Raw genomic sequence first — 288358 nt, 5'->3', positions numbered from 1 at the left:
GAAACCGGATGTGAGCGAACACAAGACCTCACTGAACGACAAACCTGTGTGCCAGAGGTGAGCCGTGTGTGTGACACATTACAGCAGTGCCAGGTATCTGGCGGCACATGGCATATCTGCAGCTATTTGTAAAGCTTTGTCCCCGCTGGCGCTGAGAGTTGAAAAAATGTGTTTACCGGTGAGCGTGTGTGAGCGGGGACGTGTGTGTGTGTGTGTGTGTGTGTGTCAACTCGCCAAGCGCCGCCCGCTCAGCACTAGCGGGGACGCAGCCTAACGCAGTAGCAGGGAAGACTAACCTTGTTACAACTACATGGGTGAGTGAGGGAGACCCTATTTCCCTGGGGTAGGACCAGGCAATAAGTTGCAGGGACAGTTAAAGAGAAATTAAGTCCTTCCATTGGCAGATGGGAGCCACGTGACGCAGCAGCACACGTAACACGACCAGCTCCCATCCTCCGATAACGTGACTGCATTTCCAATGCTCTATATAGAAGCGGATAAAACACACTCACTTATAAGGGAAAGAAGGACTGTGCTGTCCGTTATATTCTAAATCATTGCAAGTAATGTTTGAAGATCAATCTGTGTATGTGTGTGTGTTCTATCTCCTTTCCTCACTCGCCTCTCTCTGCCTCTCCAGACTGAGTCGCCACGAAGTCCAGAAATGGTCAGAATCTTTGGAGAACCTGGTCTACAATGAGTGTAAGTGAGAGATCTACAATGAAACTGACACAGATCCCCAGAACTTGATACACTGGGAGAGGAGAGAGCGAGTATAGGGAGGGCTAGAGAGATCTTGATATTTCCTGAGCAGTCTTTCGGATGTGGTCTTCCTTCCATGGGGATGGTACCCAAATGTCTGTCCATGTGACTAGAGGCCATCCTACAGCCTGTCAGAGGATGTAAGTGGGGGGACTTGGACAGTGATGTATCGACTAGGTCAGCTCCCCAGCTGACGTGACCTGTGTTTGGCTTTGATACAAGATGCTCGTGACCTTCCCCCTCCCCCAGGGATGGATAAGCAGAGTAGCAGCTCTTGGCTCTGCGCCAGGCTGCAGTTCCCATGCTCTGAGGGTCTGTGCGCTGGAGGGCGGCTGTTTGTTTATTCTGTCAGCTGCTGAGATTGCAGTCATATGGTGGGAGATGTGCGGCCTTGCACTTGGACCCCTTTCTCCTGCCAATCTCGCTCCAGTGGGACCTCTTCTGTTTTTATTTTGAAAAATGAGGCTGAGATTAAAAAAACAACAAGTTTAATGCAATAAAACCCTGGATTTGAGCGTACGCCCTACATGTTCTGACGCCTGCTGTACAATGTGACACGCAGGCATCGGTGTAGGGTATTTTGGCCGTGGCTGTTTTTGCTGCGACCAAATCTGTCGGCGTTTAGCCGCCAGGACATTTTTCCACCGGCCTTTTCACTGCCAAGGTAAATCCCTAAAAACCCCTATTATTAACCCAGAATGGTAACGTTACCCCTTACCCTAAAACCCTTCAAATAAACTTGCCTTGGAGAAGTGGCCCTCTGCGCCCGAACACCGCTGGAGACTTGGAGGTGGCCGTGACAATCTCCCATTCCGACACCTATAGATCTCCCGACTGCTTAGGCCTTCATATGAGCAGTTGGCGCCGCGCGCTAATTCACATCCTCCTTGCCCTAACCCTAATGTGATTTCCTGTTGCCTGCAGGCGGACTGACGGCTTTCAGGTCCTTCCTACAGTCCGAGTACAGCGAGGAGAACATCGAGTTCTGGTTGGCCTGTGAGAATTACAAGGGTAAATCCCCGGCGACGCTGCCAGCCAAGGCTCAGCAAATCTACGAGGATTTCATCTCGGTGGAGGCCACGAGAGAAGTAAGAGGCCTGATTTCACTTATTGCCCAGACACGTCCTCAAAAAGCCGGACTTAGAAACTTATCTTGAGTCAAAATCTTTGAAGCCGGCTCACGTCTATTCCTTACAGAGCGTCTTTGAGTTTGGCGCTTGGAATCTGTCCTGATTGGCTTCAAGGTTTCTTATGGGTTTCAGAGTCCCATTCAGAAACCACTACAACCAATCAGCGCGTGGGCATTCTCCTGCCAGCCTATCACTGATTTTTGCCAGTATACTAAAGCCGGGTGGGCACTGATTTGGATTCTGCTAATGGGCATGCGCCAACCTGGCACCTCTGCCTCTTGGCATATCGAACCCACCCGCTGTCCAGGCTCTGCAGAGTGTGGGGCAGGGCAAATGGTTGCTGGATAGCCCTTGTGTTAGCCCAGGATGGAGGTAATCGGGTATAACTACTGTACAGTACTCCTCCTGTTCTAACGCCTTGGCATCCCTGAGGCTTTCAACTCTGGGTCTCGAGTAGTTCCAGTGGCGCGAGGCTTGGTAGCCATCTGGTCTCCTGGAACCACGGACTTGGAATCCCACAGCCACACCTATAATGTTACAAGCATTTCACATTTATTAAACAGAACCTTTAATAAAATCCTCTTGCATATGTGTATAACTGGTATAAGTCTTCTGGTCTGGTGTCAGGGATAGAATAAAAATATGTGATTCCTATTCATATCAGCCTTATTTCTGGCACACTGCACAACCCTGACTTTACTGTACCCACACAATAAAAACCTGCGCAGCTTTTAAACATACTGGAGCACCCCCTGAACCCTTATACCAGGTTCAGGGTGAATGGGGCATGGTCTGGGCATCCCACCTTATGTTATGGACTCCGGGACCATTCTGGGGATACTGTGATTTCTTTCCCCCCCGCATGCCCTTTTTACTTTTCCAGTTAGCTGAAGCAGGGAACCCTGGAGGTGAGTTGCAAGAACGTTTCCAGGATAGGATTTTGCCGGAGCACTGTGCTTCAATGTGCCCAAAATCTTACCTGATTCCTGGGTACATCTTTGGGGTATCCCTTAACTTGTGAACCCCGATACATATCAACAACCTGATTTTGAAGTTTCTCTGCAAAACCCACCCTTAAACTTACAGCCTCGCAAGCTCTGCTGCCCAGCACCCCTGGAAAGGCAAAATACGGAATTGGCGCATAATTTCTAGTCTCTGTGATACCTATACGACAGTTGGGTCCAAGAGCTGACACTCTAGGACCATTACACATGGATCAAGGGTAACCAAGTGGGATGAACATTTATTAGTGAGCCTGGTTACCCCCTCACCGTCACAGGTGTCACCCATGGAAAGCTCACTCCTCCTTCACTGTGAAGGGGATCCTGTGACACCTCGGCTCCTATAAGTGATTTATCCTAATAATAAGGTCCTGCTGCTCTCCTTCCTTTTTATTTTTTTTTAGGTGAACCTGGACTCGGCAACCCGAGAGGAGACAAGCAGGAACCTGCTCCAGCCAACGCACTCCTGCTTTGACCAGGCCCAGCGCAAAATCTTCATCCTGATGGAGAAGGATTCGTACCGACGCTTCCTCAAGTCCCGATTCTACCTGGACCTGGCGGGTCAGGCCGACAGTGGGAGGAGCGCCAAGAAGGTCAGGGGTCTCTGCACAAACAGTAACCCCCTCATCCCGCAGTGCGCCTGATACCCAGGACACGGACTATGCATTGTGATGACGAAGAACTAGATGTCTTTATGTTCTTTATTTATACTGTACGACGGCTCAGACCTGTGCCCGTGTCCTGAGCCGGTCTTATTTATTACACGTGTATGTGTTGCATGAATTAGTGTTTGAGGGCAAGATGGAAGCGTCACTCGACTCCGTGTTGCATCTTACTACAGACTGGTGAATCACTGGAGAGTTAGCTAAACGTCTCCCCGCATGTTGTTGTTGTCAGACGATCCTTACAGTGAAGGAGTTATGTGACCTCTGTTATACCACTGTACCCTGATACAGTGCTTCCCTGGTCTGTGCAGAGAACCCTGGCACTGCCCAGGTTGCAAAGCATCAAGTGACCCCGTACGTACCCCGATACAATACTGTGAAGATGCTTCCATGTGCTAAGAGGTCAGCTGGCGTCAACCGAATGGGAGTAAAATCTCCTCCCGTGCATGTTGGATAAGGTTCTGTGTCTCAGTACCTACAATTAAGGAGAGGCCAACACCAGTCTTCAAGGGCCATCAACAGGGCAGGTATTACGGATATTCCTGCTTAAGCGTGGGTGGCTCCAAATGACTGAGCTGCCAGTGCTGAAGCAGGGATATCCCTAATAGCTGCCGCGTTGGTGGCCCTTGAAGACTGGAGCTGGCCGCCTCTTCTGTATTTGTAAATACCAGCGCCCTTTCCATTCAGATGTTGACGAGACGGCTCCAGAAATCCGTTATTTTACTTGAATTTGGGAGATTTCTGTTGTACGCTCTTGGTTGTGTAATGGAGGGAGGCCTCTGTGATCAAATGCTTATTGAATGAAACCGGGGGAGAACTGCAAGAATAAAAGTATATTTAAGATTCTGTTATTTTCTGTGTCCAAATGGGAGAGGCGACTACGAAAACTCTTTGTGATCTGTGAAGCCTTTTGGGCGAAAGGGATCTGCTGAATTAAAGTGAATGGGAGCCCAATCTTCTCCAGCGCCCCGGAAGGTTTGTCACCATGTTAGAACCAAAGAGGGGAGGTGTTTTTCACAGGCTCTTGGCCGTTTTTGAACTTCATGTTGGTTCCCTCCCCCAATTTTAGCCAACACAATAGCAGGCTGGATGTCTTGACTTACCCCGCCGCGGATATAGTCCCCTCGAGTTCCAGTAAACAGAGTGACGCATTCATGTGTCACAGCACAAGGAGAAATAACTTCACCCTTCCACGGCCTGAGGATTCTTCAATCACGTGAGACATTTATAATAATTGTTTTTTCTTATATAGGGCTGCTAGGTTTACGTAATGCTTTCCAGAGACATTTTTTTCAGGCACGGTCACTGCCCCATAGAGCTTACAATCTGTTTTTTGGGGCCTGAGGTACAGGGAGATAAAGTGACCTGGCGAAGGTCAATGAGCCGGGAACTGAACCAGGCTCCCCTGCTTCACACTCAGTGTCTTTACTCACTGAGCTGCTCCTTCTCCACATTTGTACAACTCCCACAAAGCCCACAGGATACCTGGTGTTAGAACCGCCACCTCTGCCACAAGCTTGATATCATTGTAAATAAACCTTACTTTTGGGAGGTCACTCCCATACCTGCTGAATTAGCCTTGTATGTACCGCCTTCCCCTATAACCATAGGTCCACTAATAGAGCCAAACCAGAAATGTCCCCTCCCACACCAATCTGGGGGAGATCTTAGACCAAATTGACAGTAGGAATTGCCAAGTGCCACAACTGTGAGATATCCCAGCTCATCAACCTGCCATAGACCACCTTTGCCAAGGCCTTACTCCCAACATGCAATAACTACTCTTGACACCCCCACTAACCCTTTAGACCACCAAAGCCCCTCCATAAGACCTGCACCCAATTTTTGATATTTCCAAGTGTGTCACGTATGATCATTCCTCTGCCCAATGGTTATACGAATCCCCACAGATCCACGCCGTAGACCTAAGTCCCAGAAGCCCACTTTTGAGGGAAAGATGGCCTCACATGACTTGTATACCGCCTTGACAGTAAAGATACTGTATGTGTATGTATATATATCATAAATTCTTCCACTCTAAAACCTAACCACGCTGCCCCAATTCTGAAAGTGGGAGCCAATTTTTGCTTACATCCCTTTCAAGCACTGATCCAGAACTCCTATGAGTTGGAACCTGGATAACACCGAGCCGTGCTGATGCACCAAGAATGGATCTTAGACCTTATTGTCGTAAACTCGTCGGTTTAAATAATTGGACAGCGTGAACTCACATTCAACTCCTCCAACAACACCCACTTACCCGTACCTTGTTCTGTCTTAGACCTGATCAAAAAAAAATCTGGCCTGGCGCAACCGGCATATCTTTCATCCTCAAACCACCTGCCGTTTGAGGCTGGCACCAGCTCACTTACCCGCATGGCCCCAAAGACTGCCAAATGAAATCCCAAAAATATACCACCCTTATCCTTACCACCAAGTTTTCCAATATACCCGGCATAACTGGGTCATGACCATCTCGTCTCCCTCTTCCAACCAGCCACCTTCTTGTGAAGATAACCTGCTCACGAACCAGGAGCCACTGATTAACTTTTCACCAAGGCCATCGCACTGCTAACGCCAAATGCCACAGCACCGACGGGCAAAGATTCCCCCCCAGTAGGTGAAAATGTAAGGTTACCCAAAAAGACCAGTACCTCCCCATGCTACAAGACATTTCTTAGCACACCAACGACCCCCAAAGTGTCTGGATCCACACCGCTGCCGCCTTTAATTCCAGCCACTCCAGACGCCTCTGCAGCCCCCAGGATATGCTCAGCCATCCTGGGCCCTTTGACTTTGCTTGTTCCCGCAGCTCCCTGAATCAGTGACACACCACCCATTATGCAAACATGACCCAGTTTTGATGCCTTCTCCATTTGCAAAAGTATTTTAGCTTCCTCAATCTCAGATATTTGGTGGTTTATAGATAGGATGAGAAGAACAGAAAGCGCACACTTCCTGGTGCAATAACGTTTTTTACTATGTAATTGAGACAAACAAATAATGATAATACACTCCCAAACATCCAATAAAATAAGCAGTAAGCAGTAGTCCGCAGATCCGTGCTAGAGGTGTGCAGAGTTGTCTACCCGTGGGGATGCTCCGCCTGTTGCTACAGCGCGCCAGCTGCTTGCTTACGCCCTTCCGGTGACAGGAGTTTTCTTTTGGACTGTTTCTGTGGGTGTCCTGTGATGTTGAATCACCCCACACCAGCACGGACCTGCGGACTACTGCTTACTGCTTATTTTATTGGATGTTTGTGAGTGTATTATCATTATTTGTTTGTCTCAATTACATAGTAAAAAAAGTTATTGCACCAGGAAGTGTGCGCTTTCTGTTCTTCTCATCCTTTCTAGTTTCCATTGAAGTGCTGGGTTAGCACTTCCAACTGAGAAAGCGGCACCTTCTTGGAACTTTTTCTTTTGGGCTGTTTCTGATAAACATAATACAGGATTGGACTCTAAGGTTGTATTTAAACCTCTTCGGGGCTAACTCAGGGACATTTTACATTTGTATTTGCTTGGGGATGAGCACCTGTAGCTGTATTGTATGTATTGTGATTAATTAACACATTTATCTGCTTCTTTTGAGATCAACCAGCTAATACACATGTTTTGTCTATTTGGTGGTTTATAGCATATCCGTACAAAGCATTTTCTTTATACTTTTACCTACGCTGCTAATTTATATCCACATGGTCTCTACATTTTCATCATTCCCTTCATAGACATCATCCCTTATAATAGGTTTTAGATCCGGTTTAACATATAAACATACTCCAACCTCCTCTTCTATTTGTTCGATCCTTCAGAAAAAGAGAATAACCCTCTAAATTAACTGTCCAGTCATGAGTTTCATCCCACCATGTTTCAGTAATGCCTATGATATCATACTGCTCCCATGCAGCTATTAATCCAAGCTCCCTCATTTTATCTGTCAGGCTTCTTGCATTAGCAAGCTTGCATTTCAGTTTTTATCAGCCTGTACTATTATCTTATCTGCTCCTTCCTTTCTGCTCCCACTTGGTTTAGTCTTTAGAAGTTTTCTAGTATTATCTGTATTTACTATGGGTGTCTCACTGCCTGTCAAACTCACACTTGCCCCCATTCTACCTCCATACCACCTTGTATCCTCCTCTATTCCATTTAGTTTATCTGTTTCATTTCCCTCCCCCTCCATCCTAGTTTAAAATTTCCTCCAACCTTTTTAGCATTCTCCCTCCTAGCACAGAAGATCCCTTTTCATTGAGGTGCAATCCGTCCCTAGAATATAGATGGCACCTCTCAGAAAAGGAGTCCCAGTGCTCTAAAAAACTTAAACCCTCCTTCCTACACCACTTTCTTCGCCATGCATTAACCTCCCTGATCTCTGACTGTCTCTCTGCGGTAGCGCATGGCACTGGTATTATTTCAGAAAATACTACCTTGGAGGTCCTTGCATAAGCTTTTGGCCTAGATCCCTGTTATCATATTTTAGGACCCTCCATCTTCCATCTAATTTTGTCATTGGTGTCAACATGTACCAAGTGAGAGATATAGTATACTGTAGATAGAGATGGTATAGAGAGAGATTAGGGTGAGATGTAAGGAGGGACAGAGGAGGGTAAAGTGAGATATTAGGGTGAGATGTAAGGAGCGGCAGAGGAGGATATAGTGAGAGATTAGGGTGAGATGTAAGGAGGGCAGAGGTGAGTATAGCCTTAAAAAAGCGAGGAGGAGAATTTTGTAAGTAATACAGGATTCGAAAGGAAACTAGGAGAGGGATTTTAGCAGGGGAGGTGCTGAAACAGATTTATGAAAGAGTAAAGTGATTCTAGCAGCAGCGTTTAGGATAGATTACAGGGGAGACCTGATCTTGGTAACATGATGGTCATTAATTAGTTATTTTGGTGAGGGCTGTTTCGGTGGAGTGAGCAGTGCGGAAGCCAGATTGTAGAGGGTCTAGGAGAGAAAACGCGTGAAGAAAATGGAGCAAGTGAGAGAATACAAGGCACTCAGGGAATTTGGAGGAAAAGGCAGAAGGGAAACAGATTGTGAGAGAGACAGGTAGGGCTACGGGTGTTATTTTTAAGAATAGGTATGTCATAATAAGGCCAGGTCTCATGTTCAGTACAGCAATCAAGAGGGTAACGTTTTTTTGCTAAGAGGCTTTTATAGTCTGTTTCCTAGCAAATGCAGATGTGTGACATACACTTTGTGTTCATGGGTTGCCAGGTGTCCGGTATTGAACCGAACTGTCCTGTATTTGGACTATCTGTTCAGTAAAAAATGAGAGGGAATACTTGGCGTGTACGTGTATACCGGTATTACCTCTCTGGGTGTGTATGTGTATACCGGTATTACCTCCCTGGGCGTGTATGTGTATACCGGTATTACCTCTCTGGACGTGTATGTGTATACCAGTATTACCTCTCTGGACGTGTATGTGTATACCGGTATTACCTCTCTGGGCGTGTATGTGTATACCGGTATTACCTCTCTGGGTGTGTATATGTATACCGGTATTACCTCTCTGGGCGTGTATGTGTATATCTGTATTACCTCTCTGGGCGTGTATGTGTATACCGGTATTACCTCTCTGGGTACGTGTATACCGGTATTACCTCTCTGGGTGTGTGTATAGCGGTATTACCTCTCTGGGCGTGTATGTGTATACCGGTATTACCTCTCTGGGCCTGTATGAGTATACCGGTATTACCTCTCTGGGCGTGTATGTGTATACTGGTATTACCTCTCTGGGCGTGTATGTGTATACCTGTATTACCTCTCTGGGCGTGTATGTGTATACCGGTATTACCTCTTTGGGTATGTGTATACCGGTATTACCTCTCTGGGCGTGTACGTGTATACCGGTATTACCTCTCTGGGCGTGTATGTGTATACCGGTATTACCTGTCTGGGCGTGTATGTTTATACCAGTATTACCTCTCTGGACGTGTATGTGTATACAGGTATTACCTCTCTGGGCGTGTATGTGTATACCGGTATTACCTCTCTGGGCGTGTATGTGTATATCTGTATTACCTCTCTGGGCGTGTATGTGTATACCGGTATTACCTCTCTGGGTACGTGTATACTGGTATTACCTCTCTGGGTGTGTGTATAGCGGTATTACCTCTCTGGGCGTGTACGTGTATACCGGTATTACCTGTCTGGGCGTGTATGTTTATACCAGTATTACCTCTCTGGACGTGTATGTGTATACAGGTATTACCTCTCTGGGTGTGTATGTGTATACCGGTATTACCTCTCTGGGCGTGTATGTGTATATCTGTATTACCTCTCTGGGCGTGTATGTGTATACCGGTATTACCTCTCTGGGTACGTGTATACTGGTATTACCTCTCTGGGTGTGTGTATAGCGGTATTACCTCTCTGGGCGTGTACGTGTATACCGGTATTACCTGTCTGGGCGTGTATGTTTATACCTGTATTACCTCTCTGGGCATGTATGTGTATACCGGTATTACCTCTCTGGGTATGTGTATAGCGGTTTTACCTCTCTGGGCGTGTACGTGTATACCGGTATTACCTCTCTGGGCGTGTATGTGTATACCGGTATTACCTTTCTGGGCCTGTATGAGTATACCGGTATTACCTCTCTGGGCGTGTATGTGTATACCGGTATTACCTCTCTGGGCCTGTATGAGTATACCGGTATTACCTCTCTGGGCGTGTATGTGTATACCGGTATTACCTCTCTGGGCGTGTATGTGTATACCGGTATTACCTCTCTGGGTGTGTATGTGTATACCGGTATTACCTCTCTGGGCGTGTATGTGTATACCTGTATTACCTCTCTGGGCGTGTATGTGTATACCGGTATTACCTCTTTGGGTACGTGTATACCGGTATTACCTCTCTGGGCGTGTACGTGTATACCGGTATTACCTCTCTGGGCGTGTATGTGTATACCGGTATTACCTCTCTGGGTGTGTGTATAGCGGTATTACCTCTCTGGGCGTGTACGTGTATACCGGTATTACCTCTCTGGGCGTGTATGTGTATACCGGTATTACCTGTCTGGGCGTGTATGTTTATACCAGTATTACCTCTCTGGGCGTGTATGTGTATACAGGTATTACCTCTCTGGGTATGTGTATAGCGGTTTTACCTCTCTGGGCGTGTACGTGTATACCGGTATTACCTCTCTGGGCGTGTATGTGTATACCGGTATTACCTCTCTGGGCGTGTACGTGTCTACAGGTATTACCTCTCTGGGCGTGTACGTGTATACCGGTATTACCTCTCTGGGTGTGTATATGTATACCGGTATTACCTCTCTGGGTGTGTATGTGTATACCGGTATTACCTCTCTGGGCGTGTACGTGTATACCGGTATTACCTCTCTGGGTATGTGTATACCGGTATTACCTCTCGGGGCGTGTATGTGTACTGTATACCGGTATTACCTCTCTGGGCGTGTATGTGTATACCGGTATTACCTCTCTGGGCGTGTACGTGTATACCGGTATTACCTCTCTGGGTGTGTATGTGTATACCGGTATTACCTCTCTGGGCGTGTATTTGTATACCGGTATTACCTCTCTGGGCGTGTATGTGTATACCGGTATTACCTCTCTGGGTGTGTGTATACCGGTATTACCTCTCTGGGTATGTGTATACCGGTATTACCTCTCGGGGCGTGTATGTGTACTGTATACCGGTATTACCTCTCTGGGCGTGTATGTGTATAGCGGTATTACCTCTCTGGGCGTGTACGTGTATACCGGTATTACCTCTCTGGGCGTGTATGTGTATACCGGTATTACCTGTCTGGGCGTGTATGTTTATACCAGTATTACCTCTCTGGGCGTGTATGTGTATACAGGTATTACCTCTCTGGGTATGTGTATAGCGGTTTTACCTCTCTGGGCGTGTACGTGTATACCGGTATTACCTTTCTGGGCGTGTATGTGTATACCGGTATTACCTCTCTGGGCGTGTACGTGTATACAGGTATTACCTCTCTGGGCGTGTACGTGTATACCGGTATTACCTCTCTGGGTGTGTATATGTATACCGGTATTACCTCTCTGGATGTGTATGTGTATACCGGTATTACCTCTCTGGGCGTTTATGTGTTTACCGGTATTACCTCTCTGGGTATGTGTATACCGGTATTACCTCTCGGGCGTGTATGTGTATACCGGTATTACCTCTCTGGGCGTGTATGTGTATACCGGTATTACCTCTCTGGGTATGTGTATACCGGTATTACCTCTCGGGCGTGTATGTGTATACCGGTATTACCTCTCTGGGCGTGTATGTGTATACCGGTATTACCTCTCTGGGCGTGTACGTGTATACCGGTATTACCTCTCTGTGTGTGTATGTTGTGACAGAAACCAGGGGATGGTAATAAATTCCGTATATAGGGCTCCCAGGATACTAGACAGTTTCTATCCTGTTTGGCCTGGGAGTGCAGCCTTATAATACATACACTCCATCCCACAGTTTGGCAAGCGCTGGAACTGAGGGATGAGAGATCCAGACCAGAGTTTGTCTGCTGCCTGATTTCTGTCACCTGTCATGCTAATTAGGAATCAGGTATGAAAGACTGATTTCCTGTTTGCTCTGGTCTCCCCACAAGAGCCAGGAGGCTGGAAGGCTGCTGAACTACAGAGGGAAGAAGCCTCTTCCCCAAACAGGTTCAATCTTTCTGTTCATTTGTGTAAGACTGCAAAAGTACCGTGTTTGATGTTGGAAGTGGAAAAGCCACTTCCAACCCTGAGTCAGGGATATCTAAGTTAAGTTATCGCTCAGGTGAGCAGCTTTTGTTTTGATCTGTTTTCTGTTGTATGCACTGTGGCAGTCTCAGTGCCTGGGACTGAATAAACCAGGCATAGCCTGTTTAAAGGAACAGTACGTGACGCCTCATCATTTAACCTACCCTAAAAGACCGTGTTCTAAACAGTCCCGGACAAACGATGGAGCCCCGGAGTAAGCCGTTTGTCACATATGGTGGAGAATGCGGGCAGAGCACTAGGGGGTCTGCGGGTTGAAGAACTTTGAAAGAAAAAAAAAAAAAAAAAAGTTTTTTTCATCCTCTGCAAACAAGATGGAAGACGTGGTGGGTGCGCTGGTACGCAATGTCGCTGCCCAGAAAGACGCGAATGAAACCCAGCAACAGCTGTTAATAGCCCAGCAAGAAACTAATGCAAACCAGCAGCAGACGAATGCAGCCCAGCAACAGCTGCTAATAGCCCAGCAAGAGATTAATGCAAACCAGCAACAGGCGAATGCAAACCAGCAACAGGCGAATGCAAACCAGCAACAGACGAATGAAGCCCTGCAAAACGCGAATGCAAACCAGCAAGAGACAAACCGCTTGCTGAGAGAGGAGCAACAGCGGTTCGCTCAGGGCTTACAGCAGGAACTCGAGATCCTGAGGGGGACTATCAGTAACCTTCCACTGGCAGCGGCAGCCCCAGTTCCGAAAATGACCAGGGCAAGCCACTACCTTCAGAAGATGGGACCCTCGGATGATGTGGAAGCCTATCTTCTCAGGTTTGAACGCACGGCACAGAGAGAGGGATGGCCAGAAGCTGAGTGGGCTGGTCTAATCGCACCCTTCCTAAGCGGCGAACCCCAGAAGGCTTACTTTGATCTAGAGCCAGCCGAAGCTAACGTCTATGCAAAATTGAAGTTCGAGATCCTCGCCCGCCTCGGCGTAACCACGGCTGTTCGCGCCCAAAGGTTTCACGCATGGTCCTTCACGATGGATAAAGCCACCCGAAGCCAGATGTATGACCTCATCCACCTCGCCCGGAAGTGGCTACAACCCGAGATCAACTCAGCCAGCCACATCGTGGAACGGTTGGTCATGGACCAGTTCTTGAGGAAACTTCCCTCTGCCTTACGCCGTTGGGTCAGTCGGAGTGACCCCCACAATGCGGATGAGCTTGTGGCCCTCGTAGAAAGGTACAATGCAGCAGAAGAGCACCCGCAACCCACAGTCGTGGAGCAACCCCACTACCCGAGGTTCCAGGACTCTTCCAGAGACGGTAAAAGGGTACCGGGGTTAAGGGGCGCTGAAGAGCGGCGACCACCTTCACGCAGCACCAGCAACAGTTGTTCGCACACTAAGGGCAATAGCCAACATGGGGAGCCGGGAAAAGGCTCTAAGTGGGACACAGACTATGTACCTAAATGTGTAAATTGTCATGAGAGGGGCCACACAGCAAAAATCTGCCCACTAAATGATGAGCCCATGCAATGCAACAGCGTGGAACCTTATTCGCTGTTGTCCCAATGTATGGGCCCTAGCCCAGAAGACCCCTTGAATAACCATCTGTGGGCATTTGTAAAGGTTAATGGTAAGAGGGTTCGGGCACTTCTTGACTCTGGGAGCATGGTCACACTAGTGTCCGAATACCTCTTGCCCATTAAGAAGAAACAGGGAAACAGTTCACAAAGAGTGGCAATTTGTTGTATACATGGGGATAATCATGAATATTCCACTGTTGATTTTTTTTTTAAACAGAGTTTGGTTCTTTAGATTTCAAAGTGGGTATTGTACCCAAACTGGCACATGATGTGTTAATAGGGACCGACTTTCCCCATTTTCTAAAAATGTGGTCCCCCGCTCAGAATAGCGCCCAGAGTTCAATAGCGGACCATAACGAAGTATTAGAAGAAACAAATCCTTTCCCTTTTTCAGAAATGGAGGTTGACGAGGGCCCAAATAAGAAGGGGGAAAAGGAGGAGTGCTGTAAAATTCCCTTCCCCATCACTACTTTGGTAGGGAATACCCCAAATCAAGATGTTGAGCAGACACTTACCACCCCAGAACCGGATAAGACCCTTGCTGACCTAGAGGTCAGTCCTGGGAGTTTTAAGAAGGCCCAGTGGGAGGACCCCACATTAGCGGTAGCAAGGGGAAATATACGGGACCAGAATAGTACTCCTGGCCAACCAGATAGGTCACTTGCTTACCCCTACTTCGAGGTAGAGAACGACCTAGTATATCGGGTTGATAAAAGGAAATCAGTTACAACTAAACAATTGTTGGTACCACGGACATTCCGTAACGTAGTATTACACCTCGCACATAGTCATCCATTGGGGGGACACCTAGGGGTGGAAAAGACAAAAGAAAAGGTTCTCCGAAGCTTCTATTGGCCTGGGGTTCTGGCAGAAATTACGAATTATTGTTCCTCATGCCCAGAATGTCAGATCACCGCCCCGTTCAAGGCGTACCGCAGCCCATTGGTACCCCTTCCCATAATAGAGGTACCATTTGACCGGATTGCTATGGATCTAGTAGGACCCCTAATAAAGTCTGCTAGGGGACATCAGCATATATTGGTAATATTAGATTATGCCACCCGATATCCGGAGGCAGTTCCCCTACGTAGCACCTCAGCTAAAAACATAGCAAAAGAGTTAGTAGTTCTGTTTTCCCGGGTCGGGATTCCTAAAGAGATTCTATCTGACCAGGGAACACCATTTATGTCCCAAGTAACAAAAGAGCTATGTAAACTCCTAAAAATCAAGCATCTCAGAACCTCAGTCTATCATCCACAAACAGATGGTTTAGTGGAAAGGTTCAATAAAACCTTAAAGAGCATGTTACGGCGGGCGGTTGATAAAGATGGGAAAAACTGGGATTGTTTGTTACCGTACCTGTTATTTGCCATTAGGGAAGTTCCACAATCATCCACAGGCTTCTCCCCGTTTGAACTATTGTATGGCCGACACCCAAGGGGCTTACTGGATATAGCCAAAGAGACTTGGGAACACGAGGTTACCCCTTACAGAAGTGTAATAGAGCATGTTGCCCAGATGCAGGACCGCATTGCTGCAGTCTTACCCATAGTGAGGGAACACATGGAGAAAGCTCAAGAAGCACAGAGGAATACGTATAATAAGGGTGCTAGGGTCAGAATTTTTTTTCCAGGTGATAGGGTACTAGTTCTGGTTCCCACCGTGGAGAGTAAATTCCTTGCTAAATGGCATCGGCCATATGAGGTCTTGGAAAGAGTGGGAGAAGTAAATTATAAGGTAAGATAGCCAGGTAGGAGGAAACCTGAGCAAATTTACCATATAAACCTACTCAAGCCCTGGAAAGATAGAGAAGTCTTGTTAACCCTAGTACCCCCAGGTCCGTCAGAGAATCAAGAAACTGACCCAGAGGTTAGCATAGCTGAAACCCTGTCTGTTCATCAGAAACGAGAGGTTCAGAATTTAGTGAGAAGAAACAAAGAAATCTTCTCTATACGGCCAGGTAGAACTAGCGTAATTGAACATGACCTAGTCTCTGAACCGGGGGTCCGAGTTAACCTTAAACCGTACCGAATCCCAGAGGCCAAAAGAAAGGCTATAAGTTTAGAGGTTAAAAAAATGCTAAAACTAGGTGTAATTGAGGAATCCCAAAGTGGGTGGAACAGCCCTATAGTCTTAGTCCCAAAGCCAGATGGTACAACAAGGTTTTGTAATGACTACCGGAAACTAAACGCGGTGTCAAAATTTGATACTTATCCTATGCCCAGGGTAGATGAACTTGTAGAGAGACTGGGCAAAGCCCGATATCTCACAACCCTAGACCTAACAAAAGGGTACTGGCAGGTTCCCCTCACAGAAAGGGCAAAAGAAAAGACAGCCTTCTCAACCCCAGACGGCCTCTTTCAGTATAAGGTGTTGCCTTTTGGCTTACATGGAGCTCCCGCCACATTCCAAAGAATGATGGATAAAATTTTAAAACCACATGCTCGGTATGCTGCCGCCTACCTGGATGATGTGGTAATCCATAGTGAAGATTGGCAATCCCACCTTCCAAAGGTCCAAGCCGTGCTTGACGCAGTCCGGTCTGCTGGACTAACTGCTAACCCCGCTAAATGCACTATTGGTCTGGAGGAGGCCAAGTATCTGGGATATTCTATTGGCAGAGGTTTACTCAAACCCCAAACACTCAAAGTGGAGGCGATACAAAATTGGCCAAGGCCAGTTACAAAAAAACAAGTAAGGACCTTTTTGGGGTTAATTGGGTACTATAGAAGGTTTATTCCCAATTTTGCAACTAAGGCAACCCCACTAACTGACCTCACAAAAGCAAGAGGACCGCTAATGGTAAAGTGGTCCCCCGAAACCGAACAGGCCTTTAGAAGCCTGAAAGAAGCTCTCTGTGCCCAACCAGTGTTGGTCACACCTGACTTCTCCAAAGAGTTCGTAGTCCAAACCGACGCATCTGAGGTAGGGCTGGGGGCGGTACTCTCCCAGGAGTCTCAAGGTGAGGAGCACCCCATCCTTTATTTAAGTAGGAAACTAAATCCCCAGGAGAAAAATTACTCCATAGTAGAGAAAGAGTGTCTCGCAATAAAGTGGGCTGTAGAGACGCTCAAATACTACCTGTTGGGGAGAAAATTCCGGTTGGTCACAGATCATGCACCCCTTACCTGGATGTGTCAAAACAGGGAAAAGAATGCTAGAGTGACCAGGTGGTTCCTAAGCCTACAACCCTTTAAATTTTCTGTGGAACACAGGTCAGGGCACAAACATGGCAATGCTGACGGGTTGTCAAGGATGCACTCCCTAATATCCATGGTCGCTCATCCCTCGAGGTCTGAGCTGGGGGGGAGGATATGTGACAGAAACCAGGGGATGGTAATAAATTCCGTATATAGGGCTCCCAGGATACTAGACAGTTTCTATCCTGTTTGGCCTGGGAGTGCAGCCTTATAATACATACACTCCATCCCACAGTTTGGCAAGCGCTGGAACTGAGGGATGAGAGATCCAGACCAGAGTTTGTCTGCTGCCTGATTTCTGTCACCTGTCATGCTAATTAGGAATCGGGTATGAAAGACTGATTTCCTGTTTGCTCTGGTCTCCCCACAAGAGCCAGGAGGCTGGAAGGCTGCTGAACTACAGAGGGGAGAAGCCTCTTCCCCAAACAGGTTCAATCTTTCTGTTCATTTGTGTAAGACTGCAAAAGTACCGTGTTTGATGTTGGAAGTGGAAAAGCCACTTCCAACCCTGAGTCAGGGATATCTAAGTTAAGTTATCGCTCAGGTGAGCAGCTTTTGTTTTGATCTGTTTTCTGTTGTATGCACTGTGGCAGTCTCAGTGCCTGGGACTGAATAAACCAGGCATAGCCTGTTTAAAGGAACAGTACGTGACGCCTCATCATTTAACCTACCCTAAAAGACCGTGTTCTAAACAGTCCCGGACAAACGACGGAGCCCCGGAGTAAGCCGTTTGTCACAATGTGTATACCAGTATTACCTCTCTGGGCGTGTATGTGTATACCGGTATTACCTCTCTGGGTATGTGTATACCGGTATTACCTCTCTGGGCATGTATGTGTATACCGGTATTACCTCTCTGGGCGTGTATGTGTATACTGGTATTACCTCTCTGGGCGTGTATGTGTATAGCGGTATTACCTCTCTGGGTGTTTACGTGTATACCGGTGTTACCTCTGTGGGCGTATATGTGTATACCGGTATTACCTCTCTGGGTTTGTGTGTATACCGGTAACTATGCATTTATTCTACATGTTAAGTATCGTGTCATTATGTGTCTTCTACAGTATACTGTACAGTACTATACAGTGCCTAAAATCTATGGGCAAAAAGAATTTTATTTCTAGGTGCCCTAGAACAGAAGTTCCCACGCCAATTGCCCGTGAACTTGACCGCGGCCCTAAGTAGTTCGCACGCCAATTGCGCGAATATAATGTAAAATAACCCGTTCTGTGGGTCTGAGCGGGTTGAAATTTACCTGTTCCTCATGCGGGAGGACCCTTGCCATAGTGGCAAAATATCAGCCTTGCACGACCCCCGTAACCGGAGGTACCAAAAAACAGTTTAAAAGCACATTACCAAAGTGGCTTTTTTTCTGCCATGCAAGTCAATGGCGGAAACCTGAACTTTAACATCACCCTGACTCCGTTCTGTTGCCACGAGAGGGTCGCAATTTGCCATGCAATCCTGCCGCAACTAGGACTACATGGTGACCGAATTTGAGCCCTCTAGGTCGAACAGAAACGGAGTTGTGGGTTCCAGGTTTCTGCTCATTCTGACTTAGCCGGTTCAAAGCTTTCTCCACCATTACGCTCAATGGTAGGACCCTCCTCGCCGGCGTGACCCTTTCTCGCCGCCATTACTGCTCGGACCCTGTTGGGGTCAAGTGAGGGGGTTCCTAACATCTAGGGGCAACATGAATTTTATTTCTAGGTGCCCTAGAACAGAAGTTCCCACGCCAATTGACCTAGTTCCTACGCCAATTGCGTGACCAGGCAGTAAAAAAACAGTGCAGCAAGCTTCTACAGTACATTTGTTACACTGGCAAAGGAGCAAATAAATGGAAACAATGTGAGGCAATTCAACATGTTCTTTTATTGGTGGAGTCAGTACAGAAACATTTATTTACAATGTTGAAACATTTAAAGTGCACAGCAATTGTAACCATCAACACACAATAATACATTGTACAATGTTGAAACATTTAAAGTAACATCTCCTTTATTAAAGAAACCCAGTACTGTATACAGTACAGTACAGTGGGATGGTGTGCAACACTGTCAGTCAGACCTGCACCAGTTCAGTCCTAGAGGGCAGCAAACAGGGCACGTTTTCAGGGCAACATTGAAAACCGTGCTTGTTTGCGGCCCTCAGGGACTGGAGTTGTGCATGTCCTGTGAAAAAAAACACACAACAACATCTCCTTTGTTTAAGTACAGCAGGTACTGTAGGGCAAAACATGTACAGTACAATACAGTTCAGCACTACAGTATGGTCTCACTGAAAGTCCTCCACATTGTCCGTCCATGGCCGATTCCTTGCATGGCGCAAAACGCCATTGTCACGGTAGCTTGTGACAGGTTGTAATTTACACCAAAACTATATATAAATATATATATACCTGGGTTTGAACTGGGACGAGACTTAGATCTGATAAATATAATGTATTCCTTGATAAAGGTGAACACAACAGATATGTACAAATAACAGGCAAAATATAGACACTTACGTAAAATGGAAATGATGAAGCAGACTGAGCTGGACTGGCAGTTCATACAGCACTCTTCATAGTTATCAAGACACCCAAAAGCATGAAAAGACCTCTGGCAGGAAGACAGTGCATAGCGTTTCTCTCAGCAAACAAGATGGTATAGAACAGACTAAACACTTGAAGAACTTGCAAAACATGAACAACATGGATAAAAGTGTGGCTCTGACTTATATATCATTTTAACCCTTGCATCCCAGCTTACGGCGCCGTGCCGTCTAGTAAAATCCCCTTTGAAGCTTTTGAAGCTGACTTTGGGCTTCCAGGGTCCAGTGTGAAAAGTTTCACTTACTCTGGTTAATTCCTTTTGTCCGTTGGGCCAAGCATAATCAATTAGCCACTTAGCCTTTGATGACCAGGCTTGTAAATTCTGGCATTCCTGCTCATTATCATAGCAGGGGGTTGCAGTTTCTCAGAACTCAACCAAAATTTCATATTTACTGCAAATCACCTCATAACTTGAGTTCAGTAATACATACAGTCAGGTGAGATATATTAATACAGTCCGTCCCACCGGACGCTCGCAGAGAGACCAAACATTACAGTGTAATATGAAAATTAATAGAGATATTAATATCTGGCAGCCACTAAGGGCCAGATATTAAGTGTTTGTAACGGTTGGTGGCGGTGAAATCCCACGAATACAAATATGTAGGTCTTATCCTTTTCAGCCAGGGACATCTCATAATATTCTTATATTTAATAAGGTTACTCCTTTTGATTCCCTTCTTGGGTAGCTCCACCCCTACCCCCATCAATAAAACCTTTTGAAGTAGGCTTGTAGCTTCTCGCATAACCAACTAGGTAATTACCTGTTGATCCTTCCTGGGTCTTGCATAGCAATTAGGTAATCACTCTCTGTTGATATACACTTCCAGTGAGGAAGCTTGCATATCAAAACGTGAATAGACCCATTTGGTCCTGGTACGCATTACAAAGGCAGGCAGAGGTTATTAGCATTTGGCCTGTCTTTGTAAGACTGCAGAAAGGCATTTTATCAAAAATATATGTCCCCCTTATGACAAAGTAATATTTTTAATACGTGGGTACTTGGGGGGTTCCCCTTATGACCCAGTGGGTGTGTTATGCAGACACTGATCCCGCAACAATACATTTTACACAGGGGAATAAGCATTTTCATGTTATAACAAGGGTTAAATCACATTTCTGGACCTCAGCCCAGTTAACCCCTTGTCTCCCTGGCGAGGTTAGAGGGGGGCCCTTGGGGGGTAACCCCGTTAATACCAGGCCAAACCCTCACTATAGTCACAGCCATTAATGTAGTCTCGAACTCCTTTCATTACAGGATCTGTAACTGGATAAAAGCGCCGCATTTCTTCCACAATGTTTTTCCTTAAATTGGCAGGAAGGGCCTTTTTAACGCGATTTTCTTCGTAGTTCACTTTGAACACCCACTCGCAGTACAACGTGTAGGGAACATGGTGCTTAAAAATGATCAAGGCAGAGGCGTGGCCAGGACGCCGACAGAGATGGACGTGTAACAGAGGAGCTCCCCAGACCCTCTCATAAATAAACGAATAGAGGCGCTTTCCCCCCAAAATTCTCCCTCTAAAAGCACATCTCCAGATCCACAGACCTGGCCGGCATGGCGAGTAAGCAAAAAAGCAAAGGAATGGAAGCAGGCACACGGTCTTTCTAAAGGTGCAGTTTATTGTGCCACCAAAGGTCCAACGTTTCGGCAAATAGATTGCCTTTATCAAGGAGAGGCCCTCTCCTTGATAAAGGCAATCTATTTGCCGAAACGTTGGACCTTTGGTGGCACAATAAACTGCACCTTTAGAAAGACCGTGTGCCTGCTTCCATTCCTTTGCTTAAGTACCTCTGGGATGTCTGGACCTCCCTGGATACAGCGCACCGGCAGATAAGTACCCCCCTCCAGCACCTACCAGCGGTGTGCATGTGCTTCTACATATGGGAGTAAGCAAAAAACCCAGACAGCACAGGCTGTAACTAAACTATTCTCCCCTTGGAGTTCAGAGGCGACCACGAAAAGCCAAGATGGTGCGGGACCATCAAGCGCACGCGGCCCCAAACAAATGCCCCAACGCAGGACCTGCAGGAAGCACCAGCACAGGCGGCCGAAGCACTCACCCGAGAGGGCATGAAGGAGCTCATGGCAGAAATGCTAAACGAACTGCACACCTCGTTAAAGGCTGATCTCAGAGCGGCAGTTACAGAGTTAAAACAGGAGATAACGGGCCTCAAGGAGCGCACGGCGGCCCTAGAAGTCAAAATGACGGACACCACACAGGCCCAAGAACTAGCCGCAAACGAGATACACCGGCTCGGGGCTGAGGTAGAACATCTCTGCGAATGCCTGGAAGATCAGCACCCGGGCCCCCCCCCCGCGTCTCCTTGTTGTCGCCCCCCCCCCCCGGCTTATCGGCTTTTTGGTCCACAGCCCCCCCGTGTGGGGTTCCTGACCCAGAGAGTCGGAGCTCCCCAATATCATGGTCTCCCGGGCACAGGACGAATTGCCCCAGCAAGCGTAAGTAACCCAAATCCCCGGGTTAAATTGACAGAGCCAGGCGGGCCGGCGGCGGCGGGCCCGGTCGGGCTAAAATGGAACCGCACCCAGCGGCCCCCTCTCACTATCTAGACAACAGCGGCCATTTTGGGCCCAACAGCTAGAGGAACCCCTAGACCAACCCCACAGTCCAGAGATGGGGCCAATAATCCAACCCCCACTGGCCGATTCGGTTGAAGCCCTGGTAGATCAGAGAACCAGGCCCCCCCCCCTCCCCCCTTAGGCGGTCCCCCTCAGCCGGTGCCGCGCAGCCGGGGGGGGGGCTGGCAGGGAGGAGACAATAACCGAAACGGGACAACTGTTTATAAAGCTGCTACCGCCACCCACACACTTAGCCATGAGGAACGGTGACCTTAGCTTTATGAATGTCCACGGAATAATATGTATTCTGTAAAAATGTTGATAAGCAGGGGCTAATATATGCAAGACAAGACAAGCTCTAGTGGCTTATCACTAAGAGAACCACAGCACAAACTGTCAATTCACACATGCAAAAGAACGTAGACCCAAGGTTGCGACAATCAGGAACAAATGCCACACGCAGTGATAATGAACACAATATGATCAGACACATAAATAGAAAGCAAGTAACACTAACACAATATAATTAGATTCCCCCCCTCTCCCCCCCTCATCCCCCCGCACCTCCCCGGTCCAACCTCCCCCTAACCCCCCCCCTTTCCCCGGCCCCCCAAGGGCCTGCCCCCTCCCCCTCTCCCCCCCAAGGACCTGCCCCCCCCTTCCCCCTTCCCCTCTCGCCCCCACAAAGGCCCCCCTCCCCCCACCCTAGCACACCATCTAACGCCCCCTCCGTCCCCCCAACACCTCACCCCCAAGCAGCACCCAGTCACCCCTGAAATGACCAAGGAAGGTCTGAACAAGAGAACTTCCCCCCACCACACGGCCAGCTGCAGCCACAACCCTCCCCCAGGGAACAGAAGGTACACAGCCTATAGAATGAGTTTAAAAAAAAAAGTAATATTACACTCTGTTTACATAATGCTGCGAGGTACAAGGGGATATTAAACCCTGCTGACACTGAAAAAAAAAAAAAAAAAAAAAAGCCCAGGGCAATTAAGCCTGCTTAAATCTGTTCAAGAATTCTATGCGGCACAAGTCGATGTTATGTAATGTTATGTTATGTTATGTTATGTTATGTCCTGCCAACAATGTGAGGCTATTTAAGGAAATGCTTCTCCTGGTCAAAAATGTGATGATGCAACCGCCCATGTGGCAATTACTTAATAAAGCTGACGCCATAGATACCCTTCCCCCCCTCTCCTTCTCCCCCCTACTCCCTCGCCCCCCCTCCCTCCCTCCACCTCCCTGCCCTCCACCCCCCCCTTTTTTTTCCCCTCACTTCCCCTCCCCCATTCTCCCCCCTCTCCACCCCCCTTCCTTTCCCTTCCCCTCCCTCCACACCCTCGCCCCCCACTCCCCCCCTCCCTACACTACCTCCCCCCCTCCCTCCACTCCCCCCCCCACTCCCTCCCCCACCCCCTCTCCCCTTCCGCACATCCCTCACCCCCTTAACCCCCTCCCCCCTACACCCTTAGCGCTCTACCCCCCCCACCTTTTCCCCCTCCCCCCCCATCCATCCCCCCACCTCCCCGGTCCCACCATCCTCAACCCCACCCCCCAGCCCCCCCCCTCTCCCCCACAAAGCCCCCCCCCCCCACCATAAGGTCTATCTCGATCACAACCCTCTCCCAGGGAACAAAAAATACACAGCTACATAAAGTGTGTAAAAACGCAATGTTTAAATTTGTTACAAGGTTTAGGAGGACATTAAGCCCTGATGAAACTGTTAAGAAACCCAGGGGAATGTCAAATCCTGCTTAAGTTTGTTCAAGAAGGTTATGATGTACAGGGGGATGTTAAGTCTTGTCAACAATGTCGGGGAGTTTAAGGAAAGGCTTTTCCTTGTTAAAAATGTGGAGACACTCAAGTAAAGCAACCGCCCAGGCGGCAGACACCAAATAAGGCTGATTCCAGGGACACCCATCTCCCCTCTCCTTCTCCCCTCCCCTTCCCTCTCCCCCCCCAACCCCCCTCCCTCCTCCCCCCTTACCCCCCCTCCCTCCACCCCCCCTACCTCCACCCCCCCCACACCCTCCCCTCCACCACTCCCTCCCCCCACCCCCTCGCCCTACACCCCCCCTTCCCTATACATCCCCCCCTCCGCTCACCCCCCCCCCTCCATCCACCCCATCCCTCTCCCCCCTCTCCCATCTACTCCCCCCCTCCCCCTCCCTTCCCCCCTCCCCCATCTACTCCCCCTCCCCCTCCTCCCCCTCCCTTCCCCCCCTCCCCCCTACCTTCTTCCTCCCCCTCCTTCACCCCCCCTCCCCCCCCGCCTCCACTTCCCTACCTCTCTACCCCCACCCCCCTCAACAAACGGGTCCCCTCTCACCACCAGGCCACTGCGTACAAGGCAAGGTTGTTTATATGAGAACTCTATATTTCCACACAAATGTAATAGCCCCGCTGATATTGTACTATGTAAGGTGAACTAAGACAGAACCGAAATTAACCCCCCCCCCCCCCCACTCCTCCCTCCCCCCCTATCCTCCCCCTATCCCCCCCCTAGTCACCAACAAATATAGTAAATGACGGTGTTCAAACTTTGAACGGGGGTGTTGAATGGGGAAAGAGCCACGCAAAAGCAACTCAGGGTCTGGTCCCCCTCAGTTGCAGCCTGATCGTCGGAGCCAGACACACCCCAGAAGGGCACCCAAGCCCAAATGCCGGTCGTCCAAAGACCAGGCGACACCACTTTAGGACCAAAACAGGCCCTACTCCTATCTTTTCTCCATCTGCTGGTCCTGTCCCAGCAGATCTTTACCCCCCCTCCCCCTTCCCCCTGCCCCCCTCCCCAATGGCAAGCTCAGTACATTCCCCCAGGAAGGAGGTTCAGCCCAATGGGCGGCCTAAGTCACAAAGGGACTTTAGAACATAAAAACAAGGTCTCCCCTAGTGGGAAAAGAGGGACCCCAAGACCCCGAACTACTACAAATCTATAATGACCACCATGGCCCCAATTAAAGTCCGTTCATTAAACGTCAAAGGATTACAAAATAACCGAAAAAGAAGGCTAGCCCTTCTGGACATGAAAAAATCAGGGGGAGACATTATATTCTTGCAGGAGACCCACTTCACATCACAGGACCCCCCAAATTTATTCAAAAAATTGTTCCCAATGTGCTTTTTTGCATCATTCAGTAGTAAGAAAAGGGGTGTGGCTATCCTTATCAGACAAGGCACCCCATTCAATCATGTCAAAACAACGGTGGACCCAGAGGGTAGATTTCTAGTGGTATATGGCTCCCTAGCGGGCTCGGCAATTGCTCTAATCAATGTGTACGCCCCAAACGAGAACCAAACAGAATTCTTACAAACTGTTCTCGAGGGCGTTGACCCGGGATATCTGTCATCGATGATAGTGGGAGGAGACCTAAACATGGTCTTAAACCCCACCGAGGACAGATCAACCACAGTGGGTCCATCCCGCACAACCCACTCCCAGATCAAGGGGAAAAGGCTCAGGGAAATCTTAAGCGAGTTCTCACTGGTAGACGTATGGAGATCCCAACATCAGGGTCAGAGAGACTACACCTTTTTCTCAGCACCTCACCAGACCTACTCCCGTATCGACCACTTCCTGACCACTAAAAATGTGATGGCGGCAGCCATTGAATCAGACATTGGCTCAATCACTTGGTCCGACCACGCCCCAATCACTCTCACACTGTCAATCCCTTTCGAAAAAACAACAAACTACTCCTGGAGACTAAATGACTCGCTACTTAATCACCCAGAGATAGAAAGGGAAGTTATATCCTCACTTAAGGACTACTTCTCTTTCAACACAGGAACGGTCTCCTCTCCAGCAATCCTATGGGAAGCCCATAAGGCAACCATTACAGGGAAATTTATTTCCATCGCATCCCACAGGAAAAAAGCCCGCCAAGCGCTAATCAAAGAGCTCACGGATAGTATCAAAACAATAGAACAAGCCCATAAGGCTAACCCCTCAAAAAAATATACAAAACATTGCTAACAGCCAGAACCAAACTTAGACAAACTCACCTGGACCAATCAACAATATTACGATAAGGGTAAAAAGGTCGATAGACTACTAGCCAGTAAACTAAGAGGGGTACAAAAAAGATCCCAAATTACAGCGATTAAGAGCAGGTCTGGTGAGATACAATATAATGACAACAAAATCGCAGGAGAATTCACAAAATACTATAAGGAACTCTATAACTTAAGATCCAAAAATGGCCGACCTACACCAATAGCGACAGAACTAATAACCCAATACCTAGACAAATGCCAACTCCCCACCTCAACGGAGGAGGAAAACACAGTCCTCAACGCTGAGATCTCAAAAGAGGAACTGGAAGAGGCGGTCAAATCACTAAAGAATACTAAGTCAACTGGCCCTGATGGCTTCACCAACGTCTATTATAAGAGATTCTTGCCTACCCTATCCACGCATCTCCTAAACACATTTAACTACTTTATGGAAGGGAACCAAATCCCCCCATCAATGTCTCTCGCCAATCTGGCTATTATACATAAGGAAGGCAGGGACCCGATGCAATGTGGAAGCTATCGTCCAATCTCCCTTCTCAACAGTGATCTCAAATTATATAGTAAAATACTTGCAAACAGACTAAGGCCTCGGTCCCGCTGCGCTCGTTGGCGCGGGCGGCTATGTCGCGAGTTCCCCACCAGCAGGGGAATCCTCGCGAGCCGGTCCCGGTCCCCCCTGGCGGCACAGCTGACTACACGCTGTGGCGTGTCAGCCGCTAGGAGACACAAGAGAATGGTGTTTCCTAGCGTTGACGCGTCACGTGGTGTGGCTGTGAGCCAATGGGGAGGGGAGGCTTCGGGAGGAGGAGAGGCTTCGGGGAGCGGGGAGGAGTGTGGAGTGAAAGCAGGTGAGTGCATGTCGGTGTGTGTGTCTGAGTGCGTGAGTGCCTGCCTGTCTGTCTGTGTGTATGAGTGCGTGAGTGCCTGCCTGCCTGCCTGTGTGTGTGTATGTGTGTATGTATGAGTGCCTGCCTGCGTGTGTGTGTGTGTGTGTGTATGTGTGTATGTATGAGTGCCTGCGTGTGTGTGTTTAAACTTTACCTTCAGCAGCTCCAGCTCCAGCCCGAGTCCGTGGAGGGAGGGAGGGAGGGAGGGGGGGGGGGAGAGTAGCGGGTCCCTCCTGCAGCCCGTGGAGGGTGGGGGAGAGTAGCAGGTCCCTCCTGCAGCCCGTGGAGGGAGGGGGAGAGTAGCGGGTCCCTCCTGCAGCCCGTGGAGGGAGGGGGAGAGTAGCGGGTCCCTCCTGCAGCCCGTGGAGGGAGGGGGGGGGGGGAGAGTAGCGGGTCCCTCCACTCAAGCCACGCCCCCCTTCCCTGTCAAACCTCCCACTCCCGCCCACCTCCCGCTCCAGCTCCCGCTCCCTACAGACCGCATATCGCGGTCTGTGTATCTCAGCGCACCGCCTGTCTGCAGAGCGGGTGCGCTGACTCTGGGAGCGGGCCTTAGCCTAAACCCCATCTTACCGAGATTAATCAATAACGACCAAGTAGGATTTGTCGCAGGCAGGCAAGCCTCGGACAATACTCGGAAGATAATCAATATTATTGATCATGTCCACCTCACAGGCACCAAAGCTTTACTTTTAAGCTTAAACGCAGAGAAGGCATTCGATAGAATAAACTGGCAATTCCTGGACCATACTATGCGCAAATTTGGCTTCAGAGACGCATACCTAGAGGGGGTCCGTAGATTATATCAAAACCCATCAGCAACGGTAAAACTTTCAGGGGGCAATAACCAGAGATTCGAGATTACAAATGGAACTCGTCAGGGATGCCCCCTATCTCCTCTCCTCTTTGCACTAACCATAGAACCACTGGCATCAGCAACACGACTCAATATACTGTAGACATCCAAGGAATAGAAATTGGACACAGGCAGCATAAAATATCCCTATTCGCGGATGATATTATTTTGACCCTTTCCAAACCTCAAATCTCCCTTCCCAATCTTCAAAAGGAACTCCGGGATTTTGGAAAAATCTCAGGATATAAAATAAATAACGATAAATCAGAAGCCCTGAATCTAAGCCTGCCAGAGCCAGAGGTGAAACTCCTCAAACTAAACTTTAATTACCGTTGGAGCTCCTCCTGTATCAAATACTTGGGAGTTAAGATATCGAGGACCTACCAAACCTTGTACAAGCATAATTATCCGACCCTGTTCCAAAAAATTAAACAACATTTAGATAAATGGGGAGGATACCAGATATCATGGATCGGGAGAATGATCTCAGTCAAAATGAACGTACTCCCTAGATTTCTATACTATTTCCAGACCCTCCCGGTCCACATCCCTGGCTCAGAGTTGAAAAATATACAAAAACTAATCCTCCAATTCATCTGGCAGGGTAAAAAACCCAGAGTCGCAAGAACAGTTCTCTTGGCCTCAAGGAGGAGAGGAGGACTTGGTGTTCCAGACATCACAAGATACTACCTGGCCGCCCAACTACGACAGGCAGTAGTCTGGAACGCTAACCCAAATCAATACTGTTGGCTAGATATAGAAACACAATATGCCGGGACGCCTTCGCTGCCAGCCTGCCTTTGGTCCCTGAGCAGGGAAGACATGCAGAATAGCAAATTCAAATTAGGATCGATGAGACACACATGGGAGACCTGGATGAAAAGCACATTCAAATATAAGCTCACAACACCTCAATCCCAACTAACACCAATTCATAAAAATCCAAAATTCCCTCCTGGCTGTGAGCCCAGACAATTTGATCAATTCAAAGCAAAAAATATTGGAGCGGTTGCCGACCTCTTGAGCTTCGGGGAGTTCCTGAGCTATCAAAATTTGCAAAACAAATATGAAATAGTAGGGCTGAACGCTTTAAAATACCTACAAATTCGGCACTTTATTCAAACACTATCCCCAACGTTGGAATTTCCCCCTCTCACAGGTTTCGAGCGGCTCTGCAGAGAAACAGCTCACCAGAAAGGTCTGATAACGCAAATTTGTGCAGAACTAGAGAGGGCCACAGAAGCCCCCACACATGACTATATGCTACATTGGGCAGCAGAATTGGGCATAGTTATAGACCGAGAGGACTGGGAAAGTATTTGGGGAAATGCCTCAGGGACCTCTATATGTACCACAATCAAAGAAAACATATACAAAATATTGTTTCGCTGGTATCTTACCCCAGTTAGAATAAATCAAATCTACCCTCTGGCCTCCGACCTATGCTGGAGAGGCTGCGGTCAAAAGGGGGACATGGCCCACATTTGGTGGACATGCCCGGAAATTCAGAGGTATTGGGAAACCGTACAAAATTTGATAAAAGAGGTCACGGACCTAACGATACCTATTGACCCGCTGACCTACCTGTTGGCCAGGCCCCTAGAGACACTGGACCGACCAACAGGTAAATTAATCTCCTTCATCCTCACAGCGGCCAGATGTGCGGTGGCAGCCGCCTGGAAGAGAGTGTCCCCCCCCCCAAGCGAACAGTAATAAAAAGAGTGCAGGAGGTGATGGAGATGGAGAGACTCTCAGCTTTCCTAAGGCGGTCCTGTTCCTCCTTTAACGACATATGGGAGTCATGGCAAACCCACATGACTCTTATGAGCCGAAATGCCACATGACACTACCCGAGCTGCATATGCAGAGGAAAAGGGGTACAATCTCCCTTACCTGCCACCCCTCCTCCCCCCATCCCCCCCACTCTCTCTCCCTCCCTCTCCCCCCTCTCTGTTTCCACACTCACGCCTCCCCGGCAGACACAGATGTGTCAGGGGGACGTTGAGTCTTTCTACCCCCTCTCCAGTTAAAAAGTTGAAAAAAACCTGAATTAGTCCGACGTATTGTAATTATCTGTAATAATGTGAAATGTTGTAATTGCCTAATAAAAAAATTTGAAACAAAAAAAAAATGATCAAGGCATACTTGTGGGGTACACCAGCACTCATCACCCTATACTTCTCCCTGAGCGCCGGTGGCAGATCGCACAGGGTGATGTCGGGCACTGTTTCGATGCGAGCGGGTGTAGGTCTTTTGGGAGCGGGTGTGCTTGTGGCGACGGGCGTAGGTAGGTTGTCTGGGAGGAAGCTTTCCTCCGGTCGTGGTCGCCGTTTTGTCTCCTGGCGTGGTCTTGACGGGGTTGTCATGTCCTCCTCAACGGTATACATGTACACTACATCTTGTGGTGGAGGGGGGGCGCTTGGTGATGGAAGGGGGTCGAAGGTCCTATTCATCACATCCATGTCACCCCCCTGCTCCGGCGTCGGGGAAACAGGGGCATTAGCACCGAGCAAATAATGTATGCCCGCAATGTCAGCCTCTATCTTCTCCATCCGTTGATCCATCCGTTGCTCCATTTGTAGCATCCGTTGCTCCACATTTTGCATAGTTTCCAGAAGCAGATCTATCTTTGCCAGCACAATAGAATTCCCGGGGAGATCCACACTTATCACATTCAGCATCCGGTCCAACGAGCTGCTTCTTGTGCATGGCGTCTGGACATCTGCGGGGGATGGGTGCAACGGAGGATGAGATGGGGATTCCATGGACAGAAGCGACATCGAGGAAGAGTGCAGGAGGTGACCTGTGGATACCTGGTAGAGGAGAAGCGGCAGCATCGTCGAAGAGGGATGGAGAAGGTGACCTTTGGATTTCCGGGCGAGAAGCAGAGTCATTTAAGAGCAAAGGAGAAAGTGACCCGTGGATTTCAGAGGCGGCAGTGTCGTCAGATGGAACCGGAGAAGATGGCGGTGGAGAAGACGGGCTGAAGTTTTCCGGGACAGCTACAGCAGAGTCGTTGAAGCATATGTGAGGAAGTGGTCTGCGGGTCCGATGGGTTGGCTGCCATTCGTTTTGCGTAGAGAGCGTATTACCGTATATCTTCTTCACATAATGAGGCTGACGTCTAAGAAAACCCTTAGCCTTTGGGGCCAGCAGAAGGTTTTCTTTATTGGCCTTAGCCTGTCGCTTTGCCCTTGGCGTGGAAACGGCAACCGCCTTTCGCTTTTTCAGCATGACAGGCACGGCAGAGGTGAGTGGGTTCTTGCGTCCATAGAACCGGGGATGCTCCATGGAAGCAGGTGGCACAATGCAGTACAGTATCTGGACAAGCTGGACAAGGGCAAGTTCAGATAAAGATCAGCGAGTGGTGGGCTATGCAAAGTGTGTGACCTTTTATGCATGGCAACCAGGTACAGGTGTTAAAAGTGGGCGTGTGAGTCATTACCGTATAAATACACCATCCATTTTGTGTATTGACTGCACATAGAATACACATCGACTAAACATCGAATATATTATCTTGTGTTTGTATTTCTTTCTACTCGCAGCAATGCCTGTTAAAAAGATTTCAAAGGATCTCAGCATGCGAATTAAGGACATGTACACGAGCGGACACCGAATTGCTGCTATCCAATGCTGGTTAGCTACTTCTGGCCTCGTTGTGCCATCAAACACCGTGAGATATCATGCACACGGAAAAAACAGAGACCGGAAAAAGGCACCAAGGGTAACTAACGCGTAAGTATATTTATAAAACTTAACAAAAAAAAAATAGAAAACTGTACTGTACATCTACAGTACAGTACAGTTCTGTATCTACTGTAATACTGTTGTTATATCTGTTGATTTATATTACAACATACTGTACAGTAGTTTGTCTATTTATATTTATAGTACAGCAGTATACATTTTTTGTATATTTCAATTAATCTTACAACGGTATATACTGTATAGGATGTACTGTATATTTATATTTATATTACAACAGTATATTTATTTTGTATATTTATATTTAATGTATATTACAACATTACATTTATACAGTATACATTTTATACTGCTGCATATTAATAAAACAATCTAATTTCTTTACATTCTAGGGAGACAACTGTTCTGGTGGACAAAATAAGTGAGGAGAATGATGAGAGGAGTGCATTAAGGGTTAAAAATACTCTGCAGGAAAAGCACATTCTGACTGTATCCGAGACCAGAATAAAGAAGATGAGACGAAGCATTGGATGGAAATATGGTCGTGTGAGGTTAGTACTGGACAGTACAGGAGGTAAAACTGTTGTTTAGCAAACTGTACTGCACTGTGCCGCTAAAAAATTTTATTCCTTGTCATTACAGAGCGTACCCCATGATACGGGACGCAAAGAAAATCAAAAGAGTGCTCCAGGCCCAGGCATGGATCGACAGCGGGGAGACTTTCCAGGATTGCATCTTCACTGATGAGTCTACTGTGCCGCTGGAGAGATTTGCAAGATTTGCGTTCCACAAAAAAGGCCGCATATCTTTGAAGCCGCGGCCAAAACACCCTGTGAAGCTGCATGTGTGGGGTGCCATCTCTAGGCGTGGACCGGGATGCATTGTCATCTTTGAAGGTAAAATGTATCAAATATAATGTCGCCTAATGCACTGTACTTGACTAGTGTTGCCTTACCGTATGCACTGTACTGTACTATTGTGCAGTTTTTTGAGCACTTTTCTTTTCTTGCTATAGGAATCATGAATAAAGCTTTCTTCCAAGACAACATTGTGCCCGAGATAGTGCAATACATCACACGCGACTTCCCCAATGGTCACAGCTTCTACCAGGACAACGATCCCAAGCACACCGCGTCAACGGCGCATATCCTTGAGCGCTGCATCAACTGGGTGAAGACGCCAGCGGAGTAAGTGCAGTAGACCGTGTCCCATTTTTGTTCCCCACTGTTTTTAGCTCTTAAACCAATTGTCCTTTCTTTCCAATGACAGGTCGCCAGACTTCAATCCGATCGAAATGGTCTGGCATCAGCTGAAGGACCATATCCGGAAAGTGGCGAAACCCTCCAAAAAGGACGAGTTGGTGAAAGCCATACTGAGTTTTTGGAACGATGTACTCACCGTGGAACGCTGCAATAAATATATAGACCATATTGCCACTGTGTTGCCCATTGTCATCGCGCGTAATGGGCAAGCATCAGGAAAGTAGTACTGTGCTGTAGTTTTGTAAGTACAGTTTGATACAGGTAAGTAAGGCACAGAATTTTTATTTCCAGATAGTAAGAGTATACACTACAGTAGTTAGTTTATTCTTTACAGAGAGAGCAGCACCAGCCATCAGGTTCAAGTACAGTACATAGAATTTAACCGTAGTCAGAGTATACAGTAGTTACAGTATACAGTAGACTAGTTTGACAGTACTACACTAACTGCGTACTAACTGCTCCATTTTTTTCTTTCCAGAGAGAAAGCTGCACCAACCACCTACAGTAGTTCTGCCATAATACAGTACAGTACGCACATACAGTACAGTACAGTACAGTAACTGCACTAATTTTTTGTTTTCTTGTCGTTTCAGTAAAAAGGGTGGCCTGGGGGGGGGTGTTGCGTCCAGTCTAATCTGCTTGTACTGTACAGTCAAATGTACAGTATATAAACAGCAGTAATGATGTACACAAAACCTCTCCTCTCTCAATGAACTACTGTACTGCAGACAGAATGAGGAAAAGATAAAGACGGAAAAAATATTACTACAGTATACAGTATATAGTATACAGTATATATTATAAAGTACATTACAGTACTGTATATAGTATTAAATAATATTCTTATAAATGTGCATTACTCATGTTTCCCCATGTTTTCCAAATGTTTTCCAAATGGTTATCCAATTTCAATCTGCCAAAAGAACTTAATAAAGACTGCATTACTGTATATATTATTCCTGATTATTATTTTTATATTTGTATTTTTTGGTTCCTGATAAAATAAAATAAATATTTATTCACTTTCCTGCGAATCATAATCATTGACAACCACCCCTACAGTGCAATATCAGTGTACTCTCAATTCTCACAGTGCTGTGGACATCAGATTTACATTTCCAATTTGAGAGGGAATTTTCAAAGCATTACCATTCAAACAACAGGCCTCTAAGGGTTGGGGGAGGGGGATTGTGTTATTAGACGCAGGCGTGCTGGGTGTTTGTAGCTCGGCTATGGGCGGATTAAGAACACAATGGCAATATGCAGAAGATCAACGACCCAGTGGAGAGAGGGGGATGGTAGGCTATGGTGAATCAGCCGATTGACGCTTGGCTAGGGAGGGATTAAAAACTCTGAAGGTGTGTGGCTGAAATAGTTAACAGCACTGTAATTTCAAAAGGCAGTTCATCATAATAATTTGATTAATAAACCCCCAAAGACAACCCCCAAATACAGTACATAAAAAGCAAGTCACTTTAACTCCCTTTGCCCCATGCACCAAAAATATTTTGTGGCAGAAGAATTTAATAAAGGCTGCAGAATGTATTATTGTGTGTTGATGGTTACAATTGCTGTGCACTTTAAATGTTTCAACATTGTAAATAAATGTTTTTGTACTGACTCCACCAATAAAAGAACATGTTGAATTGCCTCACATTGTTTCCATTTGCTCCTTTGACAGTGTAACAAATGTAGAGGCTTGCTGCACTGTTTTTTTACTGCCTGGTCGCGCAATTGGCGTAGGAACTACAGCAATTGGCGTGGGAACTAGATCAATTGGCGTGGGAACTTCTGTTCTAGGGCACCTAGAAATAAAATTCATGTTGCCCCTAGATGTTAGGAACCCCCTCACTTGACCCCAACAGGGTCCGAGCAGTAATGGCGGCGAGAAAGGGTCACGCCGGCGAGGAGGGTCCTACCATTGAGCGTAATGGCGGAGAAAGCTTTGAACCGGCTAAGTCAGAATGAGCAGAAACCAGGAACCCACAACTCCGTTTCTGTTAGACCTAGAGGGCTCAAATTCGGTCACCATGTAGTCCTAGTTGCGGCAGGATTGCATGGCAAATTGCGACCCTCTCGTGGCAACAGAACGGAGTCAGGGTGATGTTAAAGTTCAGGTTTCTGCCATTGACTTGCATGGCAGAAAAAAAGCCACTTTGGTAATGTGCTTTTAAACTGTTTTTTGGTACTTCCGGTTCCGGGGGTCGTGCAAGGCTGATATTTTGCCACTATGGCAAGGGTCCTCCCGCATGAGGAACAGGTAAATTTCAACCCGCTCAGACCCACAGAACGGGTTATTTTACATTATATTCGCACAATTGGCGTGGGAACTACTTACTGTAGGGCCGCGGTCAAGTTCACGGGCAATTGGCGTGGGAACTTCTGTTCTAGGGCACCTAGAAATAAAATTCTTTTTGCCCATAGATGTTAGGCACTGTATAGTACTGTACAGTATACTGTAGAAGACACATAATGACACGATACTGAACATGTAGAATAAATGCATAGTTTTATTTATTTGGGTTTATTACACAGTACAGGCATACCCCGCATTAACATACGCAATAGGACCGGAGCATGTATGTAAAGCGAAAATGTACTTAAAGTGAAGCACTACCTTTTTCCCACTAATCAATGCATGTACTGTACTGCAATCGTCATATACGTGCATAACTGATGTAAATAACGCATTTGTAACAGGCTCTATAGTCTCCACGCTTGCGCACAGCTTCGGTACAGGTAGGGAGCCGGTATTGCTGTTCAGGACATGATGACAGGCGCATGCGTGAGCTACTGTTTGCATATTGGGTGCTATGTACTTACTCGCGAGTGTACTTAAAGTGAGTGTCCTTAAACCGGGGTATGCCTGTATACTGTACGGCCGGAAAACATCAGCATAGAGTACAATATTATCCATCGAAATCCCCCCATTAGCCGGTGTCTTTTCTGAGGAAAAGCAAAAAAGAAAATTTTTAATGTACAGTAATGGTCAGCCCCCTAAAGAAGTACCCAGCCAGCCCCACCAAAATAATACGGCAACAAGACAGTACTCACCATAGAATTAAAATTCATTTTGCCCCCAGATGTTAGGAACCCCCCTCACTTCCCCCCAACAGGGTCCGAGCATGTACAGTACAGTACTGTACTTTAAAATAAATTAAATATGCAATTTTACTATTACTGCGCGCGCACGCACAGACTGTGTACTGTAGGTTGAACCGCGAAGGTATTAGACTTCAAAGACAACAGCTCGCAAACGCCCCCATGTGTTTTTACACGGCATTGCAGTATTGCAGCCAGCGGGAATAAAATGTTTAAATCACAGCCGGGAAAATAACGCAATACACCCCGGGAGAAAACGACACAAAGCCGCACAACACCGGGATATTCCGAAATTCGCGGAGCTAGCCAAGTGAGAATAAAGTTGGTCGGTACTGTATACTGGTATTACCTCTCTGGGCGTGTATGTGTATAGCAGTATTACCTCTCTGGGCGTGTATGTGTATACCTGTATTACCTCTCTGGGCGTGTATGTGTATACCGGTATTACCTCTCTGGGCGTGTACGTGTATACCGGTATTACCTCTCTGGGCGTGTATGTGTATAGCAGTAATACCTCTCTGGGCGTGTATGTGTATACCGGTATTACCTCTCTGGGCGTGTATGTGTATACCGGTATTACCTCTCTGGGTGTGTGTATACCAGTATTACCTCTCTGGGTGTGTATGTGTATACCGGTATTACCTCTCTGGGTGTGTGTATAGCGGTATTACCTCTCTGGGCGTGTATGTGTATACCGGTATTACCTCTCTGGGTGTGTACGTGTATACCGGTATTACCTCTCTGGGCGTGTACGTGTATACCGGTATTACCTCTCTGGCGTGTATGTGTATAGCAGTATTACCTCTCTGGGCGTGTATGTGTATACCGGTATTACCTCCCTGGGCGTGTATCTGTATACCGGTATTACCTCTCTGGGTGTGTACGTGTATACCGGTATTACCTCTCTGGGTGTGTACGTGTATACCGTTATTACCTCTCTGGGTGTGTACGTGTATACCGGTATTACCTCTCTGGGCGTGTATGTGTATATCGGTATTACCTCTCTGGGTGTGTGTATACCGATATTACCTCTCTGGGCATGTACGTGTATATCGGTATTACCTCTTTGGGCATGTATGTGTATACCGGTATTACCTCTCTGAGTACGTGTATACCGGTATTACCTCTCTAGGCGTGTATGTATATACCGGTATTACCTCTCTGGGTGTGTGTATAGCGGTATTACCTCTCTGGGCGTGTACGTGTATACAGGTATTACCTCTCTGGGCGTGTACGTGTATACAGGTATTACCTCTCTGGGCGTGTACGTGTATACAGGTATTACCTCTCTGGGCGTGTACGTGTATACCGGTATTACCTCTCTGGGCATGTACGTGTATACCGGTATTACCTCTCTGGGCGTGTATGTGTATACCAGTATTACCTCTCTGGGTGTGTATGTGTATACCGGTATTACCTCTCTGGGTGTGTGTATAGCGGTATTACCTCTCTGGGCGTGTACGTGTATACCGGTATTACCTCTCTGGGCGTGTATGTGTGAGAGAGAGGCAGGTTAGTTTTAGACAGGAGATTCATGCTTTGGGTGTCCCATTCAGAAGCAGGGTCCCCCGCAGAGTTACTGTTTTGGGGTCGCGGCCATCGGACCACACTGAAGCCGCAAGTGCTCGCGTACCTGTAAGAATACAAACGTCTACGTGTGTGTATGTATATGTGCGTATGTGGGCGTATGTGCGTGTGTATGTGTATACATGTATGTGCGTGCGTGTCTGTTGTGTACAGCGGTAGCTGCCAGTTTTAGACCTAATCTACTGGAGCGCAGGGAGACACAGGGAGGCACAGAGAGAGGCAGGGAGACACAGAGAGAGGCAGGGAGACACAGAGAGAGGCAGGGAGGCACAGAGAGAGGCAGGGAGGCACAGAGAGAGGCAGGAAGACACAGAGAGAGGCAGGAAGACACAGAGAGAGGCAGAGAGACACAGGGAGGCACAGAGAGAGGCAGGGAGACACAGAGAGAGGCAGGGAGACAGAGAGAGGCAGGGAGACACAGAGAGAGGCAGGGAGACACAGAGAGAGGCAGGGAGACACAGAGAGAGGCAGGGAGGCACAGAGAGAGGCAGGGAGGCACAGAGAGAGGCAGGGAGACACAGAGAGAGGCAGGGAGGAACAGAGAGAGACAGTGAGTCACAGAGAGAGGCAAGGAGACACAGAGAGAGGCAGGGAGGCACAGAGAGAGGCAGTGAGACACAGAGAGAGGCAGGGAGGCACAGAGAGAGGCAGGGAGGCACAGAGAGAGGCAGGAAGACACAGAGAGAGGCAGGAAGACACAGAGAGAGGCAGAGAGACACAGGGAGGCACAGAGAGAGGCAGGGAGACACAGAGAGAGGCAGGGAGACAGAGAGAGGCAGGGAGACACAGAGAGAGGCAGGGAGACACAGAGAGAGGCAGGGAGGCACAGAGAGATGCAGGGAGACACAGAGAGAGAGGCAGGGAGACACAGAGAGAGAGGCAGGGAGACACAGAGAGAGGCACAGAGACAGGCGGGGAGGCACAGAGAGAGGCAGGGAGACACAGAGAGAGGTAGGGAGACACAGGGAGGCACAGAGACAGGCAGGGAGGCACAGAGAGAGGCAGTGAGACACAGAGAGAGGCAGGGAGACACAGGGAGGCACAGAGACAGGCAGGGAGGCACAGAGAGAGGCAGGGAGACACAGAGAGAGGCAGGGAGACACAGGGAGGCACAGAGAGAGGCAGGGAGGCACAGAGAGAGGCAGGGAGGCACAGAGAGAGGCAGGGAGGCACAGAGAGAGGCAGGGAGACACAGAGAGAGGCAGGGAGACACAGGGAGGCACAGAGACAGGCAAGGAGGCACAGAGAGAGGCAGGGAGGCACAGAGAGAGACAGGGAGGCACAGAGAGAGACAGGGAGGCACAGAGAGAGGCAGTGAGACACAGAGAGAGGCAGGGAGACACAGAGGCAGGGAGACGCAGAGAGAGGCAGGGAGACGCAGAGAGAGGCAGGGAGACGCAGAGAGAGGCAGGGAGACGCAGAGGCAGGGAGACGCAGAGAGAGACAGGGAGACGCAGAGAGAGGCAGGGAGACGTAGAGAGAGGCAGGGAGACGTAGAGAGAGGCAGGGAGATGCAGAGAGAGGCAGGGAGATGCAGAGAGAGGCAGGGAGATGCAGAGAGAGGCAGGGAGACGCAGAGAGAGGCAGGGAGACGCAGAGAGAGGCAGGGAGACGCAGAGAGAGGCAGGGAGGCACAGAGAGAGGCAGTGAGACACAGAGAGAGGCAGGGAGACACAGAGAGAGGCAGGGAGACACAGAGGCAGGGAGACGCAGGGAGAGGCAGGGAGACGCAGAGAGGCAGGGAGACGCAGAGAGAGGCAGGGAGACGCAGAGAGAGGCAGGGAGACGCAGAGAGAGGCAGGGAGATGCAGAGAGAGGCAGGGAGACGCAGGGAGGCACAGAGAGAGGCAGGGAGGCACAGAGAGAGGCAGGGAGACACAGAGGCATGGAGACGCAGAGAGAGGCAGGGAGACACAGAGAGAGGCAGGGAGACGCAGAGAGAGGCAGGGAGACGCAGAGAGAGGCAGGGAGACGCAGAGAGAGGCAGGGAGACGCAGAGAGAGGCAGGGAGACGCAGAGAGAGGCAGGGAGACACAGAGAGGCAGGGAGACAGAGAGAGGCAGGGAGACAGAGAGAGGCAGGGAGACACAGAGAGGCAACGAGGCACAGAGGCAGGGAGACACAGAGAGGCAGGGAGACGCAGGGAGACACGCACAGAGGCGCGGAGAGGCAGGGAGGCACGGAGAGGCAGGGAGACGCAGGGAGAGGCAGGGAGACGCAGGGAGAGGCAGGGAGACCCACGGAGAGGCAGGGAAACCCAGGGAGAGGCAGTGAGACACAGAGAGGCAGGGAGACACTGTGGCGGGGAAGAGGTTAACTGGGCTTGTAATAAAGTTCAGGCCCACTTGGTTAACCCTGACCCGTGTGTTAGGGTCTTAGAGTGTCAGCTCTGGGACACAGATGTCAAAAATGTATTACTGCAACTGTATACTGATTTTGCGACATTAAAGAATGATGTGATTTTATTTCCTCTCCGGGGATGCTGGGATCGGGAGATTTCTAGGCTGTAAGTTTCAGGGTGGGTTTGGCGGAGAAAGTCTTTGCAGAATGTGTCTATGTAGCGGGGTTCCGGGTTATGGGATACCCCAAAAGTTGTATACGGAGATTGAGTGATATCCTCTGATACTGCTAAGTGCATTACTTCGCCAACCTTGTACCCTGAAAACGCTCTTACGACTCACTGCCAGAGTCCCTGCTGCAGCATCTTCCAAATAAGGTAAATGGGTATGAAGGGGTTAAAAGATATCTGCAGGTATACACATAGTCCTTAGTATAGCATGGGGCTCCCCAGTATAGCAGAGGTACCCACATACTGTACATGCCCAGGTATCCTGATCCTATAGTAGGGGTTCAGGAAGGTGCTCACGCTAAGGTTATGAAGCTGAGCAGATTTGCAGTGTTTAAAAGTATGTTTCTAATGTGTGCCAGGAATGAGGCTAGTGAGTTGTACGGCTTTCTAAGTTATAGACTCTGGAAGGCACAGATGGTTACTAGGCTCGGCTCCGTTGTGTCTGTCGAGGGGCCATACTTGAAAGGGCTCAGAGATGCCTATGTGTGAGGCCATATGGGCCCTGGGATTATTATAGAGCACCCATATCCTGGCATGAAACAAGGCAACCGAACACCCTTTGCTAAACAGCCAGCCGCTGTGGAGCCTTGCACCGTGGGGGGGGGGGGGGCGAAGGGGCAGAGGGGGCTATTTCACCTGCCCGGGGAAAAGGCTCAGGGGTGGGAAACCCTGTATGAATGTTTTAGATTGGTCGTTATGCGGTTGCTAAGGTGTTTTGATTGGGCTGCAGGTTTTCTGGGACCTGGACACCAGAGGTTTGAAAAGCTCTGACACAGGTCAGATTCTTCAGTTCTAAGAGTTCTAAGAGTTCCATCTAAGAGTTTCATCAGTTCCATCTTGTGTGATTCACCTGAGATTCAGTACCATCGGAGAAGTGGCCTGGAATATTTTGCTGTGTGTTTGCAATTAGGAAAGATTAGTTTTGTTATCCCAGTTTTCCAAAGTAAGTGTGTCTTTTTACTGTATTTTTGTGTAACATAGTTGTGTGCGTTCATTAGGTGAATAAACGCAATTTATTTTTATCTCTCTGCTTGCTCAATCAATGATCCCGGTAATTAAAAGTTGTAATAAGCTGGTCCTCCCATGACAGACACAGGGAGGCACAGAGAGGCAGGGAGACACAGAGAGGCGACACACAGAGAGGCAGGGAGACACAGAGAGGCAGTGAGATACAGGAGACACAGGAGACGCAGGGAGAGGCAGGGAGAGGCAGGGAGACACAGAGAGGCAGGGAGATACAGAGAGGCAGTGAGACACAGGAGATGCAGAGAGGCAGGGAGACGCAGAGAGGCAGGGAGAGGCAGGGAGACACAGAGAGGCAGGGAGGCACAGAGAGGCAAGTAGGCACTCCACTTGAAAGTAAACAAAGTTTGGTGCTTATCCCATAGCACAATAATAGACCATACGATACCGGTTGAAGCACGACATCAAGGGACAGCACGCTGGTAAATTGATCACAAGTTCTTTGTATTGAAAAAGAGGCACAAAACCGACGTTTCGGTCCCCCAGTGGGACCTGCACCACCTTGAGAAAGGTCCCACTGGGGGACCGAAACGTCGTTTTTTGTGTCTCTTTTTCAATACAAAGAACTTGTGATCAACTTACCTGTTTGCTGTCCCTTGATGTAACCGGTATATACAGTAATATTTACAGTTGCTTTATATATATATATATATATATATATATATATATATATATATATATATATATATATATATATATATGCAAATACAACTGTATGCTCATCTGCATGTCTTAGGCAGGTCTGCAACCCCGCCTTTCCCCATTATCACCCAGCATACAGCACTTCCACTGCAGCAAGGGATTCTGGGAAATGACATGCAAATGAGCACACAGTGTCACTTTTTGCCTCAAAAACCATTTTTAACATGGTTCCCTATAGGCTTAAGCTTGCTGCATGGTCACAGCTTTGAGCACCCAGGGTTAAGGTGCATACCCAGAAAACCACCCACAGACAGCTGTTTCGACCTTGATGGGTCTCATCAGTGTGGGGTTGATTTTAACTGGATATGCATAAGAGGCTATGGGATAGGCTATACCATAATACTGAGTTAAGTTATGGTGAGTAAAAAAAGTGACAAAAACCCTCCACAGGAAAGCAAATATGCAAATACAACTGTATGCTCATCTGCATGTCTTAGGCAGGTCTGCAACCCCGCCTTTCCCCATTATCACCCAGCATACAGCACTTCCACTGCAGCAAGGGATTCTGGGAAATGACATGCAAATGAGCACACAGTGTCACTTTTTGCCTCAAAAACCATTTTTAACATGGTTCCCTATAGGCTTAAGCTTGCTGCATGGTCACAGCTTTGAGCACCCAGGGTTAAGGTGCATACCCAGAAAACCACCCACAGACAGCTGTTTCGACCTTGATGGGTCTCATCAGTGTGGGGTTGATTTTAACTGGATATGCATAAGAGGCTATGGGATAGGCTATACCATAATACTGAGTTAAGTTATGGTGAGTAAAAAAAGTGACAAAAACTATATATATATATACACTGTATGTGTGTGTAACTAGGGTTGCCAGGTGGCTTCTCCAAAAATACTGGACTCAATGGTGAAAGGTGCGTCAGGTCACTATGTCCAGGGAGGAAACTACTGGACACATACATGTCCAATATTACAGTACCTCTCATTTTTTACTGGACAGCGTATCCAAATATAGGACAGTCCAGTTCAATACCGGACACCTGGCAACCCTATGTGTAACGGAGTCCCCCCTCCTTGCCTGTGTGAGGGGGAGCTGCTCCGCATTGCCCCGCAGATTCGAGGCTCCGCCGGATCAGATCGGGGGAAAGTTGTGGTGGCCATATTGGTGTAACGGGTATTCCCCCCCCCAATCGCAGATACAGTGTGGGGATACAGGGAACATACAATGTTACCATAGGTGTGGTGCATTATCTGTTGGCTCACAGGAGGGCTGAGCTTCCGCCACCGGGAACCTGGGGTAATTACAATACTGTGGATGACCACTTACTCGGTACAGCGCCTCCACCTGCGATGGCTCCCACCAGAGGGGGAGTGGTTCCTCGCAGGACACTACACAATAACCACATACAACGGAATTGATAATGACTAATACCTTTACTAACATTCATAGAAAACAGATAACATCAACACATAACAACAGGTGTCCCTCGCTAAGGGCAACCTGACTACGGCGTCTCGCTGGACGCTAACCTATGCGTCACGGCGGATGCTAACCTTATGCGTCACGGCAGACGCTAACCTTCCAAAGAGTGATCCCACCCCGTGTCCAGTAACCCCAACCCAATGTCTCGCACTCCCAAGTCATATACCAATGTGTGTGACTGCACAGCCACTATGTCTGGTGATAGGCCTTGTTGGTGCACGTGAGTTTGTGGGTTACCTGCCCTGGCTCCAGCCATAGGTGCTGCTATACCACTGGGGTTGAGTCGCCGGGATATCCTCCTACGCGTGGGGTGAATTCCGGCGTGGATAATATCACCGCAGCTCCGCACCGTCTGTACTTTGGCTAGGGTCTGTCTGCTGCCAGCAGGCCGCAGTCACTGCTAAGTGGATCATCAGGAAGCGCATACCATGTGGGAACACATAAAAAATGCTTATGGTGCAATATTGTGCAAACAATGTTGAAAGAAATTCTCTAGCCCAAAAATGTGTACACAGAATACTCACAAATGTGAGGTAGGATACAGACACATAAAGGTATCTTTACGAACTGGTGTCAGTCTGTCAAGTGTGTTGTTGCCAGAGGAGTGTGGTTCTCAGCTGACCTTAGGGTAGGAAAACACTGGACATAGCGTAGACTGTATGACAATTTAATAAATGAAGTAGTTATATTCCAATCTACTCACATGGTGCAAGATAAAAAACAGCATTTTAGATCTCAATGATCTCTGCAAATTTCGCTCTGTGCTGCCACCGGATGGAATCTCTCTCTCGGATCTTTCTCCTTCTCTGCTGTGCGTGTCACGGGTGCATGTCAGCGACCGGAAGTGACGTCATCAGCATCCGAGGCTTCCGGTGGGTAGAGACAGCGTCACTCTACGCGTTTCACCTATTCTAGGCGTCCTCAGGAGTGACATTGTGAGCAGTGTAGCTAGTATATATACACCCTCTAATTGGCATTAAATTAATTAACTGAGAAAAGCTGGTAGACACTTTACAATGGCTCAGATAACTTCTCTGATGTATAGCTTGAGTGATTGAACACGCGATCATGCAGGGCAGTCAGTGGGACTTTAATACTGAATGCCTGTCCGTTTATATATTGGGCAAATGTGTTCTGCAGATCGCGATCGCTCAAAAACCCTTGCCATATCTGACTTGTGCATAAACATTATTAAATACCAGGATATGTAAACTGGCCAAGTCGTACAGTATATCTAAGCATGAACAATTATGTAACACATGAGCATGATGTCTAAAATACATCATATCCAATTTGGTCAGATATATCTTAGTGATAATCTTAAAAGTACTTAGTGCATAATAATCTTGGCATTAAAAATAGAGGTATTATATTGCCACATGTGTTGGGCAATACATGGGAAAAATTATACAATTTGGTTAACCTCTGTATCTAACATATGCAGAGTTCAAAAAACCTATAATAAAACAACTTAAACTAATCCTAATTTCTGGTGATCATATGATCTATCTTTAATGCAATTGATCAAAATAAAATAAAATATAAAATATCCTGGGGGGGGAATAGAAACAAATGGTTAATGCAGGAAATATACGATTGAACTTATAAAATTATTAAAAAATCTTATAAAAACTTATAAAAAAAGTTTGATGTCAAATTCTAAATTAAGGGCCGAGGGGGACATGGTATTTAATTCGAACATCCAGAAGGATTCTCTCTTTAAGAGAGCTGAATGTCTATTGCCACCCCTCCAATGTGGCATCACTTGTTCTATGGCCTTAAAAGTTAACCCTATTGGGTCTGAGTTATGCTTTAACAGGAAATGATTGGAAACACTATGAGTGGTAAGTTTCCTCCTAATGTTTCCAATATGTTCCAGTATACGTGTCTTCAATGGGCGAATGGTTTTCCCCACATATTGAAGACCGCAACTGCACTCAATGAGATATATTACAAAGTTTGATCTACAATTGAGATGCTGTTTTATATTGTACATTTTCTTAGTAGCATAAGACGTAAAATTATTGGTCACTTTGGACCTAAAATTGCAGGCTGTACACATTTTACAGCCATAAAAACCATATGTCGGATTCAGCCAGCCAGAGTTATTAGCAATATTTTTTTCTTTGAGTGCACTAGGGGCCACAATGTTTTTGATATTTGGTGCTTTCCTATAAACCATTTTCACCTTATCCGGTAGGTGTTTCCCAATGATTGGATCATTTTTTAGGATAGACCAATGTGAGTTAATGATGTTATTAATTTTAAATGCATCCTTGTTATATTGTGTGATGAATGGCACATTAATATTCATACAATGTTTATCTTTCGGTTTAGGTGCTAACATAGATTCTCTAGATGTATTGGCCGTTCTTTCTAGAGCATTGTGGATGACATCCTCTCTGTATCTCCTTTCCCTGAACTTCCTCGACAAGACCACTGATTGTTCCTGAAATACATCATTATCAGAGCAGTTGCGCTTCAGACGTCTATACTGTCCATATGGAATGTTGGTGATCCATCTATTAAGATGGCAGCTTGACCGTAGAATATAATTATTTGCGTCAACATCCTTAAAATAATTTTTTGTTTTGATGATGTTGTTATCTAAGTATATGGTGAGGTCGAGGAAGTTCACCGTGGAGGTACTAGAAATGGAGGTGAATTTAAGATTAAATTCGTTATTGTCTAGATTTTTTAGAAATATATCTAAATCTTCCTGTGGACCCTTCCACACAAAGAGAATGTCATCAATATACCTGCGCCATGTGACCAAACTTGCGCTCTGACCTGCCCATGACCATATGTATTGATCTTCCCACATGGCCATGAGGAGGTTCGCGTAACTGGGCGCAAATTTGGTCCCCATGGCGGTTCCACATAATTGGAGGAAAAATTCATCGCAAAACCAGAAGAAATTCCTACTGAGGACAAATTCTATGCATTTAATTAGAAATTCTATTTGGTTAATGGGCATAATTCCCTCCTTTTCCAAAAACAGCTTGGCGGCTCTGCATCCATCTTCATGTCTTATGGATGTGTACAGAGCCGTCACGTCTGTAGTGACCAGTATAAAGTTTTTTTCCCATTGGATATCCCTTAGCATTAAGATCACATCGGTGGTGTCTTTTAAGTAAGATTTTTGTTTTTTCACAATCTCTTGAAGATAGTGATCTATGTATTCCGATAAGTTTGCTGTAAGGGATCCTATACCGGAGATTATTGGTCTCCCTGGGGGTTGCGTCAAATTCTTGTGGATCTTTGGTAGGAAATAGAAGACGGGGAAAATCGGATCCTGTACATTAAGAAATAGGAATTCATATTCCTCCAATATTCCCCGTCCTCTACCATCCTCCAGAAGGGACTGCAATTCCTCCTTAAATTCAGCTGTTGGATTGCTATCTAGTTTCCGATATGTAGTATTGTCCCCTAGGATCCTATTGGCCTCCCTAATATAATAATTGTGATCCATGATGAGCACACCCCCTCCTTTGTCTGCCGGCTTTATTATAATAGATTTGTCCAGTTTTAGTTCTTCTAACGCTATTTTTTCATCTTTTGTCAGATTCGTATGCTGGTCACTTCTCCTGTATGGGAGAGCCTCCAGATCTTTGGTCACTAGTTGGAAGAAGACATCCAAGTGATTCCCCTTTGCAAATGTGGGAAAAAACTTGGATCTAGATCTACAATTTGAATGAATGTATTCAGAGTCTCTAGAATCTGAAGTGTTAGGACTGTCTGCTTTATTATTTTGTGTTGTAGTCCAATTTCTGGTTTCTGCATCTTTGCTCAAGAAAAATCTCTTTAAAGTGAGAGATCTAAGAAATTTGTGTGCATCTACATAAAGACCAAATTTATTTGGTCCAATGGTGGGAGCAAATGTTAGTCCCTTGCTAATAACTTTATTTTGGCTTGTTGTAAGAACTTTACTACTAATATTAAAAATGTTACTTTTTATTAAAATTTCCTTATTTTTCCGTGTTCCACCCCCTCGTCTCCCTCTGACATGCGTCTTTTGTTTCTTTGTTTTACGCTTGTACTGGGAGTCGCCAGGGGGTGAAATGGGTTCCTGGTCTCCCATGAACTCATACACCCCCTGGTTGCTAAAAAAGGTTGCTGTTCCTTTTGGTGACCTGCTTTTAAATTTTCTTTATCAGAGATCTTAATAATGTCATTCACTTCCAAATGTTTTGTTTTTTCTTTCGCTTTCCCCCCTTTTTTGCGGGATTTCTGCCTTTTTTGTTAGAACTTGGGGCAGAAATCCAGCATGATTTTTTGGATAATTATCCGTAAATCTTCCTCTGTATGAGGTATCCATTTTAGAGGTGGGTGAGGAATTTGTTTGGGAGGGGTCAGGATTAGGGGATGATTTGTGCCCTTTCTTTCCCTTATTCCAGGTTCTCTCTATGCCTTGTGCATAGTCATCCTGATCCCTCCTAAATTTTCTTAGTTTGATTTCTATTACCTCTTTTTTAAATGTGTCTACATTTTTCTGAATTTTAGCATCTCGTTCAGTATAATCTTTAATGTTTTCAGGGGAACCTAGTTCCAACCTTAGATCTTCTATCTCTTTGTCCAGTGTTAATAGATGTTTCTCTTGTTGAGACATAATTAATTTTATCAAAGCAAAGGAGCATGCATCTTGGGCACTGTTCCAATTTGCAATGAAATCCTCATCACTGAGATCCATTGAAGGATTTTTTTGAACCCTTAGTCCTCTGGGTATTATTTTATATTCAACATATTTTTTTAAAAAGAGAAGGTCAAGCCACTTTTTTGTATCACGTAACAATGTACGTTCTAGTTTGATACATGTGGTATTGATCTTGTCTTGATCCTCTCTAAATGACAAATTAGCATCTTTAAAATATGTGTCAAGATTTAAATTTCTATTTGTCCTATTTTGGAAAACATTAGGGCTAGCCATAGTATACAAATAATACTAAGTGATATACAAATGCAATGGTGCAGCCTTGGAAAAATAAAGAGTGAATGGTGTATGTGGGGTGTTTAACCAAAAATGGCGCTCATATACATTTACAACAGACAGTGATATAATCAATAAAATAGTGATAAAGTGATACTTAAACAAACACAATGGTTGATTGCAGCTGTGACCTGGTGTAGGATTTCTTTCTCAATCCTCGTTTGAAGAAGTGGCAAGTGGATCATCAGGAAGCGCATACCATGTGGGAACACATAAAAAATGCTTATGGTGCAATATTGTGCAAACAATGTTGAAAGAAATTGTCTAGCCCAAAAATGTGTACACAGAATACTCACAAATGTGAGGTAGGATACAGACACATAAAGGTATCTTTACGAACTGGTGTCAGTCTGTCAAGTGTGTTGTTGCCAGAGGAGTGTGGTTCTCAGCTGACCTTAGGGTAGGAAAACACTGGACATAGCGTAGACTGTATGACAATTTAATAAATGAAGTAGTTATATTCCAATCTACTCACATGGTGCAAGATAAAAAACAGCATTTTAGATCTCAATGATCTCTGCAAATTTCGCTCTGTGCTGCCACCGGATGGAATCTCTCTCTCGGATCTTTCTCCTTCTCTGCTGTGCGTGTCACGGGTGCGTGTCAGCGACCGGAAGTGACGTCATCAGCATCCGAGGCTTCCGGTGGGTAGAGACAGCGTCACTCTACGCGTTTCACCTATTCTAGGCGTCCTCAGGAGTGACGTTGTGAGCAGTGTAGCTAGTATATATACACCCTCTAATTGGCATTAAATTAATTAACTGAGAAAAGCTGGTAGACACTTTACAATGGCTCAGATAACTTCTCTGATGTATAGCTTGAGTGATTGAACACGCGATCATGCAGGGCAGTCAGTGGGACTTTAATACTGAATGCCTGTCCGTTTATATATTGGGCAAATGTGTTCTGCAGATCGCGATCGCTCAAAAACCCTTGCCATATCTGACTTGTGCATAAACATTATTAAATACCAGGATATGTAAACTGGCCAAGTCGTATATCTAAGCATGAACAATTATGTAACACATGAGCATGATGTCTAAAATACATCATATCCAATTTGGTCAGATATATCTTAGTGATAATCTTTAAAGTACTTAGTGCATAATAATCTTGGCATTAAAAATAGAGGTATTATATTGCCACATGTGTTGGGCAATACATGGGAAAAATTATACAATTTGGTTAACCTCTGTATCTAACATATGCAGAGTTCAAAAAACCTATAATAAAACAACTTAAACTAATCCTAATTTCTGGTGATCATATGATCTATCTTTAATGCAATTGATCAAAATAAAATAAAATATAAAATATCCTGGGGGGGGGATAGAAACAAATGGTTAATGCAGGAAATATACGATTGAACTTATAAAATTATTAAAAAATCTTATAAAAACTTATAAAAAAGGTTTGATGTCAAATTCTAAATTAAGGGCCGAGGGGGACATGGTATTTAATTCGAACATCCAGAAGGATTCTCTCTTTAAGAGAGCTGAATGTCTATTGCCACCCCTCCAATATGGCATCACTTGTTCTATGGCCTTAAAAGTTAACCCTATTGGGTCTGAGTTATGCTTTAACAGGAAATGATTGGAAACACTATGGGCCTCATGCAGTAAGCGTTGATAAGGGAATTATCACCATTTTATAGCCAAAATTGGGTTTGAGATTCAGTAAGCGCCGATAAGTGCTTGATTTCGCCAGGTTTCGGAGCCGATTATTTTGTTATGGCCAGTCGGCTGCCGATAAGCCTGTTTTCGCCACTGATCGCCACTTTTTTAAATCGGCTGGATTCAACAAAAAAAAACAGCTTATCGGGGCTGATCGGCACTACGAAATTGAGATGTTATGGCCGATTTCTCCCGCCAACTAAAGTTGGCAGTTTGGACGGGAGAACGATCGCTAAGGCTGCCGGAACAGCACTTATAAAAAAAAAATCTTCTGTACATCAATGGAGTCAATGGAGCGGGGACGTATAACAGTATAGTACTGTTTACGTTTCATTGCTCACAATACAAACGTCATTTGCATTACAGTGTGGGGGCATTCCCTGCATTGTGTCACGGCTGACGTGTATTATTTGCATAACATTATACTTTTACATGTTTGCAGCATTTGCGGGTCACATTACTCATCATGTGATGATGTGGCAAGGGAAAATACTATACTCAACTCTTAAAGGAGAACCTCACATCATAGCACACATTTTACTGCATTGATCGACAATTGTTTACATGATGTTACACATGTCACACATGTCACACATACACCGTATATTCATGTTCCTTTACATTACACAATGCTTGTAATGTGTCACGCATCTTTAAACGTTCATGTACATCTAAATTCTCATGTTTACATCTACGTTTGGTCCTCCCTATTTTCATGACGTCACTTATTGGACGCGCAATCACATTGCATATTTACATTATAACCGTAGCATTACAAGCACTTCAACCTAACTTATACACACATGTACAGTAATTCAGCATTGGGACACCTTGTTAACTCATTCTATACCAACTATCCTCCTTACAGAAATGCATGCATATGCACACGACTATTCATTGTTGGCAACATGTCACAATAACATGCCTAATTACACATGTTACACAAAACTTTTCCCACATCAATCTCAGCCTTTTTGTCTCATTACATGACTGACTCTTGCGTTCACAAGTTTTACATGCATTGCACATGCAACTATTTATTTGCAAGCAATGTTTCTACAAAGCATCACGTCACATCATTGGCAAATATCATCATTCCCTGCAGAATACACACAACAACTGCACACAGCTTGCCACACAAGTACTTTATTATGTTCATGTAAAACCTTGCATTTTACTATGTCACCTGACATCATTATACCTATTTAAAGGACGCCCATTACCTGCTCATTCACAGCTACTCATTTCAAAATGTTGAGATTGTTTAGGAGACGGAGGAACATTCTTTTCTATGACATGCTTGATGATGAAGACAATCATATAGGGCAAGGGAGGGACACACCGAGGGACAGTGACAGGGACAGTGACGCGGATACGACAGGGACAGGGAGAGGGACAGGCCGAGGGACAGGAAGAGGGACAGGAGATCAGAGGAGAAGACAGAGGAGACAAGTTGTGCCTCGTCCGCGTCTGTACAGGGAGAGAACCCTGTTAGATGGGATGAGTGAGGAGGAGATTGTAAGTCGCTATCGTTTGAGTTCAGCAGCAATCTTAGCTCTTTATCAGGAGATAAGGGGAGATTTAGATTTTTTCACAGCCAGAGGTCGTGCAGTCCCTGGGCTTGTTAAAATGCTGTGCTCATTACATTATCTTGCTTCCGCGTCTTACCAGACAACTGTGGGCATAGTGGGCGGGGTCTCGCAATCTACATTCTCGCGGGCCTTGACCCAGTTTCTCTATGCACTCAATAGACGCGCTAGGAATTATATTCATTTTCCTACAGAGGCGACAGAGTGGCTGGAAGTCAGGACTGGCTTTTATAATATAGCAGGGATACCATGTGTGCTGGGTGCAATCGATTGCACACATGTTGCTTTGATTGCACCTAGTCAGAGTGAGCATGTGTACCGCAATCGGAAGCACTACCATTCACTCAATGTACAGGTGGTATGTGATGCCACGATGAGGATAATGCATGTGGTACCCAAATTCCCTGGTTCCAGTCACGATTCCTCTATCCTGAGGAACTCTTCAGTCTTCCATGCGTTCGAAGAGGGACCTTTTGAATATGGTTGGCTGCTGGGTGAGTACACATTTACATGTTATAACACAAAACACATTTTTATTTAGGAATGTTGGCATTGTAGAATTTGATCACTAATGTAAGCTTATGTGTGCTCCATTCATTATAGGTGACTCAGGATACGGAATTAGGCCGTGGCTCTTGACTCCGGTGCTAAACCCTCAAACTGAAGCAGAGGAGAGGTACAATGCAGCCCATATATCTACAAGATCTGTTATAGAGAGGACATTTGGCCTACTCAAGACCAGATTTAGGTGTCTGGACAGAACTGGTGGGGCTCTTCTATACAAGCCTCAAAAAGTCTCTGATATTATCCTTGCCTGTTGCATTTTGCACAATGTTGCACTCAGGCACAATGTACAATCAGACCTAGCTGAGCCTTTGGTAGACGAGCATCCCACCCATGTAGCTGCTGAAAATGAACAAACAGCCAGTGGTGGCCAGACACGACAGAATCTCATCAATTCATTTTTTTCTTGTAAGTAAAAACAGATATGTTCCAAGTTCTACTTTTATACTTACATTATGTTATCTTAACAATAATTTTTTTTTATATAACCTTCTGTTAGGACACAGATGAATATGGGTTGCACACCTTTCTTTTCTCTGCTGTGTGCACAAAGGGATGTGGCACCGGTATGTTATTGTTGCACAGGTTATATAATCCCTCTTCAATTGTACTTTAGTTGTGTGTATGTGAATACAACTGGGGTAACAAAGCACTAATATTTTAGCATTGTGTTGTTCCTTATGCTAACACAATACACATATTATGCCCATACTCATTCATGCTTCTAGTATGCTTACATACAATGTTATTGGTGCAGTGTAACATGTACATCCATATGATGTGTACACCAGGCTCATTTACATTTTGAATGTCATTAAATATACATGGTGTTGCACATTTAACACCAAATACACACTTTGATGTGTTGTTTACGGTACTGAAGATGGCATGTCAATGTTTGCAATTTATATATTGTTCCTTTGCATTATAGGTATATTTGCAGTATGACTGATCATGGTATGTATATTTGCTGACATCTCTCATAAGATGTGCCTACCTCAATCTTCCTATAATTATTTGAACTAAAAACCCAACATATTGGTTTAAACACAAATGTTACATATATGTACTTTCTGTATCATGTATATGCATTTAGCTACTCTTGAGGTATCATGTGCATTGTATTACAAAATGATTACTCACATTTCATCACATTTTATGTATGTTTCCTTATAATTTCCATTAATGTAATATAGAGGTGTTTGGAGAAAAGGGGATAACTGTACTTATTTGTTTACTTACGGGAGCACATTCATCACTAGCATAGACACACTTTTTAAGACAACTGTTTGTGTCTCTATCAATTGGTGTAGGATCCATGTATAACACCGACAAATGATAACACCAGCTTTATTATGGTAGCTTATATCATCATATTGACTATACTATGTATTTTTAAACGATTAATAAACACCGTAAACTATAGTTAGTTAGGTTAATGAAATATACACAGAAACGTACTTCATAACATGATGGTGATGTCATATTCAGAACATCATGCATTGGAGGGGACCATAACATCTGGCCAGTAACATTATTTGCTACAGTCCCAAACCATTTTATCTACATACCCATGTAACAAGAGATTTTAAATATAAATGGCTACTTGGTTGTAAGTGTCCTTTACATTGGGAGAAGGAGTGGCTCAGTGAGTAAAGACACACACTGGCACTGATAGTTTGAAGCAGGGGAGTCTGGTTCAATTCCCGGTGTGGGCTCCTTGTGACCTTGGCCAAGTCACTTTATCTCCCTGTGCCTCATGCGGCAAAAAAACATTTGTACGTTCCACGGGCCAGGGACCTCAGCCTGAAACATGTGTCTGTAAATCGCTGCGTACAACTAGCAGCCCTATACATGAACATGCTCATATTATTATTATTATTATTGTTACATAGTTTCGACAGTCATACGTTCCATTACACAATAGAATACACAAATGTGTTAGCAGAGTGGGAATGGTTGTTATATAAAAAACACACCATGTCATAAAATGTTAGTAGTCATTAAAGAACACTCAAGAAAAATTCAAGAGGCACTATTTTGCAACATCATTATGTTAATTAAGTGCTTATGCAATATAGGCATAAGGGTATCACTTTTTTAATTGTTTGTTAATAAGCGCTGCAAGCAATATAAAATTAGTTCCATATGTAGTATAGTAGTCGGTGGCTCCTCCTCACAATCATCTCATATAAAGGTAGACTCTTCTGAAATCATACATTGATCCGATTGTATCTTCCCCGACATCTCTGAAATACAGCAAACACATGATGGTCAAATATGGCACCTTACTATATATGTATCCGTGACAACGCGTTACACAGCTCTATATGATTGTGTACATACACACGTCACTCATTTATATGTTACAACTACAAGTGTACATCAGTATGTAATTTTTATTATCATTTGTAGCAGCCATAACTATGTATATGAAGTGAACGTTGCCTGTATACTGAAAAATGTGCGCGCACATCTTAGTGTGCGCACGCACTTCACGCTTGGCTCCACTAACTGTTAGCGCATGCGCAAAACAAAGCGAACGTTGTGCGTTCAATACATGTAGAAAATACCAGTAAACATCACATCTTTATTTCAAATACAATGAAGATGAAACTAAAATCATTCTAAACGAGTACATCTGTATTCTTTTAAACCAGACGTGTTTGGACAGAAAGGACGGCCGATAACACAATGCGCAAATGCAATACGTGTGACGTCATGTTAAGCCAGCGTGAAACGCACGCTAACACTCCTCCCACTCAATTAACATTCGGCTAACGCCCAGGGTACGCCTACAAACACTGAGCCGCACGCATCACACACTGCAGTTACCGTTACTATAACAAAACATGACAGCCAATAGGCTTTGAGGCGCGCACGTCGCTTGGGGGCGGGACTTACATCCGTAATCCTTTTTAAGGACGCCTTGGCCCATGACAAGGGTCCCACGTCATACGTGGTGGACCCGGTTTTCAATGTTGTAGATGTTGCATGATAACAAAACAGGTATGTGTTAGAGTTATGGAAAAATGTTGCTAATATGTTTAAAGGGATAGGAAAGTACGTATATGTATACCGTCAGCAATGTGTACTACTCTTTCAGGTTCTACTATATTGTATTAGGAAACAATTTGTTTGTGATCGCTACATGTTATGCAGTCTGCAATGTTACGCTGTATCCACGCATTGAAAGTGAAAATGGTGGTTACAAAAAAAAAAAAAATTTAAACGCAGAGTCAACGCATAACGATTGTTATATTTACCATTCTTCTAGAATTAACTCTTCGCCTGGCTGCAACTGGTCGCTCCAGAAATGCAAGGCATTTTCATCCACGCTTGACCCAACCGCTGAATCCAGTATGACACATATCTCCTCCAGGATGCGCTCGTAGGAATCGCCACTGCTTTCTTCAAATAATTGGTCGGGAGGTAGGTTCATTTCTTCGGGTTCCCATTCCAATGCATTTTCAGCTGAAAGGCTTGGTACATAATCATAGTACTTTTGTTCTTGTACAATGTGGGTTTCAGGAATGGAGGCTGCAGATATTGCAGCACGTATCGATTCAAACGGATCAGTAGTAGCGGATACATTGCTATTGCCATTAGGAATAAATATGCCTTTCACGACAATATAAGTGCCGTCTTTCAGGAGAAATTGTTTTTCCGGGGCAATCTTCCAGAAACCATAGGTGTGTTGTAGCTTATCCTGGTCACGTTCAAAAAAGTCATTACTTGATAAAGTGAATCTTATTGAGGAATTAAAATTCCGTGCATGCTTACGGTCTTGGTAATAAGGATATTTTGCTCGAATGAAATCATCGATTTGGCGTGTGCTTGCTTTCTGTCCGCGACTGTTCAAGATGGCTTCACAGATCATGTACTTATACCCTAAAAGGGGATTAATATTGTTAACGAATTCATCAGCCATGTCTGAGTAGCACAAAAGCTGTGTGCAGGTCTGTGTTATTTGCTCATCAAAATGAATGTGCTGAATGGCTAACAAACTCCTGTTTTTCCTTGTCAAGGTCAACAAAACTAACTACTTTGACTCCTTATTTCAAACGCCAATTGGATTTGTTTGTCTAATTGGGTTAACAGTTGTGGTTTGTGATATGGGACTGTGGGAGAAACATTTCTCCTTCTTTTATCTCGTTTGTGAAAAACATCCCTAGAATTTGAATGCGTTCACATAGTGTTTTTTTGAACACTAACAAAGACCACTGTGTGAAAATATTTCTTAGCCAGGCATATCAGTACAAACACACATCTGCAAAAAGAAATGTTTTTTCCCCGCTTACATTTCTGTGTGTATGTGAAAGTCTGGTTAACTCCCTGTCTGCATGAGTTTAAATACGTGTGTATATATATATATCTAAATATATCTCTCTTATAAAAATATATATATTTATATATTATATTTTATTTTTTTTAATATTGCAGGAGTACACACAACATTGATGGCAGTAAGTATACCTTGTATGAAACCTATTTAAATGGTGAGAAACATGATTGAATGAAGTAATAAACATTTGTTTAAGCACAATACTGTTAGAGTCTCATACTTAGGATATTTCTCAAACATTTTATTAAAATAGTGTGCTTTCACAAGGAAGCATGAAGTGTATTAGTTTGTAAAATACATGTATACCAGTTTATATAGTACTATATATATATATATATATATATATATATATATATAGATATAGATATACACACACACACACACACACACACACACACACACACACACTCAGTGTGTGTATATATATTTTTATACATTCTGAGATGTTATTGAAACAAGAACACACAAATGATTAAAGGACAAAATTAGAATGCCCAAGCAAGGCAAAGGTAAGTAATAATTTACACATAATCCTGCTGTACACGTACAAGAAAGATGTTTGCAGTTACTTAGGTGTTTTTATAAATGCATGTGACTAATATGCATATGCAATTCTTACATCAATTAACACACCCAAATGCAATGTTTTGCTGCAAAGTCAATGGCAGCTTCTCTAAACTTTGCAACTGGTTCCAGGTGGACCATTACTGAACAGACGATTAATACATAAATATTTATAACACTATTCATTAATTGAGTGTTAACATTTCCAAAACTTCACGTGTACAAGAACATACTTGAAAGTTTGGAAACAACACAGTCTTCAGCATACATACAATAGTAATTAGATAATGTGAAGTCAACAAAACAAGGCCAAAGACATATTTTCTGAATTATAACATTTATTTTTTTTGTTCCTTTTGCGAGCGAGTAACAGGCCTGCTTGTTGTCTCTTGAATTTTCCTTTTTCTTTTGCCACCAACTTTAGGCACAGCAGAGCCACTTTGAGTGGCCTCTGGCACTTCACGGGCAGGGCTTGTGGGCAGTGACTCACCTACAGGGCTTTTGGGCAGTGACTGTTCACCTACGGGGCTTGTGGCCAGTGACTCACCTACAGGGCTTGTGGCCAGTGATTCACCTACAGGGCTTTTGGGCAGTGATTCACCTACAGGGCTTTTGGGCAGTGATTCACCTACAGGGCTTTTGGGTAGTGACTGTGAGCAAGTTGGTAGACACTGCACAAGTGATGGTTGGTCTGTTTCATGTGTGTCTTTTGTTGTTTTTGACCAAAAACTGGTCAGTAGTAACTGCTTGTATTTTGTTTTTGTGGGCTCCTTTGTAGGTGTCAGCTGCTGATTTTGTACAGATGGCAGTGGTAGTATGTCGTCAGGAACCTGCACAGCAATCTCTGCTACTTGACCGGTAACATTTGGGCCTGGAGAATGAATATCAGATGAATGTGGTGAAAACTGACCTGCATGAACAGATCCTGGCTGGGAGGTGTTGAATTGTGGTACATTAGTCATTCTCCAGTAATTAGCTTGTGTTTGCTGAACAACTAATGCTTCGAATGAGGTGTTGATTTTTTGCAACTGTTTCGGCACTTCAATGAAGACTCTGTGGAGATGTGCCAATTGTGAAACTGTTTCTTCCTGCAGTGCAATCATCCTTTCCAGCACTGTCATGAAGTCAGAATGGCGACGATTTTCTGCTTCCACAATTTTTCCCTCAGAAGCTACAATTGCATCGTATGTCGTATTTGCTGGACAATTTGCCGGTAAAACAGTTTCAATTGGAACGTCTTCATGGTCACTTGCTTCTATTTGTGTGTGTATGGCGGTGGCGTCATCATCATCATCATCATAATCCTCTTCATCATGTTCTACAAATAAATGTACAAATTATTAAATGTCATGTTAATCTCTGCTGTGTTACTATGTAATTGTACTGTGTCATAAGTAACAACTAACATGTTTCCATACGTTTTATAACCTCACATTAAAAACTACCTTGACTTAAGAATAATGTTTGGACTCAGTATGAAATATGAGTGAATGAAAACTTGCTGTAAACTCAAAACTCCTACATGATAGTTAACATCACTAACACAATACAAGTTGCCTTACACTTCATTTTCACTGACACTAAGTAATCCTATTTAAAGAAGATGTGCAAAACAAATAATGAACATGACAACATAACATATAGAAGAGCACATATTATATGGCCACCAACTGATACACTCACCTTCTAGGTGTGTTGAGCTGGCTGACCCAGGTGAAGACACTTGTTCAGTCTCAGGTGACACATGTCCTTCAGGGGCAACTATATATAACAATAACATAAGTTTTACATTTACATGTGTAAATATTGAACAAACAGTTATTGTATGTTCTGTATTTATGAGTATCTAACAGCATCATTTCCTTAACCCAAAATGTGTGTGTGTGAAAGTGAACATAAATAGTTGTAATAACAATGTACATGCCTGTGTACTTAGAAGTTTTGAGTTCCCTAACATACAACATACTATGGTTCTGCAGTAATGCGTGAGGAAAAATACATTAAATTAGTACATAAAAATCATATGTTGTGTAGTGATATCAGTATCATAATGTACATAACTATCATGAGATGACCATTCACAATGGTTATCATGAAGGTGGTCATATTGCAAAAAGTGTTGTTTTTGGTAGAGGATATGTGTGGTACATTAATATAAGATGTGGCACACATGAATGTGGCTGTGACTAAACAAGACAAGACATGCAGTGTGTGATAATGTGTCGTTGATAGTAGTTCAACTATAGATATGAGTGAACTAATGTGTGACGTACGGTTTGATAAGTAATGAGTTGTTGGGGCATTTAGTAGCTAAAGTGAAGCTTTCAAATGAGTGTGATTAACTTCAGTTGTGCTAGTGAGGTTGTAAGAACGGTTTTCCCTTCCCCAAAAAGCCTAATGAGCCACACCTTTCAATTACTTGAAACAGGTGAAAATGGTGTGAACTAAGTTGCCCCTAAAATGAGGCTGTAATTAGTGTGTGTGCTGAACCCCACCCCCTCTGTTGAAGTGTATGCTGTGATGAGATATTAATTGCAGCTGCTTTAACACAATGGTAGATGAGCTAAATAGTCGTGTGCAGTTTTGAAGTTATGAAAACAATGACATAAAATATGATACGTGTGCCTCATTATGCTGTCTGTATAGGACTTAAAGCAAAAATGGACCTTTTCATAAACAACTATAGATGTGTTAGTGCAAGTGATGTTTGTAGGCCGTTGCATGCAATATATTTGATGCATGCTTAAAATAGGCAGTAATGTCATGTTTGTCGGAGTAAAATAAATAAATACACAATAATATTCTACATATTTCTGTTCTGTACCTGTAGCTAGTAATAATTTCTGATTAACATGTGTTACACGTGTACTACCCTGTTGTTCCCCATCTTCGCCCACCATCAATTGCTTCCACTGCAGCAATGCATTTTGGGAATTCACATGTAAATGAGCACGCAATGGCACGTGCTATATTAGTTACTGCTTTTAGTAGGACTACAACATATATGTCTATTTAGATATATATATATATACAGAATCAGACATATACATATATAGATGCAGGTATGCTTATATTGTGAAGACAGTATAAAAAGCAGTGTAACTATGCAAAATAACTGTAAGCAACGACACGCCTACTGCACCGACACACTTTATTCGAGCAAATACCCGGTATGTACCTGGCAGATACCTGGAATGCGCCGCTCCTCACCTCTGACAAGCCCCGTTGCATTTGCCTTCCCAGCCTGGGTTCATGCCTGGCTGATGGGCGGCTGATCTGTTAAATGATAATGATTAGGATTTAATAGGCTGCAATGCTTCGCGTGTCTACCAGATGGCATAAATTCATGAATTGTAATGCAGTATATATATATGTACTGTGCAGTATTGCAGCCAACGGGAATAAAATGCTTCAATCCCTGCCGGAAAATAACTCAATGCACTCGGGCAGAAAACAGTCACAAACCTCAATACACCCGGGTATACCCGAATTCGTGGGACTAGCCGAGCTCGAATAAAGTGTGTCGCCACTGTAGTACAGTAATATTTCTCACCTGGTGGAAATTGTGAGGGGTAAATTCCTATATCACGGTCACCAGGTAAGCCTTCCACGACGACGGGAAGTAATTTTGCCCGAAGCAGCTCCTCCAATGGACTTAATATGAGACGTTGTGGTGTGGGCCCACCTCCAGTGCCAGTAGCATGCACGCGTTGGTGTTGTATTTTCTTATTCAATTTGGACCTAATATCATCAAATCTCTTGTGACAATTCCGCTTGTCCCTCACATGATTCCCACACGCATTGACACCAATGACTATTGTGTCCCACATTTCTTTTCTGCTTGCTGAACTTGTCCGCCCTTGAAAAACATATCAAATATATGAGGTAAATGAATAATAATATAAGCACCAGTTTCCTACACTGCTAGCTGTTCCAAGAGATAGCAAACATGCTGTTTTATGTGTAATATGTGAAGCACATGAGCATTCACTACTAAACCTATACATGTAAGCAAGGTTGCATTCATATTGTATGCAGTTATGGCAAATTGACCGCCTGTGTTTAGTTGTCCTTGTAAGGCATGCTAAAAAGCTGTGTTTCCAGACTAATTAACATAGAAAGATATTGTGAAGCCATATTTGCATATGAACAAAACTCAGATGACCTAGGATCACATGTATTTGAATAATAAATGTAAATGTACACTTACCTAGTAAATGTCCATATATACTGTCATAGTGCTCCAGAATGCCAGTGACAAGAGCTGTATTTTCCTGGTCATTGAAGCGAGGATTACGTGGCTTCTCCACACGTTTCTTCCGAGCAGGTTTAGGGTCAGAGCTTGGCTGGTGCTGACTGGACTCTCCTTCTTCCAATGGAAGAGCCTCCAAAAGCTGCCCACCAGCAAGCACGCCACCACCATCCACCCCATCAGCAACTGCGCCACCAGCAGCACTCCCAGCACCAGCACTCCCACTCCTAGCACCAGCACTCACACTCCTAGCACCAGCACTCCCACTCCTAGCACCAGCACTCACACTCCTAGCACCAGCACTCACACTCCTAGCACCAGCACTCCCAGCACCAGCACTCCCACTCCCAGCAACAGCACTCCCACTCCCAGCACCAGCACTCCCACTCCCAGCAACAGCACTCCCACTCCCAGCAACAGCACTCCCACTCCCAGCAACAGCACTCCCACTCCCAGCAACAGCACTCCCACTCCCAGCAACACCACTCGCAGCACCAGCACTCCCACTCCCTGCAACACCACTCTCACTCTCAGCAACATCACTCCCCTGAACAGTACGTTCACTCCGACGCGTACTCCCACGAGTAGCACTCCCACTCCCACCAGCATCACTCTTCCCACGCTTTGCGGGCATACTTCCAGCACTCACAAAAAACAGACAATAAATGTACAGCCAATCACACGAAACACTTCCACATATAAAACAAGACAAAGATGTAAACAAAACAACAATGGACAAAGCTCACCCAATACACAACAAGTCTCTCAGTCAATATGCAAATCTTCAAACAGCCAGCTCTGTGCGTCTCTCTCTCTCTCACTCCCAACAACACAGAGAATGATTAGCAGTACACGTTGCCTTTAAATATGGCGCGCAATCCAAAACATGCTTGTTTCGCCTGATTCAGCAAGATTTGTGATTGGGCAACCTATCAGCACCGCGCCACGCACGCCGATACACCTGTGTGTGATCGGCTAATCATCGTGAGAGTGGGCGGATTTGTTTTCGGGTTGATTTTGAATGTATTCGGCACTTACTGCATACGGAGAGGAAAAAACGCCAATAACATGACTAATCGGTAAGATTGCCGATTTCACATAATCGACGCTTACTGCATGAGGCCCTATGAGTGGTAAGTTTCCTCCTAATGTTTCCAATATGTTCCAGTATACGTGTCTTCAATGGGCGAATGGTTTTCCCCACATATTGAAGACCGCAACTGCACTCAATGAGATATATTACAAAGTTTGATCTACAATTGAGATGCTGTTTTATATTGTACATTTTCTTAGTAGCATAAGACGTAAAATTATTGGTCACTTTGGACCTAAAATTGCAGGCTGTACACATTTTACAGCCATAAAAACCATATGTCGGATTCAGCCAGCCAGAGTTATTAGCAATATTTTTTTCTTTGAGTGCACTAGAGGCCACAATGTTTTTGATATTTGGTGCTTTCCTATAAACCATTTTCACCTTATCCGGTAGGTGTTTCCCAATGATTGGATCATTTTTTAGGATAGACCAATGTGAGTTAATGATGTTATTAATTTTAAATGCATCCTTGTTATATTGTGTGATGAATGGCACATTAATATTCATACAATGTTTATCTTTCGGTTTAGGTGCTAACATAGATTCTCTAGATGTATTGGCCGTTCTTTCTAGAGCATTGTGGATGACATCCTCTCTGTATCTCCTTTCCCTGAACTTCCTCGACAAGACCACTGATTGTTCCTGAAATACATCATTATCAGAGCAGTTGCGCTTCAGACGTCTATACTGTCCATATGGAATGTTGGTGATCCATCTATTAAGATGGCAGCTTGACCGTAGAACATAATTATTTGCGTCAACATCCTTAAAATAATTTTTTGTTTTGATGATGTTGTTATCTAAGTATATGGTGAGGTCGAGGAAGTTCACCGTGGAGGTACTAGAAATGGAGGTGAATTTAAGATTAAATTCGTTATTGTCTAGATTTTTTAGAAATATATCTAAATCTTCCTGTGGACCCTTCCACACAAAGAGAATGTCATCAATATACCTGCGCCATGTGACCAAACTTGCGCTCTGACCTGCCCATGACCATATGTATTGATCTTCCCACATGGCCATGAGGAGGTTCGCGTAACTGGGCGCAAATTTGGTCCCCATGGCGGTTCCACATAATTGGAGGAAAAATTCATCGCAAAACCAGAAGAAATTCCTACTGAGGACAAATTCTATGCATTTAATTAGAAATTCTATTTGGTTAATGGGCATAATTCCCTCCTTTTCCAAAAACAGCTTGGCGGCTCTGCATCCATCTTCATGTCTTATGGATGTGTACAGAGCCGTCACGTCTGTAGTGACAAGTATAAAGTTTTTTTCCCATTGGATATCCCTTAGCATTAAGATCACATCGGTGGTGTCTTTTAAGTAAGATTTTTGTTTTTTCACAATCTCTTGAAGATAGTGATCTATGTATTCCGATAAGTTTGCTGTAAGGGATCCTATACCGGAGATTATTGGTCTACCTGGGGGTTGCGTCAAATTCTTGTGGATCTTTGGTAGGAAATAGAAGATGGGGAAAATCGGATCCTGTACATTAAGAAATAGGAATTCATATTCCTCCAATATTCCCCGTCCTCTACCATCCTCCAGAAGGGACTGCAATTCCTCCTTAAATTCAGCTGTTGGATTGCTATCTAGTTTCCGATATGTAGTATTGTCCCCTAGGATCCTATTGGCCTCCCTAATATAATAATTGTGATCCATGATGAGCACACCCCCTCCTTTGTCTGCCGGCTTTATTATAATAGATTTGTCCAGTTTAATTCTTCTAACGCTATTTTTTCATCTTTTGTCAGATTCGTATGCTGGTCACTTCTCCTGTATGGGAGAGCCTCCAGATCTTTGGTCACTAGTTGGAAGAAGACATCCAAGTGATTCCCCTTTGCAAATGTGGGAAAAAACTTGGATCTAGATCTACAATTTGAATGAATGTATTCAGAGTCTCTAGAATCTGAAGTGTTAGGACTGTCTGCTTTATTATTTTGTGTTGTAGTCCAATTTCTGGTTTCTGCATCTTTGCTCAAGAAAAATCTCTTTAAAGTGAGAGATCTAAGAAATTTGTGTGCATCTACATAAAGACCAAATTTATTTGGTCCAATGGTGGGAGCAAATGTTAGTCCCTTGCTAATAACTTTATTTTGGCTTGTTGTAAGAACTTTACTACTAATATTAAAAATGTTACTTTTTATTAAAATTTCCTTATTTTTCCGTGTTCCACCCCCTCGTCTCCCTCTGACATGCGTCTTTTGTTTCTTTGTTTTACGCTTGTACTGGGAGTCGCCAGGGGGTGAAATGGGTTCCTGGTCTCCCATGAACTCATACACCCCCTGGTTGCTAAAAAAGGTTGCTGTTCCTTTTGGTGACCTGCTTTTAAATTTTCTTTATCAGAGATCTTAATAATGTCATTCACTTCCAAATGTTTTGTTTTTTCTTTCGCTTTCCCCCCTGTTTTGCGGGATTTCTGCCTTTTTTGTTAGAACTTGGGGCAGAAATCCAGCATGATTTTTTGGATAATTATCCGTAAATCTTCCTCTGTATGAGGTATCCATTTTAGAGGTGGGTGAGGAATTTGTTTGGGAGGGGTCAGGATTAGGGGATGATTTGTGCCCTTTCTTTCCCTTATTCCAGGTTCTCTCTATGCCTTGTGCATAGTCATCCTGATCCCTCCTAAATTTTCTTAGTTTGATTTCTATTACCTCTTTTTTAAATGTGTCTACATTTTTCTGAATTTTAGCATCTCGTTCAGTATAATCTTTAATGTTTTCAGGGGAACCTAGTTCCAACCTTAGATCTTCTATCTCTTTGTCCAGTGTTAATAGATGTTTCTCTTGTTGAGACATAATTAATTTTATCAAAGCAAAGGAGCATGCATCTTGGGCACTGTTCCAATTTGCAATGAAATCCTCATCACTGAGATCCATTGAAGGATTTTTTTGAACCCTTAGTCCTCTGGGTATTATTTTATATTCAACATATTTTTTTAAAAAGAGAAGGTCAAGCCACTTTTTTGTATCACGTAACAATGTACGTTCTAGTTTGATACATGTGGTATTGATCTTGTCTTGATCCTCTCTAAATGACAAATTAGCATCTTTAAAATATGTGTCAAGATTTAAATTTCTATTTGTCCTATTTTGGAAAACATTAGGGCTAGCCATAGTATACAAATAATACTAAGTGATATACAAATGCAATGGTGCAGCCTTGGAAAAATAAAGAGTGAATGGTGTATGTGGGGTGTTTAACCAAAAATGGCGCTCATATACATTTACAACAGACAGTGATATAATCAATAAAATAGTGATAAAGTGATACTTAAACAAACACAATGGTTGATTGCAGCTGTGACCTGGTGTAGGATTTCTTTCTCAATCCTCGTTTGAAGAAGTGGCAAGTGGATCATCAGGAAGCGCATACCATGTGGGAACACATAAAAAATGCTTATGGTGCAATATTGTGCAAACAATGTTGAAAGAAATTGTCTAGCCCAAAAATGTGTACACAGAATACTCACAAATGTGAGGTAGGATACAGACACATAAAGGTATCTTTACGAACTGGTGTCAGTCTGTCAAGTGTGTTGTTGCCAGAGGAGTGTGGTTCTCAGCTGACCTTAGGGTAGGAAAACACTGGACATAGCGTAGACTGTATGACAATTTAATAAATGAAGTAGTTATATTCCAATCTACTCACATGGTGCAAGATAAAAAACAGCATTTTAGATCTCAATGATCTCTGCAAATTTCGCTCTGTGCTGCCACCGGATGGAATCTCTCTCTCGGATCTTTCTCCTTCTCTGCTGTGCGTGTCACGGGTGCGTGTCAGCGACCGGAAGTGACGTCATCAGCATCCGAGGCTTCCGGTGGGTAGAGACAGCGTCACTCTACGCGTTTCACCTATTCTAGGCGTCCTCAGGAGTGACGTTGTGAGCAGTGTAGCTAGTATATATACACCCTCTAATTGGCATTAAATTAATTAACTGAGAAAAGCTGGTAGACACTTTACAATGGCTCAGATAACTTCTCTGATGTATAGCTTGAGTGATTGAACACGCGATCATGCAGGGCAGTCAGTGGGACTTTAATACTGAATGCCTGTCCGTTTATATATTGGGCAAATGTGTTCTGCAGATCGCGATCGCTCAAAAACCCTTGCCATATCTGACTTGTGCATAAACATTATTAAATACCAGGATATGTAAACTGGCCAAGTCGTATATCTAAGCATGAACAATTATGTAACACATGAGCATGATGTCTAAAATACATCATATCCAATTTGGTCAGATATATCTTAGTGATAATCTTTAAAGTACTTAGTGCATAATAATCTTGGCATTAAAAATAGAGGTATTATATTGCCACATGTGTTGGGCAATACATGGGAAAAATTATACAATTTGGTTAACCTCTGTATCTAACATATGCAGAGTTCAAAAAACCTATAATAAAACAACTTAAACTAATCCTAATTTCTGGTGATCATATGATCTATCTTTAATGCAATTGATCAAAATAAAATAAAATATAAAATATCCTGGGGGGGGGATAGAAACAAATGGTTAATGCAGGAAATATACGATTGAACTTATAAAATTATTAAAAAATCTTATAAAAACTTATAAAAAAGGTTTGATGTCAAATTCTAAATTAAGGGCCGAGGGGGACATGGTATTTAATTCGAACATCCAGAAGGATTCTCTCTTTAAGAGAGCTGAATGTCTATTGCCACCCCTCCAATGTGGCATCACTTGTTCTATGGCCTTAAAAGTTAACCCTATTGGGTCTGAGTTATGCTTTAACAGGAAATGATTGGAAACACTATGAGTGGTAAGTTTCCTCCTAATGTTTCCAATATGTTCCAGTATACGTGTCTTCAATGGGCGAATGGTTTTCCCCACATATTGAAGACCGCAACTGCACTCAATGAGATATATTACAAAGTTTGATCTACAATTGAGATGCTGTTTTATATTGTACATTTTCTTAGTAGCATAAGACGTAAAATTATTGGTCACTTTGGACCTAAAATTGCAGGCTGTACACATTTTACAGCCATAAAAACCATATGTCGGATTCAGCCAGCCAGAGTTATTAGCAATATTTTTTTCTTTGAGTGCACTAGGGGCCACAATGTTTTTGATATTTGGTGCTTTCCTATAAACCATTTTCACCTTATCCGGTAGGTGTTTCCCAATGATTGGATCATTTTTTAGGATAGACCAATGTGAGTTAATGATGTTATTAATTTTAAATGCATCCTTGTTATATTGTGTGATGAATGGCACATTAATATTCATACAATGTTTATCTTTCGGTTTAGGTGCTAACATAGATTCTCTAGATGTATTGGCCGTTCTTTCTAGAGCATTGTGGATGACATCCTCTCTGTATCTCCTTTCCCTGAACTTCCTCGACAAGACCACTGATTGTTCCTGAAATACATCATTATCAGAGCAGTTGCGCTTCAGACGTCTATACTGTCCATATGGAATGTTGGTGATCCATCTATTAAGATGGCAGCTTGACCGTAGAACATAATTATTTGCGTCAACATCCTTAAAATAATTTTTTGTTTTGATGATGTTGTTATCTAAGTATATGGTGAGGTCGAGGAAGTTCACCGTGGAGGTACTAGAAATGGAGGTGAATTTAAGATTAAATTCGTTATTGTCTAGATTTTTTAGAAATATATCTAAATCTTCCTGTGGACCCTTCCACACAAAGAGAATGTCATCAATATACCTGCGCCATGTGACCAAACTTGCGCTCTGACCTGCCCATGACCATATGTATTGATCTTCCCACATGGCCATGAGGAGGTTCGCGTAACTGGGCGCAAATTTGGTCCCCATGGCGGTTCCACATAATTGGAGGAAAAATTCATCGCAAAACCAGAAGAAATTCCTACTGAGGACAAATTCTATGCATTTAATTAGAAATTCTATTTGGTTAATGGGCATAATTCCCTCCTTTTCCAAAAACAGCTTGGCGGCTCTGCATCCATCTTCATGTCTTATGGATGTGTACAGAGCCGTCACGTCTGTAGTGACAAGTATAAAGTTTTTTTCCCATTGGATATCCCTTAGCATTAAGATCACATCGGTGGTGTCTTTTAAGTAAGATTTTTGTTTTTTCACAATCTCTTGAAGATAGTGATCTATGTATTCCGATAAGTTTGCTGTAAGGGATCCTATACCGGAGATTATTGGTCTACCTGGGGGTTGCGTCAAATTCTTGTGGATCTTTGGTAGGAAATAGAAGACGGGGAAAATCGGATCCTGTACATTAAGAAATAGGAATTCATATTCCTCCAATATTCCCCGTCCTCTACCATCCTCCAGAAGGGACTGCAATTCCTCCTTAAATTCAGCTGTTGGATTGCTATCTAGTTTCCGATATGTAGTATTGTCCCCTAGGATCCTATTGGCCTCCCTAATATAATAATTGTGATCCATGATGAGCACACCCCCTCCTTTGTCTGCCAGCTTTATTATAATAGATTTGTCCAGTTTTAGTTCTTCTAACGCTATTTTTTCATCTTTTGTCAGATTCGTATGCTGGTCACTTCTCCTGTATGGGAGAGCCTCCAGATCTTTGGTCACTAGTTGGAAGAAGACATCCAAGTGATTCCCCTTTGCAAATGTGGGAAAAAACTTGGATCTAGATCTACAATTTGAATGAATGTATTCAGAGTCTCTAGAATCTGAATTGTTAGGACTATCTGCTTTATTATTTTGTGTTGTAGTCCAATTTCTGGTTTCTGCATCTTTGCTCAAGAAAAATCTCTTTAAAGTGAGAGATCTAAGAAATTTGTGTGCATCTACATAAAGACCAAATTTATTTGGTCCAATGGTGGGAGCAAATGTTAGTCCCTTGCTAATAACTTTATTTTGGCTTGTTGTAAGAACTTTACTACTAATATTAAAAATGTTACTTTTTATTAAAATTTCCTTATTTTTCCGTGTTCCACCCCCTCGTCTCCCTCTGACATGCGTCTTTTGTTTCTTTGTTTTACGCTTGTACTGGGAGTCGCCAGGGGGTGAAATGGGTTCCTGGTCTCCCATGAACTCATACACCCCCTGGTTGCTAAAAAAGGTTGCTGTTCCTTTTGGTGACCTGCTTTTAAATTTTCTTTATCAGAGATCTTAATAATGTCATTCACTTCCAAATGTTTTGTTTTTTCTTTCGCTTTCCCCCCTGTTTTGCGGGATTTCTGCTTTTTTTGTTAGAACTTGGGGCAGAAATCCAGCATGATTTTTTGGATAATTATCCGTAAATCTTCCTCTGTATGAGGTATCCATTTTAGTGGTGGGTGAGGAATTTGTTTGGGAGGGGTCAGGATTAGGGGATGATTTGTGCCCTTTCTTTCCCTTATTCCAGGTTCTCTCTATGCCTTGTGCATAGTCATCCTGATCCCTCCTAAATTTTCTTAGTTTGATTTCTATTACCTCTTTTTTAAATGTGTCTACATTTTTCTGAATTTTAGCATCTCGTTCAGTATAATCTTTAATGTTTTCAGGGGAACCTAGTTCCAACCTTAGATCTTCTATCTCTTTGTCCAGTGTTAATAGATGTTTCTCTTGTTGAGACATAATTAATTTTATCAAAGCAAAGGAGCATGCATCTTGGGCACTGTTCCAATTTGCAATGAAATCCTCATCACTGAGATCCATTGAAGGATTTTTTTGAACCCTTAGTCCTCTGGGTATTATTTTATATTCAACATATTTTTTTAAAAAGAGAAGGTCAAGCCACTTTTTTGTATCACGTAACAATGTACGTTCTAGTTTGATACATGTGGTATTGATCTTGTCTTGATCCTCTCTAAATGACAAATTAGCATCTTTAAAATATGTGTCAAGATTTAAATTTCTATTTGTCCTATTTTGGAAAACATTAGGGCTAGCCATAGTATACAAATAATACTAAGTGATATACAAATGCAATGGTGCAGCCTTGGAAAAATAAAGAGTGAATGGTGTATGTGGGGTGTTTAACCAAAAATGGCGCTCATATACATTTACAACAGACAGTGATATAATCAATAAAATAGTGATAAAGTGATACTTAAACAAACCCAATGGTTGATTGCAGCTGTGACCTGGTGTAGGATTTCTTTCTCAATCCTCGTTTGAAGAAGTGGCAAGTGGATCATCAGGAAGCGCATACCATGTGGGAACACATAAAAAATGCTTATGGTGCAATATTGTGCAAACAATGTTGAAAGAAATTGTCTAGCCCAAAAATGTGTACACAGAATACTCACAAATGTGAGGTAGGATACAGACACATAAAGGTATCTTTACGAACTGGTGTCAGTCTGTCAAGTGTGTTGTTGCCAGAGGAGTGTGGTTCTCAGCTGACCTTAGGGTAGGAAAACACTGGACATAGCGTAGACTGTATGACAATTTAATAAATGAAGTAGTTATATTCCAATCTACTCACATGGTGCAAGATAAAAAACAGCATTTTAGATCTCAATGATCTCTGCAAATTTCGCTCTGTGCTGCCACCGGATGGAATCTCTCTCTCGGATCTTTCTCCTTCTCTGCTGTGCGTGTCACGGGTGCGTGTCAGCGACCGGAAGTGACGTCATCAGCATCCGAGGCTTCCGGTGGGTAGAGACAGCGTCACTCTACGCGTTTCACCTATTCTAGGCGTCCTCAGGAGTGACGTTGTGAGCAGTGTAGCTAGTATATATACACCCTCTAATTGGCATTAAATTAATTAACTGAGAAAAGCTGGTAGACACTTTACAATGGCTCAGATAACTTCTCTGATGTATAGCTTGAGTGATTGAACACGCGATCATGCAGGGCAGTCAGTGGGACTTTAATACTGAATGCCTGTCCGTTTATATATTGGGCAAATGTGTTCTGCAGATCGCGATCGCTCAAAAACCCTTGCCATATCTGACTTGTGCATAAACATTATTAAATACCAGGATATGTAAACTGGCCAAGTCGTATATCTAAGCATGAACAATTATGTAACACATGAGCATGATGTCTAAAATACATCATATCCAATTTGGTCAGATATATCTTAGTGATAATCTTTAAAGTACTTAGTGCATAATAATCTTGGCATTAAAAATAGAGGTATTATATTGCCACATGTGTTGGGCAATACATGGGAAAAATTATACAATTTGGTTAACCTCTGTATCTAACATATGCAGAGTTCAAAAAACCTATAATAAAACAACTTAAACTAATCCTAATTTCTGGTGATCATATGATCTATCTTTAATGCAATTGATCAAAATAAAATAAAATATAAAATATCCTGGGGGGGGGGATAGAAACAAATGGTTAATGCAGGAAATATACGATTGAACTTATAAAATTATTAAAAAATCTTATAAAAACTTATAAAAAAGGTTTGATGTCAAATTCTAAATTAAGGGCCGAGGGGGACATGGTATTTAATTCGAACATCCAGAAGGATTCTCTCTTTAAGAGAGCTGAATGTCTATTGCCACCCCTCCAATGTGGCATCACTTGTTCTATGGCCTTAAAAGTTAACCCTATTGGGTCTGAGTTATGCTTTAACAGGAAATGATTGGAAACACTATGAGTGGTAAGTTTCCTCCTAATGTTTCCAATATGTTCCAGTATACGTGTCTTCAATGGGCGAATGGTTTTCCCCACATATTGAAGACCGCAACTGCACTCAATGAGATATATTACAAAGTTTGATCTACAATTGAGATGCTGTTTTATATTGTACATTTTCTTAGTAGCATAAGACGTAAAATTATTGGTCACTTTGGACCTAAAATTGCAGGCTGTACACATTTTACAGCCATAAAAACCATATGTCGGATTCAGCCAGCCAGAGTTATTAGCAATATTTTTTTCTTTGAGTGCACTAGGGGCCACAATGTTTTTGATATTTGGTGCTTTCCTATAAACCATTTTCACCTTATCCGGTAGGTGTTTCCCAATGATTGGATCATTTTTTAGGATAGACCAATGTGAGTTAATGATGTTATTAATTTTAAATGCATCCTTGTTATATTGTGTGATGAATGGCACATTAATATTCATACAATGTTTATCTTTCGGTTTAGGTGCTAACATAGATTCTCTAGATGTATTGGCCGTTCTTTCTAGAGCATTGTGGATGACATCCTCTCTGTATCTCCTTTCCCTGAACTTCCTCGACAAGACCACTGATTGTTCCTGAAATACATCATTATCAGAGCAGTTGCGCTTCAGACGTCTATACTGTCCATATGGAATGTTGGTGATCCATCTATTAAGATGGCAGCTTGACCGTAGAATATAATTATTTGCGTCAACATCCTTAAAATAATTTTTTGTTTTGATGATGTTGTTATCTAAGTATATGGTGAGGTCGAGGAAGTTCACCGTGGAGGTACTAGAAATGGAGGTGAATTTAAGATTAAATTCGTTATTGTCTAGATTTTTTAGAAATATATCTAAATCTTCCTGTGGACCCTTCCACACAAAGAGAATGTCATCAATATACCTGCGCCATGTGACCAAACTTGCGCTCTGACCTGCCCATGACCATATGTATTGATCTTCCCACATGGCCATGAGGAGGTTCGCGTAACTGGGCGCAAATTTGGTCCCCATGGCGGTTCCACATAATTGGAGGAAAAATTCATCGCAAAACCAGAAGAAATTCCTACTGAGGACAAATTCTATGCATTTAATTAGAAATTCTATTTGGTTAATGGGCATAATTCCCTCCTTTTCCAAAAACAGCTTGGCGGCTCTGCATCCATGTCTTATGGATGTGTACAGAGCCGTCACGTCTGTAGTGACCAGTATAAAGTTTTTTTTCCCATTGGATATCCCTTAGCATTAAGATCACATCGGTGGTGTCTTTTAAGTAAGATTTTTGTTTTTTCACAATCTCTTGAAGATAGTGATCTATGTATTCCGATAAATTTGCTGTAAGGGATCCTATACCGGAGATTATTGGTCTCCCTGGGGGTTGCGTCAAATTCTTGTGGATCTTTGGTAGGAAATAGAAGACGGGGAAAATCGGATCCTGTACATTAAGAAATAGGAATTCATATTCCTCCAATATTCCCCGTCCTCTACCATCCTCCAGAAGGGACTGCAATTCCTCCTTAAATTCAGCTGTTGGATTGCTATCAAGTTTCCGATATGTAGTATTGTCCCCTAGGATCCTATTGGCCTCCCTAATATAATAATTGTGATCCATGATGAGCACACCCCCTCCTTTGTCTGCCGGCTTTATTATAATAGATTTGTCCAGTTTTAGTTCTTCTAACGCTATTTTTTCATCTTTTGTCAGATTCGTATGCTGGTCACTTCTCCTGTATGGGAGAGCCTCCAGATCTTTGGTCACTAGTTGGAAGAAGACATCCAAGTGATTCCCCTTTGCAAATGTGGGAAAAAACTTGGATCTAGATCTACAATTTGAATGAATGTATTCAGAGTCTCTAGAATCTGAAGTGTTAGGACTGTCTGCTTTATTATTTTGTGTTGTAGTCCAATTTCTGGTTTCTGCATCTTTGCTCAAGAAAAATCTCTTTAAAGTGAGAGATCTAAGAAATTTGTGTGCATCTACATAAAGACCAAATTTATTTGGTCCAATGGTGGGAGCAAATGTTAGTCCCTTGCTAATAACTTTATTTTGGCTTGTTGTAAGAACTTTACTACTAATATTAAAAATGTTACTTTTTATTAAAATTTCCTTATTTTTCCGTGTTCCACCCCCTCGTCTCCCTCTGACATGCGTCTTTTGTTTCTTTGTTTTACGCTTGTACTGGGAGTCGCCAGGGGGTGAAATGGGTTCCTGGTCTCCCATGAACTCATACACCCCCTGGTTGCTAAAAAAGGTTGCTGTTCCTTTTGGTGACCTGCTTTTAAATTTTCTTTATCAGAGATCTTAATAATGTCATTCACTTCCAAATGTTTTGTTTTTTCTTTCGCTTTCCCCCCTGTTTTGCGGGATTTCTGCCTTTTTTGTTAGAACTTGGGGCAGAAATCCAGCATGATTTTTTGGATAATTATCCGTAAATCTTCCTCTGTATGAGGTATCCATTTTAGAGGTGGGTGAGGAATTTGTTTGGGAGGGGTCAGGATTAGGGGATGATTTGTGCCCTTTCTTTCCCTTATTCCAGGTTCTCTCTATGCCTTGTGCATAGTCATCCTGATCCCTCCTAAATTTTCTTAGTTTGATTTCTATTACCTCTTTTTTAAATGTGTCTACATTTTTCTGAATTTTAGCATCTCGTTCAGTATAATCTTTAATGTTTTCAGGGGAACCTAGTTCCAACCTTAGATCTTCTATCTCTTTGTCCAGTGTTAATAGATGTTTCTCTTGTTGAGACATAATTAATTTTATCAAAGCAAAGGAGCATGCATCTTGGGCACTGTTCCAATTTGCAATGAAATCCTCATCACTGAGATCCATTGAAGGATTTTTTTGAACCCTTAGTCCTCTGGGTATTATTTTATATTCAACATATTTTTTTAAAAAGAGAAGGTCAAGCCACTTTTTTGTATCACGTAACAATGTACGTTCTAGTTTGATACATGTGGTATTGATCTTGTCTTGATCCTCTCTAAATGACAAATTAGCATCTTTAAAATATGTGTCAAGATTTAAATTTCTATTTGTCCTATTTTGGAAAACATTAGGGCTAGCCATAGTATACAAATAATACTAAGTGATATACAAATGCAATGGTGCAGCCTTGGAAAAATAAAGAGTGAATGGTGTATGTGGGGTGTTTAACCAAAAATGGCGCTCATATACATTTACAACAGACAGTGATATAATCAATAAAATAGTGATAAAGTGATACTTAAACAAACACAATGGTTGATTGCAGCTGTGACCTGGTGTAGGATTTCTTTCTCAATCCTCGTTTGAAGAAGTGGCAAGTGGATCATCAGGAAGCGCATACCATGTGGGAACACATAAAAAATGCTTATGGTGCAATATTGTGCAAACAATGTTGAAAGAAATTGTCTAGCCCAAAAATGTGTACACAGAATACTCACAAATGTGAGGTAGGATACAGACACATAAAGGTATCTTTACGAACTGGTGTCAGTCTGTCAAGTGTGTTGTTGCCAGAGGAGTGTGGTTCTCAGCTGACCTTAGGGTAGGAAAACACTGGACATAGCGTAGACTGTATGACAATTTAATAAATGAAGTAGTTATATTCCAATCTACTCACATGGTGCAAGATAAAAAACAGCATTTTAGATCTCAATGATCTCTGCAAATTTCGCTCTGTGCTGCCACCGGATGGAATCTCTCTCTCGGATCTTTCTCCTTCTCTGCTGTGCGTGTCACGGGTGCGTGTCAGCGACCGGAAGTGACGTCATCAGCATCCGAGGCTTCCGGTGGGTAGAGACAGCGTCACTCTACGCGTTTCACCTATTCTAGGCGTCCTCAGGAGTGACGTTGTGAGCAGTGTAGCTAGTATATATACACCCTCTAATTGGCATTAAATTAATTAACTGAGAAAAGCTGGTAGACACTTTACAATGGCTCAGATAACTTCTCTGATGTATAGCTTGAGTGATTGAACACGCGATCATGCAGGGCAGTCAGTGGGACTTTAATACTGAATGCCTGTCCGTTTATATATTGGGCAAATGTGTTCTGCAGATCGCGATCGCTCAAAAACCCTTGCCATATCTGACTTGTGCATAAACATTATTAAATACCAGGATATGTAAACTGGCCAAGTCGTATATCTAAGCATGAACAATTATGTAACACATGAGCATGATGTCTAAAATACATCATATCCAATTTGGTCAGATATATCTTAGTGATAATCTTTAAAGTACTTAGTGCATAATAATCTTGGCATTAAAAATAGAGGTATTATATTGCCAAATGTGTTGGGCAATACATGGGAAAAATTATACAATTTGGTTAACCTCTGTATCTAACATATGCAGAGTTCAAAAAACCTATAATAAAACAACTTAAACTAATCCTAATTTCTGGTGATCATATGATCTATCTTTAATGCAATTGATCAAAATAAAATAAAATATAAAATATCCTGGGGGGGGGATAGAAACAAATGGTTAATGCAGGAAATATACGATTGAACTTATAAAATTATTAAAAAATCTTATAAAAACTTATAAAAAAGGTTTGATGTCAAATTCTAAATTAAGGGCCGAGGGGGACATGGTATTTAATTCGAACATCCAGAAGGATTCTCTCTTTAAGAGAGCTGAATGTCTATTGCCACCCCTCCAATGTGGCATCACTTGTTCTATGGCCTTAAAAGTTAACCCTATTGGGTCTGAGTTATGCTTTAACAGGAAATGATTGGAAACACTATGAGTGGTAAGTTTCCTCCTAATGTTTCCAATATGTTCCAGTATACGTGTCTTCAATGGGCGAATGGTTTTCCCCACATATTGAAGACCGCAACTGCACTCAATGAGATATATTACAAAGTTTGATCTACAATTGAGATGCTGTTTTATATTGTACATTTTCTTAGTAGCATAAGACGTAAAATTATTGGTCACTTTGGACCTAAAATTGCAGGCTGTACACATTTTACAGCCATAAAAACCATATGTCGGATTCAGCCAGCCAGAGTTATTAGCAATATTTTTTTCTTTGAGTGCACTAGGGGCCACAATGTTTTTGATATTTGGTGCTTTCCTATAAACCATTTTCACCTTATCCGGTAGGTGTTTCCCAATGATTGGATCATTTTTTAGGATAGACCAATGTGAGTTAATGATATTATTAATTTTAAATGCATCCTTGTTATATTGTGTGATGAATGGCACATTAATATTCATACAATGTTTATCTTTCGGTTTAGGTGCTAACATAGATTCTCTAGATGTATTGGCCGTTCTTTCTAGAGCATTGTGGATGACATCCTCTCTGTATCTCCTTTCCCTGAACTTCCTCGACAAGACCACTGATTGTTCCTGAAATACATCATTATCAGAGCAGTTGCGCTTCAGACGTCTATACTGTCCATATGGAATGTTGGTGATCCATCTATTAAGATGGCAGCTTGACCGTAGAATATAATTATTTGCGTCAACATCCTTAAAATAATTTTTTGTTTTGATGATGTTGTTATCTAAGTATATGGTGAGGTCGAGGAAGTTCACCGTGGAGGTACTAGAAATGGAGGTGAATTTAAGATTAAATTCGTTATTGTCTAGATTTTTTAGAAATATATCTAAATCTTCCTGTGGACCCTTCCACACAAAGAGAATGTCATCAATATACCTGCGCCATGTGACCAAACTTGCGCTCTGACCTGCCCATGACCATATGTATTGATCTTCCCACATGGCCATGAGGAGGTTCGCGTAACTGGGCGCAAATTTGGTCCCCATGGCGGTTCCACATAATTGGAGGAAAAATTCATCGCAAAACCAGAAGAAATTCCTACTGAGGACAAATTCTATGCATTTAATTAGAAATTCTATTTGGTTAATGGGCATAATTCCCTCCTTTTCCAAAAACAGCTTGGCGGCTCTGCATCCATCTTCATGTCTTATGGATGTGTACAGAGCCGTCACGTCTGTAGTGACAAGTATAAAGTTTTTTTCCCATTGGATATCCCTTAGCATTAAGATCACATCGGTGGTGTCTTTTAAGTAAGATTTTTGTTTTTTCACAATCTCTTGAAGATAGTGATCTATGTATTCCGATAAGTTTGCTGTAAGGGATCCTATACCGGAGATTATTGGTCTACCTGGGGGTTGCGTCAAATTCTTGTGGATCTTTGGTAGGAAATAGAAGACGGGGAAAATCGGATCCTGTACATTAAGAAATAGGAATTCATATTCCTCCAATATTCCCCGTCCTCTACCATCCTCCAGAAGGGACTGCAATTCCTCCTTAAATTCAGCTGTTGGATTGCTATCTAGTTTCCGATATGTAGTATTGTCCCCTAGGATCCTATTGGCCTCCCTAATATAATAATTGTGATCCATGATGAGCACACCCCCTCCTTTGTCTGCCAGCTTTATTATAATAGATTTGTCCAGTTTTAGTTCTTCTAACGCTATTTTTTCATCTTTTGTCAGATTCGTATGCTGGTCACTTCTCCTGTATGGGAGAGCCTCCAGATCTTTGGTCACTAGTTGGAAGAAGACATCCAAGTGATTCCCCTTTGCAAATGTGGGAAAAAACTTGGATCTAGATCTACAATTTGAATGAATGTATTCAGAGTCTCTAGAATCTGAAGTGTTAGGACTGTCTGCTTTATTATTTTGTGTTGTAGTCCAATTTCTGGTTTCTGCATCTTTGCTCAAGAAAAATCTCTTTAAAGTGAGAGATCTAAGAAATTTGTGTGCATCTACATAAAGACCAAATTTATTTGGTCCAATGGTGGGAGCAAATGTTAGTCCCTTGCTAATAACTTTATTTTGGCTTGTTGTAAGAACTTTACTACTAATATTAAAAATGTTACTTTTTATTAAAATTTCCTTATTTTTCCGTGTTCCACCCCCTCGTCTCCCTCTGACATGCGTCTTTTGTTTCTTTGTTTTACGCTTGTACTGGGAGTCGCCAGGGGGTGAAATGGGTTCCTGGTCTCCCATGAACTCATACACCCCCTGGTTGCTAAAAAAGGTTGCTGTTCCTTTTGGTGACCTGCTTTTAAATTTTCTTTATCAGAGATCTTAATAATGTCATTCACTTCCAAATGTTTTGTTTTTTCTTTCGCTTTCCCCCCTGTTTTGCGGGATTTCTGCTTTTTTTGTTAGAACTTGGGGCAGAAATCCAGCATGATTTTTTGGATAATTATCCGTAAATCTTCCTCTGTATGAGGTATCCATTTTAGAGGTGGGTGAGGAATTTGTTTGGGAGGGGTCAGGATTAGGGGATGATTTGTGCCCTTTCTTTCCCTTATTCCAGGTTCTCTCTATGCCTTGTGCATAGTCATCCTGATCCCTCCTAAATTTTCTTAGTTTGATTTCTATTACCTCTTTTTTAAATGTGTCTACATTTTTCTGAATTTTAGCATCTCGTTCAGTATAATCTTTAATGTTTTCAGGGGAACCTAGTTCCAACCTTAGATCTTCTATCTCTTTGTCCAGTGTTAATAGATGTTTCTCTTGTTGAGACATAATTAATTTTATCAAAGCAAAGGAGCATGCATCTTGGGCACTGTTCCAATTTGCAATGAAATCCTCATCACTGAGATCCATTGAAGGATTTTTTTGAACCCTTAGTCCTCTGGGTATTATTTTATATTCAACATATTTTTTTAAAAAGAGAAGGTCAAGCCACTTTTTTGTATCACGTAACAATGTACGTTCTAGTTTGATACATGTGGTATTGATCTTGTCTTGATCCTCTCTAAATGACAAATTAGCATCTTTAAAATATGTGTCAAGATTTAAATTTCTATTTGTCCTATTTTGGAAAACATTAGGGCTAGCCATAGTATACAAATAATACTAAGTGATATACAAATGCAATGGTGCAGCCTTGGAAAAATAAAGAGTGAATGGTGTATGTGGGGTGTTTAACCAAAAATGGCGCTCATATACATTTACAACAGACAGTGATATAATCAATAAAATAGTGATAAAGTGATACTTAAACAAACACAATGGTTGATTGCAGCTGTGACCTGGTGTAGGATTTCTTTCTCAATCCTCGTTTGAAGAAGTGGCAAGTGGATCATCAGGAAGCGCATACCATGTGGGAACACATAAAAAATGCTTATGGTGCAATATTGTGCAAACAATGTTGAAAGAAATTGTCTAGCCCAAAAATGTGTACACAGAATACTCACAAATGTGAGGTAGGATACAGACACATAAAGGTATCTTTACGAACTGGTGTCAGTCTGTCAAGTGTGTTGTTGCCAGAGGAGTGTGGTTCTCAGCTGACCTTAGGGTAGGAAAACACTGGACATAGCGTAGACTGTATGACAATTTAATAAATGAAGTAGTTATATTCCAATCTACTCACATGGTGCAAGATAAAAAACAGCATTTTAGATCTCAATGATCTCTGCAAATTTCGCTCTGTGCTGCCACCGGATGGAATCTCTCTCTCGGATCTTTCTCCTTCTCTGCTGTGCGTGTCACGGGTGCGTGTCAGCGACCGGAAGTGACGTCATCAGCATCCGAGGCTTCCGGTGGGTAGAGACAGCGTCACTCTACGCGTTTCACCTATTCTAGGCGTCCTCAGGAGTGACGTTGTGAGCAGTGTAGCTAGTATATATACACCCTCTAATTGGCATTAAATTAATTAACTGAGAAAAGCTGGTAGACACTTTACAATGGCTCAGATAACTTCTCTGATGTATAGCTTGAGTGATTGAACACGCGATCATGCAGGGCAGTCAGTGGGACTTTAATACTGAATGCCTGTCCGTTTATATATTGGGCAAATGTGTTCTGCAGATCGCGATCGCTCAAAAACCCTTGCCATATCTGACTTGTGCATAAACATTATTAAATACCAGGATATGTAAACTGGCCAAGTCGTATATCTAAGCATGAACAATTATGTAACACATGAGCATGATGTCTAAAATACATCATATCCAATTTGGTCAGATATATCTTAGTGATAATCTTTAAAGTACTTAGTGCATAATAATCTTGGCATTAAAAATAGAGGTATTATATTGCCACATGTGTTGGGCAATACATGGGAAAAATTATACAATTTGGTTAACCTCTGTATCTAACATATGCAGAGTTCAAAAAACCTATAATAAAACAACTTAAACTAATCCTAATTTCTGGTGATCATATGATCTATCTTTAATGCAATTGATCAAAATAAAATAAAATATAAAATATCCTGGGGGGGGGATAGAAACAAATGGTTAATGCAGGAAATATACGATTGAACTTATAAAATTATTAAAAAATCTTATAAAAACTTATAAAAAAGGTTTGATGTCAAATTCTAAATTAAGGGCCGAGGGGGACATGGTATTTAATTCGAACATCCAGAAGGATTCTCTCTTTAAGAGAGCTGAATGTCTATTGCCACCCCTCCAATGTGGCATCACTTGTTCTATGGCCTTAAAAGTTAACCCTATTGGGTCTGAGTTATGCTTTAACAGGAAATGATTGGAAACACTATGAGTGGTAAGTTTCCTCCTAATGTTTCCAATATGTTCCAGTATACGTGTCTTCAATGGGCGAATGGTTTTCCCCACATATTGAAGACCGCAACTGCACTCAATGAGATATATTACAAAGTTTGATCTACAATTGAGATGCTGTTTTATATTGTACATTTTCTTAGTAGCATAAGACGTAAAATTATTGGTCACTTTGGACCTAAAATTGCAGGCTGTACACATTTTACAGCCATAAAAACCATATGTCGGATTCAGCCAGCCAGAGTTATTAGCAATATTTTTTTCTTTGAGTGCACTAGGGGCCACAATGTTTTTGATATTTGGTGCTTTCCTATAAACCATTTTCACCTTATCCGGTAGGTGTTTCCCAATGATTGGATCATTTTTTAGGATAGACCAATGTGAGTTAATGATGTTATTAATTTTAAATGCATCCTTGTTATATTGTGTGATGAATGGCACATTAATATTCATACAATGTTTATCTTTCGGTTTAGGTGCTAACATAGATTCTCTAGATGTATTGGCCGTTCTTTCTAGAGCATTGTGGATGACATCCTCTCTGTATCTCCTTTCCCTGAACTTCCTCGACAAGACCACTGATTGTTCCTGAAATACATCATTATCAGAGCAGTTGCGCTTCAGACGTCTATACTGTCCATATGGAATGTTGGTGATCCATCTATTAAGATGGCAGCTTGACCGTAGAATATAATTATTTGCGTCAACATCCTTAAAATAATTTTTTGTTTTGATGATGTTGTTATCTAAGTATATGGTGAGGTCGAGGAAGTTCACCGTGGAGGTACTAGAAATGGAGGTGAATTTAAGATTAAATTCGTTATTGTCTAGATTTTTTAGAAATATATCTAAATCTTCCTGTGGACCCTTCCACACAAAGAGAATGTCATCAATATACCTGCGCCATGTGACCAAACTTGCGCTCTGACCTGCCCATGACCATATGTATTGATCTTCCCACATGGCCATGAGGAGGTTCGCGTAACTGGGCGCAAATTTGGTCCCCATGGCGGTTCCACATAATTGGAGGAAAAATTCATCGCAAAACCAGAAGAAATTCCTACTGAGGACAAATTCTATGCATTTAATTAGAAATTCTATTTGGTTAATGGGCATAATTCCCTCCTTTTCCAAAAACAGCTTGGCGGCTCTGCATCCATGTCTTATGGATGTGTACAGAGCCGTCACGTCTGTAGTGACCAGTATAAAGTTTTTTTTCCCATTGGATATCCCTTAGCATTAAGATCACATCGGTGGTGTCTTTTAAGTAAGATTTTTGTTTTTTCACAATCTCTTGAAGATAGTGATCTATGTATTCCGATAAGTTTGCTGTAAGGGATCCTATACCGGAGATTATTGGTCTCCCTGGGGGTTGCGTCAAATTCTTGTGGATCTTTGGTAGGAAATAGAAGACGGGGAAAATCGGATCCTGTACATTAAGAAATAGGAATTCATATTCCTCCAATATTCCCCGTCCTCTACCATCCTCCAGAAGGGACTGCAATTCCTCCTTAAATTCAGCTGTTGGATTGCTATCTAGTTTCCGATATGTAGTATTGTCCCCTAGGATCCTATTGGCCTCCCTAATATAATAATTGTGATCCATGATGACCACACCCCCTCCTTTGTCTGCCGGCTTTATTATAATAGATTTGTCCAGTTTTAGTTCTTCTAACGCTATTTTTTCATCTTTTGTCAGATTCGTATGCTGGTCACTTCTCCTGTATGGGAGAGCCTCCAGATCTTTGGTCACTAGTTGGAAGAAGACATCCAAGTGATTCCCCTTTGCAAATGTGGGAAAAAACTTGGATCTAGATCTACAATTTGAATGAATGTATTCAGAGTCTCTAGAATCTGAAGTGTTAGGACTGTCTGCTTTATTATTTTGTGTTGTAGTCCAATTTCTGGTTTCTGCATCTTTGCTCAAGAAAAATCTCTTTAAAGTGAGAGATCTAAGAAATTTGTGTGCATCTACATAAAGACCAAATTTATTTGGTCCAATGGTGGGAGCAAATGTTAGTCCCTTGCTAATAACTTTATTTTGGCTTGTTGTAAGAACTTTACTACTAATATTAAAAATGTTACTTTTTATTGAAATTTCCTTATTTTTCCGTGTTCCACCCCCTCGTCTCCCTCTGACATGCGTCTTTTGTTTCTTTGTTTTACCTCTAAAATGGATACCTCATACAGAGGAAGATTTACGGATAATTATCCAAAAAATCATGCTGGATTTCTGCCCCAAGTTCTAACAAAAAAGGCAGAAATCCCGCAAAAAGGGGGGAAAGCGAAAGAAAAAACAAAACATTTGGAAGTGAATGACATTATTAAGATCTCTGATAAAGAAAATTTAAAAGCAGGTCACCAAAAGGAACAGCAACCTTTTTTAGCAACCAGGGGGTGTATGAGTTCATGGGAGACCAGGAACCCATTTCACCCCCTGGCGACTCCCAGTACAAGCGTAAAACAAAGAAACAAAAGACGCATGTCAGAGGGATTTTTCTTGAGCAAAGATGCAGAAACCAGAAATTGGACTACAACACAAAATAATAAAGCAGACAGTCCTAACACTTCAGATTCTAGAGACTCTGAATACATTCATTCAAATTGTAGATCTAGATCCAAGTTTTTTCCCACATTTGCAAAGGGGAATCACTTGGATGTCTTCTTCCAACTAGTGACCAAAGATCTGGAGGCTCTCCCATACAGGAGAAGTGACCAGCATACGAATCTGACAAAAGATGAAAAAATAGCGTTAGAAGAACTAAAACTGGACAAATCTATTATAATAAAGCCGGCAGACAAAGGAGGGGGTGTGCTCATCATGGATCACAATTATTATATTAGGGAGGCCAATAGGATCCTAGGGGACATATCGGAAACTAGATAGCAATCCAACAGCTGAATTTAAGGAGGAATTGCAGTCCCTTCTGGAGGATGGTAGAGGACGGGGAATATTGGAGGAATATGAATTCCTATTTCTTAATGTACAGGATCCGATATTCCCCGTCTTCTATTTCCTACCAAAGATCCACAAGAATTTGACGCAACCCCCAGGGAGACCAATAATCTCCGGTATAGGATCCCTTACAGCAAACTTATCGGAATACATAGATCACTATCTTCAAGAGATTGTGAAAAAACAAAAATCTTACTTAAAAGACACCACCGATGTGATCTTAATGCTAAGGGATATCCAATTGGAAAAAAACTTTATACTGGTCACTACAGACGTGACGGCTCTGTACACATCCATAAGACATGAAGATGGATGCAGAGCCGCCAAGCTGTTTTTGGAAAAGGAGGGAATTATGCCCATTAACCAAATAGAATTTCTAATTAAATGCATAGAATTTGTCCTCAGTAGGAATTTCTTCTGGTTTTGCGATGAATGTTTCCTCCAATTATGTGGAACCGCCATGGGGACCAAATTTGCGCCCAGTTACGCGAACCTCCTCATGGCCATGTGGGAAGATCAATACATATGGTCATGGGCAGGTCAGAGCGCAAGTTTGGTCACATGGCGCAGGTATATAGATGACATTCTCTTTGTGTGGAAGGGTCCACAGGAAGATTTAGATATATTTCTAAAAAATCTAGACAATAACGAATTTAATCTTAAATTCACCTCCATTTCTAGTACCTCCACGGTGAACTTCCTCGACCTCACCATATACTTAGATAACAACATCATCAAAACAAAAAATTATTTTAAGGATGTTGACGCAAATAATTATATTCTACGGTCAAGCTGCCATCTTAATAGATGGATCACCAACATTCCATATGGACAGTATAGACGTCTGAAGCGCAACTGCTCTGATAATGATGTATTTCAGGAACAATCAGTGGTCTTGTCGAGGAAGTTCAGGGAAAGGAGATACAGAGAAGATGTCATCCACAATGCTCTAGAAAGAACGGCCAATACATCTAGAGAATCTATGTTAGCACCTAAACCGAAAGATAAACATTGTATGAATATTAATGTGCCATTCATCACACAATATAACAAGGATGCATTTAAAATTAATAACATCATTAACTCACATTGGTCTATCCTAAAAAATGATCCAATCATTGGGAAACACCTACCAGATAAGGTGAAAATGGTTTATAGGAAAGCACCAAATATCAAAAACATTGTGGCCCCTAGTGCACTCAAAGAAAAAAATATTGCTAATAACTCTGGCTGGCTGAATCCGACATATGGTTTTTATGGCTGTAAAATGTGTACAGCCTGCAATTTTAGGTCCAAAGTGACCAATAATTTTACGTCTTATGCTACTAAGAAAATGTACAATATAAAACAGCATCTCAATTGTAGATCAAACTTTGTAATATATCTCATTGAGTGCAGTTGCGGTCTTCAATATGTGGGGAAAACCATTCGCCCATTGAAGACACGTATACTGGAACATATTGGAAACATTAGGAGGAAACTTACCACTCATAGTGTTTCCAATCATTTCCTGTTAAAGCATAACTCAGACCCAATAGGGTTAACTTTTAAGGCCATAGAACAAGTGATGCCACATTGGAGGGGTGGCAATAGACGTTCAGCTCTCTTAAAGAGAGAATCCTTCTGGATGTTCGAATTAAATACCATGTCCCCCTCGGGCCTTAATTTAGAATTTGACATCAAACCTTTTTTATAAGTTTTTATAAGATTTTTTAATAATTTTATAAGTTCAATCGTATATTTCCTGCATTAACCATTTGTTTCTATTCCCCCCCCCAGGATATTTTATATTTTATTTTATTTTGATCAATTGCATTAAAGATAGATCATATGATCACCAGAAATTAGGATTAGTTTAAGTTGTTTTATTATAGGTTTTTTGAACTCTGCATATGTTAGATACAGAGGTTAACCAAATTGTATAATTTTTCCCATGTATTGCCCAACACATGTGGCAATATAATACCTCTATTTTTAATGCCAAGATTATTATGCACTAAGTACTTTAAAGATTATCACTAAGATATATCTGACCAAATTGGATATGATGTATTTTAGACATCATGCTCATGTGTTACATAATTGTTCATGCTTAGATATACGACTTGGCCAGTTTACATATCCTGGTATTTAATAATGTTTATGCACAAGTCAGATATGGCAAGGGTTTTTGAGAGATCGCGATCTGCAGAACACATTTGCCCAATATATAAATGGACAGGCATTCAGTATTAAAGTCCCACTGACTGCCCTGCATGATCGCGTGTTCAATCACTCAAGCTATACATCAGAGAAGTTATCTGAGCCATTGTAAAGTGTCTACCAGCTTTTCTCAGTTAATTAATTTAATGCCAATTAGCGGGTGTATATATACTAGCTACACTGCTCACAACGTCACTCCTGAGGACGACTAGAATAGGTGAAACGCGTAGAGTGACGCTGTCTCTACCCACCGGAAGCCTCGGATGCTGATGACGTCACTTCCGGTCGCTGACACGCACCCGTGACACGCACAGCAGAGAAGGAGAAAGATCCGAGAGAGAGATTCCATCCGGTGGCAGCACAGAGCGAAATTTGCAGAGATCATTGAGATCTAAAATGCTGTTTTTTATCTTGCATCATGTGAGTAGATTGGAATATAACTACTTCATTTATTAAATTGTCATACAGTCTACGCTATGTCCAGTGTTTTCCTACCCTAAGGTCAGCTGAGAACCACACTCCTCTGGCAACAACACACTTGACAGACTGACACCAGTTCGTAAAGATACCTTTATGTGTCTGTATCCTACCTCACATTTGTGAGTATTCTGTGTACACATTTTTGGGCTAGACAATTTCTTTCAACATTGTTTGCACAATATTGCACCATAAGCATTTTTTATGTGTTCCCACATGGTATGCGCTTCCTGATGATCCACTTGCCACTTCTTCAAACGAGGATTGAGAAAGAAATCCTACACCAGGTCACAGCTGCAATCAACCATTGTGTTTGTTTAAGTATCACTTTATCACTATTTTATTGATTATATCACTGTCTGTTGTAAATGTATATGAGCGCCATTTTTGGTTAAACACCCCACATACACCACGCAGTCACTGCTAGCATGGTCTCCGTGGAGATAGTCCAGCTCCCTCTTAGCAACAATCAATATGCTTTACTCACTAACTAATAAATAGATAATGGGGCAGAGTCCCTAACCTAGGGCCTGTACCTACAATACTCAGCTAGGATGACTCAGGGCTATCTGGGGCCTAGGGGATTGCTGGCCTAGTGCAGAGAGTCACTGACCCCTGCACCCTACCTCCTTCCCCTAGCTGCTCCAGTCACCAACTGCTGTGTGCAAAAACCCCGCGAAATGTATCCATTCCCTGCAAGCAGTGAGCTCCTGCAGCCCTATTGGCTCCCTGGCGTCACATGGGGTTCCCTAAGGCTCATGGGATCTGTAGTCCCTGGCCAATACCTTCCCTGGTAGGCTAGGGCTTCGCGGGCTTACCTCTGCGCATGCGTGAGCTGACTGGCGTTCTCCCGCACCTGCTCTAACTGCGCATGCGCGAGCTGTCTTTCAATGGCGGCGCCCTGCTCCGCGGACCGCCGAGACCCCAGCAACGCGATCGCGGCCTCGGCAACCGGCCCGATCGCGTCCCCGGCAACCGGCCCGCTCGCATCCCCGGCAACCGGCCCGACCGCGTCCCTGGCAACCGGCCGCAACTACAAACAACGCGCGGCTCGCGTACCAGAAGGAGGGGGTGAGTGCGCAAGGGGGGACCTGGCTACATCCTCCCCCTGGTAAAATCCCCAACGTCCTCGCTTGGGACACCATGAAATACAACTATATACAAAAGTTATATAATGAAAATGGCGTAACAAAACTTATATAATGAAAATTTCCACAACCAACCGTGATTCCACTATTATCAGCTCTAAATCAGATTGTACTTTTCAGTGAACATCACAATAACTGACTGTACTTTGCTGCGAGCCCACTGCTGAGCCTCATAATGGGGTGCCCCAACTTGATCATAGGTTACCCGATTTGGAGGGTACCTGACTCTTTGGCTCCGTCGGAGCTGTTCTTCTGCAACTCCCTCGGGGGAGTAATAAACACAGTCCTGAGGCTCAGCCTCTTCCCTTGAGGGGAGAAATGTCTCTGCACAGTCTCTGTTAGGCACAAAGCTCGGGCTCTGTGGATCCAAAGGCTGGCCTGTTGGTGCCACCTTAGTAGGCGTTGGCCTACGGGTCCCTTTACCCGTAGCTCCTCCGGGAGATGCCCCTTCTGTGGAGCAGTCCCTTTGAGAGGGTCCTTCCATAGGATCTTCAGAAGTTTCAGAGTGGGTCTCGTTATTGACAGTCTCTTGACCCAGCTCTGATACGTCGGGCTCACCGTTGAGCGGTGTGGTCAGTATCTCTGTCTCTTCATCTTCCACTTGTGGAATGGGGAGAAGATGATTATGGTGCCATACCTTTACCCGGCCGTCAGTGTCTTTGATGCGATAGACCGGGAGGCCAGGCATCTGGGATTCTATTTCATACACTCCGTCTCTCCATCGGTCGGCCAATTTGTGTTTTCCCGGGACTCCGAGATTGCGAAGCAACACAGCATCCCCAGGCCGAAGTTCTCGATATCTGACCTTATGGTCGTATCGCCTCTTATTGTCAGCATTTAGCTTAGTGGTGGATTTCTCTGCCTGCTGGTACGCCTGCTGCAAGCTGTCTTTGAGTCGTTGCACATATTTGAAATGGGTAGCATTATGTATCCCATCCGTTGAGACTCTAAGACGCACATCCACTGGCAATCTCGCCTCTCGCCCAAACATGAGGAAGTATGGGGAGAATCCAGTTGACTCGTGTCTGGTGCAATTGTACGCATGCACCAAGGCCTCCACGTGTCGACTCCACTCCGATTTCTGAGCACTCTGTAGTGTTCCGAACATGTCTAGCAAGGTCCGATTAAAACGTTCGGGTAGGGCATCCCCTTCGGGGTGATACGGGGTCGTTCGGGATTTGGCAATGTTCAGCATTTTGAGCAGTTCCCTGATCAATGTACTCTCGAAATCCCGTCCTTGGTCAGAGTGAAGGCGGTTGGGAAGGACGTAATGTACAAAGTACTTTTCCCATAATATCTTCGCCACGGTGATGGCTTTCTGGTCTTTAGTAGGGAAGGCTTGAGCATACCGAGTGTAATGGTCTGTGATGACCAGCACGTTGCATATTCCCCGGTTATCAGGCTCAATACACAGAAAGTCCATACACACGAGGTCCATAGGACCAGAACTTTTTAGATGGCCCTTGGGGGCGGCTCGGGTAGGCAGGGTCTTGCGCTGTATACACCTAGTACAGCGGCGACAGTGATGTTCAAGGGCCTCTCGCATCTTGGGCCAGAAAAAGCGATCTCTGACTAACCCAAAAGTCTTGTCTATACCAAGATGTCCATGATCATCATGTAGGGACTTCAACACCAGGTATTGTAAGTTTTTAGGGAGGACTAGTTGTTGCCTATCCGGGTGGTTGTGGTATTGCACCACCCGATAGAGCAAGCAATTGTCTATTTCGAATTTGTCCCATTCCCGCATGAGCAAGGCCACCAAGTCATTGGGCGCGCGTTTCAGAAGGGCTGGGTTCTTCTTTTCAACGGCGTGCCATATGATACTAACGACCGGATCTCGTATTTGGTAGTCTACCAGATCTTTCCACCGGAACACCTTGTCGTGCGTGAGGTGCATCCCTTTTGGGTCACAGTAGGCGGCTGGGACAGCCTGCGACTGGCATCCCAAGGAATCGGCCACTCGTAATTCTGAGAAGGCCACTTGGTCATTAACTATGGCGGCAGTTTTACACATAGCCCGCACTCTGGGTCCTGGAAGTTCTTCCCATTTCTCATCATCTGGGGTAGCAAGTAGTCCTGGCCTTCGGGAGAGGGCGTCCGCCCCGATATTCAATGGTCCCGGCTTATACTTCAAGGAGAAGCTGTAGTTGCTGAGGGCGGCCTGCCATCGGTGGCCTGCTGCATCTAATTTGGCCGACGTATTGATGTATGTGAGGGGATTTTTATCCATCCTTACCTCGAAGGTGACACCGTACAGGTAATCGTGGAGCTTCTCGGTGATTGCCCACTTGAGAGCCAGAAACTCCAACTTGTGGACGGGGTACCTCTGTTGACTGGGGGTCAGACTGCGACTGATATAGGCGACGGGCCTAAGGCCCTCGGGGTGCTTCTGGTGCAGGACGGCGCCCAGTCCATTGAGACTGGCATCCACGTGCAGAACATAGGGCTGTTCAGGATCAGCATACGCAAGCACCGGCGCTTCGGTCAGACATTTCTTAATTTCAAGAAGGCCTGTTCACACTCAGACGTCCATTTATCACCAAACGGTTGGCGAGCAGATACAGCCTTCCTACCGGTTCCCCCTTGTTGGATATCTTCAACAGATTGTTCAGAGGTTTCGCCCTACTAGAGTACCCTTCCACAAAACGACGGTAGTACCCACAGAATCCCAGGAAGGATCGCAGTTCCGTGACATTCTCGGGACGAGGCCAATTCACAACTGCGTCTACCTTGGCGGGGTCGGTGGCTATCCCTTGGGCGGACACAATGTGTCCCACGTAGGTCACCGAGGTATGGCAAAACCGGCACTTGTCAAGGGACAATTTCAACCCTTCTTTCCCCAGACGGTCTATCACTTTCAGCAACCGTTCTTCGTGCTCCTCTAGAGTTCTTCCGAAGACAATGATGTCATCCAGGTATACCAGACACTCCCGCGGGTTCATGTCTCCGATAGTCTTCTCCATCAGCCGTTGGAAGGTAGCAGGCGCCCCACATATACCTTGGGGCATACGTGTAAATTGGTAGAATCCCAAGGGGCAGACGAAAGCTGTTTTCTCCTGGTCTTCCGCATTCATAGGCACCTGATAGTACCCCGATCGGAGATCGAGCACGCTAAACCAGTGACTTCCATTCAGCGCATTCAGGATCTCTTCAATGCGCGGGAGGTTGTACTGATCCGGGATCGTGCGATTGTTCAGAGTTCGATAGTCGACACACAGTCGTACGGACCCGTTCTTTTCCGCACCACCACTATGGGCGACGCGTACGGTCCTCGAGATTCCGTCACAATCCCAGCGGTTTCCATATCTTGTATGGCGTTCCTCACATCGTCCACATCCCGAGGGGCGATGCGACGAGAACGTTCCCGGAACGGAGTGGCATCACTCATTCGAATGGTATGTTGGGCACTGCGGCTGCACCCCACATCCATCTCACTCGTGGCGAACACATGTCGTCGTTGAAGCAGCTGGGTTGTCAACCGTTCTTTCCACTCGGTGGACAGCGTCGACTCGCCGAAGTTGAAGTCCAGATCGACTACCCGCTCATGCGCGGCCGCCGCCTTCACCTGAGGCGTGGCTCCCACCGGGCTGACCGGATATATGCATCCCAACTTCTGATCGACATCAAATTCCATCGGAAAGGGGGAGAGATTCTGCACATACACGTGGGTTCGAAGAGGGATCTTAGCCGTCCATTCCCTCACTTCGGGTAGTACTCTATACCCTCTATGAACCTCCTCTTCTTCAGGCGCACTCGCCAGCGAGAACAGTTGGTCGTTCTCGTCTCGGTCGGGATAACAACACCAGACGGCCATCTTTTGCACTCCCCCTGGTAATATGGTCATCAGTCCGCGTTGACGATTGTAGAGGTCCCCATGACGCTCCAAGGCATATACCCGGTGGCACTCTTCTCGTAAGATGGGGTCTAGGAGCGAATCGGCCAACAGCAATTCATTGGTCTCTTTCAAGTAGGCTCGGATTATAGCTTGTACTATGTCCGCATTGGTTCCCAAGATGATTGGGTACTTGCAATGGTCTTGGGGCTCCGGGCATACCATGGCCGCTACCTGCATGGGGTGCTTCTTGCCGGTGTTCAGTTGGAGTATTTCCAGCTGGACCCTTACAATCCCATCGATGGGGTAGTCTTCATTACTTAACCCCCTAACCTTCATATGTTCGGCCGGCCTCAGGGGGCAGTGTTGAAGGTGCAGGTCATAGAACTTGCAGTATATTATGGTTACTTGTGACCCTGTGTCCAGTAGGGCCGATGCGTATATCCCTTCCAGTACAACGGGCACGATGGCCGCAGGGCCCACTTGACTGTAAGCTTCACAGGGTGAGGCGTCATCACTGGGGCCAGAGTCAGAAGGGGCATCCGTGGTTCCAGAATGAGGGAGTTCGGGGTCAGCTTCGGCCACAGGTACACTGCAGACCATTGATCGGGCTGATTTCCCTCTATCGGAAGGGTGTTCCTCTGGATGACCTTCTCTTTCTGGACAGTTACGGAGGACGTGACCCTTCTTACCGCAGTTATAGCACACAACCGGGCGGCTTTCCGGACGACTCGTGGACGGGGAAGGTGGTCGGTCGGGGGGTCTTGGTTTGTACCCCTTGGACGAGGCAGCCGACTCTTCCTTCTTTTCCGTAGAGCCCTTTCCCTTGGAGGCAGAGGGGCTCTTAGGTTTAGCGGTAGCGTGTAGCATAACATGAGCCTCCTGTATTTTAACTTGCCGCAGCAACTCGGTGAACTTATAGGGGCCCCCGTCTATTATCTTGCTGCGGAGCATGTTGGCTATGGGGTGAGTGGGGCTTGATCCCCGCAGATACTGCTTATGGAGCGCTTCATCCATCCCAGAGGCGGGAATCAGCTTACGATTGAGGAGGATTCCCAAGACCAGCTACAGGCGGTGAATAAAAGCCGACAAGTCCTCTCCCTCCTTCTGATAAAGATGGAAGTATCTCGTCCAGATCGCTCCTTCGTCTTCTGCTAGCCCGTACGCTTCCAACAGGAACGCCACCATTTCCAACGCTGTCAACTCTGGGTGTTGGTCCCTGTGGATGGTCACAATGGTAGAGGCGGGAGGCCTAAGACACTCCATGATACGCTGCCGCTTTACTGTGTCAGTGCACGACCATTCCTCTACGACTTTTACCGAATTCTCCCTCCAAAGGTCTATCCCCTCCTCCCCCTGGGGTATTGGAAGTACTCCCGAGAAGGCCTTACGTTTCCGGCAGCCTTGAGACTGGGAGGCCAGGGTGAAGGCTTCTACGAATTGATGTAGCGTCACCCCCATTATGAAACCTTCGTTCTTTACACTCTCTCTGATATGCCTGGGGTGTACCTCGTGGGGTACGGGGTCGGGTGGAGAGGGCGGACTGTCAGCCCAACTATTGGCTTCCGTGAGGGCGCTTGGGGTAAAGGACACTTTGGGTTGGGGACGGTCAACCCGGTTTGGGGTACTTGACACGGGTGCAAGTGGTGTCCAAGTACTGGTGGACGGTTCGTCTGGATCTTGAGGAGGTGCTCTCAGTGAGAACATTTCCCTTATTACTGGTAAGTCCGAGTATATAAGGGGGTATCCTTCTGGCGGGCACTCGGGGGCTACTAGAGTGTTCGGGGCCGCTTCTGGGCATATGTCCCGCCCCACGGTGAATAGTAGGGCACTCCAATGACAAGTAGAGTCGAACACCCTGCCACGGTACCATATTCTATCTGGCCCTAAGAGCTTTCTCAGTGAGTCTCGGATGGCAGTGTCCGCCACTAACACCGGGACGTTCCCTACGGCAACAACGTGTTTAGGTGGTTCACGGACGGTGGTAGCCCACGCGTGGACCTCTTGACGTGAGGGAATTACCATGTTGCTGATCTTTGGTGATACTGTTGTGAATAGGGCACCCCAGGTCTGATCTCAGCAGCGCCTCCAAATGTAACGGGTATTCCCCCCACCAATCGCAGATACAGTGTGGGGATACAGGGAACATACAATGTTACCATAGGTGTGGTGCATTACCTGTTGGCTCACAGGAGGGCTCAGCTTCCGCCACCGGGAACCTGGGGTAATTACAATACTGTGGATGACCACTTACTCGGTACAGCGCCTCCACCTGCGATGGCTCCCACCAGAGGGGGAGTGGTTCCTCGCAGGACACTACACAATAACCACGTACAACGGAATTGATAAAGACTAATACCTTTACTAACATTCATAGAAAACAGATAACATCAACACATAACAACAGGTGTCCCTCGCTAAGGGCAACCTGACTACGGCGTCTCGCTGGACGCTAACCTATGCGTCACAGCGGACGCAAACCTTATGCGTCACGGTGGACGCTAACCTTATGCGTCACGGCGGACGCTAACCTTATGCGTCACGGTGGACGCTAACCTTCCAAAGAGTGATCCCACCCCGTGTCCAGTAACCCCAACCCAATGTCTCGCACTCCCAAGTCATATACCAATGTGTGTGTGACTGCGCAGCCACTATGTCTGGTGATAGGCCTTGTTGGTGCACGTGAGTTTGTGGGTTACCTGCCCTGGCTCCAGCCACGGGTGCTGCTATACCACTGGGGTTGAGTCGCCGGGATATCCTCCTACGCGTGGGGTGAATTCCGGCGTGGATAATATCACCACAGCTCCGCACCGTCTGTACTTTGGCTAGGGTCTGTCTGCTGCCAGCAGGCCGCAGTCACTGCTAGCGTGATCTCCGTGGAGATAGTCCAGCTCCCTCTTAGCAACAATCAATATGCTTTACTCACTAACTAATAAATAGATAATGGGGCAGAGTCCCTAACCTAGGGCCTGTCCCTACAATACTCAGCTAGGATGACTCAGGGCTATCTGGGGCCTAGGGGATTGCTGGCCTAGTGCAGAGAGTCACTGACCCCTGCACCCTACCTCCTTCCCTTAGCTGCTCCAGTCACCAACTGCTGTGTGCAAAAAAAACGCAAAATGTATCCATTCCCTGCCAGCAGGGAGCTCCTGCAGCCCTATTGGCTCCCTGGCGTCACATGGGGTTCCCTAAGGCTCATGGGATCTGTAGTCCCTGGCCAATACCTTATAGAAAATAGCTGAAGCGCTCAAATGCAGGTATATCTCAAAATGATAATAAGCCAGACCACTGTACCAGGGTACTAACAATTGATATAGTACCTATTGTGTCGGGTACTATCCTCCTGAAGACAGGTGGTGTGTGGTGCAACCCACTCACCATCAGTCTCATTGGCAGGTTCCCCTGAAAAATATACAAGTACTCACATCCTGGTAGGGCAGGCAGGCAGGCTGTGCAGCTACTCAATGCAATACAGGGAAAAGGGAGACCAAAAAGCGCACCAGCACAAACGGAGCAGGAAGAACCCAGGACAAAAAAATGATTAAAAGGGCACTTTAATGTGACAAAAGACCCATCCAATGCATTTCGAACGTCGCAGCGTTCTTTTTCAAGGATAAAACACAATGTGATAACATCCATTATATACCCTCTTACCTGTGGGCCGTTTCGCGCCAAAAATCAGAACCTGATGACGTCATAACAGAGCGACTCAGTGCCGATCTAAGGGCAAAAGGAAGTACCAAAGGCAGTGTGGCCATCTTGGATGTGGGCAAACATAGGAACACAATAACAAAGCTTTATTGACCATTCCAGCAGAACAAAATACATTGCTGCTAACTGGACAAGCATATTTAAACGAAATAAAGCTATATTAAACTAAACTAATGCTTAATAAATGGTACTATTATATCAAGAAAAAACATGAACAAGGTGGATTAAAAAACTAGCTGTGTTGCAACTAAGTTATATACAAAAAAAGTTAAAATTAAAAACCTCTAGACATGATTAAAAAAATGTGCAAGAAAAGTAAATTTAAAGACATATTACACATATATACTGCATAACACAGATTGTGTACCTAAATCATAGGAACCAGGGAAATACAACCATTATAAAATATAAAGTATTATCCACAAGATACATCAAAGAACAATTTAAGCTTACATATTGGCATAATATTTGCATGATAAGGCTTAGGTTCAAAGGTTATAATGATAAAAATATAATGTCCAATATAATGACAATTGTCTTATTTAATCTGTATTACCAACTAATTACACCATAATACGTCTATCACAAAAATGTTTACAAAAAATGTGTTAGTTGCCAGTCAATGTTCAAGCCCATAGGGAAGCGCGTTTGGAGAGTGAAGATCCAATACGCCTCCCTACGGTCCAGAAGGTTGATATGATCACCTCCTCTAGATTTAGAAATAACTGATTCAATCCCCAAAAAGGAAAAATTATTAATTCCTCCCTGACCACATTCAGTGAAATGTTTTGAGACTGGATGATTAGTGTCTCTCAATTTTATGAGCCTTAAATGCTCTAACATCCTGACCTTAAGGGCTCTAGTCGTCCTCCCCACATACCTCTTGCCACAACCACATGTTATTAGATAAATCACAAATTGACTTTTACAATTTATAAAACTGTTAATCTTAAATTCCTTATTTGGTAATATATTCACACCATGTGGCGGTGGTAAGGCAAACTGGAAAAAACTTTTGGCAGGCTTCATGTGTTTACATGCACTACAAGAGCCACATTTGAAGGAACCCCTAGTGATAAAAGGTTTTTTGAGACCAGAAGATTTGAGTTCACTTGGTGAAACATGAGATCCAATTGTTCTCGCTCTACGATATACAAAAGTAGGACCAGAATCCACATATTTTTTAAGGACAGGGTCCATGGATAAGACATTCCAATGTTTTGAAATTATAGAGTTTACTTTTCCACTTTGTTTACTAAATTGTGAAATAAAAAGAGGACATTTGTTTTTTAATTCTGTCAGTCCATGTGAGTCCTGTTTAATACCAATTGTCTTAACATTGTTAACAAGGCGAGAATCTCCAATTGGATGTGTGGGCAACAATGATGCTCTCTCTGTATGTAATGCATTTTCAAATGCAATTGCTAAATGTGATTTGGGGTATCCCCTTTCCAAAAATCTCCTTGTAAGTTCCTCAGACTGAGAAAGGAAACCACTCATAGTGGAACAATTCCTTATAAATTTCCCGTATAAATGAGGGCAATTTCCTAACAAATGGCTGAAGAAAACCATTAACATATCTTGACAGACCATCTCCCAAAGATCCAATACTAGAGACAATGGGACGACCTGGAGGGTCGACCAATGTCTTGTGGATCTTTGGGAGATGGTGGAAGATAGGAATAATGGGATGAGATGGAATAATGAATTTAACCTCGTCCTTCGACAGAACTTCCATAATAACACCTGAGTCAACCAGTTCTACAAGGAACTCCAAGAATTGCGGTGTGGGGTCGGCGGATAGTACACGATAGGATATCCACAAGACATTGGTCGACCCTCCAGGTCGTCCCATTGTCTCTAGTATTGGATCTTTGGGAGATGGTCTGTCAAGATATGTTAATGGTTTTCTTCAGCCATTTGTTAGGAAATTGCCCTCATTTATACGGGACTCTGGTGATCTTCTTGATCAGATCAAAAATGTTAAATGGGGTAATGATTACCTGTGGGTAACACTTGATGTTACCTCTCTGTATTCTGTTATACAACATGACCATGGTTTGGCAGCGGTCCGCCAATTTATTGAGATACCAGAAATATCAATTTTTCAATCGGCTTTTATTTTGGACGCTATACACTTTTTACTCACGCACAACTTTTTCACATTTAATGGTAAGTTTTATTTGCAACTTATTGGCACTGCTATGGGTACAAGTTTTGCTCCTTCTTTTGCGAACTTATTTATGGGATGGTGGGAAGCACTTTTTATTTATTCGAGCACTAATTTATTTCGTCACAATATTGTTTTTTATAAAAGATTTGTGGACGACCTAATTATTATTTGGAGGGGGGATGTCACTACACTTCACACTTTTGTATCTTATCTTAATAATAATCTTTATAATCTAAGATTTACATTAAATTTTCATTTCCATCACATTGAATTTCTGGATCTACAATTATTTGTAGACATAGAAAAAAAAATCCAAACGGATGTTTATAGGAAGCAAAATGCCAGGAACACCTTTCTTAGGGCGGACAGCTGCCACCCATCCCATGTCATAAAGGCCATACCAAGGGGACAGTTCCTCAGACTGAGAAGGAATTGTTCCACTATGAGTGGTTTCCTTTCTCAGTCTGAGGAACTTACAAGGAGATTTTTGGAAAGGGGATACCCCAAATCACATTTAGCAATTGCATTTGAAAATGCATTACATACAGAGAGAGCATCATTGTTGCCCACACATCCAATTGGAGATTCTCGCCTTGCTAACAATGTTAAGACAATTGGTATTAAACAGGACTCACATGGACTGACAGAATTAAAAAACAAATGTCCTCTTTTTATTTCACAATTTAGTAAACAAAGTGGAAAAGTAAACTCTATAATTTCAAAACATTGGAATGTCTTATCCATGGACCCTGTCCTTAAAAAATATGTGGATTCTGGTCCTACTTTTGTATATCGTAGAGCGAGAACAATTGGATCTCATGTTTCACCAAGTGAACTCAAATCTTCTGGTCTCAAAAAACCTTTTATCACTAGGGGTTCCTTCAAATGTGGCTCTTGTAGTGCATGTAAACACATGAAGCCTGCCAAAAGTTTTTTCCAGTTTGCCTTACCACCGCCACATGGTGTGAATATATTACCAAATAAGGAATTTAAGATTAACAGTTTTATAAATTGTAAAAGTCAATTTGTGATTTATCTAATAACATGTGGTTGTGGCAAGAGGTATGTGGGGAGGACGACTAGAGCCCTTAAGGTCAGGATGTTAGAGCATTTAAGGCTCATAAAATTGAGAGACACTAATCATCCAGTCTCAAAACATTTCACTGAATGTGGTCAGGGAGGAATTAATAATTTTTCCTTTTTGGGGATTGAATCAGTTATTTCTAAATCTAGAGGAGGTGATCATATCAACCTTCTGGACCGTAGGGAGGCGTATTGGATCTTCACTCTCCAAACGCGCTTCCCTATGGGCTTGAACATTGACTGGCAACTAACACATTTTTTGTAAACATTTTTGTGATAGACGTATTATGGTGTAATTAGTTGGTAATACAGATTAAATAAGACAATTGTCATTATATTGGACATTATATTCTTATCATTATAACCTTTGAACCTAAGCCTTATCATGCAAATATTATGCCAATATGTAAGCTTAAATTGTTCTTTGATGTATTTTGTGGATAATACTTTATATTTTATAATGGTTGTATTTCCCTGGTTCCTATGATTTAGGTACACAATCTGTGTTATGCAGTATATATGTGTAATATGTCTTTAAATTTACTTTTCTTGCACATTTTTTTAATCATGTCTAGAGGTTTTTAATTTTAACTTTTTTTTGTATATAATTTAGTTGCAACACAGCTAGTTTTTTAATCCACCTTGTTCATGTTTTTTCTTGATATAATAGTACCATTTATTAAGCATTAGTTTAGTTTAATATAGCTTTATTTCGTTTAAATATGCTTGTCCAGTTAGCAGCAATGTATTTTGTTCTGCTGGAATGGTCAATAAAGCTTTGTTATTGTGTTCCTATGTTTGCCCACATCCAAGATGGCCACACTGCCTTTGGTACAGCAGCGGCAGCTTTTATTCGAGTAAAAGCCGCCGGCTGCATGCGTCTGGGAAGCGGGTAGCCGCGGCGCGTGGCGGCGCACTGTGACGTCACAGTAACATGCGCGCCCGGCTTCCCCGTCTTCCCCGGCTTCCGCAGGCTTCCCCGACACCCCTGGAGATCAAATGAAGGTAAGCGGGGGTGCGGGGAAGCAGAGCGGCATAGCAGGAGCCTTGTACGGGGTCGGGAAGGGATTTAAATTGCGCGCGAAGTGGAGGGGGGGTGCGTGGGGGAAACGCGGCGGCGCGCGGTTGTTACTGGCGGCAGCTGGGGTAGATCCCGGCTTGCCGGCGGCATTCAGTGCAATAAAAGATGTCGCTACTGTACTTCCTTTTGCCCTTAGATCGGCACTGAGTCGCTCTGTTATGACGTCATCAGGTTCTGATTTTTGGCGCGAAACGGCCCACAGGTAAGAGGGTATATAATGGATGTTATCACATTGTGTTTTATACTTGAAAAAGAACTCTGCGACGTTCGAAATGCATTGGATGGGTCTTTTGTCACATTAAAGTGCCCTTTTAATCATTTTTTTGTCCTGGGTTCTTCCTGCTCCGTTTGTGCTGGTGCGCTTTTTGGTCTCCCTTTTCCCTGGCCAATACCTTCCCTGGTAGGCTAGGGCTTCGCGGGCTTACCTCTGCGCATGCACGAGCTGACTGGCGTTCTCCCGCACCTGCTCTAACTGCACATGCGCGAGCTGTCTTTCAATGGCGGCACCCTGCTCCGCGGACCGCCGAGACCCCAGCAACGCGATCGCGGCCTCGGCAACCGGCCCGATCGCGTCCCCGGCAACCGGCCCGCTCGCGTCCCCGGCAACCGGCCCGACCGCGTCCCTGGCAACCGGCCGCAACTACAAACAACGCGCGGCTCGCGTACCAGAAGGAGGGGGTGAGTGCGCAAGGGGGGACCTGGCTACATCGGGATTGGGCCGCATGTAAATCAATGGAACTCTGTGTTGCGGCGGCCATAATGGGATTGGCGATGCCAGAAAGGGAGGGGCTTAGGAGAAGGATTTCCTCTGGGGACTGGGGAAGGCATGCTCAGTCATAACAGAAAAACAGACAGTGAATCACTGCGCTTCTCCCTTTGGGATAGCAATAAATGGGGAATATATATATATATATATATTGTGACAGAAACCAGGGGATGGTAATAAATTCCGTATATAGGGCTCCCAGGATACTAGACAGTTTCTATCCTGTTTGGCCTGGGAGTGCAGCCTTATAATACATACACTCCATCCCACAGTTTGGCAAGCGCTGGAACTGAGGGATGAGAGATCCAGACCAGAGTTTGTCTGCTGCCTGATTTCTGTCACCTGTCATGCTAATTAGGAATCAGGTATGAAAGACTGATTTCCTGTTTGCTCTGGTCTCCCCACAAGAGCCAGGAGGCTGGAAGGCTGCTGAACTACAGAGGGGAGAAGCCTCTTCCCCAAACAGGTTCAATCTTTCTGTTCATTTGTGTAAGACTGCAAAAGTACCGTGTTTTGATGTTGGAAGTGGAAAAGCCACTTCCAACCCTGAGTCAGGGATATCTAAGTTAAGTTATCGCTCAGGTGAGCAGCTTTTGTTTTGATCTGTTTTCTGTTGTATGCACTGTGGCAGTCTCAGTGCCTGGGACTGAATAAACCAGGCATAGCCTGTTTAAAGGAACAGTACGTGACGCCTCATCATTTAACCTACCCTAAAAGACCGTGTTCTAAACAGTCCCGGACAAACGATGGAGCCCCGGAGTAAGCCGTTTGTCACATATGGTGGAGAATGCGGGCAGAGCACTAGGGGGTCTGCGGGTTGAAGAACTTTGAAAGAAAAAAAAAAAAAAAAAAGTTTTTTTCATCCTCTGCAAACAAGATGGAAGACGTGGTGGGTGCGCTGGTACGCAATGTCGCTGCCCAGAAAGACGCGAATGAAACCCAGCAACAGCTGTTAATAGCCCAGCAAGAAACTAATGCAAACCAGCAGCAGACGAATGCAGCCCATCAACAGCTGCTAATAGCCCAGCAAGAGATTAATGCCAACCAGCAACAGGCGAATGCCAACCAGCAACAGGCGAATGCAAACCAGCAACAGACGAATGAAGCCCTGCAAAACGCGAATGCAAACCAGCAAGAGACAAACCGCTTGCTGAGAGAGGAGCAACAGCGGTTCGCTCAGGGCTTACAGCAGGAACTCGAGATCCTGAGGGGGACTATCAGTAACCTTCCACTGGCAGCGGCAGCCCCAGTTCCGAAAATGACCAGGGCAAGCCACTACCTTCAGAAGATGGGACCCTCGGATGATGTGGAAGCCTATCTTCTCACGTTTGAACGCACGGCACAGAGAGAGGGATGGCCAGAAGCTGAGTGGGCTGGTCTAATCGCACCCTTCCTAAGCGGCGAACCCCAGAAGGCTTACTTTGATCTAGAGCCAGCCGAAGCTAACGTCTATGCAAAATTGAAGTTCGAGATCCTCGCCCGCCTCGGCGTAACCACGGCTGTTCGCGCCCAAAGGTTTCACGCATGGTCCTTCACGATGGATAAAGCCACCCGAAGCCAGATGTATGACCTCATCCACCTCGCCCGGAAGTGGCTACAACCCGAGATCAACTCAGCCAGCCACATCGTGGAACGGTTGGTCATGGACCAGTTCTTGAGGAAACTTCCCTCTGCCTTACGCCGTTGGGTCAGTCGGAGTGACCCCCACAATGCGGATGAGCTTGTGGCCCTCGTAGAAAGGTACAATGCAGCAGAAGAGCACCCGCAACCCACAGTCGTGGAGCAACCCCACTACCCGAGGTTCCAGGACTCTTCCAGAGACGGTAAAAGGGTACCGGGGTTAAGGGGCGCTGAAGAGCGGCGACCACCTTCACGCAGCACCAGCAACAGTGGTTCGCACACTAAGGGCAATAGCCAACATGGGGAGCCGGGAAAAGGCTCTAAGTGGGACACAGACTATGTACCTAAATGTGTAAATTGTCATGAGAGGGGCCACACAGCAAAAATCTGCCCACTAAATTATGAGCCCATGCAATGCAACAGCGTGGAACCTTATTCGCTGTTGTCCCAATGTATGGGCCCTAGCCCAGAGGACCCCTTGAATAACCATCTGTGGGCATTTGTAAAGGTTAATGGTAAGAGGGTTCGGGCACTTCTTGACTCTGGGAGCATGGTCACACTAGTGTCCGAATACCTCTTGCCCATTAAGAAGAAACAGGGAAACAGTTCACAAAGAGTGGAAATTTGTTGTATACATGGGGATAATCATGAATATTCCACTGTTGATGTTTTTTTTGAAACAGAGTTTGGTTCTTTAGATTTCAAGGTGGGTATTGTACCCAAACTGGCACATGATGTGTTAATAGGGACCGACTTTCCCCATTTTCTAAAAATGTGGTCCCCCGCTCAGAATAGCGCCCAGAGTTCAATAGCGGACCATAACGAAGTATTAGAAGAAACAAATCCTTTCCCTTTTTCAGAAATGGAGGTTGACGAGGGCCCAAATAAGAAGGGGGAAAAGGAGGAGTGCTGTAAAATTCCCTTCCCCATCACTACTTTGGTAGGGAATACCCCAAATCAAGATGTTGAGCAGACACTTACCACCCCAGAACTGGATAAGACCCTCGCTGACCTAGAGGTCAGTCCTGGGAGTTTTAAGAAGGCCCAGTGGGAGGACCCCACATTAGCGGTAGCAAGGGGAAATATACGGGACCAGAATAGTACTCCTGGCCAACCAGATAGGTCACTTGCTTACCCCTACTTCGAGGTAGAGAACGACCTAGTATATCGGGTTGATAAAAGGAAATCAGTTACAACTAAACAATTGTTGGTACCACAGACATTCCGTAACGTAGTATTACACCTCGCACATAGTCATCCATTGGGGGGACACCTAGGGGTGGAAAAGACAAAAGAAAAGGTTCTCCGAAGCTTCTATTGGCCTGGGGTTCTGGTAGAAATTACGAATTATTGTTCCTCATGCCCAGAATGTCAGATCACCGCCCCGTTCAAGGCGTACCGCAGCCCATTGGTACCCCTTCCCATAATAGAGGTACCATTTGACCGGATTGCTATGGATCTAGTAGGACCCCTAATAAAGTCTGCTAGGGGACATCAGCATATATTGGTAATATTAGATTATGCCACCCGATATCCGGAGGCAGTTCCCCTACGTAGCACCTCAGCTAAAAACATAGCAAAAGAGTTAGTAGTTCTGTTTTCCCGGGTCGGGATTCCTAAAGAGATTCTATCTGACCAGGGAACACCATTTATGTCCCAAGTAACAAAAGAGCTATGTAAACTCCTAAAAATCAAGCATCTCAGAACCTCAGTCTATCATCCACAAACAGATGGTTTAGTGGAAAGGTTCAATAAAACCTTAAAGAGCATGTTACGGCGGGCGGTTGATAAAGATGGGAAAAACTGGGATTGTTTGTTACCATACCTGTTATTTGCCATTAGGGAAGTTCCCCAATCATCCACAGGCTTCTCCCCGTTTGAACTATTGTATGGCCGACACCCAAGGGGCTTACTGGATATAGCCAAAGAGACTTGGGAACACGAGGTTACCCCTTACAGAAGTGTAATAGAGCATGTTGCCCAGATGCAGGACCGCATTGCTGCAGTCCTACCCATAGTGAGGGAACACATGGAGAAAGCTCAAGAAGCACAGAGGAATACATATAATAAGGGTGCTAGGGTCAGAATTTTTTCTCCAGGTGATAGGGTACTAGTTCTGGTTCCCACCGTGGAGAGTAAATTCCTTGCTAAATGGCATGGGCCATATGAGGTCTTGGAAAGAGTGGGAGAAGTAAATTATAAGGTAAGACAGCCAGGTAGGAGGAAACCTGAGCAAATTTACCATATAAACCTACTCAAGCCCTGGAAAGATAGAGAAGTCTTGTTAACCCTAGTACCCCCAGGTCCGTCAGAGAATCAAGAAACTGACCCAGAGGTTAGCATAGCTGAAACACTGTCTGTTCATCAGAAACGAGAGGTTCAGAATTTAGTGAAAAGAAACAAAGAAATCTTCTCTATACGGCCAGGTAGAACTAGCGTAATTGAACATGACTTAGTCTCTGAACCGGGGGTCCGAGTTAACCTTAAACCGTACCGAATCCCAGAGGCCAAAAGAAAGGCTATAAGTTTAGAGGTTAAAAAAAATGCTAAAACTAGGTGTAATTGAGGAATCCCAAAGTGGGTGGAACAGCCCTATAGTCTTAGTCCCAAAGCCAGATGGTACAACAAGGTTTTGTAATGACTACCGGAAACTAAACGCGGTGTCAAAATTTGATACTTATCCTATGCCCAGGGTAGATGAACTTGTAGAGAGACTGGGCAAAGCCCGATATCTCACAACCCTAGACCTAACAAAAGGGTACTGGCAGGTTCCCCTCACAGAAAGGGCAAAAGAAAAGACAGCCTTCTCAACCCCAGACGGCCTCTTTCAGTATAAGGTGTTGCCTTTTGGCTTACATGGAGCTCCCGCCACATTCCAAAGAATGATGGATAAAATTTTAAAACCACATGCTCGGTATGCTGCCGCCTACCTGGATGATGTGGTAATCCATAGTGAAGATTGGCAATCCCACCTTCCAAAGGTCCAAGCTGTGCTTGACGCAGTCCGGTCTGCTGGACTAACTGCTAACCCCGCTAAATGCACTATTGGTCTGGAGGAGGCCAAGTATCTGGGATATTCTATTGGCAGAGGTTTACTCAAACCCCAAACACTCAAAGTGGAGGCGATACAAAATTGGCCAAGGCCAGTTACAAAAAAACAAGTAAGGACCTTTTGGGGCTTAATTGGGTACTATAGAAGGTTTATTCCCAATTTTGCAACTAAGGCAACCCCACTAACTGACCTCACAAAAGCAAGAGGACCGCTAATGGTAAAGTGGTCCCCCGAAACCGAACAGGCCTTTAGAAGCCTGAAAGAAGCTCTCTGTGCCCAACCAGTGTTGGTCACACCTGACTTCTCCAAAGAGTTCGTAGTCCAAACCGACGCATCTGAGGTAGGGCTGGGGGCGGTACTCTCCCAGGAGTCTCAAGGTGAGGAGCACCCCATCCTTTATTTAAGTAGGAAACTAAATCCCCAGGAGAAAAATTACTCCATAGTAGAGAAAGAGTGTCTCGCAATAAAGTGGGCTGTAGAGACGCTCAAATACTACCTGTTGGGGAGAAAATTCCGGTTGGTCACAGATCATGCACCCCTTACCTGGATGTGTCAAAACAGGGAAAAGAATGCTAGAGTGACCAGGTGGTTCCTAAGCCTACAACCCTTTAAATTTTCTGTGGAACACAGGTCAGGTTGAATTTTTTCAAATTGATTGCACTAGTTGAAGCACATATTACTATATGCATCAATATATTTGGTCATTATGATTAAAACTGTTAGTTCGTATCTATGTGTGTTTTGGCATATATGGGGGTTAATCTAACCCTCATACTCATCACATGTATCTCATTACTAATCCTCTGTCTTCTATGCTCTGATTGGTCTTATGTACTATATAAGTGTAGCCAATGCCTATGCTATTAACTCCTGATGAAGTCTCGTTCGAGACGAAACGCGTAGAGATTGCTGTGGAGCCTACTGTCCAGTTTGTATATTTTATACTGACACTCATCTGCTACATCATACTTTTGCTGTGCTGTTAGCATTTTTACCAGCCATCCAGACTTTTGAGTCCCTGTTTACACTGTGAACTTTCTCCGGCTGAAACCTCACTGACGTCATCGAGCTCACGCGAGATTTGGTTCAGTGTATGCTCTGTGTAGCGCCGGAGCAAGGGGAAGGCGGCGTCCCTCATGGTTTTCGGTCCCTGCCAGGACACAGAGGGGCTATTGTGGCAGGACACACCGCGGACATTACACCGAAGTCCTTCTCATTGGGTTCCTGCGTCTGAACGGGCTGAGTTGTACTCAAAAATGCTTTCTAATCAGCTTTGTTTGTGAGTGTGTACTTTTAATCCCTCATTCCATAAATTTATTGTTATACAATTGTACGCTATGAGTGCGCCTGTTTTTTCTGTGTTTTTGTAGATATCTTCAAGGAAGTGGTGTTCCCTTCATTCGGGCTGCAGAGACTCTTTTGGATAGCAATTGGAAAATTTTGGGATTTGTATATTTTTTATATATATATTTTTCTGGACATTTTCTTTTTTGGTGTATTTTTTATGTATTTTATTGTTTTATTAAATTAGTTTTTTATTTTTATTCATTCCACTGTGCATAGCATAGGTTTTTATATTTATATCTTTATTTTTATATAGGATATATACAGTGTTAGGTTGGCGCCAGTTTTTTCTTTTGTTGTGTTATCTGTATTACCCATCTTTGGCTGCCCCTGCTCTGTATATTATATCCCTATACACTGTATAGTTTTTACCATTACATATTCACTATGATGAAAAATTGTGAAGAAAGAGTAGCTAGAAGACAGAGGATTACATTTAATGTAGATGTCATACCAGTTGTTGAAAGAGAGAATGATGTTGACTTGAAAAATAATTTTGATGTATTAGAAAAATTGACCAAGGATGAAATGCGTTATTGGTTAGACTTGCTTTCTCTACAAAATTATTTAGAGAAAAATATTATTCCTAGAGGGCTTAGAATTTCTAAGAAGCCCACTTTTGAAACAGATGATGAATTTTCCAGAAATTGGAATGAGGCACTGGAAACCTGCTCGGTCTCTTTAATCAAAATGTTGATTACATATAGGAAGGACAAATTAAAGACTCTGAAAAAAGAGATAGAGGAGATCCAGTGCTCCATTAAACCTTTTGAACATTTAGAGGAATTTGTGGTATTAGATGAGGATGTAAACAAAAGGGTTATTAAATTTGAAGATGAAATAGTGGAGAGAAAGAGAAATAAATATGCAAGAGACAAGGATGATTACGCAAATGACAGAGTGAGGGACTGGAGAAAAAAAGGTGACTATTATAAATCTGGTAATTATGGGAAATCCAATAGATCAAAATATAGAAGCAATAGCAGGGATTATAATAGACATAGATCAAGATCATATGAGAAGATCACGAAAACAAGTTCTCAGGATAGTTCTAAACCTAAGTCCATTCCTGGAGAAAAAGCTATGGCAAGATCTAAAGATTATTCACCTGAGCCCACAGTATCTATCATTAACTGTCCAGTCTCTAACAAATTTTCTCCACTGCGTAATCTAGAATAAGTATCTACTAATAGTGACCTATCTATGAAAAGTCAAAATGAAGGAGCAAAACCAAAAACTAGGTTAAATCTGGAACCAGTGGATTTTTCACCTAAAAATAAAACATCTCCTTCTGTTATTTCTTTTTTAGAGAAAGGATACCAACACCCACCCATCGACAAAGGGAAGAAATATCCCCTATGGGACAAACAGGAGCCAGCCCAGAATTCCCAAAGGAGAAAAAGAGATTCAGAGGGATCAGAGGAGGAAAAAAGAGACAAAGAAAGAAGGAGAAGAGACTAATGGTGGCCACGCCAGTGAAGTATGGTATCTATAACCTGTCTACACATGAACTTACACCCTATCATGTTTCATTGCTAGCAAAAGGTCTCTCGTTCTCACCTAGCAGTTTACCTAATCAGTTTGAGCTGTTTGTGGATCTTAACAGGTTCATACGCAAGCTTACACTGATGAGACATTTCTCATCTAAAAATAGAGAGTCAGTAGACATTACAGATACCAACTTTAATACACAGGAACAAGTATGCATTCGTGCACTTACCTCTATTCTTGCAGAGAATGACATTATAGATAATTTTTCTACTAGTACACAAATCAATTATATGTGTGATTCATTTTTACCACACAACTTTACTACCCATTCTGAACCAGACTTGACTGGGAGGCCGATATTTGATCAGGCGTCCCAGCCCAGCCTCCTGAACCATTGTGGGGAATCTTCCCAGCAGTTGGTTCGGGATTCGGATCTGGCCCTGGACTTCAAGCACTCACCCTTTCATCCTGTTTCCACCTACTTTCCCTACCATTCTAAGGGGAACTTCATTGACACCTTCTACACCATTGTTCTGAAGGACCTTGAACAGCTATGTCAGAATAATACTCATCTGACACACAGGAATCTGAGCAAGGGGGAAGAATTGGCTTTGAAAAACCTTAAAGATAACACCAATATTGTGGTAAGACAAGCTGACAAAGGAGGGGCTATCGTCTTGCAGGATAGACAGGACTATGTGTCCGAAGCGGTCCGCCTCTTAATGGACAGCTCATCCTATCGTATACTGGACCAAGATCCAGTTGTAGATTTTCAGTTGGCATATCAAACACTTATTCACGATGCACTTAGTATGGGTATTATCACTAAAGTAGAGAGCACTTTTTTGTTTATTAGACACCCTAGAACACCTGTTTTTTATCATTTGCCCAAACTGCACAAAGACACTACACATCCCCCTGGTAGACCCATCATCTCGGGGGTGGGATCAATGACGTCGAACGTGTCCCAATATGTCGATTATTTCTTTCAACCGTATGTGAAACTGTTACCATCTTACATTAAGGACACGTTGCACGTCATTGACTCCACCTCAGAGATCACTTGGAAAGACACGTTTTGTTGGGCTACATGTGATGTATGTTCTCTTTACACCTGCATAGATCACACTAAGGGCCTAGAAGCCATTAATCATTTTTTATCATCAGATCCAAATTTACACGTGTCACAAAAAGATTTTATTTTATCCTGTATTAAGTTTATTTTGACACATAACTACTTCACTTTTGATGGTACTTTTTATTTGCAGACCTGTGGAAAGGCCATGGGTACCAGCTTTGCTCCCAGCTATGCGAACCTCTTCATGGGGTTGTGGGAGAACCTCCATGTTTGGGGTAATGCGCGGCTGGTGGTGGGTCTGGTATTCTATGGTCGTTTCATAGATGACATTATTATTATTTGGGATGGTGATAAGGGCCAACTGAAAGATATACTGGAATCATTTTATGACAACATTATGGGGCTCAAATTTACCTACACCATACATCCAGATACGGTGGTATTTTTAGATCTTGAGCTGTTCATTGATAGGTCAGACATGAGGATACATAGTAAAACACACTTCAAACCTGTCTCCACCAATGGGTACCTGCAATACAGTAGCAACCACTACAAAAAGTGGTTGAATAACATCCCTAGAAGCCAATTCTTCAGGATCCGCCGTAATTGTTCCCTTAACTCGGATTTCTGTGACCAAGGAGAGACTTTAATTAATAAGTTTCTCCAAAAGGGTTATGATGGAACGGTGGTGCAGAGGGCGTTTGATGACGCTAAAAGTATTGATAGGAGTGCTTTACTTAAGAGGTCCAGGACCAGATCTGATCATGCTGGCCTTGATCCAGTGGTGGACAGAGCTAGCGGGAATCCTTTGCATTCTTTTCCAAAGTTCATTACTAAGTACAATAGACTGGCCTACCAGGTCAAACATATTATCAATAGACACTGGAACATTATTCAGAATAATCCTATTCTAGGGCCCAGGGTGCCAACACGAGCTCCTATTGTTTTTAAAAAAGCAAGATGCCTGAAGACCATGATTGCCCCAAGTGGACTTAAGCCCATCACTATATCACCACCCTTAACATCTAAAAAGGGTAATTTTCCCTGTGGTAGAACTACACTGGCGACACACTTTATTCGAGCTTAGCTAGTCCCACGAATTCGGGTATACCCGGGTGTATTGAGGTTTGTGACTGTTTTCTGCCCGAGTGCATTGAGTTATTTTCCAAGCAGGGATTGAAGCATTTTATTCCCGCTGGCTGCAATACTGCACAGTATATATATATAAACTGCATTACAATTCATGAATTTATGCCATCTGGTAGACACGCGAAGCATTGCAGCCTATTAAATCCTAATCATTATCATTTAACAGATCAGCCGCCCATCAGCCAGGCATGAACCCAGGCTGGGAAGGCAAATGCAACGGGGCTTGTCAGAGGTTAGGAGCGGCACATTCCAGGTATCTGCCAGGTACATACTGGGTATTTGCTCGAATAAAGTGTGTCGGTGCAGTAGATGTATTACTTGTGGGCATTTAAGTAAAATTAACACCTTTAAATCCTTTTCTAATGGTTCTGAACATGAAATCAAACATCATATTACTGTCTTAGTACCTACATTATATATCTTATTACCTGTCGTTGCGGCCTACAGTATGTGGGCCGCACGTCTAGGACGATTAGTACTAGATTTCTCGAGCATCGTAGAAATGTCAATCATGGTCTCCAGTCGCACTGTCTATCACGACACTTTGATAACATGCATAATAAGGATCCCTGCTCTCTATCCATTTTTGGTATCGAGGCCATCCCACCTTCCCTTTCGGAGGGTGATAGGTTCAAAAAATTGTGTGTCAGGGAGACCTACTGGATATATGTACTTGGTACATTGGTTCCGGGGGGTCTCAATGACACAATAGATATCAGTACAGTAGTTTAGTTACACCATTTTGTCTACTGTGAGGTGTGGTGCTTAGCAGGGAGGTCTGGTTTGAGCGATTGATTTCGTTCCCTCCGTGTAGGCACCATTACACCACAGTGGCTCAGTATATCTATATATTTATATACTTATTCATTAACTCACTCTGAACTTGGCCTAATTAATATCTTTTATATGGGTACCATTGACTTTGCTTGCGTGACCACCATTGGTCCAGTATCCTTCATTGTTCACATTTATTTATTTATATATATTTCTTCTATTCCCATTTAATTTCGTTCACATTATTTTACTTTATTCTTCATTTTGTCATTCCCTTTCCCTCCCCTCCCTTTTCCCCCCTCGTCTTCTTTCCCTATTGTATTTTTTTAGCATTTTTCAGCATTTTTGTCAGTTCCATTGTGTCATTTTTTGCACCTAGATCCCTCTGAATCTCTTTAACACCTACAGTACTTTGTCTCCTTCTACATCTAGTAGATATTCAGTTATCTCTTTATACTTAGGGTATTGTTACCATGTATTTACATCTGTTTTATGTATTATATGATACTATGCAAGTTATCTACCTATGACATTCTACTTAATTTTTGTGTTTAATTTTTGTGATATATTTTTTCAAATTGATTGCACTAGTTGAAGCGCATATTACTATATGCATCAATATATTTGGTCATTATGATTAAAACTGTTAGTTCGTATCTATGTGTGTTTTGGCATATATGGGGGTTAATCTAACCCTCATACTCATCACATGTATCTCATTACTAATCCTCTGTCTTCTATGCTCTGATTGGTCTTATGTACTATATAAGTGTATCCAATGCCTATGCTATTACTCCTGATGAAGTCTCGTTCGAGACGAAACGCGTAGAGATTGCTGTGGAGCCTACTGTCCAGTTTGTATATTTTATACTGACACTCATCTGCTACATCATACTTTTGCTGCGCTGTTAGCATTTTTACCAGCCATCCAGACTTTTGAGTCCCTGTTTACACTGTGAACTTTCTCCGGCTGAAACCTCACTGACGTCATCGAGCTCACGCAAGATTTGGTTCAGTGTATGCTCTGTGTAGCGCCGGAGCAAGGGGAAGGCGGCGTCCCTCGTGGTTTTCGGTCCCTGCCAGGACACAGAGGGGCTATTGTGGCAGGACACACCGCGGACATTACACCGAAGTCCTTCTCATTGGGTTCCTGCGTCTGAACGGGCTGAGTTGTACTCAAAAATGCTTTCTAATCAGCTTTGTTTGTGAGTGTGTACTTTTAATCCCTCATTCCATAAATTTATTGTTATACAATTGTACGCTATGAGTGCGCCTGTTTTTTCTGTGTTTTTGTAGATATCTTCAAGGAAGTGGTGTTCCCTTCATTCGGGCTGCAGAGACTCTTTTGGATAGCAATTGGAAAATTTTGGGATTTGTATATTTTTTATATATATATTTTTCTGGACATTTTCTTTTTTGGTGTATTTTTTATGTATTTTATTGTTTTATTAAATTAGTTTTTTATTTTTATTCATTCCACTGTGCATAGCATAGGTTTTTATATTTATATCTTTATTTTTATATAGGATATATACAGTGTTAGGTTGGCGCCAGTTTTTTCTTTTGTTGTGTTATCTGTATTACCCATCTTTGGCTGCCCCTGCTCTGTATATTATATCCCTATACACTGTATAGTTTTTACCATTACATATTCACTATGATGAAAAATTGTGAAGAAAGAGTAGCTAGAAGACAGAGGATTACATTTAATGTAGATGTCATACCAGTTGTTGAAAGAGAGAATGATGTTGACTTGAAAAATAATTTTGATGTATTAGAAAAATTGACCAAGGATGAAATGCGTCATTGGTTAGACTTGCTTTCTCTACAAAATTATTTAGAGAAAAATATTATTCCTAGAGGGCTTAGAATTTCTAAGAAGCCCACTTTTGAAACAGATGATGAATTTTCCAGAAATTGGAATGAGGCACTGGAAACCTGCTCGGTCTCTTTAATCAAAATGTTGATTACATATAGGAAGGACAAATTAAAGACTCTGAAAAAAGAGATAGAGGAGATCCAGTGCTCCATTAAACCTTTTGAACATTTAGAGGAATTTGTGGTATTAGATGAGGATGTAAACAAAAGGGTTATTAAATTTGAAGATGAAATAGTGGAGAGAAAGAGAAATAAATATGCAAGAGACAAGGATGATTACGCAAATGACAGAGTGAGGGACTGGAGAAAAAAAGGTGACTATTATAAATCTGGTAATTATGGGAAATCCAATAGATCAAAATATAGAAGCAATAGCAGGGATTATAATAGACATAGATCAAGATCATATGAGAAGATCACGAAAACAAGTTCTCAGGATAGTTCTAAACCTAAGTCCATTCCTGGAGAAAAAGCTATGGCAAGATCTAAAGATTATTCACCTGAGCCCACAGTATCTATCATTAACTGTCCAGTCTCTAACAAATTTTCTCCACTGCGTAATCTAGAATAAGTATCTACTAATAGTGACCTATCTATGAAAAGTCAAAATGAAGGAGCAAAACCAAAAACTAGGTTAAATCTGGAACCAGTGGATTTTTCACCTAAAAATAAAACATCTCCTTCTGTTATTTCTTTTTTAGAGAAAGGATACCAACACCCACCCATCGACAAAGGGAAGAAATATCCCCTATGGGACAAACAGGAGCCAGCCCAGAATTCCCAAAGGAGAAAAAGAGATTCAGAGGGATCAGAGGAGGAAAAAAGAGACAAAGAAAGAAGGAGAAGAGACTAATGGTGGCCACGCCAGTGAAGTATGGTATCTATAACCTGTCTACACATGAACTTACACCCTATCATGTTTCATTGCTAGCAAAAGGTCTCTCGTTCTCACCTAGCAGTTTACCTAATCAGTTTGAGCTGTTTGTGGATCTTAACAGGTTCATACGCAAGCTTACACTGATGAGACATTTCTCATCTAAAAATAGAGAGTCAGTAGACATTACAGATACCAACTTTAATACACAGGAACAAGTATGCATTCGTGCACTTACCTCTATTCTTGCAGAGAATGACATTATAGATAATTTTTCTACTAGTACACAAATCAATTATATGTGTGATTCATTTTTACCACACAACTTTACTACCCATTCTGAACCAGACTTGACTGGGAGGCCGATATTTGATCAGGCGTCCCAGCCCAGCCTCCTGAACCATTGTGGGGAATCTTCCCAGCAGTTGGTTCGGGATTCGGATCTGGCCCTGGACTTCAAGCACTCACCCTTTCATCCTGTTTCCACCTACTTTCCCTACCATTCTAAGGGGAACTTCATTGACACCTTCTACACCATTGTTCTGAAGGACCTTGAACAGCTATGTCAGAATAATACTCATCTGACACACAGGAATCTGAGCAAGGGGGAAGAATTGGCTTTGAAAAACCTTAAAGATAACACCAATATTGTGGTAAGACAAGCTGACAAAGGAGGGGCTATCGTCTTGCAGGATAGACAGGACTATGTGTCCGAAGCGGTCCGCCTCTTAATGGACAGCTCATCCTATCGTATACTGGACCAAGATCCAGTTGTAGATTTTCAGTTGGCATATCAAACACTTATTCACGATGCACTTAGTATGGGTATTATCACTAAAGTAGAGAGCACTTTTTTGTTTATTAGACACCCTAGAACACCTGTTTTTTATCATTTGCCCAAACTGCACAAAGACACTACACATCCCACTGGTAGACCCATCATCTCGGGGGTGGGATCAATGACGTCGAACGTGTCCCAATATGTCGATTATTTCTTTCAACCGTATGTGAAACTGTTACCATCTTACATTAAGGACACGTTGCACGTCATTGACTCCACCTCAGAGATCACTTGGAAAGACACGTTTTGTTGGGCTACATGTGATGTATGTTCTCTTTACACCTGCATAGATCACACTAAGGGCCTAGAAGCCATTAATCATTTTTTATCATCAGATCCAAATTTACACGTGTCACAAAAAGATTTTATTTTATCCTGTATTAAGTTTATTTTGACACATAACTACTTCACTTTTGATGGTACTTTTTATTTGCAGACCTGTGGAAAGGCCATGGGTACCAGCTTTGCTCCCAGCTATGCGAACCTCTTCATGGGGTTGTGGGAGAACCTCCATGTTTGGGGTAATGCGCGGCTGGTGGTGGGTCTGGTATTCTATGGTCGTTTCATAGATGACATTATTATTATTTGGGATGGTGATAAGGGCCAACTGAAAGATATACTGGAATCATTTTATGACAACATTATGGGGCTCAAATTTACCTACACCATACATCCAGATACGGTGGTATTTTTAGATCTTGAGCTGTTCATTGATAGGTCAGACATGAGGATACATAGTAAAACACACTTCAAACCTGTCTCCACCAATGGGTACCTGCAATACAGTAGCAACCACTACAAAAAGTGGTTGAATAACATCCCTAGAAGCCAATTCTTCAGGATCCGCCGTAATTGTTCCCTTAACTCGGATTTCTGTGACCAAGGAGAGACTTTAATTAATAAGTTTCTCCAAAAGGGTTATGATGGAACGGTGGTGCAGAGGGCGTTTGATGACGCTAAAAGTATTGATAGGAGTGCTTTACTTAAGAGGTCCAGGACCAGATCTGATCATGCTGGCCTTGATCCAGTGGTGGACAGAGCTAGCGGGAATCCTTTGCATTCTTTTCCAAAGTTCATTACTAAGTACAATAGACTGGCCTACCAGGTCAAACATATTATCAATAGACACTGGAACATTATTCAGAATAATCCTATTCTAGGGCCCAGGGTGCCAACACGAGCTCCTATTGTTTTTAAAAAAGCAAGATGCCTGAAGACCATGATTGCCCCAAGTGGACTTAAGCCCATCACTATATCACCACCCTTAACATCTAAAAAGGGTAATTTTCCCTGTGGTAGAACTACACTGGCGACACACTTTATTCGAGCTTAGCTAGTCCCACGAATTCGGGTATACCCGGGTGTATTGAGGTTTGTGACTGTTTTCTGCCCGAGTGCATTGAGTTATTTTCCAAGCAGGGATTGAAGCATTTTATTCCCGCTGGCTGCAATACTGCACAGTATATATATATAAACTGCATTACAATTCATGAATTTATGCCATCTGGTAGACACGCGAAGCATTGCAGCCTATTAAATCCTAATCATTATCATTTAACAGATCAGCCGCCCATCAGCCAGGCATGAACCCAGGCTGGGAAGGCAAATGCAACGGGGCTTGTCAGAGGTTAGGAGCGGCACATTCCAGGTATCTGCCAGGTACATACTGGGTATTTGCTCGAATAAAGTGTGTCGGTGCAGTAGATGTATTACTTGTGGGCATTTAAGTAAAATTAACACCTTTAAATCCTTTTCTAATGGTTCTGAACATGAAATCAAACATCATATTACTGTCTTAGTACCTACATTATATATCTTATTACCTGTCGTTGCGGCCTACAGTATGTGGGCCGCACGTCTAGGACGATTAGTACTAGATTTCTCGAGCATCGTAGAAATGTCAATCATGGTCTCCAGTCGCACTGTCTATCACGACACTTTGATAACATGCATAATAAGGATCCCTGCTCTCTATCCATTTTTGGTATCGAGGCCATCCCACCTTCCCTTTCGGAGGGTGATAGGTTCAAAAAATTGTGTGTCAGGGAGACCTACTGGATATATGTACTTGGTACATTGGTTCCGGGGGGTCTCAATGACACAATAGATATCAGTACAGTAGTTTAGTTACACCATTTTGTCTACTGTGAGGTGTGGTGCTTAGCAGGGAGGTCTGGTTTGAGCGATTGATTTCGTTCCCTCCGTGTAGGCACCATTACACCACAGTGGCTCAGTATATCTATATATTTATATACTTATTCATTAACTCACTCTGAACTTGGCCTAATTAATATCTTTTATATGGGTACCATTGACTTTGCTTGCGTGACCACCATTGGTCCAGTATCCTTCATTGTTCACATTTATTTATTTATATATATTTCTTCTATTCCCATTTAATTTCGTTCACATTATTTTACTTTATTCTTCATTTTGTCATTCCCTTTCCCTCCCCTCCCTTTTCCCCCCTCGTCTTCTTTCCCTATTGTATTTTTTTAGCATTTTTCAGCATTTTTGTCAGTTCCATTGTGTCATTTTTTGCACCTAGATCCCTCTGAATCTCTTTAACACCTACAGTACTTTGTCTCCTTCTACATCTAGTAGATATTCAGTTATCTCTTTATACTTAGGGTATTGTTACCATGTATTTACATCTGTTTTATGTATTATATGATACTATGCAAGTTATCTACCTATGACATTCTACTTAATTTTTGTGTTTAATTTTTGTGATATATTTTTTCAAATTGATTGCACTAGTTGAAGCGCATATTACTATATGCATCAATATATTTGGTCATTATGATTAAAACTGTTAGTTCGTATCTATGTGTGTTTTGGCATATATGGGGGTTAATCTAACCCTCATACTCATCACATGTATCTCATTACTAATCCTCTGTCTTCTATGCTCTGATTGGTCTTATGTACTATATAAGTGTATCCAATGCCTATGCTATTACTCCTGATGAAGTCTCGTTCGAGACGAAACGCGTAGAGATTGCTGTGGAGCCTACTGTCCAGTTTGTATATTTTATACTGACACTCATCTGCTACATCATACTTTTGCTGCGCTGTTAGCATTTTTACCAGCCATCCAGACTTTTGAGTCCCTGTTTACACTGTGAACTTTCTCCGGCTGAAACCTCACTGACGTCATCGAGCTCACGCGAGATTTGGTTCAGTGTATGCTCTGTGTAGCGCCGGAGCAAGGGGAAGGCGGCGTCCCTCGTGGTTTTCGGTCCCTGCCAGGACACAGAGGGGCTATTGTGGCAGGACACACCGCGGACATTACACCGAAGTCCTTCTCATTGGGTTCCTGCGTCTGAACGGGCTGAGTTGTACTCAAAAATGCTTTCTAATCAGCTTTGTTTGTGAGTGTGTACTTTTAATCCCTCATTCCATAAATTTATTGTTATACAATTGTACGCTATGAGTGCGCCTGTTTTTTCTGTGTTTTTGTAGATATCTTCAAGGAAGTGGTGTTCCCTTCATTCGGGCTGCAGAGACTCTTTTGGATAGCAATTGGAAAATTTTGGGATTTGTATATTTTTTATATATATATTTTTCTGGACATTTTCTTTTTTGGTGTATTTTTTATGTATTTTATTGTTTTATTAAATTAGTTTTTTATTTTTATTCATTCCACTGTGCATAGCATAGGTTTTTATATTTATATCTTTATTTTTATATAGGATATATACAGTGTTAGGTTGGCGCCAGTTTTTTCTTTTGTTGTGTTATCTGTATTACCCATCTTTGGCTGCCCCTGCTCTGTATATTATATCCCTATACACTGTATAGTTTTTACCATTACATATTCACTATGATGAAAAATTGTGAAGAAAGAGTAGCTAGAAGACAGAGGATTACATTTAATGTAGATGTCATACCAGTTGTTGAAAGAGAGAATGATGTTGACTTGAAAAATAATTTTGATGTATTAGAAAAATTGACCAAGGATGAAATGCGTCATTGGTTAGACTTGCTTTCTCTACAAAATTATTTAGAGAAAAATATTATTCCTAGAGGGCTTAGAATTTCTAAGAAGCCCACTTTTGAAACAGATGATGAATTTTCCAGAAATTGGAATGAGGCACTGGAAACCTGCTCGGTCTCTTTAATCAAAATGTTGATTACATATAGGAAGGACAAATTAAAGACTCTGAAAAAAGAGATAGAGGAGATCCAGTGCTCCATTAAACCTTTTGAACATTTAGAGGAATTTGTGGTATTAGATGAGGATGTAAACAAAAGGGTTATTAAATTTGAAGATGAAATAGTGGAGAGAAAGAGAAATAAATATGCAAGAGACAAGGATGATTACGCAAATGACAGAGTGAGGGACTGGAGAAAAAAAGGTGACTATTATAAATCTGGTAATTATGGGAAATCCAATAGATCAAAATATAGAAGCAATAGCAGGGATTATAATAGACATAGATCAAGATCATATGAGAAGATCACGAAAACAAGTTCTCAGGATAGTTCTAAACCTAAGTCCATTCCTGGAGAAAAAGCTATGGCAAGATCTAAAGATTATTCACCTGAGCCCACAGTATCTATCATTAACTGTCCAGTCTCTAACAAATTTTCTCCACTGCGTAATCTAGAATAAGTATCTACTAATAGTGACCTATCTATGAAAAGTCAAAATGAAGGAGCAAAACCAAAAACTAGGTTAAATCTGGAACCAGTGGATTTTTCACCTAAAAATAAAACATCTCCTTCTGTTATTTCTTTTTTAGAGAAAGGATACCAACACCCACCCATCGACAAAGGGAAGAAATATCCCCTATGGGACAAACAGGAGCCAGCCCAGAATTCCCAAAGGAGAAAAAGAGATTCAGAGGGATCAGAGGAGGAAAAAAGAGACAAAGAAAGAAGGAGAAGAGACTAATGGTGGCCACGCCAGTGAAGTATGGTATCTATAACCTGTCTACACATGAACTTACACCCTATCATGTTTCATTGCTAGCAAAAGGTCTCTCGTTCTCACCTAGCAGTTTACCTAATCAGTTTGAGCTGTTTGTGGATCTTAACAGGTTCATACGCAAGCTTACACTGATGAGACATTTCTCATCTAAAAATAGAGAGTCAGTAGACATTACAGATACCAACTTTAATACACAGGAACAAGTATGCATTCGTGCACTTACCTCTATTCTTGCAGAGAATGACATTATAGATAATTTTTCTACTAGTACACAAATCAATTATATGTGTGATTCATTTTTACCACACAACTTTACTACCCATTCTGAACCAGACTTGACTGGGAGGCCGATATTTGATCAGGCGTCCCAGCCCAGCCTCCTGAACCATTGTGGGGAATCTTCCCAGCAGTTGGTTCGGGATTCGGATCTGGCCCTGGACTTCAAGCACTCACCCTTTCATCCTGTTTCCACCTACTTTCCCTACCATTCTAAGGGGAACTTCATTGACACCTTCTACACCATTGTTCTGAAGGACCTTGAACAGCTATGTCAGAATAATACTCATCTGACACACAGGAATCTGAGCAAGGGGGAAGAATTGGCTTTGAAAAACCTTAAAGATAACACCAATATTGTGGTAAGACAAGCTGACAAAGGAGGGGCTATCGTCTTGCAGGATAGACAGGACTATGTGTCCGAAGCGGTCCGCCTCTTAATGGACAGCTCATCCTATCGTATACTGGACCAAGATCCAGTTGTAGATTTTCAGTTGGCATATCAAACACTTATTCACGATGCACTTAGTATGGGTATTATCACTAAAGTAGAGAGCACTTTTTTGTTTATTAGACACCCTAGAACACCTGTTTTTTATCATTTGCCCAAACTGCACAAAGACACTACACATCCCCCTGGTAGACCCATCATCTCGGGGGTGGGATCAATGACGTCGAACGTGTCCCAATATGTCGATTATTTCTTTCAACCGTATGTGAAACTGTTACCATCTTACATTAAGGACACGTTGCACGTCATTGACTCCACCTCAGAGATCACTTGGAAAGACACGTTTTGTTGGGCTACATGTGATTTATGTTCTCTTAACACCTGCATAGATCACACTAAGGGCCTAGAAGCCATTAATCATTTTTTATCATCAGATCCAAATTTACACGTGTCACAAAAAGATTTTATTTTATCCTGTATTAAGTTTATTTTGACACATAACTACTTCACTTTTGATGGTACTTTTTATTTGCAGACCTGTGGAAAGGCCATGGGTACCAGCTTTGCTCCCAGCTATGCGAACCTCTTCATGGGGTTGTGGGAGAACCTCCATGTTTGGGGTAATGCGCGGCTGGTGGTGGGTCTGGTATTCTATGGTCGTTTCATAGATGACATTATTATTATTTGGGATGGTGATAAGGGCCAACTGAAAGATATACTGGAATCATTTAATGACAACATTATGGGGCTCAAATTTACCTACACCATACATCCAGATACGGTGGTATTTTTAGATCTTGAGCTGTTCATTGATAGGTCAGACATGAGGATACATAGTAAAACACACTTCAAACCTGTCTCCACCAATGGGTACCTGCAATACAGTAGCAACCACTACAAAAAGTGGTTGAATAACATCCCTAGAAGCCAATTCTTCAGGATCCGCCGTAATTGTTCCCTTAACTCGGATTTCTGTGACCAAGGAGAGACTTTAATTAATAAGTTTCTCCAAAAGGGTTATGATGGAACGGTGGTGCAGAGGGCGTTTGATGACGCTAAAAGTATTGATAGGAGTGCTTTACTTAAGAGGTCCAGGACCAGATCTGATCATGCTGGCCTTGATCCAGCGGTGGACAGAGCTAGCGGGAATCCTTTGCATTCTTTTCCAAAGTTCATTACTAAGTACAATAGACTGGCCTACCAGGTCAAACATATTATCAATAGACACTGGAACATTATTCAGAATAATCCTATTCTAGGGCCCAGGGTGCCAACACGAGCTCCTATTGTTTTTAAAAAAGCAAGATGCCTGAAGACCATGATTGCCCCAAGTGGACTTAAGCCCATCACTATATCACCACCCTTAACATCTAAAAAGGGTATTTTTCCCTGTGGTAGAACTAGATGTATTACTTGTGGGCATTTAAGTAAAATTAACACCTTTAAATCCTTTTCTAATGGTTCTGAACATGAAATCAAACATCATATTACTGTCTTAGTACCTACATTATATATCTTATTACCTGTCGTTGCGGCCTACAGTATGTGGGCCGCACGTCTAGGACGATTAGTACTAGATTTCTCGAGCATCGTAGAAATGTCAATCATGGTCTCCAGTCGCACTGTCTATCACGACACTTTGATAACATGCATAATAAGGATCCCTGCTCTCTATCCATTTTTGGTATCGAGGCCATCCCACCTTCCCTTTCGGAGGGTGATAGGTTCAAAAAATTGTGTGTCAGGGAGACCTACTGGATATATGTACTTGGTACATTGGTTCCGGGGGGTCTCAATGACACAATAGATATCAGTACAGTAGTTTAGTTACACCATTTTGTCTACTGTGAGGTGTGGTGCTTAGCAGGGAGGTCTGGTTTGAGCGATTGATTTCGTTCCCTCCGTGTAGGCACCATTACACCACAGTAGCTCAGTATATCTATATATTTATATACTTATTCATTAACTCACTCTGAACTTGGCCTAATTAATATCTTTTATATGGGTACCATTGACTTTGCTTGCGTGACCACCATTGGTCCAGTATCCTTCATTGTTCACATTTATTTATTTATATATATTTCTTCTATTCCCATTTAATTTCGTTCACATTATTTTACTTTATTCTTCATTTTGTCATTCCCTTTCCCTCCCCTCCCTTTTCCCCCCTCGTCTTCTTTCCCTATTGTATTTTTTTAGCATTTTTCAGCATTTTTGTCAGTTCCATTGTGTCATTTTTTGCACCTAGATCCCTCTGAATCTCTTTAACACCTACTTTGTCTCCTTCTACATCTAGTAGATATTCAGTTATCTCTTTATACTTAGGGTATTGTTACCATGTATTTACATCTGTTTTATGTATTATATGATACTATGCAAGTTATCTACCTATGACATTCTACTTAATTTTTGTGTTTAATTTTTGTGATATATTTTTTCAAATTGATTGCACTAGTTGAAGCGCATATTACTATATGCATCAATATATTTGGTCATTATGATTAAAACTGTTAGTTCGTATCTATGTGTGTTTTGGCATATATGGGGGTTAATCTAACCCTCATACTCATCACATGTATCTCATTACTAATCCTCTGTCTTCTATGCTCTGATTGGTCTTATGTACTATATAAGTGTATCCAATGCCTATGCTATTACTCCTGATGAAGTCTCGTTCGAGACGAAACGCGTAGAGATTGCTGTGGAGCCTACTGTCCAGTTTGTATATTTTATACTGACACTCATCTGCTACATCATACTTTTGCTGCGCTGTTAGCATTTTTACCAGCCATCCAGACTTTTGAGTCCCTGTTTACACTGTGAACTTTCTCCGGCTGAAACCTCACTGACGTCATCGAGCTCACGCGAGATTTGGTTCAGTGTATGCTCTGTGTAGCGCCGGAGCAAGGGGAAGGCGGGGTCCCTCGTGGTTTTCGGTCCCTGCCAGGACACAGAGGGGCTATTGTGGCAGGACACACCGCGGACATTACACCGAAGTCCTTCTCATTGGGTTCCTGCATCTGAACGGGCTGAGTTGTACTCAAAAATGCTTTCTAATCAGCTTTGTTTGTGAGTGTGTACTTTTAATCCCTCATTCCATAAATTTATTGTTATACAATTTTACGCTATGAGTGCGCCTGTTTTTTCTGTTTTTGTAGATATATATATAAGATAAAGGAGACTTTTGGTTTACATCCTCTGATCAAATAATGCCAAGCCTGCTAACCACGTCAAGGTAAGTCTCTATAGCTATTGCATCATAAGGTATACTTAGTTTTTCACACACAGCGTCTCCATTTTGGCTTTATGTTTGTTAAATAAATCATGACGCGGTGTAATATGTCATGTGTTGTTGTTCATCTGAGGTTGTATTTACCTAATTTTAAGACCTGCTAAGGAACAGATGATTGTTATTATGTCCTGATATGTAAAACCATAGAATTCAAAGAGGGTGTACTTTCTTTTTCACACAACTGTATATATACAGTATATATATATTTTTTGTTTTGTTTTAATATATGCAGCCTCTGATTACCTTTATTGAAACTGAATTACCTAAGCTGCCGATCGATTCGTTCTCCCGTGAACAATCAGCAAAGATCCTGCTTCCCGGGGTTCAGTAAATGGCCGCCTTTCTGTTTAAATCAATCCTTCAGTCAGTGCAACTCAGCAGCTACAATGCATCCTGATATTTCTAAGGTAACATTGTAACATTGTCTATTTGTTTTACATTTTCTGTTGGGCCGATTTTAATCCTTAGCAGCATGCTCCTCGAGGGCACCACTATTAGGGTGTAATTAATATATTTAGCAAATCACCTGCAACTGCTTATTGGGCAGCTTGTGGGAGGCCAGCCCCTCCTCCTCCTTCTTCTACGTATATAATTTCCCAGCAAGGTCCCTGTGTCATGGAACAAGAATCACATTCCTGCCCGACCCCCCTTCTGCTTGTCAGCTCCTTAAGTTCAGCTGCAGGCATTGGTTCCACATACACACACTGTGCCTGTGTAACATGCAACAATGTTGCATTTCTTGCCTCTGAGCACGTAATCAGTGAACTGCTACTGCAGCTTCTCCAGTCCTCCCAGTTAATGGACTTTCCCATGTTCTACCCTGTCTTTTGCTGACAGTTAGTGCAGTCCCACTCAACCTTTAGTGCGACCCCTGCCCCTCACTTCCTTTTCCACCCTAGATTACAGTGAGTACAGACCTGTCTGCATCCACCCCTGGTAAGGCCTTTCTCTCTTACCATAGTCTAACCCCATAGAAGCATCCCACATAGAGAAGCACTCTCTGCCTACACTACACCCACAAGTTCCTGTGTTTTCTAATCCAGCAATAAAATTAAGAAAGACATTAAGGACTTGTCATGCTTTGGAAGAGGGAGGACATGAGTTGAGCTTACTGGAATTATTCATACATCATTCGTGACCCTGGTTCCAGGAAAGTAAGAGAGAGACCGTGTATTAGAGGTCTTTGCAGAAGATATCACTCACAGCCTTCATGCTACAAAAGTGCAGCTCTACACAGCTATACAGCAAACTGCTACAGCTTTCTGCAAAACAAGCAGCAGTTTAAACAGAATAGTGAAAAGAGGACCGTGTGCCTTGGGAAATACACACAGAGGAGCTGCTACCCACAGCCTTTATGCTAAAGAAACAAGCAAGCAGCTTACATAGCAAATAAACAGCAGTCTCTCACCACATTGCACAAGCACGTTGCTACACAGAGCCACAAGCCTCTACACAGCCAACTACCACAGCTTTATGCAAAGACAGTGAGCAGCCTTACTTTGCTAATAGTACACAGAGCAGCCTCTGCAACTGCACACAGTCTGCAGCTTTCACAGACAACCAGTAGCTCAAACTGCACAGCAGCCTTGCAACAAACAGTGCTTCTCTCACAATTCCTAACTGCCTTTTTCTCTGTCTGAGTCCACCCGCTGCTCAGCCCCACAGTGAGGAGCCAACGGACACCTGTAAGTACAGCTACCCCAACGCTGCACGCTGCAGGACACCGCTCGGCATCATCTGAGACAGACGCCCATCGCTGACAAGGTAAAAGACCGCACGCCACATGCACTGGCAAAGGCCTACACACACCTACAGCATGGCAGAACTCAGAGCCTCACCAGACATCACGCAGGAAAGCGATCTCTCAGATACAGAGACCGCAGCGCATCTGCAACAGGCGCAGGCAGGCGCAAGGCCCAAACGGACAGTCACACTGACACAAAAGGCCCGCGAAAAATACAAGACTGAAATTGAAGCGCACCGCGCTAAATTAGAGTTGGCCTGGAACACTACCACACTTGGGATACGCAACGTCGCCACCGCTGGCAATTCTGTACAACAGCTTGAGCAGGCAATAACTCAATTAAAGATAGACCACTTATGCTACCAAGGGCTGTCAGAGGCATACGTCACTTACCTGGCCAGGGCTAATACCGGTGAAAGCCTGCATGAAAGGGACTTACAGCACAATACTGACTCGACACGTGATAGCCGCGTGCGAACCGCCATCGCAGACGCCCAAAGCGAGAGAAAAGGGCTCCTCCTGGAGACCGCATCGCAGCGCTCGAGCACATCCAGGCACTCATCAAGGTCAGCAAGATCAGCACAATCTCACGTGTCTAGCGCAAGCACAAACGCCACCAAGGCGCGAGCCACCACAGAGGCCGCACGTGCCAGGGCCGCATACGCTCAGAAAGAGGCAGCCATGAAACTAGAAAGGGCCCGCATAGAAGAGGAGGAGCAGACCGCCACTGCCACCGCCGCTGCAGCCACTGCCTCTGCCACCGCCGCTGCAGCCACTGCCACCGCTGCACGGAAAAAGACAGAGGTGGACGTTAGCCTAGAGGCCCTAAATCAAGAAAGAGAAGCTGCTGCCGCTATAGCCCAAGCCGAAGTCCTAGAAGCAGCCGCGCAACAGGATGGCGTGGAGCTACGGTACAGACGGATAGCCTCAGAGGATCCAGTCCAACGCACCGAAGACTACGTAAGGAGCCTCTTCAGTGCAAACACCAGCGCACCATCTCAACACGGATGGAGCGACTCCACAGATACCGAAGACCTGCTAGGCCCACGAGGAGAAGATGCCGTTCCTGCAATGGCACATGCTGCCTGGGATAGCCACAGCCACAAGAGTGATCCACACGCCAGCGCGCACACGGATGCACCACAACAGGCTCGCAATCCAGGTACACCCACGTGGGAGAAAACAGCCCCTCACACTGGCCAGCAGCCATCCCGCATCCACGCCAAGGAAGAGGCGACCGCACAGACCGTTCCAGCAACTACCTCAGAACGGGGCAAACGCGCCGACGTCTCAGGTCTGACAGACATAGCCAAGTACATGATCCGGCGCGACTTGGTGCACGCAGGACTCATCAGCTTCGACGACCGCCCTGAGAACTACCGGACGTGGAAGTTCACGTTCAAAGACGCAATCGACAGCTTGGACTTCTCAGCAAGGGAAGAGCTCAACCTGTTAGTCAAGTTCCTGGGGAACGTATCCAGGGAGCAAGCGCAGAGACTTCGGACGGCAAACGCACATCAACCCCAAGTAGGTCTTGACCTAGTGTGGGAAAGGCTAGAAGAGACCTATGGCAGCCCCGAAGCAGTCGAGGATTCACTCTTCAAAAGAATCGAGAGCTTCCCCAAGATCACAACTAAAGTCTACTCGAAGTTACGAGAGCTCGGGGACCTGCTGCAAGAAATGGAGTTCGTGAGGAAAGACCATTCCTTAATAGGTCTCAACGCCCTAGACTCAGCTCGTGGAATGAGACCCATCCTGGAGAAGCTACCCTTCAACCTCCAAGAAAAATGGATCTCACAAGGCTCCAAACACAAAAGGGAGAAGCAAGTCGTCTTCCCCCCATTCTCATTCTTCGTGAGCTTCATCCGCGAAGCGGCAAGGACAAGGAACGATCCCAGTTTCATCTTAGGTGCGCAAACCACATACAGTGCGAGCAGCCTGAAGAACGAGAGACCAGCGACGAGATATGGTAACCCCCAAACACCCATCTCGGCCCGCAGGACGGACGTGCCTCTCACGACCCAAACTACTCCAGATCAGTCGGTCGCCGGAGACAAGGAACCAAGGGACCCAAACAGGGAATGTCCCATACACAAGAAGCCACACCCACTCAACAAGTGCTTTGAGTTCAGGATGAAGTCCCTAGAGGAGCGCAAGAGGTTACTTGGAGAATTCGGAGTTTGCTTCAAGTGCTGCGGTTCCACGACCCATCTAGCCAGGGACTGTAAGGAAGAGATCAAATGCACAGTGTGCGAGAGTGACAAGCACGTGACAGCGTTACACCCAGAGGCGATGACACTCCACCAACTCAAGAACCCATCCTCCATAGCGGAGCATGGCGGGGAGAAAGAAGAAGGAGAGTCAACATCCGTCACATCTCAGCGCACCGAAGTTTGCGGAAAAGATGGTGACAAAATGTCCTGCTCCAAAATATGCCTTGTCGCAGTGCACCCCCAGGGACAACCTGAGAAGGCTATTCGGATGTACGCAATCCTCGATGACCAGAGCAACCGATCACTGGTCAGGTCAGAGTTCTTCGACATGTTTAACATACAAGATGGTGCTTCTCCTTACACTCTCAGAACGTGCGCAGGGCAAATGGAGACCACAGGGAGAAGAGTGAATGGCTACACCATACTGCACCGACACACTTTATTCGAGCAAATACCCAGTATGTACCTGGCAGATACCTGGAATGCGCCGCTCCTCACCTCTGACAAGCCCCGTTGCGTTTGCCTTCCCAGCCTGGGTTTATGCCTGGCTGACGGGCGGCTGATCTGTTAAATGATAATGATTAGGATTTAATAGGCTGCAATGCTTCGCGTGTCTACCAGATGGCATAAATTCATGAATTGTAATGCAGTATATATATATATATACTGTGCAGTATTGCAGCCAGCGGGAATAAAATGCTTCAATCCCTGCCTGGAAAATAACCCAATGCACTCGGGCAGAAAACAGTCACAAACCTCAATACACCCGGGTATACCCGAATTCGTGGGACTAACCGAGCTCGAATAAAGTGTGTCGCCAGTGTATGCTCAATAGACGGCAAAGTGAACATGCCCCTTCCCACACTCATCGAGTGCAACCACATGGCCACAAACAGGGACGAGATACCCACAACAGACGTGGCACTCCATTTCCCCCACCTCAAAGGAATAGCCAACCACATCCGGCCGGTGTAACAAGACGCAAAGATCCTGCTGCTGCTCGGTAGGGACATCATGAGGGTACATAAAGTCCGTAAACAGCACAACGGACCCCACAACGCGCCATATGCCCAAAGACTCGACCTAGGATGGGTGATAGTGGGCAACTCGTGCACTAACAAAGAGCACGGGCAAGACTACGTTGATGCCCGCAGAACGGAGGTGACAGAATGTGGACACACATTTCTCTCTGAACCATGTCTTGGCCATCTCCAAGTGACCGAAGGGCCAAGTGAAGAGGAAAGACAAGGTCATACCCCTGAGACCAACAAAGACATCCTCACGCCGATGGGATGCAACAATGGCTTAGGATGCTCAGCAGTCCAGACAGCCAAGGATGATGAGTCGACTCCACCGAAGGAAGAGAGTAACCTCCCAAAGGTGACCGACAAAGGGATCGTCCTAAAAACAACAAACAATCAGACAATACTCCCGCGAGCAAGGGCACAATTAAGACGTACAGTTGTTCCTCTCCACAAAGTATCAAGCAACAGAGCAACCAATTGCCACGGCTGGCATAGCCGCAAAAGATTGCGCCCCACAGGCGAAGCCACAGTGTCAAAAGGACTGTTCGTTCAAACACGTAAAAGGTGACAGTTGCAGATACATTTCCCAAAAGGATTTACACGGACAAAAGAGACTGTTCTTCGTCATGTCCAGGGAGAAAACAACCTCCCGATGGCAGTCAACAAAGAAACACAAAAGCGTTTCACCAAACTACGCGGAGATGTTCTCGTGCAAGAGAAATGTACCGATGAACTACGGTGCACAGCGTTCCAGACAACAAGGAACGATGACAAACAAACACCATTGAGGGAAGATAGAGGATTCCCGAGGTTAACTGTCAAGGAGCTCTCTAAAGACGGACTAAGCAGTCGGGTGACTCCGCTACCATTCCGTTCACCAAGGAGGCGCTTCCCAAACAATGGAGAACATGCCATCTCTAGGTTCACCTCGCACCTCTGCGGCCCACAAAGGGAACCAGAGACCAAAAACAACTTTGTGGTCTTCATCCAGAAGATATTCTTTACCGGCCACGCAAAGCCAGCACCTCTAATGGAGGAAGGTGAAGAATGTCGGTACCTCCAATCACTTGGGGCCTACCACCCTCAGGAACCCGATCAAATCCGGGTAATGTTCAACCCCAGCGCTCAGCTTCAAGGAGTCTCCCTGAACGACGCCCCCTTTATTGGATTACATTCGACAACCAGTTTTCCAGGGACAGTAATCCGCTCCCACAAGGAGCCAAAAGCCCTCTCCTTCTGCCAAACGCCAGGTGATAGAGCAACAGGCTGCCACGGCTGGTATACCTACAAGGGGATACACTCTGTGGGTGAAACTACAGAGACAAAAGGACTGTTCTCTTACAAGACTAGAAGGAAACAGTGCCAGAGACTTTTATACAAAGACATTGTAGTGCAACCAGCAAACCTGGAGCTGTGCATCCAACCTGCATCCTTTGCCAAAGAACCTTGGCCAAGGGACCTTGATACCAGTGATACCAGCCGGTGTCACATCGCTATGTGGACATGGACTCTTGCATTGTTTGAGAATGTGATGTTATCTTTGTTATGCATTGCACATATGTTCCACATATTCCAGTTATATAGTGGTATCTCCAGATACCAGACGGGGAGTGTCATGGAACAAGAATCACATTCCTGCCCGACCCCCCTTCTGCTTGTCAGCTCCTTAAGTTCAGCTGCAGGCATTGGTTCCACATAGAAAAAAAGGGGGGTCCTCTGGCGCGTTGCTCTGCTTGTAGCTCCACGACGTTTGAAGCATATAAAATAAGGGAGAGAAGAGAGGGGACCACAGTAAGGGACCAACAAAGTGGTTATACACAGCTCTTCGTTTGAATAAGGGAGGGGGGGGAGTAGGGGTGGTTGGAAGATCAGTGGAGGTTGAAAGATAATGCTGAATGAGAGGAGATACACTTACATCAAAATGTCTATTATCTTGAATTGTTGTACTCTCCTCTTTCTATGACTGTATTTGTTGAGGGTGAGGAAAAGACTCCTGGTATCCTCAAGCGGCCGATAATTTCAGGCATAGAGAGGAGATGCTGCCAGACTCCACAACGAGTCCCTTCCTGGGTTGGGGTGGTTTGTCCTGGCTATTTCCAGAAAAGGCCCCTGTGTGCTTCCTGCACCACTTTATTTGATGAAGAAATAAAGTGGTGCAGGAAGCACACAGGAGCCTTTTCTGGAAATAGCCAGGACAAACCACCCCAACCCAGGAAGGGACTCGTTGTGGAGTCTGGCAGCATCTCCTCTCTATACCTGAAATTATCGGCCGCTTGAGGATACCAGGAGTCTTTTCCTCACCCTCAACAAATACAGTCATAGAAAGAGGAGAGTACAACAATTCAAGATAATAGACATTTTGATGTAAGTGTGTCTCCTCTCATTCAGCATTATCTTTCAACCTCCACTGATCTTCCAACCACCCCTACTCCCCCCCCCTCCCTTATTCAAACGAAGAGCTGTGTATAACCACTTTGTTGGTCCCTTACTGTGGTCCCCTCTCTTCTCTCCCTTATTTTATATGCTTCAAACGTCGTGGAGCTACAAGCAGAGCAACGCGCCAGAGGACCCCCTTTCTTTTCTACCAGTATCTACACAGAGGTTGGTGAATCACCTCTGAGAGACTCAGGCTGCGGAACTGCATTGTACAAAGACTGAAGCCACATACTGAACAGTAGGATAACCCATTTTTGGCGCAACTTTTCTCTCTTTTATATTATTGGTTCCACATACACACACTGTGCCTGTGTAACATGCAACAATGTTGCATTTCTTGCCTCTGAGCACGTAATCAGTGAACTGCTACTGCAGCTTCTCCAGTCCTCCCAGTTAATGGACTTTCCCATGTTCTCCCCTGTCTTTTGCTGACAGTTATTGCAGTCCCACTCAACCTTTAGTGCGACCCCTGCCCCTCACTTCCTTTTCCACCCTAGATTACAGTGAGTACAGACCTGTCTGCATCCACCCCTGGTAAGGCCTTTCTCTCTTACCATAGTCTAACCCCATAGAAGCATCCCACATAGAGAAGCACTCTCTGCCTACACTACACCCACAAGTTCCTGTGTTTTCTAATCCAGCAATAAAATTAAGAAAGACATTAAGGACTTGTCATGCTTTGGAAGAGGAAGGACATGAGTTGAGCTTACTGGAATTATTCATACATCATTCGTGACCCTGGTTCCAGGAAACCCTGTATTTCACTATTCACTTTACTTGCAGACGTGAGTATCTTCACTGGTATATACCTGTTTTTAACTGTGCTATGTTATATAAGCATATGCTTGGATACATTAACCATTTCACATAACATTAGTTTGCATTTATCGTAGGGACCTGCTATAGAGACTTACCTTGACTTGGAGGACGGATGTGTCCAGGGAGCAAGTAAGCCCCTGGACTAGGCCAGACATTGCCCTTAGGTCCCAGTTAGGCTCTGATCCCTACTGAGACCAGTATTGTAGGGAAGGCCCTAGATAGGAACCCTTCCCAGTAGAGACCGACAACCCACATCACTGCGCAGCCGGACCGACGTCCGTGCAGCAACCTGCAGCCTTCGGACGAGACTGCACGTGGCAGCCAGCAGTAAGCCGTGAGGGGAGTTTTGCAGACCCCACATCGTGGGACCACTGATGCGACTCTGCTAACAGAGGATCCCTCTAATTCCCTGGTGTTAGCCAGGAAGGTTCCCACCGTGCACCACCACACTTCAGGGAGGGTAGTGCTACCTTCACACACTTTGGGGTGGGAATTTTTCTGTGGACACGGGGTTCTAGGTGCCCGGGGCACCCTCAGTACTTTGGGGAACCACTAATATTATTGTATGGTTATTGTTGTTGTGCTTATGAGCAGGGACCTGCTGGTAGAGAATTTTGTTATTACTACTGCTGTGTGTGTGTGTGATATTTGCTTGTATTGGTTCCTATGAGGAGTCATTCCGCCACGCTGGGATCCTCATAGGTGGAGGCACTGCACTGCGAGATATAGTACCCCAGGCTCCCCAGAAGCGGAGGCTTTGGCCTCCTGTGAGCCTCACAGGTAACAGCAGCACACGTAATCGCCCGCGGTTTCCCTTGGGTGTAGGGAAAGGGGGTTACATATACAGTATATATATAGCTGGAGCTCTTGGCACAGGGGGATCTTGCAGCAGAGTAAGGGTTGACATGTTGATCTGTACTGAAGAACAAACATAACATGAAACTGCGAATGAAACTGCAGTGCTGGATTACACAGCTGGGTTTAATGTTTCCTTGCGCACACAGAATATAACACCGTGTCACAAACTTCACACAACATCACTTCTGGTCCCAGAGATCCCACAAGGTTCTGCGGTAACCCCAAGCCGCCGCCCCTCACACCGGCTGCATTACAGAGGCTCAGCCCCCTGCGGTCACAGTCACTGACCGACCCCCACGGCAGTCAGCTCGCTGGGAGGAGTCGCCCGTAATAACTCCCACTTAGTTGGCACGGGTGGGTTTCCTGGTTTTATCTTTGCTCGTCCCTCCCTCTCACTATCTGCTCCTCTACCCTCTGGCATGCCCTCTAATTTCATATGACGGGCGTCTCGTGCTGGCTGACATGAGACTGATCCCGGGCCATCCAATTACACACGTTATATCATTCTCTTACAGAGTAGGGCGAGTGACATCTCCCTCTGACGTGACCCAATGGCTCTTCCTCACTTCCCAGAATCCTATGCAAAGGCTGCCTATGATCACATCATGAGAGCCCCAAAATGGGTGGGGGGTGGCATGGCTAGGTGCCTATGGTCACCTCTGAAGGGTTGTTAAGAGTTAATGGGGTCGGACTTTGGACACAGGATGGGAGGTGTTGGGCTTGTTAATGGGGGTGGGCTAGTGTATGTATATATTGTGTCTCTTGCCTTGTTCCAGCCTCTTTTCAGAAGACCGCGTGGGGGCCGGTGTGTTGACCTAATGTATATTCTATAGCAGGGGGGCGCAAACTTTTTTCCCTGCGCCCCCCTGACGGCTGTCCCCTCGCTCCCGCGCCCCCCCCCAACCCCAACTTACCCGCGCTCCGGCGTAATGACGTCACGTTGCCATAGCAACGTGACGTCACATGACCTCGCAGCGTCATTTTGACGCCGCGTTGCCATGGCGACGCCGGGAGGAAGCCGCCGGAGCCACGGGTAAGTATGGTTTACAGAGGCCCTGCAGCTCCCCCGGCACTTAATTTAAGTGCCTTCGGGAAGCGCGCGGGGCCTCTGTAAACCCCGCGCCCCCCGTCGGCAGTCTCGCGCCCCCCCTGGGGGTCGCGCCCCACAGATTGCGCACCGCTGTTCTATAGTGTCACCCGACAGTGGCAATTTGAAGTTCAAGCCATGGGTGTCATGTGAGCTTTTGGAGTGTGGCGTTCAGAGCAAAGAAGCGGGTCTCCTGGGGGGAAGCAGACATGTTAAGCTGTGTGTGTTGGTGGTTATCCATGGTTTGCTCTATTTATGTGATATATAAGACATTGAGATAAATAGATTATGTTGTAATGAATAAATGTGGTGACAATTTATATCCACTAATTCTAGTGTCAGTTTGTTTGCTCAAGGCTGGGATAGAGGGGACCCCAATCCGAGGCTGGGATAGAGGGGACCCCAATCCGAGGCTGGGATAGAGGGGACCCCAATCCGAGGCTGGGATAGAGGGGACCCCAATCCGAGGCTGGGATAGAGGGGACCCCAATCCGATGCTGGGATAGAGGGGACCCCAATCCGAGGCTGGGATAGAGGGGACCCCATTCTGAGGCTGGGATAGAGGGGACCCCAATCCGAGGCTGGGATAGAGGGGACCCCATTCCGAGGCTGGGATAGAGGGGACCCCAATCCGAGGCTGGGATAGAGGGGACCTCAATCCGAGGCTGGGATAGAAGGGACCCCAATCCGAGGCTGGGATAGAGGGGACCCCTATCCATGGCAGGGATAGAGGGGACCCCAATCCAAGGCTGGGTAATTCATGGGGGAAGGCCATTAACACAGCTCATTTTAACAAACAATCCTTAACATAGGTCCATCCTGGGCAGCGCGGAGATTAAAGGCTCGTCCTCGGAACTCTAGCTCTGACGTTGAAGTTACATGACATGAAAACCGGCGTCTCTCGTACAAAGAACGAAAACAACTGACACAGTATAGCAAAATAAGAATAGGAAGAAAACATTGAGGCATTAACTTATCCCAGGAAGGTTACTGAGCTGTGCAGAAACCCCGCAGGTCTCATCGAAGCGAATGCGTTAGCCAAATAGTGCAGCAGTCTGGTGATTGCCAAGGTGTCCCGCGTCAGGAATGCAACCGCTGATTAACCTTTTTACCACTGGATTTATCTGCACTGTGTCACTGGCAGAGGTTAAACACACAGGGGACATGTATCACACCTTGCCCCAAACACGGAGAAGCTGCATTCATTTGGGAGCAGCGACGTATGTATGAATCGTTCGTCTTGCATCTAACTGACCCCTCCCCTATCTCCTCCGATAGCCCCCTAACTGCTCCTATTACCCCTTCCTGAACCCCTCCCCGAGCACCTCCTACAGACCTTACCCAAAACACTCATAGTCCAATTAGAGCAAATTGGGGCAAGAAATGGCGCAAAGCTCCTGGATACACGGACGCATATTTAAAAATGACTCAATTGGTGCCCATTTTGGAGCAATGCTCCCGTTTGTGACAGCTATTTCCCTCGGTCTCTGCAGTTATTTCTATCTAACGGTTCTACTACATGAAGCCTCTTCTAGGACTCCCAAGTTCAGCCAAATGAAAAAGGAGTCCATGAACCCAGCACTGAGGGGAAGTGGCCAGGAATCACCTACTAACCCTAACCCTGGCAGCTCCTCCTCACTTTCCCTCCAGGGGTGGGAAACTTTGCTGCTACAGGAATTCCCATGTTCCATCAACAACCGGAAATAATGAAAGGGCGAGTTGCATGGGATTTTCTTGGGATCTCATTCCTTTATGGTTTTAATGTTGCCGTTTTCACTGGACATCAAAGCACAAACCTGTAATTACACCTATTTAAGGCTAAATTGCACCATTTTACTTGTCTCAATTTCGATACAAATGGGCTCTTTACTTTTGTGGGTGATCTCCAGCTGTGGATTATATACGAGAGCCGTGGAGAGAGTAACACCCTGCCTTTAACCAATCCCAGGACTGGCGTTTCCTCTGATGGCAGTGGCGGCATTCAGAGGAACATAATGCATTATTTTCCACCAGATGATAGAAAGATCAGCAGAAGGAAACCTTGTTTGTATATGTAAAATGTGGTTGATCTCAGGATAAGCAGATGTGAGGTTTTGCTGGGCACGTTCGCCTGCCTTACAGAAAGGAGCCCTCTTTGTATTTGTTCATGGTCTGAACCCAGGAATGGCCAACTCCAGTTCTCATGGGTCGCCAACTGGTCAGGTTGTAAGGGTACTCCTGCTTCAGCACAGGCGGCACTGATTGAGCCACCTGTGCTGAAGCAGGGATATCCTTACAATCTGACCTGTTTGGGGTCTTGAGGACTGGAGTGGAGCACCCCGGACATAAATGACACAGCGACAGGTCCATTTATGGAGAATAAGACCTAAGGAAGTTACTAGGACATTAACAAATGTTTTGTTTCGTTTCCTTTACAACCCCCGGTGTTGACGTAATAGGGCACCACGATATTAAGGGTAAGCGGTCCCCCTGATTAACAGCTGGCTCCATCCCTCCTGGCATAGCTCTTCTCTGGCCATTTCTCTGACACCCCATCCATGTGACCTCATGCCCATCTACGTGAACCCTTGGAGGACACTTATACATGTAAAGCCCCCTGATCCTGGTAACCCCCTACCAGCCCCCCATCCTGTTAATCCACCCTGTACTTCCAATACAATTCATTCCCACCAAACCTTTCTGTAAGCTTTACCACCCATTCCCGCAACCTTCCAAACCGGCTCTCGGGAAGCCGCCTATCCTCCCTATACTCCCCCGGGGGCTGGGCAGGGGCGAGCCTTTAAGCCCCTGGCCCCATGTTTAGGTAAGTATTTCCTTCAGGTAAATAACATACAGTGACTGTCTGTGCAGGCTACTAGTGCGTGAAACAAACGTCGCTTGGTATATAAACAAGATTATGCAGATCCATCGCTTGAGGGTATGTGAAGGGAGCTAATTTGTCATTGTCATTGGCTGGAATTGGTTAAGTCATTGGGAAAGCTAAGGGGTGTTTGTTTTTATTGACATTGATTAATGATTTGTAGATGTAAGGGCCCTTGATGCATCTCGATAGCCAATGATTGGGACCCACTTATCATGTATCGGAGACAAGTAGCGACACATCAAATGAGCGGAGTGGTGATCTGAATCGGGTGCAATGTTACACAGTTACTGGGATTGGTCATCAGGAAATACGGATAGGACGTGGAGAGCCTAAACCAGGGGGGGCCAAGTCCTCAAGGGCCACAAACAGGTCAGGTATCAGGGATCTCCCTGCTTCAGCACAGGTGGCTCAATCAGAGGGTAAGTCCACGACTGAGCTACCTGTGCTGAAGCAGGGATATCCCAAATACCTGGCCTGTCGGTGGCTTTGAAAAGTGGAGGTGGCTACCCCTGGCCTAGAGTCTATCAGTCTACTGCACAGGATGGCAGCAGCGGCCTGAATTCAGGACCAGTGAGTGGGCGGCGTGAGGATATCCCACGCAGCCAATGATTGATGTATAATGTGATCTACAAATTTGACATAAGAGTTTATCACTACAATTATTACATGTTGGGTTACAGTGTTTTTACCCTGTGCCAGAATGTTGTACGGTAGACATATGCACTGCTAACTTCATTTAGCCCTTCCCTGCAAGGAATGGGTTAAAATAATTGTTATGGCATGATGGGTAACATGGTCAGCTATACTCGCCAATTTGCCACCCCATGGTCAACTGTAAGGTGTCTTCCATTTAGCTGGGAACAATGCAAGAGATGGGTCCCCATCAGATCACATCTCAGCCCCACAATGAGGAGGGCATTGTCTTATGGTAACCCACTCCTGCAGTGCTTTATTACCCCCGCTGCCGAGTTTTATCTCAGTGGCAAATGCACCAAGTACTTAAATAGCAGAAATGTTGCAATCTTAGATTTTTTTTTAAAACTTTACGACTATTTTGAGTTATCCAAACACCTCATACCTTACAGGGGACACCTTAGCTACAACAGCGTTACTCAGAATGCTTACAAGGCAAAGCAGCTACAAATATAAAGTACCAGCCAACCAGTGTCTGGGACCCACTATGTGCTGGGGGCGCACTGCACAGCTCTGCCACACTACTAGTTGACTAACGCCTGATAGAAGTGGGAGCGCACAAATCTGGGCAGGGTATCCTTCTCCATCAGGGCGAAGATCTTCTTCTGGGCCAGATCGAAGCTTGAGGCTGATGGCTCCACCAGGTTCTTCATGGTCACGGCTTTGGTGAAGTGGTCAATATTAACCTACCAAGAGAAGACAAACAGTTGGTGAGAGAGAGGACAGCACATCCTCGTTACAGGGAGCTTCATATCAGTCTTTAGCACCATCTGGCACAGGTACAGTATATAGAGCTATATGTCAGTCTACAACATTATCTGGTGCAGGTATATGGAGCTATGTGTCAGTCTGTAGCAGTATGTAGCAGTCTGGTGCAGGTACAGTACATGTAACTAAGTTGGAATCTGCCATTATACCGAAGTGCAAACCATGAACCAATTAAAACGTTGTAAGTTCCTGAAAGCATTGAACTCAGTAACAGGTTATTTATTGCATTAAACAGGCAGGCAGTTTAGTTTAAGCGGCTAAGTTAATGCTAACTCTGTTTGAGCGTATAAAAAGAAGAAAAATTACCCACAAAATATATAAAAACTTATATACAGTATCTTGTTACAAAGTGTGTGTTAAGTGTCTCCTCCTATGGCATCCTGGGCACGCTATCTGTGTCACATGCCGATGAATATTGCTATGAAGCAGCCAAAGGGTGTATTATAAATTAGGTTTAAAGAGTCAGCGTTGAGACAACATGGCCAGTCTTGGGAGTTTGTCATAGCCCCTGTTAAATGCAGGGTGGGTGATAATACACCATGTACAGCTCAACCCCCTTATAACGCGATCCGTTACAATGCAAATCCGCTTATAACGCGATGCCAGCGTGGCTCCCAATATTTGTATTTATGAAAACTTTACAACACAGTTATTGGTGTCTTACAGTATATACTTTATTGTACATTATATCTTATGCAATCCGCTTATAACGCGATGTGATTCTTTGGACCCCAAGCACCGCGTTATAAGGGGGTTGAGGTGTATATACGTAGCACTCTGCAGAGTGAGACTTGTTACTACTTCCACACATCGTTCCCGAGGTTTCTGCCTCTCGTGCTTAAGTCGTTCACCTGTTCCAATATGGGATTTACATTGACCATGTTTCGTACAGGAAGAAAATCCCTGGACCTGTTGGGAGAGGGGTTGGCATAACATAAACCCAAGAGACCCCTTCCCTAAGAAGCTGTGATGTCAGGAGTGGGGGCAGGGGATCTTACCTCCTTCTTCTACAAAGATCCATCTGCAGTGAAGTTATTTTTTTTAATATGGGGTGGGAATTGAAAAAAAGGTGTTGGGCATTGCTCAGTTTAAACATTGCAGCTTGGGGATGGGATGGGGGGAGTAGTGTAACCCGGGGGCGATTCGTCAGCACAGGCTCCTTATGGTGAAGTGCCTGACCTTGTAATTGGAAGTTTGCGGAAGTCGGCTCCATTCCCGGCTCGGACAGCCGGAATGGTGGTGTCCTTCTGTTTGGTGCCATGCAGCCTGGGCGGTGGCTATGTGGGCGCGGGCTGAGGGTATCCCTCCAGCTATTGTGCGAGACGTTTGTTGGTGTTCAAATTGCTGTATTTCAATCTGAAACTCTCCAACCCTTTATCCCCTGCACCCAATTTTCCAACTCTGTCCATGAAATGTCTGTGAAGTGACTGTATAACCTCTGTTCAATTGATGTAACCGTGTATTGTTAGAACTCTGTGCCCAGGACACACGTGAAAACGAGAGGTATCTCTCAATGTATTACTTCCTGGTAACACATTTTATAAATAATATTGGTTCATGGTAACGGAGCAATCTGACTGGGTCCCCAGTCTGGATATTTGTTGTGTTTGAGATGCTGTTGTTATAATAAAGCTGTGACCGGTTTTAATCTCCCAATAAGTTGGGAGGTGGGGTTCTTTGGGACTCGGGGGGAGGGTGGAAGGACTGGGTCAAGGCATGCGTAAGTCATGGAAAATCTGCCTCATGTTCATCCTACATTTGGTGACCTAAAAGAGGAGGATTTAAGCCCGACACAAACGGCCAGGAAAATCCTCTTATTGTCACATACACGGAAAGATTTATACTGACAGTACTGCAAGGGAACAGCTTCCTAGTTGGAGAATACAATGTTTGTGGAGTAACTCCAGGGACCACTTTTATTAGCTCTGGCTGGTTCCTCTTGTACAGAACACACTGTATGTATGTATGTCTTTATTTATATAGCACCATTAATGTACATAGCGCTTCACAATAGTAATACACGTGACAATCATATAAATAACAATTAATATAAATAACAGATCATGGGAATAAGCGCTTCAGACATAAAAGTAACATTTCGGAGGAGAAGCCTGTCACGGTAGACCACGACTTTTAACATCATTTATATTTAAGGGATCAGTCACAGGGCAAAACAAGGCAGTGAAATAAAATGAGGTTTATTTTGGATAAGACGTCGGAAACACAATACAAAAATATACACACTTACGGGGGCTTGGGGAATGAGATCTACCTTTCCTAGGTTCAGGGACTCACTTCAAATGGGTTTCCCCTGTCTGCTTCTCTGCTTCAGGATCTCAGAGTGCTGATCACACAACAGCCCCTCTGACATGTATCTCCAGCTGGTCACAGTCCAACTCCACACTCCTTCCCAGCGTGCCTCTCCCTCTGTTAGTCTCCAACTACTGCTCTGACCAGCACTGTTCCTAAGGCCGCGAGCATGGTCAGCACTTATCCACTTGTCAGTGAGCCCCTGCAGCCGCAATGAGAGCGGCTTTAGCAGGGGCTCGCGCGTGCTGACTTTCACCCGACAGTCGGATTTTCGTTTTCGCGCTGAGGGAAGCGGAGGGCCGGTCACGTGACCGGCAACAGCCAATGGCACTCAGTGACGTCGGCGCCATGATGTGGCGCGCTAGCCCCGCCTCCCGCCCCTCAAGCGCGCTCACTGACGCTCATGCCAGGACACAAAAAAGCTCCTGCATGAGCAGGAGAGCATGAGCGTCAGCATGGCTCAGCGTGGTATTTTTTACCATGTCCAAGGCCTTATATACCCCGTGGTGGCTATCCTTTAACATTGAGCAAGCCAGCCAAGAGAAACAGTGCCTGGGGCTCAGACCTGGTAACTGATTCTATTAACTAGTTTCCTTTGTTCTGATCATAATTTTTATATAGAACAGTTCAGTTTAAGGGATTACAGAAACTCTCTCCATAGAAATTATAGGAACAGGCACATAACATCATTTGCATTTGCAGGGCTGATATGTTAATTTCATCACCACACAATCCCAGGTAATTAATCTGGGAGGAATTGCTAACACAGGCATAAATACAGACATAAGGTAATTATGTAAAAGACAGGACTTAAAATTACAGCTAGCCCAAATCACATAAAACAATGCCGGCTTTCTGGGAGAAGGATTGTCACAGGGAATAAAGAATACATGCTATGAAATTCATTCTTTCAGACACGGGTTACATTTACACGTTCCCTGTTCTTCCCCGGATATTAAAGACATTTGGCTGGACGAAATATTACTAGAACAGACAAGTTACACGTTTTTTTAGAGGTAAATAGCTGGGATTTCTCTTTATTAGGTCCACCAGCTACCCCTTCACAGAGTCCCTGCTCCGAAGAACTTATAATCTAATTGGTAGGTAGGAAGAACGTACGGAGACAGGAGGGCGTTCTGGTAAGTGCGTCTGCAGGGGGCCAAGCTTTATGTATACAGGCATACCCCACATTAACGTACGCAATGGGACCGGAGCATGTATGTAAAGCGAAAATGTACTTAAAGTGAAGCACTACCTTTTCCCACTTATGGATGCATGTACTGTACTGCAATCGTTATATACGTGCATAACTGATGTAAATAACGCATTTGTAACAGGCTCTATAGTCTCTCCGCTTGTGCACAGCTTCGGTACAGGTAGGGAGCCGGTATTGCTGTTCAGGACGTGCTGACAGGCGCATGCGTGAGCTGCTGTTTGCCTATTGGGCAATATGTACTTACTCGCGAGTGTACTTAAAGTGAATGTACTTAAAGCGGGGTATGCCTGTAATGTGTATAGTGTTAGCCACGGTGCTACTCATATGCTTCTTTAAGCAAGTGTGTCTTAACAGTAGCTGGAAGTAACCCAAACACTGATAGATTTTATTGGATTCCCTGTTAAAACCCCTTATTTCTGCTAGTTCTCACATTCTGATGTGGTACAGAATCAGCGCCTCAGAACAGAGATCTGAGAATCCCTAATTACATTTAATTGTACAGATTTTGACATTTTAGCCTGGAACAAAATGAGAAATCAAACAAAGTTCTCCTGATTAACCCTCCAAACGTAAACCCTTCACATTTCACCGAAATTGCCAGGAAACATCTAACTATACAAAAGATCAGAAGCAGAAAACACAGTGATTAGTCAAAGAGCAAAATGATCTCTTATAACATCACACACACACACCACACACACACACACACACACACACACACACACACACACACACACACACACACACACACACACACACACACACACACACACACACACACACAATAAACAATTAATGTATAGCTGTGTCTGGTATATGCTGCCACCATGTTTTGGGTTTACACATGAATCCACAAATACAGATAGGGAAAAGGTAACATTAGGCGCAAACCCTGGACAATATACAATATAAAGTCCCAGTATATTGGTAAAATACATGTTGGAAAAGGTAATCTTAACAGACTTCTGAAATAAAGGAAGAGACCAATATAGTAAAGAGTATTGTTTGGTATATTGGTATCACACCATGGTGAAGTGCTTCTAACAGGGTTGCAGAAGTTACAGTCATGTCGGATAACAATCCAAGAACTGCAGTAGAAGCCGCAGATATCAACGTTTCTGTCTTGATGCTGAGATGGATCAGCTGCGATGGCAAAAAAACCCCAGAAGAGCCGGCGTTTCTGCCCTGATGTCCAAGCAGTGTAGTTCAGCTGTACGCTGTGATGAAAGCCACGAGTGTTGTTATCTTTACTTTGCTGTTATATCAGTGTAGATTAGCTTTTAGAGCTGCAATGGAACCCACAAATGTCGGCGTCTCTGCCTCTGCGCTGAAGCAGTGGGGGTCAGCTGTTCATGCCCGGAGATCTGATTTTGATGCTGTTTCCTCTCTCTGTTCCTCCCGTCAGCTGTTACTGACGTCACTGAGGTGCATGAGATTCAGACGAGATGATGGCAATCTGCTTGTAGAGATAGTAATCGACTCCAATAGAAAGCTATCTCTACATGCAGATTTAAAAATTATTACCAATACACGCCACAGATTCCGTAAACCGTGGACAGTTTTTGCCGAATTCTATCGGCGGATTCAGCAATCGGCGCATTCCTAAGAATCCGCCGATTGGATTCTACAAATCCGTCCACGGATTGGATCCAATAGTGGATTTTGATAAAACACCACGGATTAAAACCGACTAAATCCGTTTGTGGATTTTACACGGCAAAACTAATTTTGAGGGTAAAATGTGAGAAAATCCGGGAAACGGATGTGGGCAGATACACCATCTCTAGAGATGGCGAGAAACAGCATAGCAGCGGGTACAGAACCCTTTATCAACCGCTTTCCGCCTCCCGATGAAACCCCCCCTCACCCTTCATCCTAATCAAAGGAGGCGCAGATGGAATCGCTGCTGGAGTGAGCGCAACATCTGTCTCCCCTGCCCACGCGAAATGCGCGCTCGTGAGTCTGACGACCGTCAGCAACTTGCTGATCCCGCGCGCCAACCCCGAGAAGGAAGCTCATTGCTACAGTAACCCCCAAACAGTCAGATGTAAAGAAATAGGACATCATTGGGAAAATAACACCGCTAATCTACATATCCTGCATTATTAAGGCAATTTATTAGGGTTAGAGATACACTCGCGTCTCCTGCCAGCCGCCCGTCGGGCAGGGTTCCCTTTAAACCTTGGCTTGGCTAGTTTCCACATTACAGCATGTACTGGCTGCAGCAGTGCATATTTGCACAAGTGTCTGGACACCGCAAGGGTCACGGTGTCTCTCCCAGAGAGACTTCATATCCGTAGCATGCGGCAGGACCTGCTCTAATGGGTTCAAACATCTGTGTCCCGTAGGGAGCCATTAGCATGGGAAGCAAGGCCCTCATACATCGCTACATGAAGCCTCCTCTCGCTTCTGAAGAGTCACCACCTATCTCCAAGTCCCTGTTATCGAGGGAACAACCTATGTATTTCAGGCCGCATGTAAAAGCTGCCTTCTGCTTGGAGATACATTTATAAGTAGAGATGGGCAAATCCGATTAAATCCATTAGGATACTACTACCCCCATCACCAATACCAGCAGTGGGCAACCTGGGGGGCGCGAGACTGTCTGCGGGGGGGATCGGGGTTTACAGAGGCCCCGCGCACTTCCCGAAGGCACTTAAATTAAATGCCGGGAAGCAGCAAATGCCTCTGTAAACCTCCCTTACCTTTGCTCCGGCGGCTTTTTAGCCATGGCAACGCGGCATCAAATGACACCACGAGCTAATGTGACACGGATTTATTTTAACATGCAATGTGGTGATTTTAAGATTAAAAATGCATGTTTTGATTTATGCATGTTTTATGTGTTTAATAATGGGCAAATAATCTATTATCCATATCTGGATAATAGTTATTTGGCACATTATTGTACTGTAGGTGTTGGGGGGGGGGATGTATGTATTGAATGTATAGGCCAGGTTAATTTATTTTACATTCAGGGTTGGTTCCTTGGTTCTGTGTGAGACCTCTGGAGACCACCTGCGGTATCCTCGGGTATCTCACAGGTATCAGGCTGGTGGTTCCATGGGTGATACCTGTGGGGAAGAACCGGTGGCCTCACATCTGTGGGGGCACCGCGGACCCGTAGTGTGCGGGGAAGAACCGGTGGTCCCACATCCGTGGGGGCACCGCGGACCCGTAGTGAGCACTCGTAAGTCCCCAGACCCCCGTGAGAACCACCCGAGGCCCCGCAGACACCTGTGGGTCTGACCCGGGGCTCCCAGACATCCGCGGGCCTACCGTGGGGACCCAATTGTGGCCCACGGTGAACCACGGAGACCACCTGGGGGCCATGGCGCTTGGCGGGACCCACCAACAGGCTTCCAGAACCTGTGTGAAACAAGTTGCTGGTACCCTGTAGGTCTGTCAGGTGACCCGCCAGCCCCGCCGGGGACTCACGTGGGGCTGGGGTATGAACCCTGCATGTAAAAGGATAAATCATGTATTTATGGCGGGGGGGGGGGGCCACGGGGGGTGGGTAATGTTTTTATTACATAGAATGATGTTTATTGTGGGGCAGTGTGTTGTTTTTATTGTGGGTACTGGGGGTGGGGGGAGGGTGTATTGGCCCCAAGGGTATGTGGGTAGGCCTCCCTTGTGGGTAGTGGGTGAGGGTGGTTAGGCCTCACGGGGTGGGGGGGTAGTATGGGAGGGTATGTAGGCCTCCCAAGTGGTGGGTGAGGGTGGGTTAACCCCTTAATGACTGTAGCGGTTAATAACCGCTATGGTGATTAAGGGGTTAGGAGACATTACATTGGCTATTGTAATTGTTGTGCATGTTTTGCAGCACCGTAGGGGCATGGGCAGAATGAAGATGAGGATGAAGAAAGCCTTCATCGTGGGTGCCTGTAAAAAGTAAGTGTAATATGTTTTGACTGTATTTATTGAATGTTATATGTATTTAAAATGGCCAAATGCATTATTATCCATATTTGGATAATAGTAATTTTGGCCATTACTGTATAGTATGTGTTAGGGGGGTGTATTTAGTTATAATTATTGTTTATTATTTTTGAAGGTGCAACATTGGTACCGCAGGCCCACGGGTACCCCGGGACTCCCGTGGGGACCCCAGGACGGCCGCGGGGACCCCAGACTCCTGCAGGGACCCCCAGACTCCCGCGGGGACCCCCGCTTGGTGAGCCAGGGACCCCCGCACACCCGCGGGGTCAGCCGGGGACACCCGCGTGACCCCTGGGCTGCCTCGGGGACCCCCGCCGGCCTGTTGTATGGGTTTTGCGCACGCAAAAATAAAAAGCAAGAATTTTTTCTAAGTCCAGATTTCTTCGCGTTTACTCTGACCTGACGTGTTCTGATCAACGCAACTTTCGCGTTTGCTAAGGTTGCGTTGCTTAGTGCATCCCGCTTAAGGGCAGAATTTCACGCAAACATGGTTGCGATCGAGCAAAGTTGGACTTAGAAAAAATTCCTGAAAAAAGTCATTTTTAGAGCGCAAAGTGCCTGTTTGCGTTGCTTAGTGCATCGGGTTGAGCAAAAAATCACGTTCGAAGAGCACTTTGCGGTCTAAAAGTGACTTAACCGAGCTTAGTGCATTGCCCCCATAGTCTCCATCTCTATCACAAAAGACAAAAAGCCTCAGTGCTACAGCCAATCTGACACATTATATAGTTACATACTTATCTGTCTTTCTTCTCAGAAAGGAGGGTCATTTAGTTACATTCTTTGGCCAAAGCATTTTAAGCCTACAAACCATGCCAAGGTATATCCCGTCTTTTGCAAGTAGATGAGCTTTTTACAGGTACACTAATTTTGGGAATTACATGGTTACATAGTTACATAGTTATATAGTTACATTGTAGATGAGGTTGAAAAAAGACGTACGTTCATCAAGTTCAACCTATGCTAAATTTAGACAACAGATACTTTAGACAACAGATCAGTATGTTGATCCAGAGGAAGCAAACAAGAAACACAGTGACATATCATCCAATGATATCTCATAAGGGGGGAAATAAATTCCTTCCTGACTCCAAGATTTGACAATCACATTACTCCCTGAATCAACATCCTTCCCATGTTTTCTTATTTGGTATATCCCTGTACAGGTAGTCCTCGTTTTACAACGCTTCGCTTTACAACGAATGGCTTATCCAACGCTATGCACTGCATACCTATATTCATTTTTACAACGCCAAAACGGCTTATCCAACGCTCTTACGACGCTTTGCAACGTTGTGTATGTGTGTATATATATACACATTCACATAAACAACGTTGCAAAGCGTCGTAAGAGCGTATATATACAATATTATACTATATAATATTATATTATACTATATAATATATTATTTATTATGTCATATTATATATATATATATATATATAATACAGTATATACACTATATAATTTATGTGTGTGCTGCATATCTTATTGCCTGCATAAAATATTTGGTGTATTTTAGTGTTAAAAATGCCTTCAGGAACGGAACCTTTCATTTAAACAGTGTTCCTATGGGAAAACGTGTTTCGCTTTATGTTAGGACCAGTATGTCAGGCCAAACTCTGCACTCATGTTAAGCTTCCATTTTGTATGGTCATAACTAGTTAAGATTCTGTAGTCAGCCTTTTGCTGAAATATAATTCATAAATGCACACAGTTTCTGCTAAATTGCATTTCGTTTCTTCCTGGTCAGGATATTGCTAAGATACTTTTGTGTTGTCAATTTCCTGGTGTTTTAGTAGAATATAATAGAATGGTTCTCTGCAAGAAGCAAAATAGTGTAATATAGTTGCTAAGACTCAAGGTCTCTTTTGATAACAGACAATGAATAAGCTATGTATTCAGACAATTGCTTGTATTGGAAAAGACACGTCTCAAAAGTCACGCCACTAATATGTCCTGCCCCTAAATCACGCCTCTAATCAAAGCTACGCCCAAGACACGCCTATGATACGCCTATGTTACGCCTCTAACCAAAATCTTTTTTTTTTCTGTATAAAAGTCATTACCCTATGAGTAATAAATTGAGACAAAGGATTTGAAACCTGGCGTGCGTTACGTTTCATTTCGTTCGTCTTCCAGGCCTGATAAGGTTCATCAAAGATCGAAGATAACAGTTGCAGGGCGTGAAAGCTTCCTGGGAAGTCTGCTGCAAACAGGTGCAGATAGTGTATCCAGTCACAAGGCTTCAGTTTACCTGGCAGAGGAAAGGTTCCTCTCGGTTCTGAAGCCAGGGGAGGAAATAACGGATTTTCCTTCAATTTTTGGCGTCTGGAAGTGGGAAGTTCACAGAGGTTGTGAGTATATATGTAATTTTTTTTATATATGATGCTTCACCCCCTCTGGGAATTTAATAGACCTAAATTGTGACTGAAGAATTGGGATAGGCCCTTTTAAACAGAATTTTTGGTAAGAGTCCAGTAAATTCTGTGCACGACTGGACTGTTATCTCTGATCTAGCTGAACGACCATTGTATATTGTGTAAGTATAAATGTTGCAATTATTTGTCATAATTAAGCTGTTTTTCTATAAGCTACTAATGATTTATGCTGGTCTCAGAAATTAATCAGGAATAATAGCTCAGAATAATGGTGTCTGTTTTAATTGTGGTGGTTTTGGTCATTGGCAGAGAGTGTGCCACTATCAGTCAGAAGCAGGGAAGTGCTGCTTTGCCCGTGGGGGCTCAGAGTGAAAGTCTCTGTAAAAAAAAACAAACAAAAAAAACACCGCTACCTTATGTACTGTAAAAGGGTTGTTTGTAACCCTGATGAATTTTTTCCTGAATGATTTCTTGTGTGAAAGATACTGTGTGAAAGTCATGCTGATTATCGTGTGTGTACAAAAAAAATATGAATATTAGTTGCTCATGAGGAAATATAAATTTTAAAAGGTTTTAAAAAGGTGTACACCGAATATAGAGAGAAATACCTCACAACAAAAGGGGAGTATATTCAGCTCTGTCCCTGGTTATAGTTTGAAAGGTTTATTCGTCCTGGCCAGGCGGATACTTTTTAAACCGGACACATTTCTTTTCGTTTGTGGTATTTCTATCTTAATAAAAGGAGGGGCACAGCCTCTCCCTTACAGTTTAAAGAATGTGAAGCATTCACATTAAAATTAACTAGCTCTGTGTACATAGGGTATGTAGGCCTCCCAAGTGGTGGGTGAGGGTGGGTTAACCCCTTAATGACTGTAGCGGTTAATAACCGCTATGGTGATTAAGGGGTTAGGAGACATTACATTGGCTATTGTAATTGTTGTGCATGTTTTGCAGCACCGTAGGGGCATGGGCAGAATGAAGATGAGGATGAAGAAAGCCTTCATCGTGGGTGCCTGTAAAAAGTAAGTGTAATATGTTTTGACTGTATTTATTGAATGTTATATGTATTTAAAATGGCCAAATGCATTATTATCCATATTTGGATAATAGTAATTTTGGCCATTACTGTATAGTATGTGTTAGGGGGGTGTATTTAGTTATAATTATTGTTTATTATTTTTGAAGGTGCAACATTGGTACCGCAGGCCCACGGGTACCCCGGGACTCCCGTGGGGACCCCAGGACGGCCGCGGGGACCCCAGACTCCTGCAGGGACCCCCAGACTCCCGCGGGGACCCCCGCTTGGTGAGCCAGGGACCCCCGCACACCCGCGGGGTCAGCCGGGGACACCCGCGTGACCCCTGGGCTCCCTCGGGGACCCCCGCCGGCCTGTTGTATGGGTTTTGCGCACGCAAAAATAAAAAGCAAGAATTTTTTCTAAGTCCAGATTTCTTCGCGTTTACTCTGACCTGACGTGTTCTGATCAACGCAACTTTCGCGTTTGCTAAGGTTGCGTTGCTTAGTGCATCCCGCTTAAGGGCAGAATTTCACGCAAACATGGTTGCGATCGAGCAAAGTTGGACTTAGAAAAAATTCCTGAAAAAAGTCATTTTTAGAGCGCAAAGTGCCTGTTTGCGTTGCTTAGTGCATCGGGTTGAGCAAAAAATCACGTTCGAAGAGCACTTTGCGGTCTAAAAGTGACTTAACCGAGCTTAGTGCATTGCCCCCATAGTCTCCATCTCTATCACAAAAGACAAAAAGCCTCAGTGCTACAGCCAATCTGACACATTATATAGTTACATACTTATCTGTCTTTCTTCTCAGAAAGGAGGGTCATTTAGTTACATTCTTTGGCCAAAGCATTTTAAGCCTACAAACCATGCCAAGGTATATCCCGTCTTTTGCAAGTAGATGAGCTTTTTACAGGTACACTAATTTTGGGAATTACATGGTTACATAGTTACATAGTTATATAGTTACATTGTAGATGAGGTTGAAAAAAGACGTACGTTCATCAAGTTCAACCTATGCTAAATTTAGACAACAGATACTTTAGACAACAGATCAGTATGTTGATCCAGAGGAAGCAAACAAGAAACACAGTGACATATCATCCAATGATATCTCATAAGGGGGGAAATAAATTCCTTCCTGACTCCAAGATTTGACAATCACATTACTCCCTGAATCAACATCCTTCCCATGTTTTCTTATTTGGTATATCCCTGTACAGGTAGTCCTCGTTTTACAACGCTTCGCTTTACAACGAATGGCTTATCCAACGCTATGCACTGCATACCTATATTCATTTTTACAACGCCAAAACGGCTTATCCAACGCTCTTACGACGCTTTGCAACGTTGTGTATGTGTGTATATATATACACATTCACATAAACAACGTTGCAAACCGTCGTAAGAGCGTATATATACAATATTATACTATATAATATTATATTATACTATATAATATATTATTTATTATGTCATATTATATATATATATATATATATAATACAGTATATACACTATATAATTTATGTGTGTGCTGCATATCTTATTGCCTGCATAAAATATTTGGTGTATTTTAGTGTTAAAAATGCCTTCAGGAACGGAACCTTTCATTTAAACAGTGTTCCTATGGGAAAACGTGTTTCGCTTTATGTTAGGACCAGTATGTCAGGCCAAACTCTGCACTCATGTTAAGCTTCCATTTTGTATGGTCATAACTAGTTAAGATTCTGTAGTCAGCCTTTTGCTGAAATATAATTCATAAATGCACACAGTTTCTGCTAAATTGCATTTCCTTTCTTCCTGGTCAGGATATTGCTAAGATACTTTTGTGTTGTCAATTTCCTGGTGTTTTAGTAGAATATAATAGAATGGTTCTCTGCAAGAAGCAAAATAGTGTAATATAGTTGCTAAGACTCAAGGTCTCTTTTGATAACAGACAATGAATAAGCTATGTATTCAGACAATTGCTTGTATTGGAAAAGACACGTCTCAAAAGTCACGCCACTAATATGTCCTGCCCCTAAATCACGCCTCTAATCAAAGCTACGCCCAAGACACGCCTATGATACGCCTATGTTACGCCTCTAACCAAAATCTTTTTTTTTTCTGTATAAAAGTCATTACCCTATGAGTAATAAATTGAGACAAAGGATTTGAAACCTGGCGTGCGTTACGTTTCATTTCGTTCGTCTTCCAGGCCTGATAAGGTTCATCAAAGATCGAAGATAACAGTTGCAGGGCGTGAAAGCTTCCTGGGAAGTCTGCTGCAAACAGGTGCAGATAGTGTATCCAGTCACAAGGCTTCAGTTTACCTGGCAGAGGAAAGGTTCCTCTCGGTTCTGAAGCCAGGGGAGGAAATAACGGATTTTCCTTCAATTTTTGGCGTCTGGAAGTGGGAAGTTCACAGAGGTTGTGAGTATATATGTAATTTTTTTTATATATGATGCTTCACCCCCTCTGGGAATTTAATAGACCTAAATTGTGACTGAAGAATTGGGATAGGCCCTTTTAAACAGAATTTTTGGTAAGAGTCCAGTAAATTCTGTGCACGACTGGACTGTTATCTCTGATCTAGCTGAACGACCATTGTATATTGTGTAAGTATAAATGTTGCAATTATTTGTCATAATTAAGCTGTTTTTCTATAAGCTACTAATGATTTATGCTGGTCTCAGAAATTAATCAGGAATAATAGCTCAGAATAATGGTGTCTGTTTTAATTGTGGTGGTTTTGGTCATTGGCAGAGAGTGTGCCACTATCAGTCAGAAGCAGGGAAGTGCTGCTTTGCCCGTGGGGGCTCAGAGTGAAAGTCTCTGTAAAAAAAAACAAACAAAAAAAACACCGCTACCTTATGTACTGTAAAAGGGTTGTTTGTAACCCTGATGAATTTTTTCCTGAATGATTTCTTGTGTGAAAGATACTGTGTGAAAGTCATGCTGATTATCGTGTGTGTACAAAAAAAATATGAATATTAGTTGCTCACGAGGAAATATAAATTTTAAAAGGTTTTAAAAAGGTGTACACCGAATATAGAGAGAAATACCTCACAACAAAAGGGGAGTATATTCAGCTCTGTCCCTGGTTATAGTTTGAAAGGTTTATTCGTCCTGGCCAGGCGGATACTTTTTAAACCGGACACATTTCTTTTCGTTTGTGGTATTTCTATCTTAATAAAAGGAGGGGCACAGCCTCTCCCTTACAGTTTAAAGAATGTGAAGCATTCACATTAAAATTAACTAGCTCTGTGTACATAGGGTATGTAGGCCTCCCAAGTGGTGGGTGAGGGTGGGTTAACCCCTTAATGACTGTAGCGGTTAATAACCGCTATGGTGATTAAGGGGTTAGGAGACATTACATTGGCTATTGTAATTGTTGTGCATGTTTTGCAGCACCGTAGGGGCATGGGCAGAATGAAGATGAGGATGAAGAAAGCCTTCATCGTGGGTGCCTGTAAAAAGTAAGTGTAATATGTTTTGACTGTATTTATTGAATGTTATATGTATTTAAAATGGCCAAATGCATTATTATCCATATTTGGATAATAGTAATTTTGGCCATTACTGTATAGTATGTGTTAGGGGGGTGTATTTAGTTATAATTATTGTTTATTATTTTTGAAGGTGCAACATTGGTACCGCAGGCCCACGGGTACCCCGGGACTCCCGTGGGGACCCCAGGACGGCCGCGGGGACCCCAGACTCCTGCAGGGACCCCCAGACTCCCGCGGGGACCCCCGCTTGGTGAGCCAGGGACCCCCGCACACCCGCGGGGTCAGCCGGGGACACCCGCGTGACCCCTGGGCTCCCTCGGGGACCCCCGCCGGCCTGTTGTATGGGTTTTGCGCACGCAAAAATAAAAAGCAAGAATTTTTTCTAAGTCCAGATTTCTTCGCGTTTACTCTGACCTGACGTGTTCTGATCAACGCAACTTTCGCGTTTGCTAAGGTTGCGTTGCTTAGTGCATCCCGCTTAAGGGCAGAATTTCACGCAAACATGGTTGCGATCGAGCAAAGTTGGACTTAGAAAAAATTCCTGAAAAAAGTCATTTTTAGAGCGCAAAGTGCCTGTTTGCGTTGCTTAGTGCATCGGGTTGAGCAAAAAATCACGTTCGAAGAGCACTTTGCGGTCTAAAAGTGACTTAACCGAGCTTAGTGCATTGCCCCCATAGTCTCCATCTCTATCACAAAAGACAAAAAGCCTCAGTGCTACAGCCAATCTGACACATTATATAGTTACATACTTATCTGTCTTTCTTCTCAGAAAGGAGGGTCATTTAGTTACATTCTTTGGCCAAAGCATTTTAAGCCTACAAACCATGCCAAGGTATATCCCGTCTTTTGCAAGTAGATGAGCTTTTTACAGGTACACTAATTTTGGGAATTACATGGTTACATAGTTACATAGTTATATAGTTACATTGTAGATGAGGTTGAAAAAAGACGTACGTTCATCAAGTTCAACCTATGCTAAATTTAGACAACAGATACTTTAGACAACAGATCAGTATGTTGATCCAGAGGAAGCAAACAAGAAACACAGTGACATATCATCCAATGATATCTCATAAGGGGGGAAATAAATTCCTTCCTGACTCCAAGATTTGACAATCACATTACTCCCTGAATCAACATCCTTCCCATGTTTTCTTATTTGGTATATCCCTGTACAGGTAGTCCTCGTTTTACAACGCTTCGCTTTACAACGAATGGCTTATCCAACGCTATGCACTGCATACCTATATTCATTTTTACAACGCCAAAACGGCTTATCCAACGCTCTTACGACGCTTTGCAACGTTGTGTATGTGTGTATATATATACACATTCACATAAACAACGTTGCAAAGCGTCGTAAGAGCGTATATATACAATATTATACTATATAATATTATATTATACTATATAATATATTATTTATTATGTCATATTATATATATATATATATATATAATACAGTATATACACTATATAATTTATGTGTGTGCTGCATATCTTATTGCCTGCATAAAATATTTGGTGTATTTTAGTGTTAAAAATGCCTTCAGGAACGGAACCTTTCATTTAAACAGTGTTCCTATGGGAAAACGTGTTTCGCTTTATGTTAGGACCAGTATGTCAGGCCAAACTCTGCACTCATGTTAAGCTTCCATTTTGTATGGTCATAACTAGTTAAGATTCTGTAGTCAGCCTTTTGCTGAAATATAATTCATAAATGCACACAGTTTCTGCTAAATTGCATTTCCTTTCTTCCTGGTCAGGATATTGCTAAGATACTTTTGTGTTGTCAATTTCCTGGTGTTTTAGTAGAATATAATAGAATGGTTCTCTGCAAGAAGCAAAATAGTGTAATATAGTTGCTAAGACTCAAGGTCTCTTTTGATAACAGACAATGAATAAGCTATGTATTCAGACAATTGCTTGTATTGGAAAAGACACGTCTCAAAAGTCACGCCACTAATATGTCCTGCCCCTAAATCACGCCTCTAATCAAAGCTACGCCCAAGACACGCCTATGATACGCCTATGTTACGCCTCTAACCAAAATCTTTTTTTTTTCTGTATAAAAGTCATTACCCTATGAGTAATAAATTGAGACAAAGGATTTGAAACCTGGCGTGCGTTACGTTTCATTTCGTTCGTCTTCCAGGCCTGATAAGGTTCATCAAAGATCGAAGATAACAGTTGCAGGGCGTGAAAGCTTCCTGGGAAGTCTGCTGCAAACAGGTGCAGATAGTGTATCCAGTCACAAGGCTTCAGTTTACCTGGCAGAGGAAAGGTTCCTCTCGGTTCTGAAGCCAGGGGAGGAAATAACGGATTTTCCTTCAATTTTTGGCGTCTGGAAGTGGGAAGTTCACAGAGGTTGTGAGTATATATGTAATTTTTTTTATATATGATGCTTCACCCCCTCTGGGAATTTAATAGACCTAAATTGTGACTGAAGAATTGGGATAGGCCCTTTTAAACAGAATTTTTGGTAAGAGTCCAGTAAATTCTGTGCACGACTGGACTGTTATCTCTGATCTAGCTGAACGACCATTGTATATTGTGTAAGTATAAATGTTGCAATTATTTGTCATAATTAAGCTGTTTTTCTATAAGCTACTAATGATTTATGCTGGTCTCAGAAATTAATCAGGAATAATAGCTCAGAATAATGGTGTCTGTTTTAATTGTGGTGGTTTTGGTCATTGGCAGAGAGTGTGCCACTATCAGTCAGAAGCAGGGAAGTGCTGCTTTGCCCGTGGGGGCTCAGAGTGAAAGTCTCTGTAAAAAAAAACAAACAAAAAAAACACCGCTACCTTATGTACTGTAAAAGGGTTGTTTGTAACCCTGATGAATTTTTTCCTGAATGATTTCTTGTGTGAAAGATACTGTGTGAAAGTCATGCTGATTATCGTGTGTGTACAAAAAAAATATGAATATTAGTTGCTCACGAGGAAATATAAATTTTAAAAGGTTTTAAAAAGGTGTACACCGAATATAGAGAGAAATACCTCACAACAAAAGGGGAGTATATTCAGCTCTGTCCCTGGTTATAGTTTGAAAGGTTTATTCGTCCTGGCCAGGCGGATACTTTTTAAACCGGACACATTTCTTTTCGTTTGTGGTATTTCTATCTTAATAAAAGGAGGGGCACAGCCTCTCCCTTACAGTTTAAAGAATGTGAAGCATTCACATTAAAATTAACTAGCTCTGTGTACATAGGGTATGTAGGCCTCCCAAGTGGTGGGTGAGGGTGGGTTAACCCCTTAATGACTGTAGCGGTTAATAACCGCTATGGTGATTAAGGGGTTAGGAGACATTACATTGGCTATTGTAATTGTTGTGCATGTTTTGCAGCACCGTAGGGGCATGGGCAGAATGAAGATGAGGATGAAGAAAGCCTTCATCGTGGGTGCCTGTAAAAAGTAAGTGTAATATGTTTTGACTGTATTTATTGAATGTTATATGTATTTAAAATGGCCAAATGCATTATTATCCATATTTGGATAATAGTAATTTTGGCCATTACTGTATAGTATGTGTTAGGGGGGTGTATTTAGTTATAATTATTGTTTATTATTTTTGAAGGTGCAACATTGGTACCGCAGGCCCACGGGTACCCCGGGACTCCCGTGGGGACCCCAGGACGGCCGCGGGGACCCCAGACTCCTGCAGGGACCCCCAGACTCCCGCGGGGACCCCCGCTTGGTGAGCCAGGGACCCCCGCACACCCGCGGGGTCAGCCGGGGACACCCGCGTGACCCCTGGGCTCCCTCGGGGACCCCCGCCGGCCTGTTGTATGGGTTTTGCGCACGCAAAAATAAAAAGCAAGAATTTTTTCTAAGTCCAGATTTCTTCGCGTTTACTCTGACCTGACGTGTTCTGATCAACGCAACTTTCGCGTTTGCTAAGGTTGCGTTGCTTAGTGCATCCCGCTTAAGGGCAGAATTTCACGCAAACATGGTTGCGATCGAGCAAAGTTGGACTTAGAAAAAATTCCTGAAAAAAGTCATTTTTAGAGCGCAAAGTGCCTGTTTGCGTTGCTTAGTGCATCGGGTTGAGCAAAAAATCACGTTCGAAGAGCACTTTGCGGTCTAAAAGTGACTTAACCGAGCTTAGTGCATTGCCCCCATAGTCTCCATCTCTATCACAAAAGACAAAAAGCCTCAGTGCTACAGCCAATCTGACACATTATATAGTTACATACTTATCTGTCTTTCTTCTCAGAAAGGAGGGTCATTTAGTTACATTCTTTGGCCAAAGCATTTTAAGCCTACAAACCATGCCAAGGTATATCCCGTCTTTTGCAAGTAGATGAGCTTTTTACAGGTACACTAATTTTGGGAATTACATGGTTACATAGTTACATAGTTATATAGTTACATTGTAGATGAGGTTGAAAAAAGACGTACGTTCATCAAGTTCAACCTATGCTAAATTTAGACAACAGATACTTTAGACAACAGATCAGTATGTTGATCCAGAGGAAGCAAACAAGAAACACAGTGACATATCATCCAATGATATCTCATAAGGGGGGAAATAAATTCCTTCCTGACTCCAAGATTTGACAATCACATTACTCCCTGAATCAACATCCTTCCCATGTTTTCTTATTTGGTATATCCCTGTACAGGTAGTCCTCGTTTTACAACGCTTCGCTTTACAACGAATGGCTTATCCAACGCTATGCACTGCATACCTATATTCATTTTTACAACGCCAAAACGGCTTATCCAACGCTCTTACGACGCTTTGCAACGTTGTGTATGTGTGTATATATATACACATTCACATAAACAACGTTGCAAAGCGTCGTAAGAGCGTATATATACAATATTATACTATATAATATTATATTATACTATATAATATATTATTTATTATGTCATATTATATATATATATATATATATAATACAGTATATACACTATATAATTTATGTGTGTGCTGCATATCTTATTGCCTGCATAAAATATTTGGTGTATTTTAGTGTTAAAAATGCCTTCAGGAACGGAACCTTTCATTTAAACAGTGTTCCTATGGGAAAACGTGTTTCGCTTTATGTTAGGACCAGTATGTCAGGCCAAACTCTGCACTCATGTTAAGCTTCCATTTTGTATGGTCATAACTAGTTAAGATTCTGTAGTCAGCCTTTTGCTGAAATATAATTCATAAATGCACACAGTTTCTGCTAAATTGCATTTCCTTTCTTCCTGGTCAGGATATTGCTAAGATACTTTTGTGTTGTCAATTTCCTGGTGTTTTAGTAGAATATAATAGAATGGTTCTCTGCAAGAAGCAAAATAGTGTAATATAGTTGCTAAGACTCAAGGTCTCTTTTGATAACAGACAATGAATAAGCTATGTATTCAGACAATTGCTTGTATTGGAAAAGACACGTCTCAAAAGTCACGCCACTAATATGTCCTGCCCCTAAATCACGCCTCTAATCAAAGCTACGCCCAAGACATGCCTATGATACGCCTATGTTACGCCTCTAACCAAAATCTTTTTTTTTTCTGTATAAAAGTCATTACCCTATGAGTAATAAATTGAGACAAAGGATTTGAAACCTGGCGTGCGTTACGTTTCATTTCGTTCGTCTTCCAGGCCTGATAAGGTTCATCAAAGATCGAAGATAACAGTTGCAGGGCGTGAAAGCTTCCTGGGAAGTCTGCTGCAAACAGGTGCAGATAGTGTATCCAGTCACAAGGCTTCAGTTTACCTGGCAGAGGAAAGGTTCCTCTCGGTTCTGAAGCCAGGGGAGGAAATAACGGATTTTCCTTCAATTTTTGGCGTCTGGAAGTGGGAAGTTCACAGAGGTTGTGAGTATATATGTAATTTTTTTTATATATGATGCTTCACCCCCTCTGGGAATTTAATAGACCTAAATTGTGACTGAAGAATTGGGATAGGCCCTTTTAAACAGAATTTTTGGTAAGAGTCCAGTAAATTCTGTGCACGACTGGACTGTTATCTCTGATCTAGCTGAACGACCATTGTATATTGTGTAAGTATAAATGTTGCAATTATTTGTCATAATTAAGCTGTTTTTCTATAAGCTACTAATGATTTATGCTGGTCTCAGAAATTAATCAGGAATAATAGCTCAGAATAATGGTGTCTGTTTTAATTGTGGTGGTTTTGGTCATTGGCAGAGAGTGTGCCACTATCAGTCAGAAGCAGGGAAGTGCTGCTTTGCCCGTGGGGGCTCAGAGTGAAAGTCTCTGTAAAAAAAAACAAACAAAAAAAACACCGCTACCTTATGTACTGTAAAAGGGTTGTTTGTAACCCTGATGAATTTTTTCCTGAATGATTTCTTGTGTGAAAGATACTGTGTGAAAGTCATGCTGATTATCGTGTGTGTACAAAAAAAATATGAATATTAGTTGCTCATGAGGAAATATAAATTTTAAAAGGTTTTAAAAAGGTGTACACCGAATATAGAGAGAAATACCTCACAACAAAAGGGGAGTATATTCAGCTCTGTCCCTGGTTATAGTTTGAAAGGTTTATTCGTCCTGGCCAGGCGGATACTTTTTAAACCGGACACATTTCTTTTCGTTTGTGGTATTTCTATCTTAATAAAAGGAGGGGCACAGCCTCTCCCTTACAGTTTAAAGAATGTGAAGCATTCACATTAAAATTAACTAGCTCTGTGTACATAGGGTATGTAGGCCTCCCAAGTGGTGGGTGAGGGTGGGTTAACCCCTTAATGACTGTAGCGGTTAATAACCGCTATGGTGATTAAGGGGTTAGGAGACATTACATTGGCTATTGTAATTGTTGTGCATGTTTTGCAGCACCGTAGGGGCATGGGCAGAATGAAGATGAGGATGAAGAAAGCCTTCATCGTGGGTGCCTGTAAAAAGTAAGTGTAATATGTTTTGACTGTATTTATTGAATGTTATATGTATTTAAAATGGCCAAATGCATTATTATCCATATTTGGATAATAGTAATTTTGGCCATTACTGTATAGTATGTGTTAGGGGGGTGTATTTAGTTATAATTATTGTTTATTATTTTTGAAGGTGCAACATTGGTACCGCAGGCCCACGGGTACCCCGGGACTCCCGTGGGGACCCCAGGACGGCCGCGGGGACCCCAGACTCCTGCAGGGACCCCCAGACTCCCGCGGGGACCCCCGCTTGGTGAGCCAGGGACCCCCGCACACCCGCGGGGTCAGCCGGGGACACCCGCGTGACCCCTGGGCTCCCTCGGGGACCCCCGCCGGCCTGTTGTATGGGTTTTGCGCACGCAAAAATAAAAAGCAAGAATTTTTTCTAAGTCCAGATTTCTTCGCGTTTACTCTGACCTGACGTGTTCTGATCAACGCAACTTTCGCGTTTGCTAAGGTTGCGTTGCTTAGTGCATCCCGCTTAAGGGCAGAATTTCACGCAAACATGGTTGCGATCGAGCAAAGTTGGACTTAGAAAAAATTCCTGAAAAAAGTCATTTTTAGAGCGCAAAGTGCCTGTTTGCGTTGCTTAGTGCATCGGGTTGAGCAAAAAATCACGTTCGAAGAGCACTTTGCGGTCTAAAAGTGACTTAACCGAGCTTAGTGCATTGCCCCCATAGTCTCCATCTCTATCACAAAAGACAAAAAGCCTCAGTGCTACAGCCAATCTGACACATTATATAGTTACATACTTATCTGTCTTTCTTCTCAGAAAGGAGGGTCATTTAGTTACATTCTTTGGCCAAAGCATTTTAAGCCTACAAACCATGCCAAGGTATATCCCGTCTTTTGCAAGTAGATGAGCTTTTTACAGGTACACTAATTTTGGGAATTACATGGTTACATAGTTACATAGTTATATAGTTACATTGTAGATGAGGTTGAAAAAAGACGTACGTTCATCAAGTTCAACCTATGCTAAATTTAGACAACAGATACTTTAGACAACAGATCAGTATGTTGATCCAGAGGAAGCAAACAAGAAACACAGTGACATATCATCCAATGATATCTCATAAGGGGGGAAATAAATTCCTTCCTGACTCCAAGATTTGACAATCACATTACTCCCTGAATCAACATCCTTCCCATGTTTTCTTATTTGGTATATCCCTGTACAGGTAGTCCTCGTTTTACAACGCTTCGCTTTACAACGAATGGCTTATCCAACGCTATGCACTGCATACCTATATTCATTTTTACAACGCCAAAACGGCTTATCCAACGCTCTTACGACGCTTTGCAACGTTGTGTATGTGTGTATATATATACACATTCACATAAACAACGTTGCAAAGCGTCGTAAGAGCGTATATATACAATATTATACTATATAATATTATATTATACTATATAATATATTATTTATTATGTCATATTATATATATATATATATAATACAGTATATACACTATATAATTTATGTGTGTGCTGCATATCTTATTGCCTGCATAAAATATTTGGTGTATTTTAGTGTTAAAAATGCCTTCAGGAACGGAACCTTTCATTTAAACAGTGTTCCTATGGGAAAACGTGTTTCGCTTTATGTTAGGACCAGTATGTCAGGCCAAACTCTGCACTCATGTTAAGCTTCCATTTTGTATGGTCATAACTAGTTAAGATTCTGTAGTCAGCCTTTTGCTGAAATATAATTCATAAATGCACACAGTTTCTGCTAAATTGCATTTCCTTTCTTCCTGGTCAGGATATTGCTAAGATACTTTTGTGTTGTCAATTTCCTGGTGTTTTAGTAGAATATAATAGAATGGTTCTCTGCAAGAAGCAAAATAGTGTAATATAGTTGCTAAGACTCAAGGTCTCTTTTGATAACAGACAATGAATAAGCTATGTATTCAGACAATTGCTTGTATTGGAAAAGACACGTCTCAAAAGTCACGCCACTAATATGTCCTGCCCCTAAATCACGCCTCTAATCAAAGCTACGCCCAAGACACGCCTATGATACGCCTATGTTACGCCTCTAACCAAAATCTTTTTTTTTTCTGTATAAAAGTCATTACCCTATGAGTAATAAATTGAGACAAAGGATTTGAAACCTGGCGTGCGTTACGTTTCATTTCGTTCGTCTTCCAGGCCTGATAAGGTTCATCAAAGATCGAAGATAACAGTTGCAGGGCGTGAAAGCTTCCTGGGAAGTCTGCTGCAAACAGGTGCAGATAGTGTATCCAGTCACAAGGCTTCAGTTTACCTGGCAGAGGAAAGGTTCCTCTCGGTTCTGAAGCCAGGGGAGGAAATAACGGATTTTCCTTCAATTTTTGGCGTCTGGAAGTGGGAAGTTCACAGAGGTTGTGAGTATATATGTAATTTTTTTTATATATGATGCTTCACCCCCTCTGGGAATTTAATAGACCTAAATTGTGACTGAAGAATTGGGATAGGCCCTTTTAAACAGAATTTTTGGTAAGAGTCCAGTAAATTCTGTGCACGACTGGACTGTTATCTCTGATCTAGCTGAACGACCATTGTATATTGTGTAAGTATAAATGTTGCAATTATTTGTCATAATTAAGCTGTTTTTCTATAAGCTACTAATGATTTATGCTGGTCTCAGAAATTAATCAGGAATAATAGCTCAGAATAATGGTGTCTGTTTTAATTGTGGTGGTTTTGGTCATTGGCAGAGAGTGTGCCACTATCAGTCAGAAGCAGGGAAGTGCTGCTTTGCCCGTGGGGGCTCAGAGTGAAAGTCTCTGTAAAAAAAAACAAACAAAAAAAACACCGCTACCTTATGTACTGTAAAAGGGTTGTTTGTAACCCTGATGAATTTTTTCCTGAATGATTTCTTGTGTGAAAGATACTGTGTGAAAGTCATGCTGATTATCGTGTGTGTACAAAAAAAATATGAATATTAGTTGCTCATGAGGAAATATAAATTTTAAAAGGTTTTAAAAAGGTGTACACCGAATATAGAGAGAAATACCTCACAACAAAAGGGGAGTATATTCAGCTCTGTCCCTGGTTATAGTTTGAAAGGTTTATTCGTCCTGGCCAGGCGGATACTTTTTAAACCGGACACATTTCTTTTCGTTTGTGGTATTTCTATCTTAATAAAAGGAGGGGCACAGCCTCTCCCTTACAGTTTAAAGAATGTGAAGCATTCACATTAAAATTAACTAGCTCTGTGTACATAGGGTATGTAGGCCTCCCAAGTGGTGGGTGAGGGTGGGTTAACCCCTTAATGACTGTAGCGGTTAATAACCGCTATGGTGATTAAGGGGTTAGGAGACATTACATTGGCTATTGTAATTGTTGTGCATGTTTTGCAGCACCGTAGGGGCATGGGCAGAATGAAGATGAGGATGAAGAAAGCCTTCATCGTGGGTGCCTGTAAAAAGTAAGTGTAATATGTTTTGACTGTATTTATTGAATGTTATATGTATTTAAAATGGCCAAATGCATTATTATCCATATTTGGATAATAGTAATTTTGGCCATTACTGTATAGCAGGGGTGAGCAAACTTTTTATGCCGAGCCCCCCTTTTTATCCATGAAATTTCTCGGGCCCCCCTGCCTGATGTAATCAAAATCCCATGAAAAAAAACCCTTTATTAAACGGTATACAATGTAAATACAAATATGTCTAAGGCCGCGCATATAGTGCCCGCGACGTCACCCGTCGCCGCTAGCGAAAGTTGTATTTCGCTTTGCGGCGGCGGCGTGGGCGACCAGGCCATTGATTGGTTCAGGGGCTGTAATATGAGGCGACAGCCCCTTAAAAATCAAATATTGCCAGCTTCAAAAAATCGCGTCGCCACGTCACGCTTACTATAAGCGCACGCGGCGGCGCCAATGCATTTGTTTTCGGGCGACGTTGCGTCGCCGGCACTATAAGCGCAGCCTAAATACTTACATACTTCAACAGCTCGCTCTTGCAAAATTAGGCTGCGTCCACGCTGCCGCTGAGAGCGGTGACATCACCAACTCTCCAAGCACGAGCACAGGGTGTCCTGCATCATTTAGCAAGCACGTGCGGGGAAGTGTTTACACTTTTTTTTATTATTTCTGTACATTCATAGTATGATTGATATATTGGCAGCCTACCCTCACACTTGAAGAGGATCGCAGCGAAGCAGGCTGCCAGCGGAGGAGAGCAGGACCACAGCGCTATTGTAGGCAGACACCGGAGGGAGGGGCGTTTGACATCACAGCGCTGGGGCATGCTCCTCCGCGTACCTCCGAATCACGTGGCCCAACCTGCACTATTCTATTTGGCCGCCCGCGCGTGCGCGCACATCTTTTTCGCCTGCACAACCAGGTTTTGCTGCACGCGCCCCGCCTAAATAATCTTGCGCCTGGGGCGTCCCCCCCTCAGTTTGTGCAACGCTGCATTCAATCACAACACCCACAACCAACACACACACACACACAACACACACTCAAATCACAACCAACACAGCACACACTCAATCACTACACACACACAGTCACAACCAACACTCACATAATCACCACCAACACACACAACACTCAACCACAACACACACACACACAGACAACCAACAGGCACAGCACACACACACACACACACACACACACACACACACACACACACACACACACACACACACACACACACACACACAACAGTCCATATATATACACACAAACACACATACATATACACACACACATACACACAACACCCACTCAAATCACAACCAACACAGCACACACTCAATCACAACACACACACAGACAACCAACAGGCACACACACGCAAACACACACACAACAGTCCATATATATACACACACAAACACACATATATACACACACACACACACATATATATACACACACAAACATACATATACACACACATACATATACACACACACATACATATACACACACACACCCACTCAAATCACAACCAACACAGCACACACTCAATTCTACATATACACACACATTTCTACATATACACACACATTTCTACATATACACACACATTTCTACATATACACACACATTTCTACATATACACACACACACACATACACATATACATACAAAACACACGCACACATATACACACATACATATACACACACATTTCTACATATACACACATTTCTACACACACACACACACACACACACACACAGACACACACACACACACACACACACACACACACACACACACACCTGGTGGGTAGGGGGAGAGAGTAACTAAACCTGCTCCGGTCCCCCCATGTGCTGCTGAAAACGGGCGGGTAAAAGACAGGAGGAGGAGAAGGGCTTGTCTGTGTGCAGGGAAGGCCCCGCAGTAAGGCCCCGCCCCCTCTGCAAGACACAGCAGAGCAAGCAGCCTCTGCACGGAGCTTCTGGCCGCCCGCCCCCAGGTTTCTCCACACGCAGCCTGCGCCCCCCCTACATAATCTTGCGCCCCCCCGAGGGGGCGCGCCCCCCAGTTTGCGCACCGCTGCTGTATAGTATGTGTTAGGGGGGTGTATTTAGTTATAATTATTGTTTATTATTTTTGAAGGTGCAACATTGGTACCGCAGGCCCACGGGTACCCCGGGACTCCCGTGGGGACCCCAGGACGGCCGCGGGGACCCCAGACTCCTGCAGGGACCCCCAGACTCCCGCGGGGACCCCCGCTTGGTGAGCCAGGGACCCCCGCACACCCGCGGGGTCAGCCGGGGACACCCGCGTGACCCCTGGGCTCCCTCGGGGACCCCCGCCGGCCTGTTGTATGGGTTTTGCGCACGCAAAAATAAAAAGCAAGAATTTTTTCTAAGTCCAGATTTCTTCGCGTTTACTCTGACCTGACGTGTTCTGATCAACGCAACTTTCGCGTTTGCTAAGGTTGCGTTGCTTAGTGCATCCCGCTTAAGGGCAGAATTTCACGCAAACATGGTTGCGATCGAGCAAAGTTGGACTTAGAAAAAATTCCTGAAAAAAGTCATTTTTAGAGCGCAAAGTGCCTGTTTGCGTTGCTTAGTGCATCGGGTTGAGCAAAAAATCACGTTCGAAGAGCACTTTGCGGTCTAAAAGTGACTTAACCGAGCTTAGTGCATTGCCCCCATAGTCTCCATCTCTATCACAAAAGACAAAAAGCCTCAGTGCTACAGCCAATCTGACACATTATATAGTTACATACTTATCTGTCTTTCTTCTCAGAAAGGAGGGTCATTTAGTTACATTCTTTGGCCAAAGCATTTTAAGCCTACAAACCATGCCAAGGTATATCCCGTCTTTTGCAAGTAGATGAGCTTTTTACAGGTACACTAATTTTGGGAATTACATGGTTACATAGTTACATAGTTATATAGTTACATTGTAGATGAGGTTGAAAAAAGACGTACGTTCATCAAGTTCAACCTATGCTAAATTTAGACAACAGATACTTTAGACAACAGATCAGTATGTTGATCCAGAGGAAGCAAACAAGAAACACAGTGACATATCATCCAATGATATCTCATAAGGGGGGAAATAAATTCCTTCCTGACTCCAAGATTTGACAATCACATTACTCCCTGAATCAACATCCTTCCCATGTTTTCTTATTTGGTATATCCCTGTACAGGTAGTCCTCGTTTTACAACGCTTCGCTTTACAACGAATGGCTTATCCAACGCTATGCACTGCATACCTATATTCATTTTTACAACGCCAAAACGGCTTATCCAACGCTCTTACGACGCTTTGCAACGTTGTGTATGTGTGTATATATATACACATTCACATAAACAACGTTGCAAAGCGTCGTAAGAGCGTATATATACAATATTATACTATATAATATTATATTATACTATATAATATATTATTTATTATGTCATATTATATATATATATATATATATATAATACAGTATATACACTATATAATTTATGTGTGTGCTGCATATCTTATTGCCTGCATAAAATATTTGGTGTATTTTAGTGTTAAAAATGCCTTCAGGAACGGAACCTTTCATTTAAACAGTGTTCCTATGGGAAAACGTGTTTCGCTTTATGTTAGGACCAGTATGTCAGGCCAAACTCTGCACTCATGTTAAGCTTCCATTTTGTATGGTCATAACTAGTTAAGATTCTGTAGTCAGCCTTTTGCTGAAATATAATTCATAAATGCACACAGTTTCTGCTAAATTGCATTTCCTTTCTTCCTGGTCAGGATATTGCTAAGATACTTTTGTGTTGTCAATTTCCTGGTGTTTTAGTAGAATATAATAGAATGGTTCTCTGCAAGAAGCAAAATAGTGTAATATAGTTGCTAAGACTCAAGGTCTCTTTTGATAACAGACAATGAATAAGCTATGTATTCAGACAATTGCTTGTATTGGAAAAGACACGTCTCAAAAGTCACGCCACTAATATGTCCTGCCCCTAAATCACGCCTCTAATCAAAGCTACGCCCAAGACACGCCTATGATACGCCTATGTTACGCCTCTAACCAAAATCTTTTTTTTTTCTGTATAAAAGTCATTACCCTATGATTAATAAATTGAGACAAAGGATTTGAAACCTGGCGTGCGTTACGTTTCATTTCGTTCGTCTTCCAGGCCTGATAAGGTTCATCAAAGATCGAAGATAACAGTTGCAGGGCGTGAAAGCTTCCTGGGAAGTCTGCTGCAAACAGGTGCAGATAGTGTATCCAGTCACAAGGCTTCAGTTTACCTGGCAGAGGAAAGGTTCCTCTCGGTTCTGAAGCCAGGGGAGGAAATAACGGATTTTCCTTCAATTTTTGGCGTCTGGAAGTGGGAAGTTCACAGAGGTTGTGAGTATATATGTAATTTTTTTTATATATGATGCTTCACCCCCTCTGGGAATTTAATAGACCTAAATTGTGACTGAAGAATTGGGATAGGCCCTTTTAAACAGAATTTTTGGTAAGAGTCCAGTAAATTCTGTGCACGACTGGACTGTTATCTCTGATCTAGCTGAACGACCATTGTATATTGTGTAAGTATAAATGTTGCAATTATTTGTCATAATTAAGCTGTTTTTCTATAAGCTACTAATGATTTATGCTGGTCTCAGAAATTAATCAGGAATAATAGCTCAGAATAATGGTGTCTGTTTTAATTGTGGTGGTTTTGGTCATTGGCAGAGAGTGTGCCACTATCAGTCAGAAGCAGGGAAGTGCTGCTTTGCCCGTGGGGGCTCAGAGTGAAAGTCTCTGTAAAAAAAAACAAACAAAAAAAACACCGCTACCTTATGTACTGTAAAAGGGTTGTTTGTAACCCTGATGAATTTTTTCCTGAATGATTTCTTGTGTGAAAGATACTGTGTGAAAGTCATGCTGATTATCGTGTGTGTACAAAAAAAATATGAATATTAGTTGCTCATGAGGAAATATAAATTTTAAAAGGTTTTAAAAAGGTGTACACCGAATATAGAGAGAAATACCTCACAACAAAAGGGGAGTATATTCAGCTCTGTCCCTGGTTATAGTTTGAAAGGTTTATTCGTCCTGGCCAGGCGGATACTTTTTAAACCGGACACATTTCTTTTCGTTTGTGGTATTTCTATCTTAATAAAAGGAGGGGCACAGCCTCTCCCTTACAGTTTAAAGAATGTGAAGCATTCACATTAAAATTAACTAGCTCTGTGTACATAGGGTATGTAGGCCTCCCAAGTGGTGGGTGAGGGTGGGTTAACCCCTTAATGACTGTAGCGGTTAATAACCGCTATGGTGATTAAGGGGTTAGGAGACATTACATTGGCTATTGTAATTGTTGTGCATGTTTTGCAGCACCGTAGGGGCATGGGCAGAATGAAGATGAGGATGAAGAAAGCCTTCATCGTGGGTGCCTGTAAAAAGTAAGTGTAATATGTTTTGACTGTATTTATTGAATGTTATATGTATTTAAAATGGCCAAATGCATTATTATCCATATTTGGATAATAGTAATTTTGGCCATTACTGTATAGTATGTGTTAGGGGGGTGTATTTAGTTATAATTATTGTTTATTATTTTTGAAGGTGCAACATTGGTACCGCAGGCCCACGGGTACCCCGGGACTCCCGTGGGGACCCCAGGACGGCCGCGGGGACCCCAGACTCCTGCAGGGACCCCCAGACTCCCGCGGGGACCCCCGCTTGGTGAGCCAGGGACCCCCGCACACCCGCGGGGTCAGCCGGGGACACCCGCGTGACCCCTGGGCTCCCTCGGGGACCCCCGCCGGCCTGTTGTATGGGTTTTGCGCACGCAAAAATAAAAAGCAAGAATTTTTTCTAAGTCCAGATTTCTTCGCGTTTACTCTGACCTGACGTGTTCTGATCAACGCAACTTTCGCGTTTGCTAAGGTTGCGTTGCTTAGTGCATCCCGCTTAAGGGCAGAATTTCACGCAAACATGGTTGCGATCGAGCAAAGTTGGACTTAGAAAAAATTCCTGAAAAAAGTCATTTTTAGAGCGCAAAGTGCCTGTTTGCGTTGCTTAGTGCATCGGGTTGAGCAAAAAATCACGTTCGAAGAGCACTTTGCGGTCTAAAAGTGACTTAACCGAGCTTAGTGCATTGCCCCCATAGTCTCCATCTCTATCACAAAAGACAAAAAGCCTCAGTGCTACAGCCAATCTGACACATTATATAGTTACATACTTATCTGTCTTTCTTCTCAGAAAGGAGGGTCATTTAGTTACATTCTTTGGCCAAAGCATTTTAAGCCTACAAACCATGCCAAGGTATATCCCGTCTTTTGCAAGTAGATGAGCTTTTTACAGGTACACTAATTTTGGGAATTACATGGTTACATAGTTACATAGTTATATAGTTACATTGTAGATGAGGTTGAAAAAAGACGTACGTTCATCAAGTTCAACCTATGCTAAATTTAGACAACAGATACTTTAGACAACAGATCAGTATGTTGATCCAGAGGAAGCAAACAAGAAACACAGTGACATATCATCCAATGATATCTCATAAGGGGGGAAATAAATTCCTTCCTGACTCCAAGATTTGACAATCACATTACTCCCTGAATCAACATCCTTCCCATGTTTTCTTATTTGGTATATCCCTGTACAGGTAGTCCTCGTTTTACAACGCTTCGCTTTACAACGAATGGCTTATCCAACGCTATGCACTGCATACCTATATTCATTTTTACAACGCCAAAACGGCTTATCCAACGCTCTTACGACGCTTTGCAACGTTGTGTATGTGTGTATATATATACACATTCACATAAACAACGTTGCAAAGCGTCGTAAGAGCGTATATATACAATATTATACTATATAATATTATATTATACTATATAATATATTATTTATTATGTCATATTATATATATATATATATATATAATACAGTATATACACTATATAATTTATGTGTGTGCTGCATATCTTATTGCCTGCATAAAATATTTGGTGTATTTTAGTGTTAAAAATGCCTTCAGGAACGGAACCTTTCATTTAAACAGTGTTCCTATGGGAAAACGTGTTTCGCTTTATGTTAGGACCAGTATGTCAGGCCAAACTCTGCACTCATGTTAAGCTTCCATTTTGTATGGTCATAACTAGTTAAGATTCTGTAGTCAGCCTTTTGCTGAAATATAATTCATAAATGCACACAGTTTCTGCTAAATTGCATTTCCTTTCTTCCTGGTCAGGATATTGCTAAGATACTTTTGTGTTGTCAATTTCCTGGTGTTTTAGTAGAATATAATAGAATGGTTCTCTGCAAGAAGCAAAATAGTGTAATATAGTTGCTAAGACTCAAGGTCTCTTTTGATAACAGACAATGAATAAGCTATGTATTCAGACAATTGCTTGTATTGGAAAAGACACGTCTCAAAAGTCACGCCACTAATATGTCCTGCCCCTAAATCACGCCTCTAATCAAAGCTACGCCCAAGACACGCCTATGATACGCCTATGTTACGCCTCTAACCAAAATCTTTTTTTTTTCTGTATAAAAGTCATTACCCTATGAGTAATAAATTGAGACAAAGGATTTGAAACCTGGCGTGCGTTACGTTTCATTTCGTTCGTCTTCCAGGCCTGATAAGGTTCATCAAAGATCGAAGATAACAGTTGCAGGGCGTGAAAGCTTCCTGGGAAGTCTGCTGCAAACAGGTGCAGATAGTGTATCCAGTCACAAGGCTTCAGTTTACCTGGCAGAGGAAAGGTTCCTCTCGGTTCTGAAGCCAGGGGAGGAAATAACGGATTTTCCTTCAATTTTTGGCGTCTGGAAGTGGGAAGTTCACAGAGGTTGTGAGTATATATGTAATTTTTTTTATATATGATGCTTCACCCCCTCTGGGAATTTAATAGACCTAAATTGTGACTGAAGAATTGGGATAGGCCCTTTTAAACAGAATTTTTGGTAAGAGTCCAGTAAATTCTGTGCACGACTGGACTGTTATCTCTGATCTAGCTGAACGACCATTGTATATTGTGTAAGTATAAATGTTGCAATTATTTGTCATAATTAAGCTGTTTTTCTATAAGCTACTAATGATTTATGCTGGTCTCAGAAATTAATCAGGAATAATAGCTCAGAATAATGGTGTCTGTTTTAATTGTGGTGGTTTTGGTCATTGGCAGAGAGTGTGCCACTATCAGTCAGAAGCAGGGAAGTGCTGCTTTGCCCGTGGGGGCTCAGAGTGAAAGTCTCTGTAAAAAAAAACAAACAAAAAAAACACCGCTACCTTATGTACTGTAAAAGGGTTGTTTGTAACCCTGATGAATTTTTTCCTGAATGATTTCTTGTGTGAAAGATACTGTGTGAAAGTCATGCTGATTATCGTGTGTGTACAAAAAAAATATGAATATTAGTTGCTCATGAGGAAATATAAATTTTAAAAGGTTTTAAAAAGGTGTACACCGAATATAGAGAGAAATACCTCACAACAAAAGGGGAGTATATTCAGCTCTGTCCCTGGTTATAGTTTGAAAGGTTTATTCGTCCTGGCCAGGCGGATACTTTTTAAACCGGACACATTTCTTTTCGTTTGTGGTATTTCTATCTTAATAAAAGGAGGGGCACAGCCTCTCCCTTACAGTTTAAAGAATGTGAAGCATTCACATTAAAATTAACTAGCTCTGTGTACATAGGGTATGTAGGCCTCCCAAGTGGTGGGTGAGGGTGGGTTAACCCCTTAATGACTGTAGCGGTTAATAACCGCTATGGTGATTAAGGGGTTAGGAGACATTACATTGGCTATTGTAATTGTTGTGCATGTTTTGCAGCACCGTAGGGGCATGGGCAGAATGAAGATGAGGATGAAGAAAGCCTTCATCGTGGGTGCCTGTAAAAAGTAAGTGTAATATGTTTTGACTGTATTTATTGAATGTTATATGTATTTAAAATGGCCAAATGCATTATTATCCATATTTGGATAATAGTAATTTTGGCCATTACTGTATAGTATGTGTTAGGGGGGTGTATTTAGTTATAATTATTGTTTATTATTTTTGAAGGTGCAACATTGGTACCGCAGGCCCACGGGTACCCCGGGACTCCCGTGGGGACCCCAGGACGGCCGCGGGGACCCCAGACTCCTGCAGGGACCCCCAGACTCCCGCGGGGACCCCCGCTTGGTGAGCCAGGGACCCCCGCACACCCGCGGGGTCAGCCGGGGACACCCGCGTGACCCCTGGGCTCCCTCGGGGACCCCCGCCGGCCTGTTGTATGGGTTTTGCGCACGCAAAAATAAAAAGCAAGAATTTTTTCTAAGTCCAGATTTCTTCGCGTTTACTCTGACCTGACGTGTTCTGATCAACGCAACTTTCGCGTTTGCTAAGGTTGCGTTGCTTAGTGCATCCCGCTTAAGGGCAGAATTTCACGCAAACATGGTTGCGATCGAGCAAAGTTGGACTTAGAAAAAATTCCTGAAAAAAGTCATTTTTAGAGCGCAAAGTGCCTGTTTGCGTTGCTTAGTGCATCGGGTTGAGCAAAAAAATCACGTTCGAAGAGCACTTTGCGGTCTAAAAGTGACTTAACCGAGCTTAGTGCATTGCCCCCATAGTCTCCATCTCTATCACAAAAGACAAAAAGCCTCAGTGCTACAGCCAATCTGACACATTATATAGTTACATACTTATCTGTCTTTCTTCTCAGAAAGGAGGGTCATTTAGTTACATTCTTTGGCCAAAGCATTTTAAGCCTACAAACCATGCCAAGGTATATCCCGTCTTTTGCAAGTAGATGAGCTTTTTACAGGTACACTAATTTTGGGAATTACATGGTTACATAGTTACATAGTTATATAGTTACATTGTAGATGAGGTTGAAAAAAGACGTACGTTCATCAAGTTCAACCTATGCTAAATTTAGACAACAGATACTTTAGACAACAGATCAGTATGTTGATCCAGAGGAAGCAAACAAGAAACACAGTGACATATCATCCAATGATATCTCATAAGGGGGGAAATAAATTCCTTCCTGACTCCAAGATTTGACAATCACATTACTCCCTGAATCAACATCCTTCCCATGTTTTCTTATTTGGTATATCCCTGTACAGGTAGTCCTCGTTTTACAACGCTTCGCTTTACAACGAATGGCTTATCCAACGCTATGCACTGCATACCTATATTCATTTTTACAACGCCAAAACGGCTTATCCAACGCTCTTACGACGCTTTGCAACGTTGTGTATGTGTGTATATATATACACATTCACATAAACAACGTTGCAAAGCGTCGTAAGAGCGTATATATACAATATTATACTATATAATATTATATTATACTATATAATATATTATTTATTATGTCATATTATATATATATATATATATATAATACAGTATATACACTATATAATTTATGTGTGTGCTGCATATCTTATTGCCTGCATAAAATATTTGGTGTATTTTAGTGTTAAAAATGCCTTCAGGAACGGAACCTTTCATTTAAACAGTGTTCCTATGGGAAAACGTGTTTCGCTTTATGTTAGGACCAGTATGTCAGGCCAAACTCTGCACTCATGTTAAGCTTCCATTTTGTATGGTCATAACTAGTTAAGATTCTGTAGTCAGCCTTTTGCTGAAATATAATTCATAAATGCACACAGTTTCTGCTAAATTGCATTTCCTTTCTTCCTGGTCAGGATATTGCTAAGATACTTTTGTGTTGTCAATTTCCTGGTGTTTTAGTAGAATATAATAGAATGGTTCTCTGCAAGAAGCAAAATAGTGTAATATAGTTGCTAAGACTCAAGGTCTCTTTTGATAACAGACAATGAATAAGCTATGTATTCAGACAATTGCTTGTATTGGAAAAGACACGTCTCAAAAGTCACGCCACTAATATGTCCTGCCCCTAAATCACGCCTCTAATCAAAGCTACGCCCAAGACACGCCTATGATACGCCTATGTTACGCCTCTAACCAAAATCTTTTTTTTTTCTGTATAAAAGTCATTACCCTATGAGTAATAAATTGAGACAAAGGATTTGAAACCTGGCGTGCGTTACGTTTCATTTCGTTCGTCTTCCAGGCCTGATAAGGTTCATCAAAGATCGAAGATAACAGTTGCAGGGCGTGAAAGCTTCCTGGGAAGTCTGCTGCAAACAGGTGCAGATAGTGTATCCAGTCACAAGGCTTCAGTTTACCTGGCAGAGGAAAGGTTCCTCTCGGTTCTGAAGCCAGGGGAGGAAATAACGGATTTTCCTTCAATTTTTGGCGTCTGGAAGTGGGAAGTTCACAGAGGTTGTGAGTATATATGTCATTTTTTTTATATATGATGCTTCACCCCCTCTGGGAATTTAATAGACCTAAATTGTGACTGAAGAATTGGGATAGGCCCTTTTAAACAGAATTTTTGGTAAGAGTCCAGTAAATTCTGTGCACGACTGGACTGTTATCTCTGATCTAGCTGAACGACCATTGTATATTGTGTAAGTATAAATGTTGCAATTATTTGTCATAATTAAGCTGTTTTTCTATAAGCTACTAATGATTTATGCTGGTCTCAGAAATTAATCAGGAATAATAGCTCAGAATAATGGTGTCTGTTTTAATTGTGGTGGTTTTGGTCATTGGCAGAGAGTGTGCCACTATCAGTCAGAAGCAGGGAAGTGCTGCTTTGCCCGTGGGGGCTCAGAGTGAAAGTCTCTGTAAAAAAAAACAAACAAAAAAAACACCGCTACCTTATGTACTGTAAAAGGGTTGTTTGTAACCCTGATGAATTTTTTCCTGAATGATTTCTTGTGTGAAAGATACTGTGTGAAAGTCATGCTGATTATCGTGTGTGTACAAAAAAAATATGAATATTAGTTGCTCATGAGGAAATATAAATTTTAAAAGGTTTTAAAAAGGTGTACACCGAATATAGAGAGAAATACCTCACAACAAAAGGGGAGTATATTCAGCTCTGTCCCTGGTTATAGTTTGAAAGGTTTATTCGTCCTGGCCAGGCGGATACTTTTTAAACCGGACACATTTCTTTTCGTTTGTGGTATTTCTATCTTAATAAAAGGAGGGGCACAGCCTCTCCCTTACAGTTTAAAGAATGTGAAGCATTCACATTAAAATTAACTAGCTCTGTGTACATAGGGTATGTAGGCCTCCCAAGTGGTGGGTGAGGGTGGGTTAACCCCTTAATGACTGTAGCGGTTAATAACCGCTATGGTGATTAAGGGGTTAGGAGACATTACATTGGCTATTGTAATTGTTGTGCATGTTTTGCAGCACCGTAGGGGCATGGGCAGAATGAAGATGAGGATGAAGAAAGCCTTCATCGTGGGTGCCTGTAAAAAGTAAGTGTAATATGTTTTGACTGTATTTATTGAATGTTATATGTATTTAAAATGGCCAAATGCATTATTATCCATATTTGGATAATAGTAATTTTGGCCATTACTGTATAGTATGTGTTAGGGGGGTGTATTTAGTTATAATTATTGTTTATTATTTTTGAAGGTGCAACATTGGTACCGCAGGCCCACGGGTACCCCGGGACTCCCGTGGGGACCCCAGGACGGCCGCGGGGACCCCAGACTCCTGCAGGGACCCCCAGACTCCCGCGGGGACCCCCGCTTGGTGAGCCAGGGACCCCCGCACACCCGCGGGGTCAGCCGGGGACACCCGCGTGACCCCTGGGCTCCCTCGGGGACCCCCGCCGGCCTGTTGTATGGGTTTTGCGCACGCAAAAATAAAAAGCAAGAATTTTTTCTAAGTCCAGATTTCTTCGCGTTTACTCTGACCTGACGTGTTCTGATCAACGCAACTTTCGCGTTTGCTAAGGTTGCGTTGCTTAGTGCATCCCGCTTAAGGGCAGAATTTCACGCAAACATGGTTGCGATCGAGCAAAGTTGGACTTAGAAAAAATTCCTGAAAAAAGTCATTTTTAGAGCGCAAAGTGCCTGTTTGCGTTGCTTAGTGCATCGGGTTGAGCAAAAAATCACGTTCGAAGAGCACTTTGCGGTCTAAAAGTGACTTAACCGAGCTTAGTGCATTGCCCCCATAGTCTCCATCTCTATCACAAAAGACAAAAAGCCTCAGTGCTACAGCCAATCTGACACATTATATAGTTACATACTTATCTGTCTTTCTTCTCAGAAAGGAGGGTCATTTAGTTACATTCTTTGGCCAAAGCATTTTAAGCCTACAAACCATGCCAAGGTATATCCCGTCTTTTGCAAGTAGATGAGCTTTTTACAGGTACACTAATTTTGGGAATTACATGGTTACATAGTTACATAGTTATATAGTTACATTGTAGATGAGGTTGAAAAAAGACGTACGTTCATCAAGTTCAACCTATGCTAAATTTAGACAACAGATACTTTAGACAACAGATCAGTATGTTGATCCAGAGGAAGCAAACAAGAAACACAGTGACATATCATCCAATGATATCTCATAAGGGGGGAAATAAATTCCTTCCTGACTCCAAGATTTGACAATCACATTACTCCCTGAATCAACATCCTTCCCATGTTTTCTTATTTGGTATATCCCTGTACAGGTAGTCCTCGTTTTACAACGCTTCGCTTTACAACGAATGGCTTATCCAACGCTATGCACTGCATACCTATATTCATTTTTACAACGCCAAAACGGCTTATCCAACGCTCTTACGACGCTTTGCAACGTTGTGTATGTGTGTATATATATACACATTCACATAAACAACGTTGCAAAGCGTCGTAAGAGCGTATATATACAATATTATACTATATAATATTATATTATACTATATAATATATTATTTATTATGTCATATTATATATATATATATATATATAATACAGTATATACACTATATAATTTATGTGTGTGCTGCATATCTTATTGCCTGCATAAAATATTTGGTGTATTTTAGTGTTAAAAATGCCTTCAGGAACGGAACCTTTCATTTAAACAGTGTTCCTATGGGAAAACGTGTTTCGCTTTATGTTAGGACCAGTATGTCAGGCCAAACTCTGCACTCATGTTAAGCTTCCATTTTGTATGGTCATAACTAGTTAAGATTCTGTAGTCAGCCTTTTGCTGAAATATAATTCATAAATGCACACAGTTTCTGCTAAATTGCATTTCCTTTCTTCCTGGTCAGGATATTGCTAAGATACTTTTGTGTTGTCAATTTCCTGGTGTTTTAGTAGAATATAATAGAATGGTTCTCTGCAAGAAGCAAAATAGTGTAATATAGTTGCTAAGACTCAAGGTCTCTTTTGATAACAGACAATGAATAAGCTATGTATTCAGACAATTGCTTGTATTGGAAAAGACACGTCTCAAAAGTCACGCCACTAATATGTCCTGCCCCTAAATCACGCCTCTAATCAAAGCTACGCCCAAGACACGCCTATGATACGCCTATGTTACGCCTCTAACCAAAATCTTTTTTTTTTCTGTATAAAAGTCATTACCCTATGAGTAATAAATTGAGACAAAGGATTTGAAACCTGGCGTGCGTTACGTTTCATTTCGTTCGTCTTCCAGGCCTGATAAGGTTCATCAAAGATCGAAGATAACAGTTGCAGGGCGTGAAAGCTTCCTGGGAAGTCTGCTGCAAACAGGTGCAGATAGTGTATCCAGTCACAAGGCTTCAGTTTACCTGGCAGAGGAAAGGTTCCTCTCGGTTCTGAAGCCAGGGGAGGAAATAACGGATTTTCCTTCAATTTTTGGCGTCTGGAAGTGGGAAGTTCACAGAGGTTGTGAGTATATATGTCATTTTTTTTATATATGATGCTTCACCCCCTCTGGGAATTTAATAGACCTAAATTGTGACTGAAGAATTGGGATAGGCCCTTTTAAACAGAATTTTTGGTAAGAGTCCAGTAAATTCTGTGCACGACTGGACTGTTATCTCTGATCTAGCTGAACGACCATTGTATATTGTGTAAGTATAAATGTTGCAATTATTTGTCATAATTAAGCTGTTTTTCTATAAGCTACTAATGATTTATGCTGGTCTCAGAAATTAATCAGGAATAATAGCTCAGAATAATGGTGTCTGTTTTAATTGTGGTGGTTTTGGTCATTGGCAGAGAGTGTGCCACTATCAGTCAGAAGCAGGGAAGTGCTGCTTTGCCCGTGGGGGCTCAGAGTGAAAGTCTCTGTAAAAAAAAACAAACAAAAAAAACACCGCTACCTTATGTACTGTAAAAGGGTTGTTTGTAACCCTGATGAATTTTTTCCTGAATGATTTCTTGTGTGAAAGATACTGTGTGAAAGTCATGCTGATTATCGTGTGTGTACAAAAAAAATATGAATATTAGTTGCTCATGAGGAAATATAAATTTTAAAAGGTTTTAAAAAGGTGTACACCGAATATAGAGAGAAATACCTCACAACAAAAGGGGAGTATATTCAGCTCTGTCCCTGGTTATAGTTTGAAAGGTTTATTCGTCCTGGCCAGGCGGATACTTTTTAAACCGGACACATTTCTTTTCGTTTGTGGTATTTCTATCTTAATAAAAGGAGGGGCACAGCCTCTCCCTTACAGTTTAAAGAATGTGAAGCATTCACATTAAAATTAACTAGCTCTGTGTACATAGGGTATGTAGGCCTCCCAAGTGGTGGGTGAGGGTGGGTTAACCCCTTAATGACTGTAGCGGTTAATAACCGCTATGGTGATTAAGGGGTTAGGAGACATTACATTGGCTATTGTAATTGTTGTGCATGTTTTGCAGCACCGTAGGGGCATGGGCAGAATGAAGATGAGGATGAAGAAAGCCTTCATCGTGGGTGCCTGTAAAAAGTAAGTGTAATATGTTTTGACTGTATTTATTGAATGTTATATGTATTTAAAATGGCCAAATGCATTATTATCCATATTTGGATAATAGTAATTTTGGCCATTACTGTATAGTATGTGTTAGGGGGGTGTATTTAGTTATAATTATTGTTTATTATTTTTGAAGGTGCAACATTGGTACCGCAGGCCCACGGGTACCCCGGGACTCCCGTGGGGACCCCAGGACGGCCGCGGGGACCCCAGACTCCTGCAGGGACCCCCAGACTCCCGCGGGGACCCCCGCTTGGTGAGCCAGGGACCCCCGCACACCCGCGGGGTCAGCCGGGGACACCCGCGTGACCCCTGGGCTCCCTCGGGGACCCCCGCCGGCCTGTTGTATGGGTTTTGCGCACGCAAAAATAAAAAGCAAGAATTTTTTCTAAGTCCAGATTTCTTCGCGTTTACTCTGACCTGACGTGTTCTGATCAACGCAACTTTCGCGTTTGCTAAGGTTGCGTTGCTTAGTGCATCCCGCTTAAGGGCAGAATTTCACGCAAACATGGTTGCGATCGAGCAAAGTTGGACTTAGAAAAAATTCCTGAAAAAAGTCATTTTTAGAGCGCAAAGTGCCTGTTTGCGTTGCTTAGTGCATCGGGTTGAGCAAAAAATCACGTTCGAAGAGCACTTTGCGGTCTAAAAGTGACTTAACCGAGCTTAGTGCATTGCCCCCATAGTCTCCATCTCTATCACAAAAGACAAAAAGCCTCAGTGCTACAGCCAATCTGACACATTATATAGTTACATACTTATCTGTCTTTCTTCTCAGAAAGGAGGGTCATTTAGTTACATTCTTTGGCCAAAGCATTTTAAGCCTACAAACCATGCCAAGGTATATCCCGTCTTTTGCAAGTAGATGAGCTTTTTACAGGTACACTAATTTTGGGAATTACATGGTTACATAGTTACATAGTTATATAGTTACATTGTAGATGAGGTTGAAAAAAGACGTACGTTCATCAAGTTCAACCTATGCTAAATTTAGACAACAGATACTTTAGACAACAGATCAGTATGTTGATCCAGAGGAAGCAAACAAGAAACACAGTGACATATCATCCAATGATATCTCATAAGGGGGGAAATAAATTCCTTCCTGACTCCAAGATTTGACAATCACATTACTCCCTGAATCAACATCCTTCCCATGTTTTCTTATTTGGTATATCCCTGTACAGGTAGTCCTCGTTTTACAACGCTTCGCTTTACAACGAATGGCTTATCCAACGCTATGCACTGCATACCTATATTCATTTTTACAACGCCAAAACGGCTTATCCAACGCTCTTACGACGCTTTGCAACGTTGTGTATGTGTGTATATATATACACATTCACATAAACAACGTTGCAAAGCGTCGTAAGAGCGTATATATACAATATTATACTATATAATATTATATTATACTATATAATATATTATTTATTATGTCATATTATATATATATATATATATATAATACAGTATATACACTATATAATTTATGTGTGTGCTGCATATCTTATTGCCTGCATAAAATATTTGGTGTATTTTAGTGTTAAAAATGCCTTCAGGAACGGAACCTTTCATTTAAACAGTGTTCCTATGGGAAAACGTGTTTCGCTTTATGTTAGGACCAGTATGTCAGGCCAAACTCTGCACTCATGTTAAGCTTCCATTTTGTATGGTCATAACTAGTTAAGATTCTGTAGTCAGCCTTTTGCTGAAATATAATTCATAAATGCACACAGTTTCTGCTAAATTGCATTTCCTTTCTTCCTGGTCAGGATATTGCTAAGATACTTTTGTGTTGTCAATTTCCTGGTGTTTTAGTAGAATATAATAGAATGGTTCTCTGCAAGAAGCAAAATAGTGTAATATAGTTGCTAAGACTCAAGGTCTCTTTTGATAACAGACAATGAATAAGCTATGTATTCAGACAATTGCTTGTATTGGAAAAGACACGTCTCAAAAGTCACGCCACTAATATGTCCTGCCCCTAAATCACGCCTCTAATCAAAGCTACGCCCAAGACACGCCTATGATACGCCTATGTTACGCCTCTAACCAAAATCTTTTTTTTTTCTGTATAAAAGTCATTACCCTATGAGTAATAAATTGAGACAAAGGATTTGAAACCTGGCGTGCGTTACGTTTCATTTCGTTCGTCTTCCAGGCCTGATAAGGTTCATCAAAGATCGAAGATAACAGTTGCAGGGCGTGAAAGCTTCCTGGGAAGTCTGCTGCAAACAGGTGCAGATAGTGTATCCAGTCACAAGGCTTCAGTTTACCTGGCAGAGGAAAGGTTCCTCTCGGTTCTGAAGCCAGGGGAGGAAATAACGGATTTTCCTTCAATTTTTGGCGTCTGGAAGTGGGAAGTTCACAGAGGTTGTGAGTATATATGTAATTTTTTTTATATATGATGCTTCACCCCCTCTGGGAATTTAATAGACCTAAATTGTGACTGAAGAATTGGGATAGGCCCTTTTAAACAGAATTTTTGGTAAGAGTCCAGTAAATTCTGTGCACGACTGGACTGTTATCTCTGATCTAGCTGAACGACCATTGTATATTGTGTAAGTATAAATGTTGCAATTATTTGTCATAATTAAGCTGTTTTTCTATAAGCTACTAATGATTTATGCTGGTCTCAGAAATTAATCAGGAATAATAGCTCAGAATAATGGTGTCTGTTTTAATTGTGGTGGTTTTGGTCATTGGCAGAGAGTGTGCCACTATCAGTCAGAAGCAGGGAAGTGCTGCTTTGCCCGTGGGGGCTCAGAGTGAAAGTCTCTGTAAAAAAAAACAAACAAAAAAAACACCGCTACCTTATGTACTGTAAAAGGGTTGTTTGTAACCCTGATGAATTTTTTCCTGAATGATTTCTTGTGTGAAAGATACTGTGTGAAAGTCATGCTGATTATCGTGTGTGTACAAAAAAAATATGAATATTAGTTGCTCATGAGGAAATATAAATTTTAAAAGGTTTTAAAAAGGTGTACACCGAATATAGAGAGAAATACCTCACAACAAAAGGGGAGTATATTCAGCTCTGTCCCTGGTTATAGTTTGAAAGGTTTATTCGTCCTGGCCAGGCGGATACTTTTTAAACCGGACACATTTCTTTTCGTTTGTGGTATTTCTATCTTAATAAAAGGAGGGGCACAGCCTCTCCCTTACAGTTTAAAGAATGTGAAGCATTCACATTAAAATTAACTAGCTCTGTGTACATAGGGTATGTAGGCCTCCCAAGTGGTGGGTGAGGGTGGGTTAACCCCTTAATGACTGTAGCGGTTAATAACCGCTATGGTGATTAAGGGGTTAGGAGACATTACATTGGCTATTGTAATTGTTGTGCATGTTTTGCAGCACCGTAGGGGCATGGGCAGAATGAAGATGAGGATGAAGAAAGCCTTCATCGTGGGTGCCTGTAAAAAGTAAGTGTAATATGTTTTGACTGTATTTATTGAATGTTATATGTATTTAAAATGGCCAAATGCATTATTATCCATATTTGGATAATAGTAATTTTGGCCATTACTGTATAGTATGTGTTAGGGGGGTGTATTTAGTTATAATTATTGTTTATTATTTTTGAAGGTGCAACATTGGTACCGCAGGCCCACGGGTACCCCGGGACTCCCGTGGGGACCCCAGGACGGCCGCGGGGACCCCAGACTCCTGCAGGGACCCCCAGACTCCCGCGGGGACCCCCGCTTGGTGAGCCAGGGACCCCCGCACACCCGCGGGGTCAGCCGGGGACACCCGCGTGACCCCTGGGCTCCCTCGGGGACCCCCGCCGGCCTGTTGTATGGGTTTTGCGCACGCAAAAATAAAAAGCAAGAATTTTTTCTAAGTCCAGATTTCTTCGCGTTTACTCTGACCTGACGTGTTCTGATCAACGCAACTTTCGCGTTTGCTAAGGTTGCGTTGCTTAGTGCATCCCGCTTAAGGGCAGAATTTCACGCAAACATGGTTGCGATCGAGCAAAGTTGGACTTAGAAAAAATTCCTGAAAAAAGTCATTTTTAGAGCGCAAAGTGCCTGTTTGCGTTGCTTAGTGCATCGGGTTGAGCAAAAAATCACGTTCGAAGAGCACTTTGCGGTCTAAAAGTGACTTAACCGAGCTTAGTGCATTGCCCCCATAGTCTCCATCTCTATCACAAAAGACAAAAAGCCTCAGTGCTACAGCCAATCTGACACATTATATAGTTACATACTTATCTGTCTTTCTTCTCAGAAAGGAGGGTCATTTAGTTACATTCTTTGGCCAAAGCATTTTAAGCCTACAAACCATGCCAAGGTATATCCCGTCTTTTGCAAGTAGATGAGCTTTTTACAGGTACACTAATTTTGGGAATTACATGGTTACATAGTTACATAGTTATATAGTTACATTGTAGATGAGGTTGAAAAAAGACGTACGTTCATCAAGTTCAACCTATGCTAAATTTAGACAACAGATACTTTAGACAACAGATCAGTATGTTGATCCAGAGGAAGCAAACAAGAAACACAGTGACATATCATCCAATGATATCTCATAAGGGGGGAAATAAATTCCTTCCTGACTCCAAGATTTGACAATCACATTACTCCCTGAATCAACATCCTTCCCATGTTTTCTTATTTGGTATATCCCTGTACAGGTAGTCCTCGTTTTACAACGCTTCGCTTTACAACGAATGGCTTATCCAACGCTATGCACTGCATACCTATATTCATTTTTACAACGCCAAAACGGCTTATCCAACGCTCTTACGACGCTTTGCAACGTTGTGTATGTGTGTATATATATACACATTCACATAAACAACGTTGCAAAGCGTCGTAAGAGCGTATATATACAATATTATACTATATAATATTATATTATACTATATAATATATTATTTATTATGTCATATTATATATATATATATATATATAATACAGTATATACACTATATAATTTATGTGTGTGCTGCATATCTTATTGCCTGCATAAAATATTTGGTGTATTTTAGTGTTAAAAATGCCTTCAGGAACGGAACCTTTCATTTAAACAGTGTTCCTATGGGAAAACGTGTTTCGCTTTATGTTAGGACCAGTATGTCAGGCCAAACTCTGCACTCATGTTAAGCTTCCATTTTGTATGGTCATAACTAGTTAAGATTCTGTAGTCAGCCTTTTGCTGAAATATAATTCATAAATGCACACAGTTTCTGCTAAATTGCATTTCCTTTCTTCCTGGTCAGGATATTGCTAAGATACTTTTGTGTTGTCAATTTCCTGGTGTTTTAGTAGAATATAATAGAATGGTTCTCTGCAAGAAGCAAAATAGTGTAATATAGTTGCTAAGACTCAAGGTCTCTTTTGATAACAGACAATGAATAAGCTATGTATTCAGACAATTGCTTGTATTGGAAAAGACACGTCTCAAAAGTCACGCCACTAATATGTCCTGCCCCTAAATCACGCCTCTAATCAAAGCTACGCCCAAGACACGCCTATGATACGCCTATGTTACGCCTCTAACCAAAATCTTTTTTTTTTCTGTATAAAAGTCATTACCCTATGAGTAATAAATTGAGACAAAGGATTTGAAACCTGGCGTGCGTTACGTTTCATTTCGTTCGTCTTCCAGGCCTGATAAGGTTCATCAAAGATCGAAGATAACAGTTGCAGGGCGTGAAAGCTTCCTGGGAAGTCTGCTGCAAACAGGTGCAGATAGTGTATCCAGTCACAAGGCTTCAGTTTACCTGGCAGAGGAAAGGTTCCTCTCGGTTCTGAAGCCAGGGGAGGAAATAACGGATTTTCCTTCAATTTTTGGCGTCTGGAAGTGGGAAGTTCACAGAGGTTGTGAGTATATATGTAATTTTTTTTATATATGATGCTTCACCCCCTCTGGGAATTTAATAGACCTAAATTGTGACTGAAGAATTGGGATAGGCCCTTTTAAACAGAATTTTTGGTAAGAGTCCAGTAAATTCTGTGCACGACTGGACTGTTATCTCTGATCTAGCTGAACGACCATTGTATATTGTGTAAGTATAAATGTTGCAATTATTTGTCATAATTAAGCTGTTTTTCTATAAGCTACAAATGATTTATGCTGGTCTCAGAAATTAATCAGGAATAATAGCTCAGAATAATGGTGTCTGTTTTAATTGTGGTGGTTTTGGTCATTGGCAGAGAGTGTGCCACTATCAGTCAGAAGCAGGGAAGTGCTGCTTTGCCCGTGGGGGCTCAGAGTGAAAGTCTCTGTAAAAAAAAACAAACAAAAAAAACACCGCTACCTTATGTACTGTAAAAGGGTTGTTTGTAACCCTGATGAATTTTTTCCTGAATGATTTCTTGTGTGAAAGATACTGTGTGAAAGTCATGCTGATTATCGTGTGTGTACAAAAAAAATATGAATATTAGTTGCTCATGAGGAAATATAAATTTTAAAAGGTTTTAAAAAGGTGTACACCGAATATAGAGAGAAATACCTCACAACAAAAGGGGAGTATATTCAGCTCTGTCCCTGGTTATAGTTTGAAAGGTTTATTCGTCCTGGCCAGGCGGATACTTTTTAAACCGGACACATTTCTTTTCGTTTGTGGTATTTCTATCTTAATAAAAGGAGGGGCACAGCCTCTCCCTTACAGTTTAAAGAATGTGAAGCATTCACATTAAAATTAACTAGCTCTGTGCTTAAGCAGTTTATGAGAACAAGGTAATGTAGAACTGTCTTCTTTTCCATAAAGCAGTAAGATAACACATTTCAATTTTATTTCTACAGGATTAAGATATGTCTGGGTTGTTTTTGTTTAAAATGATGGTAATAGCTCACAAGCACTGTTTGAATTAATATATTGCATTATATATGTATATAACGCCATTAATGTACATAGCGCTTCAAAAGGAGGGTGTCCGTGGTGGCAGGTGCTGCGGGGAGGTTGAGTTGTGAGCAGAGTGTGGTGATATATGTCTTTAGCAGCATGGAGGTCATTAGTTATTTTAGCGAGATTTGTCTCCGTTAAATAAGCAGTGTAGAAGCCATACAAGACAGGTAGGGTCAAGCTTGCTGTTTTTTTAGTCATGGTATAACTGTTGCATGTTTGAAGATATTTTGTTTAGTTTAAGAGAGGGCATAGTTAAAACGGGATAGCAATTGTATTGATGGAAGTTTGCAGGAATATGAGAGTTCCTTCAGAAGGCATTCAGAGGAATGAGTGAAAGAATGTTGCATGCTCTTGTAGGCATAGACTTGGTGTTTATAAGTAATTTGAAATATTCCCGTTATTTAATTTTTGAAAGACCATACAAAATGCAGTTTTATAACAGCGTGGAAAGCTTCATATTTAACATTAAACTAATGTTACAATCCCCTGCGTGAGGATTAATCCAGCAGTTAATATGAATAAGACCGCGAAACCCGTTATCTGTACTTTGAGGTTTCTGGCTGTTTTCCCAGAAAGAAAGAAAAAAAAAGCGCTTTGAATTTTTTTTTTTTTTCTCTTTTTAAAGTCAGAGTGTCTTTTAAAGTTAATGCTGGCCGTGTGCTCAGCACTTTGCAAAGAGTTCAAAATTATTTGTCTATTTTAAAAGGAAATCTTTTGTTCAGGATTTCAGGATTTTTTCTTATATTGTAAATGCCACAGTTGTTAAAAGACCTACTGCAGGCTTTTTCTTCTTTTAACACAAGCAGTAAATATTTTTATAGTCACTACACATACAAATCTATTTACCAGTTTAATTTTGCTATATATCAAAACAACCTGTTTTCATAACTATTTTTGTATTTTTGTTCACATATATAGATAATATATGAACGAAAGAGGGGAGATACATACATAGGTTATTGAAGGTCTCTCTGAAATCCCTATAGAGGGATTTGATATGAACTTGATATGTTGTAAATGATATACAATGCACAGTAGGTTCAGAATTTATTATAGCAATGTTAACTCCAAGGGCTGACGGGCCCCTGGTAAATAATAATAATACCTTTGCAGATGTCACAGCAAAGCAGGTAGCAAGCCGTCCCTATGTTGAGGGATATATCATATCTGCCAAATTTATAATTTTGTAACCATTTATTCGTTTTTGGGTATGTCCTGGACAGAGTTAAAGGACAGGGGATATATATAATTGCATAAGTGAACAGGGTATATATTATATACAAGGCATTACACATTTTTAGCAGAATAGTTACAGTGGAGTGTTTGAGGTGAAAGCCAGGAGTGACTGTGGGTGTGGGACAATAGCCATGAGTGCAGGCTGTTAGGATGCTTGACTTGTGGGGCGAGTTTTAAGGTTAGTTAGTATTAAATGACTAAAAGGTTGACACCATTTGCATCAGAGAAAATGGCAGATGGCAGATGGCAGTTAGGTATGAATGAGAGTAAGTGTGTATTGGGAGAAGAGAGATTGATTTGTAGTTTGAGACAGTGTTTTTGTCCCCATTTTTGACGATTGGGACAACTCTGGCAGTTTTCCAGGTCTTAGGGATATGGCCTGCAGACAGGATAGAGTTGATTATGGAAGCAATTGGTTTGGCACAGGCTGAGGTACCAAGTTTTAGGAACTTGGATTGTAGCAATGTCAAGTCCATATTGATTGCTTAGTTTAAAATTTGAGGAGCGTTAATAGGGAATATCTCTGTTTAATATTGCGGATGCTAATAATAGTAGTAACCATATTAATACAAGAATTTATTTCTAGGTATAAATTCTCTCCCTATGAGACACTTATGGGATGAGTTATGACCATCAGTAGTTCAAAGTAACGAATTAAGGACCATGTTATTGGTAATAAAATAATTAATAAGTATTGCATGCAACTAATATATATTTTTGAGTTTTTCTAGGCACAGGTTAAAGCTGAAAGAGCACCTACGCAAGACGGGTTAATGGTCAAGCATTTACTACGCAAGCACGCTCTTCATCCCAGATGAAAAGGCCATTTAAATACTACTCATCACCAGCATTGCAGTAAAATTTTTATCATCATGGATACACATCACGCACGTCAAAATAGTGCCAGTCTAAGCACAAACAGCTAATAAAGACAAAGACATAGCACCTGCAAATAAGTGTTTTGATGGACACAATACTCTCCGACCACTAATCATCAAGGGAAAAAGATTATAGGCAAAAATGTCCAGGCCTCAACACACGAACTTTGACCTTTTTATTTTTAGAGGTTTTTATTATTTTTCAGTTATTAATGTATGCTCTATTATGTTTGTGTAAGTGGCGTCCCATAAGGATGACAAAATAGTATAAGGTATTATTTGTTTAACTTTATTTATTTTGTTTGGATTTATAGGTTAATAGAATCTCCCTGAAGAATGATATCCCGGTGGGAGAATGTTTTATCAGTCAAACACACGGTTATGTTAATTGCTCACAGGTAGAGTTAGAAACAGAAGAGATGCACCCAATACACAAGTGCTAAAAAGAAGTCTATGGGAAGAATAAGTTTCAGGAAATTTATTCCCAAATGTAGGAGTTGGGTTACTGTATGACAGGTTTACAGGGATATCCTAAATCATACAATCGCAGACATTTACCCACTTAACCAAGAATAGGTTTAGTTTAAATTAATGGCCCCGCAGAATAAAATAGCTCTAGACTATATTTTAGCCTCAAAAGGAGGTGCATGTATGCGCCGTAGTTAACGCCCAATGTTGTGTATTTATCCAGGATTTAGGGACCATGAGGACTTGGTGGTTGGATTGATTTGCTTTGAGCGAAGCTAGCGAATGATTTTGTATGTGTGTGTTTGTCCTACTCATTGCTCTCTATGTATTAAGTACAGCAAAACTCTGATCCAGAAGTGCGTTGCAACCCCCACCGACGCTATGCCTCTCTGCGGTGATGATGTCGCCAGTCCCCCAGAAGAAGAGAACAAAGAAGAAATCAACTGGGCTGATATAATGGCCAGAAAAGAAAGGAATGAAGTTATTCACAACTTGGACATCTTGGTCCATCAGGACTATGAAACGGTTAACTGTTCTGTTCTTTAAATAGACTGTCTCTTAAGGATATGGGGGGACTGAGAAGACTGGATATGAGGAAGGTGGGAGGTCACAAAGGGACGTGAGTCAACCACAAAGAAAGGATCACAAGTCAGCCATTTTGACCATAGCATCCATCTTGGTCCGTTTTGCCATTCTGAGTAAATGCAGTATGAAAGATGTGTGCAAGAAGAATGTTTGTGCAGTCGCTCTTAGCAGAAAGTAGCCCCCACCAATTCTCACAAATAGCTGACCATTAGATTATGTGACATATTGAGATGTAAGCCATTTTCTAATCTATAGAAATATTTAATGATATATATGTATATATCTCTATTGGTTGTGTGACATGTGGGCCACTAAGATTGTACCCTGCAATCACACTGCCCTTTGTTATCTGGGTTTCATTCTTCCCACTTTCTATGTATCTGACACGTTACCACAAGGGAAGCTGAGAAATCGAAAAGATCTGACCAGGACCATTAGTCCAACCCGCATTGCAGCTAGGGTTTTTATACCTAGTTTAGGTGTTCTGGATCTCTATTCTAAATTAAGTGAGCTGATGGTAAATATTGATGATGCTCTTAATCAGACAAGTGATGCTATCATCCGTTTGACTAATGAACAAGAGCAGATCTGAACAGTATTATTACAGAATAGAATGGCTCTTGATTATCTGCTAGCCTCACAAGGAGGTGTTTGTAAACTTGTAGGACAGAAGTGCTGTGCCTATATTGAAGATGAGTCTGGCGCTATTCATAAAGATATGGATAAGTCACAGGAAATTCAGGCAAGGATGCGTAAAGAATCCTCAGGCCTTAACTTAAATTGGATGTCAGGACTCACTAGTTGGATCGGAGAATTGGGTATGAAAATTTTCTATGGTTTTATTGTAGTGATTAGTATAATCGCAGCAATTTTTGTTATTTTTCACTGGGCTAAGTGTGCAATGCTTTCATTTGTCTCAAGGAAACCTTCAGTTTCATCTCACGCCATGTATGCAACTAATAATTCATATGTGGCCATGAACAGAGTCTATGATACTATTGGTCCCCATAAGGCCATAGTCATAGAGAAGTGTACCTAGTAAGGGTAATTGTTCTTTTAGAGAACAAAAAGGAGGGAATTGTTAGGACCAATATGTCAGGCCAAAATCTGCACTCATGTTAAGCTTCCATTTTGTATGGTCATAACTAGTTAAGATTCTGTAGTCAACCTTTTGCTGAAATATAATTCATAAATGCACACAGTTTCTGCTAAATTGCATTTCCTTTCTTCCTGGTCAGGATATTGCTAAGATACTTTTGTGTTGTCAATTTCCTGGTGTTTTAGTAGAATATAATAGAATGGTTCTCTGCAAGAAGCAAAATAGTGTAATATAGTTGCTAAGACTCAAGGTCTCTTTTGATAACAGACAATGAATAAGCTATGTATTCAGACAATTGCTTGTATTGGAAAAGACACGTCTCAAAAGTCATGCCACTAATATGTCCTGCCCCTAAATCACGCCTCTAATCAAAGCTACGCCCAAGACACGCCTATGATACGCCTATGATACGCCTATGTTACGCCTATGTTACGCCTCTAACCAATATCTTTTTTTTCCTTATAAAAGTCATTACCCTATGAGTAATAAATTGAGACAAAGGATTTGAAACCTGGCGTGCGTTACGTTTCATTTCGTTCGTCTTCCAGGCCTGATAAGGTTCATCAAAGATCGAAGATAACAGTTGCAGGGCGTGAAAGCTTCCTGGGAAGTCTGCTGCAAACAGGTGCAGATAGTGTATCCAGTCACAAGGCTTCAGTTTACCTGGCAGAGGAAAGGTTCCTCTCGGTTCTGAAGCCAGGGGAGGAAATAACGGATTTTCCTTCACTTTACAACACCATTTTGAGTAACGCATTGTGTCGGATAACCGAGGACTGCCTGTATACCTTTCCTTTCTAAAAGAGGGGATATAACTTGGCGTGGTTTTCAAGCTTAACATCCTTTGGCCAAAGAATTTAACCCAATGACCCTCACTTATGAAAAGAAAAACAGCTAAGTATTTAACTATATAATTTCCCCCCTGGATGTAGCACTGGGGATTTAGATTTGTTGTACTATACTTGAGGTCCCAATACCCGTAGCACTCCTATTGATACAAATATATAGGGTGTGGTGGGTTGAGGTTCTGAGCGTTTGTAGACTCCATCTCTACCCAAATATTCTGTGTCTCCCCAGTGGTCCATCTTGGTAACATCACAGCGACAGAACTGTATATACACCCCGTACTCCCACTCAGTGACTGCGTACACTCACCCCCCTGTTTATATTCGGCGGCTGCTCTCCTCCGTGACATGCAAGCGGAGGGTGGGAAGAGCCAGCCCTCGTGCTTTGGTTTTGGATGGTAAATTTCTGCTAGGTTCTAATTTGGGGTTTTGTTGATCGCTGATGAAAGCCCCCCGATTAAGTAACACAGGGCGGGCTTCCGCCTTGTGAGACAGGAGATGCACTTGTTGAAATGAGTCACCGGCGCCCAGGTAAAAGTAACACTAATGTCTGGTTATCGAGGGTAAAAAAGTATGATCAATGTAGATAACTGAAATAATAACATACCGGGGAAATAGTCTGATGTCTGTAAAAGCGAGGGAAGGAGTACTGTTACTATAATTACTCTGAATGATCCTGTGCGATGAAATGCGGTCTGATTGTTCATGTTTCTAGCCATGATATAAATCAGGGGTGCGCAAACTTTTTCCTCTGCGCCCCCCTGCCTGGTCTCACCCCCACCCCCTCCTTGCCTTGCTTCCGGCGTTCTGACGTCATGTGACCCCGCAGCATCATTGGCTGGTGCCATGGCGACACGCCACCAAAAGCCGCCGGAGAGAAGGTAAGCAAACTTAGGCCATGACATTGCGCTTGCTTGCAGCAGAGGTGATTCCTGGACTGAGCTGTTGAGCGCGGGAGGGGCGTGTCAGGGCCGATTTGGTGGCGAGCCCGTGACGTCACGGAACTGGTTCACCTTCATTGGGTGAACCGGTCATGTGACCCGGCTATCGCGCCGTAAATACAATATAATTTGTCTTGGCAAGCAGCTCTCCGGCCAACGCTCACGTCATACACTATCTCATTACCCCAATGTGACTCATCGCGCAGCTCTCACACGCAAGCAGCATGGACCGGGCCTTACAGAGGCCCCATGCGCTCCCCGGCATTTCATTGAAATGTTTTGGGGAAGAGCGTAGGGCCTCTGTAAGCGCCAAGCCCCCCCAGACAATCTTGCGCCCCCCAGGTTGCGCACCCGTGCGATAAATTATACTATAGGTGAGTCTGTGACAGTTTGTGTGACCTTAGGGATTATGATACCTCTCTGGGAGCCTCCGACTGGATGAATTCCTCATAGATCTTCTTGGCCTTGTTTCCCAGTTTGGCCGGAGACTTGGTCTTTCTGTATTCCTCACAGGCCGCCCAGAACTCAACGTTCTCCTCACTGAACTCTGACTTCAGGAAGTGCTGGAACGTAGAGAGTCCATCTGCAGGAGGAGGGAACACGGCTCAGATACAACACGCCAACTACATGCGGACTCACAGGAGGAGGCCACACAGCTCAGATACAACACGGCAACTACACGCGGAGTCACAAGAGGAGGGAACACGGCAACTACATGCAGACTCACAGGAGGAGGCCACACGGCTCAGATACAACACGCCAACTCACAGGAGGAGGCAACATGGCAACTACACGCAGACTCACAGGAGGAGGCAACACGGCAACTACACACAGACTCACTGGAGGAGGGAACATGGCTCAGGTACAACACGGCAACTACACGCAGACTCACAGGAGGAGGGAACATGGCTCAGGTACAACACGGCAACTACATGCAAACTCAAAGGAGGAGGAAACACGGCTCAGATACAACACGGCAACTACACGCAGACTCACAGGAGGAGGGAACATGGCTCAGATAAAACACGGCAACAACACGCAGACCCACAGGAGGAGGGAACACAGCTCAGATAAAACAAGGCAACTACATGCAGACTCACAGGAGGAGGGATCACGGCTCAGAAACAACACGGCAACTACACACAGACTCACAGGAGGAAGGAACACCACTCAGATAAAACACAACAACTACACGCAGACTCACAGGAGGAAGGAACACGGCTCAGATAAAACACGGCAACAACACGCAGACCCACAGGAGGAGGGAACACAGCTCAGATAAAACAAGGCAACTACACGCAGACTCACAGAGGAGGGAACACGGCTCAGATAAAACACGGCAACAACACGCAGACTCACAGGAGGAGGGAACATGGCTCAGATACAACAAGCACTGACTTACAGAATGAGGAGACATAGCTCAGATTCAACATGCTAACAACACGCACAGACTCACAAACAAGCTCACGGGACACAAAAACACAGCTCAGGTACAGCAGCGCAACCGGACAGGAGGGGGGGGGGCAGTTATTGAATAAATCTCATGGAAACATTGTGACACGGCTGGAATGAAAGCAGCCATTGAGCCACGTGGTACCAAACGGAGCCACGCGGTAATAAACTGAGTCATACAGTTCCAAACTGAGTCACACGGTACCACACTGAGTCATACAGTTCCAAACTGAGTCACACGGTACCACACTGAGTCACGCGGTACCACACAGAGTCACTCGGTACCACACTGAGTCACTCGGTACCACACTGAGTCACTCGGTACCACACTGAGCCACACGGTACCAGACTGAGCCACACGGTACCAGACTGAGCCACACGGTACCAGACTGAGCCACACTGTACCACACTGAGCCACACGGTACCAAACTGAGTCACACGGTACCACACTGAGCCACACGGTACCACACTAAGTCACATGGTACCACACGGTATCATACTGAGTAACAGGGTATCACACTGAGTCAGACGGTATCACACGGAGTCACATGGTTCCACACGGTATCACACTGAGTCACGTGGTTCCACACGGTATCACACTGAGTCACATGGTTCCACACGGTATCACACTGAGTCACATGGTACTACACGGTATCACACTGAGTCACATGGTTCCACACGGTATCACACTGAGTCACATGGTTCCACACGGTATCACACTGAGTCACATGGTTCCACACTGAGTCACATGGTACTACACGGTATCACACTGTATCACACTGAGTCACACGGTATCACACTGAGTCACATGGTATCACACTGAGCCACACGGTATCACACTGAGTCACACGGTACCATACTGAGTCACACGGTATCACACTAAGCCACACAGTACCACACTGAGTCACACGGTACCACACGGTATCACACTGAGTCATACGGTATCATAATGAGTCACACGGTATCACACTGAGTCACATGGTACCTGCAGTTTCTGGGTCTGTGTATCAAGACAAAAATGGATCATATTTGCTGAAGAATAAAACTCCATTTTTCTCTGATAGTTTTGCTGCAGTTTTGCCTTGATACAAAGACTCCAATAACTAGATATAATGTGTGGTTCAGTGGCAGCCATCTTGAACCTACTGTTGTCACTTCCTGTCACAGGAGTAGGTAGGGTTGCCAGGCGGCTTCTCCAAAAATACTGGACACAATGGTGAAAGGTGCGACACGCTAGAGAAAAATACACCTCTCCACTCCATGCTGTTTCCTCCTCTCCTTGGCCTCACCCCCAGGCTCCTGACACCTCCTCCTGATTGGCTGCTGTTGGGTAATGCAGCCTATCAGGATGAAGGAGGCTGCCCAGCCCATAGCAGCAGCCCTGTTCTCTCCCTGCTCAGGGAAATCCCTGTCCCCCCAAGCCGGTCAGGTCACTATGTCCAGAGAGGTAATACCGGTATACACATGCGCACCCAGAGAGGTAATACCGGCATACACATACACGTACAGAGAGGTAATACCGGCATACACATACACGTACAGAGAGGTAATACCGGTATACACATACACGTACAGAGAAGTAATACCGGTATACACATACACGTACAGAGAGGTAATACCGGTATACACATACACGTACAGAGAGGTGATACCGGTATACACATACACGCCCAGAGAGGTAATACCGGTATACACATACACGTACAGAGAGGTGATACCAGTATACACATGCACGCCCAGAGAGGTAATACCGTTATACACACACACTCCCAGAGAGTTAATACCGGCATACACATACATGCCCAGAGAGGTAATACGGGCATACACATACATGCCCAGAGAGGTAATACTGGTATACACATACACGTACAGAGAGGTAATACCGGTATACACATACTCGTACAGAGAGGTGATACTGGTATACACATACACGTCCAGAGAGGTAATACCGGTATACACATACTTGTACAGAGAGATAATACTGGTATACACATACATGTACAGAGAGGTAATACCGGCATACACATACTTGTACAGAGAGGTAATACCGGTATACACATACACGCCCAGAGAGGTAATACTGGTATACACATACACGCCCAGAGAAGTAATACCAGTATACACATACACGTCCAGAGAGGTAATACCGGTATACACATACTGCACCGACACACTTTATTCGAGCAAATACCCAGTATGTACCTGGCAGATACCTGGAATGCGCCGCTCCTCACCTCTGACAAGCCCCGTTGCATTTGCCTTCCCAGCCTGGGTTCATGCCTGGCTGATGGGCGGCTGATCTCTTAAATGATAATGATTAGGATTTAATAGGCTGCAATGCTTCGCGTGTCTACCAGATGGCATAAATTCATGAATTGTAATGCAGTATATATATATGTACTGTGCAGTATTGCAGCCAGCGGGAATAAAATGCTTCAATCCCTGACGGAAAATAACTCAATGCACTCGGGCAGAAAACAGTCATAAACCTCAATACACCCGGGTATACCCGAATTCGTGGGACTAGCCGAGCTCGAATAAAGTGTGTCGCCAGTGTACACGTCCAGAGAGGTAATACCGGTATACACATACATGTCCAGAGAGGTAATACCGGTATACACATACACGCCCAAAGAGGTAATACCGGTATACACGTACACGCCCAGAGAGGTAACACCGGTATACACATACACGCCCAGAGAGGTAATACCGGTATACACATACTTGTACAGAGAGATAATACCGGTATACACATACATGTACAGAGAGGTAATACCGGCATACACATACTTGTACAGAGAGGTAATACCGGTATACACATACACGCAAAGAGAGGTAATACTGGTATACACATACACGCCCAGAGAGGTAATACCAGTATACACATACACGTCCAGAGAGGTAATACCGGTATACACATACACGCCCAGAGAGAGGTAATACCGGTATACACATACACGCCCAGAGAGGTAATACAGGTATACACATATACGTCCAGAGAGGTAATACCGGTATACACATACACGTCCAGAGAGGTAATACCGGTATACACATACACGTCCAGAGAGGTAATACCGGTATACACATACACGTCCAGAGGTAATACCGGTATACACATACATGTACAGAGAGGTAATACCGGCATACACATACTTGTACAGAGGGGTAATACCGGTATACACATACACGCCCAGAGAGGTAATACTGGTATACACATACACGACTTGAACAGAGAGGTAATACCAGTATACACATACACGCCCAGAGAGGTAATACTGGTATACACATACACGCCCAGAGAGGTAATACCTGTATGCACATACACATCCAGAGAGGTAATACCGGTATACACATACACGCCCAGAGAGAGGTAATACCGGTATACACATACACGCCCAGAGAGGTCTACCGGTATACACATACACGTCCAGAGAGGTAATACCGGTATACACATACACGCCCAGAGAGGTAATACTGGTATACACATACACGTCTAGAGAGGTAATACCGGTATACACATACACGCCCAGAGAGAGGTAATATCGGTATACACATACACACCCAGAGAGGTAATACCAGTATACACATACACGCCCAGAGAGGTAATACCAGTATACACATACACACCCAGAGAGGTAATACCGGTATACACATACACGTACAGAGAGGTGATACAGGTATACACATACACACCCAGAGAGGTAATACCGGTATACACACACACGCCCAGAGAGGTAATACCGGTATACACATACACGTACAGAGAGGTGATACAGGTATACACATGCATTTATCTACATCACAATACTGCACCATCAGGAAATGTGTTTCTGTTTTACATGACTTTGCGCTTCCCGATGATCTTCACTTCTTCCACGTCCACGGGATCGAGAGAACGACCCCCCCTCTGGGTTAAGCGGCATTCACATGTTTGTATTAGTATCACTTTATTTATATGCACTTGTTTATATAGGAATATAATTTTAGAGCGCCACATTGATATATATTTTTTCCAATTTGCACATTGTTCTCACCATTATCAAGGCTGCCTGTATTATATCACTTGTATAGTAGTAAGTGTATCATGACTAGCCCTAATGTATTCCAGAATAGAACCAATAGAAATTTGAATTTGGATACTTATTTTAAGGATGCAAATTTGTCATTTAAAGATGACCAGGAAAAGATTAATGCCACATGTATAAAACTTGAACGTACACTGATACGAGACACAAAAAAGTGGCTAGATCTATTGTTCTTAAGAAAGTATGTGGAATATAAGATTATTCCTAGAGGACTGAGGGTCCAGAAAAATCCTTCTATGGATTTGAGTGATGAGGAATTTATTATGAAATGGTATAGTGCACAAGATGACTGTTCTTTTAATCTGATTAAATTGATTATGCTTCAGCAAGAAAAACATCTTACAACACTAGATAAAGAAATAGAGGACTTAAGACTTGAATTGGGGTCTTTGGAAAATATCAAAGACTTCAATGAAAGAAATGCTAAAATGCAAAAAAACATAGATGTCTTTAAGAAAGAAGTAATAGAGATCAAACTGCAAAAATTTAGGAGGGATCAGGACGACTATGCTAAAGGCATAGAAAGAACTTGGAATAAAAACTCCAAAAAAGGCCAAAAAGCACAGTTACAATCCCTGTAACAAAAGTGCAATGTCCACAGAAAAAATGGACACTTCATTTAGAGGTAAATTTGCAGACAATTATCCCAAACATCATGCAGGATTTCTCCCCCAGGTGTTGGTTAAAAAGGCAGATAAAAAACCTGACATTAAATTACCCAATGTAGGAGGAAAAGCCAAAGAAAAAACAAAGCACATAGATATTAGTGATATCATTGGCACCTCAAATAATGTACAGCTGGCATCCAGAGGTGAGATGACACCCACAGTAACTCTGAGGGAAACATTCTCTTTTTTGGGACAGAGGGGGTGTATGAGTTCATGGGAAACCAGGAACCCATTTCACCCCCTGGCAGTCCCAAGCACCTCTGGAAGGCCCAAAAACAAAAGACGCATGTCAGAGGGCGACGAGGGGGCAGATTACGGAAAAACAAGAAAACTAAAATAGAACCAAAAAATATTTTTAATCTCAGCAGTAAAATTCTCACGGACCCTCAAAAGAGAGTAATAAGCAAGGGCCTTACCTTTGCCCCAACTATTGGCGCAAGTAAGTTTGGGGTATATTTAGATGCCCATAGATTTTTAAGATCCCTGACCCTCAAGAGGTTCTTTATTAATAAAGACGCTGAAACCAGGAACTGGGACAAAACAAAAAGCCCCAATGTTGAAGATGTTTCCAATGTGAACATCGACACAAGGGACTTTGTTCACTCAAAATTTAAACCAAAATCCCATTTCTTTCCAAAATTTGCAAAAGGCAATCATTTGGAAGTTTTTTTCCAACTTGTTATAAAAGATTTAGAATCCCTTTCTGGAAATAACCATAGGAAACAACATTCAAATTTATCAAAGCTTGAAAAACTGGCACTAGAGGAACTCTCAGCAGATAATACAATCGTAATAAAGCCAGCAGACAAGGGAGGAGGAATTGTAATAATGAGTCATGAATATTACATGTTGGAAGCCAATAATATACTAGGCGATATAAACACCTATCAAAAACTCATATCCAACCCCTCTTCTGTGTATAAAAGGGAATTGCAGACCCTACTGGAGGATGGTAGAGAGCGGGGAATACTGGAGGAGCATGAACTCCAATTTCTAATCATGGAGGATCCGGTGTTCCCTGTTTTCTACTTTCTACCAAAGATTCATAAGAATCTCACACATCCCCCGGGGCGGCCTATAATTTCTGGCATTGGGTCCATAACGGCCAATTTATCTGAATTTGTGGATAGCTATCTACAAGGAATGGTCAAAAAACAGCAATCCCATCTAAAGGACACAAATGATGTCATTTTGATGCTAAGGGACATTAAATGGCAAGAGAATTTCATTCTAGTAACAACAGATGTCACGGCCCTGTACACATCCATTAAACATAGTGATGGTTGTAGAGCCGTGAGACATTTTTTGGAAAAGGAAGGGATTTATCAGAGTGAACAAATTGATTTTCTGGTAGATTGCATTGGATTTATCCCAAGCAAAAACTTCTTTTGGTTCGATAACAACTTTTACTTGCAACTCTGTGGGACCGCCATGGGGACCAAATTTGCGCCCAGCTACGCCAACCTGTTGATGGCCATGTGGGAAGATCAGTACATATGGTCTTGGACGGGGCTGGACGCAAATTTGGTCACATGGCGGAGATATATAGATGACATCATCTTTATATGGAAGGGTACTATGACAGATTTGAATTTATTTCTCCTGTATTTAGATGTAAACGAGTTTAATCTGAAGTTCACATCTACGGTCAGTGCAACCACTATTAACTTCCTAGACCTTTGCATATATGTGGAAGATGGCACTATTAAAACTAAAAACTATTTTAAGGAGGTGGATGCAAATAACTACATCCTCCAGTCCAGCTGCCATCTCAATAAATGGATAGAAAACATACCGTACGGGCAGTATCGTAGACTTAAGCGCAACTGCACTGATAACCATATATTTGAGGAACAATCCAGAGTTTTATCCAGAAGGTTTAGTGAGAGAAATTACAATAAAAATGTGGTAGACCGAGCATTAGCTAGAGCGAAGGGTACCCCTAGAGAATCCATGCTAACACCTGCCCCCAAAACATCTATTGATGATGGCACCATAAAAGTGCCCTTTGTCACGCAATATAATAAGGATGCCAGCAAAATTAATAAAATCCTTAACACCCATTGGCCGATACTCAAAAATGACCCAGTTTTGGGGAAACATCTGGCTGACAAAGTAAAAATGGTATATAAGAAAGCACCAAATATTAAAAACTATTTGTCACCTAGTGCCTTAAGAAATATACCTACAAAAAAACACACGTGGTTAGATCCACCTTTAGGATTTTATGATTGCAGAATGTGCACTGCCTGCCAACACAGTTCTAAAATGTCACACAGTTTCAAATCAAACACAACACAAAAATCTTATATTATTAAGCAGCATTTGAACTGTAGAACAAGTTTTGTTATTTACCTTGCAGAATGTGAATGCGGTTTACAGTATATTGGCAAAACTACACGTCCGCTTAGAACGCGCATATTAGAGCATTTGGGTAACATAAAACGCAAAATCACAACCCACAGCGTGTCAAACCATTTTTTATTAAAACATAACTCTAATCCTGCTAGCTTTACATTTAAAGCTATTGAACAAGTGTTGCCCCACTGGAGGGGGGGCAATAGAGACTTAAATTTAATTAAAAGGGAGTCCTTTTGGATGTTCGAGCTAAAAACGATTCATCCTCAAGGCTTAAATCTAGAGTTCGATATAAAACCATTTCTTTGATTCTAACATGTCTCTCTTCTTTCCCACTAGATGCCAAATTTTACTATCACTAGCAAATACTTGCATTTAGCTCAGTCCATTAAGAGGTTAATTGCCTATCTTAGCTGTAATGAGGCGATTCATATTTAAGTTTTATATTTTAATCTATGTATTTTTAGATGTTTGTTATTTAGTTTTTATTAAAACATATGTACTTAATTTTTATGTAATTTTATATAATTGTTATGTCATTTTGGAAGACTCATATATGTGCGATGTGAGTCTTAATTGCTGTTAACTACAAGTCTGTTGCTGCTATGCTATTTGATTACCATACTTAATGTAAGCCAATGGGACTCTAGCACAGCCTATAAATAGTCTCTTAGAACATGTCAGATTACACTCCTGATGAAACCGCTATACGGAGAAACGCGTAGAGTGAACCCTGATGAGAGAAGACCACTAAAGGATCGAAGTTCCCCAGAGAGCCAAGCGCAGATGACGTCACTTCCGGTTTCCGGTTTGGGTGAGACGCATCAGTGAAACGCACGCCGAGGCGAAGGGGGGACTGGTACAGCTGCTTTGCACAGAGATCCAATATGTGATCTAAACGCTTGTTATTCTTTTATACATTGTGAGTGTATTGTACATCCACTTACCATTTTAATAGATATTTCGTACAGTCTGCACTATGTCTGTTTCCTCATTTTTTACCTAAGGTCCTCAGTATCCACCTAGATACACTGACCCACCTCTACCACGGGTAGACAGGCTGTCCCTGAAAGATACCTTTATGGGAACAACACTCACCATACACTTGTGAGTACTTAGCACACCGCACTTTAATTTTTTTTTTATTTATCTACCTTCACAATACTGCACCATCAGGAAATGTGTTTCTGTTTTACATGACTTTGCGCTTCCCGATGATCTTCACTTCTTCATACACATGCACGCCCAGAGAGGTAATACCGGTATACACATACACGCCCAGAGAGGGGTAATACCGGTATACACATACACGCCCAGAGAGGTCTACCGGTATACACATACACGTCCAGAGAGGTAATACCGTTATACACACACACTCCCAGAGAGTTAATTACCGGCATACACATACATGCCCAGAGAGGTAATACCGGTATACACATACATGCCCAGAGAGGTAATACCGGTATACACATACACGTACAGAGAGGTAATACCGGTATACACATACACGTACAGAGAGGTGATACCGGTATACACATGCACGCCCAGAGAGGTAATACCGGTATACACATACACGCCCAGAGAGGTAATACCGGTATACACATACAAGTACTGAGAGGTGATACCGGTATACACATGCACGCCCAGAGAGGTAATACCGGTATACACATACACGTCCAGAGAGGTAATACCGGTATACACATACATGTCCAAAGAGGTAATACCGGTATACACGTACACGCCCAGAGAGGTAACACCGGTATACACATACACGCCCAGAGAGGTAATACCGGTACACACATACTTCTACAGAGAGATAATACCGGTATACAGTACACATACATGTACAGAGAGGTAATACCGGCATACTCATACTTGTACAGAGAGGTAATACCGGTATACACATACACGTCCAGAGAGGTAATACCGGTATACACATACACGTCCAGAGAGGTAATACCGGTATACACATACACGCCCATAGAGGTAATACCGGTATACACATACACGTCCAGAGAGGTAATACCGGTATACACATACATGTACAGAGAGGTAATACCGGCATACACATACTTGTACAGAGAGGTAATACCGGTATATACATACACGCCCAGAGAGGTAATACTGGTATACACGTACACGCCCAGAGAGGTAACACCGGTATACACATACACGCCCAGAGAGGTAACACTGGTATACACATACACGCCCAGAGAGGTAATACCAGTATACACATACTTGTACAGAGAGATAATACCGGTATACACATACATGTACAGAGAGGTAATACCGGCATACACATACTTGTACAGAGAGGTAATACCAGTATACGCATACACGTCCAGAGAGGTAATACCGGTATAAACATACACGCCCAGAGAGAAGTAATACCGGTATACACATACACGTCCAGAGAGGTAATACCGGTGTACACATACACGCCCAGAGAGGTAATACCGGTATACACATACACGTCTAGAGAGGTAATACCGGTATACACATACACGCCCAGAGAGGTAATACCGGTATACACGTACACGCCCAGAAAGGTAACACCGGTATACACATACACGCCCAGAGAGGTAACACCGGTATACACATACACGCCCAGAGAGGTAATACCGGTACACACATACTTGTACAGAGAGATAATACCGGTATACACATACATGTACAGAGAGGTAATACCGGCATACACATACTTGTACAGAGAGGTAATACCGGTATACACATACAAGCCCAGAGAGGTAATACTGGTATACACATACACGCCCAGAGAGGTAATACCAGTATACACATACACGTCCAGAGAGGTAATACCGGTACACACATACACGCCCAGAGAGAGGTAATACCGGTATACACATACACGCCCAGAGAGGTAATACAGGTATAAACATACACGCCCAGAGAGGTAATACCGGTATACACATACACGTTCAGAGAGGTAATACCGGTATACACATACACGCCCAATGAGGTAATACCGGTATACACATACACGTCCAGAGAGGTAATACCGGTATACACATACTCTCCCAGAGAGGTAATACTGGTATACACATAAACGCCCAGAGAGGTCTACCGGTATACACATATACGTCCAGAGAGGTAATACCGGTATACACATACACACCCAGAGAGGTAATACCGGTATACACATACACGTCCAGAGAGGTAATACCGGTATACGCATACACGTCCAGTGAGGTAATACCGGTATACGCATACACTTCCAGAGAGGTAATACTGGTATACACATACACGCCCAGAGAGAGGTAATACCGGTATACGCATACACGTCCAGTGAGGTAATACCGGTATACGCATACACTTCCAGAGAGGTAATACTGGTATACACATACACGTCTAGAGAGGTAATACCGGTATACACATACACGCCCAAAGAGGTAATACCGGTATACACGTACAGGTCCAGAGAGGTAACACCGGTATACACATACACGCCCAGAGAGGTAATACCGGTATACACATACACGCCCAGAGAGGTAATACCGGTATACACATACACGCCCAGAGAGGTAATACCGGTACACATACACGCCCAGAGAGGTAATACCGGTATACACATACACGCCCAGAGAGGTAATACCGGTATACACATACACACCCAGAGAGGTAATACCGGTATACACATACACGCCCAGAGAGGTAATACCAGTATACACATACACACCCAGAGAGGTAATACCAGTATGCACATACACGCCCAGAGAGGTAATACCAGTATACACATACACGCCCAGAGAGGTAATACCGGTATACACACACATGAACAGAGAGGTTATACTGGCATAAACATACATGTACTGAGAGGCAATACCAGACACATACATGTACAGAGAGGTAATACCGGACACATACATGTACAGAGAGGTAATACCGGTCACATACATGTACAGAGAGGTAATACCAGACACATACATGTCCAGTATTATCTCTCATTTTTTACCGGACAGAGTAACCAAATACCGGGCTATCATTATACAGCGCGGCGTGCTCATTATCAGTGTATATACACTCTGCATCATTATACAGTGTAGCATGATCATTATCAGTGTATAGATACTCGGCACCATTATACAGCGCAGCATGCTCATTATCAGTGTATAGATACTGTGACAGAGTCACTGACTCAGTAGGCTGGAATAGTGAATGGAGAGACGCTGCAGCCAGTTCACAGAGTGTTAATCTCCTCAGACAGAAGGAAGCACACCTGCAGCCTAATTAAGCAGGAGGCCTGAGAGACTGCAGGTTTAAAAGCAGGAAGTGACACACACACAGTGAGCTTGTTTTTCCACAGGAAGGCAGAGAGAACTCTCCCGGCTGGGAAGCCGTTGCTGTTGCTCTGGTCCCCAGTCCTGCGAGGAGCTAGGCTGCTGGGACCAGCTGGGACCCCAACCCAGGATAAAGATACAGATTGCTGCGAGGCTGGACACAGCCTGCTCCCCGGAACCGTGTTCCTGTTTGCTGCTGAAACAGATAAGACTTTATTCTTATTATGCTTATTGGTTATCGTTTGTGTAGCATGTTTTGGGCATGACCAGATTAGCTGGCTGTCCTGTTAGTAAGGGCTCAAGAAGTGAGTTAGTGTCCCTAACGGGACTAGGCTTTAATTTTCAAGAAAGTAGTTTCTTAAAGGGACAGTGCACCCGTATTTATTTTGGTTGTGGCTAATAAACCACTATAGTTGAACGTTTCCCACCGTGTCTAGCGTCTTACTGACCCCGCCGCGAGGCCATCCTGCCACAGGTGGTGTCAGAAGTGGGATGCTACGCCTCTGGGGGTCAGTAGATGAAGATGTGTTGAGACACTGAACTCAAGCGGAAAAAAAAAAAATGATTTTTGCTGAAGCATGGAAGTTACAGCTAGCAAGCGCTGAGTGTAAATTTTGCCCCATCGGGTATGAAAGGATTGCTGTGTAAAGCTAATGCCTTTTGCTGAAGTGAGTGAATTTGCAGCTAGCAAGTGCTGTGAGGTAAAGTTTGCCCTGTCTGGTAAAAAAGAAAGTGAAAATGGATTTTTGCAAAGAAGTTGCCCTAAGAAGAACCCAGAAGGTTCAAATATTGTAAAGCAAGAACAACTTACGTGTGTTGTGCAAAGTCTGCCTCGTCGGGTGTGAAAAAAATAAAATTAAAAAAAAAAACCGGGGTTTTAAAATGGCCGCCGTCAAGTGTCAGTTTTGCAATGTACATAACCATACAAAACAGTGTCCCTTCAGGCCATATGATGATTATGATGATGACGCATATGTGTCCCCGAGAAGAGACGTACCCGCAGATGAAAGCTGCAAAAGTGTCCAGTGTGTGTGCCCAGTACCACTGATGTCTCTGGAACGAATAAAACAAAGAGAAAGAAGAAAAATACAAATATTTTTCAAGTCACAGAGGAAGTGACCAAACCACTTGAGCCTGCGATATCAGGACAACAGGCGTCAGCAAGCCACCGAGATGTGCTGCAGACCGGAGTGATGGGCAGAATTGTCACAGGAACGGTGGCAAAGGAAAAGGAGAAGCAAAGGGAAGCTGAATCCTTGATCCAGGGAAAAGAGGCCTTAATTTCTGCACTCCAAACTGCCCACCGTGATTATGATGCCTTGCAGGAGCAATTGAATAGGGAGCGAGAAGCGAACGCCGAGGTAAAGAGGTGTATACTCCCAGCTATACTTGAGTATGAGGAGTTAAAGAAAACAGAGCGTCTCTTACGGAGTGAGTTGGAGGAGCTGAAGACAAGCTTGGATAAGGCCAACACCGCAATTGCTAACATGGAATCAGAGAGAACAAGTCCTGACTGGAGACTATGCTATGAGATGTCCCAGAGAGATGTGCAAAACTTCATCAAAGACTTAGAAGTTTCTCACCAAGAAGCTAGCGCGCTCAAAACAGAGCTGGAACTCTCACGCCAGGAGGGCCACAGTCTAAACACAGAGCTGGGTATGTTGAAGGAAACCCATGAGAATGCCCTGAGGGATATAGAGACTGTGAAAATGGAGAATATAAACCTGAAGGAAGAGGTTTTAAACCTGACTGGTCAGGTTAGTGATGGGACTGAGAAGCTTCACCAAGCGCAGAAAGTGAAGGCGCAATTGGCGCAAGAAAAATTAGAGGTGCAGGAAGCACTGCAGAATGCAGAGAGGATGCAACGTGTCTCCCTGGAGCAGCACACACAAGCAGCGCACCTATGGCAGAGCCAGCTGCAAGAGCTACATGCAAGTCTGCAAGCGGCCAAGGAGAAGCAGCAAGTGCTACAGGAACGGCTGAGTACCCAGTATGTCCCCACAGAACAGCGTGAGGAGCTGAGGGCCACGCTGTACGCCACAAGAGCATCGCTGGGGGTGGAGCTTGAAAGCCAGGTGATTCTGTGTGAGAGGGAGCGCGAAAAGGTCCAGAGACTGGAGCAAGAGCTGGAGAAGCAGATAGGCAACTCCATCTCCATGAGTCAGTATGCCAAGGAGAAAGAAGCCTGGAAACCAGAAGCAGCGGCGATACTGGCGACAAAAACTACAGAGCTCCAAAAGATGAAGGCGGCGCTGACGCAAGCCCAGAACAAGCAACGGGAAGAGGTGAAGGCCCCGAGAGGGGATTTGCAAGATCAAATTGAAGAGCTGCAGACGCAGATTGCTGAGCGCAAAATACAACTCGCCAAGAGGGAGGAGGTGACCGTCCGTCAGGTGGCTTGCCTGACATTGCGCTATGAAATCGAGATGGCTGATACCCACAGGCTGCTGGACGACACGGCTAATGAGAGGGACCGACTGCAGCTGGAGCTGGACAAGGTCTGGGAGGAGCACAGGCAATTGCAGGTCAGAAATAGAGGAAAAGAAACAGATTTAAGCCTTGCGCTGAACCTGCTAAGAGATGTGGAGTCGCGACTCAACGCCAAAGAGGATGAACTGGCAGCGGCACTGAGTGAAAAAAGATATGCAGAAGGACAGCTTCTTGACCTGAGGAAGGACCTGGAGTCTGAGCGTGCTGGACGCAAGTTGGCGGAGAAACAAAAGCGTGACCTGGACGAGATACTCGAGGCCCTAAAGACTGAGCATGTGGCTATGTTGGACACCGCTCAGTTGGAAAATAAGATAAGAAAGACATCACAGGTTATCCAGCAACACTCCCAACGGAGTAAATTAAAGGGACAAGAAAGAAAGGCCCAAGCCTACGAGTCTGCCGACGGTAATAGAGCGGCATCATGGGGTGCACTTAGGGTTGATAAGACCCCCACCCAAATTGAAGTTATAAAGATAAATGAGGTGAAAACCAACACTAAAAATACGCTGATGGAGAAAGGTCCAGAAGCCATCACCACTGAAGTGGAGTTACTGTCTTCACAAGAGAAGGCTAAGCTTCAAGGTAGCCCTCTAAGGAAGCTTTTCACTGGATCTGGTTTAAAGAAGTTTTCAGGCAAGAAGCATAAAGGAAAGAAGGAAGAAGAGACAAAGGCAGAGTATGTGACAGAACAAGTACCTGTCTCATTGGAGTCTCGTGATCCTGCAGAGGTAGATGGAGGAGACAGTTCACCCTCTTCTCCTGATGAGTCTATAGAGACCTCTCCTACAGAAAATGTAATGGGAGACACAGCACAGACTGTTGAAACAGAAGGTGAAGGGGCCACTTCTGATGGAGAAAGAAAGAAGGAAGGCATTACACCATGGGCCTCTTTTAAAAAAATGGTCACCCCTAAAAAGCGTGCAAAGCTGCCTTCTGAAAGTGACAAAGAAGATGAGGTTGAAAAAGCAAAGAGTGCTACCATGTCCTCTACTGGTAGTGCTGGTTCTGTTGAAAATCAAGAGGAAGCTAATGAAAATGGTGAGGAACAAAAGCTGGAAAAGAGCCCGGAAGATAAGAAAAAGGTTGACAGCTCTGTATCATGGGAAGCTTTAATCTGTGTGGCTCTTCTACAGGGTAAGGGAGACTCTGAGCCCAAGAGGAAGAAGGCAGAGATAGCTGATAGACAGCAGGAGGCTTGGGGACATTTGCAAAAGGGGACACAACAAAGGCGGAGCTTCAACCCTAGACTCAGGACGGCACAAGAGAAAGAGGTAGAGAAGGATGAGTGTTCAGGCCCAGATGGCCTGGTAATTACCGAAAAAAGAAAATGCCTAAATTGGAAGGCAAGAAAAAAAAAAGGGGGGAGGGAAAGGCCGACGTCAGACATTTTCGCCAAAAATGCTGGTGCACGGGAATGGTGCACGGGCCGCTCCACAGGACAATGTTTCGCTGGGGACAGGGATATGTGACAGAGTCACTGACTCAGTAGGCTGGAATAGTGAATGGAGAGACGCTGCAGCCAGTTCACAGAGTGTTAATCTCCTCAGACAGAAGGAAGCACACCTGCAGCCTAATTAAGCAGGAGGCCTGAGAGACTGAAGTTTTAAAAGCAGGAAGTGACACACACACAGTGAGCTTGTTTTTCCACAGGAAGGTGGAGAGAACTCTCCCGGCTGGGAAGCCGTTGCTGTTGCTCTGGTCCCCAGTCCTGCGAGGAGCTAGGCTGCTGGGACCAGCTGGGACCCCAACCCAGGATAAAGATACAGATTGCTGCGAGGCTGGACACAGCCTGCTCCCCGGAACAGTGTTCCTGTTTGCTGTTTGGAGCTGAAACAGATAAGACTTTATTCTTATTATGCTTATTGGTTATCGTTTGTGTAGCATGTTTTGGGCATGACCAGATTAGCTGGCTGTCCTGTTAGTAAGGGCTCAAGAAGTGAGTTAGTGTCCCTAACGGGACTAGGCTTTAATTTTCAAGAAAGTAGTTTCTTAAAGGGACAGTGCACCCGTATTTATTTTGGTTGTGGCTAATAAACCACTATAGTTGAACGTTTCCCACCGTGTCTAGCGTCTTACTGACCCCGCCGCGAGGCCATCCTGCCACAGGTGGTGTCAGAAGTGGGATGCTACGCCTCTGGGGGTCAGTAGATGAAGATGTGTTGAGACACTGAACTCAAGCGGAAAAAAAAAAAATGATTTTTGCTGAAGCATGGAAGTTACAGCTAGCAAGCGCTGAGTGTAAATTTTGCCCCATCGGGTATGAAAGGATTGCTGTGTAAAGCTAATGCCTTTTGCTGAAGTGAGTGAATTTGCAGCTAGCAAGTGCTGTGAGGTAAAGTTTGCCCTGTCTGGAAAAAAAGAAAGTGAAAATGGATTTTTGCAAAGAAGTTGCCCTAAGAAGAACCCAGAAGGTTCAAATATTGTAAAGCAAGAACAACTTACGTGTGTTGTGCAAAGTCTGCCTCGTCGGGTGTGAAAAAAATAAAATTAAAAAAAAAAACCGGGGTTTTAAAATGGCCGCCGTCAAGTGTCAGTTTTGCAATGTACATAACCATACAAAACAGTGTCCCTTCAGGCCATATGATGATTATGATGATGACGCATATGTGTCCCCGAGAAGAGAGACGTACCCGCAGATGAAAGCTGCAAAAGTGTCCAGTGTGTGTGTGCCCAGTACCACTGATGTCTCTGGAACGAATAAAACAAAGAGAAAGAAGAAAAATACAAATATTTTTCAAGTCACAGAGGAAGTGACCAAACCACTTGAGCCTGCGATATCAGGACAACAGGCGTCAGCAAGCCACCGAGATGTGCTGCAGACCGGAGTGATGGGCAGAATTGTCACAGGAACGGTGGCAAAGGAAAAGGAGAAGCAAAGGGAAGCTGAATCCTTGATCCAGGGAAAAGAGGCCTTAATTTCTGCACTCCAAACTGCCCACCGTGATTATGATGCCTTGCAGGAGCAATTGAATAGGGAGCGAGAAGCGAACGCCGAGGTAAAGAGGTGTATACTCCCAGCTATACTTGAGTATGAGGAGTTAAAGAAAACAGAGCGTCTCTTACGGAGTGAGTTGGAGGAGCTGAAGACAAGCTTGGATAAGGCCAACACCGCAATTGCTAACATGGAATCAGAGAGAACAAGTCCTGACTGGAGACTATGCTATGAGATGTCCCAGAGAGATGTGCAAAACTTCATCAAAGACTTAGAAGTTTCTCACCAAGAAGCTAGCGCGCTCAAAACAGAGCTGGAGCTCTCATGCCAGGAGGGCCACAGTCTAAACACAGAGCTGGGTATGTTGAAGGAAACCCATGAGAATGCCCTGAGGGATATAGAGACTGTGAAAATGGAGAATATAAACCTGAAGGAAGAGGTTTTAAACCTGACTGGTCAGGTCAGTGATGGGACTGAGAAGCTTCACCAAGCGCAGAAAGTGAAGGCGCAATTGGCGCAAGAAAAATTAGAGGTGCAGGAAGCACTGCAGAATGCAGAGAGGATGCAACGTGTCTCCCTGGAGCAGCACACACAAGCAGCGCACCTATGGCAGAGCCAGCTGCAAGAGCTACATGCAAGTCTGCAAGCGGCCAAGGAGAAGCAGCAAGTGCTACAGGAACGGCTGAGTACCCAGTATGTCCCCACAGAACAGCATGAGGAGCTGAGGGCCACGCTGTACGCCACAAGAGCATCGCTGGGGGTGGAGCTTGAAAGCCAGGTGATTCTGTGTGAGAGGGAGCGCGAAAAGGTCCAGAGACTGGAGCAAGAGCTGGAGAAGCAGAGAGGCAACTCCATCTCCATGAGTCAGTATGCCAAGGAGAAAGAAGCCTGGAAAACAGAAGCGTGTTCTTTTCAGGAGGGGGCGTTCTCCTTTAAACCTCATTAGAGAGTGGTTAATTCCGTGGCCGCCGCAGTGTTCACACGTGTAATCCCGGAGGGAGAGCGTCTCACTGCGATATCACAAAGGCTTTGCTTTGTGTGGCTGTGTAATTACAGTAGCGCTGAGCACTGCCTTCATGCCTAATTCATTCTGCGGCTGCCCGCGGGTATCTGTGCGACTCACACCTGCTGTTATTTCGGCAATTAATTCCAGTAAATGTATGTCTTTTGTCTGCGATCCTCACGCACATGTAGAATAGATGGTGAAGCACAATTTATCGTGGGGAGAAGAGAAGGAGTTATGGGCGCTGACCCAAAGCTCAGGGAGGGACAGGGACCGTGTGTTCAGAAGCCCTGGAGGTGCAATTATCATCAGAGAATCAGTGTATCAGTGTCCTGTGTGTCACTGGGAGAAGTTACATTACACACGTGTATCAGTGTCCCGTGTGTCACTGGGAGAAGTTACATTACACACGTGTATCAGTGTCCTGTGTGTCACTGGGAGAAGTTACATTACACACGTGTATCAGTGTCCTGTGTGTCACTGGGAGAAGTTACATTACACACGTGTATCAGTGTCCTGTGTGTCACTGGGAGAAGTTACATTACACACGTGTATCAGTGTCCTGTGTGTCACTGGGAGAAGTTACATTACACACGTGTATCAGTGTCCTGTGTGTCACTGGGAGAAGTTACATTACACACGTGTATCAGTGTCCTGTGTGTCACTGGGAGAAGTTACATTACACACGTGTATCAGTGTCCTGTGTGTCACTGGGAGAAGTTACATTACACACGTGTATCAGTGTCCTGTGTGTCACTGGGAGAAGTTACATTACACACGTGTATCAGTGTCCTGTGTGTCACTGGGAGAAGTTACATTACACACGTGTATCAGTGTCCTGTGTGTCACTGGGAGAAGTTACATTACACACGTGTATCAGTGTCCTGTGTGTCACTGGGAGAAGTTACATTACACACGTGTATCAGTGTCCTGTGTGTCACTGGGAGAAGTTACATTACACACGTGTATCAGTGTCCTGTGTGTCACTGGGAGAAGTTACATTACACACGTGTATCAGTGTCCTGTGTGTCACTGGGAGAAGTTACATTACACACGTGTATCAGTGTCCTGTGTGTCACTGGGAGAAGTTACATTACACACGTGTATCAGTGTCCTGTGTGTCACTGGGAGAAGTTACATTACACACGTGTATCAGTGTCCTGTGTGTCACTGGGAGAAGTTACATTACACACGTGTATCAGTGTCCTGTGTGTCACTGGGAGAAGTTACATTACACACGTGTATCTGTGTCCCGTGTGTCACTGGGAGAAGTTACATTACACACGTGTATCAGTGTCCCGTGTGTCACTGGGAGAAGTTACATTACACACGTGTATCAGTGTCCCGTGTGTCACTGGGAGAAGTTACATTACACACTTGTATCAGTGTCCCGTGTGTCACTAGGAGAAGTTACATTACACACGTGTATCTGTGTCCCGTGTGTCACTGGGAGAAGTTACATTACACACGTGTATCTGTGTCCCGTGTGTCACTGGGAGAAGTTACATTACACACGTGTATCAGTGTCCCGTGTGTCACTGGGAGAAGTTACATTACACACGTGTATCTGTGTCCTGTGTGTCACTGGGAGAAGTTACATTACACACGTGTATCTGTGTCCTGTGTGTCACTGGGAGAAGTTACATTACACACGTGTATCAGTGTCGTGTGTGTCACTGGGAGAAGTTACATTACACACGTGTATCAGTGTCCCGTGTGTCTCCAGGTTTTAGATCACACAAACTCTCCTGCTAACAAAATACTCACAATAAAAGGATTATAATTCTCATATTAATACTCATGCTGCTCCTGCCCAATGTTTTGCATTCAGTATATAAATATATATAACCCTACTGTGTATTGTACATAATATTCGAGAGATGTGTCAGGGTTACAAGCTTCCAGAAATCCAAACCAGCACAGAGGTCACCTCAGGCACAAGGTCTGCATTTTCCAGCCCCAGAAATATTCAGCTTGTGGGAAAAGAGGGGGCATGGAGGGGGTCAAAAGCACGGAGCAGAGGGAAGCCCTGTTATAGGGAGAGGGTGCAGGGCAGAGAGAAGCAGTGAGATAGGGAGAGGGTACGGGCAGAGAGAAGCAGTGAGATAGGGAGAGGGTACGGGGCAGAGAGAAGCAGTGATATAGGGAGAGGGTACGGGACAGAGAGAAGCAGTGAGATAGGGAGAGGGTACGGGCAGAGAGAAGCAGTGAGATAGGGAGAGGGTACGGGGCAGAGAGAAGCAGTGATATAGGGAAAGGATACGGGCAGAGAGAAGCAGTGAGATACGGAGAGGGTACGGGCTGGGAGAAGCAGTGAGATAGGGAGAGGGTAAGGGGCAGAGAGAAGTAGTGAGATAGGGAGAGGGTACGGGGCAGAGAGAAGCAGTGAGATATGGAGAGAGTACGGGCAGAGAGAAGCAGTGAGATAGGGAGAGGGTACGGGGCAGAGAGAAGCAGTGAGATAGGGAGACGGTACGGGCTGGGAGAAGCAGTGAGATAGGGAGAGGGTGCGGGGCAGAGAGAAGCAGTGAGATAGGGAGAGGGTACGGGCTGGGAGAAGCAGTGAGATAGGGAGAGGGTACAGGGAGAGAGAAGCAGTGAGATAGGGAGAGGGTACAGGCAGAGAGAAGCGGTGAGATAGGGAGAGGGTGCGGGGAAGAGAGAAGCAGTGATATAGGGAGAGGGTACGGGGCAGAGAGAAGCAGTGAGATAGGGAGAGGGTACGGGGCAGAGAGAAGCAGTGAGATAGGGAGAGGATACGGGGCAGAGAGAAGCAGTGAGATAGGGAGAGGGTGCGGGGCAGTGAGATAGGGAGAGGGTACGGGGCAGAGAGAAGCAGTGAGATAGGGAGAGGGTACAGGGTAGAGAGAAGCATTGAGACAGGGAGAGGGTACGGGCAGAGAGAAGCAGTGAGATAGGGAAAGGGTACGGGGCAGAGAGAAGCAATGAGATAGGGAGAGGATACGGGGCAGAGAGAAGCAGTGAGATAGGGAGAGGATATGGGGAAGAGAGAAGCAGTGAGATAGGGAGAGGGTACGGGGCAGAGAGAAGCGGTGAGATAGGGAGAGGATAAGGGCCAGAGAGAAGCAGTGAGATAGGGAGAGGGTACAGGGCAGAGAGAAGCAGTGAGATAGGGAGAGGGTACGGGGCAGAGAGAAGCAGTAGTGATATAGGGAGAGGGTACAGGGCAGAGAGAAGCGGTGAGATAGGGAGAGGATACGGGGCAGAGAGAAGCAGTGAGATAGGGAGAGGGTGCGGGGCAGAGAGAAGCAGTTAGATAGGGAGAGGTTATGGGCTGGGAGAAGCAGTGAGATAGGGAGAGGGTGCGGGGCAGAGAGAAGCAGTGAGATAGGGAGAGGGGACGGGCAGAGAGAAGCAGTGAGATAGGGAGAGGGTACGGGGCAGTGAGATAGGGAGAGGGTACGGGCTGGGAGAAGCAGTGAGATAGGGAGAGGGTACGGGGCAGAGAGAAGCAGTGAGATAGGGAGAGGGTACGGGCAGAGTGAAGCAGTGAGATAGGGAGAGGGTACGGGGCAGAGATAAGCAGTGAGATAGGGAGAGGGTACGGGTAGAGAGAAGCAGTGAGATAGGGAGAGGGTACGGGCAGAGAGAAGCAGTGAGATAGGGAGAGGGTACGGGGCAGAGAGAAGCAGTGAGATAGGGAGAGGGTACGGGGCAGAGAGAAGCAGTGAGATAGGGAGAGGGTACGGGGCAGAGAGAAGCAGTGAGATAGGGAAAAGGTACGGGGCAGTGAGATAGGGAGAGGGTACGGGGCAGAGAGAAGCAGTGAGATAGGGAGAGGGTACGGGGCAGAGACAAGCAGTGAGATAGGGAGAGGGTACGGGGCAGAGACAAGCAATGAGATAGGGGGATGATACAGGGCAGAGAGAAGTAGTGACATAGGGAGAGGATACGGGGCAGAGAGAAGCAGTGAGATAGGGAGAGGGTGCGGGGCAGAGAGAAGCAGTGAGATAGGGAAAAGGTACGGGGCAGAGAGAAGCAGTGAGATAGGGAGAGGGTACGGGGCAGAGAGAAGCAGTGAGATAGGGAGAAGGTGCGGGGCAGTGAGATAGGGAGAGGGTACGGGGCAGAGAGAAGCAGTGAGATAGGGAGAGGGTACAGGGTAGAGAGAAGCAGTGAGACAGGGAGAGGGTACGGGCAGAGAGAAGCAGTGAGATAGGGAAAGGGTACGGGGCAGAGAGAAGCAATGAGATAGGGAGAGGATACGGGGCAGAGAGAAGCAGTGAGATAGGGAGAGGATACGGGGCAGAGAGAAGCAGTGAGATAGGGAGAGGGTACGGGGCAGAGAGAAGCAGTGAGATAGGGAGAGGGTACGGGGCAGAGAGAAGCGGTGAGATAGGGAGAGGATAAGGGGCAGAGAGAAGCAGTGAGATAGGGAGAGGGTACGGGGCAGAGAGAAGCAGTGAGATAGGGAGAGGGTACAGGGCAGAGAGAAGCAGTGAGATAGGGAGAGGGTACAGGGCAGAGAGAAGCGGTGAGATAGGGAGAGGATACGGGGCAGAGAGAAGCAGTGAGATAGGGAGAGGGTACGGGGCAGAGAGAAGCAGTGAGATAGGGAGAGGGTACTGGCTGGGAGAAGCAGTGAGATAGGGAGAGGGTACGGGGCAGAGAGAAGCAGTGAGATAGGGAGAGGGTGCGGGGCAGAGAGAAGCAGTTAGATAGGGGGAGGGTACGGGCTGGGAGAAGCAGTGAGATAGGGAGAGGGTGCGGGGCAGAGAGAAGCAGTGAGATAGGGAGAGGGTACGGGCTGGGAGAAGCAGTGAGATAGGGAGAGGGTACGGGGCAGAGAGAAGCAGTGAGATAGGGAGAGGGTACGGGCTGGGAGAAGCAGTGAGATAGGGAGAGGGTACGGGCAGAGTGAAGCAGTGAGATAGGGAGAGGTTACAGGGCAGAGAGAAGCAGTGAGATAGGGAGAGGGTACGGGGTAGAGAGAAGCAGTGAGATAGGGAGAGGGTACGGGCAGAGAGAAGCAGTGAGAAAGGGAGAGGGTATGGGCAGAGAGAAGCAGTGAGATAGGGAAAGGGTACAGGGCAGAGAGAAGCAGTGAGATAGGGAGAGGGTACGGGGCAGAGAGAAGCAGTGAGATAGGGAGAGGATACGGGGCAGAGAGAAGCAGTGAGATAGGGAGAGGGTACGGGGCAGAGAGAAGGAGTGATATAGGGAGAGGGTACGGGGCAGTGAGAGAGGGAGAGGGTACGGGGCAGAGAGAAGCAGTGAGATAGGGAGAGGGTGCGGGGCAGAGAGAAGCAGTGAGATAGGGAGAGGGTACAGGGCAGAGAGAAGCAGTGAGATAGGGAGAGGGTACAGGGCAGAGAGAAGCGGTGAGATAGGGAGAGGATACGGGGCAGAGAGAAGCAGTGAGATAGGGAGAGGGTACGGGGCAGAGAGAAGCAGTGAGATAGGGAGAGGGTACTGGCTGGGAGAAGCAGTGAGATAGGGAGAGGGTACGGGGCAGAGAGAAGCAGTGAGATAGGGAGAGGGTGCGGGGCAGAGAGAAGCAGTTAGATAGGGGGAGGGTACGGGCTGGGAGAAGCAGTGAGATAGGGAGAGGGTGCGGGGCAGAGAGAAGCAGTGAGATAGGGAGAGGGTACGGGCTGGGAGAAGCAGTGAGATAGGGAGAGGGTACGGGGCAGAGAGAAGCAGTGAGATAGGGAGAGGGTACGGGCTGGGAGAAGCAGTGAGATAGGGAGAGGGTACGGGCAGAGTGAAGCAGTGAGATAGGGAGAGGTTACAGGGCAGAGAGAAGCAGTGAGATAGGGAGAGGGTACGGGGTAGAGAGAAGCAGTGAGATAGGGAGAGGGTACGGGCAGAGAGAAGCAGTGAGAAAGGGAGAGGGTATGGGCAGAGAGAAGCAGTGAGATAGGGAAAGGGTACGGGGCAGAGAGAAGCAGTGAGATAGGGAGAGGGTACGGGGCAGAGAGAAGCAGTGAGATAGGGAGAGGATACGGGGCAGAGAGAAGCAGTGAGATAGGGAGAGGGTACGGGGCAGAGAGAAGCAGTGATATAGGGAGAGGGTACGGGGCAGTGAGAGAGGGAGAGGGTACGGGGCAGAGAGAAGCAGTGAGATAGGGAGAGGGTGCGGGGCAGAGAGAAGCAGTGAGATAGGGAGAGGGTACAGGGCAGAGAGAAGCAGTGAGATAGGGAGAGGGTACAGGGCAGAGAGAAGCGGTGAGATAGGGAGAGGATACGGGGCAGAGAGAAGCAGTGAGATAGGGAGAGGGTACGGGGCAGAGAGAAGCAGTGAGATAGGGAGAGGGTACTGGCTGGGAGAAGCAGTGAGATAGGGAGAGGGTACGGGGCAGAGAGAAGCAGTGAGATAGGGAGAGGGTGCGGGGCAGAGAGAAGCAGTTAGATAGGGGGAGGGTACGGGCTGGGAGAAGCAGTGAGATAGGGAGAGGGTGCGGGGCAGAGAGAAGCAGTGAGATAGGGAGAGGGTACGGGCTGGGAGAAGCAGTGAGATAGGGAGAGGGTACGGGGCAGAGAGAAGCAGTGAGATAGGGAGAGGGTACGGGCTGGGAGAAGCAGTGAGATAGGGAGAGGGTACGGGCAGAGTGAAGCAGTGAGATAGGGAGAGGTTACAGGGCAGAGAGAAGCAGTGAGATAGGGAGAGGGTACGGGGTAGAGAGAAGCAGTGAGATAGGGAGAGGGTACGGGCAGAGAGAAGCAGTGAGATAGGGAGAGGGTATGGGCAGAGAGAAGCAGTGAGATAGGGAAAGGGTACGGGGCAGAGAGAAGCAGTGAGATAGGGAGAGGGTACGGGGCAGAGAGAACCAGTGAGATAGGGAGAGGATACGGGGCAGAGAGAAGCAGTGAGATAGGGAGAGGGTACGGGGCAGAGAGAAGCAGTGATATAGGGAGAGGGTACGGGGCAGTGAGAGAGGGAGAGGGCACGGGGCAGAGAGAAGCAGTGAGATAGGGAGAGGGTACAGGGCAGAGAGAAGCAGTGAGATAGGCAGAGGGTACGGGGCAGAGAGAAGCAATGAGATAGGGGGATGATACAGGGCAGAGAGAAGCAGTGAGATAGGGAGAGGATACGGGGCAGAGAGAAGCAGTGAGATAGGGAGAGGGTACGGGCTGGGAGAAGCAATGAGATAGGGGGATGATACAGGGCAGAGAGAAGCAGTGAGATAGGGAGAGGATACGGGGCAGAGAGAAGCAGTGAGATAGGGAGAGGGTGCGGGGCAGAGAGAAGCAGTGAGATAGGGAGAAGGTACGGGGCAGAGAGAAGCAGTGAGATAGGTAGAGGGTGCGGGGCAGAGAGAAGCAGTGAGATAGGGAGAGGGTACGGGCAGAGAGAAGCAGTGAGATAGGGAGAGGGTGCGGGGCAGAGAGAAGCAGTGAGATAGGGAGAGGGTGCAGGGCAGAAAGAAGCAGTGAGATAGGGAGAGGGTACGGGCAGAGAGAAGCAGTGAGATAGGGAGAGGGTACGGGGCAGAGAGAAGCAGTGAGATAGGGAGAGGGTGCGGGGCAGAGAGAAGCAGTGATATAGGGAGAGGGTACGGGGCAGAGAGAAGTAATGAGATAGGGAGAGGATACGGGGCAGAGAGAAGCAATGAGATAGGGAGAGGGTACGGGGCAGAGAGAAGCAGTGAGATAGGGAGAGGGTACGGGGCAGAGAGAAGCAGTGAGATAGGGAGAGGGTACGGGGCAGAGAGAAGCAGTGAGATAGGGAGAGGGTACGGGGCAGAGAGAAGTAATGAGATAGGGAGAGGATACGGGGCAGAGAGAAGCAATGAGATAGGGAGAGGGTACGGGGCAGAGAGAAGCAGTGAGATAGGGAGAGGGTACGGGGCAGAGAGAAGCAGTGAGATAGGGAGAGGGTACGGGGCAGAGAGAAGCAGTGAGATAGGGAGAGGGTACGGGGCAGAGAGAAGCAATGAGATAGGGATAGGGTACGGGGCAGTGAGATAGGGAGAGGGTACAGGGCAGAGAGAAGCAGTGAGATAGGGAGAGGGTACGGGGCAGAGAGAAGCAGTGAGATAGGGAGAGGGTACGGGGCAGAGAGAAGCAGTGAGATAGGGAGAGGGTACGGGGCAGAGAGAAGCAATGAGATAGGGAGAGGATACGGGGCAGAGAGAAGCAGTGAGATAGGGAGAGGGTACGGAGCAGAGAGAAGCAATGAGATAGGGAGAGGGTACGGGGCAGAGAGAAGCAGTGAGATAGGGAGAGGGTACGGGGCAGAGAGAAGCAGTGAGATAGGGAGAGGGTACGGGGCAGAGAGAAGCAGTGAGATATGGAAAAGGTACGGGGCAGTGAGATAGGGAGAGGGCACGGGGCAGAGAGAAGCAGTGAGATAGGGAGAGGGTACGGGGCAGAGAGAAGCAGTGAGATAGGGAGAGGGTACGGGGCAGAGAGAAGCAATGAGATAGGGGGATGATACAGGGCAGAGAGAAGTAGTGACATAGGGAGAGGATACGGGGCAGAGAGAAGTAGTGAGATAGGGAGAGGGTGCAGGGCAGAGTGAAGCAGGGAGATAGGGAGAGGGTACGGGGCAGAGAGAAGCAGTGAGATAGGGAGAGGGTACGGGGCAGAGAGAAGCAGTGAGATAGGGAGAGGGTGCGGGGCAGTGAGATAGGGAGAGGGTACGGGGCAGAGAGAAGCAGTGAGATAGGGAGAGGGTACAGGGTAGAGAGAAGCAGTGAGACAGGGAGAGGGTACCGGCAGAGAGAAGCAGTAAGATAGGGAAAGGGTACGGGGCAGAGAGAAGCAATGAGATAGGGAGAGGATACGGGGCAGAGAGAAGCAGTGAGATAGGGAGAGGATACGGGGCAGAGAGAAGCAGTGAGATAGGGAGAGGGTACGGGGCAGAGAGAAGCGGTGAGATAGGGAGAGGATAAGGGGCAGAGAGAAGCAGTGAGATAGGGAGAGGGTACGGGGCAGAGAGAAGCAGTGAGATAGGGAGAGGGTGCGGGGCAGAGAGAAGCAGTGAGATAGGGAGAGAGTGCGGGGCAGAGAGAAGCAGTGAGATAGGGAGAGGGTACAGGGCAGAGAGAAGCGGTGAGATAGGGAGAGGATACGGGGCAGAGAGAAGCAGTGAGATAGGGAGAGGGTACGGGGCAGAGAGAAGCAGTGAGATAGGGAGAGGGTACGGGCTGGGAGAAGCAGTGAGATAGGGAGAGGGTACGGGGCAGAGAGAAGCAGTGAGATAGGGAGAGGGTGCGGGGCAGAGAGAAGCAGTTAGATAGGGGGAGGGTACGGGCTGGGAGAAGCAGTGAGATAGGGAGAGGGTGCGGGGCAGAGAGAAGCAGTGAGATAGGGAGAGGGTACGGGCTGGGAGAAGCAGTGAGATAGGGAGAGGGTACGGGGCAGAGAGAAGCAGTGAGATAGGGAGAGGGTACGGGGCAGAGAGAAGCAGTGAGATAGGGAGAGGGTACGGGCTGGGAGAAGCAGTGAGATATGGAGAGGGTACGGGGCAGAGAGAAGCAGTGAGATAGGGAGAGGGTATGGGCTGGGAGAAGCAGTGAGATAGGGAGAAGGTACGGGGCAGAGAGAAGCAGTGAGATAGGGAGAGGGTGCGGGGCAGAGAGAAGCAGTTAGATAGGGAGAGGTTACGGGCAGAGAGAAGCAGTGAGATAGGGAGAGGGTACGGGGCAGAGAGAAGCAGTGAGATAGGGAGAGGGTATGGGCTGGGAGAAGCAGTGAGATAGGGAGAAGGTACGGGGCAGAGAGAAGCAGTGAGATAGGGAGAGGGTGCGGGGCAGAGAGAAGCAGTTAGATAGGGAGAGGTTACGGGCAGAGAGAAGCAGTGAGATAGGGAGAGGGTACGGGGCAGAGAGAAGCAGTGAGATAGGGAGACGGTACGGGGCAGAGAGAAGCAGTGAGATAGGGAGAGGGTATGGGCTGGGAGAAGCAGTGAGATAGGGAGAAGGTACGGGGCAGAGAGAAGCAGTGAGATAGGGAGAGGGTGCAGGGCAGAGAGAAGCAGTGAGATAGGGAGAGGGTACGGGCTGGGAGAAGCAGTGAGATAGGGAGAGGGTACGGGCTGGGAGAAGCAGTGAGATAGGGAAAGGGTACGGGGCAGAGAGAAGCAATGAGATAGGGAGAGGATACGGGGCAGAGAGAAGCAGTGAGATAGGGAGAGGATATGGGGCAGAGAGAAGCAGTGAGATAGGGAGAGGGTACGGGGCAGAGAGAAGCGGTGAGATAGGGAGAGGGTACGGGCAGAGAGAAGCGGTGAGATAGGGAGAGGGTGCGGGGAAGAGAGAAGCAGTGATATAGGGAGAGGGTACGGGGCAGAAAGAAGCAGTGAGATAGGGAGAGGGTACGGGGAAGAGAGAAGCAGTGAAATAGGGAGAGGGTACGGGCAGAGAGAAGCAGTGAGATAGGGAGAGGGTACGGGGCAGAGAGAAGCAGTGAGATAGGGAAAGGGTACGGGCAGAGTGAAGCAGTGAGATAGGGAGAGGGTACGGGGCAGAGAGAAGCAGTGAGATAGGGAGAGGGTACGGGCAGAGTGAAGCAGTAAGATAGGGAGAGGGTACGGGGCAGAGAGAGTAGCAGTGAGATAGGGAGAGGGTACGGGCAGAGTGAAGCAGTGAGATAGGGAGAGGGTACGGGGCAGAGAGAAGCAGTGAGATAGGGAGAGGGTACGGGCAGAGAGAAGCAGTGAGATAGGTAGAGGGTGCGGGGCAGTGAGATAGGGAGAGGGTACGGGGCAGAGAGAAGCAGTGAGATAGGGAGAGGGTACAGGGTAGAGAGAAACATTGAGACAGGGAGAGGGTACGGGCAGAGAGAAGCAGTGAGATAGGGAGAGGGTACGGGGCAGAGAGAAGCAGTGAAATAGGGAAAGGGTACGGGCAGAGTGAAGCATTGAGATAGGGAGAGGGTACGGGGCAGAGAGAAGCAGTGAGATAGGGAGAGGGTACGGGCAGAGTGAAGCAGTAAGATAGGGAGAGGGTACGGGCAGAGAGAAGCAGTGAGATAGGGAGAGGGTACGGGCAAAGTGAAGCAGTGAGATAGGGAGAGGGTACGGGCAGAGAGAAGCAGTGAGATAGGGAGAGGGTACGGGGCAGAGAGAAGCAGTGAGATAGGGAGAGGATACGGGGCAGAGAGAAGCAGTGAGATAGGGAGAGGGTGCGGGGCAGTGAGATAGGGAGAGGGTACGGGGCAGAGAGAAGCAGTGAGATAGGGAGAGGGTACAGGGTAGAGAGAAGCATTGAGACAGGGAGAGGGTACGGGCAGAGAGAAGCAGTGAGATAGGGAAAAGCTACGGGGCAGAGAGAAGCAATGAGATAGGGAGAGGATACGGGGCAGAGAGAAGCAGTGAGATAGGGAGAGGATATGGGGCAGAGAGAAGCAGTGAGATAGGGAGAGGGTACGGGGCAGAGAGAAGCGGTGAGATAGGGAGAGGGTACGGGCAGAGAGAAGCGGTGAGATAGGGAGAGGGTGCGGGGAAGAGAGAAGCAGTGATATAGGGAGAGGGTACGGGGCAGAAAGAAGCAGTGAGATAGGGAGAGGGTACGGGGAAGAGAGAAGCAGTGAAATAGGGAGAGGGTACGGGCAGAGAGAAGCAGTGAGATAGGGAGAGGGTACGGGGCAGAGAGAAGCAGTGAGATAGGGAAAGGGTACGGGCAGAGTGAAGCGGTGAGATAGGGAGAGGGTACGGGGCAGAGAGAAGCAGTGAGATAGGGAGAGGGTACAGGGCAGAGAGAAGCAGTGAGATAGGGAGAGGGTACGGGGCAGAGAGAAGAAGTAGTGATATAGGGAGAGGGTACAGGGCAGAGAGAAGCGGTGAGATAGGGAGAGGATACGGGGCAGAGAGAAGCAGTGAGATAGGGAGAGGGTACGGGGTAGAGAGAAGCAGTGAGATAGGGAGAGGTTATGGGCTGGGAGAAGCAGTGAGATAGGGAGAGGGTACGGGGCAGAGAGAAGCGGTGAGATAGGGAGAGGATAAGGGGCAGAGAGAAGCAGTGAGATAGGGAGAGGGTACAGGGCAGAGAGAAGCAGTGAGATAGGGAGAGGGTACGGGGCAGAGAGAAGCAGTGAGATAGGGAGAGGGTACAGGGTAGAGAGAAGCATTGAGACAGGGAGAGGGTACGGGCAGAGAGAAGCAGTGAGATAGGGAAAGGGTACGGGGCAGAGAGAAGCAATGAGATAGGGAGAGGGTACGGGGCAGAGAGAAGCGGTGAGATAGGGAGAGGATAAGGGGCAGAGAGAAGCAGTGAGATAGGGAGAGGGTACAGGGCAGAGAGAAGCAGTGAGATAGGGAGAGGGTACGGGGCAGAGAGAAGAAGTAGTGATATAGGGAGAGGGTACAGGGCAGAGAGAAGCGGTGAGATAGGGAGAGGATACGGGGCAGAGAGAAGCAGTGAGATAGGGAGAGGGTACGGGGTAGAGAGAAGCAGTGAGATAGGGAGAGGTTATGGGCTGGGAGAAGCAGTGAGATAGGGAGAGGGTACGGGGCAGAGAGAAGCGGTGAGATAGGGAGAGGATAAGGGGCAGAGAGAAGCAGTGAGATAGGGAGAGGGTACAGGGCAGAGAGAAGCAGTGAGATAGGGGAGGGTACGGGGCAGAGAGAAGCAGTGAGATAGGGAGAGGGTACGGGGCAGAGAGAAGCGGTGAGATAGGGAGAGGTTACGGGCAGAGAGAAGCGGTGAGATAGGGAGAGGGTGCGGGGAAGAGAGAAGCAGTGATATAGGGAGAGGGTACGGGGCAGAAAGAAGCAGTGAGATAGGGAGAGGGTACGGGGAAGAGAGAAGCAGTGAAATAGGGAGAGGGTACGGGCAGAGAGAAGCAGTGAGATAGGGAGAGGGTACGGGGCAGAGAGAAGCAGTGAGATAGGGAAAGGGTACGGGCAGAGTGAAGCGGTGAGATAGGGAGAGGGTACGGGGCAGAGAGAAGCAGTGAGATAGGGAGAGGGTACAGGGCAGAGAGAAGCAGTGAGATAGGGAGAGGGTACGGGGCAGAGAGAAGAAGTAGTGATATAGGGAGAGGGTACAGGGCAGAGAGAAGCGGTGAGATAGGGAGAGGATACGGGGCAGAGAGAAGCAGTGAGATAGGGAGAGGGTACGGGGTAGAGAGAAGCAGTGAGATAGGGAGAGGTTATGGGCTGGGAGAAGCAGTGAGATAGGGAGAGGGTACGGGGCAGAGAGAAGCGGTGAGATAGGGAGAGGATAAGGGGCAGAGAGAAGCAGTGAGATAGGGAGAGGGTACAGGGCAGAGAGAAGCAGTGAGCTAGGGAGAGGGTACGGGGCAGAGAGAAGCAGTGAGATAGGGAGAGGGTACAGGGTAGAGAGAAGCATTGAGACAGGGAGAGGGTACGGGCAGAGAGAAGCAGTGAGATAGGGAAAGGGTACGGGGCAGAGAGAAGCAATGAGATAGGGAGAGGATAAGGGGCAGAGAGAAGCAGTGAGATAGGGAGAGGGTACAGGGCAGAGAGAAGCAGTGAGATAGGGAGAGGGTACGGGGCAGAGAGAAGAAGTAGTGATATAGGGAGAGGGTACAGGGCAGAGAGAAGCGGTGAGATAGGGAGAGGATACGGGGCAGAGAGAAGCAGTGAGATAGGGAGAGGGTACGGGGTAAAGAGAAGCAGTGAGATAGGGAGAGGTTATGGGCTGGGAGAAGCAGTGAGATAGGGAGAGGGTACAGGGCAGAGAGAAGCAGTGAGATAGGGAGAGGGTACGGGGCAGAGAGAAGAAGTAGTGATATAGGGAGAGGGTACAGGGCAGAGAGAAGCGGTGAGATAGGGAGAGGATACGGGGCAGAGAGAAGCAGTGAGATAGGGAGAGGGTACGGGGTAGAGAGAAGCAGTGAGATAGGGAGAGGTTATGGGCTGGGAGAAGCAGTGAGATAGGGAGAGGGTACGGGGCAGAGAGAAGCGGTGAGATAGGGAGAGGATAAGGGGCAGAGAGAAGCAGTGAGATAGGGAGAGGGTACAGGGCAGAGAGAAGCAGTGAGATAGGGAGAGGGTACGGGGCAGAGAGAAGCAGTGAGATAGGGAGAGGGTACAGGGTAGAGAGAAGCATTGAGACAGGGAGAGGGTACGGGCAGAGAGAAGCAGTGAAATAGGGAAAGGGTACGGGGCAGAGAGAAGCAATGAGATAGGGAGAGGGTACGGGGCAGAGAGAAGCGGTGAGATAGGGAGAGGATAAGGGGCAGAGAGAAGCAGTGAGATAGGGAGAGGGTACAGGGCAGAGAGAAGCAGTGAGATAGGGAGAGGGTACGGGGCAGAGAGAAGAAGTAGTGATATAGGGAGAGGGTACAGGGCAGAGAGAAGCGGTGAGATAGGGAGAGGATACGGGGCAGAGAGAAGCAGTGAGATAGGGAGAGGGTACGGGGTAGAGAGAAGCAGTGAGATAGGGAGAGGTTTTGGGCTGGGAGAAGCAGTGAGATAGGGAGAGGGTGCGGGGCAGAGAGAAGCAGTGAGATAGGGAGAGGGTACGGGCAGAGAGAAGCAGTGAGATAGGGAGAGGGTACGGGGCAGTGAGATAGGGAGAGGGTACGGGCTGGGAGAAGCAGTGAGATAGGGAGAGGGTATGGGCAGAGAGAAGCAGTGAGATAGGGAAAGGGTACGGGGCAGTGAGATAGGGAGAGGGTACGGGGCAGAGAGAAGCAGTGAGATAGGGAGAGGGTACGGGGCAGAGAGAAGCAATGAGATAGGGAGAGGATACGGGGCAGAGAGAAGCAGTGAGATAGGGAGAGGGTACGGGGCAGAGAGAAGCAGTGAGATAGGGAAAGGGTATGGGCAGAGTGAAGCAGTGAGATAGGGAGAGGGTACGGGCAGAGTGAAGCAGTGAGATAGGGAGAGGGTACGGGGCAGAGAGAAGCAGTAAGATAGGGAGAGGGTACGGGGCAGAGAGAAGCAGTGAGATAGGTAGAGGGTGCGGGGCAGTGAAATAGGGAGAGGGTACGGGGCAGAGAGAAGCAGTGAGATAGGGAGAGGGTACAGGGTAGAGACAAGAAGTAGTGATATAGGGAGAGGGTACAGGGCAGAGAGAAGCGGTGAGATAGGGAGAGGATACGGGGCAGAGAGAAGCAGTGAGATAGGGAGAGGGTACAGGGCAGAGAGAAGCAGTGAGATAGGGAGAGGGTACGGGGCAGAGAGAAGAAGTAGTGATATAGGGAGAGGGTACAGGGCAGAGAGAAGCGGTGAGATAGGGAGAGGATACGGGGCAGAGAGAAGCAGTGAGATAGGGAGAGGGTGCGGGGCAGAGAGAAGCAGTTAGATAGGGAGAGGTTATGGGCTGGGAGAAGCAGTGAGATAGGGAGAGGGTGCGGGGCAGACAGAAGCAGTGAGATAGGGAGAGGGTACGGGCAGAGAGAAGCAGTGAGATAGGGAGAGGGTACGGGGCAGTGAGATAGGGAGAGGGTACGGGCTGGGAGAAGCAGTGAGATAGGGAGAGGGTACGGGGCAGAGAGAAGCAGTGAGATAGGGAGAGGGTACGGGAAGAGTGAAGCAGTGAGATAGGGAGAGGGTACGGGGCAGAGATAAGCAGTGAGATAGGGAGAGGGTACGGGTAGAGAGAAGCAGTGAGATAGGGAGAGGGTACGGGCAGAGAGAAGCAGTGAGATAGGGAGAGGGTACGGGGCAGAGAGAAGCAGTGAGATAGGGAGAGGGTACGGGGCAGAGAGAAGCAGTGAGATAGGGAGAGGGTACGGGGCAGAGAGAAGCAGTGAGATAGGGAAAAGGTACGGGGCAGTGAGATAGGGAGAGGGTACGGGGCAGAGAGAAGCAGTGAGATAGGGAGAGGGTACGGGGCAGAGACAAGCAGTGAGATAGGGAGAGGGTACGGGGCAGAGACAAGCAATGAGATAGGGGGATGATACAGGGCAGAGAGAAGTAGTGACATAGGGAGAGGATACGGGGCAGAGAGAAGCAGTGAGATAGGGAGAGGGTGCGGGGCAGAGAGAAGCAGTGAGATAGGGAGAGGGTACGGGGCAGAGAGAAGCAGTGAGATAGGGAGAAGGTGCGGGGCAGTGAGATAGGGAGAGGGTACGGGGCAGAGAGAAGCAGTGAGATAGGGAGAGGGTACAGGGTAGAGAGAAGCAGTGAGACAGGGAGAGGGTACGGGCAGAGAGAAGCAGTGAGATAGGGAAAGGGTACGGGGCAGAGAGAAGCAATGAGATAGGGAGAGGATACGGGGCAGAGAGAAGCAGTGAGATAGGGAGAGGATACGGGGCAGAGAGAAGCAGTGAGATAGGGAGAGGGTACGGGGCAGAGAGAAGCAGTGAGATAGGGAGAGGGTACGGGGCAGAGAGAAGCGGTGAGATAGGGAGAGGATAAGGGGCAGAGAGAAGCAGTGAGATAGGGAGAGGGTGCGGGGCAGAGAGAAGCAGTGAGATAGGGAGAGGGTGCGGGGCAGAGAGAAGCAGTGAGATAGGGAGAGGGTACAGGGCAGAGAGAAGCAGTGAGATAGGGAGAGGGTACAGGGCAGAGAGAAGCGGTGAGATAGGGAGAGGATACGGGGCAGAGAGAAGCAGTGAGATAGGGAGAGGGTACGGGGCAGAGAGAAGCAGTGAGATAGGGAGAGGGTACTGGCTGGGAGAAGCAGTGAGATAGGGAGAGGGTACGGGGCAGAGAGAAGCAGTGAGATAGGGAGAGGGTGCGGGGCTGGGAGAAGCAGTGAGATAGGGAGAGGGTACGGGCTGGGAGAAGCAGTGAGATAGGGAGAGGGTACGGGGCAGAGAGAAGCAGTGAGATAGGGAGAGGGTACGGGCTGGGAGAAGCAGTGAGATAGGGAGAGGGTACGGGCAGAGTGAAGCAGTGAGATAGGGAGAGGTTACAGGGCAGAGAGAAGCAGTGAGATAGGGAGAGGGTACGGGGTAGAGAGAAGCAGTGAGATAGGGAGAGGGTACGGGCAGAGAGAAGCAGTGAGATAGGGAGAGGGTATGGGCAGAGAGAAGCAGTGAGATAGGGAAAGGGTACGGGGCAGAGAGAAGCAGTGAGATAGGGAGAGGGTACGGGGCAGAGAGAAGCAGTGAGATAGGGAGAGGATACGGGGCAGAGAGAAGCAGTGAGATAGGGAGAGGGTACGGGGCAGAGAGAAGCAGTGATATAGGGAGAGGGTACGGGGCAGTGAGAGAGGGAGAGGGCACGGGGCAGAGAGAAGCAGTGAGATAGGGAGAGGGTACAGGGCAGAGAGAAGCAGTGAGATAGGCAGAGGGTACGGGGCAGAGAGAAGCAATGAGATAGGGGGATGATACAGGGCAGAGAGAAGCAGTGAGATAGGGAGAGGATACGGGGCAGAGAGAAGCAGTGAGATAGGGAGAGGGTACGGGCTGGGAGAAGCAATGAGATAGGGGGATGATACAGGGCAGAGAGAAGCAGTGAGATAGGGAGAGGATACGGGGCAGAGAGAAGCAGTGAGATAGGGAGAGGGTGCGGGGCAGAGAGAAGCAGTGAGATAGGGAGAAGGTACGGGGCAGAGAGAAGCAGTGAGATAGGTAGAGGGTGCGGGGCAGAGAGAAGCAGTGAGATAGGGAGAGGGTACGGGCAGAGAGAAGCAGTGAGATAGGGAGAGGGTGCGGGGCAGAGAGAAGCAGTGAGATAGGGAGAGGGTGCGGGGCAGAAAGAAGCAGTGAGATAGGGAGAGGGTACGGGCAGAGAGAAGCAGTGAGATAGGGAGAGGGTACGGGGCAGAGAGAAGCAGTGAGATAGGGAGAGGGTGCGGGGCAGAGAGAAACAGTGATATAGGGAGAGGGTACGGGGCAGAGAGAAGTAATGAGATAGGGAGAGGATACGGGGCAGAGAGAAGCAATGAGATAGGGAGAGGGTACGGGGCAGAGAGAAGCAGTGAGATAGGGAGAGGGTACGGGGCAGAGAGAAGCAGTGAGATAGGGAGAGGGTACGGGGCAGAGAGAAGCAGTGAGATAGGGAGAGGGTACGGGGCAGAGAGAAGTAATGAGATAGGGAGAGGATACGGGGCAGAGAGAAGCAATGAGATAGGGAGAGGGTACGGGGCAGAGAGAAGCAGTGAGATAGGGAGAGGGTACGGGGCAGAGAGAAGCAGTGAGATAGGGAGAGGGTACGGGGCAGAGAGAAGCAGTGAGATAGGGAGAGGGTACGGGGCAGAGAGAAGCAATGAGATAGGGATAGGGTACGGGGCAGTGAGATAGGGAGAGGGTACAGGGCAGAGAGAAGCAGTGAGATAGGGAGAGGGTACGGGGCAGAGAGAAGCAGTGAGATAGGGAGAGGGTACGGGGCAGAGAGAAGCAGTGAGATAGGGAGAGGGTACGGGGCAGAGAGAAGCAATGAGATAGGGAGAGGATACGGGGCAGAGAGAAGCAGTGAGATAGGGAGAGGGTACGGGGCAGAGAGAAGCAATGAGATAGGGAGAGGGTACGGGGCAGAGAGAAGCAGTGAGATAGGGAGAGGGTACGGGGCAGAGAGAAGCAGTGAGATAGGGAGAGGGTACGGGCTGGGAGAAGCAGTGAGATAGGGAGAGGGTACGGGCAGAGTGAAGCAGTGAGATAGGGAGAGGTTACAGGGCAGAGAGAAGCAGTGAGATAGGGAGAGGGTACGGGGTAGAGAGAAGCAGTGAGATAGGGAGAGGGTACGGGCAGAGAGAAGCAGTGAGATAGGGAGAGGGTATGGGCAGAGAGAAGCAGTGAGATAGGGAAAGGGTACGGGGCAGAGAGAAGCAGTGAGATAGGGAGAGGGTACGGGGCAGAGAGAAGCAGTGAGATAGGGAGAGGATACGGGGCAGAGAGAAGCAGTGAGATAGGGAGAGGGTACGGGGCAGAGAGAAGCAGTGATATAGGGAGAGGGTACGGGGCAGTGAGAGAGGGAGAGGGCACGGGGCAGAGAGAAGCAGTGAGATAGGGAGAGGGTACAGGGCAGAGAGAAGCAGTGAGATAGGCAGAGGGTACGGGGCAGAGAGAAGCAATGAGATAGGGGGATGATACAGGGCAGAGAGAAGCAGTGAGATAGGGAGAGGATACGGGGCAGAGAGAAGCAGTGAGATAGGGAGAGGGTACGGGCTGGGAGAAGCAATGAGATAGGGGGATGATACAGGGCAGAGAGAAGCAGTGAGATAGGGAGAGGATACGGGGCAGAGAGAAGCAGTGAGATAGGGAGAGGGTGCGGGGCAGAGAGAAGCAGTGAGATAGGGAGAAGGTACGGGGCAGAGAGAAGCAGTGAGATAGGTAGAGGGTGCGGGGCAGAGAGAAGCAGTGAGATAGGGAGAGGGTACGGGCAGAGAGAAGCAGTGAGATAGGGAGAGGGTGCGGGGCAGAGAGAAGCAGTGAGATAGGGAGAGGGTGCGGGGCAGAAAGAAGCAGTGAGATAGGGAGAGGGTACGGGCAGAGAGAAGCAGTGAGATAGGGAGAGGGTACGGGGCAGAGAGAAGCAGTGAGATAGGGAGAGGGTGCGGGGCAGAGAGAAGCAGTGATATAGGGAGAGGGTACGGGGCAGAGAGAAGTAATGAGATAGGGAGAGGATACGGGGCAGAGAGAAGCAATGAGATAGGGAGAGGGTACGGGGCAGAGAGAAGCAGTGAGATAGGGAGAGGGTACGGGGCAGAGAGAAGCAGTGAGATAGGGAGAGGGTACGGGGCAGAGAGAAGCAGTGAGATAGGGAGAGGGTACGGGGCAGAGAGAAGTAATGAGATAGGGAGAGGATACGGGGCAGAGAGAAGCAATGAGATAGGGAGAGGGTACGGGGCAGAGAGAAGCAGTGAGATAGGGAGAGGGTACGGGGCAGAGAGAAGCAGTGAGATAGGGAGAGGGTACGGGGCAGAGAGAAGCAGTGAGATAGGGAGAGGGTACGGGGCAGAGAGAAGCAATGAGATAGGGATAGGGTACGGGGCAGTGAGATAGGGAGAGGGTACAGGGCAGAGAGAAGCAGTGAGATAGGGAGAGAGTACGGGGCAGAGAGAAGCAGTGAGATAGGGAGAGGGTATGGGGCAGAGAGAAGCAGTGAGATAGGGAGAGGGTACGGGGCAGAGAGAAGCAATGAGATAGGGAGAGGATACGGGGCAGAGAGAAGCAGTGAGATAGGGAGAGGGTACGGGGCAGAGAGAAGCAATGAGATAGGGAGAGGGTACGGGGCAGAGAGAAGCAGTGAGATAGGGAGAGGGTACGGGGCAGAGAGAAGCAGTGAGATAGGGAGAGGGTACGGGGCAGAGAGAAGCAGTGAGATATGGAAAAGGTACGGGGCAGTGAGATAGGGAGAGGGCACGGGGCAGAGAGAAGCAGTGAGATAGGGAGAGGGTACGGGGCAGAGAGAAGCAGTGAGATAGGGAGAGGGTACGGGGCAGAGAGAAGCAGTGAGATAGGGAGAGGGTACAGGGCAGAGAGAAGCAATGAGATAGGGGGATGATACAGGGCAGAGAGAAGTAGTGACATAGGGAGAGGATACGGGGCAGAGAGAAGCAGTGAGATAGGGAGAGGGTGCAGGGCAGAGAGAAGCAGTGAGATAGGGAGAATGTACGGGCAGAGTGAAGCAGGGAGATAGGGAGAGGGTACGGGGCAGAGAGAAGCAGTGAGATAGGGAGAGGGTACGGGGCAGAGAGAAGCAGTGAGATAGGGAGAGGGTGCGGGGCAGTGAGATAGGGAGAGGGTACGGGGCAGAGAGAAGCAGTGAGATAGGGAGAGGGTACAGGGTAGAGAGAAGCAGTGAGACAGGGAGAGGGTACCGGCAGAGAGAAGCAGTGAGATAGGGAAAGGGTACGGGGCAGAGAGAAGCAATGAGATAGGGAGAGGATACGGGGCAGAGAGAAGCAGTGAGATAGGGAGAGGATACGGGGCAGAGAGAAGCAGTGAGATAGGGAGAGGGTACGGGGCAGAGAGAAGCGGTGAGATAGGGAGAGGATAAGGGGCAGAGAGAAGCAGTGAGATAGGGAGAGGGTACGGGGCAGAGAGAAGCAGTGAGATAGGGAGAGGGTGCGGGGCAGAGAGAAGCAGTGAGATAGGGAGAGAGTGCGGGGCAGAGAGAAGCAGTGAGATAGGGAGAGGGTACAGGGCAGAGAGAAGCGGTGAGATAGGGAGAGGATACGGGGCAGAGTGAAGCAGTGAGATAGGGAGAGGGTACGGGGCAGAGAGAAGCAGTGAGATAGGGAGAGGGTACGGGCTGGGAGAAGCAGTGAGATAGGGAGAGGGTACGGGGCAGAGAGAAGCAGTGAGATAGGGAGAGGGTGCGGGGCAGAGAGAAGCAGTTAGATAGGGGGAGGGTACGGGCTGGGAGAAGCAGTGAGATAGGGAGAGGGTGCGGGGCAGAGAGAAGCAGTGAGATAGGGAGAGGGTACGGGCTGGGAGAAGCAGTGAGATAGGGAGAGGGTACGGGGCAGAGAGAAGCAGTGAGATAGGGAGAGGGTACGGGGCAGAGAGAAGCAGTGAGATAGGGAGAGGGTACGGGCTGGGAGAAGCAGTGAGATATGGAAAGGGTACGGGGCAGAAAGAAGCAGTGAGATAGGGAGAGGGTATGGGCTGGGAGAAGCAGTGAGATAGGGAGAAGGTACGGGGCAGAGAGAAGCAGTGAGATAGGGAGAGGGTGCGGGGCAGAGAGAAGCAGTTAGATAGGGAGAGGTTACGGGCAGAGAGAAGCAGTGAGATAGGGAGAGGGTACGGGGCAGAGAGAAGCAGTGAGATAGGGAGAGGGTATGGGCTGGGAGAAGCAGTGAGATAGGGAGAAGGTACGGGGCAGAGAGAAGCAGTGAGATAGGGAGAGGGTGCGGGGCAGAGAGAAGCAGTTAGATAGGGAGAGGTTACGGGCAGAGAGAAGCAGTGAGATAGGGAGAGGGTACGGGGCAGAGAGAAGCAGTGAGATAGGGAGACGGTACGGGGCAGAGAGAAGCAGTGAGATAGGGAGAGGGTATGGGCTGGGAGAAGCAGTGAGATAGGGAGAAGGTACGGGGCAGAGAGAAGCAGTGAGATAGGGAGAGGGTGCAGGGCAGAGAGAAGCAGTGAGATAGGGAGAGGGTACGGGCTGGGAGAAGCAGTGAGATAGGGAGAGGGTACGGGCTGGGAGAAGCAGTGAGATAGGGAAAGGGTACGGGGTAGAGAGAAGCAATGAGATAGGGAGAGGATACGGGGCAGAGAGAAGCAGTGAGATAGGGAGAGGATATGGGGCAGAGAGAAGCAGTGAGATAGGGAGAGGGTACGGGGCAGAGAGAAGCGGTGAGTTAGGGAGAGGGTACGGGCAGAGAGAAGCGGTGAGATAGGGAGAGGGTGCGGGGAAGAGAGAAGCAGTGATATAGGGAGAGGGTACGGGGCAGAAAGAAGCAGTGAGATAGGGAGAGGGTACGGGGAAGAGAGAAGCAGTGAAATAGGGAGAGGGTACGGGCAGAGAGAAGCAGTGAGATAGGGAGAGGGTACGGGGCAGAGAGAAGCAGTGAGATAGGGAAAGGGTACGGGCAGAGTGAAGCAGTGAGATAGGGAGAGGGTACGGGGCAGAGAGAAGCAGTGAGATAGGGAGAGGGTACGGGCAGAGTGAAGCAGTAAGATAGGGAGAGGGTACGGGGCAGAGAGAGTAGCAGTGAGATAGGGAGAGGGTACGGGCAGAGTGAAGCAGTGAGATAGGGAGAGGGTACGGGGCAGAGAGAAGCAGTGAGATAGGGAGAGGGTACGGGCAGAGAGAAGCAGTGAGATAGGTAGAGGGTGCGGGGCAGTGAGATAGGGAAGGGGTACGGGGCAGAGAGTAGCAATGAGATAGGGAGAGGATACGGGGCAGAGAGAAGCAGTGAGATAGGGAGAGGATATGGGCAGAGAGAAGCAGTGAGATAGGGAGAGGGTACGGGGCAGAGAGAAGCAGTGAGATAGGGAAAGGGTACGGGCAGAGTGAAGCAGTGAGATAGGGAGAGGGTACGGGGCAGAGAGAAGCAGTGAGATAGGGAGAGGGTACGGGCAGAGTGAAGCAGTAAGATAGGGAGAGGGTACGGGCAGAGAGAAGCAGTGAGATAGGGAGAAGGTACGGGCAAAGTGAAGCAGTGAGATAGGGAGAGGGTACGGGCAGAGAGAAGCAGTGAGATAGGGAGAGGGTACGGGCAGAGAGAAGCAGTGAGATAGGGAGAGGATACGGGGCAGAGAGAAGCAGTGAGATAGGGAGAGGGTGCGGGGCAGTGAGATAGGGAGAGGGTACGGGGCAGAGAGAAGCAGTGAGATAGGGAGAGGGTACAGGGTAGAGAGAAGCATTGAGACAGGGAGAGGGTACGGGCAGAGAGAAGCAGTGAGATAGGGAAAAGGTACGGGGCAGAGAGAAGCAATGAGATAGGGAGAGGATACGGGGCAGAGAGAAGCAGTGAGATAGGGAGAGGATATGGGGCAGAGAGAAGCAGTGAGATAGGGAGAGGATATGGGGCAGAGAGAAGCAGTGAGATAGGGAGAGGGTACGGGGCAGAGAGAAGCGGTGAGATAGGGAGAGGATAAGGGGCAGAGAGAAGCAGTGAGATAGGGAGAGGGTACAGGGCAGAGAGAAGCAGTGAGATAGGGAGAGGGTACGGGGCAGAGAGAAGAAGTAGTGATATAGGGAGAGGGTACAGGGCAGAGAGAAGCGGTGAGATAGGGAGAGGATACGGGGCAGAGAGAAGCAGTGAGATAGGGAGAGGGTACGGGGTAGAGAGAAGCAGTGAGATAGGGAGAGGTTATGGGCTGGGAGAAGCAGTGAGATAGGGAGAGGGTACGGGGCAGAGAGAAGCGGTGAGATAGGGAGAGGATAAGGGGCAGAGAGAAGCAGTGAGATAGGGAGAGGGTACAGGGCAGAGAGAAGCAGTGAGATAGGGAGAGGGTACGGGGCAGAGAGAAGCAGTGAGATAGGGAGAGGGTACAGGGTAGAGAGAAGCATTGAGACAGGGAGAGGGTACGGGCAGAGAGAAGCAGTGAGATAGGGAAAGGGTACGGGGCAGAGAGAAGCAATGAGATAGGGAGAGGATACGGGGCAGAGAGTAGCAGTGAGATAGGGAGAGGATATGGGGCAGAGAGAAGCAGTGAGATAGGGAGAGGGTACGGGGCAGAGAGAAGCGGTGAGATAGGGAGAGGATAAGGGGCAGAGAGAAGCAGTGAGATAGGGAGAGGGTACAGGGCAGAGAGAAGCAGTGAGATAGGGAGAGGGTACGGGGCAGAGAGAAGAAGTAGTGATATAGGGAGAGGGTACAGGGCAGAGAGAAGCGGTGAGATAGGGAGAGGATACGGGGCAGAGAGAAGCAGTGAGATAGGGAGAGGGTACGGGGTAGAGAGAAGCAGTGAGATAGGGAGAGGTTATGGGCTGGGAGAAGCAGTGAGATAGGGAGAGGGTGCGGGGCAGAGAGAAGCAGTGAGATAGGGAGAGGGTACGGGCAGAGAGAAGCAGTGAGATAGGGAGAGGGTACGGGGCAGTGAGATAGGGAGAGGGTACGGGGCAGAAAGAAGCAGTGAGATAGAGAGAGGGTACGGGGAAGAGAGAAGCAGTGAAATAGGGAGAGGGTACGGGCAGAGAGAAGCAGTGAGATAGGGAGAGGGTACGGGGCAGAGAGAAGCAGTGAGATAGGGAAAGGGTACGGGCAGAGTGAAGCAGTGAGATAGGGAGAGGGTACGGGGCAGAGAGAAGCAGTGAGATAGGGAGAGGGAACGGGCAGAGTGAAGCAGTAAGATAGGGAGAGGGTACGGGGCAGAGAGAGTAGCAGTGAGATAGGGAGAGGGTACGGGCAGAGTGAAGCAGTGAGATAGGGAGAGGGTACGGGGCAGAGAGAAGCAGTGAGATAGGGAGAGGGTACGGGCAGAGAGAAGCAGTGAGATAGGTAGAGGGTGCGGGGCAGTGAGATAGGGAGAGGGTACGGGGCAGAGAGAAGCAGTGAGATAGGGAGAGGGTACAGGGTAGAGAGAAACATTGAGACAGGGAGAGGGTACGGGCAGGGAGAAGCAGTGAGATAGGGAAAGGGTACGGGGCAGAGAGAAGCAGTGAGATAGGGAGAGGGAACGGGCAGAGTGAAGCAGTAAGATAGGGAGAGGGTACGGGGCAGAGAGAGTAGCAGTGAGATAGGGAGAGGGTACGGGCAGAGTGAAGCAGTGAGATAGGGAGAGGGTACGGGGCAGAGAGAAGCAGTGAGATAGGGAGAGGGTACGGGCAGAGAGAAGCAGTGAGATAGGTAGAGGGTGCGGGGCAGTGAGATAGGGAGAGGGTACGGGGCAGAGAGAAGCAGTGAGATAGGGAGAGGGTACAGGGTAGAGAGAAACATTGAGACAGGGAGAGGGTACGGGCAGGGAGAAGCAGTGAGATAGGGAAAGGGTACGGGGCAGAGAGTAGCAATGAGATAGGGAGAGGATACGGGGCAGAGAGAAGCAGTGAGATAGGGAGAGGATATGGGCAGAGAGAAGCAGTGAGATAGGGAAAGGGTACGGGCAGAGTGAAGCAGTGAGATAGGGAGAGGGTACGGGGCAGAGAGAAGCAGTGAGATAGGGAGAGGGTACGGGCAGAGTGAAGCAGTAAGATAGGGAGAGGGTACGGGCAGAGAGAAGCAGTGAGATAGGGAGAGGGTACGGGCAAAGTGAAGCAGTGAGATAGGGAGAGGGTACGGGCAGAGAGAAGCATTGAGATAGGGAGAGGGTACGGGGCAGAGAGAAGCAGTGAGATAGGGAGAGGATACGGGGCAGAGAGAAGCAGTGAGATAGGGAGAGGGTGCGGGGCAGTGAGATAGGGAGAGGGTACGGGGCAGAGAGAAGCAGTGAGATAGGGAGAGGGTACAGGGTAGAGAGAAGCATTGAGACAGGAAGAGGGTACGGGCAGAGAGAAGCAGTGAGATAGGGAAAAGGTACGGGGCAGAGAGAAGCAATGAGATAGGGAGAGGATACGGGGCAGAGAGAAGCAGTGAGATAGGGAGAGGATATGGGGCAGAGAGAAGCAGTGAGATAGGGAGAGGATATGGGGCAGAGAGAAGCAGTGAGATAGGGAGAGGGTACGGGGCAGAGAGAAGCGGTGAGATAGGGAGAGGATAAGGGGCAGAGAGAAGCAGTGAGATAGGGAGAGGGTACAGGGCAGAGAGAAGCAGTGAGATAGGGAGAGGGTACGGGGCAGAGAGAAGAAGTAGTGATATAGGGAGAGGGTACAGGGCAGAGAGAAGCGGTGAGATAGGGAGAGGATACGGGGCAGAGAGAAGCAGTGAGATAGGGAGAGGGTACGGGGTAGAGAGAAGCAGTGAGATAGGGAGAGGTTATGGGCTGGGAGAAGCAGTGAGATAGGGAGAGGGTATGGGGCAGAGAGAAGCGGTGAGATAGGGAGAGGATAAGGGGCAGAGAGAAGCAGTGAGATAGGGAGAGGGTACAGGGCAGAGAGAAGCAGTGAGATAGGGAGAGGGTACGGGGCAGAGAGAAGCAGTGAGATAGGGAGAGGGTACAGGGTAGAGAGAAGCATTGAGACAGGGAGAGGGTACGGGCAGAGAGAAGCAGTGAGATAGGGAAAGGGTACGGGGCAGAGAGAAGCAATGACATAGGGAGAGGATACGGGGCAGAGAGTAGCAGTGAGATAGGGAGAGGATATGGGGCAGAGAGAAGCAGTGAGATAGGGAGAGGGTACGGGGCAGAGAGAAGCGGTGAGATAGGGAGAGGATAAGGGGCAGAGAGAAGCAGTGAGATAGGGAGAGGGTACAGGGCAGAGAGAAGCAGTGAGATAGGGAGAGGGTACGGGGCAGAGAGAAGAAGTAGTGATATAGGGAGAGGGTACAGGGCAGAGAGAAGCGGTGAGATAGGGAGAGGATACGGGGCAGAGAGAAGCAGTGAGATAGGGAGAGGGTACGGGGTAGAGAGAAGCAGTGAGATAGGGAGAGGTTATGGGCTGGGAGAAGCAGTGAGATAGGGAGAGGGTGCGGGGCAGAGAGAAGCAGTGAGATAGGGAGAGGGTACGGGCAGAGAGAAGCAGTGAGATAGGGAGAGGGTACGGGGCAGTGAGATAGGGAGAGGGTACGGGCTGGGAGAAGCAGTGAGATAGGGAGAGGGTATGGGCAGAGAGAAGCAGTGAGATAAGGAAAGGGTACGGGGCAGTGAGATAGGGAGAGGGTACGGGGCAGAGAGAAGCAGTGAGATAGGGAGAGGGTACGGGGCAGAGAGAAGCAATGAGATAGGGAGAGGATACGGGGCAGAGAGAAGCAGTGAGATAGGGAGAGGGTACGGGGCAGAGAGAAGCAATGAGATAGGGAGAGGGTACGGGGCAGAGAGAAGCAGTGAGATAGGGAGAGGGTACGGGGCAGAGAGAAGCAGTGAGATAGGGAGAGGGTACGGGGCAGAGAGAAGCAGTGAGACAGGGAAAAGGTACGGGGCAGTGAGATAGGGAGAGGGCACGGGGCAGAGAGAAGCAGTGAGATAGGGAGAGGGTACGGGGCAGAGAGAAGCAGTGAGATAGGGAGAGGGTACGGGGCAGAGACAAGCAATGAGATAGGGGGATGATACAGGGCAGAGAGAAGTAGTGACATAGGGAGAGGATACGGGGCAGAGAGAAGCAGTGAGATAGGGAGAGGGTGCGGGGCAGAGAGAAGCAGTGAGATAGGGAAAAGGTACGGGGCAGAGAGAAGCAGTGAGATAGGGAGAGGGTACGGGGCAGAGAGAAGCAGTGAGATAGGGAGAGGGTGCGGGGCAGTGAGATAGGGAGAGGGTACGGGGCAGAGAGAAGCAGTGAGATAGGGAGAGGGTACAGGGTAGAGAGAAGCAGTGAGACAGGGAGAGGGTACGGGCAGAGAGAAGCAGTGAGATAGGGAAAGGGTACGGGGCAGAGAGTAGCAATGAGATAGGGAGAGGATACGGGGCAGAGAGAAGCAGTGAGATAGGGAGAGGATATGGGCAGAGAGAAGCAGTGAGATAGGGAAAGGGTACGGGCAGAGTGAAGCAGTGAGATAGGGAGAGGGTACGGGGCAGAGAGAAGCAGTGAGATAGGGAGAGGGTACGGGCAGAGTGAAGCAGTAAGATAGGGAGAGGGTACGGGCAAAGTGAAGCAGTGAGATAGGGAGAGGGTACGGGCAGAGAGAAGCATTGAGATAGGGAGAGGATACGGGGCAGAGAGAAGCAGTGAGATAGGGAGAGGGTGCGGGGCAGTGAGATAGGGAGAGGGTACGGGGCAGAGAGAAGCAGTGAGATAGGGAGAGGGTACAGGGTAGAGAGAAGCATTGAGACAGGAAGAGGGTACGGGCAGAGAGAAGCAGTGAGATAGGGAAAAGGTACGGGGCAGAGAGAAGCAATGAGATAGGGAGAGGATACGGGGCAGAGAGAAGCAGTGAGATAGGGAGAGGATATGGGGCAGAGAGAAGCAGTGAGATAGGGAGAGGATATGGGGCAGAGAGAAGCAGTGAGATAGGGAGAGGGTACGGGGCAGAGAGAAGCGGTGAGATAGGGAGAGGATAAGGGGCAGAGAGAAGCAGTGAGATAGGGAGAGGGTACAGGGCAGAGAGAAGCAGTGAGATAGGGAGAGGGTACGGGGCAGAGAGAAGAAGTAGTGATATAGGGAGAGGGTACAGGGCAGAGAGAAGCGGTGAGATAGGGAGAGGATACGGGGCAGAGAGAAGCAGTGAGATAGGGAGAGGGTACGGGGTAGAGAGAAGCAGTGAGATAGGGAGAGGTTATGGGCTGGGAGAAGCAGTGAGATAGGGAGAGGGTATGGGGCAGAGAGAAGCGGTGAGATAGGGAGAGGATAAGGGGCAGAGAGAAGCAGTGAGATAGGGAGAGGGTACAGGGCAGAGAGAAGCAGTGAGATAGGGAGAGGGTACGGGGCAGAGAGAAGCAGTGAGATAGGGAGAGGGTACAGGGTAGAGAGAAGCATTGAGACAGGGAGAGGGTACGGGCAGAGAGAAGCAGTGAGATAGGGAAAGGGTACGGGGCAGAGAGAAGCAATGACATAGGGAGAGGATACGGGGCAGAGAGTAGCAGTGAGATAGGGAGAGGATATGGGGCAGAGAGAAGCAGTGAGATAGGGAGAGGGTACGGGGCAGAGAGAAGCGGTGAGATAGGGAGAGGATAAGGGGCAGAGAGAAGCAGTGAGATAGGGAGAGGGTACAGGGCAGAGAGAAGCAGTGAGATAGGGAGAGGGTACGGGGCAGAGAGAAGAAGTAGTGATATAGGGAGAGGGTACAGGGCAGAGAGAAGCGGTGAGATAGGGAGAGGATACGGGGCAGAGAGAAGCAGTGAGATAGGGAGAGGGTACGGGGTAGAGAGAAGCAGTGAGATAGGGAGAGGTTATGGGCTGGGAGAAGCAGTGAGATAGGGAGAGGGTGCGGGGCAGAGAGAAGCAGTGAGATAGGGAGAGGGTACGGGCAGAGAGAAGCAGTGAGATAGGGAGAGGGTACGGGGCAGTGAGATAGGGAGAGGGTACGGGCTGGGAGAAGCAGTGAGATAGGGAGAGGGTATGGGCAGAGAGAAGCAGTGAGATAAGGAAAGGGTACGGGGCAGTGAGATAGGGAGAGGGTACGGGGCAGAGAGAAGCAGTGAGATAGGGAGAGGGTACGGGGCAGAGAGAAGCAATGAGATAGGGAGAGGATACGGGGCAGAGAGAAGCAGTGAGATAGGGAGAGGGTACGGGGCAGAGAGAAGCAATGAGATAGGGAGAGGGTACGGGCAAAGTGAAGCAGTGAGATAGGGAGAGGGTACGGGCAGAGAGAAGCATTGAGATAGGGAGAGGGTACGGGGCAGAGAGAAGCAGTGAGATAGGGAGAGGATACGGGGCAGAGAGAAGCAGTGAGATAGGGAGAGGGTGCGGGGCAGTGAGATAGGGAGAGGGTACGGGGCAGAGAGAAGCAGTGAGATAGGGAGAGGGTACAGGGTAGAGAGAAGCATTGAGACAGGAAGAGGGTACGGGCAGAGAGAAGCAGTGAGATAGGGAAAAGGTACGGGGCAGAGAGAAGCAATGAGATAGGGAGAGGATACGGGGCAGAGAGAAGCAGTGAGATAGGGAGAGGATATGGGGCAGAGAGAAGCAGTGAGATAGGGAGAGGATATGGGGCAGAGAGAAGCAGTGAGATAGGGAGAGGGTACGGGGCAGAGAGAAGCGGTGAGATAGGGAGAGGATAAGGGGCAGAGAGAAGCAGTGAGATAGGGAGAGGGTACAGGGCAGAGAGAAGCAGTGAGATAGGGAGAGGGTACGGGGCAGAGAGAAGAAGTAGTGATATAGGGAGAGGGTACAGGGCAGAGAGAAGCGGTGAGATAGGGAGAGGATACGGGGCAGAGAGAAGCAGTGAGATAGGGAGAGGGTACGGGGTAGAGAGAAGCAGTGAGATAGGGAGAGGTTATGGGCTGGGAGAAGCAGTGAGATAGGGAGAGGGTATGGGGCAGAGAGAAGCGGTGAGATAGGGAGAGGATAAGGGGCAGAGAGAAGCAGTGAGATAGGGAGAGGGTACAGGGCAGAGAGAAGCAGTGAGATAGGGAGAGGGTACGGGGCAGAGAGAAGCAGTGAGATAGGGAGAGGGTACAGGGTAGAGAGAAGCATTGAGACAGGGAGAGGGTACGGGCAGAGAGAAGCAGTGAGATAGGGAAAGGGTACGGGGCAGAGAGAAGCAATGACATAGGGAGAGGATACGGGGCAGAGAGTAGCAGTGAGATAGGGAGAGGATATGGGGCAGAGAGAAGCAGTGAGATAGGGAGAGGGTACGGGGCAGAGAGAAGCGGTGAGATAGGGAGAGGATAAGGGGCAGAGAGAAGCAGTGAGATAGGGAGAGGGTACAGGGCAGAGAGAAGCAGTGAGATAGGGAGAGGGTACGGGGCAGAGAGAAGAAGTAGTGATATAGGGAGAGGGTACAGGGCAGAGAGAAGCGGTGAGATAGGGAGAGGATACGGGGCAGAGAGAAGCAGTGAGATAGGGAGAGGGTACGGGGTAGAGAGAAGCAGTGAGATAGGGAGAGGTTATGGGCTGGGAGAAGCAGTGAGATAGGGAGAGGGTGCGGGGCAGAGAGAAGCAGTGAGATAGGGAGAGGGTACGGGCAGAGAGAAGCAGTGAGATAGGGAGAGGGTACGGGGCAGTGAGATAGGGAGAGGGTACGGGGCAGAGAGAAGCAGTGAGATAGGGAGAGGGTACGGGGCAGAGAGAAGCAATGAGATAGGGAGAGGATACGGGGCAGAGAGAAGCAGTGAGATAGGGAGAGGGTACGGGGCAGAGAGAAGCAATGAGATAGGGAGAGGGTACGGGGCAGAGAGAAGCAGTGAGATAGGGAGAGGGTACGGGGCAGAGAGAAGCAGTGAGATAGGGAGAGGGTACGGGGCAGAGAGAAGCAGTGAGACAGGGAAAAGGTACGGGGCAGTGAGATAGGGAGAGGGCACGGGGCAGAGAGAAGCAGTGAGATAGGGAGAGGGTACGGGGCAGAGAGAAGCAGTGAGATAGGGAGAGGGTACGGGGCAGAGACAAGCAATGAGATAGGGGGATGATACAGGGCAGAGAGAAGTAGTGACATAGGGAGAGGATACGGGGCAGAGAGAAGCAGTGAGATAGGGAGAGGGTGCGGGGCAGAGAGAAGCAGTGAGATAGGGAAAAGGTACGGGGCAGAGAGAAGCAGTGAGATAGGGAGAGGGTACGGGGCAGAGAGAAGCAGTGAGATAGGGAGAGGGTGCGGGGCAGTGAGATAGGGAGAGGGTACGGGGCAGAGAGAAGCAGTGAGATAGGGAGAGGGTACAGGGTAGAGAGAAGCAGTGAGACAGGGAGAGGGTACGGGCAGAGAGAAGCAGTGAGATAGGGAAAGGGTACGGGGCAGACAGAAGCAATGAGATAGGGAGAGGATACGGGGCAGAGAGAAGCAGTGAGATAGGGAGAGGATACGGGGCAGAGAGAAGCAGTGAGATAGGGAGAGGGTACGGGGCAGAGAGAAGCGGTGAGATAGGGAGAGGATAAGGGGCAGAGAGAAGCAGTGAGATAGGGAGAGGGTACGGGGCAGAGAGAAGCAGTGAGATAGGGAGAGGGTGCAGGGCAGAGAGAAGCAGTGAGATAGGGAGAGGGTACAGGGCAGAGAGAAGCGGTGAGATAGGGAGAGGATACGGGGCAGAGAGAAGCAGTGAGATAGGGAGAGGGTACGGGGCAGAGAGAAGCAGTGAGATAGGGAGAGGGTACTGGCTGGGAGAAGCAGTGAGATAGGGAGAGGGTACGGGGCAGAGAGAAGCGGTGAGATAGGGAGAGGATACGGGGCAGAGAGAAGCAGTGAGATAGGGAGAGGGTACGGGGCAGAGACAAGCAGTGAGATAGGGAGAGGGTACTGGCTGGGAGAAGCAGTGAGATAGGGAGAGGGTACGGGGCAGAGAGAAGCAGTGAGATAGGGAGAGGGTGCGGGGCAGAGAGAAGCAGTTAGATAGGGGGAGGGTACGGGCTGGGAGAAGCAGTGAGATAGGGAGAGGGTGCGGGGCAGAGAGAAGCAGTGAGATAGGGAGAGGGTACGGGCTGGGAGAAGCAGTGATATAGGGAGAGGGTACGGGGCAGAGAGAAGCAGTGAGATAGGGAGAGGGTACGGGGCAGAGAGAAGCAGTGAGATAGGGAGAGGGTACGGGCTGGGAGAAGCAGTGAGATAGGGAGAGGGTACGGGCAGAGTGAAGCAGTGAGATAGGGAGAGGTTACAGGGCAGAGAGAAGCAGTGAGATAGGGAGAAGGTACGGGGTAGAGAGAAGCAGTGAGATAGGGAGAGGGTACGGGGCAGAGAGAAGCAGTGAGATAGGGAGAGGGTATGGGGCAGAGAGAAGCAGTGAGATAGGGAGAGGATACGGGGCAGAGAGAAGCAGTGAGATAGGGAGAAGGTACGGGGCAGAGAGAAGCAATGAGATAGGGAGAGGGTACGGGGCAGAGAGAAGCAGTGAGATAGGGAGCGGGTAAGGGGCAGAGAGAAGCAGTGAGATAGGGAGAGGGTACGGGGCAGAGAGAAGCAGTGAGATAGGGAGAGGGTACGGGGCAGAGAGAAGCAGTGAGATAGGGAGAGGGTACGGGGCAGAGAGAAGCAGTGAGATAGGGAGAGGGTACGGGGCAGAGAGAAGCAATGAGATAGGGAAAGGGTACGGGGCAGAGAGAAGCAGTGAGATAGGGAAAGGGTACGGGGCAGTGAGAGAGGGAGAGGGCACGGGGCAGAGAGAAGCAGTGAGATAGGGAGAGGGTACGGGGCAGAGAGAAGCAGTGAGATAGGGAGAGGGTACGGGGCAGAGAGAAGCAATGAGATAGGGGGATGATACAGGGCAGAGAGAAGCAGTGAGATAGGGAGAGGATACGGGGCAGAGAGAAGCAGTGAGATAGGGAGAGGGTACGGGCTGGGAGAAGCAATGAGATAGGGGGATGATACAGGGCAGAGAGAAGCAGTGAGATAGGGAGAGGATACGGGGCAGAGAGAAGCAGTGAGATAGGGAGAGGGTGCGGGGCAGAGAGAAGCAGTGAGATAGGGAGAAGGTACGGGGCAGAGAGAAGCAGTGAGATAGGGAGAGGGTGCGGGGCAGAGAGAAGCAGTGAGATAGGGAGAGGGTACGGGCAGAGAGAAGCAGTGAGATAGGGAGATTGTGCGGGGCAGAGAGAAGCAGTGAGATATTGAGAGGGTGCGGGGCAGAAAGAAGCAGTGAGATAGGGAGAGGGTACGGGCAGAGAGAAGCAGTGAGATAGGGAGAGGGTACGGGCAGAGAGAAGCAGTGAGATAGGGAGAGGGTACGGGGCAGTGAGATAGGGAGAGGGTACGGGGCAGAGAGAAGCAGTGAGATAGGGAGAGGGTACGGGGCAGAGAGAAGCAATGAGATAGGGAGAGGATACGGGGCAGAGAGAAGCAGTGAGATAGGGAGAGGGTACGGGGCAGAGAGAAGCAATGAGATAGGGAGAGGGTACGGGGCAGAGAGAAGCAGTGAGATAGGGAGAGGGTACGGGGCAGAGAGAAGCAGTGAGATAGGGAGAGGGTACGGGGCAGAGAGAAGCAGTGAGACAGGGAAAAGGTACGGGGCAGTGAGATAGGGAGAGGGCACGGGGCAGAGAGAAGCAGTGAGATAGGGAGAGGGTACGGGGCAGAGAGAAGCAGTGAGATAGGGAGAGGGTACGGGGCAGAGAGAAGCAGTGAGATAGGGAGAGGGTACGGGGCAGAGAGAAGCAGTGAGATAGGGAGAGGGTACGGGGCAGAGAGAAGCAGTGAGATAGGGAGAGGGTACGGGGCAGAGACAAGCAATGAGATAGGGGGATGATACAGGGCAGAGAGAAGTAGTGACATAGGGAGAGGATACGGGGCAGAGAGAAGCAGTGAGATAGGGAGAGGGTGCGGGGCAGAGAGAAGCAGTGAGATAGGGAAAAGGTACGGGGCAGAGAGAAGCAGTGAGATAGGGAGAGGGTACGGGGCAGAGAGAAGCAGTGAGATAGGGAGAGGGTGCGGGGCAGTGAGATAGGGAGAGGGTACGGGGCAGAGAGAAGCAGTGAGATAGGGAGAGGGTACAGGGTAGAGAGAAGCAGTGAGACAGGGAGAGGGTACGGGCAGAGAGAAGCAGTGAGATAGGGAAAGGGTACGGGGCAGACAGAAGCAATGAGATAGGGAGAGGATACGGGGCAGAGAGAAGCAGTGAGATAGGGAGAGGATACGGGGCAGAGAGAAGCAGTGAGATAGGGAGAGGGTACGGGGCAGAGAGAAGCGGTGAGATAGGGAGAGGATAAGGGCAGAGAGAAGCAGTGAGATAGGGAGAGGGTACGGGGCAGAGAGAAGCAGTGAGATAGGGAGAGGGTGCAGGGCAGAGAGAAGCAGTGAGATAGGGAGAGGGTACAGGGCAGAGAGAAGCGGTGAGATAGGGAGAGGATACGGGGCAGAGAGAAGCAGTGAGATAGGGAGAGGGTACGGGGCAGAGAGAAGCAGTGAGATAGGGAGAGGGAACTGGCTGGGAGAAACAGTGAGATAGGGAGAGGGTACGGGGCAGAGAGAAGCAGTGAGATAGGGAGAGGGTACGGGCTGGGAGAAGCAGTGAGATAGGGAGAGGGTACGGGGCAGAGAGAAGCAATGAGATAGGGAGAGGGTACGGGGCAGAGAGAAGCAGTGAGATAGGGAGAGGGTACGGGGCAGAGAGAAGCAGTGAGATAGGGAGAGGGTACGGGGCAGAGAGAAGCAGTGAGATAGGGAAAAGGTACGGGGCAGTGAGATAGGGAGAGGGCACGGGGCAGAGAGAAGCAGTGAGATAGGGAGAGGGTACGGGGCAGAGAGAAGCAGTGAGATAGGGAGAGGGTACGGGGCAGAGACAAGCAATGAGATAGGGGGATGATACAGGGCAGAGAGAAGTAGTGACATAGGGAGAGGATACGGGGCAGAGAGAAGCAGTGAGATAGGGAGAGGGTGCGGGGCAGAGAGAAGCAGTGAGATAGGGAAAAGGTACGGGGCAGAGAGAAGCAGTGAGATAGGGAGAGGGTACGGGGCAGAGAGAAGCAGTGAGATAGGGAGAGGGTGCGGGGCAGTGAGATAGGGAGAGGGTACGGGGCAGAGAGAAGCAGTGAGATAGGGAGAGGGTACAGGGTAGAGAGAAGCAGTGAGACAGGGAGAGGGTACGGGCAGAGAGAAGCAGTGAGATAGGGAAAGGGTACGGGGCAGACAGAAGCAATGAGATAGGGAGAGGATACGGGGCAGAGAGAAGCAGTGAGATAGGGAGAGGATACGGGGCAGAGAGAAGCAGTGAGATAGGGAGAGGGTACGGGGCAGAGAGAAGCGGTGAGATAGGGAGAGGATAAGGGGCAGAGAGAAGCAGTGAGATAGGGAGAGGGTACGGGGCAGAGAGAAGCAGTGAGATAGGGAGAGGGTGCGGGGCAGAGAGAAGCAGTGAGATAGGGAGAGGGTACAGGGCAGAGAGAAGCGGTGAGATAGGGAGAGGATACGGGGCAGAGTGAAGCAGTGAGATAGGGAGAGGGTACGGGGCAGAGAGAAGCAGTGAGATAGGGAGAGGGTACTGGCTGGGAGAAGCAGTGAGATAGGGAGAGGGTACGGGGCAGAGAGAAGCAGTGAGATAGGGAGAGGGTGCGGGGCAGAGAGAAGCAGTTAGATAGGGGGAGGGTACGGGCTGGGAGAAGCAGTGAGATAGGGAGAGGGTGCGGGGCAGAGAGAAGCAGTGAGATAGGGAGAGGGTACGGGCTGGGAGAAGCAGTGATATAGGGAGAGGGTACGGGGCAGAGAGAAGCAGTGAGATAGGGAGAGGGTACGGGGCAGAGAGAAGCAGTGAGATAGGGAGAGGGTACGGGCTGGGAGAAGCAGTGAGATAGGGAGAGGGTATGGGCAGAGTGAAGCAGTGAGATAGGGAGAGGTTACAGGGCAGAGAGAAGCAGTGAGATAGGGAGAAGGTACGGGGTAGAGAGAAGCAGTGAGATAGGGAGAGGGTACGGGGCAGAGAGAAGCAGTGAGATAGGGAGAGGGTACGGGGCAGAGAGAAGCAGTGAGATAGGGAGAGGGTACGGGGCAGAGAGAAGCAGTGAGATAGGGAGAGGGTACGGGGCAGAGAGAAGCAGTGAGATAGGGAGAGGGTACGGGGCAGAGAGAAGCAGTGAGATAGGGAGAGGGTACGGGGCAGAGAGAAGCAATGAGATAGGGAAAGGGTACGGGGCAGAGAGAAGCAGTGAGATAGGGAAAGGGTACGGGGCAGTGAGAGAGGGAGAGGGCACGGGGCAGAGAGAAGCAGTGAGATAGGGAGAGGGTACGGGGCAGAGAGAAGCAGTGAGATAGGGAGAGGGTACGGGGCAGAGAGAAGCAATGAGATAGGGGGATGATACAGGGCAGAGAGAAGCAGTGAGATAGGGAGAGGATACGGGGCAGAGAGAAGCAGTGAGATAGGGAGAGGGTACGGGCTGGGAGAAGCAATGAGATAGGGGGATGATACAGGGCAGAGAGAAGCAGTGAGATAGGGAGAGGATACGGGGCAGAGAGAAGCAGTGAGATAGGGAGAGGGTGCGGGGCAGAGAGAAGCAGTAAGATAGGGAGAAGGTACGGGGCAGAGAGAAGCAGTGAGATAGGGAGAGGGTGCGGGGCAGAGAGAAGCAGTGAGATAGGGAGAGGGTACGGGCAGAGAGAAGCAGTGAGATAGGGAGATTGTGCGGGGCAGAGAGAAGCAGTGAGATATTGAGAGGGTGCGGGGCAGAAAGAAGCAGTGAGATAGGGAGAGGGTACGGGCAGAGAGAAGCAGTGAGATAGGGAGAGGGTACGGGGCAGAGAGAAGCAGTGAGATAGGGAGAGGGTGCGGGGCAGAGAGAAGCAGTGAGATAGGGAGAGGGTGCGGGGCAGAGAGAAGCAGTGAGATAGGGAGAGGATACGGGGCAGAGAGAAGCAGTGAGATAGGGAGAGGGTACGGGGCAGAGAGAAGCAGTGAGATAGGGAGAGGGTACGGGCTGGGAGAAGCAGTGAGATAGGGAGAGGGTACGGGGCAGAGAGAAGCAGTGAGATAGGGAGAGGGTGCGGGGCAGAGAGAAGCAGTTAGATAGGGGGAGGGTACGGGCTGGGAGAAGCAGTGAGATAGGGAGAGGGTGCGGGGCAGAGAGAAGCAGTGAGATAGGGAGAGGGTACGGGCTGGGAGAAGCAGTGAGATAGGGAGAGGGTACGGGGCAGAGAGAAGCAGTGAGATAGGGAGAGGGTACGGGGCAGAGAGAAGCAGTGAGATAGGGAGAGGGTACGGGCTGGGAGAAGCAGTGAGATATGGAGAGGGTACGGGCAGAGTGAAGCAGTGAGATAGGGAGAGGTTACGGGGCAGAGAGAAGCAGTGAGATTGGGAGAGGGTACGGGGTAGAGAGAAGCAGTGAGATAGGGAGAGGGTACGGGCAGAGAGAAGCAGTGAGATAGGGAGAGGGTATGGGCAGAGAGAAGCAGTGAGATACGGAAAGGGTATGGGGCAGAGAGAAGCAGTGAGATAGGGAGAGGGTACGGGGCAGAGAGAAGCAGTGAGATAGGGAGAGGGTACGGGGCAGAGAGAAGCAATGAGATAGGGAGAGGATACGGGGCAGAGAGAAGCAGTGAGATAGGGAGAGGGTACGGGGCAGAGAGAAGCAATGAGATAGGGAGAGGGTACGGGGCAGAGTGAAGCAGTGAGATAGGGAGCGGGTACTGGGCAGAGAGAAGCAGTGAGATAGGGAGAGGGTACGGGGCAGAGAGAAGCAGTGAGATAGGGAGAGGGTACGGGGCAGAGAGAAGCAGTGAGATAGGGAGAGGGTACGGGACAGAGAGAAGCAATGAGATAGGGAGAGGATACGGGGCAGAGAGAAGCAGTGAGATAGGGAGAGGGTACGGGCAGAGAGAAGCAATGAGATAGGGAGAGGGTACGGGGCAGAGAGAAGCAGTGAGATAGGGAAAGGGTACGGGGCAGTGAGATAGGGAGAGGGCACGGGGCAGAGAGAAGCAGTGAGATAGGGAGAGGGTACGGGGCAGAGAGAAGCAGTGAGATAGGGAGAGGGTACGGGGCAGAGAGAAGCAATGAGATAGGGGGATGATACAGGGCAGAGAGAAGCAGTGAGATAGGGAGAGGATACGGGGCAGAGAGAAGCAGTGAGATAGGGAGAGGGTGCGGGGCAGAGAGAAGCAGTGAGATAGGGAGAAGGTACGGGGCAGAGAGAAGCAGTGAGATAGGGAGAGGGTACGGGGCAGAGAGAAGCAGTGAGATAGGGAGAGGATACGGGGCAGAGAGAAGCAGTGAGATAGGGAGAGGGTGCGGGGCAGTGAGATAGGGAGAGGGTACGGGGCAGAGAGAAGCAGTGAGATAGGGAGAGGGTACAGGCAGAGAGAAGCAGTGAGATAGGGAGAGGGTACGGGGCAGAGAGACGCAGTGAGATAGGGAGAGGGTGCGGGGCAGAGAGAAGCAGTGATATAGGGAGAGGGTACGGGGCAGAGAGAAGCAATGAGATAGGGAGAGGATACGGGGCAGGGAGAGGATACGGGGCAGAGAGAAGCAATGAGATAGGGAGAGGGTACGGGGCAGAGAGAAGCAGTGAGATAGGGAGAGGGTACGGGGCAGAGAGAAGCAGTGAGATAGGGAGAGGGTACGGGGCAGAGAGAAGCAGTGAGATAGGGAGAGGGTACGGGGCAGAGAGAAGTAATGAGATAGGGAGAGGATACGGGGCAGAGAGAAGCAATGAGATAGGGAGAGGGTAAGGGGCAGAGAGAAGCAGTGAGATAGGGAGAGGGTACGGGGCAGAGAGAAGCAGTGAGATAGGGAGAGGGTACGGGGCAGAGAGAAGCAGTGAGATAGGGAGAGGGTACGGGGCAGAGAGAAGCAATGAGATAGGGAGAGGATACGGGGCAGAGAGAAGCAATGAGATAGGGAGAGGGTACAGGGCAGAGAGAAGCAGTGAGATAGGGAGAGGATACGGGGCAGAGAGAAGCAGTGAGATAGGGAGAGGGTACGGGGCAGAGAGAAGCAGTGAGATAGGGAGAGGGTACGGGCTGGGAGAAGCAGTGAGATAGGGAGAGGGTGCGGGGCAGAGAGAAGCAGTGAGATAGGGCGAGGGTACAGGGCAGAGAGAAGCAGTGAGATAGGGAGAGGATACGGGGCAGAGAGAAGCAGTGAGATAGGGAGAGGATACGGGGCAGAGAGAAGAAGTAGTGATATAGGGAGAGGGTACGGGGCAGAGAGAAGCGGTGAGATAGGGAGAGGATACGGGGCAGAGAGAAGCAGTGAGATAGGGAGAGGGTACGGGGCAAAGAGAAGCAGTGAGATAGGGAGAGGGTACGGGCTGGGAGAAGCAGTGAGATAGGGAGAGGGTGCGGGGCAGAGAGAAGCAGTGAGATAGGGAGAGCGTACGGGCAGAGATAAGAAGCAGTGAGATAGGGAGAGGGTACGGGCAGAGTGAAGCAGTGAGATAGGGAGAGGATACGGGGCAGAGAGAAGAAGTAGTGATATAGGGAGAGGGTACGGGGCAGAGAGAAGCAGTGAGATAGGGAGAGTGTACGGGCTGGGAGAAGCAGTGAGATAGGGAGAGGGTGCGGGGCAGAGAGAAGCAGTGAGATAGGGAGAGGATACGGGGCAGAGATAAGAAGCAGTGAGATAGGGAGAGGGTACGGGGCAGAGAGAAGCAGTGAGATAGGGAGAGTGTACAGGCTGGGAGAAGCAGTGAGATAGGGAGAGGGTGCGGGGCAGAGAGAAGCAGTGAGACAGGGAGAGGGTACGGGGCAGAGAGAAGCAGTGAAATAGGGAGAGGGTACGGGGCAGAGAGAAGCAGTGAGATAGGGAGAGGGTACGGGCAGAGAGAAGCAGTGAGATAGGGAGAGGGTATGGGGCAGAGATAAGAAGCAGTGAGATAGGGAGAGGGTACGGGCTGGGAGAAGCAGTGAGATAGGGAGAGGGTACGGGGCAGAGAGAAGCAGTGAGATAGGGAGAGGGTATGGGGTAGAGAGAAGCAGTGAGATAGGGAGAGGGTGTGGACAGAGATAAGAAGAAGTGAGATAGGGAGAGGGTATGGGGCAGAGAGAAGCAGTGAGATAGGGAGAGGGTACTGGGCAGAGAGAAGCAGTGAGATAGGGAGAGGGTACGGGCTGGGAGAAGCAGTGAGATAGGGAGAGGGTACGGGGCAGAGATAAGAAGCAGTGAGATAGGGAGAGGGTACGGGCTGGGAGAAGCAGTGAGATAGGGAGAGGGTACGGGCTGGGAGAAGCAGTGAGATAGGGAGGGTACGGGGCAGAGAGAAGTAGTGAGATAGGGAGAGGGTACGGGAATAGAGAAGCAGTGAGATAGGGAGAGGGTACACGGCAGAGAGAAGCAGTGAGATAGGGAGAGGGTGTGGGGCAGAAAGAAGCAGTGAGATAGGGAGAGGGTACAGGGCAGAGAGAAGCAGTGAGATAGGGAGAGGGTGCGGGGCAGAGAGAAGCAGTGAGATAGGGAGAGGGTACGAGCTGAGAGAAGCAGTGAGATAGGGAGATGGTACGGGCAGAGAGAAGCAGTGAGATACGGAGAGGATACGGGGCAGAGAGAAGCAGTGAGATAGGGAGAGGGTACGGGGCAGAGAGAAGCAGTGAGTTAGGGAGAGGGTGCGGGGCAGAGAGAAGCAGTGAGATAGGGAGAGGGTACGGGCTGGGAGAAGCAGTGAGATAGGGAGAGGATACGGGCAGAGAGAAGCAATGAGATAGGGAGAGGATACGGGGCAGAGAGAAGCAATGAGATAGGGAGAGGGTACAGGCTGGGAGAAGCAGTGAGATAGGGAGAGGGTGCGGGGCAGAGAGAAGCAGTGAGATAGTGAGAGTACAGGGCAGAGAGAATCAGTGAGATAGGGAGAGGGTACGGGGCAGAGAGAAGCAGTGAGATAGGGAGAGGGTACGGGGCAGAGAGAAGCAATGAGATAGGGAGAGGATACGGGGCAGAGAGAAGCAGTGAGATACGGAGAGGGTACGGGGCAGAGTGAAGCAGTGAAATAGGGAGAGGGTGCGGGGCAGAGAGAAGAAGTGAGATAGGGAGAGGGTGCGGGGCAGTGAGATAGGGAGAGGGTACGGGGCAGAGAGAAGCAGTGAGATAGGGAGAGGGTACGAGCTGAGAGAAGCAGTGAGATAGGGAGATGGTACGGGCAGAGAGAAGCAGTGAGATACGGAGAGGATACGTGGCAGAGAGAAGCAGTGAGATAGGGAGAGGGTACGGGGCAGAGAGAAGCAGTGAGTTAGGGAGAGGGTGCGGGGCAGAGAGAAGCAGTGAGATAGGGAGAGGGTACGGGCTGGGAGAAGCAGTGAGATAGGGAGAGGATACGGGCAGAGAGAAGCAATGAGATAGGGAGAGGATACGGGGCAGAGAGAAGCAATGAGATAGGGAGAGGGTACAGGCTGGGAGAAGCAGTGAGATAGGGAGAGGGTGCGGGGCAGAGAGAAGCAGTGAGATAGTGAGAGTACGGGGCAGAGAGAATCAGTGATATAGGGAGAGGGTACGGGGCAGAGAGAAGCAGTGAGATAGGGAGAGGGTACGGGGCAGAGAGAAGCAGTGAGATAGGGAGAGGGTACGGGGCAGAGAAAAGCAGTGAGATAGGGAGAGGGTACGGGGCAGAGAGAAGCAGTGAGATCGGGAGAGGGTACGGGCAGAGAGAAGCGGTGAGATAGGGAGAGGGTACGGGGCAGAGAGAAGCAGTGAGATAGGGAGAGGGTACGGGGCAGAGAGAAGCAGTGAGATAGGGAGAGGGTGCGGGGCAGAGAGAAGCAGTGCGATAGGGAGAGAGTGCGGGGCAGAGAGAAGCAGTGATATAGGGAGAGGGTGCGGGGCAGAGAGAAGCAATGAGATAGGGAGCGGATACGGGGCAGAGAGAAGCAGTGAGATACGGAGAGGGTACGGGGCAGAGAGAAGCAGTGAAATAGGGAGAGGGTGCGGGGCAGAGAGAAGAAGTGAGATAGGGAGAGGGTGCGGGGCAGTGAGATAGGGAGAGGGTACGGGGCAGAGAGAAGCAGTGAGATAGGGAGAGGGTGCGGGCTGGGAGAAGCAGTGAGATAGGGAGAGGGTACGGGGCAGAGAGAAGCAGTGAGATAAGGAGAGGGTACGGGGCAGAGAGAAGCAGTGAGATAGGGAGAGGGTACGGGCAGAGAGAAGCAGTGAGATAGGGAGAGGGTGCGGGGCAGAGAGAAGCAGTGAGATAGGGAGAGGGTGCGGGGCAGAGAAAAGTAGTGAGATAGGGAGAGGGTACTGGAAGAAAGTGACTCACAGCTGTTGTGCAGCAGCTTCTCCAGGGAATCTTGCCACTGTGCAACCTCTTCTGCTGACGGTCTGACAAGGGAAACAAAGGCAGAATTGTCATTAAATCATTTATCTAAGCTCAGCCTGAGTGGCTCAGTGTGATGCCACGGACGTACCACGGCTTCATTTACAAACCCCCGTACCACTCCTGTACTTTGTATTTACCAGTCCATTTATCTGAAACCCCTCTTACTTTTTAACATGAGCATTTCTCCAGTCGTCTCTTCCTTACCAGTTGGCAAGAGCAGGGTTAAGGAGTGACACGGGGACGGGGACACAGGGAAACGGACATCACATGCAGAATATTCACTATGCATGTCTCTGTATACCGGGCTGGCAAACTGCAGTGCACAAGGGCCACAAACAGGCCAGGTATTAGGGATATCCCTGTTTCAGCACAGGTGGTTCAGTCAATGACTATACCACCTGTGCTGAAGCAGGGATATCCCTAATACCTGGCCTGTTTGTGGCCCTTGAGGACTGGAGTGTGCCAGCCATGCTAAAGAAGGTGTAATAGTGGCAACCTTCTTATCAAAGGCTTGGACAGTTGGGGCAACCAACAAGTAGTTAACGCCTGCCTAGAGGAGGCAGGGGCACTAGCGAAACCCCTGGGTTTGTAGGGTTAAAAGGCAGGAAGCGTGCAGTTCAGTGGGGTGCTGTTCCTGTACTGCAGAGGTGCACTGGGTCTGAGGTCTGAGGCACTGCTTTGTTTTGTACTGCTGCACCTTGGCTGAGAAAAAGCCACGTTTTTTTGTTTCTGATCCTTGGCTAAAGAAAAGCCAATGACTATTTTTCCAAACGCGAGACTCCTGTCATTACCTCTGCGAGGGCGTCTCCTACAGAGGTTGAGAGACGCTTGTCAGGAATAAAACATGCATACAGTATATAGTGTGTGATTTCCCCCTGTAATTATTTTTTGAACTTTTCCCATGCGGATTTTCCTTGCATCTCACATTATGGGAACATTTTGATAAACATGTGGGAAGTAAGAAGGGGTCAGTTCCCCCTCCTTCTGCCCCCGGGACAGGCAGCATTTATAGAGGTTGATGTGTGTACGGGAGGGGAACATTAACTAAACAAAATAATATGAGAAGAGGAAGGGAGAAAATAATTCCAGCTTCGGGACGGACAGTGTCCCAATTCAAACCCAGAATATCAGGCCATAATGACCCCTTGACTGACCCTACAACAAACTACAATGTATCACAAGTTCCCTCATCAGGGATTTGATAAAGGGGTTGCGGGTGGAGTTAACCCCTTCATTACCTTAGCGGTTAATACCACTAAGGTAATGAAGGGGTTAAACCCTCTGCTACCCACCCTGTAGCTAGTAACACCCAGCAAGGGCCAAATGCCAACTTCACCCATCCTCGCTACCTACAATAAACTTTCAAAAACACAACAACCCTACTACCCACCTCCTCTAACCCCAACAACCCACCCCCCCCCCCACCACATACAGTATAGTAATGGGCAAAATTACTATTATCCAGATATGGATAATAGCTAATTTGCCCATTCTAAATAAAACATTACCCAGCCAGAATAAATAAACTACACTAAATACACCTTTCTACTTACCTCTGCCATCATGAAGAGCATCCGTATACTCCAGGTCCATGTCCTCCGATACCAGCAAGAATACAAGAACAAAATACAATCTAATGGCCCCTAACCCCTTAATTACCGTAGCGATTAATAACCACTATAGTAATTAAGGGATTAGCCCTGTTCCCCCGCTACCCACCTGGGAGGCCTAACCACCCACACCAGGGCCACTACCTCCACCCTCTACCCATTGATTGGCACAGTGGTACATCATACCCATATAATATGGGCATGATAAGCCACCATAGGTTTCAATGGACAACCTAAAAAAAAAATCAACAAGCCCAAACATACACAACAATCGAAGAAATACACAAGCACCTAAACACCACAAGAATAAAAGAACTAAAAAGCCTCAACTACACATCAATAAAATCAACCTAACACCCAAACAGCAAAATACTAAAAATGACGTTATCCAAAATAATAGAAAGCAATTAAATAAACACCTAACCAACAAAACAATTAAAGAAATAAAACCGCTAACCAGTCCAAAAATGTAATAAAATAAGCCATCCAAATACATAACAATTTAGTCAAAACAATAAGCATAAATAGAAAAAATAACAACCAAAACATTATTATTTTTAGGCTGCCTAATGACTGCTATAGTGGCTTATCATGCCCATATTATCTGGGTATGATGTACCACTGTGCCAATCAATGGGTAGAGGGTGGGGGTAGTGGCCCTGGGGTGTGTGGTTAGGCCTCCCGGGTGGGTAGCGGGGGAGAAAGGTTAACCCCTTAATTACTATAGCGGTTATTAACCGCTAAGGTGATAAGGGGTTAGGGGCCATTAGATTGTATTTTTTATTGTACTCTTGCTGCCAACAGAGGACATGGACACGGAGGATGGTGATGAGGACACACGTAAGTAGAAGTTTTATTTACTTTATTTATGCTGGCTGGCTAATATTTTATTAAGAACTAGCTGAGAGACCCGGCGTTGCCCGGGATGTAAATGCGTAATAGGTAGTATTATTTATAAATGGTGGAACAATAGGTGACTATTTGTTGTAAAGGTTGGATAATAATGTTGAAAAGAAAGATGGAAGAAAATGTAATACGATGTTGTATAAAAATGGTTTATTGTAAACACACCACAGTACAATGTATATTTTGGTGACATAAGTGATGTGAAAATGTGAGGCGTGTGTCCTGCTAGGGTGTGAGCGTGTGTGAGGCGGCAGGTGGGTGTTCAGTACGGGTGGCGCATGGGTAGTGAGTGCTGGCTGTGGGTCGGGGTCCTGCTAGGGTGTGAGGCGGCGGGTGTGTGGCGAGTGCGGGTGACAGCTGGTCAGTGATATTGTTGCGTAGGGGCAGGATGCGGCAGGTGTGTGTCGAGTGTGTGGGGTGGGTGAGAGGCGGCGGGCGTGTGTCGAGTGGCGGGTGTCTGTTGAGTGCGTGCGGCGGCTGTGTGGCGCAGGGGTGTGAGCGGTGGGCGGGTGAAAGGCAGAAGTGCGGGTGGGCGAAAGGCAGAGGCAGGAGGGCGGACGAAAGGCATTGAAGGAGGGGAGGTGAGGTCGAAGGGGTGGTGGGGGGTGGTGAGGGGAGGTGAAGGGGGGCGGAGGGGAGGTGAGGGGGGGGATGGTGAGGGAAAGTGAAAGGGGGGCGGAGGGGAGGTGAAGGGGGGGTGGAGGGGAGGTGAAGGCGGGGCGGAGGGGAGGTGAAGGGGGGGCGGAGGGGGTAGGTGGGAAGGGTGGAGGTGGGGGGCTGGGGGAGGTGAGGGTAGATGAAGGGGGGGGAGGGGGAGGTGGTGGGAAGGGGGGGGAGGTGGGAAGGGGGTGGGAAGGTGGGAAGGGGGGAGGTGGTGGGAAGGTGGGAAGGGGGGGAGGTGGTGGGAAGGGGGGGCGGTGGTGGGAAGGGGGGGGAGGTGGTGGGAAGGTGGTAAGGGGGGGGAGGTGGTGGGAAGGTGGGAGGTTGTAAGGGGGGAGTGAAGGTGGGTGGGGGTGGAGGTGGAGGGGGTGGTGAATGTGGGGGTGGAGGGGAGGTGAAGGTAGGGGTGGAGGGGAGGTGAAGCGGGGGTGGAGGGGAGGTGAACCGGGGGTGAAGCGGGGGTGGAGGGGAGGTGAAGCGGGGGTGGAGGGGAGGTGAAGCGGGGGTGGAGGGGAGGTGAAGGGGGGGGTGGAGGGGAGTTGAAGGGGGGTGGAGGGGAGGTGAAGGGGGGGTGGAGGGGAGGTGAGGGGGGGGGTGGAGGGGAGGTGAAGGGGAGGGGGGTGGAGGGGAGGTGAAGCGGGGGTGGAGGGGAGGTGAACCGGGGGTGAAGCGGGGGTGGAGGGGAGGTGAAGCGGGGGTGGAGGGGAGGTGAAGCGGGGGTGGAGGGGAGGTGAAGGGGGGGGTGGAGGGGAGTTGAAGGGGGGTGGAGGGGAGGTGAAGGGGGGGTGGAGGGGAGGTGAGGGGGGGGTGGAGGGGAGGTGAAGGGGAGGGGGGTGGAGGGGAGGTGAAGGGGGGGGTGGAGGGTAGGTGAATGGGAGGGGTGGAGGGTAGGTGAAGGGGAGGGGTTGAGGGGAGGTGAAGGGGGGGGAGGTGAAGGGGGGGGGGTGGAGGGGAGGTGAAGGGGGGGGGGGGTGGAGGGGAGGTGAAGGGGGGGGTGGAGGGGAGGTGAAGGGGGGGTGGAGGGGAGGTGAAGGGGGGGAGGTGAAGGGGGGGGCAGTGGGGAGGTGAAGGGGGGGTGGAGGGGAGGTGAAGGGGAGGGTGGAGGGGAGGTGAAGGGGGGGAGGTGAAGGGGGGGGCAGTGAAGGGGGGGGTGGAGGGGAGGTGAAGGGGGGGGTGGAGGGGAGGTGAAGGGGGGGGTGGAGGGGAGGTGAAGGGGGGAGGGTGGAGGGGAGGTGAAGGGGGGAGGTGAAGGGGGGGCAGTGAAGGGGAGGTGAAGGGGGGGTGGAGGGGAGGTGGTGAAGGGGGGGGGCAGTGAAGGGGGGGGTGGAGGGGAGGTGAAGGGGGGGGTGGAGGGGAGGTGAAGGGGGAGGGGAGGTGAAGGGGGGAGGGTGGAGGGGAGGTGAAGGGGGGTGGAGGGGAGGTGAAGGTGGGGGTGGAGGGGAGGTGAAGGGGGGGGGTGGAGGGGAGGTGAAGGGGGGGTGGAGGGGGGGGGGAGGGGAGGTGAAGGGGGGGGGTGGAGGGGAGGTGAAGGGGGGTGGTGGAGAGGAGGTTAAGGGGGGTGGTGGAGGGGAGGTGAAGGGGGGGGGTGGAGGGGAGGTGAAGGGGGGGGGGTGGAGGGGAGGTGAAGGGGGGGTGGAGGGGAGGTTAAGGGGGGGGGTGGAGGGGAAGTTAAGGGGGGGTGGTGGAGGGGAGGTTAAGGGGGGGGGGGTGGAGGGGAGGTTAAGGGGGGGGGTGGAGGTGAGGTTAAGGGGGGGTGGAGGGGAGGTTGGAGGGGAGGTGAAGTGGAGCGGGGGTGGAGGGAGGGGAGGTGGAGGGGAAGTGGAGTGAGGGGTGGGTGAGGGGAGGTGAAGGCCGCTCACTCACCCGTCCGGCCGTTCCCTCACCCGTCCGGCAGCTCCCACGTGGATCTGGGGCGGGAGGCAGCGTGTTGTGGCCGCTCCCCCGCTGTGTCCCTGGCGCGCGCTCGCTCGCTCACTCCGCTCCCCCGCTGACTGTAGCGGCGCCGGGGGGGGGGGTGGAGGGGAAGTTAGTGAGGGAAGGTGAAGGGGGGTGAGGGGAGGTGAAGGCCGCTCACTCACCCGTCCGGCAGCTCCCTCACCCGTCCGGCAGCTCCCTCACTCGTCCGGCAGCTCCCACGTGGAGGGGGGGGGGGGTGAAAGCGCGGGAAACAGGGAGAGGCGGAGGAAGAGGCGGAGCCTCCGGAACCGGTGGGGAAGAGAGCGGGAGATGTGCGGCTAACACTGTGAGCCCCGCTAATGTATGTAACACCGCGTGTGTGGGGGGGTTGTGTGTGTTTAGTGATGTGTGTGTGTGTGTGTGTGTGTATAGTGATGTGTGTGTGTGTGTGTCTGTGTGTGTCTGTGTGTGTCTGTGTGTGTGTGTGTATAGTGATGTGTATAGTGATGTGTGTGTGTGTGTATAGTGATGTGTGTGTGTGTGTGTATAGTGATGTGTGTGTGTGTGTGTGTGTGTATATAGTGATGTGTGTGTGTGTATAGTGATGTGTGTGTGTGTGTGTATGTGTGTGTATAGTGATGTGTGTGTGTGTGTGTATGTGTGTGTATAGTGATGTGTGTGTGTGTGTGTATATAGTGGTGTGTGTGTGTATAGTGATGTGTGTGTGTGTGTGTATAGTGATGTGTGTGTGTGTGTGTGTGTGTATAGTGATGTGTGTGTGTGTATAGTGATGTGTGTGTGTGTGTGTGTGTGTGTGTGTGCCCTTCACTCCGCCTCAGGCCAATGAGAGGTGTGCGGGGGCGGGCGGCCCAAGGGAGCAATCTCATTGGCCTGGCCCAAGGTCCAATGAGATTGCTGCTAGGGACACGGGGAGGGGCACAGGGAGACACATACAGACCCGGACACATAGAACACTTTCAGAAATATATAGTAGATGGGCAAATGAGCTATTATCCATATTTGGATAATAGTAATTTTGCCCATTACTCTACTGTATGTGTTGGGGTAGAGGAGGTGGGTATGTGTTGTTGTTGTTTTTTTTAATGTTTATTGAGGGTAGAGGGATTGGGTGGGTAGTTGCCCCAAAGGTGGGGTTTTAGGTGTACCTGGTAGGTAGCGGGGCTGGTTAACACCTTCATTACCATAGTGATTCCCACCGCTATGGTAGTGAAAGGGTTAACTCAGCCTGCAACCTTTCCAGCAGGCCTGACCACTCACCCTGTGGCCACCTTCATCCACCCCCTCTGTCCCCAATAAACAGGCTATTCAAGTTAAACCCCTTCATTGCCTTAGTGGATAGCCGCTAAGGTAATGAAGCTGTTTTATTTAAATTTTAATACTAGTGTAGATGAGCAGGGGGTCTCCGGAGCAAAACCGCGTTGATTTCAGGTCTGGGGACACCCTGCTTCCCGAGATACAGGCCCCGTTATGGGGTGCCGGTATCCCCATACAATGTTTCAATGTCCCACGTCATGTGACCGGACAATTAAACGCATTTGAGATACCAGCACCCCATAACGGGGCCTGTATCTCGTTAACAAGAGGGTCCCCGGACCTGAAACAATACAGTTCTACTCCGGAGACCCCCGGCTCATCTACACTAGTATTACATTTTTTTTATAAAAACTTATGATTGCTGGAGGGATATGTGCAGGCAATTTTATTTGTTGAAAAACATGCAACATATACAATACAAACACAGACTGTCAAAACATTACATATTACATCGGCAGGGAATAAAATAAAACAATAAACCACAAATTCAGTGCAATTATTTCAAATATTTACATTTCTCCACAGTTTTTCCCACTGTTTCTGTTCTATTCTGCTTTCTTCCCTTTGTTTCTGCCCTGTAATCTGAGCAACCATCCCTTGCAATGTTTCCTCCTCAGAAAGTACTTTATTATTTACGGACACAAGAACTCCTGATATCCAAAGGTGATACAAAATGGTGGCATTGATCACTTTCAGGTTGCTGGTGTTAACACCCAGATATGTAGAAGCAAACCCAAACACTATCTCTGCATATGTCTGTGTATGCAAATGTTTTATTCCTAGTGTAGCCGTGACCCCCTGATCAGCCCCGAAAGAGCGGGAGATTGCATGTGTAGGGTTTTGCAGCAGCCCGCGATGGAGGGGAAGCGCAGTTGGCGAGAGAGGGAGTAGATCCTTGACCCAGCAGCCCCGGGGGGGAGTGTCACGGATAGGAGGGAATAAAAGGAGGTGGTTGCGCGCACGTGAGTTAGAGCGCGTGGGAGAGGAGATGGAGTGTTGGAGATGGGGAGGTTAAGCCGCCCCGGCGTAAGCAATGTGCCCCAGGTCCAGTTTAGCCCTGAGTAACCGTAGGGACAAGTGGAGTCAGGGATCGCCCTAGATAGGTTCCAGTTCACTACCCTCTGTGTACTGGTATCTGGACAATCCTATTTGGCGGGAAGTCAGGGATCATATCCCGAGTGGTGTAACTAGTGTCCGGGTGGGATCGCCCTGGACCAGAGAGAGAGACAGAGAACGGGAGGAAAGCGTCATCTGGCGGAGACCCTTTGTGAAGATCGTGCAGCTGCGAGTACTGGAGTGCTCGGCAGGTATATCCGCAAGGGCCCCAACGGTACCATTCACTAATCCAAGACACAGTGGCTGCGCAGACACCCATACACACACATAGAGACTATCTGTGAAGTAACGGGACGGTGTTGTTTGGGGAATTGGACACGGGGTGGGATCGGGGATTGTGACACCCGTCGTGGCGCATGAGTGTGGTAGCGTCCGCCGTGGCGCATGAGTGTGGTAGCGTCCACCGTGGCGCATGAGTGTGGTAGCATCCGCCGAGGCGCGAGCTGGTGTTAAGCCCACCGTGGCTTGTTATGTTGTGGGGGTGATTCAGGGGATGTTATTGTGTATACATTTATCTGATCTTGGCCTAAGAGTAAAGGAAGTTGGTTACGGTACTTGGCTGTGTGTCAGTAATTATTGCTTAGACGTCCTGCAAAGACCCATTCCCCCGCTGGCGGGAGCTGTCGCAGTTGGAGGCGCTGCACCAGTGATACTAGTTACGCATACCCCAGGCTCTCCGTAGCAGAGACTCAGACCCTGCGAGCCTACAGGTGATACAGCACAGAGTAGTAGCTTGCTAGTGATAGGAAGCAGGGCTACATTTGGAGGCCTGCTGAGATCTTAGACCTGGGGTGCCCCTCGAAGATAAATTGTTGCTACCATGGCCCTTCCTACCCATCACGAGATACGCGAATGGGCCCGCCAAGTCCGCACACCTACCCGTCGTGCCGTAGTGCTGGCCCAAGTGCCCATGGCCTTGCCCTTGGAGACTTTACGACAACTCCCCGGCTTTGCCAAAGCTCGCTTGTAGATGTACTTGTAGACCGTGACTCGAACTGGAATACCTTACTTGTGGACTGTCGGCGCAACCTGTTAGCGCTCGAACCAGCTGTTCCCCAATGCCTGGCCCTGTCTGACGCCCCGCTGTGCGGTAGTCTCTTTGTCTATCCTCTCCGGGACCCCCCCATGCGTTCACTAGACGAAGACGACCCCACTCTTCCTTTTGCTTGCTATGCCGAGAGCGATGTCGGTAGTTGCCTATCCATCTCCAGTTACCCAGGGTCCAGCGCCTCCGCCGAGGCCGAAGCGCGTAGTTATATGCTGCGAAACTAACGGACAAAATAGACCAGTTATCTGCCCCCCCTATTCTACCGCCGCTAGTGGAAGCGCTTACAATAGCCACTCATGCTCAGAACTACTGGAAGCTAAAAGCCTTCTCGGGAACCCTCCCCGTACCCACCGGGGAAAACGGGGTAGTAACCTGGAAGGAACATACCAGGGGTGTAATGGAGGAATGGTCGTGCACCGATGTGGTAAAACGGCAGAGACTTATGGAATGCCTGCGGCCCCAGGCGGCCACTCTGATCGACATACACCGCTGTCACGGGAGACTCCTGTGGCGGGTAGGATCTCGGTGGCCGGAACAGCAGGAAGCGAAGTAGGGGTCACAAGCAGGGGTCCGAGGCAGGCGGCAGGTAGCGAAGTCAGGAAACAAGCAGAGGTCCGAGGCAGGCGGCAGATAGCGACATCAGGTAACAAGCAGGGGTCCGAGGCAGGCGGCAGGTAGCGAAGTCAGGTAACAAGCAGAGGTCAGCAACGAGGAGACTGGAACAGGACAGGCGGGGCAGGACAGGGACTGAGAACAGGGAGCAGGGACTGAGACCGGGGAGCAGGAATAACCAGGGACAAGCCAGATTACTAGCAAGGACCTTTACTGTGAGCAGACTACAATACAGGTACAGGTACATAAACAGATCAGGATCAAAGATGTGCATGGGAGTCTGACTAGAAGCAAAGGCAAAACCAACAGACAGGAAGCAAGCTATAAGGACAGAGACAGGAGCAACAAGAAGACAGACAGAGGAACCCAGAGCCAACAGAAGGCAGCAGCACACCCAGTGGACAAGGAAGCTATGGCTAGGCAGGAGGTCTAGGCAATCCTGACATTACTCCCCCCTCTCAAGAGCGTTCTCCGGACGATCCTCCAGGCTCTTCCCGGAGGCCTTGATGAAAAGTGGACTCAAGGTGACCCACCTCTGGTGGTTTGTCAGCGGGCAGAGAGTACTCCACCGGTACAGACTGAAAAAGTCCATCAGAAAGCCGACAGAGGAATTCAATTCTCTCTCGGAACAGTTGAATGTCAGGATGCATCAACCCAAATGCCAGAGAATCTGTGAGCAGTAAGCTTGACTTTGCAGAGTAGGTCACAGGCTCAGCAGAGGACGCATCAGATATTCGTAGATAAACGGAAGAACATGCGCTTGTCTTTACAGCAGGAGCAGAGGAGCCAGTAGATCCTCCTGACAACCCTCCAGGTTTAGCAAGGTGTCCCTGATGGAAGGCCGACTCACGATGGCCTTCGGACAACACTCCATGTTTTGCAGGAACATAGGGATCAGCAACAACTCCGGACAACCCTCCAGGCTCTTCAGGGAAATCTTGATGGAAGGCCAACTTAATGTGTACGTCAAGTGCTGATGGGAAATCTGTGAGAGGTGCATTTATCCTTATCGCAAGAGCGTTGGCATCAGCATCAAGAATATTAGGCATAGCAAGGAACTTCACCAGGGATCCGTCTAACATCATAGCAGGGGCATCGGGAACAGATACATCAGGCTCTTCACATGCGGCAGAGGGGACATATTCACTTTCCGTGGTCTCTTTTTGTGACCAATATATCTCTTTTAGTTTTGGAATCTGGAACTTCCCAATGGATACGTTCAACTCCATTGCAGAGGCATGGACATCAGGAATGTGGGCATCAATGACGGGTGCAGACTTTTCACATGTGTAAGTGGGAACATAGAATTCACGCTCTATGGTCTCCTTTTGTGACTGCCGTTTCGTGGTATCACCTAAAGTCTCATTAAGACCAGCTATTTGATTTTTCAGCTCTTGAAGCTGTCCTTCTGCACTTCTTTTCCCACTCAATGCAGTTGTCAGTTCGGCTTCTTTGGAGTCGAGTCACGACTCCATATCTCCCAGCTGACTCAGAGTAAAGCTTAAATATGTTTCATCTTCTTCATTTCTGATCTGCAGATGCCGGTACTCCTCCCGGGCATTGTCCAGCTCCAGCTGCAGCCGTACCTTATCACGGGCTGTGTGGTCCAATAATTTGCAGGCATCGGCCATTTTGACCTCATAGCGCTGTGTCAGGCCAGTCACTTGACAGACAGAAACCTTCTCTCTCTCCTCCTTTTTGGCAAGCTGTGTCTTGAGCTCAGCGATCTGCGCCTGCAGCGCTGTGAGCTGCTGAGATGTGTGTTCAGCTGCTAGCTTTAGCTCTTCCTCCAGCGAGGCTCTGGTTATGCTCAGTGTGGCCTTCAGCTCCTCATGCTGTTCTTTGGGGGGACACTGGGTACTCAAATAATCTTGCATCATACTTATTTTGTAGGCAGTCTGGAAACTTTCTTCCTGCAGAACTCGCTGCTTTTCTTCAGCATTTACCATTTCTCTTTGGTGTCCTGCAGATGTGTACGCAGTTCTCGCAGCTGACTCTGCAGCATATTTTCTGCTTGTGTGCGCCGCTCCAGGGAGACACGTTCTTCTTGCAGCACTCTCTCTGCATTCTGCAGTGCTGTCTGCACGTCTAACTTTTCCTGGGCCAACTGTTTCTTCTCCTCTCCTAATTCATGGAGCTTCTTATCTCCTTCACTTACTTGGACATAGAGATTCTTGCACTCTTGGGTTACAGTTTCAAAACTGATATTTAACCCTTCGAAGATTTCTCTCATAGAACGTATCTCTGTTGTCAAGTAGCATCTCTCCTCCCGATCGACTTCCATCTCTTTCTTGAAGTAGCAAATATCCTCATGGGAGACTTTAAGCTCTGTATTAAGCCTGTCAATTTCCTTCATAGATTTCCAGGAATTCGTTACTTTTAGAAGCGTGGCGCCGATTCTCAGCAGCATCAGCATATGCCTTTTCCAGCTCACCTGACATGACATCCAGGTCACTTTCCAACTGGTGTTTTTCTTTTTTCTGGAGAACACACTTAGCAATTGCTGAGGATAGACCGCTCTGTAGTGCAGCCTTAGCTTCTTGCGCTTTATCTAAACGTCCATGAAGACAATCAATCTCTTTTCGTGCAGCTTGAAGCGTCTGAGTAGGAGCATCTTTCTTCTCTTCCACTATTCTTGGGATACGTCTGTGAGTTGCCTTAAGCTGCAGCATATCTCTTTCATCAAATGCAGACTCTGAGGTTAAATTTTCATTCTTAATTCCTTCTGCAACTTCCACAGTAATGCCTCCCTTCTTTTTCTTCTTCTTCCTTGCTTTGAGAAGTTCTGAAGAATCAGTGGTACTGTGTTCACATTTACTGCTCAAGACTGTTTGAGTGGGAGCCATAATTAAACCACACTTCCCAAGAAACCAGTAAAGAGGAAATGTGTTTTTAAAACAGAAGCATTAGAATGAACAACGGGAATATTAGACACAGAGAGACACAAGATAGGAGAGCTGACCCTTTGAGACTTTAACATCAGTCACAGAGATATAAATGCAAGGAAAAAACATATACAGAGAAACCTGCAGTTATATCTGAATCTTTAGGCATTAGGCGTAGGGATATCATACAGACAGAAAAAACCTTCAGTTGAATCTGAAACTTTAGGCATTAGGCGTAGGGATATCATACAGACAGAGAAAACCTGCAGTTACATCTAAATCTTTATGCATCAGGCGTAGGGATATCATATAGACAAAGAAAACCTGCAGTTGAATCTAAATCTTTAAGCATCAGGCGTAGGGATATCATACAGACAGAGAAAACCTGCAGTTACAACATCTAAATCTTTATGCATCAGGCGTAGGGATACCATATAGACAAAGAAAACCTGCAGTTGAATCTGAAACTTTTGATATCAGGCATTGAAATATCATAGACAGCAGGAAACTAATACAGAGAAAAGTTGTAGTTAGATCTGAAACTTTTGACATAGGAATATCAGACAGAGAACCCTGCAGTCAAATCTGAAACCTTTGATATCAGGCGTAGGGATATCATATGTTGCAGAGAAACAAACTTTAGGGGAACTTGCAGGTAAACCTGAAACCTTAGAACCAATCATATGAAAAACTACAGATTGCAGGAAAAATCACAGTATGCAGTAACAAAATAATAGAAGCACTCTTGTCTTTTGAAATGAGAACCCTGTGAACAGCAGTGGTCCAACCAGTGATGCAGAGACAAGCCTATCCAGGAAATGAAAAGTCAGAGTCTAAAAGGTGGCAACAGGTACTGCAAGGGTTAACCCAGGCACTGCACAAAAATAAAAATCTCAAAGAAAACTGCAATAGTCTCTTGCAGCAACAGTTCTAGTCTCAGAAAAAATGTTTTTTTTTGTTATGAACGCAATAATTCTTGCAGAACACTTAGTAGCAACAAATAAAAAACCTTTCAAAATCCCAACTTGGATTTCCAAAAAAGAAACGAAAGTACTTATCTTCAACCATGCAGATGTGGTCTGCTGCAGCAGGCAGGAAAGGGTGCAGGCAGAAGAAGAATCTGTTCCAGCGAGATTCAGAAGTGGCCTTTGCTTTCTGTCACGGGAGACTCCTGAGGCGGGTAGGATCTCGGTGGCCGGAACAGCAGGAAGCGAAGTAGGGGTCACAAGCAGGGGTCCGAGGCAGGCGGCAGGTAGCGACATCAGGTAACAAGCAGGGGTCCGAGGCAGGTTCCAGATAGCGACATCAGGAAACAAGCAGAGGTCCGAGGCAGGCGGCAGGTAGCGACATCAGGTAACAAGCAGGGGTCCGAGGCAGGCGGCAGGTAACGACATCAGGTAACAAGCAGGGGTCCGAGGCAGGTTCCAGATAGCGACATCAGGAAACAAGCAGAGGTCCGAGGCAGGCGGCAGATAGCGACATCAGGTAACAAGCAGGGGTCCGAGGCAGGCGGCAGGTAGCGAAGTCAGGTAACAAGCAGAGGTCAGCAACGAGGAGACTGGAACAGGACAGGCAGGGCAGGACAGGGACTGAGAACAGGGAGCAGGGACTGAGACCGGGGAGCAGGAATAACCAGGGACAAGCCAGATTACTAGCAAGGACCTTTACTGTGAGCAGACTACAATACAGGTACAGGTACATAAACAGATCAGGATCAAAGATGTGCATGGGAGTCTGACTAGAAGCAAAGGCAAAACCAACAGACAGGAAGCAAGCTATAAGGACAGAGACAGGAGCAACAAGAAGACAGACAGAGGAACCCAGAGCCAACAGAAGGCAGCAGCACACCCAGTGGACAAGGAAGCTATGGCTAGGCAGGAGGTCTAGGCAATCCTGACATTACTCCCCCCTCTCAAGAGCGTTCTCCGGACGATCCTCCAGGCTCTTCCCGGAGGCCTTGATGAAAAGTGGACTCAAGGTGACCCACCTCTGGTGGTTTGTCAGCGGGCAGAGAGTACTCCACCGGTACAGACTGAAAAAGTCCATCAGAAAGCCGACAGAGGAATTCAATTCTCTCTCGGAACAGTTGAATGTCAGGATGCATCAACCCAAATGCCAGAGAATCTGTGAGCAGTAAGCTTGACTTTGCAGAGTAGGTCACAGGCTCAGCAGAGGACGCATCAGATATTCGTAGATAAACGGAAGAACGTGCGCTTGTCTTTACAGCAGGAGCAGAGGAGCCAGTAGATCCTCCTGACAACCCTCCAGGTTTAGCAAGGTGTCCCTGATGGAAGGCCGACTCACGATGGCCTTCGGACAACACTCCATGTTTTGCAGGAACATAGGGATCAGCAACAACTCCGGACAACCCTCCAGGCTCTTCAGGGAAATCTTGATGGAAGGCCAACTTAATGTGTACGTCAAGTGCTGATGGGAAATCTGTGAGAGGTGCATTTATCCTTATCGCAAGAGCGTTGGCATCAGCATCAAGAATATTAGGCATAGCAAGGAACTTCACCAGGGATCCGTCTAACATCATAGCAGGGGCATCGGGAACAGATACATCAGGCTCTTCACATGCGGCAGAGGGGACATATTCACTTTCCGTGGTCTCTTTTTGTGACCAATATATCTCTTTTAGTTTTGGAATCTGGAACTTCCCAATGGATACGTTCAACTCCATTGCAGAGGCATGGACATCAGGAATGTGGGCATCAATGACGGGTGCAGACTTTTCACATGTGTAAGTGGGAACATAGAATTCACGCTCTATGGTCTCCTTTTGTGACTGCCGTTTCGTGGTATCACCTAAAGTCTCATTAAGACCAGCTATTTGATTTTTCAGCTCTTGAAGCTGTCCTTCTGCACTTCTTTTCCCACTCAATGCAGTTGTCAGTTCGGCTTCTTTGGAGTCGAGTCACGACTCCATATCTCCCAGCTGACTCAGAGTAAAGCTTAAATATGTTTCATCTTCTTCATTTCTGATCTGCAGATGCCGGTACTCCTCCCGGGCATTGTCCAGCTCCAGCTGCAGCCGTACCTTATCACGGGCTGTGTGGTCCAATAATTTGCAGGCATCGGCCATTTTGACCTCATAGCGCTGTGTCAGGCCAGTCACTTGACAGACAGAAACCTTCTCTCTCTCCTCCTTTTTGGCAAGCTGTGTCTTGAGCTCAGCGATCTGCGCCTGCAGCGCTGTGAGCTGCTGAGATGTGTGTTCAGCTGCTAGCTTTAGCTCTTCCTCCAGCGAGGCTCTGGTTATGCTCAGTGTGGCCTTCAGCTCCTCATGCTGTTCTTTGGGGGGACACTGGGTACTCAAATAATCTTGCATCATACTTATTTTGTAGGCAGTCTGGAAACTTTCTTCCTGCAGAACTCGCTGCTTTTCTTCAGCATTTACCATTTCTCTTTGGTGTCCTGCAGATGTGTACGCAGTTCTCGCAGCTGACTCTGCAGCATATTTTCTGCTTGTGTGCGCCGCTCCAGGGAGACACGTTCTTCTTGCAGCACTCTCTCTGCATTCTGCAGTGCTGTCTGCACGTCTAACTTTTCCTGGGCCAACTGTTTCTTCTCCTCTCCTAATTCATGGAGCTTCTTATCTCCTTCACTTACTTGGACATAGAGATTCTTGCACTCTTGGGTTACAGTTTCAAAACTGATATTTAACCCTTCGAAGATTTCTCTCATAGAACGTATCTCTGTTGTCAAGTAGCATCTCTCCTCCCGATCGACTTCCATCTCTTTCTTGAAGTAGCAAATATCCTCATGGGAGACTTTAAGCTCTGTATTAAGCCTGTCAATTTCCTTCATAGATTTCCAGGAATTCGTTACTTTTAGAAGCGTGGCGCCGATTCTCAGCAGCATCAGCATATGCCTTTTCCAGCTCACCTGACATGACATCCAGGTCACTTTCCAACTGGTGTTTTTCTTTTTCTGGAGAACACACTTAGCAATTGCTGAGGATAGACCGCTCTGTAGTGCAGCCTTAGCTTCTTGCGCTTTATCTAAACGTCCATGAAGACAATCAATCTCTTTTCGTGCAGCTTGAAGCGTCTGAGTAGGAGCATCTTTCTTCTCTTCCACTATTCTTGGGATACGTCTGTGAGTTGCCTTAAGCTGCAGCATATCTCTTTCATCAAATGCAGACTCTGAGGTTAAATTTTCATTCTTAATTCCTTCTGCAACTTCCACAGTAATGCCTCCCTTCTTTTTCTTCTTCTTCCTTGCTTTGAGAAGTTCTGAAGAATCAGTGGTACTGTGTTCACATTTACTGCTCAAGACTGTTTGAGTGGGAGCCATAATTAAACCACACTTCCCAAGAAACCAGTAAAGAGGAAATGTGTTTTTAAAACAGAAGCATTAGAATGAACAACGGGAATATTAGACACAGAGAGACACAAGATAGGAGAGCTGACCCTTTGAGACTTTAACATCAGTCACAGAGATATAAATGCAAGGAAAAAACATATACAGAGAAACCTGCAGTTATATCTGAATCTTTAGGCATTAGGCGTAGGGATATCATACAGACAGAAAAAACCTTCAGTTGAATCTGAAACTTTAGGCATTAGGCGTAGGGATATCATACAGACAGAGAAAACCTGCAGTTACATCTAAATCTTTATGCATCAGGCGTAGGGATATCATATAGACAAAGAAAACCTGCAGTTGAATCTAAATCTTTAAGCATCAGGCGTAGGGATATCATACAGACAGAGAAAACCTGCAGTTACAACATCTAAATCTTTATGCATCAGGCGTAGGGATACCATATAGACAAAGAAAACCTGCAGTTGAATCTGAAACTTTTGATATCAGGCATTGAAATATCATAGACAGCAGGAAACTAATACAGAGAAAAGTTGTAGTTAGATCTGAAACTTTTGACATAGGAATATCAGACAGAGAACCCTGCAGTCAAATCTGAAACCTTTGATATCAGGCGTAGGGATATCATATGTTGCAGAGAAACAAACTTTAGGGGAACTTGCAGGTAAACCTGAAACCTTAGAACCAATCATATGAAAAACTACAGATTGCAGGAAAAATCACAGTATGCAGTAACAAAATAATAGAAGCACTCTTGTCTTTTGAAATGAGAACCCTGTGAACAGCAGTGGTCCAACCAGTGATGCAGAGACAAGCCTATCCAGGAAATGAAAAGTCAGAGTCTAAAAGGTGGCAACAGGTACTGCAAGGGTTAACCCAGGCACTGCACAAAAATAAAAATCTCAAAGAAAACTGCAATAGTCTCTTGCAGCAACAGTTCTAGTCTCAGAAAAAATGTTTTTTTTTGTTATGAACGCAATAATTCTTGCAGAACACTTAGTAGCAACAAATAAAAAACCTTTCAAAATCCCAACTTGGATTTCCAAAAAAGAAACGAAAGTACTTATCTTCAACCATGCAGATGTGGTCTGCTGCAGCAGGCAGGAAAGGGTGCAGGCAGAAGAAGAATCTGTTCCAGCGAGATTCAGAAGTGGCCTTTGCTTTCTGTCACGGGAGACTCCTGAGGCGGGTAGGATCTCGGTGGCCGGAACAGCAGGAAGTGAAGTAGGGGTCACAAGCAGGGGTCCGAGGCAGGCGGCAGGTAGCGAAGTCAGGAAACAAGCAGAGGTCCGAGGCAGGCGGCAGGTAGCGACATCAGGTAACAAGCAGGGGTCCGAGGCAGGCGGCAGGTAACGACATCAGGTAACAAGCAGGGGTCCGAGGCAGGTTCCAGATAGCGACATCAGGAAACAAGCAGAGGTCCGAGGCAGGCGGCAGATAGCGACATCAGGTAACAAGCAGGGGTCCGAGGCAGGCGGCAGGTAGCGAAGTCAGGTAACAAGCAGAGGTCAGCAACGAGGAGACTGGAACAGGACAGGCGGGGCAGGACAGGGACTGAGAACAGGGAGCAGGGACTGAGACCGGGGAGCAGGAATAACCAGGGACAAGCCAGATTACTAGCAAGGACCTTTACTGTGAGCAGACTACAATACAGGTACAGGTACATAAACAGATCAGGATCAAAGATGTGCATGGGAGTCTGACTAAAAGCAAAGGCAAAACCAACAGACAGGAAGCAAGCTATAAGGACAGAGACAGGAGCAACAAGAAGACAGACAGACAGAGGAACCCAGAGCCAACAGAAGGCAGCAGCACACCCAGTGGACAAGGAAGCTATGGCTAGGCAGGAGGTCTAGGCAATCCTGACAACCGCGAACAGTACCCCGAGTTGACCTCCCGCTTAATGATTGAGTTCCTGGTAGAAGCATATAGCGCGAAAGAAGATGATGGGGCTTTATGGGCTAAATACTACGCCGTAAATCAAAAAGAAGGGGAAGAACTGTCTGCCTATATCCACCGCGTGCAAATGTCTCTTGGGCCGTTATTGCATCATAAACATGTGCTGCCCTCTCAGATGGACGAGTATCTACGTAAGCAGTACCTCCGTGGGTCTAGCCCTGTCCACCCCATAGCCAGTATAATTCGTGATCACCTCACCAGGGGCCCTCCCCCTTCGTTCATCCAGCTCCTGCAGCAGGTGAAAGAGCACGAGACGCATTTAATGTTGCACTCCCCTACAAAAGGCGAAAAACAGCAGCAGTGCTAAACCCAAAGGGCCCGTGGACAAGAAGGAAGACCCCCCAGACAAGCAAGGCCCAGGAAAAACCACTTATGCTGGACCCCCACTTGATCGACGCGGGGTCCATCGAGATATGTCGTGCTACAAATGTGGAAAAAGGGGGCATATATCCTATGACTCACCTGGATGACTCTCGACGCCGAAGCCCTTCCCCCAAGAAGTTCCCGCCTCAGGCTATGGTGTGCGGGGTGTATGCGGCAGATAGCGATCGGGCCGTGACGCCCGCAGAAGGAGACGCAGTGGGTGGTGACAATAACCGGGTAGGACCGGTAGCGTTGATCCGGGTGCTCGTGGACGGGATCTACTCCTCCGCGCTACTGGACACGGGATCCCAGGTCACCATCATCTATCGGGGATTCTATGATCGGCAACTTCAAAAGCGGCCGCTGCGGCCGGCAGAACACATCAAGGTGCGGGGGTTAAGCAATGACGACTACCCCATCGATGGCCTAGTGACTGTGGATCTGGAAATACAGCAACTCAACACAGGAAAAACTCACCCCATGAAGGTGGACGCCTTGGTGTGTCCAGAACCCCGGGATACCCCCAGGTATTCCATCATACTCGGCACCAATGCTGACATTGTGCAAGCAGTCATCCGGGCCTACCTACAGGAGACTAAAGAGCTCCCCATATCCAGTCTACAGTTGCAATTGGTTCAAGCAGATCCAGCCCCGCCCCCTTCGTCTCCCGAAAACTATGGACTGCTCTTCTGCGGAAGGAGAAGGCTGACCCGCTTATTCCCAGGAGAAACGCAAAGCGTTCCTGCATGGTGTGCCTATGCCGAACGGCTCGGCGAAGACCAACAGTTCTCGCTAGAAAGTACCCCCGAAGAGGATGTACGTCGAGGGTATCGACTCATACCCGAATTTCGCCACTGGCAGGGGCCCATTCCCCATCGGATTGAGGTGATGGTACAGAACCTGTCCCCTTTCCCCCTGGCCATCGATGTGGGTCAGCGAATAGGGCGGATATATCCTGTCAGTTCGGTGGACGAAGCCGTACAATTGCAGGCGAACCGGGTGGAGAGGACCGGTACAACCCTAGACTTCGACTTGGCTCGTCCGCCTTGCCAGACGCCTGGAAGAGACGGTTGCAGGTGCAGTTAGAGCAGAGACGATCCATGTTCTCTACGGGAGAGATGGATGTGGGGTGTAGCCGCAATGCCCAACACACCATTCGAATGACAGATGCGAAGCCGTTCCGGGAACGTTCTCGCCGACTCGCTCCTCGAGATATGGAGGATGTGAGGGCCGCTATAAATGAAATGGAGGCCGCCGGGATTGTCAAGGAGTCCCGCAGTCCCTACGCCTCGCCCATAGTAGTCGTAAGAAAAAAAATGGAACAGTGAGACTATGTGTGGATTATCGGACGCTGAACAATCGGACGGTGCCAGACCAGTATAATCTCCCCCGTATAGAAGAGATTCTGGACACTTTACATGGGAGCCAGTTGTTCAGCGTACTGGACCTGCGGTCTGGGTATTACCAGGTCCCCATGAGCCCCGAGGATCAGGAGAAGACCGCTTTCGTCTGCCTTCTTGGGTTTTATCAATTCACCAGTATGCCCCAAGGCATATGCGGAGCACCCGCTACCTTCCAACGGTTAATGGAGAAGACACTGGGGGACCTCAACCCCCGAGAATGCCTGATGTGCCTAGATGATATCATAGTCTTCGGGAAAACCCTGGAAGAGCATGAGAATCGTCTTCTGTAGGTCCTGGATAGATTGTCGCAGGAAGGTCTCAAACTCTCTCTGGACAAATGCCGATTCTGCCAAACCTCTGTGACGTACGTGGGACATATAGTGTCCGGTGAGGGGATTGCCACAAATCTCGCCAAGATAGAAGCTGTCGTTAATTGGCCCCGCCCAGAGAATGTGGGAGAGTTGCGCTCGATCCTGGGATTTTGTGGTTATTATCGCATATTTGTGGAGGGGTACTCTCGCAGGGCCAAAGCCCTCAACAGCCTACTCCGAATCTATCCAGTGGAGATGAACCAGAGGTCCAATCCGGCCCGACTACCGTTCGGAGATAAATGGACTCCAGAGTGCGAACAGGCATTCTCCGATCTGAAACAGAGCCTGACCATGGCCCCCGTTCTGGCCTATGCCAACCCCGACCAGCCCTACATTCTCCATGTGGACGCCAGTCTGAGTGGCCTAGGTGCCGTGCTGCACCAGAAATATCCTGAGGTTTTGCGACCTGTTGCGTATATCAGCCGCAGTCTCACCGCTAGTGAACAGAATTATCCGGTGCACAAGCTCGAGTTTTTGGCGCTGAAGTGGGCCATTGTGGACAAACCGCGAGATTATCTGTATGGAGTGTCATTCGAAGTACGAACTGATAACAACCTCCTCACCTACATCATGACCTCTGCCAAACTGGATGCGGCCGGTCATCGCTGGTTGGCCGCGCTCTTCAATTACAACTTTACTCTGAAATACAAACCTGGGCCTCTGAACATTGGAGCGGACGCCCTGTCGCGGCGGCCGGGGTTGGCCCCTACTCCCGACGGAGAACAGTGGGAAGAGATCCTGGGACCCGGAATACGAGTGCCTTTTCAGAATTACGAGTGGCCGACTCACTGGAGTGCGACTCTACCGCTATACCTGAAGCCTATCGTGACCCAAGGGGGATGCATCTTGGCCACGACCAGATCATCGCCTGGGAGGACATGGTCCGGTACCAGGAACAAGACCCGGTCGCAGGGACTATTCGGAAAGCCCTTCGCCAAAACCGACGGGATCTGCTCCGCCAGGCTCCGGGGGATGTCGGAGGCATACTGATGCGGGAAGCTGACAAATTTGAAATTCATAACAAACTACTATACCGCGTGGTGGAGTATCATGGCCATCCGGAACGCCGCCAACTGGTGTTACCAAAAAGACTGCAGTACTTTGCGTTGAAAGCTCTAAATGATGACCATGGACATCTGGGGGTGGACAAGACTTTTGGACTGGTGAGGGATAGATTTTTTTGGCCAAGAATGAGAGAATCCGTGGAGCATCACTGTCGCAGGTGTGGGCGGTGCATCCAACGCAAGACTCTACCCACTAGAGCTGCCCCCTTGGGCCACCTAAAAAGCACGGGACCCATGGATTTAGTCTGCATGGACTTCTTGTGTATCAAGCCCGACACCCATGGCATAGGGAACGTGCTGGTCATCACAGATCATTACACTCGCTACGCCCAGGCCTTTCCAACCAAAGACCAAAAAGCCATTACAGTCGCTAAGGTACTATGGGAGAAGTATTTTGTGCATTATGGACTCCCCCAACGCCTTTATTCTGATCAAGGGCGGGATTTTGAGAGTAAATTGATAAAAGAATTACTGAATCTCCTATACATCAAAAAGTCCCGTACTACCCCTTACCACCCTGAGGGTGATGCCTTACTCGAACGTTTCAATCGCACTCTGCTAGACATGCTGGGCACTCTAACCGGGGGGGAAAAGACTAAGTGGAGTCGTCATGTGGAAACCCTTGTCCACGCCTACAATTGCACCCGACATGAATCTACCGGGCTCTCGCCCTACTTCTTAATGTTCAGGCGTGAAGCTCGATTACCTGTGGATATACAGTTATGAGTCTCCACCGATGGAGTACACAATACTACCCATTTCCGCTATGTGCAAAGATTGCAAGAGAATCTACAGAAAGCCTATGGGCAGGCCGAGAAGTCGGCAGAAAAACTGAATGCCAGAAACAAAAGCCGATACGATCACAAAGTAAAGCATAGAGACATTAAGCCGGGTGATGCCGTACTGCTCCGCAACCTGGGAGTACCGAGTAAACATAAGTTAGCTGACCGATGGAGGGAGGGAGTGTACGAGGTGATCTCCCAAGTGTCTGATCTGCCAGTCTACCATATCAAAGATTCGGAGGGTAGGGTAAAAACGTGGCATCGTAATCACCTACTACCTATCCCGCAATTAGAGGAGGGAGATTCAGAGTGGCCGGCCTCTCCGCTTGATGGAGAAGTGTCCGCCGAGGGGGACGTAGAGGGCGGCGAAAGTATAGAAGGGACCTCTCAAAGGGACCTTCCAACTGGAGCATCTCCCGAAGGAGCGTCGGGTAAAGAGCTCAGAAACCAATCACCCCAGACGGTGGCGCCAGAACCCTCAATGTTAGATCCGCAAAGTCCGTGCTTTATCCCCAGTTCCGACCGATTCGAGAACACCAGCCCCTCAAGGGCAGAACCAAACACAGCTGGGTACGAACCTCACTCCCCGCTAGGAGTGACTGCACCGGAATTAAGAAGGAGCCAGAGAAATGGACAACCTCCAATGAGGATGGCCTATGATCAGTTCGGGGCACCCCATTATGAGGCTCAGCAGTGGGCTCGCAGCCGGGTTCAATCTGTTATCATTATGTTCAGCGAAATGTATAAGTTGATATAGAGATCGATGTATTAGCATTTTTCATTATATAAATGGTTATCTTTATTGTTGTCCAAGCGGGTACGTTGGATTCCACAGGGGGGAGGATGTAGCCGTGACCCCTGATCAGCCCCGAAAGAGCGGGAGATTGCATGTGTAGGGTTTTGCAGCAGCCCGCGAGGGAGGTGGAGCGCAGTTGGCGGGAGAGGGAGTAGATCCTTGACCCAGCAGCCCCGGGGGGGAGTGTCACGGATAGGAGGGAATAAAAGGAGGTGGTTGCGCACACATGAGTTAGAGCGCGTGGGAGAGGAGAGGAGACGGAGTGTTGGAGTAGGGGAGGTTAAGCCACCCCGGCATAAGCCGTGTGCCCCAGGCCCAGTTTAGCCCTGAGTCACCGTAGGGACGAGTGGAGTCAGGGATCGCCCTAGATAGGTTCCAGTTCACTACCCTCTGTACTGGTATCTGGACAATCCTATTTTGCGGGAAGTCGGGGATTATATCCCGCGTGGTGTTATTAGTGTCCGGGTGGGATCGCCCTGGATCAGAGAGAGAGACAGAGAACGGGAGGAAGGCGTCATCTGGCGGAGATCCTTTGTGAAGATCGTGCAGCTCCTAGTACTGGAGTGCTCGGCAGGTATTTCCGCAAGGGCCCTTACACACACAGAGACTATCTGTGAAGTAACGGGACGGTGTTGTTTGGGGAATTGGACACGGGGTGGGATCAGTCGTTGGCGGGTTCGGGGATTGTGGCGTCCGCCGTGGCGCATGAGTGTGGTAGCGTCCGCCGTGGCGCATGAGTGTGGTAGCGTCCACCGTGGCGCATGAGTGTTGTAGCGTTCGCCGAGGCGCGAGCTGGTGTTAAGCCCGCCATGGCTTGTTATGTTGTGGGGGTGATTCAGGGGATGTTATTGTGTATACATTTATCTGATCTTGGCCTAAGAGTAAAGGAAGTTGGTTACGGTACTTGGCTGTGTGTCAGTAATTATTGCTTAGACGTCCTGCGAAGACCCACTCCCCCGCTGGCGGGAGCTGTCGCAGGTGGAGGCGCTGCACCAGTGATACTAGTTACGCATACCCCAGGCTCTCCGTGGCAGAGACTCAGACCCTGCGAGCCTACAGGGGATACAGCACAGAGTAGTAGCTTGCTAGTGATAGGAAGCAGGGCTACATTAGTCTGTGCGAGGCTTTCTCCCAAACTTCCTGTGAGAAGCTACAATCCTTTATAAGATGCTCTACTGTCTCCAAATGGCCAACACACCCCTCCCTGGGACAATCCTTGCTCCCATTCTTCTGGTGCTTCAGATTTGCCCTGACATAGGTCTTCCCATGACTTGTCAACCACAAAATATCTCTCATTTTCCAAGGGATTCGTTTCTCCCTGAAAATCCCCCTTGCCTCCTGAGCTCTGACTGACGGACAGTGGAAAAACCCAACTGGCGCTAAGAAGGACTTATCTAGGACCAATTTGTATAACACTTTCCTGGGAGTGTCCATTAATTATTTCGCAGTTAAATTCCAACCTCTTATTTGTCTAACAACTTTCCTTATATAAACTGGAGGATTATATATTTTAGTTATTATTTTTCTTACTGGGCCTTCTGTAAACCAGTCTCTTAGAGCCCAAAACCTTGTTTTTAGCATTGATGTTCCAGTGTCTTTGTTGCCGACTACTGGAACTATATTCTGGTATAGAAAATGTAGACCAAAAAACAATTCCGCATTAACCATGTTTTTACCCCCTTGTTCAACTTCTAAGTAAACAATGTTTCTTTTAATTGGATTAAGGCGATTACCCCAAAATGACTGAAAGAACATACAGCAGGGCCCCGCTTCTCGGCGCTTCGCTTCTCGGCGATCCGCTGATACAGCAGCACCGAGAAGGGGGCCGCCATGTTGATTTGGAAATCGCGCATGCGCAGAACGGGCAGGTGCGCCCAGCGCGAATGCGCAGACCTCAGGTTGCGCGCGCATACCATAGGTTGCACATGCCCAGAACGGCAAAAATGCCGGTTCGCGCATGCGCAGAACGGTCAGGTGCGCCCAGCGCGAATGCGCAGACCTCAGGTTGCGCGCGCATACCATAGGTTGCACATGCCCAGAACGGCAAAAATGCCGGTTTGCGCATGCGCAGAAGTGAAAAAATTGCCGGATCCACTTTCCGGCGATTTTCACTATACGGCAGGCCGCTGGAACGGAACCCTGTTGGTGGGAATACCACATTAACGTAAACAAAGAGTGGTAATAAAAAGGTCTTTAAGACTCGTACTCTATTTTCAAAGCTCATTTTCCACCTCTTCCACCTTTGGACTTTCCAGTTACAAATATCCAGTTTTGGCTGCCAGTTTTGCTCACTAGTGTCCCCTTTCCCAAATGTGATGCCCAAAATCTTAATATCAGTTTGCGGCTCAGGAAATCCAACAGCTAACTGGAAATCAGGATCAGGAGACGCAAGCCAACAGGAGACACATTTCTCATGATTTATCCTTGAATTTGACACAATTCCGTATTTATCAATTAAAGTTCTCACTTCCTCCACTTCTTCAGAACTGGTTACAAATATTGTAACATCTGCATAGGCAAGACATTTTATTTTTTCCTGAGAAGGGACTGGTAACAACAACCCTTTAATGCTCATATTGCCCTCCAAAAGTCTTAGAAAAGGATCTATTGCAAAAAACATATAACAGGGGACTTAAAGGACATCCTTGCCTAACACCACATTTTATATTAAACCGCTCTCCTTGACACACATTCACTATTGGGATTCCTGATGCTCCATTATACAAAGTCTTAAGCCACATTATAAATGTATTGGGGATCCCATACCTTTTTAGGACAGAAAATAGAAACGTATGATTAACTCTATCAAAGGCTTTGCTTTGATCTATACTTAGTACATATCCCTTCATAGAGCCTGTCCTGCTGTACGCAAAGATTTCTCTTACCAATAACAGGTTAGTCACTATCTTTCTCCCTTTCACTGCACAGCCCTGTCGTTCACTAATCAGCGTACCTGACACGCTACTTAACCTAATAAACAGAATCTTAGCTAGAATCTTGTAATCAACATTTAATAATGCTATGGGCCTCCAATTTTTTAAATCATACTTATTACCTTTTTTTAAAAATAATACTAATAAGGATTCCTGCTGGGAGTTTCCTAGTTCTTGGGAAACCAAAATGGAATTGTAAAGCTGAGCTAGGAGCGGCACTAAAACATCCTTGAAACATTTATAAAACTCAGCAGTTAGACCGTCTGATCCAGGAGTTTTCTTCAATTGCAATGATGCTATGGCATAATCTACCTCAGAGTTACTGATGGGTCTTATAAGGGCCTCTGTCTCTTCCTTATCAAGGGCTGGTAGTCTTAACTGATTTAGAAACTGCCCTATCTCACTCAGTGCAGGGACTTCTGGTGTATATAATTCACCGTAGAATCTTGAGACTAGGGGCCTCATGCAGTAAGCAGTGAAAAAATGCATTAGCCAGTTTAACAATTAGCCATGTTTTTGGCGTGTTAAACTGGCTGTATGCTGTAAGGGGCGAATCCCTGGCGAATGAATTAGCCACCACCATTTGATAAAATGGCTAGTAACCGGTGGCGAGACGGCTGCCTGGCGAGAAGCTGCCGAGAAGCCGTCCCCTGCCGAGTTGTGTTTACAGCAGAGAGAAATCCGCTGACATCAGCACAATAAAAATTATTTTTAAAACCATTTTTATTCATAATGTACATGTGCAGGGGGTCTCCGGAGCTTAACCGCATTGGTTTCAGGTCCGGGGACCTCCTGCTTCCCGAGATACAGGCCCCTTTATAAGGTGCCGGTATCCCTCTGCATTTAAGGGCCCGATCACGTGACCGCGGAATGTAAACAAAGCAGAGGGATACCGGCACCCCATAAAGGGGCCTGTATCTCGGGAAGCAGGGGGTCCCTGGACCTAAAACCAAAGCGGTTCAGCTCCGGAGACCCTCTGCACATCTACAGTATGACTAAAACACACATATCAATAAAGACTCGTTCCTTACCTTTGCGGCTATGTGCTATGGTAGCGAAGCAGCATTAATGTATTTTTAATAATACTGTACAGTGAGCAGATGGTCCCCCGGGCTGAACCGCATCGCTTTGTGGACCAGGGACCCCCTGCTTCCCGAGTTACAGGCCCCGGTATGTGTGATCGTGTGGGCAGTGTCGCCGCCATGTTTATAGCGTCCCATACGCTACGTGCCCGCAATAAAGATGGCGTCGACACTGTAACCGATGCCCCAAACCGGGGCCTGTAACTCGGGAAGCAGGGGGTCTCTGAGCCACAAATCAATGCGGTTCAGCTCAGGGGACCCCCTGCTCCCGCACAATATTATTAAAATACATTAATGCTGCTTCATTACCATAGCGGATAGCCGCTAAGGCAATGAAGGGGTTAACGCATAATAGCATGTTTATTGGGGACAATTGCCCCCAATAAACATTGCAATACACAACATACAATACAGTAATGGGCAACATTACTATTATCCACAAATGGATAGTAGTGCAGTTGTCCATTTAAAATACATACAGAACAATAAATACATTAAATACATATAGCACTCACCCATGTCCGGCAGCCACGATGGAGACCATCCTCATCTTCATCCTGCCCATGCACCATCCGCTTCTGCAAAACAGACACAAGAATAAAAACATCCAATGTAATGTCCCCTAACCCCTTAATCACCAGAGCGGTTATTAACCGCTACAGTCATTAAGGGGTTACCCCACCATCACCCACATACCCTCCCCCACTACCCCCCACCCGTGAGGCCTAACCACCCTCACCCACTACCCACAAGGAAGGCCTACCCACATACCCTTGGGGCCAATATCCCCTCACCCCACCCCAACACATACAGTACAATAATGTGCCAAACAACTATTATCCACATAGGGATAATACATTATTTGGCCATTATTAAACACATTAAATACCATAGTAAAAGAAAGAAAATTCTACTAACCTCTTCAATAAGAAGGCCCCGTCGCCACCATCATCCTTGTGGTCCGTTGCCAAAATAATAAATAGCCAATACATTTCAATGACATTCACATATCAATGAACCCCTTAATCACCTTATCGGGTACTAACTTCAAAGGTAATTAAGGGGTTAAGCCATCCTGCAATGGCAACACCACTTATCCATAACATCCTCAATGAATTAAAAAGCAATTTCCTAAACAAATCTCATGTAATCATTCAATCTAAAGCATCAAATGCAAATCCAAAGCCTCAAATGCCACTTAAAACATTGCATTTACATTGTATACATGCTGCATAAAATGTAAGCTCCATGTAGATGCAGCAAATCAATGTTAACAATACAATATTCCTAATAAAATAGCATTACATCACAAGAAGTATACTATGTCATCCAATAAAGTCATCATCAATCAATTAACATACATGAATTACATCCCAAAACAATTAAAATAGCATCCATAGCAATTACACAATTAACTATAGGTACCGTTACAGAGAACAAGTTAGCATCATACAAAATAGGACACCAAAAATTACAATATAATAAAGCAAGCCTCACCATTACCTACAGTACAGCATAGAAGTCCAAAAATTACATCTCTCTAATTATAAAATACATTTAACACACATCTGTCCATAGCAGCATAGGCACAATCATTTACAATACTGCAAATCAAGCTTTTACAACACTATCATTTCTTACCCTGTATGTATATATCTCTCTAGACATACATACATACATACAGTGGCAAGAAATGATTTACATTAAAAAAAAATATACACATGAAAAAGCAAGAAAAAACACATTTACATTAAATACATTTCTTTATTTAACTTACCATTACTTGACCCACTCACCGACTCCCGTTGATCAGCTTACTCACGAACCAATCCACGAACAGGAACCCATAAAATAAGAAACCATAAAATAATAAACATTAAAATAATAAAACATGGCAATCCAGGGGTCTTCTAGTTGTAATCCATCTTCATCTGTATTCTTCTATCTTCTTCCGGGGTCTTCTTCCCGTCTTCGGCTTCTTGTCCGGAAGTCCTTCCTCCTCGGCGTCTGGCTTCAAAATGAGACGACGTAGGCTTTTAAAGGCCTATAATGTCACATTTTCGTCATATGGTTCCCACGACCCTGATTGGACCGTGAAAACCATGTGTTTTGGCCGATAAAAAAAAAATGATGACGTCACTTAAAGGCAATGAAAGCACATGAAAAAGACACAGAAGCATAACCCTTGGTGCGCTTCTGCGTCTTTTTCATTATCTTCTGACGTCGGAGTCTTCCTATGGAAGTTACCAGTGGAGGAGGGGTGCCTCCACATCACAGTAGCAGCAAGAGGGGAGAGTTGATCTACTTCAAGATCCCTTCTAGGAAGCATGAGCGCGGATTGACTTTCCTGCAATGAAAGCACAGCCAATCAGAATGGCTTTGCTTCAATTGCCTTTAACATGACGTCATTAAAAGAAATATGGCCGGCCTCACATGGTACGGCAGCCAATCAGAGCGTGGGAAGTCTATCCCTACTCTGATTGGTTCTAGTACCATGTGACAGGCTTTCAATGACGTCATATACGTTCTTCCCCAAGCCTCTGTCACATGGTCTACTAGAGCCAATCAGAGTAGGGATAGACTTCCCACGCTCTGATTTGCTGCCGTACCATGTGAGGCCGGCCATGTTTCTTTTAATGATGTCATGTTAAAGGCAATTGAAGCAAAGCCATTCTGATTGGCTGTGCTTTCATTGCCTTTAAGTGACGTCATCATTTTTTTTTTTATCGGCCAAAACACATGGTTTTCACGTCCCAATCAGGGCCGTGGGAACCATATGACGAAAATGTGACGTCATAGGCCTTTAAAAGCCTATGTCGTCTCATTTTGAAGCCAGACGCCGAGGAGGAAGGACCTCCGGACAAGAAAGAAGACCAGGGCGTGGCCGAAGACGGGAAGAAGACCCCGGAAGAAGATAGAAGAATACAGATGAAGATGGATTACAACTAGAAGACCCCTGGATGGCCGTGTTTTATTATTTTAATGTTTATTATTTTATGGTTTCTTATTTTATGGGTTCCTGTTCGTGGATTGGTTCGTGAGTAAGCTGATCAACGGGAGTCGGTGAGTGGGTCAAGTAATGGTAAGTTAAATAAAGAAATGTATTTAATGTAAATGTGTTTTTTTTTGCTTTTTCATGTGTATATTTTTTTAATGTCAATCATTTCTTGCCACTGTATGTATGTATGTATGTATGTCTAGAGAGATAACTACATACAGGGTAAGAAATGATAGTGTTGTTAAAGCTTGATTTGCAGTATTGTAAATGATTGTGCCTATGCTGCTATGGATAGATGTGTGTTAAATGTATTTTATAATTAGAGAGATGTAATTTTTGGGCTTCTATGCTGTACTGTAGGTAATGGTGAGGCTTGCTTTAGTATATTGTAATTGTTGGTGTCCTATTTTGTATGATGCTAACTTGTTCTCTGTAACGGTACCTATAGTTAATTGTGTAATTGCTATGGATGCTATTTTAATTGTTTTGGGATGTAATTCATGTATGTTAATTGATTAATGGTGACTTTATTGGATGACATAGTATACTTCTTGTGATGTAATGCTATTTTATTAGGAATATTGTATTGTTAACATTGATTTGCTGCGTCTACATGGAGCTTACATTTTAGGCAACATGTATACAATGTAAATGCAATGTTTTAAGTGGCATTTGAGGCTTTAGATTGAATGATTACATGAGATTTGTTTAGGAAATTGCTTTTTAATTCATTGAGGATGTTATGGATAAGTGGTGTTGCCATTGCCGGATGGCTTCACCCCTTAATTACCTTTGAGGTTAGTAACCGATAAGGTGATTAAGGGGTTCATTGATATGTGAATGTCATTGAAATGTATTGGCTATTTATTATTGTGGAAACGGAACAGAATGATGATGCTGGCGACGGGGCCTTCTTATTGATGAGGTTAGTAGAATTTTCTTCATTTTACTATGGTATTTAATGTGTTTAATAATGGCCAAATAATGTATTATCCCTATGTGGATTATAGTTATTTGGCACATTATTGTACTGTATGTGCAGGGGGGAGGGGGTATTGGCCCCAAGGGTATGTGGTTGGACTCCCTTGTGGGTAGTGGGTGAGGGTGGTTAGGCCTCAGGGGGTGGGGGGGGTAGTGGGGGAGGGTATGTGGGTGATGGTGGGTTAACCCCTTAATGACTGTAGCGGTTAATAACCCGCTATGGTGATTAAAGGGTTAGGGGACATTACATTGGATGTTTTAATTCTTGTGTCTGTTTTGCCGAAGTGGATGGGGCATGGGCAGGATGAAGATGAGGATGGCCTTCATTGTGGCAGCCGCACATGGGTGAGTGCTATATGTATTTAATGTCTTTATTGTTCTGTATGTATTTTAAATGGACACATGCACTATTATCCATTTGTGGATAATAGTCATTGTGCCCATTACTATAGTGTATGTTAGGGGGGCATAGGTGTTGGTGTAATATATATATATATATATATATATATATATTCATTTATATATACCACCACTATTAAGGTTATGGTGGGTAAAAAAAGTGACTAAAACCCTCCACAGTAAAGCATATATATATATATTTCTTTAGTTAGTGTGGGGCTGTTGTGTGTGTTTTCTTTTTATTGTGGGTAGCGGGGGTGGGTGAAGGGGGTATTAGCCCCAACGGTGGTTTGTTTAGGGCTTGCGGGTGGGTAGTGGGAGGCCTTAACCCCTTCATGACCGGTCGTGTAGGGGTTAAACGCACCCGCAACCCTCCCGCAAGCCCTAAACAAACAACAAGGGCTAAATACCCCCTTCACCCACCCCCGCTACCCACAATAAACCTGGCACGGCTCTTTAACCCCTTCATTGCATTAGCGGTTAACCAGTAAGGTATTGAAGTGGCGTTTAAATGCATTTTTCCTGCCTCGGATGCATGCCGGGGGGGTCCCGTGCTGGTATTAATGGTATCAGCTCCGGAGACCCCGGCATCAATCCCAGCCAGGAAAAAGGCCTGATTTTTTCTAAGTACTGATCCGCCGCTCATTTGCTGCCTCTCAGCAGCAACTTGCCATCTTTTTCTTGCGTGGCTGATTCGCCAGCAAACCGCCATTCTAGAGTGGCGAATAGCGCCGCTTAGCTACTCGCCTCTACTAGAATACAGCGTGGCGGAAAATGTTTCATTTTTAGGTGGAAAGTGCCTTCTCGCCTCGCCACCGGCGGGGAAAAAAAACCGCCAGCCAAACTGGCGTTTTTTTTTTAATCTCGCCACTTTCTCGCCCGTTACTGAATAGGGATAGGCATTTTTGGCGGGAAAGTGTCGAGAAATGCCTTTCCGCTGCTTACTGTATGAGGCCCTAGATCTAATATCTGCCTATTTGCATCACTACACCCTCCTCATTTGGATATGTGCAGGGAGAGGCGTCTCTCTCTGTGCAGGGAGATCGCCTGTGAGCGCTGTGCAGGGAGAGGCGTCTCTCTCTGTGCAGGGAGATCGCCTATGAGCGCTGTGCAGGGAGAGGCGTCTCTCTCTGTGCAGGGAGATCACCTGTGAGCGCTGTGCAGGGAGAGGCGACTCTCTCTGTGCAGGGATATCAACTGTGAGCGCTGTGCAGGGAGAGGTGGCACTCGCAGTGCAGGGAGATCGCCCGTGAGCGCTGTGCAGGCAGAGGTGGCTCTCTCTGTGCAGGGAGATCGCCCGTGAGCGCTGTGCAAGGAGAGGCGACTCTCTCTGTGCAGGGAGATCGCCCGTGAGCGCTGTGCAGGGAGAGGCGACTCTCTCTGTGCAGGGAGATCGCCTGTGAGCGCTGTGCAGGGAGAGGCGACTCTCTCTGTGCAGGGATATCACCTGTGAGCGCTGTGCAGGGAGAGGCGACTCTCTCTGTGCAGGGAGTTCGCCTGTGAGTGCTGTGCAGGGAGAGGCGACTCTCTCTGTGCAGGGACATCGCCTGAGAGCGCTGTGCAGGGAGAGGCGGCTCTCTCTGTGCAGGGAGATCGCCCATGAGCGCTGTGCAGGGAGAGGCGACTCTCTCTGTGCAGGGACATCGCCCGTGAGTGCTGTGCAGGGAGAGGCGGCTCTCTCTGTGCAGGGAGATTGCCCGTGAGCGCTGTGCAGGAAGAGGCGGCTCTCTCTGTGCAGGGAGATCGCCTGTAAGCGTTGTGCAGGGAGAGGCGGCTCTCTCTGTGCAGGGAGATCGCCTGTGAGCGCTGTGCAGGGAGAGGCGGCTCTCTCTGTGCAGGGAGATCGCTTGTGAGCACTGTGCAGGGAGAGGCGGCTCTCGCAGTGCAGGGAGATCGCCTGTGAGCGCTGTGCAGGGAGAGGCGGCTCTCTCTGTGCAGGGAGATCACCTTTGAGCGCTGTGCAGGGAGAGGCTGCTCTCTCTGTGCAGGGATATCGCCCTTGAGCGCTGTACAGGGAGAGGCGGCTCTTTCTGTGCAGGGATATCGCCTGTGAGTGCTGTGCAGGGAGAGGCGTCTCTCTCTGTGCAGGGAGATCGCCTGTGAGCGCTGTGCAGGGAGAGGCGTCTCTCTCTGTGCAGGGAGATCGCCTGTGAGCGCTGTGCAGGGACAGGCGGCTCTCTCTGTGCAGGGAGATCGCTTGTGAGCGCTGTGCAGGGAGAGGCGGCTCTCGCAGTGCAGGGAGATCGCCTGTGAGCGCTGTGCAGGGAGAGGCGGCTCTCGCAGTGCAGGGAGATCGCCTGTGAGCGCTGTGCAGGGAGAGGCAGCTCTCGCAGTGCAGGGAGATCACCCGTGAGCGCTGTGCAGGGAGATCGCCTGTGAGCGCTGTGCAGGGAGAGGCGGCTCTCTCTGTGCAGGGAGATCGCCTGTAAGAGCTGTGCAGGGAGAGGCGGCTCTCTCTGTGCAGGGAGATCGCCTGTGAGCGCTGTGCAGGGAGATCGCCTGTGAGCGCTGTGCAGGGAGAGGCGGCTCTCTCTGTGCAGGGAGATCGCCTGTGAGCGCTGTGCAGGGAGAGGCAGCTCTCTCTGTGCAGGGAGATCGCCTTTGAGCGCTGTGAAGGGAGAGGCGGCTCTCTCTGTGCAGGGAGATCGCCTGTGAGCGCTGTGCAGGGAGATCGCCTGTGAGCGCTGTGCAGGGAAATCGCCTGTGAGCGCTGTGCAGGGAGAGGCGGCTCTCTCTGTGCAGGGAGATCGCCTGTGAGCGCTGTGCAGGGAGAGGCGGCTCTCTCTGTGCATGGAGAACGCTTGTGAGCGCTGTGCAGGGAGAGGCGGCTCGCTCTGTGCAGGGAGATCGCCTGTGAGAGCTGAGCAGGGAGAGGCGGCTCTCTCTGTGCAGGGATATCGCCTGTGAGCGCTGTGCAGGGAGAGGCGTCTCTCTCTGTGCAGGGAGATCGCCTGTGAGCGCTATGCAGGGAGAGGCGGCTCTCTCTGTGCAGGGAGATCGCTTGTGAGCGCTGTGCAGGGAGAGGCGGCTCTCGCAGTGCAGGGAGATCGCCTGTGAGCGCTGTGCAGGGAGAGGCAGCTCTCTCTGTGCAGGGAGATCGCCTGTGAGCGCTGTGCAGGGAGATCGCCTGTGAGCGCTGTGCAGGGAGAGGCGGCTCTCTCTGTGCAGGGAGATCGCCTGTGAGCGCT

At 46.1% G+C, this 288358-nt stretch overlaps 2 protein-coding genes and 1 long non-coding RNA gene across 3 annotated transcripts in view; 2 read left to right on the top strand and 1 right to left on the bottom strand.

Annotated features, from left to right (window-relative positions):
* RGS4 (regulator of G protein signaling 4) overlaps positions 1 to 4404 on the top strand; it is an 8810-nt gene extending 4406 nt beyond the window's left edge. The window contains exons 2-5 of the mRNA XM_075582837.1: positions 1 to 57; positions 641 to 702; positions 1687 to 1850; positions 3298 to 4404. The exon at positions 1 to 57 is cut by the window's left edge and continues 39 nt beyond it. Coding sequence (XP_075438952.1) covers positions 1 to 57; positions 641 to 702; positions 1687 to 1850; positions 3298 to 3537 — 523 coding nt within the window. The 3' untranslated portion in view covers positions 3538 to 4404. The remainder of the gene's footprint in view (positions 58 to 640; positions 703 to 1686; positions 1851 to 3297) is intronic.
* A 51057-nt stretch (positions 4405 to 55461) lies between these two features.
* On the top strand, positions 55462 to 58017 carry LOC142481397 (uncharacterized). Its single transcript, XR_012795763.1, has 3 exons — positions 55462 to 55596; positions 56608 to 56630; positions 57852 to 58017. It is a non-coding gene; the product is annotated as an uncharacterized LOC142481397 (long non-coding RNA).
* Positions 58018 to 133157: 75140 nt separating this feature from the next.
* Positions 133158 to 255235, bottom strand: LOC142481398 (regulator of G-protein signaling 5-like). The gene is made up of 4 exons (XM_075582838.1): positions 255196 to 255235; positions 253583 to 253681; positions 192277 to 192443; positions 133158 to 138395 (listed from the first exon to the last, which is right to left on the bottom strand). The coding sequence occupies exons 1-4, from the start codon at positions 255233 to 255235 to the stop codon at positions 138234 to 138236; spliced, it is 468 nt and encodes a 155-aa protein (XP_075438953.1). The 3' UTR covers positions 133158 to 138233.
* Positions 255236 to 288358: the final 33123 nt, after the last annotated feature.

This window comes from Ascaphus truei, unplaced genomic scaffold, assembly GCF_040206685.1.
Source record: "Ascaphus truei isolate aAscTru1 unplaced genomic scaffold, aAscTru1.hap1 HAP1_SCAFFOLD_259, whole genome shotgun sequence".
Classification (NCBI taxonomy): Eukaryota; Metazoa; Chordata; class Amphibia; order Anura; family Ascaphidae; genus Ascaphus; species Ascaphus truei.
The sequence above is the reverse complement of the archived record's forward strand: the minus strand, read 5'-3'. Positions and strand labels throughout refer to the sequence as shown.

Bases quoted from the DNA above. Each gene is read 5' to 3' on its own strand.
- LOC142481398 (XM_075582838.1), bottom strand. From the start codon at position 255,235: ATGGACCTGGAGTATACGGATGCTCTTCATGATGGCAGAG. The intron at 253,682-255,195 runs GTAAGTAGAAAG...GCTTAGATAAAT, and splicing joins TGCTCTTCATGATGGCAGAG to GATTTAATGACAATTCTGCC. The intron at 138,396-192,276 runs GTATCATAATCC...TTCTCTTGGTAG, and splicing joins AGTCGGAGGCTCCCAGAGAG to GTTAATATTGACCACTTCAC.